The sequence below is a fragment of the Lacerta agilis genome, chromosome 11 (genome assembly GCF_009819535.1).
Source record: "Lacerta agilis isolate rLacAgi1 chromosome 11, rLacAgi1.pri, whole genome shotgun sequence".
In the NCBI taxonomy this organism is placed as follows: Eukaryota; Metazoa; Chordata; class Lepidosauria; order Squamata; family Lacertidae; genus Lacerta; species Lacerta agilis.
Window position 1 is genome coordinate 48,821,571 of NC_046322.1, and position 288,358 is coordinate 49,109,928.

Genomic DNA, 288,358 nt, shown 5'->3' on the forward strand with positions numbered 1-288,358 from the left:
TCTCTCTCTCTCTGTAGCAATGTCTTGCCTTTAGCTCTTGCACCTTCTGAACAAAGCCAGAGAGAGATTTATCTGCCATATAGATTCCCTTATCCTAATTTTAATACAGTGGTACCTCTAGTTACGAACTTAATTCATTCTGGAGGTCTTCTTAACCTGAAACTGTTCTTAACCAGAGGTGTGCTTTCGCTAATGGGGCCTCTTGCTGCTGCTGTGCCAGTGGCACACAATTTCCCTTCTCATCCTGGGGCAAAGTTCTCAACTCGAGGTAACTCTTGTAGGTTAGCAGTGTTTGTAACCTGAGGCGTTTGTAACTCGAAGTACCACTGTATTTACTTCTCACACACTTCTTCCAAAGGTCGCAGAATGGCACAGTTGAGCATTATCCAATTTTATAAATACAACAACCCTGTGATGGAGGCTGAGATGGTAAGCTGTCCAAAGCCATCTGCTGAACCCAGGTTTCCCCACCTCAAGTACAGTACCAGACCATTGTCTTTGTACCAGACCATTGTCTTTGTCCATTGTACCAGACTGGCTCTCATTTATCTGTAAAGCAGCCATGATCTCTCTGATTTTGGTTTCTTTTTGTACATATTTCATTATTGACATGTGAAGGGATGCAGGTGGCGCTGTGGTCCAAACCACTGAGCCTCTTGGGCTTGCTGATCAGAAAGTCGGCGGTTCGAATCCCCGCAACGAGGTGAGCTCCCGTTGCTCTGTCCCACCTTCTGCTGACCTAGCAGTTTGAAAGCACACCAGTGCAAGTAGATAAATAGGAACTGCTGTGGTGGGAAGGTAAACGGTGTTTCTGTGCACTCTGGTTTATGTCAGTGTCCTGTTGCACCAGAAGCGGTTTAGTCATGCTGGCCACATGACCTGGAAAGCTGTCTGTGGACAAATGCCGACTCCCTCGACCTGAATGCGAGATGAGCACCTTTGACTGGACTTAACCATCCAGGGGTCCTTTCCCTTTTTACCTTTATCGCCATGTTATGTATCAAATGGGGTGTGGGTGTGTGAGCTGTGAGGCATATTTCTGATTGGCTGCACCGACCACATGATGCTGCTTTTGTTTTTGGTATGCTGTATCCCTTCAAAGAGGAAAACATATGAAAGAAAATAAAACAGGATCCCCAAGAAGTTCCGGGAAGTGGAAGTAATTTTAAGGACGTGCAGCATCTAATCAGGATTAGGGAATTCTGGAAAATGCTTAAAATCTCTTCTTTCTGGACCACACAGACCCTGCTGGAGATTCTATTCCCAACAAAATGAGGCTACTGTCAGATCTAATTTAATTTTAATTTAATTTTCTCTATTCACAGTCACAGAAAGTAAAAACATGTGCACGCACAGCCTTAGATTGGAATACTATGGCCAAATGTTTGTCTGCCTCATTTAATTGCCTCCAAGCCATAGATTATAGAAAGTCTAGATAATTTATAATGTAGCATCTGATGCTGTTAGCAAATGTTTTGCATTTGCTGGTCTGCATATTTCTGTTCCCATCATGGTCACAGGCGCAAAGTAATTGCATCTGTATTTGCTCTTTCCGTTGGGAAGGAGGTAGTTATCCTACCCTTTGCTGGGCGATTTACTGCTGTGCTCCAAGTTTTTGCTACATGTGTACCTGCCAATCACTTGCTTTTTTTGTTAGCCTGTAAAATTCAAGGAACAACAAAGACATTTATTTATTATATTTGCATGTCACATATACAGACAAGTTCTCTGTACCACTTCCATACATGTTTGAATATATAGAATCTATGATTGATTTAATTTATACAAAATAAAAAATAAAAAAATCCTTCCAGTAGCACCTTAGAGACCAACAAAGTTTGTTCTTGGTATGAGCTTTCGTGTGCATGCACACTTCTTCAGATACATGCATGCATGCACATGAAAGCTCATACCAAGAACAAACTTAGTTGGTCTCTAAGGTGCTAATGGAAGGATTTTTTTATTTTTTTATTTTGTTTTGACTATGGCAGACCAACACGGCTACCTACCTGTGATTTAATTTATATAATGCTTAATTGCCAAAGTGGCTGCTAAGCGGTTTACAAATGTGAAACTGATTATAAAAAGTATAGTCATGCATAATTATGGTTCACATTTAAAAAATGTACAATTAAACAAGCCCATTAAGACAACAGAACAATTAAAACGGTTAAAAGAGCAATTGAAATGGGAGGTTTGAGTCAGTAGATTGGGGGAGTGACCTCAACAGATGGCAGCATGTCAATAGTACTAATGTGCTGTCTTGCATTTATGATGGGGGAGCATTAAAGGTAAAAAGGTAAAGGACCCCTGGACAGTTAAGTCCAGTCAAATTCTAATATGGGGTGCGGCGCTCATCTCGCTTTCAGGCCGAGGGAGCTGGTGTTTGTCCACAGACAGCTTTCTGGGTCATGTGGCCAGCATGACTAAACCACTTCTGGCGCAATGGGACACCATGACGGAAACCAGAGTGCACAGAAATGCCGTTTACCTTCTCGCTGCAGCGGTACCTATTTATTTACTTGCACTCGTGTGCTTTCGAATTGCTAGATTGGCAGGAGCTGGGACAGAACAATGGGAGCTCACCCTGTCTTGGGGATTCAAACCGCCAACCTTCTGATTGGCAAGCCCAAGAGGCTCAGTGGTTTAGACCACAGCGCCACCTGCGTCCCTGGAGGAGCATTACACAACATTGGTGGCACCAATGAAAAAGCCCTCCTCTGTGTTACCACAAGCCAATAATCATTTAGTGGAAAGATGTTAACTTGTAGTTCCTGAATCTACTATTATCCAGGCCTATCTGGACTTATAGTGAGAAAAACCACTCGGTATAGAAAGAAGGAATGGGACTCTGATGATATTACAGGTTACCTGGCTACATTCCTCGAATTTTCCCTTTCCTTCCCATACCCAGATTCTTCAGAGATGAAAAAGGAGCAACCGTTGCCTGCCAGCTGAAACCAGATTCCTGTGCAATTATCATTTGACAGGGTAAACCTGAGGTGTGCATGATTTCTTAAATGGAAACTGCACCCTCCTCATAATATCGCACTTACGATGTGCCACTGAATCATGGAGGCAAAAGAAACCCTAGGAAAGGTGCTCAATTTGCTTAGTTTAATCTGATCTGTGAGCTGGGTCTTTTTGGTGCGGAGCTTTTAAACCACTAGACCAAAGTGATATGAGAGCTGAACTGAGTGTTCAGAATTGCTGATGCTACTATTTAAAACCACATCAAGGTTGCTAGGTGCTGTATGCAAATGAGAAGAAAGAAAGAAAAATAGGTCATGCCCACAGGCTTCTGCACATTAGGAAGAAAAGGAAAGCTGGAGGAGAATCAGTCAGGGCTGGCAACATGGGCCGCCTAATGAAAACACTTCCCTTTGTGTGCCGTTCCCTGATTACCTTGATCCTTGGGAGAGAGGTTCTTGGTAGCACCATATTCTCTTGAGGGCTATCCAAAGTCTGCTAAGGACAGGGTCTTTAGTGTGGTGGCACCTGCCTTTTGGAATACGCTCTCAATGAACATCGGACAGGCACCCACCCTATGGCATTTAGGCACCCACTTAAAACTGATCTGTGATGTATTTTGCATCTGCCAGGGGTGCCAACTTGAAGAAAATATTGTGGGGGCCCAGGTAAGCCCCACCCTGCATAATTGATCACAAGGCGCAGTGCACACACACCATTTGAATTATTGTTAATTTTATGCTGTCTGCTGACACAATATTTCATAGAATCATAGAGTTGGAAGAGACCACAAGGGCCATCCAGTCCAACCCCCGGCCAAGCAGGAAACACCATCAAAGCATTCCTGACAGATGGCTGTCAAGCCTCCGCTTAAAGACCTCCAAAGAAGGAGACTCCACCACACTCCTTGGCAGCAAATTCCACTGTCGGACAACTCTTACTGTCAGGAAGTTCTTCCTAATGTTTAGGTGGAATCTTCTTTCTTGTAGTTTGAATCCATTGCCCCGTGTCCGCTTCTCTGGAGCAGCAGAAAACAACCTTTCACCCTCCTCTATATGACATCCTTTGATATACTTGAACATGGCTATCATATCACCCCTTAACCTTCTCTTCTCCAGGCTAAACATACCCAGCTCCCTAAGCCGTTCCTCATAAGGCATCGTTTCCAGGCCTTTGACCATTTTGGTTGCCCTCCTCTGGACATGTTCCAGCTTGTCAGTATCCTTCTTAAACTGTGGTGCCCAGAACTGGACACAGTATTCCAGGTGAAGTCTGACCAGAGCGGAATACAGTGGTACTGTTACTTCCCTTGATCTAGATGCTATACTCCTATTGATGCAGCCCAGAATTGCATAGGCTTTTTTAGCTGCTGCATCACACTGTTGACTCATGTCAAGTTTATGGTCTACCAAGACTCCTAGATCCTTTTACATGTACTGCTCTCAAGCCAGGTGTCACCCATCCTGTATTTACCTTACCATTAGTGATTGTGATAGTACTCCCACCTCTTTTTCAATTATTTTACACCAGGCTTCCTAAAATGCGGCCCCCCAGGTGTTTTTGGCCTACAACTCCCATGATCCCTAGCTAGCAGGACTAGTGGTCAGGGATGATGGGAATTGTAGTCTCAAAACACCTGGAGGGCCGAGGTTGAGGAAGCCTGTTTTACACTGTTTTTACTTTTTAACCACCCCTTTTCTTTCTCCGTGGTGTCCTCTGCCAGCCGCTCCCTGTACCTCAGTGAAGATACAACTATGCATTGCAATTTTAAATTTCCCATAGTGCCCCAACCTTTAAAGCTCCCATAATCCCACAAGGCAGCACTTGAGCCAGAAACTCCAGGGTATTGTGGGAAATTGAAAATGTCATCATTGCCTGCTCTCTGGCATGGGAAGTGCAAGCAGACAGCTGGCCCCGTGGACCCTTTTTGGATAATGGGGTTTGGGCAGCTGGCTGAGGATGCTGGGTGCTGATGCCAGCCCCAAAATGGAGGCAAGGAATGCAGTGCACTATCATGTAATGAAGTAGAACCAAAATTCATTGGCATGAGAGTGGTGCTGAAGAACAAAAGAATGTGTAATGGAACCGAGAGAGAAATTAAGAGCATAGAAGGCAGCATAATACTGATCCCTGAGGAATTCTTGCAGAAAGTGGAACAGATGAAGAACTATTGAAATAAGCCTTAAAGGATTGGTGGTATGACTGAAACCATGGCAATGGTATACCTGAAAAACTAAGAGAACTAAAGAGAAGAGGAGGGGAGAGAAAGTGGTTAACCGTATCAAAGGGTAATGAAAGATTCAAAAGAAGTACAGAGAACTGACTCTTAGGTTTTTCTCCAAGATTAAGAGGGACGAAAACATTAGTTACAGAAGCCTCTGCTGCATGAAAAGAGTGAAAACCAGTTTGGAAGTGATCAAGAAGAGGGCTGGTAGAAAAGGGGGGACGGATCTGTAGATTTGTTTTTAAGAAAAGGAGTTGCAAGGGCAGACTTAAAGGAAGAAGGTAAAGAAATGTTGTGCCCTTCATGTAACGGTAGACGCTTTGGGAGAACAAGTGCATGCTTGAATATTCTCACCAAAAATCTCATTGCAAATAGAAAATCAGCATACCAGAGAGCCTTCCACAGGCAGGGGATTTGTGGCATGGAAGAACATTGAAAGACATGGTTCCCTCGCTCAGAAATGCTGCTGGACAGTGACAGCTCCAATATCTCATTTACTGTATTAAAAATAAATCTTTCCATCAAGGGAATTTGCATTAACTCACTCACACAATCTGTTACAAAGGATGGAAAGACCACATAAGTTTTATAGCAATTGCATATTTGCTGTGATTTCAGAAAATCCAGAATCATAAAGTCTGGATGGTGCATTCCACGTCATCATGTGTCCGGCCACCTGCACTATAGCAGGATTCCTTTGACTTAAATTATTTCTGACACTCTTGATCCAGCCTCTCCTCAAAAGCCTCCAGAGAACTTCCTAGACAACTTGTTCCATTGCTCAGCTGTTCTTACAGTTTTTCCTAATATTCAGTCACAATTCAGGCTGCTGTTCTTGAGTTTTCCTCAGTGGCGATAGAGAACAGCTGCTTTTTTTTTTTTAGTATTCAAGTTTTATTTATTTTATTAATTCAAAACTGCTAGCGTTTTCCTCCTTTGGCTGAAACATGTAGCTGCCACCAAAACAGAGCCCACATGTTCTGTCCTCTTCCTTTTCTCTGCCAGGTTTAGTTTGACTTGCCTTTTGTCGTCCTGACATCACAACACAGTGCACTCCCGCACCAGTGCCAGCCAATAAGGTGGGGTGGAATAGTGAGTGGTGTTGTGATGTCAGAACATGAAAAAGATGCAAGTAAAACAGAATGTAGGAAAGGAAAGGATGGAGACATTCTGCTTCCTTTTTTTGTGACAGCTGTGGTACTTTGCATAACATTTATGAGCTCTGACATCCAATTCCGTGAAGAGGATCATTAGGAAAACACATTAACAACGTATTCATATGATGGCTGACTCATGAAGGGAAGGCTTTTTTCCAGGATAGACTCTTGGGCCTTTTGGCTAAGATCAAGTGTGATGATATTTCTGCAGTCACAGAATCCCAGTATTATGAATGGCTCAAGAGCACACATAAGAAATACATTATTTCTGCCATGAATTATGGAATTCTCATGTAGCTGTTAGGTGCAACATTACAGGATTAATGTAAAGAGTTCAGCTGTCCTTTTCATAGGTATAGTGGTGTCTGGGGTTGTGCGGGGTTGAAGACCTGTTACTATTTCTGCTGCGAGGGCCATGTCTATAGGGAAGTTTTTAATGTTTTATGTTTTATTGTGCTTTTAATATTCTGTTGGGAGCTGCCCAGAGTGGCTGGGGAAACCCAGCTAGATGGGTGGGGTATAAATAAATTATTTTATTTTAATTTATTATTTTATTATAGTGCCCTAAATGCGGGTGACGCTGTGGGTTAAATCACAGAGCCTAGGGTTTGCTGATCAGAAGGTCGGCGGTTCGAATCCCCACAATGGGGTGAGCTCCCATTGCTCGGTCCCTGCACCTGCCAACCTAGCAGTTCGAAAGCACATCAAAGTGCAAGTAGATAAATAGGTACCGCTCTGGCGGGAAGGTAAACGCCGTTTCTGTGTGGTGCTCTTGTTCGCCAGAAGCGGCTTAGTCATGCTGGCCACATCACGCGGAAGCTGTACACCGGCTTCCTCGGCCAATAAAGCGAGATGAGTGGCACAACCCCAGAGTCGTCCGTGACTGGGTCAAGGGTCCTTTTACCTTTAAAAAGAGCAATGGGGATTCCCTTGTCCAAATGTGTCCTCCAAGACCCTTACAACTCCTGTCCCAGCCCATTTGTGTAAATGTTTATAGATTGAATATGAGTTTTCTTCATCTGGAATAGGGCTGTGTGCAAACTCCTAGAATTTGGTGAGTTGTGTCCTGCTTTCCCAGTAACCAGTAGTAGAAGGAACCAGTAGAGTCCACACAGGTTCCATACTTTAAAATCTCCCTGCATGTGTAAGTTATCATGTCAAGGACAGGAGTCCAAACTTTGACTTTTCTTTGATTTGAATGCTTTGTATGAGCAGGTTATTACCCATCAGTACATTTCAGATGGAATATTTCTGAATGTGTATATCTGAGTGCCTAATATTTCTGAATGTGCAGCTCTATCGAATCAAGATTGCTCATTATCTGGGTTGGTATAATTCAGAATTCATTTTGGCTTTGTAACAATGGTGTTAGACCTTTGCTGCTGTTAGGAGAGTCTATGACTGGGACAAAGCTGATACAAGGCAGAGATGATTTCCAGTGCAATTTGGATTTCTGGCACAAACGATTCTTTGCCATAAATGTATGTTTTCCATCCAAAATCCTTTACCATGTGCCCTAATCTTCTTGAAATTTTGCCCAATATATTATGAGCTCAAGCTACTATTTCTTTCCTTTGAACAAGCCAATAATATAAATGCTAGAGCAAATGGTAGGAACCTCAATGGAAAACACATATCTGTTTCACTTGTATTATTAGTTGCCAGGTGGGAATAAACAGATTTTTGCCTATTTGAAGAGCTCATTAGCTTTTTTGGAAGAAAAAACGCTAAAGCAAATAGAATCTTTTTAACTCTGAAAATCTTCTGAGGCTTGAAAGCAGAGGTTTCATTTAATACTTTTCTGAGAGCCTCAACTAACCTTGGCTAGGACAAAGCCCTGTGAGATGTTCTTCAACCCACACAGGCTTAGATGCTTACTGTTATTTTGAAGTGTATCCATTAGGGTCCGTGTCCAAGCTACAGAAGGGTGTTGGTTTGGAAAGCAAACACATGAAATTCAACTTGATGAACTCTCTATTAGATCATTCCAATCCCCTGTGCTTCCTTGCCGTTTTCTATTGTCCACCAAGTAAATCTGACAACTAAAGTGCCTTTCTCGGTCAAGTTCTTGCCCATATTTCAGCCTGGAAATGCAATAACAGAGTGGTGTATGTTGCTAGCAAAATGCCCATCATTAGGATGGGGAGAAGTGAGGAGCCGTAGCCCATATTTTGCAGGAATTGGTGGAAGACAACAGTGTGTGTCTAGGAGCAGATTTTGCCCTAACACAACAATTCCCCATCTGCATTTATCTACTTTCCCCCCATCCCCTACACACTTGAAACAAAAGAAGGATCTTTTTATGATTTTGAGACATAATACATTTATTTCTATACCTATTGAGATACCATTCTGCTTAAATTCTTGGTACAGTATTAAAGAAATCGAGAATGAACTGCATTCACAGGCTCAAGCAGTTAAGTTTAAAGGCAAAGATTTTCTCTCTAAATATAGCACATGCAAGCTTGGAAGTGCTGTTGAATTCATTCAAATTTCCAGACATGTAAACATTGCAGCCATATGCATTATGTAGACATATATAAAAAGCCTGATGGCAGTACAGTATGACAGAAATCCCACTTGCAAATGACTTTAAAAGGTCATTAACAATGATTGGCAGCATGAGCTAAATTAACAGCCTGCTCCCGTGCTTGTTTACTCAAAGGTAATGGGACTTACTCCCTAGTAAGTATGCTTAATATTGCGACCGAAAGAAAACTTTAAAACCCGTAGGTGAAAATTGTAATGTTCTCCAGCTTTGTTGTAGAGAGAACACATTAATTGGATCATATTGATGTTTATCCCCTCTTTTTGAATAGGAAAATGTGTTAATAGCATTTGTGACACTTTGCAGGAAATATCCCCACAGCAGTAACCTTAAGCACACAAACTAGGAAATAAACCACATTGAATCCAGTGGGACATTAGTCTGAGTAAACATGATTTGGATCATGTTGTGGGCAGTTTCGCTTGCTAATACAGTAGCTGCGCAACTTAGAATCTTACATTTGCATCTGCTTTCTCTGTGTTGTTGTTCATTGGTGCTCTAGAGACATTCTCTATACTAGCACTGTGCAGCAGATATTTTTCTCTCTTAGTTGTATGTGAAAGTTCTCTAATAGTCTCAGTGGTGTAGGAAGGTGGGGGCGTTGAGAGCGGCACGCCCCCTGATCCAGCCTGGAGGGGGGGTGGCACTTTTTGCCACCCCCCTGCGACTCCCAAGCCGCCGCCCGGCACCACTTCCGTATGGCGGCTGCTTGCGTGGCAACTCTGCTTGTGCCCGGCTTCGCTCCTTTCCTGGTGGCGGCAAGGCGGCAGCAACGCCGCCGGAGCTACCTCCGTCAAGGGGCGGCGCCCCCACCCGCTCGGAGCAGCCTGCGAATCCGCCTCAACCGCTTTGCACCTTTCCTGGTGGCGGCGGAGCTGCCTCCGTCGATGGGCGGTGCCCCCACATGCTTGGAGCCTCCCGCAAGTCTGCCTCACCTGCTTCACTCCCTTCCTGGTGGCAGTGAGGTGGCAGCAGCAGCAAGGCGGAGCTGCCTCCATCGAGGGGCGGTACCCCCACCCGCAGCCTGGACAGACTGTGCTCCGTAGCATGCGTGCATTGTGACGTCACGGTGCACACGCACTATGGAGCAGCACCCCACCCCAGGGGGCGCCCCCGTATTTGCCGCTCTGGGTGGCAAAGCGGCTCCGTACGCCACTGAATAGTCTATGACTTGAGAAAGAATGCCAGTGTTGGGAGATGTTCCTGGAGCTGCTACGAAACTGGCTGCAGATTTATTAATTTTTTACACTGGGGAGTTGAACTCCGTGAGGAAAACAGAGTTCAGAACTGGCTAGGAAGTCTTTCCAAGGATTCATCCATTTGATGGTTATGAGGGCTGGCTTCAGAACTGGAGGGGTCCTGCGCAAAGTACACTCCAATGGGCTCATATCATTTGGGTCCAGAGTAGGGTTGCCATATTTCAAGAAGTAAAAATCCGGACACAAAAAGTTGTTGAGCGTTTTTTGGGGAAAGTTTCAAAAACCTGGACATGTTGCCGATATGTTGCCGATATCCTGAAATTCCATCGTTTATTTATCCCAGAGTGCTGCTGACACAGCATCACACTGGGGCGTGGTGGGAAATTAAAATGGTAGCCCTGGTTTTCTTTAAAAAGCTATTCAAGAATGCTAAAATAGCCTTAATCCTACACATCGCAACAGCACTGAAACGTTTAAATGTTGTTTTAAAAGGAAACGTGCAGAAATGCAATGTGCTCTGATTTCCAATGATCTTTCTGTCTTGAATCTTTGTGTGTGTGTGTGTGGGGGGGTGATTTAACAATGACAAATTATTCAGTTACAGAATTTTGAAACAAAATTAGATAACAGAAAATGTAAACTGCACCCATTCCAGAGAGAAAAAGAGTAATACACAATCAAGGGTGGAATGTCTATAACTCTCCACTTACATCAGTTCTCAGTTCATCAGATATGTTTTAAAAAATAGAGTTACAAAAGTCAATGTTGAGTATAGTCATCTTTAACTTGAGTACTCTTTATGACCCTCCCTTGAAGCTAATCTCCACTCCTACCCTCCACAGTCATTAATCATAACCCTGTGATCGCTATGTGTATCCAGAGGGAATGTCATTCCTTCGTGGAAAACACAGCTTAATATTTCTCATATAAACAAAGCCAGATTGTGTTTGATTATTCCGTTGTGGCGTCTTTGCACTCATAGTTATAGTAACAAATTTGCATTGAATTCGGACCTTTTTATATGCATTCTATATTGCGCCGTTGGAACGACATCTACAACATAGCGTATCTAAAAATAAGTTTAAATAAAATTACTGGAGTTCTGTATTCTCTCTTTCTGTCTCTCTCAGAACTGCTACAGAATGCAGCTAACGTTAATATAGTTGTCCACTACGGTAATGTTTGCCGATCAAGTATTATTTTGGCCTTAGGCAAATTTATAGAATGCATTTGTTCCCAAGGTGGGTCATTTGTTTCTCAGTGACATATATGTCCTCAGTGTAATGAGGCAAGAGTATTGCAGTGGTACCTTGGAACATGTTCCGCTTCCTGTTGAGTGTGTTCCGTTTGTAAATTGAGTTTCCGCTGCTAATCAGAGGCTTCCTGTTGAGTCTGTTAGCTGTTGAGTCCCGCATACCCACACAACACAGAGGTGATATTTGGAGCTTTTGTTTTTGCATTTTTGTTTGTGTGGCTTTTTCGGTTTTTTGACTGTGACTTGTTCTTTGTTTTATGGGACTGACTTGTAACTGTGGCTTGTGACTCTGTTTTTATGACTGTGGCTTGTGACTTCGTTTTTGTGACTTGTTTTTGTGAGTGTGTGGGCCCCAGTTCAGCTACTGGTTTATTGATTGTGTGACTGCAGAAATGGATAAAAGTCCCCCCCCCCCCAATCCATCCAAACAATGACTATCATCAGTGCACGTAAGGAAAAAAAATTAATTTTTATCATCTACAATACTGTTTTATTTTATGTACAGTACATTGATTATTGCTTTCATTTTATGGATCAATGGTCTCGTTAGATAGTAAAATTCATGTTAAATGGCTGTTTTAGGGGTTGTTTTTTTAAAGTCTGGAACGGATTAATCTGTTTTGCATTACTTTCTATGGGAAAGCACGCCTTGGTTTGGGAACGCTTTGGTTTTGGAACAGACTTCCAGAACGGATTAAGTTTGGGAACCAAGGTACAACTGTACTAAACACTAATTCAATTAAAATAACTCTTATGAACATGTACTAGCATACCGATAACTGAACTCATTGACTCTGATCCAGCTGGGCTATTTTTCCTTCCCACTGCAGCACCCCCCCAAAAAAAATCTACTCTGGAGGGTTGGGGACCCCCACAATCAGTGTGTGAAGTGGTGTCTGCAGCTGCAAGGGGGAGCTGGCGAAAACCACCAGTGGGAGGACAGAAACAGACAGTAGCATAAATGTTAATAGAGTCTTGTTTTTGGTACCATGGACTGTATGCTGGAAATACTTGTGCAGGTTAAGCAAGAGTAACCCTTGGATGCAAGGTTGGCCAAACATTGTTAGAAATCAAGTGCCTGAAGGTTGATGAATATTGTCAGTAGAGAGAGGTGGTTTGTTGTTGTCCTCCAAGATCCAGGCACTCTTGGAGGAAACCATTATTCTAGATCCATTTCAATTGGGGTTTAGGCCCAGTATTCACACAGAAATGGCTTTGGTTGCCTTGTAGGATGACCTTTGTTGGGAGTGAAGAAATGCGTCCCTGTTAATTCTCCATGACTTCTCAGTGCCTTCTGATACTATCCTCCATGGCATCCTTCTGGAGAGGCTGTCCAAGTTAGGCATTGGTGGCACCGCTTCGCAGTGGTTCTGGTCCTACTTGGGTGGTTGTTTCCAGACGATGATGCTTAGGGAAGGTTCTTTGGCCCTGTGGAGCCTTCAACGTGAGGTTCTTCAGGGTTCAATGTGATTAAACACCTATGCTATTTAACATTTACATATGGGGGGACCACCTCCCCCCCATATGAACAAACCAAGACCCTGCAATCATCATCTGAAGCCCCCCATGAGAGGTTCGGAGGGTGGTAACACAAGAATGAGCCTTTACTGTGGTGGCTCCTTCTTAGTAGAATTCTCTCCCCAGGGAGGCTTGCCTAGTGCCTGGCAAAAATGTTCATCTTTTATCAGGCCTTTGGCTGATTAGCATCCTATGTACTGGTACTTTTAAATGTGTTTGTGGGAGGGGGGGTTATTGCTTTGTTTTTGTTTTATTATGTATTTTGTGTTCTCATTTTGTATTTTTATGGTATTAACTGCACCGTGGTCTTTGAAGGAAGGGTGTTACACAAATTTAATAAATAAACAAGGTTTGGCTGTCATTATGTGTAATCTAGAAATTCACTCATTATGGGTCAAACTGGGAAATCAAGCCAAGTCCAGAATCATACAATCAACACCACATTACATGCCATGGAACAAATATGCCACAGTCAGTCCAATGAAAAATGTGTATCGTGGGGAGTTTAAGTGTTCACTGAAGTATTCATTTGTATGTCGCCAGGGGCATTCATTAGATGCTTAGACACTGGCAAAGGATTTTAAAATGAAGAGGCAGTTAAATGTCAGTTTTATTGTATTGGGGCTGGGGGAGAAACAATCCCTCTGCTGGAATGGTTCTTTTCAATCTGCGTTACAGCAGTAACGTATAATTTAATGCAATATGCAGGGCCGTCTTAAGTATATCCGGCGCCGTGGTGCAAAAATCCTTCTGCCCCCCCCCCCGTTTCCCAGAGCTGCTGACCTGTTTACGGCGCTGGAGGAGGCAGGCAACAGCTGGAGGGCGGCTCCTGCAGCGGGGAAGAGGCGGAGGCTCCGGGCGCGGTGCTGCTTCAGCGAGGCGGGCGAGGATGGCGAGCTGTTGCCGAGGGACGCTGCCCCCAGCCTCCGCCTCTTCCCTGGTGCCCATGCCATGGTGGCATGGCATGCGGAGGTTCCGGGTGAGGGCAGCAAGCTGATGCCGGGGGGCGCTGCGTCCAGCCTCCGCCTCTTCCCTGGCGCCCTCCAGAACTTGGCGCCCCGGCTTGCCACTTGCCTCTATGGGCAAGACGCCCCTGGTAATATGTCAGAGCAAGAGAAAATGTGATGTATGAGACTATATTCATGGTTTCTTTAGTCCAATGTGTGAGATCAGATGCTTTCTGTAGTTCAAATATTTCCCTTTATGTATTAGACAATCTTAGCAGCCAAATTTCAGACAGTACGCTATTTTTCAAAAGGTTCCCTTGATGCGCACCACCAAAGAGGGCATGGCTCAGTATTCTTGCGACAGGAGCTGCTCACTGGTTTATGTGAAAGTACTGGGTGATTTTCATTTCACAGCAGACAGATGTTTGCAGCATAAAACCACCAATTCAGCTGGCAGTGATTGATACCCATGTTGGCTGGGTCCCTGCAGAAATGCCGGAGAAAGGAATGGATAAGTTTCTTGTACTCGATCCTTGATAGGATGTCTTCTCTGGGTCACATCTGACATGCGTTAGCCTCTGTGCTCATGCTATACCTGTTGCAACGGTAAAAGGCCTAGAGCCCTTTGAAGTTAATGGTAGCCTTGACATCGATTTCAAAGGCGTTTGGACCTCAGGCCCTCAAGTACCCTTCAAAAGGAAGTACATTCATGAAAACTTTTTTCTTGGGCGAAAATTGAGTTGCTATCATTTCAGACACACCAACGGTGCTGGTTGCCCTGTCCTTTCCCCCCATCTGGGTTTTATCTAGGCCAGGTTTCAAATGTAACAGTTTACGAAGCCCAAAAAACAATGCTACACATTGAGCTTTTGTGTCTTTTCTGGCCGAAATCCAGTAATTTGTTATGGTAATTGATTGAAAGGAAGAATAGGCAGCTCTTACAAACACCCTTCTCTCTCTCTCTCTCCCACCCCCCCCATTAAAGCTGTGCAGCTGGATTGTTTCTGGTACCTCACAGCTGGAATCCTCTGTTCAAACTTTTCAAATCTAAAAACGCAAAGATCTCTCCTCGGAAACTACCAAATATATTGCATACACGGCTGCCGTTGAGAGTTTACATGGATACTGTTTCACCCGTTTACCTTAATGTGATAAATGTCAGGATTAATTACAATCAAGGCAGAAAAGAAAGCGCCAGGGAAATATTTCTGAAAAGCAGAATGGCTTTAATAAGGAAAAAATGAATGCGGGTCTTTCTCTGAGGGAAAATAATATCGCTTTTAATTTAAACAAGCAGTAATTTTGAAAATAACAATGAAAGGTTATGATTTTCTTCTTTCAGGCAATAGGCTCTGAAAGGAACTTTCAGGAGTATGTGAAATGCAGGAATTTTCACCTTTGGAGAATATTTCAGTTCCTGGCATAAGTTTGAGGAGGGGCAAACTGAGTGCAAACTGAACATGGTGGTCGTATACTGATTTACCGATGGAATTTTAGCTTTAAAAGAGCCAGAAGCTTTCAGCTGAAAACCTGAAGTACATATTTTATTGATTACTTTTTCTTGTTTCATTGTATGAAGTGCTCTACAAATTCTGCTCTTTCCTCTAAATAGCCACGTAGGTCATTCTCTCACAGCCTAAGGCCATTAACTGAGCTTCATGACTGACTGGGGATTTTGTATCATAGTTTCTCAACATTAAAGCCCCACCTCATCCACTTGAGGAACTGGGAGCAGTCTGTGCCTCTAGAAAGATAATAAATCACTTTGTGTGGTTAAGCTGCTTGAGGAAGAAGAGAAGTCGTCACCACTTAAAATGTATTAAAGGCCTTCAGATGTAGATTTTTTTTGGTGAGTAATCTTTAGGTTTTTAAGCAATGTGCTCCTTGAATTGGCTTCTTCTTCCTTTGCATCTCTTGTTCTCTGCTTGCCTTTGTGTTCCCTTCATTTGGACTAGGCTTCCATTTTCCAAACAAGTGGTGTTTTCCAAACACTATTAATGATAATACCGCCCTTCACCCAAAAAACAAAACAAAATGAGAACCCAAAATACATAACAAAAACTAAAAACAAACCAATAGCCCTCCTCCCATAAACACATTTAAAAGACCATAAACTGTTTAATCAGACAAAGTCCTGGTTATAGAAAAACGTTTTCGCCTGGAGCCTAATAGTCTCCTTGACTCTGTTCATTAACCATGCTGGCATCCTCTTGGATCTGTAGGTACCTTTCCTGATGTGTGCTATACAGTGCAGCTGAGCTTTGATCGTTCTGGTTTTGAAAAATACCCAAGTGTTCTGGAGAGATTTGACCCTCATCACTTTCTGTTTCAACTTCTTTTTTAACAGTCCCCTTAGTTTGGGGACGCTGTGGTATAAACCACAGAGCCTAGAGCTTGCTGATCAGAAGGTTGGCGGTTTGAATCCACGCGACGGGGCGAGCTCCCATAGCTCGGTCACTGCTCCTGCCAACCAGTTTGAAAGCATGTCAAAGTGCAAGTAGATAAATAGGTACCACTCCGGCGGGAAGGTAAACAGCGTTTCCGTACACTGCTCTGGTTCGCCAGAAGCGGCTTAGTCATGCTGGCCACATGACCCGGAAGCTGTACGCCGGCTCCCTTGGCCAATAAAGCGAGATGAGCGCCACAACCCCAGGGGTCCCTTTACCTTTACCTTAGTTTGGGGAAGATTTTGAAGTTAAATGTGATTGTGTTGGCCTTTCATGGCAATTGCCCACTTACACATATATTGAATTTAACTGGTTCAGCAACCCTTACATCTCATAGCAGGAAGAGGCACCACTTAAGATTAAATAAAGGGTCACTAACCCCCTGGCTGGTTTCATGACCACAGTCCTTTAGGAACCTTTTCCTTGTCATTAATATAATATGCATATATCCAATCTATGTAAAGATAACTGAAATCACATTACTACAGCACCTCCTCCTTTGGCTATCTCATTGATTTCATTCTCCATCTCAAAGTCACCCTAGCCTAGGCATTTTGGGCAGGGGCACAACTGTACAGCCCCAGCACTCAATTACTCTTTGGGCCTTTTATCACCACTCACGGAGGAACATGCAACTGGTTTAAAAGCTGCTTTGGCACATTTTTATTTTTAAACGCCAACAGTCTTGTTCCATCCTGGTCCAAGGGGAATACTTCACATATGAAAAGACTTGGCTTGTTCCTCAGTGCCTAACAAATCCAAATTCCTTCTCCTGACACCAGCATCTCAACCATGCATTGAGACCACTCAGCTGTGCCTACAGGGAAAGTCAACTTAAACTACAGTGGTACCTCGGAAGTTGAATGGAATCCGTTCCAGAAGTCTGTTCGACTTCCAAAACGTTCGGAAACCAAAGTGCGGCTTCCGATTGGCTGCAACTAATGATTAGATCATCACCTGCTGCCAGGATCTTCCTGCGCCCTGCTGGAGCATCATCAGCACAAGAAGATAACTGCTCATCCCCCAAGTAATTGGTCCCTCCCTCCTCTGCAACCCCTTCGCCATGACAAGGGGGGGGGGAGCAGGACACAGCTGTGACATCCTCAAATCCACCATCCTCTCTGCATCTCCAGGTCAGCCACCTTGTCCTCAAGGGAATGAACTCTTTTTTCTGAAGGCCACAAGCTCCTTGCACCAAGCACTCCCTCTGCACACACAACTTTTTTTTCAGTGGACAAAGAGTTGCAGATGTGCAGCGATAGCCTCCACACCCCTGCTGGCTTTCTATGTGCATACTTTATTATTATTATTATTTATTGGGTTAGTTTCCTTGGGAGCCTGAGTTTTGTTAGGTCACAGAATCCTTTGCCTCTTGCTGTATGTTAGGGCTGTGCTGAATGTGCACATTTTCGGCTAGAGAACAGCTTTCAGTGGGGTCAAAACGCCTCCCACTTGCTTTCCCTTGCTTGTGGCCTTTGCCAGCGTTCAATCCCTGTTTCACTACCTAGCAACTCCACTGCGCTTCTTAGTTAGTTAGTTAGTTAGTTACTGATTCTTCTCATTTCAGCAGGACCTGGGAACCCCATCTTCAGCCAAGGTTTCTATCTTAATTTCCAACCAGTGACATATTTGTTGTTGTTGTTGTTCAGTCGTTCAGTCATGTCTGACTCTTCGTGATCCCATGGACCAGAGCACGCCAGGCACGCCTATCCTTCACTGCCTCTCGCAGTTTGGCCAAACTCTTACTTACAGAATTAAAAACTGTCAATGATCAAAGTTGTTGAGCTTTTTGGGGGAGGAGGAAAGCCCTGTTTTTTAGGCATTCAGGTCAAAGTTGTTGTTGAGCTTTTTTTAGGGAGAAGGAAAGCCCTGTTTTCGGGGGGTGCAGGGCAAAAACATTGAGCTTGTTTTAAGGAGAGCCAAGATTGTTGAGCTTCTTTGTGGGAGCCAGTGATCTACCACAGACGTCCACTGATCTACAGGTAGGTCACGATCTACCTGTTGGACGTGTCTGCCACAAAACATTATTTGCAACAGCAGATGGGAGCACAGAAATTTTCCCTGGAATGGGAGAAATCCACCGGAAGACCCACTCTTCACATTATAACCCCTGCCTCAAACAGCCACCATGTGACGTTTGTGACAACAATGTTAAGATTAAGAAAGATGGCTGTCGAATGCTTGAAGCAGGGTTTTGAGCTCTAAGGCCAACTCTAAGGCAAGTTTCTGCTCTATAACCAACCCTTAGCACTTTTTAAAAAATCCCCGCTTCTGTTTTACTTCTTAACTCCTTTTAGTGCTTCGTTTTGTTGTTTTAATTTATTGTTTTATCTCATTGTTTTATTGTTCTAATTCCCTTGAACTGCGAGGCTGCATGAAGCTGCGCTGGGCTGAGCACTTTGTCAGGCAGTGCCAAACACAAGGTTGAGTCAAAGTTTACAAGATACTAGTTACAAATTTGGCCAAACTGCGGGAGGCAGTGGAGGATAGGCGTGCCTGGCATGCTCTGGTCCATGGGGTCACAAAGAGTCGGACACGACTGAACGACTGAACAACAAAGTTATAAATTAAGGAAGAGAAACATCTTCATTATCAGAACTGTTGACACACTGGGTCCATTTACAAACCAGTTTCAATATGCGGGCTTGGAAACAAACCTTAGAAGAAGCAAAGTCAGAATCAGGAAAGGCGGAGGCAAAATGGGAGATAGAAAGGGAACAGAGTAGCAAAAGGCTTCTGAAGAAGATATGATCCACTTGAAATTGCTTTGTTCAAAACATTGTTGTCATTCTTGCATTGAAGTCAAGGATACAATGAAGACTATGTTAGAATTAATGGTTTGCAGGGGAAGCTTGAAGAACACTGTTGTTGTTCTTGTTGTTGTTCAGTCGTTCAGTCGTGTCCGACTCTTCGTGACCCCATGGACCAGAGCACGCCAGGCACGCCTATCCTTCACTGCCTCTCGCAGTTTGACCAAACTCATGTTAGTAGCTTCGAGAACACTGTCCAACCATCTCATCCTCTGTCTTCCCCTTCTCCTTGTTCCCTCCATCTTTCCCAACATCAGGGTCTTTTCTAGGGAGTCTTCTCTTCTCATGAGGTGGCCAAAGTACTGGAGCCTCAACTTCAGGATCTGTCCTTCTAGTGAGCACTCAGGGCTGATTTGGTAATACTTACTTTTATTTGAATGATGTGCTTTCAGTGACTGCAGTTAATGCTTAATGTGTCATGCTTAATGACATCACCGGGCCCCACCCCCTTTGACATCATTGAAGCCCATACATCACTAGGGGCCGCCTTAGTTCTCAGATTTGGGCCCCAAAGTTTCAGGGTCTGGGTTATTCCTCACCAGGCAAACCTTTGCTATTAACCATACTCAGTTATACCATTCTTCCTTAGTAATCCCCTCAAAATGCTTCTAATTATTTGTAATAATCATATTATGTTAACTCATTACTGGTCTCTTCTTCATCAGGGCCATCCCATATTCCCAGACGTGCTTAAGTTGGTATTGGTAACTCTGTTTTACAATCTGGTTAATTTCTATAAATAACCATTTCACAAAATTTTGACCCTGGTTGGCACTCTCACTGAAGGTGGAAGTACATACCTTTATACTTTTTGCATCGCCAGAACTGGGATAAAACATTTTTCTTTATGTAGGGCAGTTTTATTGGGGTATAGTGCCAAGAGTCTTCATAGACAATAGAGGTGTTACCACGCTGTGTTTCCTTGGGTAAGAGCACGTCAGTTCTACTCTCTACATGTAACCAAATGTCAGAGGGTTCCACTGGAAAATTAGAATTGATTGGAAAACAGACAGTTAAGTCAGGAATTTGGGAATATTGAAAGACACTGAAATCAAATTGTTTTGATTTCGGCCTCAAACTGCAGGAATTAGGTCCATATTTAGCTATAAAAATACCATGCAATTCTAAAAGAAAACGGTTCCATCAATTTCTACAGTAGCAGAAAAGGTAACCTGATCTGAGTCAGAAACAAAAAAGGGGGTGAGCTGGGTAGGCATTTAAGCTTATACAAATGTTTATGTCAGGTTTTTGGCATAGTTTTATTTTTCTTATAATCTAAAGTTGTATAGCTATTTATTTATTATTTTAAAAGCCCTGTTGCAGACAGTGAAGCGGTTCTTTAAGAAGGAATAGTTTAGTATGAAACTTCTGTTAAGATTATCAGATTGCAGGAAACTATTGCTTTGACTTGTAATTTGGGGTGCTCTTTTACTTATATTAAAACTTATACACTACTTTACCACTCCCTTAAAATAGTTTACAATCAAGAATAAAAAACACCTAAAAATCAGTCAAATACAATCCATGCCGTTCAAACAAATAGAATTAAACTGATAACAGGGATCAAAACAAACGAATAGGGAATCCTCAAAGACCTGATGACAGAAGAAAGTGTTCAATTTTTATCGTTTGTTTTTGTTAACAATTTATATCTTACTATATAATAAAAGGTCCGTATAGCTAAAGCTATGCTTTTCCCAGTAGTGATGTATGGAAGTGAGAGCTGGACCATAAAGAAGGCTGATAGCCGAAAAATGTATGCTTTTGAATTATGGTGCTGGAGGAGATTCTTGAGAGTCCCTTGGACTGCAAGAAGATCAAATTTATCCATTCTTAAGGAAATCAGCCCTGAGTGCTCACTGGAAGGACTGGTCCTGAAGCTGAGGCTCCAATACTTTGGCCACTTCATGAGAAGAGAGGACTCCCTGGAAAAGACCCTGATGTTGGGAAAGATTGAGGGCACAAGGGAACGACAGAGGACGAGATGGTTGGACAGTGTTCTCGAAGCTACCAACATGAGTCTGACAAAACTGTGGGAGGCAGTGGAAGACAGGAGTGCCTGGCATCCTCTGGTCCATGGGGCCATGAAGAGTCGGACACGACTAAACGACTAAACAACAACAACATATAATAAAAATGTTACTATATAATAAAAATGTACGTGTGTCATCATGCAGCTCCCATTGAGGGAGTTGGAATCACTCACCAGGAACTGGGATTTGTATGACGTCAGAGTGGAAAAAGAAGGCTGCACAATGGCCATGGGATGGGAGCTGGAATGGAAGAACACAGAGATCAGAAAGTGGTGGGAGAGGTCTGAAGAGATTGGGAAGGGAGGGTTGTTGTTATTGTTTTTTTAAAAAAACCCTCCAACAATGAGAAATAGCCGAGATGGATACAGCACAGAAGCTAACACCAAAAAGATACCACAACAGATCCATTCCCAATCCTTTTTGCTGCATTGAAACCTTGTTTTAAACCACCACTTTCCCCCTCAGTCTCCTCCTCCATCTGCTCTAGTCAAAACTCTGTAATCCTGTTTGTGCCTCCATCCCTTACTTAAATGTATGCTATTGTTTAATACCACCATGTTGCTGTCGGTGTTCCTCCACAAATACTTCCTCCAATCGAAATTGGAGGTTTGGTAACAGAGCAGAGGAACTCGCTCAGATGTTAGTCTCATCAATGATAGCAGCATGTCATGTCTACAAAAGAAGTGGTGTAAGTTAAGACACACTCGCCAATATTACTGGAGAGCCTTAGGTCACTGCCACACCCCATTCAAGAGAGGTGAAGATTTCAACTCCATCTGCAGCCAATCATGGCATACCACCAGGAGGAAGCAAGACCCAACAACAGAATACAAAACACAAGAAGACTTGGAAATGACTTTGTTTTCTCAGCTCCCCTTAACTACCTGCTCTGCCTCAGGATTGTTTTGCATGGATTGGGCCTGAAACAGTCAATTTTTAAAACAGGGTGGAAGCTGGCTATCATTCTGATAGAGCAAAGTAGTCTAGACCAGGGGTGGCCAACTCCCAAGAGACTGCGATCTACTCACAGAGTTAAAAACTGGCAGTGATCTACCCCCGTTTTATGGGGTTCAGGTCAAGGTTGTTGAGCTTTTTTTAGGCAGGAGGAAGGCCCAAAGTTGTTGAGTTTTTTTCAGGGAGGAGGTAAAATGTTGAGCCTTTTTTTAGGGGAACCACAGTTGTTCAGCTTCTTTGGGGGAGCCAGTGATCTACCAGTGATCTACCGCAGATGTCCAGTGATCTACTGGTAGATCAAGATCTACCTGTTGGACATGCCTGGTCTAGACAATTGCCAATGGTCCCATATGCAACATCCAAGGTCATAAGGTCCAGGAGTAGGTAGTGCAATCCAAGCCAGGCAAGAGGTCAAGTTCTAAAAGCAGCACCTGAAGTTCAGATGGGACAGGATCATAGCTGTCAACCTTTCCCTTATTATAGCATTGGGAAACAGCATGGAGGGTTGACAGCTATGTATATAGCAGTGGGGAACAGCAGGGAGGGTTGACAGCTATGGACAGGATCAAGGAGATGAATTCAGGGCAGGCGAGAAATAAAGTACTAAAATTGTGGGAGTCAGCCAAGAAGGGTCTTCTCCAGGTTGAGGAGGAATCTGAAGTTGGGACCTTACTCAGCATGGATGAACAGGGATTGATCATTGAGAACGCCTATTTGTTTTATTTCCACCCCACCTAAAAAGCACATCCTCACAATGCAGATTGCATTTTTTTAAAAAAGCAAAGCAATTGAATAAAACATTAAGTACAGAATACGAGAACTGACTACTCATAGGGAGAGGGGCTAGTTTTGAAACCTAGGTGGTTTGAAGAACAGAATTGTGTGTGTGCGCAGGGCTTTGTGGTGGAAAGAAACATATCTACCACACTTCAGAATGTATGTTTTTCTTTACTCATAAAAACTTAATATAAGCCACCAGTGGAAAATATTTTTACTACTCTAGGTATTATTGGTCCAGGATATTGTGCATTTGTTAGACTGGTTATGGAACTCGTGCCTCACTTGCTTAGTTTTCACATTATATTTCAGGGGGTGGAAAAGAAAGGATAATGCATTCTTCCCCACATCCCAAAATGTGGACATTTTGAAGAAAATATGCAGAAATGATGGCTCTTTATAGGAGCAGTTAGAGAAAACCAGTGCTTATTTTCCTTTAGGGGAACCATTCTGATTTTTGATTATACTACTTAGCTTGCAACACTTTCCATCTTCAAGAGCCCTTTGCTAACATTAATTAATCTAGAGCACTAAATGCCTGTTAGCACCCTGTTAATTGACATTTCCTAACTTTGGATCTACATAATTACAGTTTACTCTGTCAACCTGGTCCTTCCCAGCTGATGCTCAATCTTTCATTTAACTGATGTCTATCTTCTGTGCCTTCATTCTTACCTAGCTCCATGTAGCCAGAGGGCAGAGATTTTAAGGCAGAAACAGGAACTTCTTGATGTGGAGCCAACAAACCAAATTGTTTCCATTTTGCCCCAAGTTGAAAAATGCTACCAGAGACTTAGGCTGTGCACACCCTCTTGATTACTCGGCAACCAGTGTGCTCTCACTGCTAGTTTGAAAAGTAGCGTTCGGAGAATAGACAATCTATATCTATCCTGTTTTTTACTTATGCATTTTGATGTGTTTTCCCCCAAATAAGCTTTGGTCCGAATTGGGGCGGGGTAGGGAGGAATGACCTAGCTGCATTTTAAGCCACTACAATCATACCTTGGTTCTCGAACGCCTTGGTACTCGTACATTTTGGCTCTCAAACGCTGCAAACCCAGAAGTAAGTGTTCCGGTTTGTGAACGTTTTCCAGAAGCCGAACGTCCAACGTGGCTTCCGCTTGACTCCAGGAGGCTCCTGCAGCCAATTGGAAGCCGTGCTGTGGTTTTCGAATGGTTTCGGGAGTCGAACCAACTCCTGCAACGGCTTAAGTTCGAGAACCAAGGTATAATGTAATGTGCACAGCTTTAGATAGAATTTATAGACGTGCCCAGCTTAGTCAGTTAAAGTGTGGTGCTGATAATGCCAATGTCAGAGGTTTGATCGCCTCTGCATATTCCTGCAGGGGTGGCCAATTCCCAAGAGACTGTGATCTACTTACAGAGTTAAAAACTGGCAGTGATCTACCCCTTTTTGCAGTTCAGGTCAAAGTTGTTGAACTTTTTTTGGGAGGAGGAAAGCCCCCTTTTAAGGCATTCAGGTCAAAGTTGTTGAGCTTTTTTTAGGGAGTCAGTGATCTACCAGTGATCTACCACAGATGTCCAGGTTGAGACCCTACCTGCCTGCAGACTGTCTCGCCAGAGTGGTGCATGCTCTGGTTATCTCCCGCTTGGACTACTGCAATGCGCTCTACGTGGGGCTACCTTAGAAGGTGACCTGGAAACTGCAATTAACCCAGAATGCAGCAGCTAGACTAGTGACTGGGAGTGGCCGCCGGGACCACATCTACATTGGCTTCCAGTACGTTTCCGAGCACAATTCAAAGTGTTGGTGCTGACCTTTAAAGCCCTAAACGGCCTCGGTCCTGTATACCTGAAGGAGCATCCCCATCATTCAGCCTGGACACTGAGATCCAACGCCAAGGGCCTTCTGGCAGTTCCCTCACTGCGAGAAGCAAAGCTACAGGGAACCAGGCAGAGGGTCTGGTAGTGGCACCCGCCCTGTGGAACGCCCTCCCATCAGAGATCAAAGAGATAAGCAACTACTTGACATTCAGAAAATACCTGAAGGCAGCCCTGTTTAGGGAAGTTTTTAATCTGTGATATTTTAATGTATTTAATATTTGTTGGAAGCCACCCAGAGTGGCTGGGGGGACCCAGCCAGATGGGCGGGGTACAAATAAAATAACAACAACATACAGAGAAATAAATAGGGTGGAGCAATGATAGACAAGACAATGGAGCCTTAGGCTGCTGTGGAAGGAAGTGGAAGAAGAGCCTTAGAGAGCAGTGGGAAAGGGGGAGACTTTCTCTCCTGCAACTGTCTCATTGGGGCAAGACCTAATGTGAAGGGTTGCTGTGACCACTATGACTGAGCTGTTTTGTTTCTTTGAATAACGAGTTAACTTCACGGACACCAGTGGTTTTTTTTTTTTTTTTTTGCTGCTGACCTATTCCTGGCTCCGTCTCCTGAGACAGAGCCTTTCCGATGCCAGCTACAGAATGACTTACCCGTGTGGACAATTGGATGCAGTACTTTGCCTCCTGTAAATATTAATTGGTAGTTTTCTACGCAACAGCCACCTTTCAAAAACCAGATTCTGGGACTTGTTAGGGGGGACCGCTCTACTCAATTAACGAGTTAAAATAAGGAGAAGCAAGTGAATAGCTAGTAAGAGGGACAATCCAAGAGTTCAGCTGAGACCTCTTGTGCAAAAACTTGTAACTTTTTAATTGGAATAACTTTTGGCTCACTGATGTGAACGGAGTCAAAGGTCCACCTTTCACAGATATTTGACTATACAGTAGGAGGCTGGAGGTATCATAAAAGAAACAGTACTCCCAATTCAAGGGAACAAAAGTAGTGTGCTGTCAGTGTGTGTGCATGTCTTTTTTCACATCTACCACCCACAAAGATCTAGATTAACTTCACAGTATGACTTTGGGAAATGGCTTATAGGTTATTTACAAAGAGAAAATCCCACTGTGTTATTTAAACTTCATTGCACAAGCCTCGGAGCCTTGTAATAGGGTCACACTACTATGAGGTTTAGCACTGCGTATTTACAGTTGCAGGACCATGAAACAGAAATGCCACTGCTTTAGAAATGAAGCATTAAGTTAATGATAGTTTTGACAGCCACCTTCCCCAACAGGTTTTTAGGAGTCCACTGCAGAATTTAGCTATAACTGTCTGATTCAATCTAAAGCAAGTTTCACTAAAGAAAACTCCTTGAAGTGGTCTTGAATACATACACTTTGTATAAGTAGCAGTATAGCATTAGCAGTATAGTATTACAGTCTAAACTGAGTTAGCTGGCAATGAGATTAACTGTTCAGATCTACGGAAAGAGAGCACACATTTCTATAGAATGAAGAAGCATTTCTACTTTCAAAAGGATAACAAATGCTTTCTATTTACATTTGCCCGAATTCTTAAAAAGCATGCAGTTCAACTTGAATTTTGCATGGCTTATTTATTCCCAAGGTTTTCTAGGAACCAGAAGGCATGGACTTCTGTTTCTAATCTGAGCAGACATGTGATATGTTGTCCTAAAGTAGCAAGAATAATTCAAACAGGCAAAATTTCTTCTATTGATCTGGCATATTTTCACTATACTTTGACACTGTGAAACCAATATATCTTAATGCTAACTAACTCTCAAGGGGCATACAGCATATGCTCAAGTAATGAACAACGAAAGTAGTCAGTGGGGGTGGAAAAAAGAATAATTTTAAAAATGGAATCTCATGTAAACAGATGATTATAGATACAAATCGTGCTTATTCATACTGGCTGTGCCAACAAGATATTGGGATGTATGGAGTTAGGCTTGTTGGTATGGACTATGGACACTATTACAGACGGTTGCTGTTTTTGGATGCAATTCGATTGTATACTGGCAAATTCAGGTTGTGCAATTAAAGTTCATCTGGAGCTGTTGTGCAACAATCCTGCTGGGCTTTTTCTGACAAGGAAAGTGACAGTAAAGTGTGGGATAACATTTGCTTGATGCAATGTTGTCTAACCTCTCAAAAAAGAAGATTTGTGAGTTCACAAATGCCCGTCAATAATCTCTTTAGCATTTGGCCTGCTGTAGTTTACACAGCACTGAGCAACTTCCTGGAGGACATGAGTGAATATATCAAAAATCAGGGTGTAACGCAGGTACATTAGCTGCGCTTGCAAAGGCACCTTGAGATGTTGAACGCAAGGGAGGCCTTAATCAATCCTCTGTGCAGGCAAAACGAATGCACACAAGTAGAGATGGGAGGTTGTTTTTTTAGAGAGGGATTGAGAAGGAGCTGCTGCTGGCTGCAGGTTGAAATGAAGTTTAGTAGTCCCCCTTCAAAGGGGAAAAAGAAGCGATAGCAAGAGTCTCTGCTTTTGCTGTGTATATCGTGTTTGTGAATGTCACCAGTGTTTGCAGTGCCTCAGTGCACTGTTTTCCTTCTTCCCCCAGCTTTTACAAATACGAAGCTGTGCTATCTTGCTATTTCTTTTGAGACAAATACTCCACAATATTCCGTAAAACCAGAAATGATGATGCACAGTTTTGATGGGCCAGTTAATTACCAGTAAGCATGACCCTTCTCTTATCACTGTTTTGATTTAAAATTGCTAGACATTGTACATTAATAAAATGCACCCACAATCTAAATATTTTTTTACAAATGTGTATAGAATGTGGGGAATTCTCATTCCCTGTGTGCACTGATCAGAGCAAAAAAAAAAACACCATTGTGACTCGCTTCCTCTGTGAATTTATTTTTTAATTATAGTGACAACTGTCAGCATCCCTATTGGACAGTAGGATGCTACGGCCAGCTTCTTTGTTAAAAACTAATGAAGTCCGTGGGAGCCCTGTTTAATAACATCCATTCCTCAAAAGTAAACTTAGATTAATTCCTTTGTATTTTTATACCTGCTGTTAAAACAATAAAATAGGAAACATGAAATGAAATTTAATTCAGGAAAACGCTGGGGCGTTTCAGTTTAAAAACAGACACATTACTGTCTGGAACATCCTTCTCACATTCTGATCCGGAGGTTTACCTAATCTCAGTAGAAACCCTCTTAGCTCTAAAGCCACGAATAAGACAAACCTTGATGGATCAGTGAGCTACTTTGCACAGTCCTGCTCACCTTTGTGAAGATTTGCTTCAACGTATGATTTGCTTGTGCAAAAAGTAACAATTTAAATGGAAGGTGTTCTTCAGTTATGCCCGACCTCAACTTAGAAAGCTCTTCTGGGATATCTCTGTATGGCTTCCCATTACCAGCTCTTTTTTTAGCCGGGCTGATTTTATGATTTTATAAAGCAGAGCCAAACGTTCTTTTCGGAGAATACTTTTGTCTTGGAGCCAGGGGCTGGGGGAAAGAAAGGTTTCATGTAACCGTGCCCCTTTCACTGTTTTTGCAGGAACTGTTTTGCATGTTCCTGTGGGGTGGGATTAGCATTCTGCACAACTCACACGGCCCATGGCCTCTGGGTTCTTGTGAGGGCCTCCCTCTAAAGGCTTAGGGCTGGTTTTTAAAAGCAAACCCTATCAGGTTCAACGGGAGCCTACAGCCGGGTATATGGCTATAGGGCTTCAGACTTAGGAAGAAAAGTGGAGGCGACAAAGTGTTACTTCCCAGTCGTATTTTCAGGGCTGTCTTAAGCATATGCAACGCCGGGGTGCAGAGATCCACCTGGTGCCGCCCCCCGGTTGCCCAGTCCCAGGCATGCAGGAGGGCAGAGCCGGTCAGCCGGCTGCCTCAGCATCTCACTGGCTTGGTAGCCCCTGAACTCGTGGCGCAGAGCCGCCCGCAGCAGAAGAGCCCACCACGGCCCTCCGGTGGATGTGCGGGCTCTTCCCTGAACTCAACTCTCAGGCCCTGGTCTCTCGGCCTGATGCCCCTGAGAGCCCGGCACCCGGGTGCCCCGCACCCCTAGCGCCTATGGGTCTAGTTACAGGTGGGTAGCCGTGTTGGTCTGCCATAGTCGAAACAAAACAGAAAATTCTTTCCAGTAGCACCTTAGAGACCAGCTGAGTTTGTTCTTGGTATGAGCTTTCGTGTGCATGCACACTTCTTCAGATACCTATGGGTCTGACGGCCCTGCATATTTTGTCTAAGTGAGGTGCTTTGGGGATTGAATAACAGAGGAGGTAGCACTTAGTGGTGGCAGTTAACCTGGAGAAATTAAATGACGCATGAGGGCACTTGGGCTTGAAATTACAAGGGTTGGGTAGGTATGTATCTACCCAACCTCCCAGAAAAGTAAGCTCCTATGCGTGTTGGCTTCACACAACACAACTGAAACGAGATTTTAAATCATTTCTCCCCTCCACCCCCCAAAACATTGCCGTACTTGCTCTGTATCCTTGTTTCAATGTATCCTTGTTTCAATGTATTTCACAGTTAAATATCCCCCATCCTCTAGTGAATAAAGCCAAGCCATCTGAATTGAGCTAAATTTGCCCCCAGTCTTTTACTCAGACTGCCATACAGATGATTAAAGGAAGCGCTCACACTGTCTCTCCCAGTTCTTATTCCATACACTTAACTGTATCAAAGGCTGGCGGTAGTTTCTATAGATAGTTTCCTTCCTTGCAGGACAGAAAATGATGTTATAACAACAATAGAACAATGCTGAACTTTTTTTTTTTTAAAAAAAAAACTCATACATTGTCATTTCTTATATGTAACTCAATATTTTTTTTAAATAGCCCACCCTAGAGTTTAGTCTAGCACAATGGTTCTCAAACCTTTCTTCCTATAATCCAATTGCTGAGTCTTAGCCTACCATCTTCACGTTGTAGTAAATGTGCTGTGCTCAATGCTGCATGATGTTTAATTGTATTTTAATTGCTTATTTGATTTCTTATATATTGTATTCCATAGAATTCAAGTGGTAATACAGTAAAATAGAATACAAGAAATAACAGAAACAATTACAGTGGAACCTCGGTTGTCAAATGCAACTGAGGTGCAAAGGGCTGTCGGCAAATTCCATTGAGAAAATTGAATTATTATTATTATTATTAATTTATTATTTATACCCTGCCCATCTGGCTGGGTTTCCCCAACCACTCTGGGTGGCTTCCAACAGAACAGTAAAAACAGAAGAAAACGTCAAGTATTAAAAATTTCCCTACACACACAGCGGAAGCTGTTCGACTTCCGAGGCACGTTCAAAAACAGAAGCATTTACTTCCAGGTTTTCAGCGTTTGGGTTCCGAAACGTTTGTCAACAGAGACGTTTGAGAACCGAGGTTCCACTGTATAATACAATTAAAAATCAGTTTGGATATTTAATGCTAAGGGTGTGCCATCTCCCATCTTCAAACCACAAATCCAGAGACAGACTGTAGGCCACCTGAATGGACAACAGTTTTGGAACCTCTGATTTGGTTGGCATTCATCTGTCGGGGGAGACAAATGGAGGAATGCACCTTTGGGAGTGAAGTCAAACTGTTGGAAGGTTATAGCACCTGCTGTCGCTGTAGAGACCAATATGGGAGAGACTTGTTTTGTTGCAGCTGGGGCAGAGGGAGACACCCAGTTTTGCTGCTGCAGATGCACCATGGCGTTTCTTCTCCGCGCTCCTCCCAGCTGTCATTCCTCCTCTGGTCACTGCTATGGATGCATTACCTAACTGCTTGTCTCCAGGCACTGTGGTTATCCGCAAGGGATTCCCACACGGCAGGGTTGACGTTGCCAGCCTCCATGTTACGTTTGCAGACATCTTTGTAATGCAGACCTGGTCTGCCAATGGGTCTGTTGCCTGAAGCCAGCTCCCCATAGAGCACGTCCTTGGGGATCCTGCCATCTTCCATTCTGTGGACATGACCATGCCAACATACCGTATTTTTTGCTCCATAAGACGCACTTTTTTCCTCCTGAAAAGTAAGGGGAAATACCTGTGCGCCTTATGGAGCGAATGGTGGTCCCTGGAGCTGAATTGCCCAGGGGCCAAAAGCAGATTGTGCTTTTTATTTTACAAAGAGAAAAGGGAGTGTTGAAAGGACCCCGCTCAGCAGCTGATCAGCAGGAAATCGGGAGAGAGATAAGAGTCCCGGGCTCCCTTTCAGCCCTGCCCTCCTTTGTTGAATGTGCTGCAGAGGGAGGTTGTTTGTTTCCCCAGGACATGTGACTGGCTGATTAGATTATCTGTCTGAAAACAGTAGAAATGGCTCCCTTTCCTTAAGATTTTTCAGAAATGTGAGTTAAACCCCATAAAAATGGGGCTTTTCCTCTTTGCTTTTCCCCCTTTGCAAAAGGAGCTTTGCTTTTCCCCCTTTGCAAAAAAAGCTGCAAAACCTTTAGCTGATCCTCAAAACAAAAACAAAAACAAAAAAAACCCCTAGGGCTTTTCCCTTTGCAAAAAAAGCTGCAAAACTTTTAGCTGATTCTCAAAAAAGGCCTTTTGCCTTTGCAAAAACAGCAGCAAAACCTTTAGCTGATCCTCCCCCCCCAAAAAAAACCCCCAAACCCCAGGGCTTTTCCCTTTGCAAAAAAAGCTGCAAAACTTTTAGCTGATCCTCAAAAACAAAACAAAAAACAAAACAAAACAGGGCTTTTAGAGGAGGAAAACCAGAAAAATATTTTTTTTTTGTTTCCTCCTCTAAAAATGGGGTGCGCCCTATGGTCCGGAGCGTCCTATGGAGCGAAAAATACGGTACATGTCACTGAGACAGGAATACCAACGTGCTGGGAATGTGGGCTTGGGAGAGGACATCCTTATTTGAGACCCTGCCCTGCCCTGTGATGTCCAAAATCTTCCTGTCACAGCGCATGTGGAAGGCATTGAGATGTCTCGCCTGGCAGCTGTAAGTTGCCCGTGACTCACTCCATAAAGCAGTGTGCTCAACACGCAACCTTGGTAGACCTTCGTCTTCGTCTTGGTTGTAAGCATCACATTCTCCCATACTCTTCTGGAGAGGCAAACCATTGCCGTAGCTGCCTTGCCAATACGCTTGTCCAGCTCAGTATCAATGGGGAGGTTGCTGGTTATGGTAGAAACCAGAAAGACAAAACTGTCTACTCCCTCAAGCATGTGCTCACCAATGATGATGCATGGATTACATCCTGGGTGACATCTTCACCCAGGATGCTGGTCTTTGTCAGGCTGATGGTAAGGCCAACTCACTTAGTACATAGCAACGTATAAACCATGTTATATAGCAGGGGTTCCCAAACTTTTTTGAGCCACTGCCCCCCGGTCCCATAAACTCCTCCCCAACGCCCCCATCCCTACTTTATATAAAAAAACATTCAGAATAGCGATTTGCACAATTCACTATGGAAGATAATAGCACAGTAAAATTCAAAGCAGTAACAAATAATTGTGTTTGTTCAAATCCAATTAAAACTACAGTTGTACCTCGGAAGTCATATGGAATCCATTCCGGAAGTCCGTTTGACTTCCAAAACGTTTGGAAACCAAAGCACGGCTTCTGATTGGCTGCAGGACGTTCCTGCAGCCAATCAGAAGCCGCGGAAGCCCCATCAGACGTTCGGGTTCCAAAGAACATTCGCAAACCGGAACACTCATTCCAGGGTTTGTGGCATTCGGGAGCCAAAACGTTCGACTCACAAGGCGTTAGGGATCCAAGGTACAACTGTATTTAGTTTAATTGATTCAACAAAGCTAATTTGATTCAGTGATACCAGCAATACCACAGCCCTTCAGGGGGTGATACCACCCACTTTGGAAACCTATAGCCATTTATTAACATTCTCCACCTCCATGTACCCCATTTTCTGTTTCACTACAGGCTGTAGAGCAGAAATAGGGAAATTGTGGCCTTCCAGAGGGTGGTGGATTCCAACTCCCATCATTCTTGACCAGTGGCCTTGCTGGCAGGAGCTGATGGGAGCTCAACATGATCTGGAGGGGGCGGTGCATAGGTTCTCATCCCTCCTATAGAGCTTCAAAGCTACGGCTTCACTATTTCTATGGCACAGAAGCTTTTGTTGTTGTTTAGTCGTGTCCGACTCTTCGTGACCCCATGGACCAGAGCACGCCAGGCACTCCTGTCTTCCACTGCCTCTCGCAGTTGGGTCAGACTCATGTTGGTAGCTTTGAGAACACTGTCCAACCATCTCATCCTCTGTTGTCCCCTTCCCCTTGTGCCTTCAATCTTTCCCACCATCAAGGTCTTTTCCAGGGAGTCTTCTCTTCTCATGAGGTGGCCAAAGTACTGGAGCCTCAGCTTCAGGATCTGTCCTTCCAGTGAGCACTCAGGGCTGATTTCCTTAAGAATGGATAGGTTTGGTCTTCTTGCAGTCCATGGGACTCTCAAGAGTCTTCTATTCTCATTTGTCTGGGAGGAAGCCACACTGAACTCAGGACACTTACTTCTCAACAAAGACTATGCATATTAACAAAGGGTTGCCATATTTCAAAAACTTTGCTTTTTTTGGCCAAAGTTGTTGAAGGAAATTCACCAAAAGCTAGACTTCTGCCATGGGTTGCCATGTGTCCAGATTTTCCTGGACATTTCAACGATTTCCGCCTGGACACTGTATCCAACTGCCTTATTACAGACATATGGCAGCCCTGTATCGTTATCACTGTCTTAGTTGCAAGGACTTTCCTTGCAGTTGCCCTTTAAAAATTATTATTATAAAGGTGGTGATATTAAATTATGTCTGGGGAAATGCATTAAGGTATCCCCCCCACTTAATGAATATTGTTTAGAGTTATTATGCTTGATATAACACATCCTTGCTGTGTATTTTAAGTGGTTCTTGAACACGGAGATCAGAGACCGAGCCTCAAGCAACATTTTACATCTTGGTGCCTAAACATGTTATTTTTTTATATTATTATTACTTTAATTAGCAGCAAGGTTGGGTATTTATTTAAATGTCAACCCTTTTTATACTTATTTGGAATATATTTTTGTAATCATAAATCACTGTAGAAATGCCTTCTAAACTAGCCATCCATGTCTCACTTTGAAAGTGTAATAACTGCCTTTAGTATAGAAATCAGTTAAACAGAACAAGGTTGTGCGTGCGTGCGTGCGTGCGTTTTAAATCTGATCTAGGTGGGGGTGTTTGTATCTCTGATGTTAGCAGGCTGAATGAATAGTCTCAGGGAGACCGAGTCATACATGGTTTCCATAAAGAGTCAAAATACACCCTGAACAAGTTGTTTTTTAAAGAAAATGCTTCCAGACAACTTTCCGGGTCATGTGGCCAGCATGACTAAGCCGCTTCTGGCGCAACGGAACATCGTGACAGAAACCAGAGCGCACGGAAACGCCGTTTACCTTCCCACCACAACGGTACCCATTTATCTACTTGCACTGGTGTGCTTTTGAACTGCTAGGCTTGCAGAAGCTGGGACAGAGCAACGGGAGCTCACCCTGTTGCATGGATTCGAACCGGTGACCTTCCGATCTGCAAGCCCAAGAGACTCAGCAAGCCTGAGAAGATCAGCAAACCCAATAGGCTCCCTTTTTCAGTATCCCCCTCCCTACCCCCTTGAGAGAATACTGCATGCATGCAAGTATCGTTGGTAAGGAACAGGAGCTGTGGACGCAACAGAGTGTTTTGGGTTTTTTTTGCCACACCAACCTAGTGCGCGCACATGTGTATCAGCGTGGGGTGCCAAGGTTGTTGCTCCGCTTCTCCGGGTGGCAGGCACGCAAAGCCTCCCGTGACCAATCATCCTGTTATCTTGGTTCCTTCCAAGGGAAAGAGGGGAGAATCATGAGATGCCTTTGCCCCCACACTTCGACTTCTGCAGCAGTTGCGAAAAGCACTTATGTCCCTGTGGAGATGGCAGTACCGAATCGGTGGCGCATGCCCTTCTGGTTTGCACTCTGTTTTATAAAGACTTGAGGAATGAGATTATCACCCCTCTTTTATTGTCCATTCCGTGTCACCCAACCACTGCCACAGTGTCCTTTCTCTTGGCGCATCAAGATGAGCAGGTGACAGCAAAGGTTGCAAGGTTTTTTAGCTGGGGCAATCAGAATAAGGCCCACCAATTTGACTACTGATTCAAAACCCTAAAATGTATTTTATATAATTGACTTTTTATTTCTATTCTTTGTATATCGTATTGTTGTTTTATTGCTAGGGCCGATGGCTGAGGGGCAAATGAAGATTCATTCATTCATTCATTCTGCAGCAGTCCGGTGTGTCCACTAAAGGCTCCCCCCCCCCGCCTTTCTTTGGCCGGACCCACCGCAGACCTACCTGCCCCGCGGGCCGCGAACGCACGTGCGCGAAAGGGGCGGGTCCGGCCAGAGCGGCATGCAAATCGGAGGGCCGTCGGTAGCCAATCGGCGGCAGGCGAGCGCCCGGAGTTCGGGGGAGCCCGCGCGTCCGCTTTCAGTCCTCCGCCCACTTGCCACCCAGGGAGAACACTCTCCGCGGCTCGCCAACGGTGCGGATCGGGCCGGGGGTGGGCGGGCGCGCGCGGGCACGGGCGCGCGCTTGGTGCGGTGACACCACCTCTCCGCTGCTGCTGCTGCTGCTGCTCGGGCGCCTTTTCTGCTTTGCCGCCTTTCTGCAAAGCAGTGTCACCCCCAGCGCCTCCTCCTGGGAACCGGAGCGCGCTGCTGCTGCTGCTCCGCTTTAGCCGCCGCGGAGGTGCTGCTGCTGTTGCTGTCGCCGCTGCCGCTGCTGCTGCTGCTAAGCCCGCGCTCTCTCTCTCTCTCATTTTCCCTCCGGCAAACCGGAGGGAGAGGCGGCTTGGCACAAGCTCCACGTCGGGGCGCGAAGAAGCCCTCGGAGGCGATCGGCGGCCAAGCGGTCTCCAAAAGCGAAACAAAACAAAAAGGAAAAAACACCCGCCACCGGGAGACGAGGGAGGTGATCCGGCCACTTCTCCTCGGTGGATGGAGGAGAGACGAGGGATGCGACTGAGCCGTCTTTGTTGCCTCTTTTATCAGCTGTGCTTCCTGTCAAATGGGATCGCTTCAGGTAATTTTCTGCCTTTTCTCTCTCCCTCCCTCCTAGGGTTGCCATATTTCAAAAAGTTTAAAAACAGGACTCTCCGAAAGTTGTGGAGCTTTTTTTTAGGAAGAGCCCAAAAATATTGAGCCAAAAAATAATAATCTGATTTGCCTATAATCCAGGACAAAGCCCCGCGTTTCGGAACCCCCGTAATTTCTGCCTTTGCAATCCCGGTAGTGTCCGGGGAAATCTGAACATATGCCAGCCCTACTCCCCCCCTCCCGCAGCCCAGCACGCCTCCTCAATTTTCTTCTTTTTGAATCTTGTCTGTTCAAAAAACGGACACACTTATTCTTCCCAGAGGTGTTTTACCGTACTGGGCGGGGAAAGGGACAGGGAGCCCTGGGGCACGAAGTGGGTGTGTGGATAGATTTGTGAGCTCTGCTACATGAAAGATCTGGATTTGAGGATCCTGGGCGAGCGCAAACTTCTGCACAGGAAGATTCTCCTGTTGCACCAATATCCCTGCGAGTTATCGGGCTTGGCAGCTTCCCCTCACCAAATGCACAGCGCCAGGCGTGGATGTGAGGGATACAGCACTTTGCACATGTTCAGAGTCGGACAGCTCTCCAGTCAGCCATGCAAATGCTTTCTAATTGTTGACAGCATAAGACTGACAGTTAAGCCGCCACCACTCAAATTAAGTGCTTCTTTTACTAGCCCATATGAAACAGGAGGGAATTCAGTCTCTGCCTTCCTTGCAGTGATACACTCTCTGATACACACCCTAAGACAATATCTTGTTTTGGCATAGTTTATGAGAATGTGTCCTCCTACAAACTTTTCTCCAAAATGTGTCTTATATAACATTCAAACTGTGAGTTTTCATTCCCTAGGAGTGATCTATGCATTCTCATTGCCTATAAGGAGATCTGTGAAGTTTAGGTCTCTAGACACTGTGCTGCAAAAGAACACATTAAAAAGTAGAAATGATATATATGTTTGTGGTTTATACCATATACTGTATTTTCACGCAATGCATGCAACATACTTGGCAAATGCAACCGGCCAAGTTAATTCCTATCTCTTCCTCAGTCCCAATGCCTCCTTGCCTCTCTCTGGGTTCAAAAGGCAGAACACATATTCCCCTGGGACAAGAGCTCTCTTAATTGTCTTTCTCTCATGTGGATCAAGTCCAAGCATTAAGGGTCAACATTTAATAAATTGAATTACTTCTGTAGCGTTGTTTCCTTTGATGAGCAAGACTAGGTAGTCAGTTGCAAGGAAACTCGGCTTCTATGTACAGCACATCGCCTGCTTCACCTAAGCTAACTGCAGAGTGCTTCACAGCAATTTCCTGTGCAGCGAGGTCTGTTGTTTTGTAAGACTTTTGTGGAAGAATATGCCAGATAGCACTTTCCTTATTGTGTGTAAAAAAAAAAAAAAACCATATTGCAGAGGAACCGGGTGGGCTGGGTTGCTGAGCGTTGAATCTGGCTTGTTCCTGCATAGTAATTTTGCTGTACTCCGGACTTCTAGAATGCGGCACGTGCCATGTGAAATGCGAGAAGACTTGACGAATGGCGCTGTGCACTTCATTGTGTGGTGTCCAGTTTGTATTCTGTTTTTTGTAAGATGTGAATAATAGCCATGTAACAACCAACACCTGAAATGCCCTAGTGTCCAAAGTGATGGAGGGGGGCTGTGGAATACATGTGGAATTTTCCCAGTTCAACCCCTGACATCTTCAGGTAGGGCTGAGAGAGGCTTTGTGTATGAAACCCTGGAGAGCGGCTGTGCTGAGCAAAATGGGCCAATGGTCTACACTCAGCATATGGAAGGTTTCTATGTTCATACGGATTCCCAGTGTCATTCTTACGATGTAATTGTCAGTATTAGAAGCAGGGCCAGCGACAAAATGTCTCTTGAGACTGACGGATGCCAACAGCAACAATACCGGCAACAAAATGTTGTGATATACAGTCGACCTTAGATCTCGAACGCCTTGGTTCCCGAACAAATTGGCTCCCAAACAATCGAAACCCAGAAGTGAATGTTCTGGTTTTCAAACGATTTTGGGAAGCCTTCCATGGCTTCTGATTGGCTGCAGGAGCTTCCTGCAGCCAATCAGAAGCTGAGCTTTGGTTTTTGAACGTTTTGGAAGTCGAATGGACTTCCGGAACGGATTCCATTCGACTTCCAAGGTGCGACTGTATCTCCAACCCACCGGGATCCATCCCTGGGAAATAAGTTTTTTCTCTCCCTTCAACCACAGTCTCCGTCCCACTTCCAGTTCCCATTTTCCCTCCAACAGTAGAAAAGCCCTGGAAGCAGCAGGTTTTTTCTTTCTTTCCTTTTTTTATAGAAAGAACTTTTTTAAATTGACATTTTCTTTTAAGCTACAAATGTATATACTTCTGCACATCCCCCCAGGTATTAAATTACCACAACTTTATTTTCAGGTGGCCCGGTTCCAAGCCATACTGATAGCACTTAACCACCCAGGTTCATAATTAGAGGAAATTATTATCATCGTGCTGCAGATGAGGAGATGTGACTGAGAGAAAGTGGCCTGCCTGAGGCCACCTAGTGAGTTCGTGAGAGAAGCAAAATCAGCCACTACTCCATACCCCCTTGAAATATGAAACAGAACTATTAAAAATGGATAATATATCATCCCTATTTAATGCCTGATAATTTAAAAAGCTTTCGGTTATATTTAGTTTAAAAATGATGCAGTTTATACTTCGAGAGGAAGTATATTCAGTATTGGGCTCTTCTAATCATTCTGTCAGTGCAAGCATTTAACTTGTCTGATGGAATGATCTTCCCTCTCTTCCCCCTGCTTGATCTGGGGGTTCTCAAGACCCCCCAGATTGGGGGGAAGAAAGGAGGGAAAGTCCACTGCGCTAGCAGGACCTGTGCTGGCTTCTGCTAGCGCTCCCACTTAGTTGAATCTTTTATTTTTTTAACACACAACAGTCTTCAACACTGGTATGAATTTAAGCATTTTCACCCTTGTTTAACATAGGTGATATATCATTTAGGATCTTGTACTGTATAATCTAGCAGAGGGAAAGAAAAAACACAATATTCAAATCCAGCTCTATTTGTTTCACTGTTTTGGCCAAGGATGGAGAACCTTTGGTCCTCCAGATGTTGTAAGACTCCAGCTTGTTGTATGAATTACCATGCATTTGTAAAAACTTGGTCATCTAGTGTGACAGCACCTTCACCTTAAAACTCTCTGCCTGTTGCATTCTTTTTGGTGCTTGCTAAAAACTTTATTGTTTACACAAGCCTAAACAGATGCTTAGAAAGTTGTGAATTTTAATCGGTTGTAGTATTTTAACTTTTCGTATGTTTTTAACTATTGCTGTAATTTTTCCTCGGCTTTATTGTTTTGCTTTTTTGTAAACCACTTTGAGATTTTTTTTGTAAAAACACTATTAATAATAAATAAATAAATAAATAAATAATTTATTTGTACCCCGTCCATCTGACTGGGTTGCCCCAGCCACTCTGGGCGGCTTCCAGGATATATCATCATCCTGGACCATTACGTCATTATGCTGACTGGGGTTGATGGGAAGTCCGCTTACCTTATTTGGTGGCTGGCATTGCGGCCGGGCCCTGCATCACCTGGCTAAGGGCTGGAGACTAGCTCACTCCCTGCCGTCGCCTCCCCGTGCCATTGTCGCTGGGCAGGGTGCTGCTCAAGAAGCAGGCCTCGCTAACCATTCAGCACCATCGAGGGGCGTGTCCACGGGGAATTTAAACTCCAATGTGGTGGGGAGGCCGTCCTCTTGCATCCTTCACATTGGGTAGGCCCTTGTTTAGATGGAGGGGAGGTTGTAACCTCCGCTTGCCCCTCCTCATTAAGGGTATCCTGTTAAAGGGATCCAGGGGTGAGGATTCTGTCCGATGCCCAGATGTGGGCTAGGGCCATGCCACTACCCCAGTGGGGATCCCCCAGGGTGCTCCTATTTGATGTATGTCTTAGTGCTCCCCCTATCGGTGGTTCACTCTTAGTTGGACTCCCAGCTTTTAGGTGGGAGTCAAGATATAGTCTGTCTTCACCCAATGCCTAAGCCAAACCACTCACATCTGTAACCAAAAAAGTTGTGGCCTATTTGAACCCATAAACCAAAATCTGCCTGTTTGTGTGTTTTATTTATCCACCAGGGGACCGTGGGTCACGGGGCCTTGGTATGCAATTGGAGGCTAACAGAATATGGATAGCTACCTCTTCCCCACCCCAAGTGTACTTGAAGCATTGAAATGAAACTGACACATCTGAAGTCTGGCTCCATTATTGATCTATGGTTTGTGGCAACTGTTAAGGTCAGGGAGCGGTTCTGGCATTAAACTTCAGCCTATCTTTCCCCCCCTGTGTAGGTCTGCAACCTTTGGGAGACTCTGAGGAGTGGGAGATTGTCTACCCGGCACTATGGAGCAGGGGCCAGCAGGAACCCAACGGAGGCAGCGGAGCAGGAGGCAGCTGCAGCACTGATGGAAACTGTGGGAACAGTAGCAGCAATCTTAGCGCTACCTCTGCATCCACTCCGGTGGTGGGCAGCTCTCGCGAGGTCCGCTCAGTTTCTTCCTCATCTGACAGGCAGCTGCAGCCAGTTGGGGAGACCTCAGAGGACGAGGTCTCCGAGGACGAATATGAGTCTCAGGAGTTCTATCACTGGTCTCCTCTTCCTCAGGGATCTAACGCTACTTCTCAGCTGCCCCCTCCCTCGCCTATGTCGCCTTCTTCAGAGGACGGGGACGAGGTGCTGCTGAGAATACCAGCTTTTGCTCAGGAGCTCTACCTGCTGCTCAAGAGGGACAGCCGCTTCCTGGCCCCAGGCTTTGCAGTGGAAGAACGACTGATGAGTGAGAGGAGGAGTCTCCCGAACTCTGCCCAGACCCAGACAGAGAGATCGTGTTACTACAGCGGGTCTGTGCTTCATTACCCAGGCTCCTTTGCTTCCTTCAGCACTTGTGGTGGTTTGGTAAGGCTTGTAATCGTAGCATTCTCCCAGTCTTGTATGTGTTTTTTTTTTGGGGGGGGTGCTTTCTTTCACCACCTCCTGTATTTTCTCCTTCTTTTTGGAAAAGGTTATTCTTTGTGCTGCCCTTTACTCATCCCCATGGTTTTACCTGGCTTGCCAGGTAAGGGTTACCCTGTAACCCATCTGTAGTCAGTGCTCCTCTAGGGGCGAAGTCAAACCACTGCATTAGCAGCACCGAAGCGGCCTCCCCACGGCGCAGAGTGAATGGAGGTCCTGGGCTGCCCAGATGAGAAGACCTACTTCTCGGCCTCGCTGATGTGGTCCAAAGGAAAGCAGAGCAATACGTTTGGCACCAGCTTGGGTGCAGAAGTTGCCAGGACAAGATGCTGTCCAACCGCCTTAGGGACTCCACTCCAGATCTGTGTAGGGTTTACTCCTTGGCCTTTTCTTCCGAATATATCCCACAAGGCAGCAGCAGAGGTTTAGGAGCAGAGTTTTCCTTCTCTTAGAAGGGCAAGCTCATCTGCCCCTCATTTCCTTATACAGCCTTCTTAACCGTTGGACCCCTTAGACTTATCTGCTCAATCTTCTGGAGCATGTCTTTGCATACAGGGGAAGTCTCTAACTTGCTTAGAGTTTAAGACCTATCAGCTACCCTCGCCTGATTTAGATTGTTTCCCAGAGTGTGGCTGTTGTCAGGGCCGTCTTAAGCCTATCTGGCGCCGTGGTGCAAGGATCCCTCTGGCGCCCCCCACGCCCACCTTTCCCTCCGGGTGGGCAGCAGCTGGAGGGCGACTCCTCCGGCAGGGAGATCTCCACCCCCTCTCTCCACACAGGATCCCATTCCAGGTGTAAGGCTGGGTGCGCGCCCGGGAACAGAGAATAGGTGCCGGTATTGATCTCGGCTCGTGTTCTGTGTGGATCCCTTCCACAGGGACCCCTCGGGCTCTTTCCCGGCTGCCCTGTGCCCTCCTCCAGTCCTGCGCAGTGGCAGGCTGGAGAAGCACTCCCACAACCAATTGCAGTGCCGAGAGTAGGGGCGGCCGCTGGGGATTGCGCCCACCTCCCGGCGGGGCGCGCATACCAGCCAGAGAGGGAGGGAGGGAGGGTTGATTGCTGTGTGCCCGGCTCACCGCCGCCAATTGCCTCCTCCTGCCTTCCTCCTGGCGGCGGGCAAGCTGCCGCCGCAACCGACCCACCAATGTGGCCCCCAGACCTCTTCCCTGGTGCCCTCCAGAACGTGGTGCCATGGTTTCCTGCGCCACTAGCCTCTATGGCTAAGACGCCCCTGGCTGTTGTTGCATCATGATAGCAGGTGAGAGCTGAATGCAGGGTGGGGGACCAAAGATACCCTAAACTACCCCAGAAGAATCACAACAAACTACCCCAGAAGGATCACAACATGTCCCCCAACAGAGGTACTACCCCGCCCCTAACACCCCATAAACCCCATTGTTGAACTGCAACTCCAACATTAGCCATTAAACTGGAGGGCTACTAATCTCCTTGCAGCTGTTTTGGATAAGGTGAATGAAGGAGCACACAAGCCTAAGACGCATGCACATTACACTAAACCAGGCATAGGCAACCTCGGCCCTCCAGATGTTTTGGGACTACAACTCCCATCATGCCTGACCACTGGTCCTGTTAGCTAGGGATGATGGAAGTTGTAGTCCCAAAACATCTGGTGGGCTGAGTTTGCCTATGCCTGCACTAAACTATGGCTTAGTGTTGTGTTTGAACCAGGACAGTGAGTGGCCTCAGAGACCTACAGTGCAGTGAACATGGTGGCTTTTCTCTGATCACATTCATGCATAAATTGTTCATTTGTTTAAAATAATTTATGGACAGCGTCTCATTGTAAAACTAACAAGGTGAGTTACAGAATAAAATGTTTACAATAAAATTACAGTAACATATGGCATACGTATATCCAAAGTCAAGTAGAGCTGGTGCTGAGGATCAGGGCCCAAGAATGTGCTAATTCCATCCTGCTTGGTATACAATAACACTTATTGTGGATCACCTAATTTTTAATTTGCCTAGGGTAGCAAACAACCCCCACCCCAGTAACAGGGGCTGCTGTAGCAACATGTAGGAAGGATTTTGGCAGTGTTTACTTTCATTTTTTCTGAAGCTTTGCAGGAATCTTGGTTTATCGCGAACTCTCGTTAGTTAAACAAACCCATGATTTGTTAAACATAACCCATTCTATGGGTTATTTGTTAAACATGTTATTTGTTAAACATAACCATAACTCTTGAGAGTCCCATGGACTGCAAGAAGATCAAACCTATCCATTCTCAAGGAAATCAGCCCTGAGTGCTCACTAGAAGGACAGATCCTGAAGTTGAGGCTCCAGTACTTTGGCCACCTCATGAGAAGAGAAGACTCCCTGGAAAAGACCCTGATGTTGGGAAAGATGGAGGGCACAAGGAGAAGGGGACGACAGAGGATGAGATGGTTGGACAGTGTTCTTGAAGCTACTAACATGAGTTTGGCCAAACTGCGGGAGGCAGTGAAGGATAGACGTGCCTGGCGTGCTCTGGTCTATGGGGTCACAAAGAGTCAGACATGACTCAACAACAACAACAACAACAACAACAACAAACCCATGTTGAAGTTGTCTTGTTTCATTCAGAGTTTGTGATATGATCCCTGGTCCAAACAACCAGGCTGAGATTTAGCGAACGAGCACAGGGAAGAGGAGAAGGGAAGGGGGAAACATGCAAGCTCAAGGCTTTGCTTCATCTCATTACAACTCAAGCACAGAGTTGTAAACCATGGTTTGGCTTTATGTGCAGATGAGGACATTTATGTCTTTGCTTGGGCCCTGCTGGACTTGAAACAACCTTTGAATCTTTGAATGTATCAACAGTTCCCTGGAGACTCCAACTACTGGTAGGAGTTCAGCAGATTTTATCCTGGATTGCACCAGCTAGAAATCAGAATTAGACCCAGCAACAACAGCAATGGTTTCTGCAATGAACAGAAGTCCCAGGATATTTCAGGGTGGGTGGAGAGAGTACGGGCAGCTGGGATGATGTAAAATCCTGGAATGATTTAAAGCAAAGTAATTATTCTTGTCCTTTAGCCTTTTATTAATGTGCATGCCTGCGGAACCATATAGAAGGAGGACAGGGGTGTTGTTGACAGTGGCTCTGAGGCTGAAGAGAGCCAGTGGCATCTCAAGTGAGCATATCCTGCTCTTTGTGGTTGGCTGGCTGTAATCTGTGGAACAGCGCTACAGCTATGAAGACATCGTTGGCTTCCATTCCAAAATCTGATTTCAACCGAAGAACATTGAAAATAGCTTGCCAGCATTTTTTTTTTTTTGGTGAGGACTAGAGTTAGTTTAGTTTACTGCTGTTAAAACTTGCAGATTTGCCAGGTTTGATAGGATTTAAAAGTGAAATTGGGTGGGAAAAGTTGAGGTTTAAGCTGCAGTTCAGTTTGGTTGTTTAGACTCAAACTGTTGGGTTTGGGGGAAATGGCATTTAACTGATACCGAAAAGTAGTTGCTTAAACTAAAGTGTATCTGCCGGGTTTCAAACATTTGCATGTTGGGTGTCTCAATTTTTCTGGCGTATGGGTACAATGCGGACTATGGATGAATAGTCAGAACTGAATACTTTTTTTTGTACGGTGTATTGTTACTTGTTCTGATAGGTGTCAACATACTTATGTGTGTTTATATAGTGGGGATCTAGAGATTTTTTTGCTACTTATTTTTTCCCTTTTCTCTCCCCAAGTCCACCATCATGGTTTGTGTCTGATATATATATATATAGGCAGATGGTTCTGTTTGCTTACAACTGCATATTACAATGTGTATCCTATAAGTGCATCATCACATGTTAATAGCCTATAGCTGGTTTAAGTGCTTGATTCTTCTTTGCACAAGCAGACTCTAATTGTCACTTGGACTATATTAGACAGCTTTTTCTACACAATTATATATCTCTTTTTCGCTGCTACTGGTATTGTAGGGAAGATTGTCCTGATCTACAGGATGAGTTGCTACAGTCGTAGCTTGCCTACCATATGGGGATAGCTGTTGTTTGATTTGAAACCTTGGTCTCACTTTGCTCCCATCTACCCTTTGTCTTTCCCTCCTATAAACTTCTAAACACTTTCCTGGTAAGCCAAGGGTGGGAATGGGAACATGCAGATCAAGCAAATGTAAGCTACATTTATTTATCTAAAATGTCAGAAAGTACCAGTTTGAGTATACATTTTCTCTAGATATTGATCGTAAAATAGTGTGCAAAAACTGATGGGACTGAAAACTGGACTTTAAAAAAGTGCTTTATCCACTGAAATGGTAAACATTGACCATGACCAATCTGAGTCAGTCATGTATCTAAAAGTTTATACTCATTTTAATATAACATTTTCTTTCTTATTCCCTCACCAACATCAACGGAAATCCTTCCCAATCCAAGATTAGTTGTTTTTAATTGCAAATTGCTTCATCTTAGAAGAATAAATTATGGCATGGCATTTCTACAAACTTGTGCGGTATTTTGGGGGTTTTTTTTTAAAACAAATTGCAAGGAGAAAGTTTGTTCATAAGGGCATGAAGCTGATTGGGGATAATCTTTCTCACTGAAAGGTCGGAGAGTTCAAAAGGCTTTTCTTTGTTTATCTTAATTTATCGCTTGTTTGAGTTGTGGATAGATATGTTTAAACAGGCACTATCAGATTTACCATCAGAAGAAATGGCCTAGGTGGGAGGACATCAATGGAAATGTCAAATGGAAACGAAACAGATTTGTTTTATCACATAACTCAGGGGACAGCTCTGAAGGTATGATGTGATGGAGACCTGAGCTTCAACTACTGGTTAATATGAATCTAAGAGCTGAATGGTTTAAATGCAGGTACTGCCAGCACAACTGACTAATATGCAAATGCAATTGCACCAAGACAATTTTCCACCAACAGCACCAATGTTTATTTCTTTATTATGAGCACATATAGTAACAGCATTTAATTGTGGTGGTACAAGAACTGGTCAGAATGTACAGATCATGTGCAAAGGTTTACAATAAAAAGACCATTGGGGTAAAGAGAGGGGAGGGTTGAGACACGAGACTGGAATAGAGAAAGGATGAAAATACTGTTTTTTTTCCAACTATTTTGCAAACCACTTGGAGAGAATGATATATAGAAATGCTTGGCATAATAAAAATCCATTCAGTAGTTTCTAAGAAGAACCCAAAGCTCCGTGGAAGAATAGCGATAAAAGTTCTTGCTTCAATTATTGGCACCGTTAGCTAAAATAATCTGAAGTAACAGGGTTGATAAAGATTTCTGCTTGAGACTTTGGGGAATTAGTTCCAGGTAGATGGGCTAGTGATCTTACTTGCTAGAAAGCAGGTCCTTGTGTCTTCATGTGCTCATGGATACAGGAGCATGGAGGTGGTTTAGGAGAAACGTATCTGTGAAACAAGAAAGATCGAGTAAAGGTTCAGAGAGAGCTAAGAGAGAACTGAAGCTACACCACTGACTTTTGGCCAGACTCATCTAGTACCTTTCTAGACCTATTAAGCCCACAGAATAAAGAGACAACAGAGTAGCTTTGAGTTTCAAATAGGCAAAAATTTAATTGATCCTTTATGGAATCTTCAGTTGTCACATAGCCTAGCATAATCAACTCCCTCCTCCTCCTATGGATGCCCTATCAGGTAGAAGAGCTTTCCTTCACAAACTTTTTTTCTGGGCGAACCTCCTTAGTTTGGGACCATTGGATGAACTTTTCCCTGCTCATGGTCTTCACAAGTGCCAATATGAGCCTGTCTACATCACCTACAAGGCCTCACAGTAAGGTGAATTCGAGGTGGAAGACCTGCCGTTCTCTCCTTTAGCCTCATTTTCCTTGAAAGCGACAGATCTGAGGAAGTTTCCCTTCATTTTAGCATGTGACTCAGGCAGGGAGCTCATTTTTCTTTTCCTGAACCTTCACTGTACTTGCCAACCTATCCCACACTGAAAGCCACCCAGCAGCCAAACTCACGATGAGGTCAGTGTGGTGCTGGTGAAAAACAACAAAACAACAAAACTAAACTAAAACAAAACCCTTCTAGCCATTTAGCCAGTCTAGGCCAGCAGGGAAGGAAGTGCCTATATTCCGAGGCCAAAGGAAGGAAAGTAGAGAATTTGGGAAAGGACTGAAGTCTTCAGTAGCATCACCCACCCCTTCTGCACCCAACTGCTATGCAGCCAGTCTGGTCCCGAGGACTGGGAGTGGCAGAAATCACCGGCAGTCTATTGATACTGTTGTTCAACTTCTATGAAGAGTTCTTTAAGGAAAGGGAAGTCCTCAAAGAAGTCGTGGTCTGTTTGGTTCAAGACCACAGGGAGTGTAAGGATGTCTTTCCCATGCTGTATAGTTTCTCCCATCATAAGGGCCACCTTACTGTAAAAGCAAGGCTTTCTGGTTTCCTTGGGAAATAATATAGTCCATAATTACTGGCTGCAACCAGACAGCCTTAATCTGCTTCCTGGTAAATCTAACATTGGAGGTCGGAGGACTATTTCACTCTAATTTTAGGATTAAGTGGTGGTGTTTTGGACTGGACTCCTGTAAGCAAGAATAATTCTGTAGGTTTAATACTATGGGTTGATCCACACAATCAGTTAATATGACATTCTCCAAATCACATCCTTTCCCTCCCTCAATCTGGATTTTCTCATAGCAGGGCTCTGCAGAGTATCCCTGGTATGAGAAAATCTGGATGTGGGCAGCCAAGAAAATGGAGGCACAGAAAGCTTTAAAACACAATGTGGATTAACCCCAAGTCAGTGTAACATCTTAGTGGCTGTTATGTTTTTGTAAGCTAGTTTAACAAAGTCTGCATTACCCCAAGCCCCCAAGAATGGCTGTGTTCCAGGTTTATAACATAGCAAGCATATTCACCCCATACTGGCTTGTACAGTTTTTATCTAGAAGCTGCATGTTAAGCTAGACTAAAATCCTTTACCCAGTAAAGGTTATTAAATGGTCCCCATAGAGTTCTGTTATAACTACCACCACCTTCCCTGAAAAGTGGCACTCGGCTGGTTATACAGTCACTGTACCTGGGCAGGCAGTTTATATGAAGAAGTCCTTTTTTTTTGCAACTTCTAGGAATAGATAGCTGCATGTTCTCCAAGTCTCAAATGTTCAGATAGCTCTGCTTGAGTTGAATCGGTATTGGTGTCCCCACCCCAGCACAGCAACAACATGATAAGGGAGGAAATACCTCTATATCTTGGTTTCTGCACAAACATTTTGTAGTTCATATCCATAATCTGAAGAAGTCTAGATGTGAGTCTGGAAAATTTCCACTGACAAATTTGAGAAGATGTTTAGAATCATTAAAGTGGGCAGCCAAATCACTCTCTGAATCATTAAAGTGGGTAGCCAAATCACTAATCGTAACCAGATTATGCCGGAATTGAAGTGGAATAATTGCTTTGCTAAATCTCTGTGAAAATAGCAGTTTGCTCTTTTTTCCTTTTCTTTTTTTGCTAACTTTTTCTCCAAGTAACCAAGATGTTCTGCAAAGCATCATTCCTTAATGGATATGGAATGCGAACTACTACACAAATAACCATTTAACATCTAAAATTAGTTTTTAAAAATCACGCCAGGTTACTTGGAACCCATTCTTTGCTTTGCTGTTTAATTAAATAACATTAAAATTCTGCATACACTTACCTGGGAGTAAGCCCCAGTGCACTCAATAAGACCTACTTCTGAGTATGATACTTTGGATTGTACTTTAAGTACTAAATTAATTCCTTTATTTGAATGCTTTACAAGCTATCCAAAACATTCCCATAAATTGTATTAAAGGTTAGAAATGCCATTTATTCATGCACATCCAAGAAGTGGCACATGCACTTGTCAGTTCTTCTGACTCTGTTTTGAGGCTGCTATGCATCAAACCATAGTTGAATTTTAGCACTTTAATGCCTACTAAAATATTGTTTAAAAGCAATTTGCACTGATTTTGAATATTCAGCCGGAAGAAAACCTATTACAGAATAAAGAAGTAAAATATCTAATTATATGTTCCATATATAACTTAGCAGTCTTGTGAAACAGATGGGGAAGCCTGCCATTTCTTAAGTTTATAAAAATGCTGGTGGAGAGGAAAGAACTTGAATATTGTATATATGATACTGTTTCTCTTTCACAGCCTTTAAGTTGTGGATGCCACATCCCTTTCATGCTAGTTGACTTAAAAAGTTAATTTTTTTGTGGGTACATGCTGTGTATTATACGATGTTTTTCTCGGGTCCACCGGTACAAAAGTCAGAATTTAATTTCTGAATGAGTTCTATGCCCAGAAATGTAGAAATGTGCCCCAAGCCAACGCTAAGTGACTTCATTTTTTGAATGTGACTATCTTCCAACAATTGCATGTGCTTATTTAATTACCTCAGCTGTGCTACCTTGGACTCTCACCAGATCTTCAAAGCAGAGCTGGGTCAACTCAGGCCAGGTATCGCAGCTGTAGTTACTCAGCAAATGACACTCTTTGAGAACTGTTGCCCAGCTTCAGCAGCAGAATGCAAAACTACATGCGCTGCCTACATCTAATATTTAAAATGGCTATTCACCCTTCATTCCACAAGCCTGTCCTTAAGACTGAGAGCAATTGGCTTCTACTTAACGTTGCCATGATGTAACATGTGCACTGTTTATGAATAATTGCCAGTCCAGCTGGCTTTCTGAAGGTGAACAGAACGCTCTGACGATCACTGTGAAACTGAAGGGGAAGAGTCTTTCCTTTCTTCAGGACTGTTCACAAGCACATTTGTTTAACAAGCCAATCTTAAGACCATCTATTGATCTGTTCCTATCAATCTGAAGTTGAGATGGCTAGATCTGAATTCCGAATGAGTTGCAGTACCTTACAAATAATGCCCCCCTCGTGCTGCCAGTGAAGCTGAAAGCCCATCATAGGGCAGTTAAATGGGTTTCAAATGAATTGTTTTTGCTTCAGCCGGAACACATCCCATTCATGTCAATGGAGCTGCCTCCCTGGGAGCGCCTCTCATGAACGGGCGTGTTTACTTCTGTTAACACATTTCACTGAGACCTTAGCAAAGATGTCGCAGTGACAGGAACCTTGGTGATGTGCTGTTTCTCTGTCAGCCCTGCTTGCAAGAACAAATGTATCCAAACAATTACCGGTAACCCCTGTGTTGCAAACTGGAATCAACGACAATACAGGCAGTAAGTAAGTAAGTAGTAAGCCAACAACAACGTAGACAACGTAGACAGTGATCCCAGATAATCGGACTGTTTCGCAGGAATCTTCTTCAGCACAACCCATTAATTCGAAGAATGGACATAGCAATAAATGGTAACACCTTCTATGGAGCAGTGGTCATTATCCGGGACCACTGTCTACGTTGTTGGCTTACTACTTCGGCACCACAGAATGCAAATATAAAGCTTTACAGCTTGGCCTACCGGATATCATCTATTATATTGTTTCATTCAAAGACTCACATTCCTTCTACAGACCTTCTGAGATTCACAGACCTTTGTTTATGTGGCTTTAGATTCACAAGAGAACCTTATAAGTGTATATATTTGTTTATGTTGTACCATGTCGTGTATAAAATGCAATAAGTATTGTAGTGCTACTGGTCATCATGTTGCCTGTATTGTCGTTGATTGCAAGAGCAAATGGGCTGACAGCGGCAGCATTCTGATAGCATGGAAAGTTTGGCAATATAGTGGAACCTCGGTTGTCAAACATAATCCGTTCCAGAAGACCATTCGACAACCGAGGCGCAATGGGCGGTTGGCAATTTCAATGGAGAAATGCGCCTCGGAAGCTGTTCAACTTCTGAAGCACATTAAAAAATGGAAGCATTCACTTCTGGGTTTTCCGTGCTTGGGTTCTGAATCATTTGGCTTCTGAGACGCTCGAAAATCGAGGTTCCACTGTATAATGTCTTTGATTTTTTAAAATCAGTTTAAGAGGGTGGCATTCACCTAAAAAAAAAAATCCATCAGCAAAAGTCCTGTGCAAGAACTTCCATTTGCACAACGTGGCTTCCCCCAATCCCTGGCTCGCTCCCTGAAATTGAGCTGTGGGGGTTGGAGGTGGTTATTGCAATGACTCCCAGAAGAACACTATTTGGATGTTAGAACAATAAAAATATTTCTAAAAAGATCCTTCATTGTCAAGAGCCAGTGTGGTGTGGGGGTTAAGAGCGGTAGACTCGTAATCTGGTGAACCGGGTTCGCATCTCTGCTCTTCCACATGCAGCTGCTGGGTGACCTTGGGCTAGTCACACTTCTTTGAAGTCTCTCAGCACTCACCTCACAGAGTGTTTGTTGTGGGGGAGGAAGGGAAAGGAGAATGTTAGCCGCTTTGAGACTCCTTCAGGTAGTGATAAAGCGGGATATCAAATCCAAACTCTTCTTCAAGGAGCCTAATGTAATAGTTTCGTTCATGCAATATTGCAGAATTTATATCTGATTAAACATCAAGCAATTATGGAATGAAAGATTTCTGTTAGACTTTTTCTATGCACATGCAAGTGTGCTAAGCAGTATCACTTACTTGAAGATTAATAGCCCAGAACTTTCCAGAAACAAGAGCTGGCAGTTATTGGGCAGAACTGTGATTTTCTGTAAGATGGAAAATAAATGTCTGTGCTCACAGTTGGGTAAATATTCATAGTTCACATAATAATAAAATATACAAGACCAATTTTGTCATTTATAATGCTTGATAGTTAAAGTGAGATAAATTTTGCCTTCGATTTGTTATTTCATCCAATGCATTCAGGTTTAAGAGGTTTGGAGTGTATAGACTTGAGTGTATAGAATTATCACAATCTAAATGATTCCGATAAATTCCAATCTAAATACAAAATCAGATGGTGTCTTCACGAGAAAAAATAATGCAAGGCACCTCTAAGGGAGAAAATATTAAATGTCAATTTTGCAAAATAGACGTGCAGTGCCGTTTAATACCAAAGCTCCATCTTGTTGGAATAAATGTTGTGTATTTTTGGTTTGAAGTAAGAATTCATGGATTTCTGCATCATAAATCTAGGAGCAAGGGCATGATATATTTACTGTATCATGCTTTTGTGAATATATATTGGCTACAGCAGATTTTGGCTTTCAACTGTGAAAACAGCAGTTTAATAAATTACATCTTTAAAACTATTTTCCATGATCATCATATCATATTTATCCTGATTTGAAACACGAAAAGAAATGCTATTCATAATAATTAATGTGGTGCGATGCATAAAACAAATAGCTTGTTGCAACTGGCATAAAATTCAAAATCACTGTTGAGATATATAATCAGCTCTTTTATATGAGTGTTAAATTACAGTATTGTTCAAGAGGTGGGTGGGAGGGCTTGCTTGTAGGCATAGGCACTTGAAATGTTTTGCATGTGTTTGTATGGGTGCATAACTTACAGTTGGGGGTTTCAGTTCCCTGCAGAAGTGACTTTCATGTAGGAATTTGGCAATACGCGACATTGGTGTTAGAGATGCTTTTTGCAGGTCCAGGTGCCGTGCTCCCCAGTCCCCAGCCCAAGTAAATAAAAGACCCCTAAGATGGGTTTGGATCAAAACAGGCCACAGCTTTATTGAATACAGATGAAAGAGGTTTGGCTTGGGTATGGGGCAAATGAAGAAGAAGAAGAAGAAGAAGAGTTTGGATTTGATATCCCGCTTTTCACTACCCTAGGGAGTCTCAAAGCGGCTAACATTCTCCTTTCCCTTCCTCCCCCACAACAAACACTCTGTGAGGTGAGTGGGGCTGAGAGACTTCAGAGAAGTGTGACTAGCCCAAGGTCATCCAGCAGCTGCATGTGGAGGAGCGGAGACGCGAACCCGGTTCCCCAGATTACGTATCTACCACTTTTAACCACTACACCACACTGGCTTACTTCCAGCCCGCCAACCGGAAATGATGCGTAGGTCAATCCAGGTGGGGGTTCCTAAGACCTACATCAAACAGGGTGACCCCCGCAGGGACCACTGTCTGGGGGTCCTGGCCCCGTGGACATGACCACTCCCCCCGGATCCCTTTAATGGGATACCCTAGCGTTTGGAGGGGCTAAGGCTAAATGCCACTTCATCATTACATTGTCCCTTATGCATTCATGATGGGGGACGACGGCGACACATGGCATGCTGAGATACATCTCTGTAATATTTGAACGGTCAGACGCGAGCATGTTTTTATGAACTATTTGTATAGGGAATTCCAGAAACATACTGGGAGCCAATGTAGGTCTTTGAAGACCAGTGTTATGTGGTCTCGGCGGCTGCTCCCAGTCACCAGTCTAGCTGCTGCATTCTGGATTAGTTGTAGTTTCTGGGTCACCTTCAAAGGTAGCCCCACATAGAGCGCATTGCTGTAATCCAAACGAGAGATAACCAGAGCATGCACCACTCTGGTGGGACAGTCCGTGGGCAGGTAGGGTCTCAGCCTGCGTACCAGATGGAGCTGATAAGAATAAGGTCTTGATTCTCTTAGAATTAATCTCAACTGGATTAGAGTTGGAATGTTGTAGCGTCGTCTTTCAAACATGGCGTCGGGAGTGGAACTTGGTGGGTAGAAGCTGGTTTGGAGTCAGCTTCCAGATGAATTTTCACCAAGAAAACTGAACTGCTGTAATTTTAAAATAAGTTTTTTTTTCATCCTTTTCTAAAAAGTGAATTTGTGCACTTCAATTTGTGCACTCTGCTTCAGTACGAAGCCCCCTCTCCCCCCCAAAAGCCTTGTGGGGTACACAACTTCCCTTAAATAAAAGGGAAGCAAGTGACTTGTCTATTTTCATAATAGAGAAAATATTGGGTTTTGGTTTTCTTCAGCCTCTGCTCACACAAAATGTTAAAAACAGGTTCTGGGGCCGAGCATCTGTAGACATAACTAACGGGTTCAAACACTCTGACACATATGGTAGTACCTTACATGCATTGTTTGTTTGTTTGCTCCATCATCTTCACTAAATTAAGGTGGGAGGCCCCTGAAATACCACATGGCAATTCAAACCTCATCAAAGTTGAGGACTACCTAGAACATGGAGTTGTAGAAGATGGACACAAATGTTTTGTACATTCCCCCCCCCCAGTCCTGTAGGAGCATATTTCATTGAGGAAGGCTTGAGATATGCAGTAAATATAATTATTATTATTTTAGCCTTTATTTAGAAGGAGCTACTAAATGAGAACAGTCTTTCACAAAACATGGTTCCAGAATTTTCAAAGATTAGCTTGTGATTAAGTTATTTGAATACAAGTTGAAAATACCATATACACTTGTAAGTTTGTTGGTAATGTTGCATGAGATCAGTTTATTACAAATTACTTCTACCAATTGCCTTAAAATGCCAATTATAGTGAAAAACCTCTGTGATCTCAGATCTCTTGAGAACAGACCCCATAGGAGGAGGAAACTGATGTAGTTTTTCCACTGAAATAAATATAAGAGACTTCATTTCTTGCTTGTATGAAATACCTTGAGTTTTAAAAGATCTACATGTAGGGAGAAAAAGTGATTTTCTTTTGTGAATATTTACAGATACCATTTCAAGTTGGTTCTTTATATTCCGTTTATGTCTATAATTTCATTTTGTCCTTCATATTCCTTTTATGCCTATAAAATAATAATACACCCCTTGATTGCCAAAATGACCTCAAAACTGTCTATGACAGCCCTCACCTGGGCTGGTTCACTCCAGCGGAGATCCGTTTGTGGGTTGGATCGTGCGCATAAGCGTGCCTGCCCGCGATTTCCAGCATCTGCGCAGATGCAATTTCCGGCGCCTGCGTCTGCACAGATTTGATTTTTGGCACCATGGAAGCGAGTCCCCGCACCGCGTTGTGCCGATTTAGCGCAGCGCGCGGGGACTCCCCTGAGCGGGCGGTTAGGGGGTGTCTTGTGGGCCGCTTAAATGACCCTGTGGGCCGCTTGTGGCCCAAGGGCTTTAGGTTGCCGACCCCTGGTCTATGAGTACAAAATTTGACGATGAAGTATTCACTTATGAAGTTTTAGAAAGACTTGAAAAACACTGAGTTGAACTGTCTAATCAATGTATGAACATTGTATTCCATGTAACTGCTATGCAGAATTTATTGCTTCAGCATATTGAGATTAATTAATAGCCTTCTTCTGCACCCTGCATGAAGAAATTAGATTGGCGCTGAGCAAGTTAAAAATAATTTATTTGGTCTGCCTTAACTATTCTTTCACAAGGCTCACAATCACACCCTGTGCTTCAGTCTTCCCATCTGATCAACGTCACCTTCAGTGTCCATAGCATAATTGCCTGTTTCATTCATATATATTCAGCTATAGATATTTGATGATGCAGGAGGGCCACCCACCTGCAATTTCTCCAGTTCATCACAGGCTGACAAGTGATTCCATAGGGTAGCCAGACTGGACTGTTATAGTAAAAAGCAACGGTGAGTCTTGTGGCAGTTTTAACAGATATATTGTGGTGTAAGCTTTCATTATCCAGAACCCAGTTTTGTGCAACTGGTTAAGAAGGATCTAGTTTTTCAACCCTTGCTAATAGATCTCTTGGTTTTTAAAGATGCCGCAAGGTTCTTTCAGGTTTTTCATCTTCCTGGGGGAGGGGTCACGTTCTCCTCTGCAATGCATGTATATATTTTTTTAACATAGAAAATGCACGTCCAGATTAACAGTATCGCTTTCTGAAACTTCAAAAATGGCGCTCATGGTAATTGTATCTTGCAAATCCTCCCTAAGTGAATCCTGTGTTGTCATTACATTGAATTCTGTTGCCTCAGACTGGAACACACCCAGATTCATATCTCAGGGGTAAAGAAGGAGAAAAGCAGTATATAAATCTGTCATGCTTTCTGCAGGCTAGAATGCTATATATGGGGTAATAATTGTTTCTGAATGTTATTTTGCAGGGCAAAGCCAAGTTCTTAACTATGAAGTTTAGCTTGCGTCATATTTAATTATTTCCGTGTAGCCTCCAGTACTTGGGAATGATACACAGGATGCGGTAGTAATTATTATCTCAATGTGATATATGGTTCAAATGTGCTGTGTTCTCTTTTTTTGGTATATAACTTATCAGGGGCTTGCATAGATTCGAGATGAGCTTTGGGATTCTGTATGCTGGGTTTCTTCCAGTCTCTCAACATGGTTTTGTTAACACAAATTTTCAACGGCACCCCTGAGTAATTGCTGGCAAGAAAGTATACAGCCGAGCCTACTTAAAAATAAACTGTTTAAGAAATAGTCCTGTGAAAAGAATAACATTTTCTGCAAATGAGCTTTAACTTACATTAAATTAAAGTTAAGCTTTCTTGAAAAGAGTGAATGATTTCAAAGGAGTTAGCTGTGAAAAGAAAGAATTGACACAGAATAAAAGCACAGTACAGAAAAGCACTAAACTTTCTAGGGTCTAAATAAAAGTATAGCATGCATAGTTTAAATAGGGCTTGTTGTGAGCATCGAATCGGGCTTTAGTCATATATATCTAACATGGTTCTCAATACAAAATAAAAAATTCTTTCCAGTAGCATCTTAGAGACCAACTAAGTTTGTTCTTGGTATGAGCTTTCGTGTGCATGCACACTTCTTTAGATAGGTATCTTGACTCCTGGGTTAAAAAATCCTAGTGTCCTTCAAGCTTCCCCTGCAAACCATTAATTCTAACATAGTCTTCATTGTATCATTGACTTCAATGCAAGAATGACAACAGTGTTTTGAACAAAGCAATTTCAAGTGGATCATGTCTTCTTCAGAAGCCTTTTGCTACTCTGTTCCCTTTCTGTCTCCCATTTTGCCTCCGCCTTTCCTGATTCTGACTTTGCTTCTTCTAAGGTTTGTTTCCAAGCCCACATATTGAAACTGGTTTGTAAATGGACCCAGTGTGTCAACAGTTCTGATAATGAAGATGTTTCTCTTCCTTAATTTATAACTTTGTTGTTCAGTCGTTCAGTCGTGTCCGACTCTTCGTGACCCCATGGACCAGAGCACGCCAGGCACGCCTATCCTCCACTGCCTCCCGCAGTTTGGCCAAATTTATAACTAGTATCTTGTAAACTTTGACTCGACCTTGTGTTTGGCACTGCCTGGCAAAGTGCTCAGCCCAGCCCAGCTTCATGCAGCCTCGCAGTTCAAGGGAATTAGAACAATAAAACAATGAGATAAAACAATAAATTGAAACAACAAAACGAAGCACTAAAAGGAGTTAAGAAGTAAAACAGAAGAGGGGATTTTTAAAAAAGTGCTAAGGGTTGGTATAGAGCAGAAACTTGCTTTAGAGTTGGCCTTAGAGCTCAAAACCCTGCTTCAAGCATTCAACAGCCATCTTTCCTAATCTTAACATTGTTATCACAAACGTCACATGGTGACTGTTTGAGGCAGGGGTTATAATGTGAAGAGTGGGTCTTCCGGTGGATTTCTCCCATTAGAGGGAGAATTTCTGTGCTCTCATCTGCTGTTGCAAATAATGTTTTGTGGCAGACACGTACAACAGGTAGATCGTGATCTACCTGTAGATCAGTGGACGTCTGTGGTAGATCACTGGCTCCCACAAAGAAGCTCAACAATCTTGGCTCCCCTTAAAACAAGCTCAATGTTTTTGCCCTGCACCCCCCAAAAACAGGGCTTTCCTTCTCCCTAAAAAAGCTCAACAACAACTTTGACCTGAATGCCTAAAAAACAGGGCTTTCCTCCTCCCCCAAAAAGCTCAACAACTTTGATCATTGACAGTTTTTAATTCTGTAAGTAGATCACAGTCTCTTGGGAGTTGGCCACCCCTGTTGTGTGGCATTGAGAAGCTCCATGAGATGAATCAGTCCATGTGCTCAGCTGGTTTACACAGTCAGCCATCACACTGAACAACTGTACGCAGAAGGCCTTTCAAGTAACAGCATGTGTTCTTTGTATCGCACAGTAAACTTGTTCAGCACGGACTTGGGATGGATCTGCTTTTCTGGAAACTTGTGTTGTGCAACTAGCTGAAAAATCCCACAGTACTTTTTAAGGAGGGAGTTAACATGGATGAGAGACAGGACGTTTTCTTCATCCAACAAATTTAGAAAAGCCATCAGCAGGTGGATAGAGAACTTTAGGAAAAAATATGTTGTGCAGATCCAGCACAGCAAGTATGTCAGGAAGTACAGTTAATCAAAGACAGAGTTTACTGGCTACCATTTGGGTTATCATTTCTCTATCTGTCCAAAAATGAAGATAGTTGATGACAGAGGGCTGTACTCAGAACAGAATGATTGACTCTTTTATTTATCTAATCGTAGCTGGCCAAGTCTTGACTATTTAATCGGTGTGTTTGGTTTTTCTGCATGCTGTTTGTCTTGTGGGTGTTCTGTTTGATCATGATCTCATGATACATAGATGGCTGTTTTGATAACCGCTACCAACTTTGTGAGCAGAGACAGAAAGGTAAAAGCAGGGACAAAAAAAATGGATTGCAATTGTGCCACAAAACTTTATAGATCTTTTAAAAAGAGAGTACAGTCACACCTTGGTTGTCGAACAGAATTTACAAAAACGTTCTACAACCAAGGCACAGCTTCCGATTGGCTGCAGGAGCTTCCTGCACGCAATCGGAAGCCACGGAAGCCGCGTCGGATGTTCTGCTTCCAAAGAACGTTCGCAAACTGGAACACTCACTTCCAGGTTTGCGGCATTCGGGAGCCAAAACATTTGATTCCCAAGGTGTTCGGCTTCCAAGGTACAACTGTATGTGAGATGTAAAACCCACACAGGACTCTAAGACTAGGCTATGTTATCTCAGTTACAATTAACACGTCATATAGTTTCTAATACCCCAGAATTCACTAGTTGTGGTTGAATTGAAAAACTGTAATTTGAGACATGCTCTCTTTTCTCCTATATATGTTAGAAAATCTGTATGCATATGCTTATACAATGGCAACAAACTAGCTTACTTCTTTTTGAAAGATTATGATAGTAAGTCTTACACGCATAGAAGGGGTTAACAAAGGGGTGCAATGCCCACATGGAAGCCATTTAAAACACTTCCTCTGCATAACTACCCCAACTAGCTGCTGTACACCTGGGCTGGGGTGGAAATGAAATTCAGGTCAGGATTTTGACTTTGATGCAAGATTGGACCCAGTACCTGTCATTCCAGAGTTTGGAAGTCTATGCACATTTGGTGCAAGCTGCCACTGTGGCACATGATGTGATTTAAGGCCCATCAAGTGGTGGTCAACAAATGGCCTGTCCTGTATAAACATACACACAGTCTCTCTCTTATCTCCAATGACAACTCATTAGATGGTGTAACTCATGAGAAAATACTTCAAAGAATGATTCTATAAACCTGTTTCTTATCTTCATTGATATATTGCCAGATGTTGTGTTTCACTAAAGCAATAAAAAGTTACTTTTCTTTGTCCATTAATGAGATTCTTGTAAAAACACAGAGGCATGCTCCTGATATAAAATGAGCAGTCTCCTTTTATGTTTGTTGTTGTTTATCTTTTTTTTAAAAAAGTACTCAGTGCTTTACAATTACGTCATTCACCCTCTCAATGACTCCATGAGGTAGCTTAGGCCTAACGTACGGTGATTTGTACAAGGCCACCCAGTGAGCTTAACAACTGAGCAGTGGCTTGGATGTGACAATCCTACCCCATCCCTATCTGTTCATAAGTAAGTCTATTGAGTTCACTCGAACTTACGCCCAGGCAAGTACAGTGGTACCTCTGGTTAAGTACTTAATTCGTTCTGGAGGTCCGTTCTTAACCTGAAACTGTTCTTAACCTGAAGCACCACTTTAGCTAATGGGACCTCCCGCTGCCGCTGCGCTGCCAGAGCACGATTTCTGTTCTTATCCCTGAAGCAAAGTTTTTAACATGAAGCGTTATTTCTGGGTTTGCGGAGTCTGTAACCTGAAGCGTATGTAACCTGAAGCGTATGTAACCCGAGGTACCACTGTATCTATGGGATCACAGATACTGAATCTGTATGTGATCAGTATGCCGATGACGCTCAATTCTACTTCTTGGTAATACCTGAATCAGGTGAGGCCGTGTGAGTTTTGGACCACTGCCTGTGGTTGGTGATGGGCTGGAGGAGGGCCAGTAAACTGAAGCTGAATCTTGGTGAGACAGAAGCCCTGTGGGTGAATAGTTCCCAACTTCAGGAAACTGGATGGTTAGATATGTAGCTTAGATCTGATACTGTCACTGGAGACACAGGTATCCTAAGTCCTTTTTTCTAGCTTTGACTGGTATGCCAGCTGCAGACATTCTTGGACAAGGTTAGCTGAACCACAGTGGTGATCTCTAGACTACTGCAGTGCACTCTATGTGGGGCTGTTCTTGAGATTGGTTTGGAGATTGCAGCTAGCACAGGATGCTGTGGAATGACGTTTGCCTGGACAGGCATATCAGCATATTGTACTGGTGCTGAAAGCTCTGCCCTAGCTGCCAGTACACTATCAAAATAAGATTAAGGTACTACTTTTAGTGGACAAAGCCATAAACTGTCTAGGACAAGGTTACATTGCTGCTGCCATGAGTGCTGGAAGGAAGACCGCTCCGTGCTATCATATCTCCTATCAGTCTCATCTTTTCCAAGCTAAACATACCCAGCTCCCTCAGCTGTTCCTCACAAGGCTTGGTTTCCAGACCCTTGATCATCTTGGTTACCGAAGTTCCAGTTTGTCAATATCCTTACTCAACTGTGGTGCCCAGAACTGGACACAATATTCCAGGTGTGGTCTGACCAAGGCAGAATAGAGTGGTAATGCTACTTCTGCATCACACTGTTGACTCATGCTAAGCTTGTGGTCTACAAAGAACCCTAGGTCCTTTTCAGTTGTACTACTGGCAAGCTAGGTATCCCCATCTCCAATCTGTTAATGTCATCTTAAATCCAGATTCTGTCTTCAGTGGTATTGGCTATCCCTCCCAGTTTGGTGTCATCTGAAAATTTGATGAGCATCCCCTCGATTCCAGTGTGATGGTGTGGTTAAGAGCGGTAGACTCATAATCTGGGGAACCGGGTTCGTGTCTCCGCTCCTCCACATGCAGCTGCTGGGTGACCTTGGGCTAGTCACACTTCTTTGAAGTCTCTCAGCCCCACACTCACCTCACAGATTGTTTGTTGTGGGGGAGGAAGGGAAAGGAGAATGTTAGCCACTTTGAGACTCCTTCGGGTAGTGATAAAGCGGGATATCAAATCCAAACTCTTCTTCTTCTTCTTCTTCTTCATCCAAATTGAACAACAACAGGCCAAAGACAGAACCTTGTGGGACTCCACTTGCCACTTTTTTCCAGGATGACAAAGAACTATTAATGAGCATTCTTTGGGGTTGGTCACTTCAACCATCTGGAACAGCCCTCCTCATTGTCCCCGATTCATTGAGTTTCTATGCAGACTAAAGCAGCTTAATGTGACCGGTACTTTGAAACACTCTTCCCTCTGGAATCAGACAGGCACCCACAATTCTGATATTTTGCTGCTTACTGAAATCATTTGTTTCTCCACTTTTTCTTTTTCTTTTACAGAAATTAATTCAATTGAATGTAGGCAATTCTGTATTTTATAATGCTGTAATTTTATGATGTTTCAATTGTACATTGCCATACATCCATAAATGATATAAATAAACTCTGCCTGCCCCACACCCGTCAGCATCTGTTCCCTGAGGTGGTTGCCTCATTCTGCCCAATGATAGGACCGGCCTAGATTTGGATTCCCAGCATGTGTACTTGCAGCAGAAAAAGCTTGTACCATGTTTCCCCAAGACAGAGATATTTTCCATGTAGAAGGAACAATAATATTTGAAGCAGCCTTAGGTGTGTTTTTTTCTGACCAGAAGTATTTTATTAATAACTACCCTTCATTTTAATAAACAAAGACATAAATGATAATGTGGAATGTTGTAAGACGAGTGTATAGATTGTGCAGAACATATTTAAACGGCCTCTTGGGCCCTCCAAAGCAAGCTTTGAGAAATCTAAATATTTCACTGTGCATCTGCTACTGGCACACAGCCACCCACCCACATTAAGTCAAAGTAAATGACATTTATTTTAGCGTTTAGAAAGAAAGAGGCTAATGGAACAGGACCTGGCACCTGAGTTGCCTATATCTGCGCGGCTGGACCTGCCTCCAGAACGCCATGGTTTGGGGTTATTGTACTGATGTTATTCACGGCTCTTCATCACAAGCATTTGCTGGCTGTTTTGGGAAGTCTTAAACATTAAGGGTCTATTTGAAATTTATTCTGTTTTTGTGGCATGGTGGAGCCTCGTTGAATAACACACCGTACCTGTTGCTTTTGTTTCCCCCTGCAGATGGGTTTTTTGCAGCTGAATGACGACTTCATATTTGTTGAACCACTCAATCACACGTTGGCTGTGACAGGCCATGCGCATCGCGTCTACAAGCGTAAAAGGTCCCTACCTGAGAAAGCCACTGAAAAGCCTGCTTCTCATAGTCAGTACTGTGGTGTTATTACTGGTAATGTAATCCCTGTTAACCTATTTAATGCAGTAGGCGCTTATTGTAAGAAACAAATACCTTTTTCTTAATCTCCAGTCACTATTCGTGTTACCTGGGTACTATTACTTTAAATGACAAATAGCCCTATTCCATAGTTGTTAAGTTGTAGAAAGCGCCATTGATTTCAGTGGTCTATAGTTTGGATTGTCCCATTAAACACAATACTCCTTGGAGTTTCACTCAAATTAGTGAGACTTGCTTCCAAGTACACGGAGCCTCGGTCTCTGTTTAAAATCAGTGGACAGAAACTCCTTTACTTGGAAATAAATTTAACTGAAGACAGTTTCCAAGTAAATGTGTTTAGAATTGATACGCCAGGATTCTAACAGGACAAGTCGCAAATCAACTTGCCAACTCACTTTTTGGATAGGACCACACTCGCTTCTGCAATGAAAGCTGATTCCCTTTTTGTCTTTGTTCTGATCTGTCTCTTCTTCATTGTGGTTCTCAAATGTTGTGCTTAAGATAAACTGCTCAAGAGCCAAGCTCACTGCGTCAAAATACAGTTCTTGCAAAACCACTTCAGGGTTTTTACTTTGTTTCCAGGTTAATTAAGCCTACTTTCTTAATTCGTTTAGGACTTGCTCACATTTGTTCATTATCTAGCCGTTAATCCACTTCCTCATCCCCTTCTTTGAATTAGCCTGGATTAATCATCTGCATATATTTGAATTTGCATATGAGGAGGAACTTCAGTGTTTCCCATTCATACCAGTAGGCATTCCATTTTGTGTTGTTCCTTCCTTCAAATTTGTTGATTCTGTTTTGCCACGTAAGTACTGACGCAGGTGGTGCTGTGGTCTAAACCACTGAGCCTCTTCTGCGTGCTGATCGAAAGGTCGGTGGTTCAAATCCCCATGACGGGATGAGCTCCTGTCGTTCTGTCCCAGCTCCTGCCAACCTAGCAGTTCGAAATTATGCCAGTGCAAGTAGATAAATAGGTACCACTGCGGCAGGAAGGTAAACGGTGTTTCCATTCTCTTTGGTTTCCGTCATGGTGTCCCATTGCGCCAGAAGCGGTTTAGTCAAGCTGGCCACATGACCCAGAAAGCTATCTGTGGACAAACACTGGCTCCCTTGGCCTGAAAGCGAGATGAGTGCCACAACCCCATAGTCGCCTTTGACTGGACTTAACCATCTGAGAGTCTTTTACCTTTACCTTTACCTTTTTACTGACAGGGTATGTGTGCAGATAGCTGTGCATGCTATCTTTAAAAAAAAAAAAAATCCCCGCCCAGGAAGTGTGCAAAAACACACAGTCAGACAATTGTAAGTTTTTGCAGTTTTTGAGTTTTGTGCAAATTGGAGGGATCAAAAGAATATGGCTCACTCTTAATATTGCACTAACTAACACACCGTAAAAGAAACTGAAGCAATTGTAAATTGTCAGCACAAAATTCACCCCCCCCCCCACACACATATCTTGCATAGAATTTTTTTTAATGCTTCTCTGGTTTTCTAGTTCTGTGCAATACTGTGAGATCAAAAGGTAAAATATGTCTCAGAATAGGAGCATACCGGAAATAGTTATGAGATTAGTGGGGAAAGAAATGAAAGCACTGTGGAAATTGTGGGCATGGAAAGGGAAGTAGTAGACAGTTAATCTACCCATCCAAAAAAGCACCCCACCCCAAAAAATCATCTGTGACCCAGTTTGGATCCCAATCCCACCCACCCCCAATCTATTGGATTAACCCTGTATTGGGTAAACCTGAATTTACAGGGGAAAGCATCAAGATTGGTGTTGTTTAAGGGTAATGATCAGGGACGTCCAACTCCCAATAGACTGTGATCTACTCACAGTATAAAAAAATACTGGCAGTGATCTTCCCATTGTCATTGGATGGACCAAAGTTGTTGAACTTATTTTTAGGAAGCCAAAGTTGTCCCCCCTTTTTTGGGGGGGAGGAGATCACAGAGGAGCCAAAGATCTAACAGTATCTACCAGGAACACCCCACGATCTACCAGTAGATCTCAATCTACCTGTTGGACATGCCTCGACTTGACAAATTAAATGGGAATGCAGACACAGTAAACGGGTGTGGATGAACCCTTAGATTCATCACATGCATACTTTGTCAAATAAGCTCAATGAAAACTAGCACTTTAAACTGAATATAGTAATGGTTCAATCTTGTTCAGCCTCAGAGCGTCAAGATTGGAATCAAATTACGTGGGTTTTGCTCTTTCTTGCTTATGTTGGCAATATTATCTGAAGGAATGATGATATCAAAATGTGTGCTTCATCTCCCTTGTCACTACTACTACTACTACTGTTATTATGAATGAAATCGTGGGGATAAGAGACTCTTTCTCCTCATCCTGGATTTTCAAAAGTGGCAGGTATGGACACAACCCACTTAGGTTTCTCTGTCTGCGGAACCTCACTTTTAGCAGTTTAAAAACATTTATTTTATCCTTTCATTCTTTTGCCCAAAACAAATAACAGCAGCTTCCATCTTTCCGTGTGTTTAGCTCGTAATAACATCTTTAGGAGCTATCATTGTTTTTGGTTATTTTGTGTGTGTGTGTGTGTGTGTGTGTGTTTAAAGACTCCCACACACAGACCCTTTTTTTTTGTTTTCTTCCTCATCTGTGTGGTCTGTCTTGCAGTTCCTCCGTAGGCACTGGTTGCATTTAAAGACGCTCTTCAGCATTCTAGGATTCCTACTGAGAGACCAAAGGGAAGTAGAGCAATTTTAAACAGAGAATGTTGCTGGAACCAGTCATCTCTTGAAATGGAAGAAGGCTATTAAATGTGACAGCTGTATACATAATGGCCTTTTTGTTGTAAATTAAAAAATAAAATTAAAACCCAGTGCAAAGTACTCAGAAACACCAGCATTAATAGACTTGCAGAAGGGATGGAGTGAAAGTGTTTTCACTAATATTTTATCACATAGGGATATTTTCTTTAGTTTTTAAGCATCTCTCCCCCCCCAGCAAGCTTAACTACTGAGCTGTGATGCTTTTATATCTGCAAGTTGAAGGTGGGGGGGGGGAGGAAGAGATGAAAACGCCATATTGTTTTATTAGCATTCTCCATCCCTAACCTGAACAGTTTTTAAGTTATTGTCCATAAATGTTTCTTGCCAGTTTCTAGGAAAGCAATTTTGATTATTTTATTGCATTTCATGACTAAGAAAACTAAAGATGAGATTGGAAATACTTACGATGCCTGTTTTGGAATTGAAATTTTAATTTAGTGTGTACTTGCAACATGAGAATCCACCTCCCATGTTTTTTTATTTAACTTCATAGATGCTGTAGAAATACATTCTAGGGAGCTGTGATTGATTCACAGAGCTGAGGTTGAATTAATGATAAAAAAATACGTGTAATATGCCTGCTGATGATTCAGGTTCATCATGGGCTAACCTATCCCTCCCATTTTAGGTAGGTGTTCCCTGGGAGGCAGAGCTAGTTGGCATTCTAAAAGGAGGGGGAACAACCGTTAAAAGGCAGTTGGGGGTTTGGCAGTTGGGGGTGGAGGATTAGAGAGAGAAAATGCGAGGTTAGGCTTTGGGGAATGGGAGAAAAGGTCATTACCATTGCTAAAGGGATGCAGGAAATATTATAACAAAGCTGAATTACATGAGAAGAAGATTTGTACCAGTAATAACCCGAGACATCCATGTTTTCAAGTTACCTAATAAAGTTAAATGTGCTTAAACATTAAATATATATATACGTGTAGCTTCTGAATTTTGAGGTTATGGAAGCATGTTGCCTCTAAATCTACAGTATTTCCTGCTTCTACAGAAAAAAAATATTAAGTGAACTATGTGTGCCTCATTAGTCTTAGTTCAGGGGGATCTACTATAGAGCAAAGTTAGCAGCATTGCAAACCACGGAAATGTGAAGCAGCATAAACCCATCAAATGCTCTGCAACTTGTGTTAAGCAATTAATTGATTTTTGAGGCCAGTCGGTTATCTGTTGGACACATGAGCATGACCAGAATGAGCAGACGTGCCAGTTACTCTAAAACAGGCTTCCTCAAACTCGGCCCTCCAGATGTTTTGAGACTACAATTCCCATCATCCCTGACCACTGGTCCTGCTAGCTAGGGATCATGGGAGTTGTAGGCCGAAAAACATCTGGAGGGCTGAATTTGGGGAAGCCTGCCGTAAAAGTTTACAGCAGGAAGTGTAATTTATACTCATTAGCATTGTATAATCCGTGGTTGGTAAGTATTTCATTTATAAGTTGATAATTACTAGAGGTTTGAACAAAAGCCATAAAACATGTATCCCAGTGAAACATATTTTGTTGTTGTCGCTAAAAATGGCTAGGATACCTTTCTGTCAACCATAGAGCATATATTTGGATGCAGAAGAGACCCAGCATCTCTATAGAGATGACCCAATAGCATAATTCAGTATAAAGCATCTTTACGCAATCATTTGTCTACAACTTGTTTCTGTTGCAGAGAAAAGAATACCCAAGAGCCAAAAAGGAACAGAAAGCGGACGAGGAAAAAGATATTCCTATAAATTACCTCAAGAATATAATGTGGAGACTGTAGTTGTTGCAGATCCGGCTATGATTTCCTATCACGGCGCAGATGCAGCTAGACGATTTATCCTAACAATTCTAAATATGGTAGGGAACATTGAGACTTTTTGTAAAGATAATATGCTGGGTGATCACCAACTAAGTCATACCCATTGCAAACTATGAGTGTAAGTTAATGGATACCTTTTATCCCAGTTGGTCTACTCTACCGTCAATTTAAATTAGCTTGAAGTTCAGTAAAGCGCAAAACATAGCTTAATTGTATAAAATCATTAGGATTGGAAGGTGGGGTCCTAGTGTAGGTCAGAGTCTTGATTAGTACTCTTATGAAGGCGCAGGATCTGACCCAAGCTCCCATCTGCAGTGCAGACTCAACCTTTTTGGCCCTTTTCGTTAGGCTTCCATAGATGTCTTTGTGAGATATAACAGTGCCAGCCTAGCCTTATTACATTAGTACACTATGATATTCCTTGAACATTCAGTAAAAAAAAATGAAGGAGTCAACAGTACGTTCCACTCTCACTTATATAAAGTTCTCTGTGTGCTTGGATGTGAACATGAGCTTCTAATTCCATCAAGGAAAGTTGATCTGTGTGTGCAAATGAAGATGAGCTCTCTGCCCCCCCCCCAAAAAAAAAAACAGATGATGAGGTTGTTCCGAACATGGAGACTGTGTTTATGCATTGCCCAGCCCCAATTGTTATATAATTGTTGTATAAAACACTCAGAACTCGTCAGACCGCCAAAGTAGATTTGTGATTTTAATTTCACAATTCTGAAATAGTATTTTAATCCATTTGTTTTAGGTGTTCAATCTTTTCCAACACAAAAGCCTTGGGATTCGAGTGAACCTTCGAGTGACTAAGCTTGTTTTGCTTCATGAGACTCCAGTAAGAAAGTACTGCATTTACCTTTTCCATGTATTCTTATCATTATTATTTAGAATAGACTCCTGTACAGATAAAGGACATGCACTCTTAAATTATAAGGTTGGGTGGAAATGATAAGGGAGGACACATTTTGGTGAAGCTTTCTCAAGCAGTGAAAAACATCTCTCCACTTCTAGCGGAGGTGCTCAAAAGGGAAGGGGGCAGCTCCTTCTAGCCGTTCTGTCTGGTGACACACTAAATTGTCCCCCTGCTTAACGGCAGGGAGTTGTGCCTTGTGCCTAGTTATGGGTACTTACTACAAATTATGGGATGCAGGTGGCACTGTGGTCTAAACCACAGAGCCTAGGGCTTGCCGATCAGAAGGTCGGCGGTTTGAATCCCAACGACGGGGTGAGCTCCCGTTGCTCGGTCCCAGCTCCTGCCCACCTAGCAGTTTGAAAGCATGTCAAGTGCAAGTAGATAAATAGGTACCACTCTGGCGGGAAGGTAAACAGCGTTTCTATGTGCTGCTCTGGTTCGCCAAAAGCGGCTTAGTCATGCTGGCCACATGACCCAGAAGCTGTCTGCGGACAAATGCCGCCTCCCTCGGCCTATAGAGCGAGATGAGCGCCGCAACCCCAGAGTTGTCTGCGACTGGACCTAATGGTCATAGGTACCTTTACCTTTATCTTTTACTACAAATTATGTTTGGAAACCACCATTCATAGAATCATAGAATTGTGGTTGGAACCCTGTGCAATGCAGGAGTCTTTTGCCCAACATGAGGCTCGAACACATGACCCTGCGATTAAGAGTCATGTGTTCTACCAACAGAGCTATGTGTGCCATCAATCACGAGCACAAAGCTTTCACCTGAGTAGGGATCCTCGGCTATTTCAATGTCATGAGTGGCTTCAAATGCACAGCGGGGATTGGTCAAGTAATGTGAGGAAGAGAGTGAGGTCTTCCTTTGTTGAAAAACACAATTACAGCATGGCTGTACAAAACAACATGAGGATATTATTTTTAGGTTAATGTTAAGGGAAGATGCACTTAGATCTCTGAAGCTGTTTGAAGGTGTATTGAACATTTTGTGTATGTGTCTTTTAAGTCACAAATATGTAATTCAGGTCAAACAGCTCTGTAAACAGTGTGATTCAATTTATCCAAATTCCCTGATGCAGACAAAAGTATTTAGAGAATCTAAAGTTTAGACAAGTCAGACTTTTAATTACACATGTTTGTAGTCAGCTGGAAGGGGGAACATTATGTTTGTTGTAATGAAATAGATGTTTTAATATTGATTGTGGAATAGCAACCAATATTTGAATTTTTATAGAACAACAAAATTCTCTGTTATATGTTTTTAGAAGTCTTTAAAACACACAAACACACACACACTCGTTTGTTTTGGAAAGCCGTGTAGATACATATGTTACAACAAGTAAAACATTACACCTTTTAGGCTGACATGTATATTGGACATCATGGTGAGAAAATGCTGGAGAGTTTCTGCAAATGGCAACATGAAGAATTTGGTAAGAAAAATGACATCCATTTAGAGATGTCAACAAGCTGGGGTGAAGATGTCTCACCAGTAGACGCAGCCATATTAATCACGAGGTAAGTTGCAAGTTTTTTTTCCCTTTTGTTAATGGCTGTGAACCTCATACAGCATTCTGCAGGCACTCTGATGAGTTGGTCGGTGATGGAAATCCCCAAAACGAAGCAAACAGTCAAAAAAAAAGAAAGGCAAAAGATGCAGGAATGAAGGGGGGCAGGAAACACCTCAAAAGATGAACAGAAGACCACTTATTGCCCACAGAGTTTAGTGTTACCCTTCCTCAGGTGTGATGGAGAAACAAGATGTCTTCTACAATCTCGTTTTGTTTTGTTTTTTTTTTTTAAAAAGAAAGAACTGACTTAGATATGTGGATGCCTGCAGTATTTGGTCTCTGTTTATGTGAGGAGCATTAAAAGGAAAACAGGCTTGCAGAATCATGAAGGAACGTCTCAAAGGACAGAGCAGAAACATTCCAGTATTCCTAACATAAGTGTTTGGTGTAGGGCCTCCTGGCAGGAAACTGTGGTCATTCTTTTGCACCCGACTTCTTAATTCAGGGGTAGGCAACCTAAGGCCCTGGGGCCAGATGCGGCCCAATCGCCTTCTCAATCTGGCCTGCAGACAGTCCGGGAATCAGTGTGTTTTTACATGAGTAGAATGTGTCCTTTTATTTAAAATGTGTCTCTGGGTTATTTGTTGGGCATTTTCTTCTTCTTCAAAATATAGTCTGGCCCACCACATGGTCTGAGGGACGGTGGACCAGCCCATGGCTGAAAAAGGTTGCTGACCCCTGTCTTAATTCAATCACCATCGCCCTTTCCTGCGCTTGAGGGGAATCAATTTCCCCCACTCATCTTTCTTCTCTGCACAGCCAGCTAACTGGTTCCAGATGACAATTTGTTTCGGGGCCACTTGATTTACTTATATTATACACCAGGGGTGGGGAACCCAAGGCAATCCAGATGTTATTGGGTCCCGCCTCCCACCAGCCAGCATGTTCAGTGGTCAAGGATAACATGAGTCAGCAACATCTGGTAGATCTCAGGTTCCCCATCTCTATTGTACATAGGTCTGAGGAAGAACTATTTTGACTTCAGCCTATTTGAACTTTCAGTGCGGTGTGTCTCAAAGTTCATTTGAGCTCTTCACTTTGGCAGCAATTTCTGCCAACCTCTCTCATTCCCATGGTAGTGAAAGAACAGTAACATATGGCAATGAAAGTGTGATATGCACAGGTTCTTGATTCATGTTGCCTTGCTTGCTTGCCGTAGGCATGAAATATATAGACCTGTGGTAAATTAATAGAGAATCTCAGAATTCATATATATATATATATATATATATATATATATATATATATATATATATGAATTCTGAGATTCTCTATTAATATATACCCTGTTTAAACAAGTGTTCTTACAAGGAGCTCCATAGTGTTCAAAATGGTATTGTAGTATGCTTATTCCCTCCTAGGTTTTATATCATTCATTATTATTTGATATACAGATTGCTGTGTTTTTAAAGACTGCGTAATTATCATTATGGGCATGGTGGGATATTGCAATGTGTTCTTAGAATCCTTACTACTAAGAAATGTTTTAAGATAAAGAATAGAACATAGGCAAGCAATTCTTCCGCCACCCTAATCCAGCAGAGAGAGATACAAAATGTGAGATTTTGCTGGCTAAGTGGAGAAATAAGCCATCAGGCGTACAAACTGCAGCAGAAGCTAATAAGGTCCATGCTGTTTGGAAAGCACGTTGCTTGGGAAGTTGACTCCCCAAAATCTGATGCCTGTAAGGACTTAATCTCCATGAATCCCTCACAGAGGGGAAGCAGTAGTGGCATGGGTTTTGTTGATGCAAGTGTCACAGCTGGCATTTTTTATCGCTGTGCAAATCTGTAAATTCTAGAGGCGATGGTGACGTGACAAAGAAATGGGAAGCAATTCCAAAGAAGAGGAGTCATTCGGGTGTAGTTAAACTCTTATAAAGCATCATTTATTTTGCAGGGAGATAAATGAATGCAACCTTTAGATATTGTGGGCATGGATCTGATGCATTCCACAGTAGACACAGTGCTCCTGTTGAGACGGTTTCTCAGCATTCTTTGTCAATCACTCGTAGCTGAGTAAGATTATCTTCCATAAACACGGTTTTAACAATGAGTCCGTAAGTAACTGTGGAGGCCAGTTCTGGATCCATACGTCCTTCCACAGTGGGGACATAGGTTTCTGGGTGGGTGTTGAACATGGTGAGGGTTTGCCAAGCGTGCCTTCCTCTTAGCATGTTTCTCCCTTGCGTCCTGAGCTTGAGTGTCTTCAAAGCCCATGACACCTTTAGTAAAAGCTGTTCTCCATTTGGGGCGCTCGCAGGCAAGTGTTTTCCAATTGTTGGTGTTTATATTACATTTTTTTTAAAATGGCTTGAGACAGTCTTAAACCTCTTTTTGTTGACCACCAGCATTACGCTTTCCATTTTTAAGTTCAGAATAGAGTACAGTAGTACCTCCGGTTATGTAACCTTCAGGATGCGAAAGCGGCAAACCTGGAAGTATTTGAGCAGGTTTTACCATGCGTCCATGCGCAGAAGCAGTAGATCTGCCGCCCTGCGCGCATACGCAGAAGGGGTCCTCAGGTTGCGGAAACCTCAGGATCCGACCGGACCTCTGGAACGGATTCCGTCCACAACCGGTAGTACCACTGTAGTTGCCTTGGGAGACGATAATCAGGCATCCGCACAACATGACCAGTCCAACGAAGTTGATGTTGAAGAATCATAGTAAACCCCACTCCCACCCCAGCATAGGACTCTCAGTATGCCAGGCAATTTGCTGGAATGAAAAATCTGTGTGCACTGACCCCATTCACCCTTCTCTTTCCACTTGGTCCAGGTACTCAGTGGGTACTCAGACTGAGCAGAATGAGCAAGGCAGATGGGGATATAAGAAATGCATACAGGCATCTTATTTCCTGCAAGCCTGCTCTGTTGAATGCATATATAAATGCCCATACACATACTCAGGAAGATGTGGGGAATGACGGTCAGTTGTTCCCTATAGGAAACCCTCAACCTGTTGTATGGCTCAAAAAGAAATATTGGTATCTCAGTCCCAAATATCTCAGCTGAACTCAGGAATGCATGCTTAGATTTTTAATTAGAGAGCTGCTCTTGGTGACAAGACTTCTTAAGTTCATTTGAGGGTAGCTCAATTTAGCAGGTTACCCGAGACACCCATTTGGGCTGGAACACTGGATTTTTCCGTAGGGGGAAATACACTTGAACATTAAAAATAATAAAGTCAGGAGATGGTTCTAGCAGAGCTACCCAAGGATGTAAACTTTTTGGTAGAAAGTATGGGAAATACATGTTTAAAGCCCTAGTTGTTGTGTCCTAAATACTCAAAAATAAATAAATAACACTTGTCACTTCCACATATGGCAATGGTATGCTCTCCAGATAAGCATACAGATAAGCTCTCATTCTATTTCATGGTAGCAAAGCAGAGCTCACAAGTAATAATGATGATAATAGTAAAGAAAGAATAAAGAAAGCCTAATACCATTGCAGCATTGAGGTTATAAACCTAACCCCCCAACTAGGAAGTAAGTCCAACAAAGAAACATGCATATGATGTGCTGTGAATCAATGATTTTATGAAGCATGGAAGTTTCTCATCCTTCAGAAGCCCTCACATTAAATCAAAGGAAAAATGGGCCATTTAAAACACGAATATCTCCTTCTAACGTGGACTCTTTACCTAACTGACATAAAAACGAAGTACTTGCTAGTAAAGTCCCCCCAACTTTTCTTTTGTGATCATATACGGAACCTTCATTTTAAATCTAGAATTATGACACATCGTATCAGGGCTGAGCAGGAAGACGTAGTTCTGGAAGATTTAATATTAAGTACACGTGAGATTTTCCTGCCATATTTCTTTGTCATTTGCTATGCATCTCACCCTTTCCATACCTGCCTGTTTTAGATGTTTCTTTGAAGAGATTCCTGTATAATAGTAGGCTTTATATGGAGTAGCTGAATATTTAGGCTTTGCATTGCCCTAAGGACCTCTTCTACCGCTGTATTTAATAGGTTTTAGTTTATGAGTAAAGTGTAATTTATGGATATGACAGACTAGCAGTTGCCCATTCTTGCCTCAGATTCTTTTCTGTCATTAGTCACCTCATTTAAGCTTCAGAAAACTGCCGTAAATCTCTTAAAATTTAGATTTTGCTCCCGCTTGAAGGACTACTCTCCCCTCTATAAGCTTGGTAAATCACTTGCAAATTATGCTTGCTTGACCTGATAATAGTAGTCTTTATATGGAGTAGCTTTATATGGAGTAGTATGTTTCCGAGCACAATTCAAAGTGTTGGTGCTGACCTTTAAAGCTCTAAAAGGCCTCGGCCCAGTATACCTGAAGGAGCGTCTCCAGCCCCATCGTTCTGCCCGGACACTGAGATCCAGCGCCGAGGGCCTTCTGGCGTTTCCCTCGCTGCGAGAAGCAAAGCTACAGGGAACCAGGCAGAGGGTCTTCTCGGTAGTGGCGCCCGCCCTGTGGAACGCCCTCCCATCAGGGGTCAGAGAGATAAACAACTACCTGACATTTAGAAAATACCTGAAGGCAGCCCTGTTCAGGGAAGTTTTTAATCTGTGACATTTTAATGTATCCTAATATCAGTTGGAAGCCACCCAGAGTGGCTGGGGAAACCCAGCCAGATGGGCAGGGTACAAATAATAAATTATTATTAGTATTATTAATAGAAGATACCAAAGTATCCCTTATTGTGACTTCCATGTGGAAAATGCAGTATTGTTCAAGACAAATCTTTCTTCTTTGGTGATCACTCGTAGCCGAGTAAGATTGTCTTCCATAAACATGGTTTTAACAGTGGGTCTGTAAGTGACTGTGGAGGCCAATTCTGGATCCACATGTCCTTCCACAGTGGGGACAAAGGTTTCCGAGCAGGAGTTGACCATGGTGAGGGTTTACCAAGTATGCCTTCCTCTTAGCACTTTTCTCCCTTTCGTCCTGAGATTGAGCGTTTTTGAAGTCCATGACACCTTTGGTAAAGGATGTTCTCCAATTGGAGCGCCCACAGGGCAGTGTTTCCCAGTTGTTGGTGTTTATACTACATTTTTAAAGATTTGCCTTGAGAGAGTCTTTGAACCTCTTTTGTGGACCACTGGCGTCACGCTTTCCATTTTTAAGTTTGGAATAGAGTAGTTGCTTTTGAAGACGATAATCAGGTATCCGCACAACATGACCAGTCCAACAAAGTTGATGTTGCAGAATCATTGCTTCGACACTGGTGATCTTTGCTTCTTCCAGTAGACTTGCATCAGTTCGCCTGTCTTTCCAGGTGATGTGTAATTATTATTATTTTTCTGAGACACCGTTGATGGAATCTTTCGAGGGGTTGGAGATACCTAGTTGGTTACTCAATGAGATGGGAGTTAGAACAGAATAATGTGTTATTTCAGCTTACCTTTACAGACTTCCCCAACCTGGTGACTACAACTTCCACCATCCCTGACTTGGCCATGCTTCCTGGGGTTGGTGGAAGTTGAGGAAGGTTCATTTATTATCACCATGCTGAACTGCGAGCATATGTGTTGATACTTGTCCTGAGTGATGACAGTTGTTTCAGAGCTTGATTCAGTCCTCAGGCCCTATAGGCTTGCAAAGGGAAAAAAAAAGAAAAGAAAAAGAAAGCATTTGGTGCATAAAGATCCACTCACAGGAAGACAATAAAATCTGAAAGCTCAGATGATACTTCAATGCTGAGCTTGGCTTACTCCCATCTTTAATTTCAGGGACTGGGAACAACTAATAGAACTGATCTCTTTTGGAAAGAGAAGTGGGCGGGGGGGGGGGATGCTCCAGATTGTAGACTGGCTTCCTTCTTCACAGACACATTTACTGATAAGAAAATCACCCAGCCTACCATGAAGAGACATTGCTTGTAAGCTTTCCACAAACGGCGGGGGGCCAGAAATTGAGGGGGGAAGAAGGGAAGAAGTTTTTAGATGAGAGGGGCTCTGTGAAACTGAGTGAGGAGACAGAGTGGGGGAGGGGAAGCTAGCGTTAATCAAGTTCGAGGGGAAACAAGACACGGAATATAAGGCAGATTTGGCCATATAAATCGTGTGCATGCCTTTATAGACATACCTATGAACGGTTTCATTTACCGTACATGTTTAAATGAAATGTGCATTTAAATATGTTTTTAGCCTTTCCAGTATATTGTGTACCATTGGCCCACTAAGATTTTAGTGGTGCTAATTAATAATAAAGTCACTTAAGGAATTTGAAAAAGCAATTGCTAGAGCAACGCTGCTATCCATGCTGTAGATTCAGTTGCCAAATGATGATCCTCCTGCAACTTCCCTATGTAGAAATGAGGACACAAATAAATAATGAATTGTTTATAGGTGTATCTGGAGTATCATAAACTTTTACTGGGCAGCCTAGTCTCCGAGGAATACAGTTCTGATTCTTGGAAATTAGGGAATGTTTTACGTTTGTCTCATTGCACAGGATGCAATTGTACTCCACTGTTGCCAAGACTTAAGAGTTCTATTTCCCCAAACTCTCATAATTAAACTTTTGGAAATTTACTTCAACCGGGATAGAAATCAGCTGAATGAGAGCATCTCAGCCCACATATTCTTTACTTATTAGGGTGTGCGTATACAAATCTCAATTTTATTTTTGACAAAGTACAACTTCCATGCTATTTGTGCCTTGTTACAATTGACATTTGTTGTCCTTGTTCTCATTCTTTAAACAGATATTAACCTTAAGAGCAGTTATGTAAGTGCATTCATAACATCCACAGGCTTCCCCTCCCTCCAGATTCACGAATATTGAATCCTATAATATTCATCTCTTGTACTGCAAATGCTTGCATATTGTAATCTAGTACAGCTAACTTGCATCTTACATGATTTAACTTGTGCACATTCAGCTTTACATCTTTGGCAGATTAAAAAATCAACAAAAGGGGCAGGTGTTCGTGAAAAAAGACTTTGTCAATCTTAATATTTAACCCAATGTGCTTTGACTATGGTGGAATCTACACACATATAAAAGAAGTTGTGAAAATGCTTTTAAAAAAAAAGTTTGGAAAAATATATTGAATTTGTCATAGCTCACCATCGCCATCTAGTGTCACATTTGTATAATGCACTTTACACCACACTTGAAACGCTTTATTTGCAGCAGTATAGCTGAGTCCTGTATGCAATTTTGACTGTATGCGCTATTCCTGGAATGTAACCCCAGCATAAATTGAGAGCCACCTCTTTTTTTATTATTGCAGAGCAGTGTTTCCCCCAACTTGGGTCTTCAGCTGTTTTTGGGCTGCAGTTCCCATCATCTCGCCCTTGCAAGACCTGTAGTCAGAGATGTTGGGAATTGTAGTCCGAAAACAGCTGGAGACCCAAGTTGGGGGAAACACTGTTGTCCAGTCATGTTGTTTGGGGCTTAAATGCAGGAAGATGATCCTATTAGGGAGAATACTCCAGTCTGAAATATTTCTGTGACTGTAATCTTTTAAAAACGAATGATAATCTAAGTTACCTAAAAACAGCACAGTTGGACTAGGGATAGGGGCAACTTACATTCCCCAGGTGGCGCTGTGGGTTAAACCACAGAGTCTAGGGCTTGCTGATCAGAAGGTCGGCAGTTCGAATCCCTGCCACAGGGTGAGCTCCCGTTGCTCGGTCCCAGCTCCTGCCCACCTAGCAGTTCGAAAGCACGTCAAAGTGCAAGTAGATAAATAGGGACCGCTCCAGCGGGAAGGTAAACGGTGTAAACGGTGTTTCCGTGCGCTGCTCTGGTTCGCCAGAAGCGGCTTTGTCATGCTGGTTACATGACCCGGAAGCTGTCTGCGGACAACCGCCGGCTCCCTTGGCCTATAGAGCGAGATTAAGGAAGGTAACTATTCAACCTGATGCCACATACACTTTAAATGGGAAGTAAATTGTGTATTTAAGGTTGAAGTATCATTTGATGAATTCAGGATTTCCTTCACATGTTCTTTTTTGAAATAGCGGTTAAAATTTGCATGAATGAGCATCTGACAGCACAATTTTCTTAAGGCTTTGTCCTCTTTTGCCTCCCAATTTTAGGAAGGATTTCTGTGTACATAAAGATGAACCGTGTGATACTGTTGGTAAGTGAAACAAACAAATAACAACAATGCCTTTAAAATACAGCACTATAGGGTGATGTGAAAGCTTGATTATAATATGTGGGGATGAATGCTTATAGGCAGTTAAAATGCAAAAGCTCATCATAATCTAAAGAATGAGCAATGCTCTCCATTGTATTGATATACATTTAATATATCAAAATCAAATATTTTCTAAGTATAAATGATGACTATGTCAACGGTGATATGAATGTTATTATTTTGAAAGCAAGAATTGCAAGAAGAAAGATTACAAAATGCTAATCTGAATTGTTAACATAAAGTATATTGGGGCATAATCTGGTATCACAGCAGGTGGAGCACCATTGGTTTAAGATCATAGTTACTGGTACTTCAGATCAGTACCTGTGATTTTCCTTTTCTGAGAATGTGACAGATTAATAGTTAAAAGTGAAAGGTTGAATTTGGAGTTTAAATAGATCACTTCTAAGGATTAGACAGAAGGCAAACAAGCACGAAGTAACAAATCTTCTCCCAGTGTATTTATAGGGCAACTGAGATAGGACATTCCAGGAATTTTTAACATGTTGTAAATTGCGGTGCTAGCCAAAGAAAGTTAAAAGAAAAATGCTGAAGTAATGTCAAGAGAACAATTTATGGCTGTTAAAGTTTACAAAAATTGTAGCATGGTATGTAAATTTATCCGTACCATAGGAAGGAGTAAGCATTAATATTAAACTGAATGTACTCAAATGTTTCATTAATAAGTTGTCTAAGTCTCTGTGATGTCATAAGTGTGTTCATGAAAGTAGCTTGCACATCTAAAATGTAAGTTAGGAAAGGCTTATACATATTTGTTTCCAAGAAAATGCCGTTGAGAGCAAGGCATGTCATTAACTTCTCATTGGAACCAATAATCTTTAAAAGTGATTCAGTTTGCTTGGGTTGTGTCTATATTGTGCTAACTTACTAGGCTGGTAGACCAATATATATCCATTTCACTTTCCCTCAGACAGCCTATTATATACCGTAAGTTCCTAAACAGGCAATAGTTTTCTCCAGTTTAGGTACAATTGGAATGTACCCACAATCTGGCCACATTGACACATTGTGGTATGCCATAAACCATAGTTTATGTGCGTGAGCATATTGCATCTGGTCTGATTCTTCCCACTTCTGCCTGCTTGTACTAGAAGGAAGCAAACCACGGGTTTTGCATTATGTCAGTACGGTGTATCATTTGTTTTGCTTCCAACAAACCATGATCTTTGGTCAAGACTTACTGATTATAGTTTGTTGGTGCAAAACAAACCACAGTTCCTGGTTTGGATGCAGCAGATTGGAACCGCACTGTGAGGAAATAGCTCCCTTTTGTGCGAGGTAATGCTAGTATCAGCTAATATCATACAATACTAGAAATGACATCATAGTAGAGCCTAGTCACAGAATAGAAGGAAGAGATATTGTAAGAGAAAATACCGTATTTTTCTGTGTATAAGATAAAAAATTTCTTAATTTTTTGAGCAAGAAATGGGTGGGTGGGGGTCATCTTATACACAGTTTTCGGTGGGGCAATCAACAACTTTGAGGGTGATCAACAACTTTGGCAAGCCAAAAATATGGGTTTCTTAATTTTGGGTTAAAAGAAGTAGGGGTCATTTTATACACGGGGGCGTCATATACATGGAAAAATACGGTAGTTCCTATTAATATATCATTGTTTATGGTAGCCAAAGGTGTCTTGCAGGTGAATTAATATAAGCAGAAAATCTTGAAGAACTGAGAAGATCATTCGTGCGAAATGACCTGCCCACCCAAAACATTGCTCTAAATTCATTCGCCAGTGAAACTATTTTGATGAATTAATGACAAACATTTGATGCTGCGTTCCTGCTCTATTTACTGAGCTAAGCCTCAGTAAACAATGGGACTTACTGCCAAGCAGACAGGTTGCACTCTCAGTGAATTTATTAGACTTGCCACTCATATGCTACTGTGTAGGATAGTTTATTTACAAGTCTTGGCTCTGGGAATTATAAAATAGGATATTTTGCACTGAACAAATTAAACATACCGGTGGTTAGACACATTTTTTCCAGTGTTTTCATAGACTCAGATACATTGTTCCAATATGTGCAGTGAGGTGGGTAAAATTTATTGTGTCTCACTCCATCCTCAAGATTTAGCCTGGCTTCATATAAGATGAAAAAAATGGAGGCACACTCTTTAGACTCACGTATGAATTGAGAAGCAGCATAATATAAATTGTGAATTGCGGTATTTGTGACTGTCTCAGAGAGAAGACACACATAGGACTTGATTCTGGAGTTTACGTCCTAGTAAATTCCTGTCCTTCCCTTTTGTTTATTTCTAAGATCTGACAACTCACAAGCTAAGCACAGGTATTCATTCTCAGCATGTTTTAATTTCTCTTCATAGTGGCTACTCTAGATGCTGAGCTAAACTCTCTCTTGATATGTGAGTGATGCTACATACCATTATAAGCCAGGATGCAATGGCTATATTCTATATTCTATATTCCATTCTATATTGCGAAACTCCCCTGTGCTGAGAAGAGCGCAAGCTCTTCAAAATCAGTTCCAATAAAACAAATACATCTATGTATTCAGAGTAGCTTGTCCTTACTCGGTAAAGGAGTCTGTGGCTTCTGTTACAGCTGCATCAAAATCCATGTCATCATGACTTGAGCTGGATAATGTGCACGTGATGTGTTCTTTGACACAGCCCATCCCCTGGAAAAAACTAGTAAAAAAGGAACTATATTTTGGGTAGTGGGGAATCTGCAAAGAACAAACTGAGAGAACACAGAGCAATACTGGCACGTAAGACAGTTCTAAAGCACGCTCTTAGAACAGCAAATCAGTGTTCACAAAACAGTTGTGAGCTCTTTCCAGCTGGAGCCATTATGCGCCACAAATGACCGTCGTTTGTGCTCCTCTCTTTTTTAAGTGAAATGGCCAAAATCCCTTTACTATTGCTCCAAAAACCTAACCGAGCGTGTGAGAGAATATGAATACATTTTCCTGGATCTTATTAGAAGGGTAGGCAATGGAAAAGGGCACAGACTGTCACTCTCAAAAAGAAAACTTGCTATTATCTCTAGTTGCCATGTGTTGTGAGATAAATGTCAAGAGATGTCTTCTGCTTCCCCTCTTCAAGTGAGAGACTGATCCACTTTCCACCCGCAGAAAAGCACTTAAGAGACAGTGCGTCTTCTTCGGTTTGGCAAACTGCATACAATTTGAAAAATATTGTGATGTCTTGAGTATGCCAGAAACGCACAAAGCGTGCTTCTTTTATGCGTGTGGCCAGAAAACTGTGGAAGAATGAACTCCTCTCCTTTCCATATGTTGTTTTAAAAAGGTGTTCAGGATTGTTCTGTGCTGCGGTTTCAGCCGCTAACTGGGAAGGGCCATAGCTCATTGACAGAACAGCTGCTTTGCATGCAGAAGGTCTCAAGTTCAATCCATGGCATTTCCGGGTAGGGCTGTGAGACACTCCTTGTCCGACACCCTGGAGAGCTGCTGCCAGTCAGTGTTGACAGTATTGAACTAGATGGAGTGTTTGTTGGTCTGACTCAGCATAAGGCAGTTTCCTGTGGAAGACTAGACAGGAAGGCGTGTTTAGGCCCAGGCTAATTCCTAAAGGTACTCTTAAGGGTTGATCCTCAAGTGACAGAAGAATCCTGGGAATGCAGATTGCAAATGGAGGTGTTGCATGTCACCATATCCAAGCTCCCAGTAAGCTGAAATTACGTATTTTTGTGTGAAAACAAGCACACTTTAGATGTGGTCCAGCTCCGAGGACCTTCACTGCCAGAAGTAAAGCTATAGGGAACCAGGCAGAGGGCTTTCTTGACAGTGGTGCCCACCCTGTGGAACGCCCTCCCATCAGATGTCAAGGAGATAAAGAACTACACAACTTTTAGAAGACATCTGAAGGGAGCCCTGTATCGGGAAGTTTTGTATGTTTGGTGTTTTATTATGCTTTTATATTTGTTGCAAGCTGCCTAGAGTGTCTGGGGTGGCCCAGCCAGATGGGTGGGGTATATAAAAAAATATTATTAATTGTAGCCCATATGTTTTGGAGACACTAAATGAAGAATGTTCCTTGGCATTTTCAGTTCACATTGGTTTTATTCACATCATTAAACAAAAAATAAGAAGCTGCTGTAGATATTTAGACTGGGGCTGCTATCTACCTGTAGAAGTTGGTAGACTGCAAACCCAGCCAGCATAGCTAATCATCAGGGATTATGGGTGTTATAGTCCAGGAATATCTGGAAGCTCATAGGTTAGCCACTCCTGATTTAGATACAAGTTTTTTTTAACTAGCTACATATGTTATATTAGGATAGAATAGCATTTTCAGTGGTGACACTTTGATTGTGCAACTCTCTCCCAAACGTAGTTGGATTGGCCTCTTCTCAAATGTTTTTTAGATAGACAGTTGAGACATTTTTATTCTGCTAAATTTTTAAGTGTTTTTTTTTTTTATCTTGCTAGGGATTGTTTCTTTGTTCTCTGATTTTTGCCTGGAGGACCCTGTTTCTCCCTCCGATTCCAGTGCTTGGCTGTTCTTCCTTGAGATTATTCTATGTTAAAGTGTCGCTATTTTTATTTTTATATATAGGGATCTATGTACTGCTTGATATTTCAAAGCTCTCTTATCTCCTCATTTTTGTATGTATGGTCACTGATACATCTTTTAAGTGACAAATGATTCGTCATTGGTCCCCCGTGTTGTAGCGTGGGGATAGTGATTCAGCAAGTGATTTCAGCTGTCTGACATAGCAGGCAGGAGACAGCTTCTTCATGTAACACTCTTTATTCAAGTAAACAAGACTGGGGAACTGAGGAGAGGGACATTCATAGGGACAGTATACTGGCTACAAAGGATACATTTATAGGGACAGTAGACTGGCTAGAAATGATACATTTATAGGGACAGTAGACTGGCTAGAAAGGATACATTTTGGAGGGAACAATCTCAAGCAATCACAAAGCTGCCTTTTGGTGGGAACCAATAAGACTGAGGATCCAAATGCAGCAACTTGAATGAACCAATAGCAGCTGTTCCTTCTGGAACAGGAAGGCAGTTACTTTCCCCTAATGTGAATACAGACAATAGTAAGACAGATGTGACAACCCTTGAATCAATACACAACACCCCGCCCCAGGCAGCAGTCTTGTACAGATCACTTTCAAAAGTACCACATATTATTTATCCTTTTTAAGCAACAACAGCGCAGAAAGCTTTTTATCTCTCCCTCTTTTCCCCTTTCACTAATGGGAAACACTTGATGTGCTGAAAGAAAATGAATATTAGTTTCTTAGAAATAGAGCTGCAAGTCAAAGTTAATTTCCCCCAAGTCGTGCTCCGCAGTATGCGTGTCTGAAAAACACTTGTATATAGTCAAAGAAAATAGAAACACATGACCATAATATAGATCATATTTGCTATTTCGGTGGCTTAACTTACTGCAAACAACTGAAGCCTTATGTTGTGCTCAACATAATAAAATTCACATTCAAAGACACTGTAAGAACGCAAAACACGCAAAAGATTGTTTGTCTTGCAAAATAGATGTGATAAATTCTAGTAACCTTTGTAAGTACCGCTTTTCAGTATTGATGCATGTAATTTTAAGGAGTGTGAATTTTACTTTAAACGTATCATAAAGTAGCTTTGTATAGCTTGGTGGGAGCACTATGTACACCACTTCAAGCTTCTTGGAGGAATAAATAAAATAAATTGAGTTTTTTTGGAGGAATAAAAATGCTTTCAGACTTCGTGAAATCAACCCTTCACTCAGTATGGATGTCATTAGGCACAATTTAATGCCATCTAAACATTTTGCCTATCAAATGACTGATTGCTTAGTCCTGAAGAACTTTCTGCAGTGGCATAGAAGCATATGTTTTGACATAAAAGTCTCACCTCCACACAGTTGTGCGCCCAGGCTCAGTGAGCCCAAGGCCACCAGGGCTGGGGCACGTGAAGCGGTAAAAATGATACGACAATATCTTGGGATCAAAATGGCCACAACTTTATTGATTACTGATGTAAGCAGGCTTTTGGTGTAGGTACTGGGCGGGTGGCGCTGTGGTCTAAACCACAGAGCCTAGGGCTTGCCAATCAGAAGGTCGGCGGTTCAAATCCCCGTGACGGGGTGAGCTCCCGTTGCTCAGTCCCTGCTCCTGCCAACCTAGCAGTTCGAAAGCATGAAGCGCAAATTCGAAAGCATGAAGCGCAAGTTTACCTTCCGGCAGGAAGGTAAACGGTGTTTCCATGCGCTGCTCTGGTTCTCCAGAAGTGACTTAGTCATGCTGGCCACATGACTCGGAAGCTGTCTGCGGACAGAATGCGGCCGGCTAGTGTAGCAGATTGCTTTTTCAGGAAAAAACCCCTTAAGCTCAATTCATCTGAAACAGTTTAGAAATTGAGCAATTTGTTTCTTACTTTATGGAAGTAAGAAGCTGTCTGCGGACAAACGCTGGCTTCCTCGGCTTGTAAAGCGAGATGAGCGCTGTAACCCCAGAGTCGTCTGCAACTGGACTTAACAGTCAGGGGTCCCTTTCCCTTTCCCTTTCCTGGGCGTTTGTATCCTGCATCGGCCAGGGTCAGTCCTGAGTTAAGGATCTTCCCATGAAACGCATCAAAAAGAGGAATCTAAACCAGTGTGGTGTAGTGGCTAAGAGCGGTAAACTCATAATCTGGGGAACCGGGTTCGTGTCTCCGCTCCTCCACATGCAGCTGCTGAGTGACCTTGGGCTAGTCACACTTCTTTGAAGTCTCTCAGTCCCACTCACCTCACAGAGTGTTTGTTGTGGGGAAGGAAGGAAAAGGAGAATGTTAGCCGCTTTGAGACTCCTTCGGGTAGTGATAAAGCGGGATATCAAATCCAAACTCTTCTTCTTCTCTTCACAGCGCCACCTGTGTCCCTCTTTGAATTTATATACAACTGATTAATTCCACAGCAAGGTCATGCAAATGCACTTAAGTTTTAAGGTTTTTAGTAGATTTTGACAGGAATGTGAAGCAATTTTTCACTTAAAAACCCCCCAAAACTAAACATAATGCGTAGCTGTCAATCTTCCTTTTTCTTGCATTGGGAAACGGCCATAGCTGTCAACCTTCCCTTTTTTTGCAGTGGGAAATGGCGCTGGAATAAGGGAATTTCCCGCAAAAAAGGGAAAGTTGACAGCTATGCATAACGTAGTATAAATGTAAGCACTGACAAAAAATAATAATTGGAGCATATAAACAAGGATGTTCTCGGCCATATAATACATGGCCTGATGACAACTTTTGATTATGAAAGTACTTTACAAACCTAAGTCATGGGATTGTATATGTTTCTACATTTATTCTTGTGACTAGTTCCAGTTCTCAGGTTTCGTTGCTTATTGGTGAATTTTTTCTTCATGCATTAAAGTTGCAATCTTACGCATTCTGTTTGCTTTGGGAGTTACAGTGGTCCCATGGTTCTCAAACGCCATGGTACTCAAACAACTTGGAACCCAAACACTGCAAACCCAGAAGTAAGTGTTCCGGTTTGCAAACTTTTTTCGGAAGTCGAACGTGCTCCATTTTGAGTGCCGCACTTCTATTTTGAATGCCACACTTCTGTTTTGAGTGTTACGCTGAGTTCTGTCTGTTTCTGCTATTTATTTTGTGTTTTAGTTTTGTTTTTGTGACTGTGTGCAACCCATTTCAGCTACTGATTGATTGATTGTGTGACTGCAGTACATTGTTTTTTTTTGCTTTCATTTTATGGATCAGTGGTCTCATTAGATAGTAAAATTCGTGTTAAATTGCTGTTTTAGGGGTTGTTTTTAAAAAAATCTGGAATGGATTAATCTATTTTGCATTACTTTCTATGGGAAAGTGCGCCTTGGTTTTGGAACACTTTGGTATTGGAATGGACTTCCGGAACGGATTAAGTTTGAGAACCAAGGTACCACTGAACCTTTGAGTAAACTTGAATAAGATCCAGTTCATATCTTTAGCTGGAAGCTTAACCATTACAGAAGAAGATCAGTTGTTCAGTTCCGCACCCCCATCATGGATTTAACATTGAAACCATTCCAGCTGTGCTAATAAGAAGTAGTAAGAAGTAGAGGGGACTCTCTCTCTCTCTCTCTCTCTCTCTCACACACACACACACACACACACAAACATCTTTCTCTTACCTAATGTTGGAATGACTAAGCAGGAGCAGCTGCTGAGCTGAAGCCAGTTTCTCTTTCTTAACACATGAAATTAATAACAAAGGACAAGACTTTAAACTAGTTCACAGCTGGTAGTTGACTGGTTTACATTCAGTAGCTACTGTTTGATGTGGCTTTCATGCACAAGGTCAGCTATGTTTAATAAGAAACGGAATAATAAAGAACACCGATTTTATATGTTTTGCTTGCAACATGCTTCCAGGTAAGTCATATCTTCCAAAACAGTGAGTAAGGAAATTTTAAATATGAGAAACATCCCGCAGATTTTATCTTGACTTGAAATGAAATGTTTGGCATCCAATAATAAGTAGTGGTCTTATGCAGTGGCAGAGTGAAGAGTTTCTGGTCTACAGAAATATAAAGGTGAGTTCATTTGGTCAAAAATGGGGGGGGGGGAACCGGACACAAAAATATTCTAAACTAATGAAAAATATGGCTCAGATAGAAAATAAAATATGAAGACTTGCAGTTTCGCTTTCCAAAGTGAATGCAACTTTATGTTATAGTGAAGGAACTGTCCGCAAAAGTGTCCCTTGTCATGCTATGAGCTATCTTGCTGCTAAGAGAATATGGAAACCACAACAGATCCTCAAAATATTGTGTCTTGGGTGGCTGTGCTTTAAGTATAGATTTTTTTGTAATGGTGTGTGTTTAGCTGATCATTTATATGTTTGTATATATCAATTTTTAGACTTTGAAAAAGTGTTTTGTGCATTATGAGTGTCTTGTTAGCCACCTCTGGCATTTTATAAGAAAAGGTGGGGTGTAAAGTGGTTTGAATCATCAGGGAATCTTCGGCCATCCAGATGTTGTTGAGCTGCAGTCCCAGGTCCCCTAACACTCTTTTGAACAAACAAACAGCCTTGCATCGCGGATGGGAATAGTTTTGAGGAATATATCTCATTAGTGTACCCTAAGCCCAAAGGGAAACTTTCTAAAGTAAAATTGATTTTTCCTCTGTATTGCTAGGAACTTTTTTTAAAAAAATGTTTTCACTGAGAACACTGCTTAGTAAGTTTCCTATTGTATTGCCTCCAGTATGCCTCTATAGGGATGCGGGTGGCGCTGTGGTCTAAACCACAGAGCCTAGGGCTTGCCGATCCTGCCCAGCTAGCAGTTTGAAAGCACGTCAAAGTGCAAGTAGATAAATAGGTACCGCTCCGGCGGGAAGGTAAACGGTGTTTCCGTGCGCTGCTCTGGTTCACCAGAAGCGGCTTAGTCATGCTTGCCATATGACCTGGAAGCTGTCTGCGGACAAACGCCAGCTCCCTCGGCCTATAGAGCGAGATGAGCACCACTACTCCAGAGTCGTCCGCGACTGGACCTAACGGTCAGGAGTACCTTTACCTCTATCTTATGCCTCTGCAAGAAGGCACAATCATTGTTAACTGCTCTGAAATAAAAATCACAAATGTAAATTAAGTGTACATGTGTGGGTTTTTTTTAGGGTTTTGAGGTTTTTTTGGTCAGTATATCATCTAACCGTACTCAGGGCTACTGTGCTTGAGACAAAACAATGGAGGCATTGTAGGAGAGGTTCCTCTGTGTGCCGATAGACATACTAAAACATTTGGACCATGTTAAGAATTGTTTTTCCTGCTCTTTTTAAATGAGGTGCTAACTTGGGAGAGCAATCTAAGACCTTTGCCCCCCTTTTCTCCAGCTTCCTACTCAGTGCTGTTGTGATACACATGATGTAAATAAAAAAAAGTTTAGCACAGCCAAGGAATCCTCCTTTCTCCCAAACTTCTAATACCGCTAATAATTTTGTTGCAACCAGAATGCGGCCGGCTTGTGTAGCAGATTGCTTTTTCAGAAAAAACAAAAAACCCTTAAGCTCGATTCAGCTGAAACAGTTTAGAAATTGAGCAATTTGTTTCTTACTTTATGGAAGTATTAGAGGTGTGTGTGTGTGTGTGTGTGTGTCTTGCAACCTCGGCTGCTTTGCATTCCTTTCCCCTACTTTTTGCCTTATTTAGCTTCCCAGTGGATGACAGAAAGTTATATATTGAGGATATACTGGTTCATTCAGCTGTGAAGATGAGTCATCTTTCACCTGTCACTAATCTCACTGTAACTTACCTATCAGGGTTGCTATAAAGCAGGCATGGCCAAACTCGGCCCTCCAGATGTTTTGGGACTACAGTTCCCATCCTCCCTGACCACTGGTCCTGTTAGCTAGGGATTATGGGAGTTGTAAGACAACAACATCTGGAGGGCCCATTTTGGCCATGCCTGCTATAAAGAGTTGCTTCTTTGTGTGCCTCCTACTCTAGAGGTCCGGAGGGTGGCAACACCAGAATGGGGCCTTCTCTGCAGTGGCTCCCCATCTATGGAACACTCTCCCCAGAGAGGTTTGCCTGGCACCTTCATTATACACCTTTAGGCACCAGACAAAAACGTTCCTTTTTAACCAGGCCTTTGGTTGATTTGATTATGACCTTATAAATGTGGTTTTTTTTTGGGGGGGGGGCGGTTATTGATTTGTTTTTTATTTTGATTCTGTATTTTGTGGTTTTATATTTTGATTTTGTTCCGTGAACCGCCCTGAGACCTCCGGGTATAGGGCGGTATATAAATTCAATTAATAATAATAATAATAATGATAAATAATAAATAATATAAAATATAAAATAAACTATACAGGCTTTCTTGAGCTCCTTGGGGAAAGACCTCTGTGGTGGCTCCTGGTTATGAAATGAGGTCCCCATAGAGGCCTATCTGATGCCAATAATAATAATAATAATAATAATAAATAAATAAATAAATAAATAAATAAATAAATAAATAATAATTTATTATTTCTACCCCACCTGTCTGGCTGGGTTTCCCCAGCCACTCTGGTCTGCTTTCAACAGAACATTAGAAACAGAATAAAACTCCAGACATTAAAAGCTTCCCTACTTTATGCCATCTGGGTACTTTTGCGTGGGAAAGATCAGATTCGTCTCCAGTACATCAGGTCATTCATTACACACATTACAGCTCTCCTTTTGTAGCATGTTGCCTTTTGTAAAAGTCATGACAGCATGTTTGCAGGTTTGCAACATACTGGAAAACAATATTATTCTTATATAGCACATGTGCACCAAAACACTGCAAGTGAATAAAAACAAGAAGTGTAGTGATTACTTGTGATCCTTGTGTTTTCTAGGTATAGCGTATCTGAATGGGATGTGCAGCGAAAAGCGGAAATGTATTATTGCCGAGGATAATGGCTTGAATCTCGCATTTACTATTGCCCATGAGATGGGTCACAAGTAAGTAGATAAAGCAAGCATTTTTCAACTTTATGTTCAAAATAAAATAAAATAAAAAATTCCTTCCAGTAGCACCTTAGAGACCAACTAAGTTTGTTTTTGGTATGAGCTTTCGTGTGCATGCACACTTCTTCAGATGCTTTATGTTGGCATTCAAAGTTAAACACTGTTAGTCTGAAAAAGGAGATTTGGTATTCATGTGTACATTTAAATAAATAAACCCTTCTTCCCTATATTTGATTTTGTTCTGTGAACCGCCCTGAAACCACCGGGTATAGGGCGGTATATAAATTCAAATTCAAATAATAATAATAATAATAATAATAATAATAATAATAATACCATGGCTGATTTTTTAAAATAATTTTTTTTTAAAAAAAAATCTAATTATCATAGAATTGTAGAGTTGGAAGAGACCCCTAGGGTTATCCAGTCCAACCTTCTGCAATGCAGGAACCTCAACTAGATCATAGATGACAGCTGGCCACCCAATCTCTGCATAATGACCTTGAAGGAATTAGAATCCACTACATGTGAAATACTTGGCTGTTGTTGGATATATTCAGTAAACAGTTTTGAGATTATTTGGGATCAACAACTAGAATTAAACTAGTAAATAAATGGAAGGCAAATGAAATTTCAGTTGACATCTGATTTGGGAATGTTTGGGAAGTATTTAGCTGCTGGTTAGGAGAGTGAAAAGAGCAATAAATTTAATTGTAAAGCAGAGTATATTTTTGAATTTCTGGAACCGGAAGCTACACTTGTGTGTTTTCTAGGCATATGTGAAATTTCCAAACCCACATGCACCAAGTTTAGGGGAACAAAAGGGGGTACTCACATTGGTTCATCTAGTGCAGGCATGGCCAAACTTGGCTCTCCAGCTGTTTTGGGACTACAATTCCCATAATCCCTGACCACTGGTCCTGTTAGCTAGAGATGATGGGAGTTGTAGTCCCAAAACAGCTGGAGGGCCAAGTTTGGCCATGCCTGATCTAGTGGATTTCCAGAAAAGGTGCTTAACCCCCTAGCCAAAGATTTCCACCTACAAATGCCTCCTTAGCATACTCCCTCCAACTCCTGTTGTCAAATAACCTTTTGAAATTACATTCTTGAGATACTACAACAGGCTTCTGAAGAAGATTGCTCTGGTGAAAACCACATCGGCTTCTCTTGGTTATAGACCAAAACACAGAGAAAAGTTGCCCTGCAGGAAGTTATCTTGGCCCTGTCCTGGCTGAAAGGAATAGAAAGTACAAGATCTCTCTCTCTCTCTCTCTCTCTCTCTCTCTCGTGTGGGGGGCGGGCGGGGGGGGGGGCAGGGCTGTTGATGAAGGCTTACCAAAGGGTTTTTCTGGTCCTGACTGTTTCTTTTGTCCGAGATTCTGCATGCTTGCAAGTTTGCTCTGTGGATAGTTGTAGCTGATGACACTTGTATCTGTCCTCTCTAGTCAGCAAGCATGCAGTTGTGTGGTATTGGCTATGGCACCCCAACATCTTCATAGTCATTAATGGTGAGATTCCTTCACTCCTACTAGACAGGGTGTCAAATTTGGCCTGCGAAAACCTTTTTTTTAGTATAGAAAAATGCCAATCCAATCGGCCAATGTCACTCTGATGATTCTACACTGTCTGCCCATTCCCCTGCTTGTGATCAGCATCTTGGAAATACAAAGGGTGCCAATGGCATTCCTTTCAGTCTATCACTGTTGCATTCACCCACCCACAGCAGGAGCCAGTGTGGTGTAGTGGTTAAGAGCGGTAGTCTTGTAATCTGGTGAACCGGGTTCGCGTCTCCACTCCTCCACATGCAGCTGCTGGGTGACCTTGGGCTAGTCACACTTCCTTGAAGTCTCTCAGCCTCACTCGCCTCACAGAGTGTTTGTTGTGGAGGAGGAAGGGAAAGGAGATTGTTAGCCGCTTCGAGACTCCTTTGGGCAGTGATAAAGCGGGGTATCAAATCCAAACTTCTTCTTTTTCTATGGAAGCAACAGCCCCCATCCCCAGCAAACACACACCACATTCTTTCTTTCAGATACTGCTGTGCACTCTGCCTTTCCACTGTCCCCAGAAGTCCTGTTATTATACTAAGTTTGGGGTGGGTAGGGGATTGCATTAGCTTTACAGCCGTTATTGCCCAAGCATTTTGAGAGCAGCGAGTGTTACAGAATCGAAAGCGGAGCAGCAGCAAATAAAACAGAGCAATAAGGCGACAGACCAGCCAAACCACAATTCACCCAACAACACTAAAAGTGTGCATTGGATATGGATAAGCAGTAACGCTCCAGATTTATAGATTTATTTTTATTCACAGATACCCTGTGCAAGTGAACACCAACTTTCCTCAAGCTTAGGAAAGATATTTGAGATGAAAATTTAGTATCCAAGAGAGAATTAGAAGAGAAGTAGGGCAAAGATGGAAAAGAGATTAATAAGAGGAATATTCTTGCTATTGCAATTCAGCTTTAAAACCTGATAAGAGATTTCCCCTTAATATGTTTGTTTATTCATACACTGCCCTTCATCTGAGGATCACAGGTCCCAAGGACAGTGCTCCTCTTTGCTGGAGAGCCTGCTTCTGCTGCCAACGGATTGCAGGATTGCACCCCAAAGCAATGAATTGTTTATCTAAGGACCTGAATTGCTGCAATGGCCAAGAACAGAAAAGCATCCACAGTTGGATGTTCTGACAGATACCTTCTTTTTTCGGCCATCACTCGTAGCCGAGTAAGATGGATTTCCATGAATATGGTCTTAACGGTGTGTCTGTAAGTGATTGCGGAGGCCAATTCCGGATACTCGTGCCATCGGAATAGAGCCTTACTGCAAAGACTGTGCATTGATCAGTGTACACTGATCTCCACACATAGAATAAATTCATGTCTTCAAAAAACCCATCCAGAATTGACAGATACTTGCAGTGCAACTCTGTCCCACTGTGTTCATGTGAGATACCATCAAACAGAATTTTATCCTTTACTTTAAAAGCAGTTGCCGTACTTCCGGCTGGCGACGCCATAGCGGGTGGTCGGGGCTGCTTCGGCTGCGAGGCGCCCGATCCATCCCGGGGGTTAGGAGCCCCGCAACCGCAAAGCGGGGCTCCGGTTGGGGTGCGGGAAGAGCGTCCCGCACCCTGGGCTCCCCGGCTGCGCCCACGGAGGCTCCGAACCCTTCCCTTGCCCCCCCTGTAAAGGGGGAGTGGGGGTGAAGGGACAACGGAGCCGGGCTTACGGGGATATGCCCCAACCGGGATGCAAATGCGGCGACAAAGCCCGCGGTGAGCGTCTTAGTTCTACCTTTGAAGAATGGAGCCAAAGGAACCCGGTGGTCGTGAGTAACTAATTTGACCAGAAAACGAGCTTTTGGAACGATCCGGGGGGAAGGAGAAAGGCAGCCTGCCTTCTTCCCTTTGAGTTAAAGAAGCTAACCAATTTGAGCAACTGCTGCTACTGGACTGTTACAATGTGCTTAAAATTGATACATGAGACTGGCAACTTTTTTTCTTGGGAAGTAAATTAGTGGAAAATATCTCCATTTAAAGTTGCGGTATCTGCGCTCCAGTTTAGGAAAATGGCGATGAACAGAGAGGCAGGAGTAGAAATTTGATACCCACTTCCTCCCCCTCTACCAGTATGCTGGGCTTCGTCCTTGAACTGGTACTGAACTCTGGACTAACGGACGAACAGAGGCTCACTGCCTTGAAGGTGGAACTGCTGTACAGGAAAGTCAAAGTCTTGTGTGGGGGTCTGAAAGAGAACCAATTGCCCACAGAGGAGGCTTTTAAAACTTTTAATACTTTGGAAGAAAGTCTTGCCAAAGAGCTGAGAGGATGTCTGGGAAGATGGAGAGAAATGAGTGAGCTACTTCGGAGAAGAAACTCGCCTTTTGGGGGTGGCAGTCCCAAGGCGACGGTAAGATTTGTTATATCCAGTCCCCGAGGTGTGAGCTCGGGGGCCAGGGACAGAGAATTATGGTTTTTACAAGAAGAAAAGGAATGCTACAAAGAACCGGAGAAGCTGAGAGACGACGAGATGGACATCCTGGAGCTCGTGGCAAGGAGAGTCTTGGACTGTGCCTGGATCTGTGGACGCTTGGAGAGGGAAGCCACAGGGAAATTCAGTGTTGATGCCACCAGGAGAAGAATAATGGACAGAGGGGGTGTGGGGTGAAACACTAAGCAAAATTTGAAGTAGCCTATCACGGAATTTTGAAATCGGAGGGTGAATACTGTCAACAATCTTTCTGTTTTATTTCTTGTTTGAATATGAAAGGAGATATTTTGAGTTATTATGTTATTAGCAGCAGTTTAAAGGATAGAAGAGATAGATATGATATAAATGATTGGTGAAGATTTTAATGGAAGAAGAATTATGATGAGATATTACTACGATGATGCATTGTTAGTTAAATGTTGAATATATAATTGTGTGTAACTATATAATTGAATTTGAATTTCAGGAGAAATGGTTATAAAATAGATTAAGGATATGAACTCGAAGGAGAAAGGGCAGGGGAAGTCAATGGTCAAGATATGGAAATAGAAATTTTCTTTTTTAAGAAAAGATGCAACAAGAAAACTTGACACTGTTTGTATTTGTTTTTCAGTGTATTTGTTTTGTATTTGTTTAATTGTAGGTGTGGGTGTGGGTATATGTTGTTACAAGAAAAAGGTCAATAAATTCTTATAAAAGCAGTTGCCGTAAAATATTTCATCATTTATTAGATTTGTGAGGTGCATGCCTTTACACAAAATACCATATAACATTATTAAAAAGGTAGAATTAAAATTATTAAAATTATTAAAATAGGTTATAAAATTCATGCCGCGCTGTCCCAGCAAAGGAGACAAACAAAAACAAAAAAACAAAAAACAAAACCCAAAACCCAAAACCCCCCACCAAACAGAAAAGAGGATACAACAGGTTAGGAGAACGATGGGAGGGCCTTCACTACACCATTCACGAATCCCACCCTGGTTTTCATAGCCCTCGCTACAAAGACCGCTACCACGTAGGAAATCCGTGGGTCAGCGTCCACCAGCAGAAACTTTACTTGGTCCTCAGAGTTGACTATTGAATTGGGAATAGTTTGTAAGATCACATCCCTGAAGGCCGAGTAGATGGGACAGTGCAACAAGTAATGTCATGTGAGATACAGATTGCTCCGTTGAATGTGGCATCCGCAGTGACAACAACCTTCATGCGCTAGAGCTGCTTGGCCAGGAATGGAACAAGAGCCCTTAGTTATACTGTTAGTTAGCTGTTTGGGATCAGATGAAAATTCCAAACTGGTATTTAAAGTCATCCTTACATTGCAATAGTCAATCCATGAGATTACTGAGGCATAAATATTGGCCCAGGTGTAAAAAAAACCCCAAACACACCAAGGTGTAAATGGGAGAAAGATGTACCCTTAGCTATTGCAATCGCAACCTAGCCATTCAGGAACATTGCTGGAACCCAACAGCACACTCACTTGGCACACGCGATTCTACGAGGGATCCTCACCCCATCTAGAACCAATAAAGTGTTCTGAACTAAAAAACAACAATAACAACAACAATTGCGTTTCACCAGCCACTCTGAATAAAAGTACATTGTAAATACATATAACACAGACAATTACCTTTTGGAATTATGTAAATGGGGGCCGCAAGCTCCGTACTTGTACAGTTTCTCCATAAATTTTTAGTGAGTCATATAGGCCTCTCCAGTCACCCACAAATATTCACACATTAGATTCTGACAAATGACACAATGACATACAAGACGACTGGAATTCACTAGTATTTTCCACTTTCATTGACCTTTTGAACAGATGTTTTTAACTTTGGAGTAGTTTAAGTCTTCTCCATTAAACAACTACCGGTAAGTTGCTACTTATAATAAGATTCTGGCTCTTCAGCTTCTGCTTTCCTTTCTGTAAAATTTAATTGGTACTTTTTGCAAGCGATATTATTTGGCAGTAAATAGGTCTTCTATAGCTACACGACAAGGTTTCTGTGTTTTGGTATGTATGTGAAAGTGCAGACCATTCTTAACGCATGTCTGCCCAGAATAAATCCCCATTGAGTTCGATGGGCCTGACTCACAGGCTTGTATGTGTAAAATTGTGGTCTTAATTTTTGTTTCGGTGATGATCCACTTTGGTGAGTGCAAAACGTATCAGAAAGGCAAGCAGCAATCCCAACAGTTGTCATCAATATCATACCATAATTTCTTCACACACAAATGTACTACTATTGCACTAGTGGGAATCCCTTTCTTGAGTTTGTCAGGAAGAACTCTTATGACAATTCGTAAAAACACTTACTTACAAATGTGGATTAAAAGTCCTTTTTTGGCGCCACCATGCAATATTTGTTCAAAGCCGCCCAGAGTGGCTGGGGAGACCCAGCCAGATGGGCGGGGTACAAATATATTATTATTATTATTATTATTATTATTATTATTATTATTATTGGTTGGGGTTTTTTTTGTTTCCACTATCACTCCCTAGGAAACCCTCAGAGCCCCAGAATGCTTCCTTACTCCATTTTGAATCCAAGAAGTAGATTTACTTTTTAAACGTATGCTGTTATTATTATGGTTGATGTTGTCAAATAAAAACTTGCCCCTTGTCGTCTGGCAGCATGGCTTGATTGAAGTTAGTAGGGATAGAGAATAGGTTGTAGTATCTGCTGGGAGTAATGGAACAGACTTTGCAACACACACACACACACACACACACACACAAAACAAACAAAACAGGCTACAGTCTCGATGGAACCAGTCATTAATATACCTGTGTCATCACAGAAAAGACTAAATTTGTTGTGCAAGATTTTGTTCGGCTTTAGTTTTGGCTGGATTATTGGCTGACAGGAGTGTGTTAGTTGGGCTGTCAGTTCAGGATGTTTTAAAGTAAGGATGCCTGGCAAGAAAAGCTCTTTGACAGATGGAAACTGGTTTGCTCTGCAGGAGGGAAACTGCAGAATCCACATACTTTGGATTTAGGCCAGACGGCTACAATTGTTGGTGTGAGGTGGAGGAGAGAGAGAGAAGGATTTGCATTACGTTGTAGTCTAAGTAGCTATGATGCTTCCCTAAAATTAGTTTATCTGATTTGTGCAACTTGAGAAACAATCCTTATATGCAGCCTTAGCTGTGCCGTTAATCTAGTTGGTTTTTCAACCCCACATCTCTCCAGTCTTCCTTCTTTCTCTCCACCAAACAGTTATAAGGAGTCAACCTTCAGAAGCAGTATTTCTGAATCTTTCAAGCTTTGGAATGGTGAATATTGGGATGGGTAGCCAGTCGTTTATTTAGTAAGATGTGTGTGGGGGGGAGCAAATAACATATATTTTGTCCATGTTTCCCTGTGGGAAAGATGCTTGTTAGAGTCATTGAGCATTAAATGTGTGGTGAGAGAGGGAATTATTGGGGGGGGGGGGTTGCTCTTTTTTATTATGTATTTTGTGGTTTTTAAATTGTCATTTTATGTTGTGAACTGCCCTGAGATCTATGGATATATACAAATTTAATAAAGCAAACAAATAAATAATTCATTTCACTTCTATATCGCTTTCATATTTTTTTTTAAAAAAACCCTGAAAGTGGTTTACAACCTACATTAAAATGTCAAATCCAGAATAAAACATTACAAAAGAAAGACAGGTATAAATTATACATTTAAAACAACACAATTAGCAAGAAACTAAAATATTTCTTAAAGATTTCAAAATAAAACATTGCAAAGTAGGTCACTACAGAATGCAAATTTAACACAACAAAGTTAAAAATAAATACCTTATTTCAAAAGAAAACATTACTAGAGGAAATCAAATATAAAATGCATATTTATAACAGCATAATTGGCAAGAGAATGAAGTATAATTGTAAGCATAGAACATATATCTGCTGCTGTTGCTGCCAATCCTGCCAATGGTGGTTCATGGAGGGTGACGGCTGTTTCCACTAAGACACAGCCAAGATGGCCTTGGGCCTCTTCAGCAGCCTCAGTTTTTGTAGCTGGAGTCAGTCAGGTGAGGAAAGGCTTGCAAGGCAGGGAGCAACATTAGCAGTTCTGAAATTTACTCAGATCTCAAAGACGTCTATAACATTTGAGCAGCCTAACTTCTGAGCAGACCTGCAACCATCAGTCTTGTGAAGCTTGCTTGATGAAGACTGCAATCCTAACCACATCTGAAGTCCTGTTGAATTTAGTGAGCTTCCTATGGGGATTGCAGTCTTAACTAGCAGCAGGTTTCTTTTTTTTTGCAAACTTCTTTTTATTTTTCATCAGAAAGGAAAAAAAATAAAATAAACACTCATAGATCATCATACAAATATTTACAGTATTACATAAACTCCGCCGAGTTTTTTGGACTTCCTTCCTTCTTTACTCTGGTTTTCTAATTTTACATCATTCCTTCGCTTTGCCATCTTTTATACATGTTTTGTTTTCTTATTATAGTTATATCTTTTTCCATATTTTTGTTCTGCTGCAAGATTACTATCAAACCTGTAAGTGCTTTCAGATTTTATATTCTTTCATATAATTTATAAATTTGCTCCATTCCATTTGAAACCTCTGATCTCTTTGCTCTCTTATTTTTCCCGTTAATTTCGCCAATTCTGCATATTCTAATAATTTCCTTTTCCAATCATCTATCGTTGGTACTTCTTTTACTTTCCAATTTTGCGCCAGTAGTATTCGTGCTGCTGTGGTGGCATATAAGAAAATTTTTTGATCCTCCTTTTTAATCTCCTCGCCTACCAGGCCAATTAGGAAGGCTTCCGGTTTTTTAATAAATGTATATTTAAGTATTTTCTTTAATTCATTATAAACTGCTTCCCAATAGTTTTTGACTTTTTCACATGTCCACCACATATGATAAAACTCTCCATCTTTCATTTCACACTTCCAACATTTTTTATCATACTTTCTGTACATTTTTGCTAATCTTACTGGCGTTAAGTACCATCGGTACATCATTTTCATGATGTTTTCTTTCAAAGTTATGCAGGCTGTGAATTTCATATGTTCTTTCCAGAGTTTTTCCCACATTTCCAATTGTATATTATGACCCACATCCATAGCCCATTTCACCATTACCTCCTTCACTTCTTCATCCTTTGTATACCATTCTAAGAGATAGTTGTACATTTTTGAAAGTAATTTCTCCTTTCCTTCTAGTATTTCTACCTGGAATTTCGATTTTCTATTGTCAAAATTACATTTTCTTTTGTCCTCATTGAATAGATTATACACTTGGTGATACTGAATCCAACCTGTCAAATTTCCACCCACCTGATCATATGATTTAATTTTCCATCCTTTTCCTGTTTCAATTAATAAATCCTCATACGTTATCCAATTTTCTTCTTCTGTATTGATTTTTTTTATTGTCAGTATCTCTGTGGGGGACAACCATCTGGGTGTCTTTCTTTCTACCAGGTTTTTATACCTTTGCCACACCTCATAAAGTGGTTTTCTGAATACATGTGTCAGAAATTCTTTGTGAACTCTCACTTTGTTCTGCCAGAGGTAGGCGTGCCATCCATACCTGTTGTTAAAACCCTCCAAATCTAACAACTCCTTATCTTTCAACACCATCCACTCTTTTAACCAAATCATGCATGATGACTCATAGTAAATTTTTAGATCTGGCAGTCCAAATCCTCCCCTCTCTTTTTTATCTATCAAAAGTTTGTGTTTAATTCTCGGGCGTTTGCCCTGCCAGATAAATTTTGACAGATATTTCTGCCACTCTTTTAACTGACTTGTGCCCTTAATTACTGGCACCATTTGAAAAAGAAATAAAAGTTTTGGTAGAACCATCATTTTAACACTCGCTATTCTTCCCCACATTGATAGGCTTAATTTATTCCAAATTTCTAAATCCTTTTTAATTTCTTTCCATATTGGGTCATAATTATCGCTAAATAAATTTATATTTTTTGGAGACAGCCAAATTCCCAAGTATTTTACCTTTTTCACAATCATAATGCCATATTTTTCTTGTAAATCTTCGGTTTCCTTCTTATCTAGGTTTTTAACCAGTATCTTTGTTTTCCCTTTGTTTAGCTTAAAACCCGCGAGCTTTCCAAACTCCTCCATCACTTCCAGCACTTTCCCCAAACTTTGCATTGGTTCCTCCAGTGTCACGACCATATCATCCGCAAATGCTTTTACTTTTACTAGCAGCAGGTTTCATTAAACTTGGTGGGACTAACTTTTGAGTAAGATGTATGAAACTGCTGAATAACTTTGAACAACTACAACATGTTGCTACCTCTCTCTCTGTGTGTGTGATTATGGATTATAAGTAAATATATTTGGTCAAATCGGTTTTTAATGAGAAATATGCACATAGGCATATCACTTACTGGGAAGTATGTCTATTTTGAAAGGGAGGAGGAAACTACTGCTGTTCTATGAGCAATTAAAAAAACTATATATTTCCCTCTTAAAATAAGCTCTACTTTCAATACTTTCACATTTTTAGCATGGGAATAAATCATGACAATGACCACCCATCTTGTGCAGATGGTCTCCATATCATGTCTGGAGAATGGATCAAAGGGCAGAATCTTGGAGATGTTTCATGGTCCCGGTGCAGCAGGGAAGATCTGGAAAGATTTCTCAGGTAATTCATTCAAGAAGTGGAATTGCTTAATGTCAGCTTTTATATCTATTCATTTATTTTCTTTGATGGCTATAAATTTCAGACATGCCAAGTTTTCAGCACCCTGTAGCAGCTTCTGTATCACGTTCAAAAGGTACTGTTGAACAGTTTTAAAAGTGTGGCATCTCAGCTTTCAGTATTATTGGAATTATCCAGCAAGAGAACATGAGAGCTAATTGAAGGAAGAGGGTAGAAATAATTTTAAAAGGTTTATTCAGCTATGTTCAAAGCAAGAGGAAGAACAAGCAAGTAGGAGGTCCCTTGTGTGGAGAAGATGGAGAAATGCTGTTGGGTGACAGAGAGAAGGCGGAACTGCTCAACACCTACTTTTCAGAGGTTGGATGCCCACCTGTCATGCATGTTGTGGTTGAGATCCTGCATTTCAGGGCGTTGGACTAAATGACCCTAGGAGTCCCTTCCAATTCTACAATTCCACAATTCTTTGTATTTTACAATAAAGGTTCTTATGTTCAAGATGGCACGCGGGTGGTGCTGTGGTCTAAACCACTGAGCCTCTTGGGCTTACCGATCAGAACGTTGGTGGTTTGAATCCCTGCGACGGGGTGAGCTCCTGTCGCTCTGTCCCAGCTCCTGCCAACCTAGCAGTTCGAAAGCACGCCAGTGCAAGTAGATAAATAGATACTGCTGCGGTGGGAAAGTAAATGGCGTTTCCATGTGCTCTGGCTTCTGTCACGGTGTCCCGTTGCTCCAGAAGCGGCTTAGTCCTGCTGGCCACATGACCCGGAAAGCTGTCTGTGGACAAACACTGTCTCCCTCATCGTGATAGTGAGATAAGCGCCACAACCCCAGAGTCACCCTTGACTGGATTTAACCATCCAGGGGTCCTTTACCTTTACCTTTATGTTCAAAGACATGTCTGTTCAAAATGGGGCAGAGCAATTGCATTCAACGTTCATTTTTGGAATATTAGAGAGCAAGCTATTGGACTAATCCAGCAAAGAAGGCCCACAAAATACTGTTCATGAATTCTCTGGCAGGAGTTCTCTGGATCCAACCATGAGGCCTGCCCATGTGTTGGGATGGATTAGGGACTGTGTGCAAAAAAAATAGGAATTAAATGCAGATGTGCACCTGGCTTAATTTATGTATCTTTAAAAGGGAATTTTCTCCCATTAGATTTTGTTTGTTTCCTTTTTATCCCCCCCCTCAATTTATATTGAATAACTGGTTAATTTGAAACAATATGTGAATTGTGCAAGTTCATGGTCATAATTTGTTAGTTCAACCTTTACACTAATTTAAAATCTTAGCATTTCACTAAATGAAACAGAATGGTTCTCTAAGCGTTCACTTTAAGATGTATGATTCCTTCTTTGTTGTGTGTGCATGTTTTATGTCAGTACAATAACAAGCCTCTATTACTATTCACCAACTTCTAAACCTCTTTATACTGCCAGGTCAAAGGCCAGTAACTGTTTGCTACAGACAAATCCCCAGAGCCTTAACTCTGTGATTATTCCTTCAAAACTGCCAGGGATGACATACACTGCAGATGAACAGTGTCAAATTCTCTTTGGACCAACGGCCTCTTTCTGCCAAGAAATGCAGGTAACAATGATGACACATTTTAATTTATCCACTAGCTAGTACATCCATCGTTTGGCTTTTTGTGTTCCATAACAATGAGGGATTGAAAAATAAGAAATATAGAGTGGTTCCAAAATGTTTACTCTTACTAGCTACCCAAAGCTACCGTAAATTGTTCCCATCCTGCCTTGCATTTTTCAGTATATAAAAGTCAGGTGTTTTGTGGCAAGAAGATTGCTGTATATTCCTAAAGTGAAGCAGATTTGACACCTTCGCCCCCTTCCCAATTCTGCTGTTTTTAGAAAAACAAGGCTGCTGTAACTGAGCTAGAATTTCTGTCACTGAGGAGAAAAAAAATCCTGATTTTTGGATAAGACCCAGAGTGAGATTGTAGAGGAAATATATTAAGAGCTTTATCCAGTATCACAGCCGATTTTACAGGCAACTTCAGGCCAGGCGGATAAAGTTAGAAGGATCAGAATACACAGAAAGAGCAATAATACGTACCTGAACATCTCTAGCAGTTATCTCTGAATATAAACCTAGCTGCATATATTGCTTACGAAGCAGTGAGTATTGATATATTCCTGGCTGGCCGGCCCCAAAAACATCTTGGGGGCAATCGGTAACCCACACAAGAGTTTGCCCTTCAGCCATTTTCTGAGCTGAGTGAGAGTGAATGAGTCCAACCTATTTCCTGATTTGGGGAGAAATAGCTTGGCTCATGTTCCAGCCAATTAAGTGTGACCCATGAGGACCTCATCCATCTCTAGCTCTTAAGCCTAAACTCGGATTTTCAGGAGCCATTTGAGTTACCAGAATGCTAGCTAATTGCCATAACCATGCCTGGATCCTTGGGATGAGTGGGATTAGGGTGGCAGAAGAAGGATAGATTAAAATTTACATGAGGTAGTTGGCAGTTCCTTCCTCGTTTTGAATTGTGATCTACAACAGCATCCATAACTTGAGTGCACTGGAAACAGATTTTATTCTGTGACCAAAGCATAGTTTTTATTTATATCCATGCTTGGCAGAGTTCGATCACATTCTGTTTATTGCCTTTAAAAGCAGCCACTTCCTCGTGAAATAGACAAAGCACTTTTCCCCAGGCAGGCGCATGGTGTTCATTTTTCTGTGAACTGCCCGGGTATAGGGCACTATATTATTTATAAATAAATAAATAAATAAATAAATAAATAAATAAATAAAGGGATCCATGAGAGCAGCAAAATAACCAGACTGTACAATGGTAATGGGATAAAATCAGGCCAATTCTTTATTGACAGCAGCAGGCAGGGCAAGGGTTGGCATGGCATTGGGTCCCAGGATCAGTACATCATTCCCCAAGCCCCACGTTGATGGAATGGATCCGCTGGGTTTGGATCGCTCCAAACGTGTACGATGGGAGTCGGCCAGTATTGAACTTTGCCGTGGTGCAAGCCAAGCAAGCAAGGTCTCACTGGGGGACCAGGGTACAGATTCCAACCAGGTCAATGCCCCCCTCAGGCCCCTTTTGGGGAGCCCCCTATACTATGCCGACCCTATCCAGTGCCATTTCCGCCCTCATACAAACTGTGTTCTTCCGCCTAACAAAGGAAAGCCATAATTTCACTGAGGGAAAGATGTGTGTGTGGGCAGGGTGGAACCAACCAAGTGCCAATCGGGTTGAGAGAGAAAAATTCCTTTCTGGCCCTGTCAACCAGTGACCCCAAATTGCTCAGTGAAGGCTCTAACCACTGGCGTAGGAAGGGCGGGGCGTAGGGGGCGGGGCGCCCCGGGCAGTGGGATCCCGATAGGGTTCCATCTTGGCGCGCCCCACCCCCAGAATGCACATTAGCCCCACCCCTGCCTGCTTCCTGCCCCCGGTGCTGGAGGGCAGGAGCTCTAGGGGAAGCAGCCTAATATAGGCATCCCTTCCCCTCTTCAGCAAGGGCTCATGAGACAGCTTTTTCCCCATGAGCCTACCGCACAGAGAGGATACTGGGCAAAACCTTGCCCAGTATTTTGCTGCAATCTATGGGCCACAGCACCGCCGGGCAAAGGCGTCCTGTGCTTATTGGGCACAGAACGGGACTTAAATACTAACTTTTACACTCTTAGTGTCTCTTTTCCTCCCCAGCATGTTATTTGCACTGGATTATGGTGCAAGGTGGAAGGGGAGAAGGAATGCAAAACTAAGCTGGACCCACCAATGGATGGAACTGATTGTGACACTGGAAAGGTACTTTGCAACCTTACTCTAAGGAAGTCACATTTGTGTATCAGCTGTTACAGTTTTTTTTTATGGACCTTAATTCTGGAGTGTAAAACCTGCCAATTGGATTCTGAAGGAAAAAAACCAAACAAACCATGCTTTCTTTGCTTTTAAATGATGTGTGCATATGGCAGAGTGGGCATCATCTTTGGAGACAATTTCATTTCTCTATAGATGTTGTTGTTGTTCAGTCGTTCAGTCGTGTCCGACTCTTCGTGACCCCATGGACCAGAGCACGCCAGGCACGCCTATCCTTCACTGCCTCTCGCAGTTTGGCCAAACTCATGTTAGTAGCTTCGAGAACACTGTCCAACCATCTCATCCTCTGTCGTCCCCTTCTCCTTGTACCCTCCATCTTTCCCAACATCAGGGTCTTTTCTAGGGAGTCTTCTCTTCTCATGAGGTGGCCAAAGTACTGGAGCCTCAACTTCAGGATCTGTCCTTCTAGTGAGCACTCAGGGCTGATTTCTTTGAGAATGGATAGGTTTGATCTTCTTGCAGTCCATGGGACTCTCAAGAATCTCCTCCAGCACCATAATTCAAAAGCATCAATTCTACGGCGATCAGCCTTCTTTATGGTCCAGCTCTCACTTCCGTACATTACTACTGGGAAAACCATAGCTTTAACTATACGGACCTTTGTCGGCAAGGTGATGTCTTTGCTTTTTAAGATGCTGTCTAAGTTTGTCATTGCTTTTCTCCCAAGAAGCAGGCGTCTTCTAATTTCGTGACTGCTGTCACCATCTGCAGTGATCATGGAACCCAAGAAAGTGAAATCTCTCACTGCCTCCATTTCTTCCCCTTCTATTTGCCAGGAGGTGATGGGACCAGTGGCCATGATCTTAGTTTTTTTTCTCTATAGATAGTGACTGTTTAAATAGTACTTGCCAATGGAAGGTTTGAAAGGTGCTTGAATTAATCTGAAGCCCAGTTAACTGGGTGGACCTTTAGTTGATTAAAAAGTTTTTAAGTTTCATTTTCTCTAACAAATCGATTGATTTAAATATTGAAGCCGTCACTGATATACAATGGGACTCTAGTGTCTTTCCCAGTAATTCTTTGGCCTATGATGAAATGCGTAAGACGAGTACTTCAGGATCACACATTTATTAGGCTGCAAGAAATAGGTTGTCTTCCCCCCCCCCCTGTGCATGCAGTGTATTACTCTTTCTGTATTCCTGACCCAATTTCAAGTGCTTCTGCATGTGTATTATGCATGGCAATTTAATACAACTATATTTTATAATAGAATAAAAATACTTCTTTATGGTCACGCTGCAGGATAAAAACTGGCACCTCATTTTCTCATTCCATTATGAAGCACATCCAGTACTTGAAACTGAGATCCCTTTTTCAGAAGGAAAATGCAACTGAATGAAATAAATAGTCAGATAAATAGTATTGTGCGAAATCCAAAACTATTAAAATCAATGGGAAAGTTGTTGATCACATTTATCTGACAAACCGGCTCCCTTATTTCTGGATTACTGTAATCAGTTCAGTTGCTTCTTGTCCCAAAGCCTCACCCCAGAATATTATAAATCCTCGTAACGTATCTCTCTGATGGATTTTGCACTTGTACGTCTTTTAATACAAAGATGTTTAAAAACTTAGGTTACCAAATGCTTCTCAAGTGCCTATTAAGAATTCCCAAAGCACCGTATTATTTGCCCAGAATTATTGTCCTGGTTTATTATAACAGTAGCATAAAAATAACTCTTTAATGGGAAATATTCATGAGTCTTGCACAAGCTGAGCATGCTTTTGACTATGTGCAGTCATAAAGTGAAGAATATCCATATATATTTTCAGTGGGAACGAAAGGTCAGGCAGGCACATAGATTTAAATTGAAGCAAGTGCAAGTAAGGTGTCTGCTTAGTCTCTGTGCTTGTCCAAGCTGGAGTGACTCAGATTGCTAAGTATACATACCGGTACTTTGGTCAGTGTAACTCCTGGGCAATATGCTTGGTTTCTGCCCAAACTCGGTTTCCGTACAGAGGCTTAAAATGGCTGCTATTAGGTAGCTAGGCAAGTTGACAGGGCCCAATGGCAGAGGAAGCCTTCCTGGCAGCACCAGAGGCCAACAGGAAGGTGTGTTCCTGTCATGCGATGGGTCCAAGACACAAGTCAAGCTGTTTACATGCGTTACGGCATGTAACTGAGCTGATAGCTGATAATACAGAGAGCTATTTCATGTATATACCGACAGGTGCTGGATCAGATCATAGCTAAAATTGTTACCCTTTCGATGTGGCATATTGTTTGAACAGAATTACTGCAATGAATTATTGCTAATGTGTCCTCTATACATACATGCATGCATGCATGCATGCATGCATGCATACATACATATATTAATCTGAAATTTGACTTTTTAAATAGTGGTGCAAGGCTGGAGAATGTACCAGTAGGACGTCATTTGCTGGACGCATGGAGGGCGAATGGAGCGCATGGACCACTTGCAGCAGAACCTGCAACACTGGAGTCAGCAGCCGACAGCGTAGATGCTCAGGGTAGATAACAACAGCTGCAGCTTATATATTTTTTTGTCCTTGCAATATTATTTACTAATATAGCTGTACCAGCCTGGTTGCGCACAGATGCACTACATGTTGGCAAGTCTTCTTTATCTGTCGAAACTATTTCTAGCCTCTCCTTCATCACAAGCCGTCCCAGGTTTGGATACAATCAGCGATTAAAAACCATAACGCAGGGCTTGCAATTACAAGTCTTCTAAGTGTGTTCAGCAGAATGTGCTTAGAAGTCCTGTTTTTACTTGGTGATGGAAGGAGGAAAGTTTGCCTATCCTGAATGGTTTCACTCAGCTCTAGTTTGGGACAATAATGTTCTTGCAGAAGATGACCTCGAGACAGTTGCCATTTGAGCCTGCCATTAGTTATGGCCCAGATTTCCCTTTTGCCTTTAGCACCTTTAACCGCTGCTTAAAGGCAAGCCTTTAACCGATTAGAGATAATCACTGACGTTATTTCTGACTACAAAAAACAATGAGAGGGGTGGGGGGAAGCAATCTGTTCCTGGTGTATAAGGTCCTCAAAATATCCCCTGCAAACAAGTTTACTATTTTGGTTTTGTCTCCCCTAGTCCAGCTCATGAAGCGGGGGAATGCCACGGTTCCAGAATACAGTACAAAATATGTGAGAATCCCTCTTGTCCCCCTGGAGTGCCTGCATTCAGGGACTGGCAATGTCAGGTCTTCAGTGTAAGGGCGTCATATCAGAAACATATCCACCAATGGCAGGCTGTTATTGATGAAGGTAAGCCTAACTCACATTTCTGCTGCTAGCATTGTGCTGATATGTGTTATGCTACTGCAGGCGATTCACACATCAAAATAAATAAATAAACATCTTTATTGAAAGTTCAAAAAGTACATAATTACATGTGCACTGAACAATGGTGAGACATAAATAAGAGAGAGAGGGAGGGAGGGAGGGAGGGAGGGAAGCAGAACCTATGGGGAAAGGGAAATAAAGGGGGGAGGGGGGGAAACCCAAAACTGTATACTTTACAAGGTTGCTATTAAAATAAAAATATAAAAAATAAAAAATTGTCCAGTAGCACCTTATAGACCAACTAAGTTTGTTCTGGTATAAGCTTTCGTGTGCATGCACACTTATTCAGATTTTTTTTTTTAAAAAAAAATTCTTTATTATTGACTGTGTCAACACAGGGACACGGGTGGCACTGTGGGTTAAACCACAGAGCCTAGGGCTTGCTGATCAGAAGGTCGGCAGTTCGAATCCCTGCAACGGGGTGAGCTCCCGTTGCTCGGTCCCAGCTCCTGCCCACCTAGCAGTTCAAAAGCACTTCAAAGTGCAAGTAGATAAATAGGCACCGCTCCAGCTGGAAGGTAAACGGCGTTTCCGTGTGCTGCTCTGGTTCGCCAGAAGCAGCTTAGTCATGCTGCCCACATGACCCGGAAGCTGTACGCCGGTTCCCTCGGCCATTAACGCGAGATGAGCGCCGCAACCCCAGAGTTGGACACGACTGGACCTAATGGTCAGGGGTCCCTTTACCTTTACCTTTACCACACCAACACTGCTACCTACCTGAAGGTTGCTATTGTACTTCACCAGATCTTAACCTATTGCAGTATTTGTAAGAATGGATTCCAAATATCATTGAATTTGCCCATGGCAAGTCTGCATTTATATGCAAGATGTTCATACGTTGTGAGTTTGTATAAGTGTTCGATCCAATCGTAGAAGGGAGCCGCATTTTTATTTTTCCAATTCATCAGTATCAGTATTTTTGCTGGGCTAAGGGCACGGAGAGTCCACTCATATTGTTCTCTTGTAAGGTTCCATGTGCTGGGTATATAATTCAAGAGGATATTTTGCTCTGTAAATGTAAGCAAAAAAACAACCTGACGACTCAAGTCTTCTTCTTTTTTAATGTGACAATTTCAGTTTGCATAATACTATGGTGAGTCTAGCTCTGTGTAATCCAGCTTGTCCGGTCGGGTACACAAAAGAAATAAGAAGAAAGACTGTGGACTTTTTCAAAGGAGAAGAAGGAAGCATGGCTTTTAGCATTCAAATGTTTTACATACCTTGCACTGTATTTTGTCAAGCAACCACAACTAATGTATATCTTAGTTGGCAGCGGAATTTGTTCTTTAAAATCCAATATACAGATTGCCAAATCTAAATCCTCCGTATATTGCAGCATTCCCCAACTTTGTGCCTTCTGTAAGTTTTGGACTACAAGTCCCATTGGCTGCAGCTGTAATGGGGGGAGCCATAGTCCAAATTGTCTTGAGAGCATCAGGTTGGGGAAGGCTTGAACTCAGCACAGACTCCAAAGGAAAAATGTTCATTTGCATCTACAAGCTGGATTCAAGCTGGGACACGAAAGAATAAATGAAGAAATAGGCACATCCTTAGTGTGTTCATCCCATTCTTTCCTTTTGAGGTTCAGTTACTTGGCATCATAGTGGAGTCTGGGGATTGACAGGCCCATCTATCACTGTGGGAGGTGAGGAAAATCAGGATCTGGCCCATCTGGTTCCTGAGCCCCATCGTAGTTAGCGTCCTATTTTGATGGTCCAAAAAAATAGAAATATTTTACATACTACCCTGTTTGGAATGTGAACATTATCAACTCTACAGATACATTGGCTTCAAATTATCATTTGCCTTTTCTACAAAGAAAATAGCTGTTTTTGATCTATTAATGTAAAGCCTGAAGATGAATAACACTCATGATATTAAGCTATGCTAGTATTTGAGGATATGTCACAATTTTATGAATTAACCAACCGTTTATTAAATGAAATGTAGATTTCACCTACAGATTTTATCTAACTTCTTTATATTTGATGAGGCTCAATTTTCCCCCTGTGCTTAATGTTTAGGACAGTGTCCTATCAAAACCTGAAACAAGTAATAAGAAGCTGATAAGATTTGAAACAGAAATTCACAGAGTTCATGTGAATGTCAGCAGCGTATGACTCTGCATTGCTCCGTAGAAAGTGCAGGATTTGAACCCCCAAATGCCTCAAATAGTCAGAAGGACAGCATTTATGCTTTGATATAGTCTTTTTTTAATCAATGGATTATGCTATGCAAATTCCATTAATTATTTTGAGATTTAACAGAAAATAGTGTCCTATTTATACACGTCTGATTGTGAATAAATGCCATTCACTTATACCTCCTGCATTTTCAAAAGGTGGGTTAGGCTCTCACACTCAGTTCTTTTGGGTGTGCCAATTCTACACAAATGCCCTGACAAGTTCCCACACCTGAAGAAGAAAAGACCACTGGATTACAGTAACAACCTCTTTTGTCCCTTTAATGAAGAGCCAAAGGGATGTGTGGATGAAGCTGATTTCTTTTATTTGATGTGAATATTATTCAGACAGAGTATCAAATATGGTTGTTTAGGAAACAGAGTTATTAAAAGAAAATAGCTTTTAATCCTTTTTGTATTTAAGGTGAATTGAGTAAGCTTTAAACGCATGCCAGGAACACGTCCCCGCTGAGCAGGGCATCCGGCAGGGAGCCCTCAAATCGCTTCTGCAAAGCTGTCACTTGTTCTGCAGTTTGCAGAAGGTAAAAAAAAAATTAATGGTTCGATTCTCTATTGAGCAGCAAGGAGAGACGAGTGCTTCTTAACTTCAGCAAACTGCAGCACAAATTAAAGAGTTGACCTTTCCTCCCAAACTTCTGCTCGTGAAAGAGCGCTGAGGGACCGAGAGGGTTTTCTCTAAATTTGTGCTGAGGTTTGGAGAGAAGAAGATAACTCAGCTGCTCAAAAGAAATTTTTATTACCTTCTGCAGGCAGCATGCTTGCCTTCCCCAAAATTTCATTGTACATACCAGAGAACACTGTTGAGGTATCCTCAGCCACCATTAATTTGGAAGCCAAACCAACATTTGTACATCTCCAACAGAGATTTGTTTTCATTTGTTTTCATTTCATGAGAGCCAGTGTGGTGTAGTGGTTAAGAGCGGTAGACTCATAATCTGGGGAACCGGGTTCGTGTCTCAGTTCCTCCACATGCAGCTGCTGGGTGACCTTGGGCTAGTCACACTTCTTTGAAGTCTCTCAGCCCCACTCACCTCACAGACGGTTTGTTGTGGGGGAGGAAGGGAAAGGAGAATGTTAGCCGCTTTGAGACTCCTTTGGGTAGTGAAAAGCGGGATATCAAATCCCAACTCCTTCTTCTTCTTCTTCATTTGGGAAGAGTCCCTCACTGAAAATTACTCTTTTTGTGTCTCAACCCATCCATTCTCTTAGCAGGAGACCAAGGAAGATTTTAGCGTATGCCCTTCCTTAGTAGGTCTGCTTGGAAGGAGAGCTTTCCTTGTGCTTAACCTACTGAAATGAGAGGGAGTTTGCGATCTGGTGTAGCTCTCATTCATTTTAATACTGCATGTCTCGAACCCTCTTCAGGTGTTCTGCGTCAGAGTTAAGTAAACATGCAATAGAGAAGAAGATGTTGCTCTGCCCCCTCCATTGCCATTTTCCCATTCTCAGTGAAAGGTTGGTGGGCTGGGTTGATGGCTCCTCCCATTGGCGGAAGACAGGAAGCAACCTCTTGGGAAGTAGGCATGCCCATGATTCAGTTCTGCTCCTACCGTAACTTCATTATAAGCAACCAGCTTGCCTCTTTTTGCTCCTGCCGCTCCTTCTCTTCAGGCCTATTTGAAAATGTTTTCCCCTCTCTTCTTTCATACTCTTCTTATTTTACCTGTGCCTATCGTCTAGCCCAGGGTTTCCCAAACTTGGGTCTCCAGCTGCTTTTGGACTACATTTCCCACCGTCCCTGGTCCCTGGTCCTGCTAGCTAGGGTTGATGGGAGTTGTAGTCCAAAAACAGCTGGAGACCTAAGTTTGGGAAACCCTGCTCTAGCTTCTAAGCACCTTCCCCTGATTCACTCTGATCCTTCATCTCTTTTGTTCTCTCTAACCCCAGCTGTCCCCTTTCATCTCTGGATTGCTTTGATGAAGGGAGATCTTTCAAAGAAATGCCAGTGCTGATCCTCCATTGGATGAGGAGGACGGGGAAAGCTCAGTCATACAGTGCTAACTAAGCCCACCCAGTTCTGCCTTTCCCAGGTTGCTGTCCACCTTCAGCCATTGGGGAAAGCCCTTTCATTGGAGAATTGAAAACTGTCCTTCAGGTGGGATGCCAGTTGTACTTTTCCATCACTGCCCATGTCTTGGAGACCAAAGTACTGTTTTTCCAGGGTTTTAAAAAACACGGGGAACATCCACAAGCACAGGAGACCCATTTCTCCCAATATCATGATAGGGGTGAAGGGGTGAAGTTTTAATGCTTGACCCCCCCCCCACCGCTGCCTTCCTTGCATGTGGACCTAACTCTGATATAAAACTCCTGATATAAAACAACTGGAATATAGCAGAAATGTAGCTTGGTATTATGGGACGTGGGTGGCACTGTGGGTTAAACCACAGAGCTTAGGGCTTGCTGATCAGATGGTCGGCGGTTCGAATCCCCACGACGGGGTGAGCTCCCGTTGCTCGGTCCCAGCTCCTGCCCACCTAGCAGTTCGAAAGCACGAAGCGCAAGTAGATAAATAGGAACTGCTCCGGCGGGAAGGTAAACGGCGTTTCCGTGCGCTGCTCTGGTTTGCCAGAAGCAGCTTTGTCATGCTGACCCGGAAGCTGTATGCCGGCTCCCTCGGCCAGTAATGCGAGATGAGCGCCGCAACCCCAGAGCTGGACATGACTGGACCTAATGGTCAGGGGTCCCTTTACCTTTACCTTTAGCTTGGTATTGCAACCAGTACAAGCAGAATTTTGCATCTGTGAAATGAGGTTTATCAAGCTTACCTGGTTTCCACTTACTCAAACAGAAAAACCTTGTGCATTATTTTGCTCTCCAAATGGAAAAGACCAGCCTATACTAGTCACTGAGAAAGTGATGGATGGAACTCCGTGTGGTCATCAGGAACTGGATATATGTGCGAATGGCAGGTGTCAGGTAAATCAACGTTCAGAACCCAAATTTTCATATCTATTTATTGTGCAGTATTTCTTGAATGTTTGGATCCCTGAATCCTGCTTTTAAACTTTAGTCTGCCTTTGTGGGGTGGTGGGGCGTGGTGGGGGCAATTTAGTACTTTCCATATGCATTATTTCTGGTTCTCTATGGGTTCTGCATCTGTGTAGCAGAACTTCCAGAACTTCCTAAAACTAAAGCTGACATTAGTGCTTATAGTCCCTCCTTGTGATGGGGGACTTGTTCCTCATCTGCATACCTTGAAGGGAGAAGTATCCTGTTATGCCCACTTCTCTTTCAACCACATCAACAACATGATGAAGGACTTTCTCTGCTGAGCTTTTGTTCTTCAGTAAAGCAAAAGACCTTTGAAAGTCTTGTAGGTTGCTAAATAGGTGTCGCTGCTGCGGAAAGGTAAATGGCGTTTCTGTGCGCTCTGGTTTCCTGTTGTGCCAGAAGTGGTTTAGTCCAGTGTTTTTCAACCACTGTTCCGAGGCACACTAGTGTGCCGCGAGATGTTGCCTGGTGCGCCGTGGGAAAAATTGAAAAATTACTTTATATATAGTCAATATAGGCACAGATTTAATTTTTTTAACATTTTCTAATGGTGGTGTGCCTCGTGATTTTTTTCATGAAACAAGTGTGCCTTTGCCCAAAAAAGGTTGAAAAACACTGGTTTAGTCAATGCTGGCCACATGACCCAGAAAGCTGTCTGCAGACAAATGCTGGCTCCCTCGGCTTGAAGCGAGATGGGCGCCACAACCCCATAGTCGCCTTTGACTGGATTTAACTGTCCAGGAGTCCTTTTCCTTCTATTCCCACTTACCTGGGAGTAAGCTTCATTGAAAATGTAACTTACTTATGAGCAAAATGTAGAGGGTTCCAGTGTTAATCTCTTACTGTTAAACAATCAGGGGTTTTCAGTTCCTTTAATTGCTTCCTTTAGGATTATTTTTATTTTATTTTAGGTGAATCGCTCTCTCCTTTCCCCATTGACTTAAGAAGAGTTATGGATGCAACCAAAGACTGATAGGCATGACTGTTGCCTTTCTTTGCTTAGGAGTCAAAGAATCATAGAATTGTAGAGCTGGAAGGGACCACGAGAGCCATCTAGTCCAACCTCCTTCAATGCCGGAATCCTTTGCCCAACGTGGGGCTCAAACCCATGAGCCTGAGATTAAGAGTCTCATGCTCTACCAACTGAGCTATCCTGTAGAGAGGAATGCAAGATGGATTGGGGCACTTAACAACCACGGGGGGGGGGGTCCAGAAGAAGAAAGCAAATAACTGCATGTCTATTTTGGCTGTCAGAGTCAATTCCTTATATTGTAATATTAATACTTGCAAACTACATTGAGAGGCATAGTAAAATGTCATGATGCTTCCTTTTCACCTCCAGAAGTTTGGGTGTGATGGCATTCTGGGATCTTTGGCATGGGAAGATCACTGTGGCGTCTGCAACGGAGATGGGAAATCGTGCAGAGTTGTTAAAGGAGATTTTAATCATACCCGGGGAGCAGGTAAAAAAAAAAAACCCCAACCTTTTAAATTTAATGCTTTTTACAGAAATTTGTAAATGTAATGAGCACTCTGCATTAGATAAATCGATTAGTACCTTTTCATATTTTATGTTGATTAAATGGTAGCATTCCATTCATGATAAGCAGATATGGGCAAGAAAACACTTCCCTTATATCCAGTTTCAGACTTATTACTGCTGAGATGGGGGTGATTAGGAACAGATGGGAACAAGTATTTAGTAAAACCCACTGCATACTTTTTGATACACGATACCTGGGTTTACTTACCATAGCTGAACATAAACATTTATCTGGATTAGCAGCTCTCCAATACTCAAACATTAAAACGAAGGAAAGAAAAGGGAGCAAATATCCAAAGATTCAATATATATATATTGAATTCAATATTTATACTTAACATGATTTCTCCCCCTAAATGAAATAGCTGAGAAACTAAACAGTTGTCCAGATTCTGATGTGTGTTACTTTGCAGAAGAGCAAACATTTTTAATTTGAATTTTTTAATTTAGCATTATGGATGCAATCATTTGCTTAGTGTGAGGCCATCTGAGGGAGCCTCAGGATACAGCACAAGTAACATTCAGCTGGCGTAGTTGGAGATTTGCTGGAAGAATTACACTTAGGCCCTTGGAAATCACCCATCATGTCACCTAGGGCATGAAAAAATAGGATGTATCGAATATCCTATCATAATTATTTACACAATTAGTCCACTTCTTCCAGAAATCAAGATTTTTTGTTCATTTCTGTGCAAAATGCAAGTGATAAGTTTAATTGATTCCACTATTTCCCATATCTAGCCCAAGCATCAGCCATCAGCATATATTTTTGAAACAGGAGGGGGGGAACCTTAGTGGGGCTATAATTTAGGTGTCTTCAAAATTGTTAAATTTCAATATTCAGAGTAAGTCAGCAAGTATTTTTTTTAAAACTGAATTAGAAGCCAAGATGTTTCAAAAGCAGTAAACATCACAATCTATACCAAATCAAACAGGGGTTCAGAAAATAAAATTAAAGACAGGCTTTGAGTCTTCATGTGCGGTTGTGTCCTAGGATGGAGATAATCTAGGAAAAGGGAGGCAAAATCACAAATTGCCCTGAAGGTCTAAGTCAGAAGACAGAAAGTTGGAGAGATTGGATATTGAAATTATATTTATAGATATTTTAAACTGACCAATAAAGCACTGGCAAAAATAAATATCCATAAGGAAATCTGTTTAAATCTTTCCAGTTACATGGCTGAGAACTTGTTGAAAGAAAAATGTTTTCCTGTTTTAATAACTAACGTAAACCACAGAAATGCCTTCTAATGTAGACCCCAGATTTTAAGCATGTTTGCCATAATCTGACTTTACAAACGCAAAAGGGATTGTGTATGAACACTTGGGCTTTGTCTCTCCGTTTTAACACAGTAGCCAGTTCTTATGAAGCTCTCCCCCTTCCCTGGGTTTCAGAAATACCTTGCTGGGTAGATCCATATGCATATTTCTCAATGGAAACAAATTAAAAGGCTGTAAAAACGCTGACTACAATCCTATGCCTGGTTACACGGATACAAATCCCATTCATTTCTTCAAGAATTATGCGTGCACAACTCTATGGACGTTTGCAACCACACTGCTTATCTGTGGTCTTAATGATAAAGCACTATTTGTTTTCATTGAATCAGTGTCATTGCTGTGGTTTCTGCCCAAAGAAATGTCTGAAGGAATGCCTTACTCTCTTGTGTTCATTCATCTGTAGATCACTGTATAGACACACAACACACATGCCTTATATTTGTTTATTTTGGATAGGCTTGTTCAGAATTTTATTCAGAATTTGCCAAGTCATTTCTGATGAGTCTGGAAGGAAATCTGGGAGTCCCATTTCCTTGCCCCCCACAGTGGGGAAAAGTAAACACTGGAAGTTTATTTCTGAAACATACTGTTCATGTAGGAATGTTGGTTTGATCCAGCAGGGACCTTCTTATGTTCTCAATATTAAAAGGCACATGGGTATTATGTAATCTCATTGACACATTAGATGTGTGTGACTTGATCCGGAAGGGAATTCGAATCTATGAATGAGTCTCACTGCAGATTACGAAATTTGTGGATGAGATCGGTGAGAACATCATCTGTGAGTCTCTTGGATGCTACCCATTTATAGTTGCAGGAAACATGGTTTAATTGAAATAAAATATGATATCCGGCATAGGGCATAACCCTCTTACTTGTTACTGAATCTTACATAAACACACACACACACACACACACACACTATGTGCAGTTTAGGGTAAAAATATTTAGTAGAAATGGGAAATGTAAAAAGAAGTACACTATATTATCAGCAGACAGTAACAAATTTGGGTGAGAGAGAGATACAAGATACAGATGTCAAACAGTGATGCTATGTTGTCGCTGTTTGTTTTACTTGTGGGTTGTGGTGGCCTCTGACTATACAGTGTGTTGAAAAGGAATAACATGTTGAAAGAAGATTATTTCACGAGCAGTTAGGAGAAAGCCATTAGGGAATTTTAATTATTGAGGTCTCTGGAAATAGAAGAATTCTGGGAGCTTTGTGGAGACACGGTGGGATTTAAGCAAGCAATTAAAGTTTCACGCTGCCACAATCCAACTTCATACGACAGGCGTGAGCTAAGAGGTAGAGTTTTGCCGGGGTGGGCAGCGTCAAAGAAAGGACAAATTCACACTGGGTTGAACCAGGAGACAACCATTTTATTTATGGTATTCATGAACTTTGCATCGTGTGAGAAGGAATTGTCCAGCATTGCTTACAACCTGCCTGTTTACAATGGAACCGCCAAGATGGCCTTCTGGCTACTCCGGAAGGCAGAAGTCAACAAACAGCCTTAACTGCTCAAGCACTTCCACCAGTTTGGAAGTACAGTGGTACTTTGGTTCTCAAACGCCTTGGTACTCAAACAACTTGGAACCCAAACAGTGCAAACCGGTAAGTGTTCCGGTTTGCGAACTTTTTTTGGAAGCCGAACATGCTGCGTTTTGAGTGCCACACTTCCGTTTTGAGTGTTACACTGAGGTCTGTCTTTGCTATTTAGTTTGCATTTTTGTAGTCGCTGCTCTTTTGTTTTGTTTTTGTGACTGTGTGGAACCCACTTCAGCTACTGACTGATTGATTGTGTGACTGCAGTACATTGTTTATTGCTTTCATTTTATGGATCAATGGTCTCGTTAGAGAGTAAAATTCATGTTAAATTGCTGTTTTAGGGGTTGTTTTTAAAAGTCTGGAACAGATTAATCCATTTTGCATTACTTTGTATGGCAGGTATAGGCAAACTCGGCCCTCCAGATGTTTTGGGACTACAAGTCCCATGATCCCTAGCTAACAGGACCAGTGGTCAGGGATGATGGGAATTGTAGTCCCAAAACATCTGGAGGGCCAAGTTTGCCTGTAACCGTTCTATGGGAAAGCGTGCCTTGGTTTTGGAATGCTTTGGTTTTGGAACGGACTTCCGGAACTGATTAAGTTTGAGAACCAAGGATACCACTGTATGGCTGGCCACCAGATTATTGTCATTGTGACTAATCTATGAGCTGAATGCCCTGCAGTCCCTATGGTATCTATTCAGATCAGGCTGTTATTGATGCTCCGGACACAGACCAGAAAGAAAATCAGTCCATTGTCAGTGCTCTTTGAGTCGTAGAGTGGGATGTTCTCAGCTGCTGGGCACAATTACAGATCTCCATCCAAGCAGCTGCCAGGTGTGCTGTCCTAGTAATTCTCATGTCCTGTCTCCCTAGCACTGGAACAAAGGGAATACTGAAAGCTTAACTTGAAGAAGACAATTGGCAAATTCATAAAAGCAGATTCATGAAATATTTCATGAAGTGTGAAGGTTCCCCCCTTATCCACTGTCTTCACCCCCACCTATGTTTTCTGGCTCCATGGAGTCAGCACTGGCAACAACCCCTTCAGCTTCTCTGCTTGACCCGGGAACTATCCGAATCAGGGGAGATTCAATAAATTAATATTGGCTGATTCAATAAGAAGACAACAGTGGAAAGCACACAATTAAAAAAATATCTAGGTTCCAGAGAGTCAGTCCAGAGACACTGACAGAATGAGAGGCAAATGTGATTCTAAAACTTCATAAACAAGAAGAGGAAATCCGACATGAACACTATTGTATTTCTTTAAAACAAATCTTTTTTTTATGTTGATTACAAAGAACGTCACATGGAATATTTCATCTTGTAATTAGGTTATGTGGAAGCATTGGTGATACCTGCAGGGGCAAGAAGAATCAAAGTTGTGGAAGAAAAACCTGCTCACAGTTACTTAGGTGAGTTGTGTTTTGTCCATAATTGTAATATATACTTGACAAAAAAGATAGAAAACTTTATTCCGGTTTTAAAAAAATTATTCTTCATAGATTCAAAACAGAAACTGTGAGTGTGGAATACACCCCAGTTCAAATGTCACACGGGGGGGGTCACTAAATAGCTTTAGGCAAGTAATTACTTTCAGGATGGGGAACCTGTGGCCTTTCAGATGATGTTGGACTCTTATTATCACCAGTCAGCCCCTAGTGAGCTGTAGTACAATAACATTTTGTGGTCCACAAGGAGGTAGACCTTTCCTCTCCCATGTCCATTTTTTTAAATTGAAAACTCAAAATCAAAGAAATTTAATCCAAATGAACAAAGTGCAGGTAAAAGATTTTCAGAAGAAATAAATGTTTAAAAATTAAATCCAAGGAACGAAAGATAAAAACAGCATGTTTTTTTCATTGCACATCCTAAATGGTGGTTCTTAAGCTTACTTTGTTGTTGTTGTTGTTGTTGTTGTTGTTGTTGTTGTTGTTTGCAAGCTGCTATCAGTTTGTTTGACATTTGTAATAATTGATTTAAAAAACTATAATCTTTTTTTAAAAAAATAATTGATACAAGTATCAAAACATACAACTGTGTAAAATCAATAGGTCTCTCCCCCCCCCCCCAAATAAACAAAGAGTTCTGAATTGCTTTTGTAAAATGTGGAAACAATGAAGACTCTGTGGGGCCTGCTGTCTCTTATAATCTATCAAAGGATCAATTCTATTTTGGAAGAGAAAAATTGGCAGTCAGAGTCCAAGCTTCAGGTTTAGTTGTAAGTGCTAACGCAATAGGTACAACTGACAGCAACTGAAAGCACATTTTGGAAAATAGCCAGATTTAGGAGTACTAAGGGTTGTCATGCTCAATTGATATTTGCATATGCCTTGTGGAACTATTTAGAGGAATCTAAATTTGCCAAAGCAGTAGACTGAAAACTGAAAGGTGATACGAGGCAGTTACTCCTTTTTTAGTCAAATCTAAAAAAGCTACAAATCTGCGGATCATTACTTAGGCACAAGCCCCCTTGAAATCAGCAGAGGTTTCTTGCAAATAAGTATGCACAGAATCAATTTGCAAGTCTAATAACCGGGATTAAAATGATACTTTCTGAGGTAGGATTATTAAAAGCGGGTGCATGTTATATTCTCTTTAACATAAAAAATTGAATGAGTGCAGTCCTGTATTTAGCCTATTTTGCATTCTCTTTCTCTCTCTCTCTCTTTCTTTCTTTCTCTAACACACACACACACACACACACACACACACACACACACACAGGAACTGATACTAATTAGAGGCTGGATTTCTAAGGATTTGGAAATCCAGTTTGGGTGTGACCCTGGACCTCTTTTTGAGCTTGAGTGCCCAGGTAGGAATAGTGGCCAAGAGCATTTTCACATACCTGAGGTTGCTCCATTAACAACTTGTTGTTTTTAACTTGTATAAAACGCCTCAAAATCCTTGGTTATTTGGTGACCTAGAAATGCTGTAAATAAATTAAACTGCATCCATTCCTTGGAATGTCAGATCTGGTCATAATGACATATACCTTAGTTACATCTTGAATGGATTACTCTTATGTGCTGTCTGTGGGACTGCCTTGAAAAGTGTTCCGAAACTTGAGCTGGTCCAGAACGCCACAGCTAGACTGTTGACCTGGGCTAGTTATCAAGAGCGTGTGACTTCTCTGTTACAGGAGAAGTGCTGGCTGCCAACTGGGCTTAATTGAAAATGTTGGTTCATAAAGCCCCAAATTAGTGGAGATCAGATTGTGATATAAACCTGAGGTTTGTAGATTTCCAAGAGAGCTCCTCCACTAGCCAGCCAACAGAATTTTCTGGCCCGGATGTGCTTTATATGGATGTAACCCCTCATCCCGCCCAGTAAAACTATTGACAAGAACTTGCCCAGGAACCTGAGTACAAGGCAAAAACATGTCCTTGAAAAATGCAACGCCAATTCTTTCATCCTTTTCCTGCTGCGAAGCCAGTTCCGAACATCCGCTGCACAGAATGCAGGCGAATTCATGTCTCCAAATTGCCTCCAAATTAATTCCTCTAAAATGAATAGCAAGATTACCCCCATAAATGAGAGGCACTTGCTTTGGCTGCCGCCTTTCTGCTTCTCCCAGCAGTGTTTGCACCTGTAGCTTCAGACAATGGATTATTGCGCAGCGAACCTGCAGGAAGAGATATAGACAATGGCTTGCCATGAGCAACTTTTCAGTACCTTTGGGAGCACAATAACATTTGGAACAGTTGCTCTGCAGCAATTTAACCAGGAACAGTGGTACAATGTGCAACAGACCCATTTTATAAACATTAATTCTGATGCCACTGCCAAAATATTTCTGTGGGGAGGAGCTTTGAGGGCCACAGAAAAAAAAAATCCCCAGGGCTCTTATATAGGCCATGTTTTAGCCCTCAGCCACCCCCAAGTCAGTAAAATAACCACTTTGACAAAACAGTTTGGTGACCCTGTTTATAGGAAGGACCATAGCAGTGAGACACAAGAGAGGGCCTTCTTGGTGACTGCTCCTAAGCCAGAGCTGTCAAACTCCCCCCCCCCCTTTTTTTGCATTGGGAAACGGCCATAGCTGTCAACTTTCCCTTTCTCCCCCTTTTTTACAATGGGAAACGGCGCTGGAATAAGGGAATTTCCCACAAAAAAGGGGAAGGTTGACAACTATGCCTAAGCTTGCAACTGCCTCCTCAGGCAGAGCAGATTTAGTCACCCCTCTGCTAGTCTAGCAGCACAGAAAACCCCAGTTTAGACGTATTTTTCTCCTGTCGAGGCACTGTGCCAGTGGTGTTGGTTTTCAGCATTTGTGTTAGCTGCTGCTTTCATACTGCAATTTTTATCTGGTCTTTACGTGCAGCTGTTTTTACTGATAGGTTTTATTTTGTAATTGTGTACTTTTGCCACTTAATTGCCTACATACGAGACACACACCAAATGGCAAATAATAGCACCATAAGGAAGTGGCTCTGACACCACTGAGAGGCAGTTAGTCCCTGCAGGCAGTGACTCTAAACTCATAAGTCTCGATTTATTTTCACTCCACAAGGTGGTACCTTAAAAAAAGGTTGTCTGGTTTTAAGAAAGGTAAAGCATGACTTTCTCTAGTCGTCTTCAACTTGAGGCCTTAGAGATATTTTGGACGGCAATTCCCAACAACCATGGCCAGCGGTCAGGAATGATGGAAACTGAAGTCCAAAACATCTCAAGAATACCAGGTAGGGGGAACTTGCCTTGAAGCAGCTGAGTTTCATGATGATGGCTTCCAGGATAAAAGTCAGCTAAGCAGGTAACAAGAGATGACGCTAGACTTGGTGACAGTGTCCCAATATGGGATGCAAGGCCAACTAGAATTTTACCTTTCACATAACTGTGTGTAGATTGCTTTGGTTTGATCACATCCAATATTTTTTTTTATCCTGGAGTTGGAAAGTATTTGCTTTGAACGTTTTAAAACTGAGGTATCCCCTTTACAACTTTTTGAATGTAATGCACAAGCCCTTTTTCTTCTTCAAAACCAGAGCATACTTTTAGCAGGCCTCATTATGCAGTTGACAAACCGAAGGGCACAGGAAGATTTTGAGATGCATTGCCCATTTCCCTGAAATGAAGCTGCTTGCATATATGACCCACCTGTACAAATTGTAAAGGCTTTGAATGTGGACACTGTTTAAGTCAAGATAGTATTGGCTTGTCTGCTGTGAGGGAATGAACTTGGCATTGTATAATTCAAGGGTTTGGGTATATGTGATTTTTTGTGTGTATACGGAATCCTTGGAGCTGGATCCCCACATAAGAAGCAACTGTACAGTATCTGATAGGCTAGCTACGCTTCCTAAAATATCAGCATTTTGTGCTTTGGGGCTTCATTTGGTAATTGTTCAGAAACAAGATGTCTGTCCATTGGGTGGGAAAGAATCTACTTTTCTTCAGTGGTTAGGTAGAAGACTTTAAAATGTCGAGATATTGCAGCAGAGAAAGAAACCTCTTAGAACTGTAACATTACTGGATGCTGCAAGGATGTTTTAGGAATTTTGTGCTATTCGGATTCATTGTACTGTGCCTTAGTGGCATGCGTGATTGTTGGATAATGTAGTTGTATTGCCGCCAGTTGATGGTGCTATTGCCATTGTTTCCCATAGAAACATAACAAAACAGTACAAATATGGATAGGACGGCAGTTGATTGCCAGGAATGACTCACGTTAACATACAACTTTATGAAGAGATTTGGGCAAGGACTGAGCAGTTGAGGCACTTTCACATCACGAATGCCAAGCATGGAATTTCAGTGAGAAAGAATGTTTAGGGCAGTCTTGTCCAGAGGATGACATCAAGTCTCTTTGACTTCACATATCTGATTAAGGGGCCTGAGGCATTCAAGATTTACATTACACAGAGAGAGAGAGAGAGAATGAAGAATTATATATCAGCAATGACAAAGTTGCATATCCCTCAGTTCCTTGAAGTGTATCTGAGTTGACCTCATTAAATGCTTTTGGGGATTGATTGGGCCTGTGAGAGGCGAGAGTCAGCCAAAAAAAGTTATTCCTGGCAGGAAAGATCAAATTAATGTCTATTTGCAAAAGCCACAGTTAAAAATGTCTAGAAATGTAAGTGCTAACATTTAGCACTTTGTGAGAATAAATGAGGTATTTGCAAACGTACTAACCACACCAACAAATGATAGAAATGAGGATCATGATCAGAAAGGTTCTTAAGAGCTTTGTGAGCTTTCAAATCCTGCAAGTTATTTATCAGATTATTTTCACGCGTGTGAAAGTAAGACTTCTAACAATGTTCATCACGTTGAGTGCTGGAAGGCTGGGTGTACTGCTTTGAGCACAAAGGTGATGGAAAACAGACCATGTTAATTGGGATAATTGCTATTTGTCCAAGATATATGGGTTGAAATGCCATGGAACAAGTTTAATAGTTCTGTTTTCTTCTTCTTATATTTGAAGACCATATCTAGTCGGACAGAACAGCTTCCACCAAGTATAGGATTTTGTTTCTGACAGCAGCTATCCACCTGTCTCTGGGAGGCGGACATCAGAGCAAAGCTGTCCCCAGTCTCATAATAATCATTTCCTGTTCCTTATCCTTTGCTTCTGGGTACATTACTCTGACGCAGACGTGACCCCTGTGGCACAGAGCACCCACCAGCTTTGTTCCTATGCGCCAATGATACTGAGGTTAGATTACTGCAGTGCATTGCCCATGGGGCTGCTCTTGAACACTGCCCAGAAATTAAAGCTAGTGCAGAATTCTTCAACCAGACTCATAACAAGGATCCTGTAATACAAATATATAACACTTATTCTAGCCTGGGTGCGCTGCTTCTGATACATTTCCAGGTGCAATTCAGAGGGTTGGTTTTGCTCTGTAAATATTTACATTGCTTGGGACCCCCTGTACTTTACATTTGAACCTGCCTGGCTTGTTAGGTCATCATTGGAAGCCCTCCTGTTACTACAAGAGAGAGGACCTTTTCAGTAATAACTCACTTGTATAGAATTTCTCTCCAAGGAAGTTTGCCTGGGGCCAACGTTGTTATTCTTTCAGTGGCGGACCAAATCCCCCCCACTCCTAGACATTTACCGGTAATTGTTAACTTTCTCCCCTGTTGCTTGATGGTTTTTGACATCCAAATGGTGATCATACTGATGAAGCTGGGGAAGGATGTGGCGCATTGTTGGGAATTAGATAAGCTACCAGAACTCCAAATTCAGTTTTAGTTATTTCTTAGCCACTTTATACCACAAAGGTCTCAAGGTGGCTTACGACAAATACAAAGAGTAAAATATAGAAAAGTAATAAGAAGCAGTCACATACTATGAATTTATCTAATCTATATAATGTTGGATTTATAAAAGTGAACCTTCTAACACCACTTGTCAGAGCTGGTATACAGTGTTCACAAACATTCCAACAGCTCAGGGAACCAAGTTTCCAGACAGTTTCCAGCTCAACGCCTGGGAAGGGGGGGAAAGTTGTCAGTTTGCCTGGGACTGATACCTCACACATGTCCTTGGGACAGGAGTAGCTTTGTGGGGCAGGCTGAAGTCCAAGGTGCTAGGGAAGCAAAGGGCCACCGTGCTTGGCCAAAATGGGCAGAGCAGGCCATGGTCTAAGAATGAGAAAACTGATGGATGAGTCAGTGGAACGGAAAGAGCTTGAGGGGGAAAGACAAAGAAGTCAGATTGTTTACAAAAGGAAAATCTAAAGAGCAAGGAAGGAATTGGACAGCCAAGGGAGGCAGGCTTGGAACTGTGAGCCAGGGAATTTCATGTGGCTGTGATATCAAGACAGCTTGATACAAGTTGTTATAACTTGTGAGAGTTGCATTGAAGGGGAATTGTGTTACTTGTGGAGGACAGAAAACAACTGACTTGAGAGGAGAACAAGGACTACCTCTGTTATGTCCTGGATGGGCCCCCCCACCAGCCAACCATTGTGATCTGATCAACCACTACCACCATTGACCCTCTCATATCTCTCATGCTCCACCCTCTTTTCCCAGCCTGATGGCCCAGTTGACCACCACAGCTGTAGAGATAACCATGAGCCTTTCTGTGGGGCATACTTTGGGGCATGCTATTGAAAGAAAATCTGGGAGCTCTGGGTTTGCAAAGGCCTCACAGCACAGATTACAAGTTTGCGATTGGTTTAGCCTAAAAAGCTCTGCAAAATGAAGTCCATTCCCTTGATGGAAAGATGTATTAATTGTAGCTTCTGTTGGATCATGGTGTTAAGAAGATAATGAGGTGCAGGATGAGGTGAATGCAGGAAACTGAGGGCTGTAGCCAACTAACTACTACTCTAAGTAGACCCACTGAAATTAATGGGCATGACTAATTTGGGTCCATTAATATTTATGGCTTTGCTCTTAGTAGAATACAACCCTGAGTTTTATCACAGATTGGAACAAATAAGCCAACTTTATGCTTCTTAAGTTTTTTTTTTTCCAAAGCCATCTAAGCTACTTGCCATCACATCTTTTTTAAGTTAGTAATTTCAAAGCTCTAGTAGTTTTATCAATAGCTTGTGTTCAAAGAACATTTTAAAATCCAGCTACATTGGCACATGAAGTTCATAGAGTGCAGTAATGAGATTCTATTGCATCTTAGCTGCTGTTGTAATTATTTTTAAATACCATGTTCTAGTGCATTCATGTAGCACAAACAATGAATCTGTAATGTATAGTTTGTACTATCCATATTGCATGATTATGAACTTTATCTCAACCACTCACTATTTTATTGAACCCTGTCCTAAATATGGAAAGAATTTTGTCAATTCTAAATATATGGCTTTTATCATTTATCCCAACTGGAAAACAGATAAAATGTTTTCTTGCTGAGATTTCTTTATTATGCTTATTACTCATAAATAGCTTTGTAACTGAACCAGCGTAGGAAAAAAAATATTCTCATAGAACAACTGGAAAATGAACCATTTTCTTCTATACTGTTTCCCAATGTTATCTGCAGCTCTCCGAGATGCCGGCAAACAGTCTATTAATAGTGACTGGAAGATAGAACATTCTGGGACATTCAACATTGCTGGTACCACTGTTCATTACGTTAGGAGAGGTCTATGGGAAAAAATCTCAGCCAAAGGTCCAACCACATCACCTTTGCATTTATTGGTATGGATGACCATTTAAAAACTATTTTATACTATAATAAATCCTAAGACATTGCCTCTAAATGCATGTATATGAATACACTAGGGATTGATGGATAAGTCTGTTTCTGGTTCATATGGATTTCACTTGTATTCATTGGTTATTCTGTTCCATCCTGTTTCTAATCTGCGGTGGTGATGATGATGATTTTAAAATCTCTATGAAAATTCGTATTTGACTGCTGTATCCCAGTGTATGCATTTCTAAATGAATTTAATGCTGAAGTGTTCAATTTTTACACATTTTAGTACATTTTTGGAGCTGTGAACAGTACCACAAAATTCAGAGAAATGTAATTATGTCGATTGGGTTGGTTTACTTAAAAATGAGGACCAAACAAAATTCCCTTCCATCCCTGGCAGGCAAACACACAGAATTTTTTGCAGCAAAGTATGGCAATAATCTCTTCAAATTGAGAGATTTGTCAAAAACATACGTATCTATAGTCAGTGTGGGGATTTCTACATAACCTGGACCATTAACTGAAGAATAAACAAGCTGATATCAATTCAAAATTGCTAGCACAAAGGAGCTGGATTGTTTAGGGACACATTATGAATTATAAAACGTTTCCTTCACAACTGCAGATATGCTCAAACCCTGGCAGTGGATAAAGGGTGTTTCTATCTTGTTGTGCTCAAAGAATTTGCAGAAGTACAGAACACATTTGCAAAGTACTACCGGTATTTCCTCTTGAATACGTCTCCCTTTATTTTGCTGCAGGGAACTAATCTTTGCAAGTCATTGTCTTCCCTTTCAGTGAATGGGAGCCCCCCCCCCCCCCCGATGTTTGTGCCTATAATCTTGGAATAGGTTGACGACAAGCAAAGGGGGTTGAGAAAATGAAAAGTGAAGTTTTGGTTATGGTGATAATCACTGGCTAAACTGGAAGTAGCTTTCCTTATAACAAAGTGTTGACCACTATTTGGGTCTAGAAAGAGCATGTAGTCATGAAGCGAAATTATTCTGTGATTCAAATTTATGATGAAAAGTGTATTTCTAAAAATAGAAACTTACTTGAAGTTTTAAGTCCTTGGGGCAGGAATAACCACAATACATTTACGCTATATTATTGCAGTTTTAAAATGACTATTGCAGATAGAATCACTATGACTAAAGTTCTCCTGACATCTTAATGCTGGGTGATCTCCAGTGTTAGTCACTCTCAGAGCAGACACATTGAAATCAATGGACGTATGTCTCTTTAGTTCAGTAAGTCTACTCTAAGTATAGCTTAGCTGGATATTACCCACTTTTTATAATACCTACCCTACTTTGCTAACCAAGTCTTGTCAGCTTGCTTTTGAGTTGCTAGTTTTAACAGTGGATGGTGAATATATGCAGATAATGCTCTGTCTTCTCCCAGAAAATTCTGTTGGTGACCATGGAAATTATTATAGGGAAATATCCCTCGATCTTAGTCACCATCTCCTGTTACAGTGATCAGGCGGATAACTATTACTTACTTGAAATGTTCTGTAAGAATAGCCCTTTTCAGAGGTTTTGCATCCACAGGCAAAATTTCGCACTGCATGTACAGTATAAGCCCTCTGATTTTCCCTATGAGAGTTGGCTCAAATGACTTCTGTGAATGTCAGAATGTCAGTCAGATGCAAGCCAGTGCTGCATTTCTTCATATTAACAGATGAAGCCACCTTGTACTGATTCAGACCACGGATCTGTCTATCCCAGGACTGTTGGTTGTTGCTGCCAATCGCTCTCAAGAGCATCAGGAGAAGGATCTCTTAAGCTGACCGTGATGGGGGATCGAACATGGAAAGGGTGCATGCAAAGGATGTGCTCTGCCACAGAGCTTTACCTCTCTCCCCTCGAATGTAGAAATACCATCGTTCTCCAGTGTGATATCGAGACACTCCACAATTTTTTTATTCTGTATATTGCAGGTTCTGCTTTTTCAAGATCAGAATTATGGGCTACACTATGAATACACCATTCCTTTGGACCCTCTGCCTGAGAATCAGAGCTCCAAAGGGTCTGAGCCACTTTTTATGTGGACACACTCAGGTTGGGAGGACTGTGATGCTGTATGCGGAGGAGGTAATGATTCTCTAAAATCTGTGGTAGAAGCAAAACATTGTGGGTTGCGTGAAGATATGGTGTTGGGTGCTAATGTGCTAGGGCTGCCATTATTGCCATTCGGCAATACCATGTCCTGGAAAGTTCAAAATATTTTGCTCATCTTATTGATTTTCTTTTTTAAAAAAACTGTTAGATGATACAGGCAGATTTGTTTACTTAGAAATATATTTTTGGAGGATGTTTTTTTAAGCTTCGCAAAGCTGCTAGTTCTTGACCTAAAATTCTAGTTGAGCTCCATCATCTCTAAAACATGCATGGAACTTCATGGATAAGCATTTGACACTCATTTCTAGGACACAGAATGCTTTTCGTGTGTACAGGTAAATGTACAGGTTGCCCCCCCCTTAGTGGAACACTAAGCCCAAACCATGGATTAACCCATGCTTTCTGGAGAGAGATTGCAGCTGTTTTGTTCTTGGTCGGCATGGGGCAGCAGCTAAAGTCAAGGTTTGGCTTAGAGTGCCATCCATGTCATTCATTGTGATCACACACACCTTGTTCCCTGTGCCCAAGAGGATTTTTGGGTTGTGTTTTTCAGAGGACAGTGTCTCATGTTGCATGACAGATGCAGTTTTGAAACTGAAGGGGTGGTCAATAGCAATTTCTGATATGACAAGAGAACCTGCTGTTCAAAAGAAGGAGTGCAGGAAGTGCTTCTTTGGCCAGCATTTTTAATCAAAGCAGCTACCTGAGAGACCATTTTTAAAATAAAAGTGTCAGATATTGTCCTGCCCTAAGGTCCCAAGAATCCTCAGAACCCCAAGTCGCCTCTTCTACTTAGAGACTTACTAGAGGGGCCCTTACTTGCAAAATTTGAGTCAGTGCCAGATCACCAAATAGGCCCCATGCCTTTTGGGGCCTCCGCAACAACATCAAAAGAACATTGATTTGATCTTGAAAGAAAATTACAATCCTTTCCCTTGCCACTTCCTTCTTCCAGCTGGGATCTGCTCCTAACTCAGCCACACACCAACCTGCTTCAAGGATTGGGCAGGCTGCAAAGCTTTCCTTTACTTCCACAAACGTCCCTTTTGTGTCTTACCAGGAGAAAGAAAGACAACAGTATCCTGCACAAAGATCATGAATAAGAATATCAGTTTTGTGGACAGCAAGAAATGCAAATACCTAACGAAACCTGAGCCACAGCTCCGAAGGTGCAATGAGCAGCCATGCCAGACAAGGTGATAGTGAGTCATTATTTCAGGAATGTTTTAGTTCATGCTTATGCTCGGAAAGCGCCCGTTTCTCACCCAGTGGGTGACCCAGGTGAAATGAAAGAATGCCCCAAGGCACCTGCAATAACTCAAAAGATACCTGAGCTATCCTCTCCTTTGGCTCTAAGAGGGAATGCCTGGCACATCACCTGGGAATGCCTGGCACATCCAGCCTACCGATCAATTTCGTTTACAGGTGGGTAGCCGTGTTGGTCTGCCATAGTCAAAACAAAATCGAAAATTCTTTCGAAACACTATCTGAAGAAGTGTGCATGCACACGAAAGCTCATACCAGGAACAAACTCAGTTGGTCTCTAAGGTGCTACTAGAAAGAATTTTCGATTTTGTTTTGATCAATTTCGTGTGGGTCCTGAAGCCCCCCCTCCCCAGGCAATGATTTCTGATTTCTTCTTCCTGTTTGCACTCCAAGACCTTCAACAATGGCACCAAACCAGAGGCACTGATGGAGGAAGGCAGGTGCGGTTCGTCCCGGGTGTCATCCGTGAGGGGGGTGACATCGCCGTGCCACCTCTCCCCATGCTCATTGCACGGGCAGCGTCCCCAGATGCTCGCCACGCAGGCCGCTAGTGATGCTACCTCCACAGGCAACTAGTGGCGCCCCCTTGGACGCTCACTGCAGGCAGCTAGCGGCGCCTCCCTGGATGCTTGCCGCATGGGCGACAGGCGGCCAGGGACGCTCGCTGTGCGGGCGACTAGCCCTGCCCCCGCGGGCCAGCTAGTCCTGCCCTGCGCCGCTCTGGGAGCTGGGGCAGGTAGCTCCACCACTGACCAGAAGGAGAAGGGTTCCTTTTGCAAAGGTAAAAAGAGTCTTTGCTTTGCTCCCCAGGGCAGTTCTGGGGTAGGAAGAGTCCATCCTACACCAGTGCTGCCTAGCAGGCAAAAATGCTGCTGAGTGCATTTGTGTGTTTGTGCAAGTTGACAAATTCGTACCTCCTCTCCGTGTGCTCTCAATGCCACCTACTGTGCTGTTCCAGAGAGTCCCCAGCCCTTTCAGAGCAGTTTTTCAAGGGATACAAAGAGTTGCAGGGAAGAGGAAGAATTGGCAAAGATCACCTCCAGCCCCCCTGCGTCCATTCAGAGCCTCTGCTTGACCTGTGTCTTGCTCCAAAGGAGCCCTTTGTTTGCAGAAGAGTATTCTCGAATCAACCTTTTGGTTCTTAGTTGCTGTAAACAGTACTGGATAAAAGTGTGCAATGCCAGAAAGAAGACTGTAAATCTGAAAGTTAAGGTGCCGTTGCCTCAAAAGTGAGGGCCGCTGCGCTGACAACCTTCAAAAAGCACTTGCGTTGGTTTCACCACTGAGATCAATTTAAAATGTGTCTTAAACCTCACTAGAAAATATTTTGAGGAGTAACCGTGCTTTGACCTGCATTTGTAGATGGATGATGACAGAATGGACCCCGTGCTCAAGGACATGTGGGAAGGGGACGCAGAACAGACAAGTCGCCTGCACTCAGCAGCTTAGAAACGGGACTTTGATCAGAGCCCGTGAGAGAGACTGTCTTGGCCCCAAACCCCCTTCGGCGCAGCGCTGTGAAGGCCAGGACTGCATGACGGTGTGGGAGGCTGGCGTATGGTCCGAGGTGGAGTATATGCATTGTTTTTCTATGCATTTTATTTCTGTTCCTTTGTATTACCTACACTCAGGGAGAACACGAAAGTCCAGTTTGTGATTTATCGGCGAATGCTGCAGAATTTTGCACATGCATGTATGAGAACGAATTAACTCCTTATGTCTAATTTGGGCTAGTTATAAATGTATATTTCTCTCACATATGCACGTGCTGTGCCCAGTGCTATTTTTGTAGAAAAAGACCTGCTGGAACTCACCAGGAACACCTCCCTTGTTCTCTTAGAATGGCAATGGTGCCCACCTGAAAGGTGCCGGAACTGAGTTCTGGCAAGTTCCAGCTGAAAAAAGTATCCTGGTTGCGCCAGTTACAGTAAAGAACAGATACATCACATCAACAGTTTCCATTTTCAAGCAAACTGGTCCCCTGAATAGATGAGGCTAGCTAGCCCCAGACCCCCCCTAAACTTTGGCACAGTAAATTTGGGCTCAAGGAGCAAAAGGAACATTGCATATTAACTGAATTTATTGTCTGAATCCTTCCACAATGTTTTCTTGTATCTGCACTTTGCCCATTCAATTTCATTTTAATGATTGCATTTATTAGGTAGAAGAAAGAGAGAGCTATAGATCTCTGTAGGGACGCAGGTGGCACTGTGGTGTGAACCACTGAGCCTTGGGCTTGCCAATCAGAAGGTCGGCTGTTCAAATCCCTGCGGCGGGGTGAGCTGCCGTTGCTCGGTCCCAGCTCCTGCCAACCTAGCAGTTTGAAAGCACGTCAAAGTGCAAGTAGATAAATAGGTACCACTCCGGTGGGAAGGTAAACAGTGTTTCCATGCGCTGCTCTGGTTTCGCCAGAAGCGGCTTAGACATGCTGGCCACATGACCCGGAAGCTGTCTGTGGACAAATGTCTGCTCCCTCGGCCAGTAAAGCGAGAGGAGCGCCATAACCCCAGAGTCGTTCGCGACTGGACTTAACTGTCAGGGGTCCTTTACCTTTTTATAGATCTCTGTGCAGAATGCCACGATGTGTATTGTGTGTGTGCATCATTTTAAACACCTTTCTACAGTGCTCTGTAAAATGTGGAAAGGGAGTACGCCATCGGACCGTAAGGTGCACCAATCCTCGAAAGAAGTGTGTTTTGTCTACAAGGCCTAGAGAAGCAGAAGACTGTGAAGACTATTCCAAATGCTACGTCTGGAGAATGGGAGACTGGTCTAAGGTAAAACATGCTTCATACTACCGCTACGATTTTATATTTACTAGCCATTGTCAAATATGCTACAGTGCTTCTCCAATGAAGGCCAAGACCAGTGCAGACTGAATAGAACAATGTGGTAAAGTTGTCACAAGGCAGATAATAGATTGGGGGTGGCAAACCTGTGGCCTTTAAGATATTGTTGAACTCCATTTCCCATCAGACCTAGCCCCCTCCCCCTCAAAAAAAAAATCCCTTCTCCCTCTGGCAGTGTTTTAACTGTGACCTTATAGCCCACCAGTGTCCAGAGTCAGATCCCGAAATTCACTAAGTCTTCCTGACAGACTTCCAAGCTCGTCTACACCACTGTAAGAAATAGAAACCTGTCGTTATTCAAAGAATGCAGGTTTGCATCGCATGTCATTTTCTATATGCTCTTTTCTAGAATCTTTATTTGCTTCACTGCTCTTTTATATGTAAAGATTTGCCCTTTTGAAAGTGAGTGAAATTAGGAATTTCCCAGACATAGCCGGAATACTGCGATGTCTGGGTGGATATGGCTAAAATGTCCGGGGGAATCCAGATTTTCACTTTTTGAAATATGGCAACCCTAGTGAAATCTTCTTGCAGATCACATAACAATTTAAATTGTGTGTGTGTGTGTCATTTGCAGGTTTTTAACCAGAAGCATTTTATAGTCACCTTTGGAGTTACACTGCTGTCGTTTGTGAACTTGATTAAAGCAAGTATCTCATGCGGCTGTAAGGAAAATGAGCAGACCTGTGTGAATATTCAGCTGAATTGTGTATTGTGCAGTTGAGGTTTTCAAAGGTTTATATCAATTTCTCAGCAGAGGAATGAGTTCAGCTTTGACTACACTCGCATTTCCTATCTTTTTCTCTCCGTGACTAAACTATCCCACCCTCAGACTAGTGCATAGCAACATGATGCTGCAGCTTACATGGTAATATAGCTTCAATTAGAAAAAAGAAATTGAAGACCCATATCATTGCTCACGGCTGATTGTCTGTGATACAGAATAATTAGTGCAGCCTTCCATCACTCTGGGCTTTGCTGTTTTTGCTCTTTGGGATTTTTTCCCCGCTGGACAGTGATAGGAAGCTGCTCTTTTGAGAAATGGCAAGTTCTTGTCAAACGGGTGCCAAAACGCAGCTTGAGAAACGCAAATGTCACTTGTCACATGTTGTGACAGGAAGCTTAATCAGATGCCATTTGGCTTTCTGTTTAGGGTGCCCTTCTAAAGTATCCCTTTAACTTTGAACTTAAGAGGAATGGTAAAATAAAAGACAATATGAAAAGTAGAGCATAGGACAGTATTACCAAAGCAAAGATGTAAAAATGGATTTTAAAATGTTTCAGGAAAAATAAAAGATTGTATAGGTTTCTATTGTTCGGCATTTCAGCGGAACAGAAGCCAGATAAAAGGGATGCTAAACGTGTTCCTCAAAGCTCAATGTATCGTGTCAGGTTCTCTGAAACTTTAGCGTTATATACCCAGGTCTTTAATAGATGCTAGTAGCAAACAAAGTGGCTCTAAGCAGTAAAGTGCTGGCAACTAGTGTCAGTCTGTGTTGTGTGCCTGTCATGGCGATGACAGTGTGGGATCCAAGCTTTTTTAATTGTCTTGGGCTAGCATTCATTGTAGCAAGTGGCCCTCCGTGGGGTACAATTTGCACACAATTCAATGTGTAAATCGGATTTTCTTAGGCAAAAGGAGCTTAGTGGTAGAAAGAACTGGAAGGAGCTCAGAGTTAGGATGCTTTTCATATTCATGAGGACAAGTAAAAAAATAAAAGTGGGCATAGCAATGTGAGCTGTGTCGACTGGCACCATCATGGAGTTCGTCAGTATTCAGTTAAGAGGCTATGCAGAGAGACTAGAAGTGAGGAGGCTGGAGGCATTGTTGCCCTGTGCGCTTACGTTGACCCTGCTTGGCAGGGGGTTTGACTGGATGGCCCTTGTGGTCTCTTCCAACTCTATGATTCTATAAAGCTGTATCTCCCCTCGTCCCTAGGGATAGAGGAGAACTGCAGTTTGGTTAGGATTTTAATGTGAACCTGCCTCATTTTCGTTTTCTGAAACCCAGCTTACCTTTTAAATTTGCACTTTTCCGACTTTTGCGATCCAGCTGGGCAGCCAAATAACGTAAACAAAAATGCATCCGGCGGCAGAAAGTGTGCAGCAAAATGCATATATTAGGGGAAATAACATAAACCACGCATTATATGCGGTGAAAATCCTTGCGGTAATGTGTGTATTAGGCAAGAAAATTACATAGTGTATATTTTTTTGGGAGGGGGGGAGAAATGTGCACTAAAATGCTAATGAAGTTTTCGTCATGAAGGGTTTTTGTTTATTAATTCCAAACTGATGGAGATGGGGAAAATGAGATACAGAGAGAAAAGAAAATTGAAAGGTTCGTCCAGCCTGCCTACCTATTGCAGCTGTATGTAACAGCTCTCCATGTGGGTTGAAAATATGGTGGCAGTAGCAGTGAGGAGACCCAGTTACCGATCTTGATATGTGAATATTTTTATCGATTCGTATCCAAGACTCAAACTGTTACTGTTTCATCCCCCTTTGTAGCATACAGGTAATGAGTAGCAGAAGGAATTGTTCTTAGAACCTGAAAGCTGACCCAGTAGATTGCACTTGGGAAGGAATCAATCTTTTTAGTTTGCTCTGGGACTCTCTTCCTATTAAGGCATTTTCATTCTGCTGCTCTCAGTGCCTTCCAAAATCTTACTTGTTTCAGCATGCCAACCCAGACAGTAATGTTGTTATAGGTAAAGGTAAAGGGACCCCTGGCCGTTAGATCCAGTCGCAGACGACTCTGGGGTTGCGGCGCTCATCTCGCATTACTGGCCGAGGGAGCCGGCGTACAACTTCTAGGTCATGTGGCCAGCATGACTAAGCCGCTTCTGGCGAACCAGAGCAGCGCACAGAAACGCCGATTACCTTCCCACTGGAGCGGTACCTATTTATCTACTTGCACTTCATGCTTTCGAACTGCTAGGGGGGCAGGAGCAGGGACCGGAGCTCACCCCATCGTGGGGATTCGAACTGCCGACCTTCTGATTGGCAAGCCTTAGGCTCTGTGGTTTAACCCACAGTGCCACCCGCGTCCCAATATTGTTACACATGCTTGCTTTTATATCACGTTGATTCCCCCCACTATTTTTATTATGTCTGCTTGTTTTTTCAAGTTTGTTGACTTTATCAGAATTTTTTGATAAGCAGTGATTGAAACTCCCATTGTTCTAGGCACGTTGTGCGACAGGGAATTTCATTAGCGCGAGCCGTTTCTGAGCTCTGGGCGCAGTACTGCGCCTAAGATTTCAGATTAAAACTGCAGAGTGGAAGGAAAGGAGGACCTTTTTCTGCCTCCTCACTTGCAGCTACTCTCTGAAGACTGGAGAAGAGACCCTCTGAAGAATACTAGGTGGGTGAGCAGGAGAAGGACTAGACCAAATGAACATAATATTTTAGCTGCAGTTCATTCATTTTCAGCTTTGTATTCTTATTATAAAAAGGTGTGCTTGGACATTCAGTTGTTGCACCCATAACCTAGATTTATGGTGCCATTTAGCTCCCAGCTTTCATATCTCAATTTCTAACACTGTTCATAAGTACTATTTTAGTAAACTGCTGAGAGATTTGTTTATTTATTGAACAGTCTATATAAAATGTGTTGAACAAATAAATAAAAGGTGACATGATTTTTTTTTAAAAAAAATATGGCTAGTAGCCTGCTATGCTATATCCATTTTTTTCAACATATATAGCTGCAGCCTACTCCTAACCAGGTTTACTCAGGCTGTCTACACATTCCTTTTAACTCTGCACCCAGCGTGCTGCCACCATTGCTTTGGGAAGTAAACAAAATGATAGCCACAACCAGGGTGGATTTGATTCAAATCGATTTAAATCATTAGTCAGCAAGACTTGATTTAAATCTTTTTTTTAAAAAAATAAAATAAAAATTCATTCTTGCTGGTATAATCTTAATATTTACAACCAAATGAAGGTTTCATTTTTGGAATAATAAATTTTCAGAGTAGTTTTCACAGTTAGATAAAAAAATTACTGATTTGGTTATACTATTAGAAATAAATAGACAGATAATTATGACATTATTGTCAGGTTTAATAAGTTAACTGTTTGTATTTGGACAACTTTTCTGCTGTACGTTATTGGAAGGAGAAAATAATCATTTCTTTAATAACAATTTGTTTAACTAAAACAATAATATTATAGCATATGTATCCATGTTTGTAAATTGATGTGGTTAAACGGTTTTTTAAAAAACCAGACTGAGTTTTAGCACACATGAAAAACTTAAAACAAAATCCTTATTTCCTGACGAATAGCCTTTGGACTATAATGTAACTTACCAGTAAATAGAAAACTTATCTTTAAAAAGATTTTCCCTCCAAAAGCATTTTATTTTAAAAATCCAATTTAAATTTTTTAAAATCTGATTTTTATCCACCTGGGCCACCACCTATCTCTGTCCTGTGCCTGTCCCATCATTTCTTATGAAAAATTGTGTTTTGACATGTTTTCCCCCAACCAGCTTCAATCTGAATTGAGATAAAGAATAATCTGGCTGCGTTTTAAATTCAGCAGTGTGTACACAGCCTCAGAGTCAGGTTCTGTCAATGTAAGTGAGAGTTCCTAGAAAGCATGTGTAGGTCTGCAGCCTTAGGGCTAAAATCAGTCATTCCTGAGCAGTGGTAACTTGCTTACCAGTTGGTGAAAAGGTGTGCATATCCTTAAGCAGTTAGCTGCATTTCCTTGCTTTTGTGTGTTTTGTGAAGTCCCCCTTTGCAGCAGTACTGTACTTTTAGTGTATGCCAGATCCCTGAGGCTAGTGTCAAAGGAGAATGCTGAGCGTAAGAGACGAAATGTATCCTGACACTTTACAGTCGCCTGGGGAGACGCATTGAACATGCAGTGTGGTCTAGAGGGAGCCATTAGCGTAAGGAACTCTGAAAACAAAGCTGTCAGTACAAGAGGATTGCTGAAGTTTAAATTGCTCCTTTGTTTCCCTACCTTAGTAAAGGAGGAAGGGGGTCGCTAAGTGAAATTCCCTGCAAAAGTAAAATGAGAGAACAGATGCATTTTCTTATTCCCTAATCGAAGAATTCTTAGAGGCAACTGTACTGTAATTACCTATCTCACACAAGTAAGAGCCACGAAGGCAAAAAAAATTAGGGAAAGAGGAGTATGGCTCGTTTATCATAATTATTAATTAGGTTCTTGAGGTTTTAGAAACACGTGGTCTCACATACATATACACTGCCACAGTTTCTAGGGGACTGTTCAACTTGAGCGAAATTTGTGATTGCCTCTCCATCCTTGTTTCTTGTAGACTACATCATTGTCCATTAATTGTTTCCTGCAAAGAATCTCAAAGCAATTTCACAATACAATGAAAGCATATAGCAACCGAGGAATTTCGTTGTTTCCCGCAAGGGGACATGACAATAAAAATTTATTCTATTCTATTCTATTCTATTCTATTCTATTCTATTCTATTCTATTCTATTCAGGTCTCTAAGGTGATACTGGAAGGAATTTTTTATTTTGCTTTGTTTTGGGATAAAAATGTCCACTTAGAAGGCTTGTTGAAAGAGGAAAGTCCTCAACAGATGCTGAAAAGACAATTGAGATGGCGCCCTATCGGATCTGTAACCTGGGGTGGCCCTTATAGATAAGGCCTGGTTCCAACATTGTGTGGAACAGACTTTCTGATAATTCCCTCTCCTGTAGAGTGCTGTGATTGCCGAGTAGATGAGACAATCCTTTAGGTGCCTTGAAGCCAAGCTTCAAGTACAGGTAATTTAAATACAGATCTCTCACATTTAACTTGCCGGTATCAACTTTATTTGCTTGGCAGCTGTTGATACCATACAAATTTAATGCACAGAAGGCAGAGAGCTTAAAAGCTCTTTCGGCACTGGGAAAACCTGGTGCAGATTTTTGGGCTCTGGGAGGCTCTTGCGAGATCTTGGATGGTCTCACTTGGCAAGACCCATCCAATGACCCGGCTCTGGAAGTTAAGAATTTTGGCGGTTTTGAATATACGTCATTTCAGCTTAAGCTAAGGTTAGCAGATTTTTTTCAATGAATCCGGGGACACTTTTCAGCTTCCTACTAAATAGATGGATTTTGTCAGGGGACGGATTTGTAAATCCGGGGACTGTCCCTGCGAAACGGGGATGTCTGGTAACCTTAAGCGCCATTCCTGGAAGTATCTCCCCCCCCCCCTTTAAGTTGCAAGTGATCTGTATGTGAAATAGCTGCAAATGATTTGCCTCACCCAGCTGAAATGCAAAAGGAAAACACAGAATTTGAGACTAGCAGTATTGACAAGGAAATTAGCCTTGGTATAGTTCTTTGGTTCATAAGCTAAACATTGGTTTAGTTATTTGGTTTCTATTAAATTCTGGGAACGGGATGTCATAGGCCACATCTCTAAATGACATGAATAGACTTACAATCAAAAAGATTATGTGAAATTCATGAGCTAGTTGGGCTCAAAATATCCCTAGCATCATTTTAGTAATGTTTATGTTAATAATTCAACCTGGTTCCAACAGATGAGGTATGCCGTTGTTTCCAACGAGCAAAATGGATGTGAGCTGTCAGGGTAATCAGATGAGTGTGAACTGTTTTGCTCATGATACAAAATTAGTGTAATTTGCTTCAGAAAAAGATTTCCTAGTGATTGGTTCAAAATAAACTTTGCAGCTTTCTGCTGTAAATAAGTGTCATGGTGGTTTAAAAGTTTTTTTAAAAAAAATAAAAAAAAATAATGAGAATAAAGTGGAGCATGTAGATTGACTAAAATAGACTTGGGATGGGGGGAAACCAGAATTGCATCATATATGTAGAGGTAGCCACAATGAATTATAGTGTCTTATAAATTCTAGATATCATGTAAATGAAAAGAAGGCTTTCAAGAGTGAGAAGGCAAACTCTGAAAGCAATTCCGGCATTTGTTTTCCATGGCATACCACGTTACACAGATAACAGACAGGATACACTGAGTTTTGTCACAGCGGTTGTCTCTTTAAATGCAACGCTTTGTTGCAAACTCATCCTGCTCCTTGTGAGGTGTAGCAGGACTATTCATTCAGAGGAGATCCTGCTTCTCCAGTCATCATACCCTTTGTAGCTGTCGGAAGACCAGAACAACTTACTATTGTGCAGCAAAATATTCACACCATAAGGCGAGATTGACTGGGTGAAAAATATGCAAAGCTACCCCCCACTGTGTACATGAGAATGCCGAGTGAGAACCTATTGTAAATAATGGCTACCTGTATCTGGTGTTAGCCTCTCTTGGACACAGGTTGCCCACTCATGAGCAATCATCATGTGGCAGGGACTGAATGCAGGGCTAAAAACTAGGGTGAATGCAGTGTTGGGAGAGACGGCACACTACTTTGCATACTGCCTGTTGGCTTTTTCCTTTTTGAAATCTTTATCTCACTGTTGCCTGTGATGGCAGTGCCATTGGCAGCAATACAGTTTCTGTCTAGGTAAGCTCTCCCATAACCACCAAATGATCCAGACGCAGCATCATTTCAGGCAGTGCAATTTTTCTAGAAAAAGAGGTGCTGCAACTCACCATGAACGCCTCCCTTGTTCTCTTAGAATGGCAATGGCGCCCACCGGAGAGGTGCTGGAACTGAGTTCTGGCTGGGGGAAAAGCCCTGATGGGGAGCAGACATGACAGTAGTGAGGTGACATTTTAAAGTGCTTAAAAACTGAATCTGTCCCTCCCACTACAGTGCTACCAAAAGTAAGTGTCCAGTTTTGACACCCCTGCCCCTAGTTTACCATCCGCAAATGGAGACTGAATGTTTTAGTATAGCTCTAGTATCAAGCAGGTTGTGTGTGTGTTTTTTAACCTTTTTAAAAATTGAGCTTAATATTACTTAAGTTTCAAGTCCAGGCCTCTTCTTTCAGGCTGTCTAGAGGCTAGCTAATATAGTATACCTTTCATTTTCCAAACAAGCCTATCATTCCTTAAAATTGATGTTGACACCAATGATTGAACTCTGGAGTCCTGATCTAACTGGAAATGATTGTATAATCAGTACAGGCATGTTTCCAGTCAAGCAAAAAGTTCTTTTCTAAGTGAGTGCCGTTCATGTCAATTTGAAGACATGTCTGATGATACAGTTCAAACAAATTTATCCTAAATTGGATATTTTCCGTGGAAAAATCAGATGTTCTTTATTTTGTAATTTCCCATCCTTTGAGAAATAATTGTCTACCTTTCCCCTCTTACAGATATTTCTTGTTTGAACTCATCTGTCTTTTAAACAACTTATTTTTTTAAAAAAAATCTAGAACAAAATGTGATTAATTCTACTAAAACCTGCCAAGATAAACATCTTGGGTAGGCCGGCTAGCTATTTGCTATGTCATCTTATGAATTAATTATCCGTTATCAGTTTGGGGGCTGGTGGCAAGTTACAAGCTTACAACAAGACAGCTGCTTATGCATTCAAAAGTGCTCCAATCTTGCTTGGAATCTGGCTGGCCACTGTGAGAACAGGATGCTGGACTAGATGGGTCATTGGCCTATCTAGCATGGCTCTTCTACTGTTCTTATTGTGAGGCACAACCTGATACCACCTTTCTCACTCACTGGATCATCACAAGGGCTGACATTGATGCTGAAATCCAGCATTGCTTGAGCTCTGCAAGTGCAGCTTTCTCCCGATTGAAGTGCAGAGTGTTTGAGGACCGGGACGTTCACAGGGAAACCAAAATGCTTGTTCACAAAGCTATTCTACTACCAACCTTACTGTATGCTTGTGAAACATGGACCACTTCTAAACGCCATCTCCAACTCCTCAAAAGATTCCATCAACAGTGTCTCCGAAAAATTTTACACATCCGTTGGGAAGAAAGGAGAACTCATACAAGTGTACTGGAAGAAGCAAAGATCACAAGTGTTGAAGTGAAGATTCTTCAACATCAACTTCGTTGGACTAGTCATGTTGTTTGGATGCCTGATTACCATCTTCCAAAGCGACTCCTCTATTCTGAACTTAAAAATGGAAAGCGCAATGCTGGTGGTCAACAAAAGAGGTTTAAAGACTGTCTCAAGGCAAATCTTTAAAAATGTAGTATAAACACCGACAATTGGGAAACACTGGCCTGTGAGCTCTCTAATTGGAGAACAGCCTTTACCAAAGGTGTCATGGGCTTTGAAGACACTCAAACTCAGGACAAAAGGGAGAAACGTGCTAAGAGGAAGGCACGCTTGGCAAATCCACACCGTGATCAACTCCCACCCGGGAACCAATGTCCCCACTGTGGAAGGATGTGTGGATCCAGAATTGGCCTCCACAGTCACTTATGGACTCACTGTTAAAACCTTGTTTATGGAAGACAATCTTACTCAGCTACGAGTGATGCCAAGGAAGAAGAGTTCCACTGTCCTGACCATCTGTGATAATGTGCAGTCCACACAATACCATCTAAAGCAAATTACTTCCCTCCCAATGAATCCAGGGAACTGTATTTTGTTATGAGTGCTAGGAATGGTAGCTCTGCAAGGGGTGAACTACAGTTCCCGGGCTTCTTTGGGGGGAGCCATTCACTTTAAATGTATGATAAGGATGCATTGACAGAAAAGGGCAGCTCATCCCCTTGCCTCGTAACTATGACCTAGCATCATACCCAGCAGTCTCAATGCTCTTCCTTGGGCTGGATGAGAAAAGCTAATGGAAGGGGCTAGTATTAGCTGGAATTTGCCATTCCATCCCGTGCCAGCCTCTTGACCCCCTGAAAAAATTCTCCCAGGTGTCAGTGACCCTTCGTACTGTGGTGGGCTGCTGTCTGGGGGAGGCTGAGGAGGAATCTCCAAAAACCAAGTGGTGGCTCTGATCATGAAGTACTGAAGTCTGTTGTAACAAAGCTTTGCTACAAGTTGCCGCTGAGGATGTTTCTCAAGAGGCTGATCAGAACAAGATATAGTGTCCCATCTCGAAGCAATGAAACAGCTGGTAGAATGCGTTCAAAGAGGCATCTAGCTGCTTTAATTGAGTTATACTCAGAAACGAGCATGCTGTTGAAAGCTAATCTTAGTGGTGAATTATTTGCAAGGAGGGCTTTACTTCATTTGGCGTGCCTGTAACATCAGATTTCTGAGAAATTATTTTTCTGAATGGAATTTGGGAGAATTAGAAACAGCTTGAAGAAAAAGAAAATTCAGTTCCAAGTGTAAGCATAGCAAGTTGGAAGTTAAGTCCAGTGGAATCTAGTGGGATTTTTGCATAAAAAATATATTTTCGGAGAAGGCTATAGACAATCACAGCGAGTACAAAGGTTGCTATAGGAGACCCTTAAAGCATTTAAATTCAAGGAGATATTATATAGGTGTGAAAAGTGGTTTCACGGAATGGTACGAAGCAATCTCAGTTCCTAGTTGGTTTATAATAAAAACTAACATTGCAAGTCATGGTGCAACTTAAGACGACTGGGAGGAAATTGGCAAGCATCTTAAAATGAAGTTAATATTCTACAGTTTTAAAAAAATCCAGTTTAAGAGAAAAGCAAAGGCTCCTATAAATTCATTCATGTTTGAGAAACATGGAAAGTATTAGTCAAGGGCTTTGGGTTGTGTGACATGTTAGCAATAATCGTGTTGAATCATTGTGCTTTCATGTTTCCCCCCCCCCCTTCATCCAAGGAGCTCAGGGCAGCACAGCTAGATTCCCCCCCCCCACACACACCCTGTTTAACCTTGCAGCAGCCCTATGAGATACAGTAGGCAAAAAGTGACTGGTTCACAGTCACCTGTAGTTATCTACAGGTAACTTAAAACTATTGTCAACAAAAGCTGGTTGGGTGTGTCCAGAATCGGGGGGGGGGGGAGAGAGAGAAGGGAAGCTTTCGTGCTTCCAATTTTTAACTGCTATAACTCTGCTATTTTTATCCAGTTTCTCTGAAATTCAGACAGCTCGTTTCCATATGGAGTAGAATACGGAATAGATATTTTTGTGTGGTTTCAACTGAAAATGCAGCACACCTCTGATATAGAAGTATCCGCCCCACTTTTATTTACTGGCTGTGCAGCAGACATTTTAAAAGTCCTCTTTTTTAAAAAAAAAACAGAGAGGGAGAAATATCGAATAAAACTCTCACCTTTTCAGAGGCATTAAAAAAAACAACAGCCCTTCCTGATGATGGAAGTATTGCACATAGCACAAGGTGGGGCAACATTTTGTCATCTGTACTTGAAGGGAACTCAAAAAAGGGAAGGAAGATTGATAGATGGATGGATGGATGCACACATTCTGGCACTGAGATGAAAACTTAGAAAGAGATGATTTCGGCAATAGCTCCAGGGAGCTGTTAGCAATACAGTATGTGGGATGCACTCACTCTGCAGCCCACAGAAATTTTTTTCTCTTCCCCCTTATCGTCGCAATCTGCTCTGCAGTGGATTTACAGGCTCCATCCTGTCCAGCCTTTGAACATATCAGAGTACAGAAGCCTGGACAAACTCAAAATATATTTTTAAAATCCTGTTTTATAGGCGGGTTGGGGCCAGCAAGCATACCACCATGTCAGGCGTCGTCTTCTTTTTAAAACCATCCTTTGTCCGGCCAGGCAGTAACCTCGCAGTTTTCATTTAAGGTGCTGCCGTGGTTTGTGTTAAGGAGGCCTTTGGTCGGATCCAGCAAAGCCGTTCTTTTGTTCTCTGTGTAATAACTCTAGAACAAGTGATTTCTGCATTGCAACCTGAGTAATCATTTGTTCTTGGAAGAAGTTGTCCAAGTCTATGTTGTTAACACTGTTACAGATTGGCACTTCCAATTGCAGATTTTTATCAAGCTCGGCAGCGATTGCCTATTATCTTGGCTGAGGTTCGGAGTTTAAATGCTGCTCTCTGCCAGTGACAATTTTTCCCTTAATTTACTTCGTACTGAGGCCAGCTGGAAGTGGCTTGCAGCATTACAGCACCTTCCTCAGCTGTTGGTCTAGGGATTCGGCTTCAAAATATATGTCTCTCGCAGGCAGAGGAAAGGGAGAATTTAGGGTGATAATTGCGGGTGCCAAGGAGAAAGATAATTTGATATAGTGTTTACAGTTCAGTTACTTAAATTATGTGGAAGAGAGACTCAAATAGATCACCGCTGCTTTTGCAGAAAAAAATACCACCCATCATTCCTTCCTTAATGGCTTTCAAGTACCTTCATCCAGAAATCATTTTTGTACAGTCTTTGACAAGAATGTTCTGCATGAGTTGCTGCTTGAACAGTTTAACAGTACCTTTAGGCGCGTTCAAAATGCAGAGATTAACAGCAAAGTGTTGTTTCCACAAAGAAAAGCTGGCTGCCTATTAGAACATTTTGTTTATGCTTAATAGCTTTTGTCCAGGAATTCTTGTTAATCAGCTACAGGCAGAAGCAACACATGTCATGTGTGTACACAATACCACCTTATTGCCAGTGGTTAAACCTGAAAATGAATTGATTTGCTAAGATCACTTCATGTTCTGTCTACAAACAAAGTCAGAGTTTGTCTAGGTTTCTGCTCATAAGGCTGCTGCATGCATGGAAGAAAACGCATTTCTGGTTCCCTTAGTTCAACTACAGTGGCCGCCACACACTAGAGCATACAGAGATTCTGACCTTCCAGAAATGCTATAAAAGCCACCCATTTGCAGCTATATTGTCTTGGTTGCAACCAGCAGACAATGAATGGAGGACAAGCAACAATATTATTTTCTGATATGAACCTCAGGCTCATGCATTCCTCATTACCTTCTCTTCCTCTGATGAGTTCATAAGGGAAGAGATTGGAAGCGCCCACTTTCTGGTTTAAATTAACCAGCGTTCATCTGATTGATTTGAACTATGGTTTGTTGAAAGAAGCCAGGATCATAAGCCATGATCCGATCCTGTATTCTTTCAATAAAAATAATGATTTGATCAAAGTTTGGCCTTTTTAGAGCTAACAGACTGCAACTGGATAAAAATAGGAAGTCTCCTGTCCTTGAGTATTTTACTCAAGCCACACAATATATAAGGACACTCTTTCCAACTGTTCCTTACAGGTGAGCTTGAGCTGCCTGGGAACTTTTCACTCTCAGCTTTAACTGCTAGACATGTCTGTGGCGTTTGCCTTTCTAGGGAATACACAGGAGAAGGAGTAAGTAAGGGGTTAAGTGGCTGGCCCTAGGCTAACCAATAAACAGAGGGGGGAGGAGCTAGGGGCAGCTGAAGAGAGTCAGTTAGAGTTAGAGAGAGTTGATGAAGAGCTGTTGATCGAGGGAGTTGGTTGGTGGGTGGTGGTTGATTGTGAGGGTTGGTGGTGAGGTATAGTGGTGAGCGTAGGCAGGGTTGTAACCATTATCTTAAGTTGTTGAAGTTTTTAAATAAACACTTATTATTTTGTTTAAAATTGCACCCTGACTGTGAAAGTTATTACCAGGGAGGGGATCCTGGTTGGTGGCAGCGAAGCGCGTGGTGGCACAGGGATCAATAGTCCGTCAAACGACTGGGGACCCTGTGTGATCGCCACAATGTCTTTATCAGAGATATAGAAGAAACTAAGCCAGCCTCTTGCCATAGAAAGAATATAGTACTGTATGGGGGGGGGGGACAGGGACGATGACAAATAAACCATATCCAATGCTATTTCATATATCAGAATAGATCCTTAGGGGTTCTGGGAATGCAATTTACATCCCTTGAAAACACCTATTTGGGAGAAGAATGTACTCCATGTAAGATGGTGCAAGGTGAAACTATATTTTCTTATTGTTTTAAAACCAGACATTGAGTCTATCGTAACACCAGGCTTGGATAAGATTTTGTTTCATGGGCAAAAGTGCACGCACACACACCGCTTACATGTTTTCTCTTACCTTCATTGCAGTGCTCCATTACCTGTGGCAAAGGAATGCAGTCACGAGTCATCCAGTGCATGCACAAGATCACAGGAAGACACGGCAACGAGTGTTTCTCCTCTGAAAAGCCTGCAGCATATAGGCCCTGCCACCTGCAGCCCTGCAACGAAAAAATTAATGTGAACACAATTACATCTCCTAGGTTAGGTAAGCGGTTGCAAGCTCATATTGGGGTGTGTGTGACTATTTGTCTTGTCACATTCATATGTGTGTCATGCTTCCCCAACTCTCCCAAGATCAAAATCATGGTGCCGCGGACTTCCGGCGGCGACGCAATCGCCGGGTGGTCGAGGGCTGCTTCGGGTCCGAAGCGCCCTGTCCATCCCGGGGGTCAGGAGCCCCGCTACCGCAAAGCGGGGCTCCGGTTGGGGTGCGGGAAGAGCGTCCCGCACCCTGGGCTCCCCGGCAGCGCCCGCGGAGGCTCCGAACCCTTCCCTCGCTCCCCCTGTAAAGGGGGAGTGGGGGTGAAGGGACAACCGGAGCCGGGCTTCGGGGACATGCCCCAACCGGGATGCAAATGCGGCGACAGAGCCCGCGGTGAGCGTCTAAGTTCTACCTGTGAAGAATGGAGCTAAAGGAACCCGGTGGTCGTGAGTAAAGAATTTGAGTAGAAATCGTGTTTTTGAGACGATCCGGGGGGAAGGAGAAGGGCAGCCTGCCTCCCTCCCTTCGAGCTCAAGAATCTAACCAATTTGAGTGATTACTGCTACAGAACTGGCTACAATGTATTAAAATTGACACATGAGACTGGCAAACTTATCTTTTGGGAAGCTAACTAGAGGAAAATATCTCCATTTAAAGTTGCGGTATTTGCGCTCCAGCTCAGGAAAATGGCGACGAACAAAGAGGGGAGTAGAAATATGACACCCACTTCCTCCTCCTCTGCCAGTATGTTGGGTTTCGTCCTTGAACTGGTATTGAACTCTGGACTAACGGATGAACAGAGGACTCACTGCCTTGAAGGTGGAACTGCTTTGTAGAAAAGTCAAAGTCTTGTGTGGGGGTCTGAAATGGAACCAATTGCCCACAGAGGAGGCTTTCAAAACTTTTGGCACTTTGGAAGAATGCCTTGCCAAGGAGCTGAGAGGGTTGATGGAAAGTTGGAGAGAAATGAGTGAGCTACTTCGGAGAAGAAATTCGCTTTCTGGGGGTGGCAGCCCCAAGGCGACGTCAAGATTCTTTATATCCAGTCCCCGAGGTGTGAGCTCGGGGGCCAGGGACAGAGAATTAAGGTATTTACAAGAAGAAAAGGAATGTTACAAAGAACCGAAGAAGCTGAGAGATGATGAGATGGATACCTCTGAACTCGTGGCAAGGAGAGGTTTGGACTGTGCCTGGATCTGTGGACGTATGGAGAGGGAAGCTACATGGAAGTTTAGTGCTGAAGCCACCAGGAGAAGAATAATGGACAGAGGGGGTGTGGGGTGAAGCATTAAGTAAAACTTAAGGTAGCCTGATATGGTAAACTGAAATCGGAGGGTGAATACTGTCAACAATTTTCTGTTATATTTTTTTTATTTGAACATGAAAGGAGATATTTCAAGTTATCATGTTATTAGCAGCAATCTTAAGGATAGAAGGGATAGATTTGATCGAATGAGTTGTGAAGATCTGTGAGGTGGAGTATAAGTAAAGTGAATTTAAGTGGATTAAGTTTATGGATTAAGAGGATTGAGATCAAGATGTATATAAGATAAGAAATCGATAAGAATAAATGAAGAAGAATTATGACGAGGTACCATTATGATGATGTATTTTTAGTAAAATGTTGAAGATATAATTGATTGTAATTATACAACTGAATTTAATTTCTTTTTTCTTTTTTAGGAGAAATGGTTATAAAATAAATTAAGGATATAAACTCGAAGGTGAAAAGGCAGGGGAAGTCAATAGTCAAGATATGGAAATAGAAATTTTTTTTTTCTAGAAAGATGCAATAAGAAACTTGACATTGTTTGTATTTGTTTTATTTGTTTTGCATTTGTTTAATTGTAAGTGTGGGTGTGGGTATATGTTGTTATAGAAAAAATGTCAATAAATTCTTATAAAAAACAAAAAACAAAATCATGGTGCCGCTGCTCATCCTGTGGGTGGGGAACATTAGAGCTGTGTTCCAGATCCTCATGATCTGGAACCCAGAGGACCCCAGAGGACCTGTGCAGCTCCATCTATGTGACTTGTTTGAGCCATTTGGGGGTTGCTTAGGACACAGGCAGGGAGTCTGCACATCTTGGGGCTTCAGTGGGAGATAATTCTATGTTATAAATAATGTGCTATCTTTTAATATGTAAGGGTCCCTTTGTCTAGCTAGCATTTGGTTTTCCACTGTGAAAACAGGATGCTGGACTAGATGGGTCTTTAGCAGGGTTGGGCAATATATCATCCAACACAGGTTTGAAGGTTTCATAATTTCTGGCCTGGCAATATATTGCGAATCATTGTGTGTGTGTGTGATGCAAAATTCACAATGTCGGAAAACCCGTGAAGCCAGCCCATGTCTCTATGTAGCTCCGTCTTTATTTCAGACATGGTGATATATCAGTGCATCACAATGTTTAGCTCATGGGTAGGCAAACTAAGGCCCGGGGGCCAGATCCGGCCCAATCGCCTTCTAAATCCGGCCCGCAGATGGTCCAGGAATACCGTGTTTTTACATTAGAATGTGTCCTTTATTTAAAACGCAATCTCTGGGTTATTGTGAAGCATAGGAATTTGTTCATATTTCCCCCAAAAAATATAGTCCGGCCCCCCACAAGGTCTGAGGGACAGTGGAGCGGCTCCCTGCTGAAAAAGTTTGCTGACCCCTGGTTTAAGCCGGTGATAATATCACGATGTGGAAAAACAGATATCACTTAGTCTTTCGTCTGATTTAGCCCTGTTCTTATGCTCCTGTGTCAAATGGTGCTTACTCCCTAGTAAATTCTAACCTTTTTCCCTATGTGCCAAGCAATTTTTTGCCCTTTTGCTTCTATAAGACCACATTGTTAGGTGTGTTTCATTCCCAAGTCGCTTTGGTTGTTGTTGTTTTGCTCCTGTGCTATGCAGCCACCATATGTTTCACACCTTAGAAATGCAATTCAGAGCCGTTGACATGTACACCTGCATTGATGGCCCTTTTGGTTTTGTGTCGTTTCACAGCTGCCTTAACGTTCAAGTGCCTTGGAGACCAGTGGCCTGTATACTGCAGAGTGATACGAGAGAAGAACCTCTGCCAAGACATGAGATGGTACCAGCGTTGCTGTGAGACGTGCAGGGACTTTTATGCTCAGAAAATTCAGCAAAGGAGTTGACCTCTGGCAGGCAGACTGGCTGGGTAGCTCTCAGCTCTTCACAGTCACAGTATTTATAAACACACACAAGAGCACGCTTTTTCAGACCAAATATTATCAGATTACATATAATTTAATCAAATTAATTATTTTTGCTGCCAATACATTTTTATTTTGGTTAAAACAGCTGTTTTGGTTTTGTTTTATGCTCAGAGTTTCCATAATTAATTTATATGAATTATTTTGGATACATTTATCAGATTTTTTTAAAAATTACTATTTTAAATGTTTATATTCAGTAGGCTAATATGTCTTCTCTCCCCTCCCCCACCTCCAAAAGACAAATAATTAGCATGATACTGTGCACTGTTTAGTGTGCTAGTCCTGCTCACTTGCAGTTAATGGGACTTAAACACACTTAACTGTGCACTGCATTGTGCAAAGTAATAAGTCATCATGTTACCCTGATTTTTTTTTAGGTTATAGTTTTGCTGTGTATGGAAATGAGATCCGCTTTATTTATTGTAATTTTTTTTAAATGCTTTGTGTCTGATTGACTTCAGAAATTTTTGCAACAGGTTCTGGGGTGAGTTGATCTAACAGCATTGAACAGTTATATTACAGAATGCATTGGAAAAATCAATTCTTGTTTTATTAAGGGCTGAATCAGAGTTTTAGAACTGTTCCAATATTTATTTGCATGTGACATTGGACCCAGAACATCTATTGACATTAGCTACGGCTTCCCACTATTAATTTCATAATCACAGCAGCCCATTTTCAACCAACTTAATTCCACAAAGGTTGTAGGCAGATTCCTTTAAGTGGCATGGGAAACGTACGGTCCCCCAGATATAGCAGAACTATAGCTCCTATTGTCCCTGAATTTTTGTGGTGCTAACCTGGGGCTGATGGAGTCTTACAACATCTGGAGGGGCGTGGGTTCTTGATTCCTACCACAGATCACTAGCGGCCCAGTGTGACACCTCATGTTTCTCCATGCCCTTAAAAACATACTGTAAGAAATGATCTACTGTAACTTAGAAACTTTTTATAAACAAAAATAGACAAAAATGACAAAGTAGGGATTTTAATCATGTGTATGAACATATACTTGAACACAAGTATTGAATCAATTAAACACTGTAAAGATTAACACTGAATCTCGGTTGCACTGTTTGATGTAGTGTAGAGAAACATCGTTCTAGAGTTTGTAACATCCTATGAAAGAAATCTGTACTGTTTTAAACATGTCATTTGATCTCAAGGGTTTTAAACTAAAGATCCATGCCTAGCTCTCGGTGCTCATGTGGTTTGCACATGGAGAGAAACCTAATGTTTAACATGAATTGGGCTAAATTTTCAGGTTGTTTTTTTTTAAAAAAAAAAAGTTTTAGAAGATGATTTGTGATAAACTTCTTTGTTTTTTTAAAAAAAGATTTTTATAAAGATAGTTTTGCAATTTTGTGAAACGTGAACAAGGCACTTACATTTTCCTTATGAGAAAAATTTGTACGTGAGTCACGTGATTTTTACATCTTCAATAATATATATTATATAAACTCCATTTATATATATCTTCCCTCCCCCCCAAAAAACCTTATAATGTTGGTCAATTTTTGTTGAAAATAAAGTATGAAATGGAGTAAACCAAATATGTGAAGGTGGACCACCTACCCATCTAGGCGCAGTATTGTTCTTCCAGGGGAGACGCCAGAATGGTGCTCTCCACATGTCATTGGACTTCAACTTCCAAACAGTCCTATATGAATCAACCCACCCAATGGACCAGAATTGGGTCTAACCCCCCCCCTTTAAATCCAGTATCAATGAAAAGAAAAGAACTCACCCTGAAATACCTACAGATGGTACCTAACGCCAAGAAAACTACGCGATATAACGCACAGGAACCTCACCAAAATGCTGGAGAGGGTGCACCACCACAGGCACATACTCCACAGTGGTGGGAGTGCCCAAAATCCAACTATTCTGGACAACAACCATACGAGAAATATGTGAGATAACCAAGTGCTAGAAATCACCCCAGAATTACTAAACATCTTCCAAGACAAAATGCCCACTTAACACTGCAAAGAACTCATAACCCACCTACTCTCAGCAGCCAGAAACATCATACCAGACACTGGAGAGACCTGTCAGGGTAAGCATGGACCAATGGTACCAAGTAATATGGGAAACAGCCCTACTAGAAAAACTAACCAGTTAGCTGCAACTGTCATGGGGACAAATAGAAGAAGACGCCCTTCACCCCAGTATGGCTCCCTTCATCACAACACCGCTGTCCAACAAGACAACGACAGAAATCTACCGACAGCATACAAATCAATATGGCTAACCTGATCAAAACATCCACCCACCCACTCACACAGGGAAAACCAAAGACCCACCACAAATGAACAATCACACCCTACGCCAACCCCGACCTATCTCACTACCCAAAGGAGCACAAGCGAACAACAGAGAACCTGCGCAAACCGCTGACACCAAACCCTACATATATTAAGAAAAATAGAAACATCGTCACCCCACCCCCCATCTCCCCATCCCGCCCACCCTCTTCCTCCTTTTCTTCCTAATGTCTCAACAAATGAAATGATTTGTAAAAATGGTTACATGGAAAAAATACGAGAGAGACATTGCACATACCTTTGTAAATCAAGAAAATCTTTTAAAAAAAAACTTTTAAAAAAAAACTTCAAACAGTCCTAGCCAACATGGCCAATATAGCCCAACAGTTTCTGGCGCACTGGTCTTCAAAGAAATGTTAAGAGGATAAATTCTAATTTGCCATTTATTAGTCGGTTCCTGTTCCCTGCAAAAGGGGGAGGGTTTAAGTCCTGTTTATTTCTGTGGAATGTAGCCACTTTCACAGCTGCCAGACACTCAGGCTATATTTTTAGCAAGTTGTCCACTACACAATTTCTTTTCTGATCCATCACGTGCCAGCTCAGACCTCATAAGTGTTGTGTGGGATATTAAGGTATTTCCACCACAATGTGCAGTGCTGTATTTCATGCCAGTGATTATCTTGTGACAGTCAAGAGTGTTTTCAATAGACATCTGAAATGCTGCAGCAGCAATGAAGTTGGGATTGGTTTCTTTAAGCTACTTTACATTGCAAGCTCTGGTGTCATTTTTATGCATACTTGGCTGCAGACATCCCCACTTCTGCAACTTTTGCTGCACTCAGACATCTCGGGCATCCGGTCCACTGATTGTCACATTTAATGGACACATTTAAGAGCTTTCCTTTCACTTCAGACCAGCTCTTGAAAACATTGGCTAATCCTTTTAAAGGGAGCAGCAGTGTTGCTCATTTTCATGTGCAGACAATAGGAAATATATCTGCCTGAACCTCAGTCAGCTCCAGTTTCAGGTAGGAGAAAGGCAATATCCTTGTTCACTTAATTAATTATAGAAGATGGGAGCTGCTCCGGGGAAGAGCCACTTGCTTTCACCAATATGTAACAGAGAAACATGGATCTCTCTGCACTGCCACAACAACCACCCCGATAAATTCCTGCAGCTAGACGTGAAATCCTTAGCAAAAACCTCCATCTTTTTACAAACCTGGCTAGCAAGTTTTCCAGACGCACATTTTCCTGGGCAACAGCAATGGCACAACAGAGTCTATTCGCAGGTAAGTAGCTAGAGTACCAGACTCACCTCTACTAATGCAATAGTTTGTTGTTGCCCTATATCCCATCTTGGCAACATCCTTGACTTAGCTTTGCTCCTGTGCTTTAGACTAAGTGGTTTGATATTTTTAATTCATTTTTGCTGGCATGATAGTTACATGTTTTTAGTAGATATTGTCATATGGCATCATAACTGGAGGGCTTCACAGTCAAACCAAACAACCTAAAGGAAGCAAAATAAGGGGGGGAAAAGAAATTGTTGTTGTTGTTGTTCAGTCGTGTCCGACTCTTCGTGACCCCATGGACCAGAGCACGCCAGGCAGTGGCGTCGCTAGCCTCTGCGCTGCTGGGGGCGGCGGCAGCGCAGAGGCACCCCCCTGGGGGAGGGGCACGATGCACGTGTATGCAGAAAGGGGGATTTCCCCCTTCCCGAGGCTTTTTTTCGGCAGGGGGGTGACAAGCGAGGAGGGGTGACAAGTTTGACACCCCCCCTCGCTGGTTGACCCCCCCCGCCGAAAAAAAGCGGCGGAAGCACCCCATCCGTGTGCTGCTGCTCCCGGGGTGACGGAGGGAGCGGCGGCGCGTGGGAGTGGTGGGGGGCCGCCGCTTGTCACCCCCCCCACCGCTGCTCACCCTGTCACTGGGGGCGTACCGCCCCCACCGCCCCTCCCCAGCGACGCCCCTGACGCCAGGCACGCCTATCCTTCACTGCCTCCCGCAGTTTGGCCAAACTCATGTTAGTAGCTTCGAGAACACTGTCCAACCATCTCATCCTCTGTCGTCCCCTTCTCCTTGTGCCCTCCATCTTTCCCAACATCAGGGTCTTTTCCAGGGAGTCTTCTCTTCTCATGAGGTGGCCAAAGTACTGGAGCCTCAACTTCAGGATCTGTCCTTCTAGTGAGCACTCTGGGCCGATTTCCTTGAGAATGGATAGGTTTGATCTTCTTGCAGTCTATGGGACTCTCAAGAGTCTCCTCCAGCACCATAATTCAAAAGCATCAATTCTTCGGCGATCAGCCTTCTTGATGGTCCAGCTCTCACTTCCGTACATTACTACTGGGAAAACCATAGCTTTAACTACACGGACCTTTGTCGGCAAGGTGATGTCTTTGCTTTTTAAGATGCTGTCTAGGTTTGTCATTGCTTTTCTCCCAAGAAGCAGGCGTCTTCTAATTTCGTGACTGCTGTCACCGTGGGAGAGAAATACAGCTTTACAATGAAAGCTGGCCACCATTGATCAGTTGGTACCACTTCAAAACAATTACCAGTCCTCTCTGGTCTCTTCCCTATATGCTGTTTATCGAGCATTCATCCTGAATTACTTGCACAAATTTGCAAGGAGGTTTTATGATACCGGCAGATTATTGAGCATTCATCTTGAGCAGGGAGCTTGTACAATGTCACACTAAGCAATTGTTACCCAACTTTTTCCAGTGCAGCTCCCCATCACTTTTCGTACAGCCGAAAATCCAATTGGGGGCATGCAGGCATGCAAATGTGTTATGCAACTTGAATTTACTGGTATGCAATTGAATCTCACCCACAAAAGAAACGTCTGGAAGGAACCTTTAATTATGAAGGTTGTGACAGAGATGTTGTGTGGGATAGAACTAGGGCCGGATTTACATTAGGTTGAATGAGGCCCTAAGCTACTCAAGGTAATGGAGCCCTTTATATGTCCAGCTGTCCTTTGTCAACAACAATTGTTGGTGTTTTGTTGTTGTTGTTGAATATATGCTATATGGTAATTTATGGACCTAATAGGTATCTAAAGCCATTTGCACATGCAGAATGTAGGCACCCTATATATAGAAATGAACAAACCAGTGATATTTTAGGGAGCAGGCTAGCAGGTGGGGCCCATTACTTACATCATAGGAGCCCACACAACACAAAACACTGTTGCCGTAAGTAGGTTCTATTTTATTTGTTTTTTTATCTTATATTTTGGAAATGTACATCCAGTTTTTTTCCCTTTAAATTTTTTTGGGGGCCCCCAAGAGAGTGGGACCCTAAGCTATAGCTTATTTAGCTTATACGTAAATCTGGCACTGGATAGAACACATACTCTTTAAACACTAGCTCAGCTTATCTTGCTTGTGTCATAAGGACACTGTGCCAAATCTTGCACATGGCCTTCTATGCGCTGGAAGCCATCTAGAAGAGACTTTAAATGCTTTTCCCACAGCCACCACACGTCCTTGGTTCACACATGTAGACAACCCTTAATAAAATTTGATTTTCAGCAACTGTTACATAAAATATTTGGATATATTTCTCTCCCTTCCCCACCTTCCCAGTGTATGTGTTTGGTACCTCATAATGCAGATCAATAAAGACTCCCAGGTTTGTCTGTCAGGGCTCTGAAGAGTTTCCTTTTTTAAAAAGCAGCAGAAAATATGGTCCAACCTGGCAAAGAGAAAGAGAGAGAGAGAAAGAGAGAGACGGGGCATTAAAAGAAACCCTATATTTTAAACCTTCAGACAACTTTCTGGGAGAACGTCTTATTGAAATGTAAAATTAAACAGAAACACATTCCTTGATAGGCCCAAACTTACAGCCTGATCTTATCCATGCTGACTTAGGAACGAGTCTGACCGATTTCAGCAAGTTTTGCTTGGAAATAATTATGTTTGAGATTGCCGCCTTAATGGTTAACCCCCCCCCCTGTTTTAACGATAAAAAAATAAGGAGAACTGCATCTGTCTTAACATGTTCCAGATATCAAAATAAACATGATGTACACACTGTGTTGAGCGAACGCTTGATGAATAGCATGTTTTGTTTTAGGACGAAAGGCCTAATGAGGTTAAGGGTTAGTTAAGACCGGAATAGGAGGGGGGGGGGTTCGTGTTCCTTTTCAGAAGAGATGTGAGTGACCTCCAGGTTCCTGAAGTCATTAAACCCTGAAAGCAACCTAAATTCCCAGCCCTGGAATTCATTTTATTTTAACAAACACTTGCTTCTTAGGACTCGCTGCCTCCGTGCTGCGTTTGTGAGATTGTCATGACCTTTACTGAGAGATCATTCAGATTAACCTTCCCCTTTCCCTAATAAACACATTATACACCCTTTGTTCATCCACATGAAACCCGTAAGAAGCAAACCTGTCTCATCACCATGCTGCAGGTGGCAAACTGAACCCGAAAGCTAGTCATTTTACTTATGGCCACCCAACAAAATTCCAAGCTCAAACTGAACTTGTGCCCAGCTCTCTCAGGTCCACACCACAATAGCGTTGTAATTGGAGGGTGTGAGACTCTTACTAATAAGACCATGGCTGCAGATTAATCTTAACAGATGGGATGTTCAGGCTCTTTCCTGGCAAGCAGCCACACACAAAAATCTTAGAATCTGACCTTTGTGCTTCTAGTCTAGGCTATTCAAACCCTCCAAGTGCCCCCATTTTCCATGGACACTCCTGGATTTACAGAAGCCGTCCCAGTTCCCGATTTGATCCCAGAATGTCCCATTTTTCCTTACGACATCCCTATTTTCATTGGGGAAATGGAGGAGAGTGTTAAGTCATGGGTCCACACAGCGACAGTGATTTCCAAACAGCTCTTGTTTATTCTCAGGTTGGAACAGAACTGAGCTGAAGGGCTCAGCAACCTGCTTATATAGAACTCAGCTACAAAGCAACAGTAACAACTTTCTGCAGTTACCCAATCCCTGAACGTCAGTTTACAATCCTTCATTTGCATATGCGGACCTGAGTGAAAACTGCAGCAGTATGAACTATATACGCACACCCCTAGTGGCCTAGGGTGAGAACTTCAATACATAACAGAGAGTATGGAGTTATGCGACTCCTCCAAACCAAGGAGATAATAACTAACACCTATACAAAAGAATTTCAGAAATAGACTGGAAACAGAAGTTGCTGGATTGCAACTTATTACCATACTTAAAACCATGGAGAGACCTGGTCTGAATAGAGACATTGGATTCTTATCTCATTATACATGACAAAGCTATTTTTAGCCATCTCACCCCTTGCTTTTTCCTGTTAGACCAATTGCAGTTGTTAACAGTCGTCAACAGGTTTACCACACCCATCAGCCAATCACCCATTCCCACCACCCTTCTGAGTAATACCCCTCCCCACTCTCTCACTATATATAAGGGTCTGGTGACTTCTGTTTCAGTGTATCTGAAGAAGTGTGCATGCACACGAAAGCTCATACCAAGAACAAACTTAGTTGGTCTCTAAGGTGCTACTGGGAGGGGGGGGGATTATTTTGTTTCGACTACGGCAGGCCAACACCTGGAACTATATACAGTACAACCTTTAGAAGACATCTGAAGGCAGCCCTGTATAGGGAATGTTTTTTTTTTTTAATGCTTAATGTTTTATTGTATTTTTATGTATGTTGGAAGAGTGGCTGGGGCAGATAGATGGGGTATAAATAAGATGATGATTGAATAGGATACCCTATTTTCATAGGAGAAATATTGGAGGGTATTCTATGTCCAGGGATGGACTAGCATGTGATTAATTTGGAAATACTAGCTCGGAGCAGGGAATGGATCTGCTACAATACCAAACAAGTCCTTTGCCACAAGAAGAAGACAAGACTTAAGTAAAGCACTAAATATATGGTACAACCTAGCAGTTGTGTGTGTTGCTTATATACTCAGTAAATTTTCTCGCAGGTTATCCCTACAGTAAAAAAGCACATTGAACCATACCATGCAGACTGGCACGAACCAACCAGGGCAACTGAATTACCCAGCACAAATGGAAAGCTGAACTAAAGCAGCAGTCAGGATTGCCGAAATAAGATGGCTCTCTCTCAGGCGCGTAGCTAGCCGCTGGGCTGCCGGGGGTGGCAAGCCCAGCGGCACCCATGGGGGCGGGGCGTCGCTCTGTGCGCATGATGTCATGATGCATGTGCACGGAACAACGCCTCCGCGCGGGCCAGTTGGCCCGCCCCTCTCCTGCTGCACTCCGTGAGCGGAGCCGTCCCGGGGAAAGGAGAGGGGTTGGGCCAGCTGGCCTGCCCCTGTCCTTTCCCCCGGGCTCCGCTCCCTGAGCCCAGCGGGCAGGGAGCGGAGCAGCGGCGCGTGGGAGTGGTGGGAGAGGCCGCCGCTTGTTACCCCACGTGCTGCCATTCGTTCCTTCGCCCCGGGAGCAGCAGCACCGCACACACTGTACGCTGCTGCTCCCACGGTGATGGAGCGAGCGGCGGTGCTTGGGGGTGACATGCGGCGGCCCCTCCCACCACACCCCACGCACCACCGGTCACCCTGGGAGGAGCAGCACTGCACGGACAGGGTGCTCGCTCAGCTGAGTGAGCACCCCATCCGTGCAGTGCTGCTGCTCCTGGGGTGACGGAGGGAGCGGCGGCGCGTGGGAGTGGTGGGAGGGGCCGCCGCTTGTCACCCCCACCCGCCGCTTGTCACCCTGTCACTGGGGGCGTACCGCCCCTACCGCCCCTCCCCAGCGACGCCCCTGCTCTCTCTAGGCAATAAGTCCCATTAAACACACGAACTTCCAGGAAAATTTGTAGGATCAGGATGTAAGAGGGTTGTGTGTGAACCTACGGGTGCACTGCAAAAAGCAGGCATGCGTTGGTCATAGCTGTCAAGTTTCGGATTTGAAAATAAGGGATCAGCAGTCTCATCTATCCCGGGGACAGTCACATGTCAGTGGTGGGCGGAGCCAGAAGCAAAAGTGGGTGCAGCAATGTAAACTCCAAGCGGGCTCGGGCTCGGAGCGGAGCAAAGAGGAGGGCAGCCAGCAAAGAGGAGGGCAGCCATGTGCTCCGCGCAATGGAGCCCCATCGTCTTCTTGTCTGATCCCATCAAAACAGGACAGGAAGCAGCAGCTGTTCAAAGGCAGCCAGGCTCCGCCCGCCAGCTAACCCTATTGGCCGGCTGAGGGGCTCGGCATCAACGGATAGGGGCTGATGCAGGGGGAGGAATACACCCCCCTGTAAGCACGGGAAATGGCTCCCACTTGCTTTGAGGGCTGAGGCTTCTCTCTCCAAGTAGGCGAGGTCTTCCCACCCAGTCCCTGGCCAGCAGGGGAGGAGCTGCTTCCATTAAAAACGGGAAATTTAAGGGAAATAAAAAATAAGGGAGAGCAGCAGGAAACTGCTTAAAATAAGGGAGAATCCCGGGGAAAACAGGATACTTGACAGCACTGGCGTTGGTTAGAGGTCGTCTCTGATCCTCAGGTTCCAGAAAACAATTTCCTGCAGGCTTTCCCTTTAATGGTAAGCAATCAGAATTCCATGTGGAGGGTTTTATGATGCAAATAAACTCTTAGGCTTCCTCCCTCCCTCCCTCCCTCCCTCCCTCCCTAGATTTAACCTCTGTAGTAGTCACAGCGAGGGCTGACTGTAAGGCTGATCTTCTTACAATGCTTCCCCTTATGCTTGGACACACCAGCCGGTTTTACAACCTGTGGACCAAGTCACATGGCCTGGGGGGTGGCAATTATACTACTTTCTAATCTGTCTTTGCTTTTGGACCACATGTGCTTGGAGGTGCAGTTGCCTGAACCACTCTACAAAGCCAAGTGCGCATACTTGAACAATGTTGTTCATGGTGATGATAAAAAATGAGATCTGGGTGTACATCTAAGTTCTCAGACATCACCATCAGTAAGGACCAATGGGGGAGAAAAACCATTACTGAATGTGACCTACCCACCCCCCAAAAGTGGCTGAACTGAAACTAATTTAAATATTTTAAGACAAGACCTGCCCTGCTGAATCATCTCCATGCAATCCGGCGTTCTGCTTCTAACTGCAGCCAGACAGATGCATCTGGAAGGTCACAGAAGGCCAGGCATTTCTGCAACGCCAGATGCTACCCATGGCCTACGAAAAAGTTTAGTTCTTCTAGCAATTGCTCTCCCAATTCCACAAGAAATTTCAAACTCCGGCACTAATTCATCGTGCTATAGGGCAGCCAATGTAATTCTCTTCAGATGTGGTTGGACTCCAACTTCCATCAGCTATGGACAGAATGGTCTGTAGTCCAGGATAATAGGAATTGTAGTCCAACATCATCTGCCAGGCACCACTTTGGCTACTCCTCTTTAACGGGGGTGATGCCTTATACAGGCCAATTGTCTCTCTAACTCAGCACTGTCTATTTGGGCTGTGGGACACCTGGTTTTCAACATAGTGATGTATCACCAGCTCAACATCACAATATATATACACCACAATGTCTGAAATAAGGATGGAGCTATGAAGAGGCATTGGCTGGTTTCATGGCTTTTCCCCCATTGTGAGTTTTGCATAGCACATACACACATCTTGATTCGTGATATATCGCCAGGTCAAAAAATATGAAACCGATATCACGATATGGACTTCACGGTGGTTTTTTGACGATATATCAATATATAGCCCAGCCTTGCTGTCTACTCTAACTGCTACTAGTATTCAAGGGTCTCAGGACCCAGGAGTCATCCTATTACCTGCTACCTGAGACGACAAGGATTGAACCGGGGACCTTTTGTGTACAGAATATGCGATCTGTCACTGAATAAATGATCCCTCTAATGGCCATCCCCAGTGGTATGTGGGAGCACATCTGTGACCCAAGAGTGTGCAGTGGTACCTTGGTTTAAGAACTTAATTCGTTCTGGAGGACCGTTCTTAACCTGAAACTGTTCTTCACCTGAGGTACCACTTTAGCTAATGGGGCCTCCTGCTGCCACCGCCGCACCATTTGTTCTCATCCTGAGGTAAATTTCTTAAACTGAGGTACTATTTCTGGGTTAGCCGAGTCTGTAACCTGAAGCATCTGTAACCTGAAACGTCTGTAACCTGAGGTACCACTGTACCAACACCACTGCACATTGTCTCTTAAGAGTACATTCTGATATCTGATTTTCTTCTCCCCTCCAACACTTTTCAAAATAACCATCCCATTCAGATCACATTATTTTTATGCCTTTTTCCACATCCATCTCCCACCCCACCCAAATAGCACCAGTAGTAAAATAGCCCTTCTTTTCCACATCCAGTTAGCAAGCCTGAGACATCATTAGCATCTCTGAAGAACTTTAAATACATAATAGGACGATGAAACGAAGACAGGCACACGCGCACACACAGGATAAGCTATTGCGGTGGTGCCATTTCAATTAGGCTCATGAAAGCTCGAGGGGGCAAAATACGATTCACAAAAGACATGCAAGATAATCTGATCGGAGGATATGTCAGGGCTCAGAAGTGGCATATGGAAACCGACAGGAGCTAAAACTGCAGCTGGCGGGCACTGCAGATCGATTCACTCTCTAGCAGTAGCCAAGGATAATTTTAGAGCTCTAAAACAGACTTGGCAACTTAGGCATGTGAAAAGGGTGTGAATGCCAGAATCCTCCTGCACAGGGTTTCTTATAACGATTTCCTTGCAATCTCTGTGGCTACAATCAGAAAACAGACAGCAATTATTTCGCATTTGATTACATCTTTTTCTCTGCTTTGCAAGCATGGTGTGTGTACCTGCAGCCTTTCCCTTTAATGGTGAACAATCAAAATTCCATCTAGTACGCAAGTATCTTCCCAGATAGTCTACTTTATTCTTCCTATGATTGGCTGCCTCGCTTCTTCATCTGATTGGCTCTGAGAGACGCTGCTCATTGGAAGAAGCATTCTTTTCCTGCTTGTCTTGCTTTTTAAACCATGACTTGCGCCTGGGAAAATCTTGTGGAGCGTATTGCACAACTGATTTTGTTTTCTGCTTTTGAAGCAAGGAGAAAGGGAATGAGGGGTTTGCCTGATGCACGATGGCACAGGTTCGCAGTTCACGGTCGTGGCTTCTGCTTGGAAACCGTGAACCTTGTCAGGAAGTCAACATTTTGTGAGTTTACACGTAGGAAAGAGGAAAAGGTGCTTTCTACTCTGGGTGCTTCGACCGGAGATCTATCAGAATCCAGATCCGTCAGTTTTCCAATTTCACCCACTTCCAGATGCACCTGTGCCAGTATCATCAACAGCAACAATTGTTTGATGCAAACACCCAGGTGGGAATCTGCACTTGGTCCAATTATTGTTTGCTCCTTATGAAAATATTGACCCTCACAGGAGGAGAGAGAGAGAGAGAGAGAGAGAGAGAGAGAGAGAGAGAGATGGCTTCCAAATATAAACAAATATATTTACTTTGGACTGAGGATGGCATACACAAGAAGAGGACAGTCAAAGGAGTCTCTGCATGAAAGACAGGGTAGAAAAAGCTCTCCCAGATTGAGAGACTGGGAGAAGAAGTAGGTTCTTAGGTGGGAGATGGGAAGGTCTGCTTCTCTGCGTGTAGATAAATGATTGTGTATATATAAATATGAATATATTAAAGGGCCCAATAGTTATTTTATCTCCCTTTCTCTTTTTTTTTAATTTATCCTGTTTTGTAAATTAGGTTGATTTTTGTATTTTATGTTGAATTTTTTCCAACAAAAATATTATAAAAAGTAAAGAAATTAGGCTCCTGGCATCCATTAATCAAGTACTGTATAACTGGCACCGAGGCTTAGTACTATGAACAAATAATGAGAGAAATTTGCATCCTCCGTCAAGTACGAAAAGTAGGTAGTAATAATGTACAGTGGTGCCTCGCAAGACGAAATTAATTCGTTCTGCGAGTGCTGTCGTATAGCGAAAATTTCGTCTTGCGAAGCACGGTTGGAGGAAGCACGGTTTGACGGGGGGGGGGGAATCGCAAAACGTTTTCATTTTGCGAGTCACGGCCATAGGGAAATTCGTCTTGTGAGTCACCCTTTCGTTAGTGAATGCCTTTCGTCTAGCGAGTTTTTCGTCTAGTGAGGCATTCGTCTAGCGAGGTACCACTATATTTGGAATTTAATTCCACTCTTTGCACTGTTATTGGCGGAAGCCCAATTCAGGCATTATTTACAAAGGCAATATACCACAAGAAAGGACATAGCAAATATTCCCCATACGCAAGAAGGAATGGAAAGAGAGACTGCTTTTTTCAGAACAAACAAAAGGTTAAGGAAGGACTGGAAACTAAGACATCCTTTTAAGCGCCATCCAACTGAAATTGCTTACGTATACATGATAATCGATTCACGTAGCGTTTATCTGCAATGCATCTCCTCCTGTGCCCTCCAAGAAAGGCTAAATTCCCAAATTTGTTCAGAACAACAGTGGCGTACCATAGTGAAATCGAGTGTTGGTGGGGAGACCCCTGTAATTACTGGAGTCTAGTCACAGTAATGCAATGCGCCATTTACCCAACAGTAAACTGAAGGGTGGCGCTGAGCCTTGGGCTTGTTGATCGGAAGGTCGGCGGTTCAAATCCCCGTGATGGGGTGAGCTCCTATTGTTCAGTCCCAGCTCCTGCCAACCTAGCAGTTCGAAAGCACATCAAAGTGCAAGTAGATAAATAGGTACCGCTTTGGCGGGAAGGTAAACGGCGTTTCCGTGCGCTGCTCTGGTCCGCCAGAAGCGGCTTAGTCATGCTGGCCACATGACCCAGAAGCCGTCTGTGGACAAACGGCTCCCTTGGCCAGTAAAGCGAGATGAGCACCACAACCCCAGAGTCGTTCATGACTTAACAGTCAGGGGTCCTCTACCTTTACCTTTAAACTGATTTGAGGTGTGCCTGTTTTACAATCAGGCAGTGTATAAATTTTATGAAATGATCAGATAATAAATAAGAGGGAGTTCAGCTGCTGCGTCAGGCAGGCTACTACACAAGGAAATCCCTTTCCTTCAGACCAGAAAAGCATGCCAGCTGAAACAGTGTGCCACCCTCTCATAGGAAAGGATAGGAAAAGCAGCAAGTGGTCCTGACAGGGATATCTCAGCCTCTCTTGAAGATGGGAGCATCAGCCAGCAGATTCACCTCCCTGATTTCTTTGCCGTCTTATCCCACAACTGAGAGGACAAGGGAGACAGAGCAATTGAGGCAGTCAGCCAGTGTCGGATTTAGGTTTGATGAGGCCCTAAGCTACTGAAGGTAATGGGGCCCTTTCTATGTCCAGCTGTCCTTTGTCAACAACAAATTGCCGCTGTTTTTTGTGTTGAATATATGCTATATGGTCATTTATAGACCTTAATAGGTATCCAAAGCCATTTGCACATGTTGCCATGGAACCAGTCCATGCAGAATGCAGGCCCCCTAAATATCAGGCAAGTCCAAAATCTGGCCCACCGGTCGGTTTAATCTGGCCCCTGCTGCAGCTTATTTCCTGAGGTAAAATCCTAAAAGGTGGTCAACAACTTCAACTGTAAAAAAAAGCCCAACAACTTTGGTCGGCCATCAAGCATGTTCACTTCATCAAATCTGGACCTCTTTGAAAAAAGTTTGGACACCCCTGCTATTATAGAAATGAGCAAACCAGTGATATTTTAGGGAGCAGGCTAGCAGGCGGGGCCCATTACTTACATCACAGGAGCCTACACAACACAAAACACTGTTGCTGCAAGTAGGTTTTATTTTATTTGTTTTATCTTATATTTTCTAAATGTACATCCAGTTCTTTTTCCTTTAAATTTTTTTTGGGCCCCCCAAGAGAGTGGGCCCCTCGGCTATAGCTTGTTTAGCTTATACGTAAATCTGGCACTGCAGTCAGCCCATCACTCAGCCAGCTTGTTCACCCATTTCCACCCTTCCTGCTTCCTTTGGGCTCCTACTGTGGGTTGCTTCCCTCTTTCACTTTGGCAAAAAATAAATAAATCCAAAAGTATCTTCTCAATCTGCAGGCTACTTCAGGCGACCTGTTAATTAAGCATTCATCCTGATCTGATTTGCACAAAGCCCCCCCCCCCCCCGTGAACATTAGACTATGTTTAGTGGAGCATTTGTTCTTATTTTTACATGGGGAGGTTGCACAGCAATGAACATTCAGCCGTATTTCTGATTTGCTTGTGGGGTGTTTATATACGTTCATGCCCATCGTTTGTTCGGTCCACACTTTTCAGCACATTTCCTCATCACTTCCCTAACCACAAAAAATTAAGTTTATCTGTTTGTTTAAGCAGATTCGGTGTTCTAGGACAATAATATGCTTTAAGATACGTTAACTCTGCAAAGCTAAATTCCTGGCAAGAGCTTGAATCTCTGCTGCAAAATGCTGATAGTCTGCAGGAAACCTGTAGTTCCACTTATTAACGTGTAATAACCATTGTCTTTTGTGAAATTAATGATACCTGGCTAAAGTTTTGGATTTTGAACTGGGAACTTTGAATTGGCATTCCACTTCCAGGGTGAAAAGTAATCGGAACTCTCTAGCTTTGGTGATGATGAATAAGGAAATATTGGCCGCATGTGTAGGTAAATTGCTGCTTTAAAATAATGTGTTTTGGCATCAAGTTGCTTTTTATTCATCTATATCTGAATTCCATGAATAATCGTTGAATCTTAGTCAAGCCTTTCCTGTGAACAAGTTGCTAAAGAACTTTTCAGATTCTTATAGTAATTTGACCATATTACAAGAACAAAGAGGACTGTTCCTCTCCATAGAAGATTTTCAAAGCTATGAGGATTAGCTGACAATTACTGTAAAGGGCTTTGTTAAGCTCCAGAGGAAGTCTTTGAAATAATATGCTCTTAGGTAAATGTTGATGACAGCCTTCATCCTTTTCGTACGCGTTATCTTCCAGAGAAAAGAAAAATTTACGTGAGCAGCCTATCGTGGAAGTGAGTGAGCCCCATCCCTCAGTGATAGATAAATCCCTCGGAAAACACATTACACCAATCACCTTGAAATCAACCATCAAAAGAAATCCTCTTTACAGCGAGGCCTTCCCTGATGATAGCTGGAAGGAAGGGAAAAAATACCCATCCTGGACTGTTCAAGACTACGACAGACATTCCTTAAACTCTAGCCTGGCTCACTATCTAAAGGTAAGGTAAAGGTAAAGGGGACCCCTGACCATTAGGTCCAGTCGTGTCCGACTCTGGGGTTGTGGCGCTCATCTCGCTCTATAGGACAAGGGAGCCAGCGTTGTCCGCAGACAGCTTCTGGGTCATGTGGCCAGCATGACAAACCCACTTCTGGCGAACCAGAGCAGCACATGGAAATGCCATTTACCTTCCCGCCGGAGTGGTCCCTATTTATCTACTTGCACTTTGACGTGCTTTTGAACTGCTAGGTGGTCAGGAGCTGGGACTGAGCAATGGGAGCTCACCCCGTCGCAGGGATTCGAACTGCCGACCTTCTGATCGGCAAGCCCTAGACTCTGTGGTTTAACCCACAGCGCCACCTGGGTCCCACTGTCTAAAGGTACAATTCCACAAAATCGCATCTGCCCCCACAAAAAAATTATAGGGGTCAGGAATGTGATGCCGATAGACACCCATGCACCCATAGAGCGCCGGTGTGGTGTAGTGGTTAAGAGCGGTAGACTCATAATCTGGGTAACCGGGTTCGCGTCTCCGCTCCTCCACATTGAGCTGCTGGGTGACCTTGGGCTAGTCACACTTCTTTGAAGTCTCTCAGCCCCACTCACCTCACAGAGTGTTTGTTGTGGGGGAGGAATGGAAAGGAGAATGTTAGCCGCTTTGAGACTCCTCAGGGTAGTGATAAAGTGGGATATCAAATCCAAACTCTTCTTCTTCCCTGATTCCCACATGTCCTCTCCCCCGGCAGAAATTAGACATGAAAGAAGCATTCTGTTTCAGCCAAGTCAATAGGTTGGGGTAATGCCAGCAAGACTTTCTCTGGCTTGCAAATATAAGCATGGGCCCCAAAAGGTTGGCAACCCCAGAACCGCACTGTTTTATTTGTGCCACAGATACTGGACATTTAAGTACCTGGGGAAATTGGGTACTGCACAGATCAAAGGGAGCACTAAGCTTTGGGACTGCTTGCAGGAGCCCAGATCCTAACTTTTGGCTCTGTGAATGGAAAGCACTTCCATTCATGGAAGGAAAGTTGCACTTATGGGAGGGGTAGTTCTGTGAATGGAATAAATTTCTATCGACAGGACAAAAAGCCAGAATGCAAGTCTGTGTGTTTTCATTCTTTCTAAATTGTTTATTGTTGCTCCATTAAGCTTCCATGCCAAAGACAGGATTCTAAAGTTTCACAAGTATGTAAATTAGTAAATCACACTGAGTCCGCTGTGCACCTTTTAAGGTATGGAGGTGTGCCCACCCCCCATCTAGCCCTCATGCTACTAAGTGGAAGCGTCTGAAATGTTGCAGGTCAGAAGCCCTTGGACATAACCGGGGTGGCCATAGTTCATTTTTTGGTGGTAGCCAAAATATATTCAACTGCATGATGATGTTGTTGTTTATTGTCTATGCACAAGAAAGAACCCAGTCAATTTTCTTGCAGGAAAACCCAAACGACCTGCAATACTGGTTGGAAGATGTGTACACACCAGGATATGACACCCTGCTGAAAAAGAAAGAGAGAGAAAGGAAACACTCGCGATGTTGCCTCATTGCGCTGCTCCTGACATTGCTGGTTTGCGTCATCATAACAACGGTGACAGTTTGTGTTCTGTTTACCTGACACAGCCAAATTCAGCCAATAAAAATTTCTGGACAATGCTTTCCTTAAAAAAAAACAACCCAAAAATTACTGGAAACTGAAATCTGTAGTTTTGTTTTCATCAAAGGGCTAGAAACATCCCACTGGTTGTCTCTTTCAAAAGCTACAGTGATTCCAGCATTGCAATCCATTTTTGAAATCAACAGCAAGGTACCTCTTAAATGTGATGACTTTTAGATTACACCCTGAGGGAAAACTTTCTGTGCTGAATCTGTCAAAGGCAAGTGGGTCATCGATTGATTCAGTCTCCTCAGTGGTAACTCTGAATAGAGCCAGCAGAATCCAATCTATCTTGTGCCTCTAAGGCAAGGGTAGCCAACATGGGGCCCTCCAGATATTTTGGTACTGAACTGCCAATCTCCCTGATGGGATCATCATGTTGGCTGGTGCTTATGGAAGGTGTAGTCAAACAACCAGTGTGGGATTTACATATAAGCTAAACAAGCTATAGCTTAGGGCCCCACTCTCTTGGGAGCCCCCCCAAAAAAATTAAAGGAAAAAAAACTGGATGTACATTTAGAAAATATAAGATAAAAAACAAATAAAATAAATCCTGCATACCCATTAGGTCCATAAATCACCATATAGCATATATTCAACGCAAAAAACAGTGACAATTTGTTGTTGACAAAGGGCAGTTGGACATATAAAGGGCCCCATTACCTTCAGTAGCTTAGGGCCTCATCAAACCTAAATCTGGCCCTGCCTATAACAGCTCAGAGCCATTTCTACTACAGTTTTCCACAGTGCGCAACTCCACCAGCATAACAGCCCACCTATATTTTTGCTCCTCAACAAAGAGAATTCAGGGCCATGCTTCCTCTGAATATGGAGACTCCATCTTTAGCTAACATGGGAAATGGCCATCCCTAGGATAAACAGTAAGTGAGGAATCACAGAACTGTAGAGTTGGAAGGGACCCCAACCCCCTGCAGTGCAGGAATCTCCATGACAGATGGCCATCCAACCTCTGCTTAAAAACCCAGAGATATAGCGTGGGGTGGGGGACGTGGCACCGGATGCAATTCATCAGAGGCCTGGCTCTGCACAAGGAGTTTCGCCTCAGCTGCTGTGCTTGTGCCCGGCTGCAGCTCCGCCCCAGGGTCAGGCCCGCCCCGGGGGAGGAGACCAGGAGGAGAGTGGGCGGCCACACTGCCACCCTCCCTCCTCAGCAGCAGCTCCCCCACCTGGTCAGGAGCGAACAAAGGCGTTGAGACACATGGGGCAGGGCGTCCCTACGTAGGGCGCATGTGCGGCGTCACTATGTGCAACGCATGCGCCCTACGTAGCAACGGCGCATATGCCCTGTACATAGCGGTTTGCCACCGGCGGCACTCCAGCGCCGTACGGACGGTGCCGGGATCCTCTGTTAGTGGCTGTAGTGGCGATGGAGGGATCCCAGCACCGTCCATACAGCGCTGGAGCAGCGCCGGTGGCAAACCGCTATGTACAGTGCATGTGCGGCATTGCTACGTGCGGCGCATGCGTGCAACGCCACACATGCGCTGTACATAGCAGTTTGCCGCCGGCACCGGGATCCTCTGCTCACGGCTGCAGCTGCGAACGGAGTGTCCTACACATGCGGCTGTGGTGGCACGATGGCTGCTTGCGCCCCCGAGGGGTGCCTTCTTGTCACCCCCGCAGACATGGCACCCGTTGCGATGCCACTGCGCCTGGTCACATCTGACCCGGTGGCAGAGAACAGCTCTTCTTGGTCGTGGTGAGATGCGCCCGGCCACAACAGCTCCACTACTGGGTCAGGGAGAGAGAGCAGGACGAAAGTGTGTGGCAGCTTCCCTCCCTCTCCAGCCGTGGACTCTGGCATGTGGGGTGCACCCCGTCCTGGGCAGTGCAAGCATGCACTCCATCGCTGTAAAAAACCCCAAGGAAGGAGAGTCTCTGGTGCCGCCCCCCACCTGCTGAGATGCCCGGGTGCCAAGCTTTGCAGGGCCACCCAGAAGTTTTAACACGAGGCCTGGTGCGGTTGCATAGCTGTCAAGTTTCGGATTTGAAAATAAGGCATCAGCAGTCTCACCTATGGGGACAGTCACATGTCAGTGGTGGGCGGAGCCAGAAGCAAAAGTGGGTGGAGCAGCAATGTAAACTCCAAGCGGGCTCGGGCTCGGAGCGGAGCAAAGAGGAGGGCAGCCAGCATAGGAGGGCAGCCATGTGCTCCACGCAATGGAGCCCCATCGTCGTCTTGTCTGATCCCATCAAAACAGGACAGGAAGCAGCAGCTGCTCAAAGGCAGCCAGGCTCCGCCCGTCAGCTAACCCTATTGGCCGGCTGAGGGGCTTGGTGGCAACGGATAGGGGCTGTTGCAGGGGGAGGAATACCCCCCTGTAAGCATGGGAAATGGCTCCCACTTGCTTTGAGGTCTGAGGCATTTCTCTCCAAGTAGGCGAGGTCTTCCCACCCAGTCCCTGGCCAGCAGGGGAGGAGCTGCTTCCATTAAAAACGGGAAATTTAAGGGAATAAAAAATAAGGGAGAGCAGCGGGGAACTGCTTAAAATAAGGGAGAATCCTGGGGAAAACGGGATACTTGACAGCACTGTGCGGTTGTGATGTGGGGAGCCACATGCAAGCATTATTGCACACATGACTCAGATTTCTTTCCTGCAGCTCCTTCTAGCCCTGGGTTCAAGCAGAATGAAGACAGGCTTTGTTTTTGTTTTTCTTACATGAAGATAAGAGAAGAAGGATTGGGTTGTACTTTGGAGAATCTCCCTCCAAATTTCAACCCTTTTTTTTCTGCTCCCTGGGGCTCAGTCTCCAAGGTCACTTTAGTCTCCTTCCACTACTCTCTCAGAAAGGATTCCTCCCTTAACGCCTTGCCTCACACCGCTCCCATGTCTGTGGCAACTGCCACAGAAAATTACTCCCTGGTAGCACATTGCCTGTTGTCTTTGTCCATGGAGTTTTCTTGGCAGGGATACTGGAGTGGCTTGCCAGTTCCTACTCCAGGTGGATCACGTTTGGTCCAAACTCTCTACTATGACCTGTCCATCTTGACCTGTCCATAGCTTCCCTGAGTAATTCAAGCCCCTTCGCCACGACAAGGCAGTGATCCATGAAAAAAAAATATCAACAACCTCAGATATGCTGATGATACTACCTTGATGGCAGAAAGTGAGGAGGAATTAAAGAACCTTTTAATGAGGGTGAAAGAGGAGAGCGCAAAATATGGTCTGAAGCTCAACATCAAAAAAACTAAGATCATGGCCACTGGTCCCATCACCTCCTGGCAAATAGAAGGGGAAGAAATGGAGACAGTGAGAGATTTCACTTTCTTGGGTTCCATGATCAATGCAGATGGTGACAGCAGTCACGAAATTAGAAGACGCCTGCTTCTTGGGAGAAAAGCAATGACAAACCTAGACAGCATCTTAAAAAGCAGAGACATCACCTTGCCGACAAAGGTCCGTATAGTTAAAGCTATGGTTTTCCCAGTAGTAATGTACAGAAGTGAGAGCTGGACCATAAAGAAGGCTGATCGCCGAAGAATTGATGCTTTTGAATTATGGTGCTGGAGGAGACTCTTGAGAGTCCCATGGACTGCAAGAAGATCAAACCTATCCATTCTCAAAGAAATCAGCCCTGAGTACTCACTAGAAGGACAGATCCTGAAGTTGAGGCTCCAGTACTTTGGCCACCTCATCAGAAGAGAAGACTCCCTGGAAAAGACCTGATGTTGGGAAAGATGGAGGGCACAAGGAGAAGGGGACGACAGAGGATGAGATGGTTGGACAGTGTTCTCGAAGCTACTAACATGAGTTTGGCCAAACTGCGAGAGGCAGTGAAGGATAGGCGTGCCTGGCGTGCTCTGGTCCATGGGGTCACGAAGAGTCGGACACGACTGAACGACTGAACAACAACAACAGCACATTGCCTGAAAACCTTAGGTGGGCATTCACTCACTGTTGTGGTCAATGGCACACACCAGCAACTGAGGCACAGGCCCCCTTGCTTTCTGTGGGATAGGTCAGCCCTGCAGCTTTGCCGTGTTACCAAGGACTTAGCTTGATCGGTAAAGAAAAAGCGTTTCGTATGCAATATAACACCATGACACCAGATGGCACTGCGGAGTTCTGTTTTTGCCAACGCGGTTTCTCATAATAAAGGTTACAACACATTTTTCTGAAGCGCTTCTTTGATGTGTCTGGATCCAGCCCACATTGTTTGCAGGACTGTTCAACAGAATGAGCAAGAGGTCCCACCCCCAATGCAGCAGCACTAGCTCACCACATTTTTGAAGTAATTCACATGGCCATCTAAAAGACCCCCCCTCCACACACACACACACACAAGACTACTGCAATTGAGAAAATGGGGGGAGATTGCCCAGACTTGTTGAGCTTTTTTTGGGGGGGGGTTGCCGGAAATCGCTCACCCGCAGGACTGCCATAGCCAATCACACGCCAAAATAAAGCGCCAATCGCCCACCCTATTGACGCAGCATCCAATAGCCATAGACATTGCTGCACCCATCAATCGCCTGTCCCACCTCTCCACTATCCGTGTATAAGACGACCCACAATTTTTAGCATTATTTTCTACTAAAATAAAATCCTCTAATACACATAAAAATAAGGTATTTAGACTACAATCTGAAATTCTCCAACTGCACTACAGTCCATCTGTTTTTTGAATACACACAGAACCACTCTGGCCTCCCCCCCCCGTGGGACTGACCCCTGACATATTTCTGTGTTGTGTGAAAACAACAACAGTCAGGGTAATTGACTTTGTCTGCACAAGGGGACCATTCTTTAAGGGGAGCGTTGACAGAGACCATCACACTCCAAATCCATTATCTCTGGGTGTATCATCAGGGCCTCTTGGGGCGCCTCCGGAGGAGGTGTTGCGTTTTGTTTTGTCACTCAGCTCTGACACATCAAAGCGAGCGGAGCAAAAATAAATAAAATGTGGAACCGAAATGGGAATTCCACAGCAGACCCTGGAGCAGATCCACACACTGAAGGAGTTCGAGAATAATTTACGGTTCAGTAATGCGCTTAGCGTGCTAAGCAAATAATGGCGCTGCTATCTCAGACGGCAGGGTAGAAATTAGGTCTCAATCCACGCTAGACTAAAAAAATCAATACACTGCAAAGTGTGCCATGGAATTTACAAGACCAATGGAGCATTAATCCCACACACCACACACACACACACAAATAACTGCTTAACTAGCTCCCTACTTCCAGCCTACTTGTTTTAAAGTAGACTGCAAGCAACGGTTGAAAAAGGAAATGTATTTGTATACATTAGTGAGGTTGGTGGGTGGAGACCAAAAAAGCAAAAGTTCTGTAGTTTCCAGGAAAGCAGCCAATAGCTAGCATTTCTTAACACTGCTTCTTTCTGTGCTTTTGACAGTAGGGATGAAAATCATGGCTCCCTCCTCCCCTCCAGGGCCGCCGCCTTTAAGGTCATTATTGGCACATTTTATTTCTGCTGCTGCCATCTAGTGGAAGATGGGGAAATAGGAAAAGAAGCCGCTCGACAGCTCCCCCCCCCAAAAAAACTTAATCTGCATTACCATCCTGCCACCTAGCGACACAACTGAGCCTGGAGCCCACAACAGGATCGAAAGTGTTTTCTTTAATAAGGGATTCGTCCAAGAAATGGGTAATTGCTTGCTCTTGTCGCTGTTCGCAGGCTTCCCTTTTTAAAACATACAGACGCAAGCTCTTCAGCTCTCTGCCCTGTCCCAGGAGACCTTAACTACCTTTAGGGTGTGTTGGTTTTTACTTTTTGAAATATGTCAGCCCTGAGAGTGGGCACATCACTAACCACATGGTGCTGGCCATTACCTGTATGCTGAACAGACCAGAGCAGGATCAGGGTTTGCAAGTGTGGCGGAATAATGCCTGCTGATGGTTCAGGTTCATTATGGGTTAACCTATCACTCCCATGTTAGGTAGGTGTTCCCTGGGAGGCGGAGCTAGTTGGCATTCTAAAAGGAGGGGGAACAACCGTTAAAAGGCAGTTGGGGGTTTGGCAGTTGGGGGTGGAGGATTAGAGAGAGAAAATGAGAGGTTAGGCTTTGGGGAATGGGAAAAAAGGTCATTACTATTGCTAAAGGGATGCAGGAAATATTATAACAAAGCTGAATTACATGAGAAGATTTGTACCCGTAATAACCCGAGACATCCATGTTTTCAAGTTACCTAATAAAGTTAAATGTGCTTAAACGTTCGCTGACTGTGGCAGTGTATCAGTACCTTAAGAGGTGTGACTAAGAGGAGAGAACAAAGCTTTCCTGTGGAAGAGGAAACTGTTTGCTTATTCTCCTGTCATACAGAGGGCTGGGCAGTGAAGCCAAGTGTGCCACTTATTTGCCTAAAGGGAAGGCAAACTGCAGTAGTTGGGAACCCTGGGAGGGAGATCCCATAGGTGGCAAGAGGTTTTCAAACGTAGAGCCCTGAGGTACCCCAGAGACAACTCCCATATGAACACTGAAGGATTCATCCTAGTTGTCAGTGAAACTTAGGGAGACTCACTGTTGGGGAAGTATTGAAAGGGGAGGGAATAGGATCCCTCACAGCAAGCAGCTCCGGCAGCCCGTGCCAATGCCTGACCTAGAACCTTATTTGTTTAAATAAATATTTATTCATTTTAAGGTGAACCTCCCAAAGCATTTTCAATTTTTTAAGAAACAAGGTAGTGGTCATCATCAACAACAACAAGTGCTTTTTTTTCTAGAAAAAGAGGTGCCAAAACTCACCACAAACACCCCCCTTGCTGTCTTAGAAAGGCAATGGCGTTCACAGGAGAGGTGCCGGAACTGAGTTCCTGTGAGTTCCCACTGAAAAAAAGCCCTGACAAAACAACAACAACCCAGCAGAGGACGGAAAGCAGGAAGAGCTGGAAGGATGAATTAAAACATACCAAAAAGCCTAAACAAAGGGCAAATTTTAAAGGATGGTTTTGTTTTAGTTCTTGTATTGTTTCAGAAAATGCACATTAGATAGATTCTCCATTAAATGTGAACTGAATTGCCTTTCTTCTCCACCTCTAATTATAGCTTCTAAACTGGCTTCAGGACAGCCCCGTGTACAAAGCATTGGTGCAGTTCAAATGTGCGGTGTTATCGTCCATCTCTTTAAAGTAGTTCAGGTGTGAGAAATAACTGATATGCCTGAGGCAAGAAGGGGGAAAATCACAATGGAATGCTGTCCCAGGCACTATTCTAAAGCTCGGCAACTTTTGGTGCTATTGTGTGAGAGAAAGAGAAGGGGATGCTGTTCCCTTCTGAATATGAAAGCCATCCTGCACGAAACCTAGGGGTTTTAAGGGTCTGAGACAGGGGTGGCCAACTCCCAAGAGACTGTGATCTACTTTCAGCAGTGATCTACCCCCCGTTTTTGGGGGTTCAGCTCAAAGTTGTTGACCTTTTTAGGGGATGAGGAATGCCCCGTTTTTTAGGGGGTCAGTTCGTTTTTAGATTACTGACCATATTATGTAAACAGCAAACAAAAACAGCTTCAAAAAACAGAAAAACTCCCCCCCCCAACAGAAAGCCCCCAAATGGCTGAAAAACTCAGTTTCCCAGGATCCTCAGCCCTCGCAAAGGAACTACTCACCATGCAACTGTTTCCAAAGCTCCTTTGCAACGATCAGCAAGTGGCTGGCTGCGGGTCGGCAGAGCTCAATTGTTATTTAGATTTTGGGAGGGGGAGAAAGACCAGTAGTTGAGCTTTTTTAGGAGACCTTTTTTTCCTTTTAGGCTGCCGATAACCATTTAATTATTATTATTATTTATTTTGCTTCTGGGGGGGCAGGTGCCCCCTGCCCCCCTGGGTACGCCCATGGTCTGAGATGAGAGTTTCCCATTGATAATCTGGCAACACTGATTCCCATCAGGGTCTGTTGTGGCTCATCCTGAATATATTTAGTTAACAGTTTATTTAGCACATTTGTTAAAATCTATTCCATGTGCTTGCCACACCAATTCTACACACCTAAAAGTAAACCGAGAGTGGAGGGACTCCGGCTCATATAACAACAACAACAACAACAACAACAACAACAACAACAACAACAACAACAACAAGCCACCCATCTGACTGGATAGCCCTGGCCACTCTGGGTGGCTTCCAACAAATTAAAAGACAGGTGGAATCTGCACACATAAAAATGCTGTGAAAATGCTTTTAAAAAAATATTTTGAAAAATACATTGAATTTGGCATAGCTCACTGTCACCATCTTGTGTCACATTTGTATATTGCACTTTACAACACATTTTAAACGTTTTATTTGCAGCTGTGCAGCCAAGTCCACAGTAAGATATCAAACATTAAAACTTCCCTAAACAGGGCTGCCTTCAGATATCTTCCAAAAGTTAGTTGTTTATTTTCTTGACATCTGATGGAAGGGCATTTCACAGGGAGGGCACGGCTACAAATAAGGCCCTCTGCCTGCTTCCCTGTAACTTCATTTCTTGCAGTGAGGGAACCACAAGAAGGCCCTTGGAGCTGGATCTCATTGTCTAGGGCCAATAGTGGGAGTGAAGACACTCCTTCAGGATATAAGATCTCATTGGTTCCCTTCCAACTACACTCAACCAGACTGTAGTTTTCCGATTTATTTATTTTTGTACTATTACCTTCCATGTCCAATGGAAAGGCACTGTGTGGAGCATACAAAAAATTTGATTTGGGTTATTGGGCTAGACTGCATTAGCAGGAGTTTGGGGCTTAGAGCAGGTTTATACAACCTATGCCTTTCCAGATGTTGTTGGACTACAACTCCCATCTTCCCTTATCATTGCCTGTGATGGCCAGAGCTTGGGAGCTGATGGGCGTTAGAGTCCAATAACATCAAGAAGACCAGATACCTCCGACCCCTGGCTTTCCTTTCTCTGCTGATCTTATTCTAACACCTTCCCTTCCCCTCCCAGCCCAATACTGATATTTACCAGAGAAGAAGTGCAACCAAGAAGCTGTCATCTTTTATTGACTCCTGGATTTTGAAGTGTACACCTCTCCTTTCTAGAGTGATTGAAAGTGGACTTGGTATGTTCCTGGAGGCTAAGTGTGATGGCCTGGGATTCAGACTCGGATGCTGAACGTGAGGGATCCCAGCCTGCACAGGATTCCCCGCCTCCAGAACCAGCAGAGCCGGGGCTAGGGCTTGAGTCTGAACGGTCTTCACCTGTGCTGGATCCTCAGGTGCGGGCATCTGCTGAGTCTGCTCTGGCTCCTGATGGGATGGAGAACCCATTGTCTGCAGGTGCTCCACTCCCAGCCCCGTCAGGAGAAGCTGAGGTTGCCCTTAGGTCCAGTAACCCACCAGCCTCTCCTGAGCATAGCTGTCAACCCGCCCTGCTGTTTCCCAATGCTATAATAAGGGAATTTCCCGCAAAAAAGGGAAAAGGTTGACAGCTATGCTCCTGAGCTGCAGGGGCGAAGGGCAGAGAGGCGAAGGGAACTAAGTTCCTGCAGGAGGAGTGCTCGCCTCCAGGCCAGAAGAAGAGGCGAGTCACCAGAGGATCGGGGCCACCCTATGCCTCGGGGCAGATAAAAGCCAGCCAGCTCCAGGTTGCGTGAGCAACACAGTTGCTACTGTATGCCTGCCTGTGTCCTCGTACCTGATCTGACTGTACCTGCCTGCTTCCTGCCTTGCTTTTTGTCAGACTGACCCCCTGTGGGACTGCTGACCACGCCCCGCTCAGCCCCAAGTGAGTTTCTGGTTATCCCACCCTGAGTCCTCAGAGCCGGGCACCCCCGGGGCCAGCACACTAAGGAATAAATGGAACGGCAGGTAGCATTTGTCTCTAAACAGGTGACACTGTGGCTCTACCTTCTGTTTTTAAAATGGAAGGAGCCTGTAAAGTCAACCCCTCTGTTTTAGAGTCCTTTCCTCCAGTCCTGGGAATTATCTTTATTACATCGCATGTTCCAGAGCTGAGCTCTGGTATTAAAACAGGTTTCATAGCTCACCCCTTGGCTGAAAATCAGCCCTGGCTCAGTCACAGATCCAGATCTGGACAGAAGTGAGAACGTATGTCGGCCGACATTCAGTGCTTAGGCAAAGGAGTCGGTAAGACTGGAGGAATGAATGGGCAGTGAAAGAGACAGAAACCTCCTGCCTGTAACGTTAATTATATGTGCCTGTTTTAAAATGAAATTAGGGACCAACAGTTCTAAAATCAGGTTTGCTAATGACAGTGTAACCACCTCACAAGAAACCCCAGTCAATCTTACAGCAAGAATCCAACCCCCGGGAGTGTAGTTGAAATAACACTCGGTGCAAAACAACAAATGCATTCATTTATGAAAGTATTACAAAAGATCTATGCCCTTTTTGTTTCTCCCCAGAGATGTTCCCATGTGTGTGGAGTATTTGGTTTATTTCAGCATTTAAAAATATTCTTGGCCTAGAGCCCCCCCCCCCAAAGTAAGGGCTTTTTTATTTTGCCAAAGAGAGAAGACTCTTGCTGGAAGAAATCCCTGCTCCTAAGAGCTTTTTAATGTCCTTGCTCAATTTGTGCTGGCTAAATTACGCAAGAAGGCCGCAAACACAAGTTAATGCTTCCAAGTACCCCTAATAACTAACCTCATGAAATATAGCAATACAGCGGCTTGTGATGTCTTCCTATTAAAATGAATCCCTACCTTTATAAATAAGAAGGCCTGTGCTGAGAAAGAGGACGAGCCTAAATGCACCCAGAAAATGGCACTGCAACCACAATATTGCTTCACAAGGTGGTGCAGTTACACTTTAGGCTGAGTCTATTCTTCTTCTGAGAGGCATGGTTGAGAATTTTACTCAATCTGCATTTTAAAGCAAACTGGCTTAATTTGAAGCTCCTAAACTTGTATTCAAATTTGATTGCATACTTCTCTGAATTTTTCAATGCAGTCTTTTTTTTTAAGTGTACAAAAGTTGCATTTTATAGGAAAATGCATAATTTAGGGGGGCATAGGAAAATGTTTACTTTAGAGGGGGAATACATACAGGTACAAATGTGCATTTTAGGAGAAAACACATGTAATTTGAATGTACCTTTTTAAAAAGCTGCAGAAAATGGGATGGAAGAGACTTATGTGAACATAATTTAGCTAATTAAAGAGTCTATGGGCTTTTAAACTGTGTGTGGGGGCTGTTTGCTTTTGTTTGTTACTATGTTATGTATTTTGTGTTTTTATATTAAACTGCCCTGTGATCCTTGAAGGGCAGTACAGAATAAATAATAATAATGCTACCAATACACAAAGCAGGATGTGTCCATCCTTATCTGCTCCAAACCCATAAAACATGCACGAAAACCTGGCATGCAAGTTTACCCTCTCCAGATCTTACAGGCTGTTGTGTTATTAATGTTTGCAATCTATTCTATGGGCCGGAAATGCAATCAGAACAACGGATTTCTTTAGCTGTACTTAATCAAAGTAGATGGTACTTTAGAAAATGAAACATTCATTGAAGGGTGCAGCCCTGAAACAATCTACTCAAGAGTTGCCAATGAGTTACTTTCCCACAGGCATTTCTTAATTATGAATATTTACTAGGGCTGCAATCCAAACTCTAATACCAGTGACTTAGGACATGCATTCCAGGCTTATTGTAAAAGAAAAAACAAGCAGCTATTCAGTTATTGATCTACTCCCCTTTTCCCCCTTAGGAATAGAAAGTCTGTTCCATGTGATTTACTGTGCCTGCTCTGGATAGGGTGGCATTCCCCTTAAATATCAGGTGCGGTATCAGAATTAGGTAAAGGTAAAGGGACCCCTGACCATTAGGTCCAGTCGCGGACAACTCTGGGGTTGCGGCGCTCATCTCGCTTTACTGGCCAGCATGACTAAGCCACTTCTGGAGAACCAGAACAGCACACTCCTGTTGTTCTGTGTGTTCCACCCTTCATACTCCTGTTGTTCTGTGTTTGCGCATTCACTTCGAGTGTGTGTTTGTGCTGATGAAGCCTAATTTAGGCGAAACAAGGACTGTAACCAGGGTAACCTTGTCCCGCTTTGTTTGAAGTTTTCTTTGTGGCCTTTTTCATCTATTTTGGAGTGGCATTACTGCAGAATTACCTCTTTGTTTGACTTTTTCTTCGTGGCAACTTCACCTGGATCTTTTGGAGTGGCGCAACTACAGAGCCATCGCCAACCAGTACGACGTGCATCACACCCCTCTGTGGCAATGGGACCTTGATCTGTAAATTGTGGATCCCATGATACTTATGGATTAATGTTGATGGCATATATTTACAGTTGAATGGCTGTGCCTATCTATTATTATGTTTGAGATTTATATTACATTTGTTTATTTGTGCATTTGATGAGAACTGTGATTATTCATAAGCCGGTTACGACCTTTGTGTGTTTGGCATTACGTCAGTCGTGACCTTGGTTCTTTTGGGTGTTTTTTGCTAAGGAGCAGGGACCGAGCAACGGGAGCGAACCCCGTCGTGGGGATTCGAACCGCCAACCTTCTGAATGGCAAGCCCTAGGCTCTGTGGTTTAACCCACAGCACCACTTGCGTCCCAGTATCAGAATTACTGCTACCTAAAGTACTGTTTACATGGGTGGCGCTGTGGTCTAAACCACTGAGCCTCTTGGGCTTGCTGATCAGAAGGTCGGCGGTTCGAATCCCCACGACAGGGTGAGCTCCCGTTGCTCAGTCCCAGCTCAGGCCAACCTAGCAATTCAAAAGCATGGCAACTGTCTGCAGTGGGGAGCTTGCATGAAACTCAGGGTTCAAAAATGAGCAAGCAGCCTACCTGTATAGAAGGAGACTACCTGCTATAGAGTCGCCTTCCAAGTTGTGGATGACTGCTGAGAATGGAGGATGGAGGAGCAGAGTGAGCAGGCTTGCCCACATTTCCCCCACTGTTTTTATCACCACAGGGAGGAACAAACCTCAGAATGGGGCTGTAATTGGTCCCCTCAATGTCCTGAACCCCTGGCTTACCTGGCAGCAAGTCAGTACGTCAAGTCTCCAGTCCAGGCTCTACCTGCATGTCCAGAGTCCAAACTGAAGCACAATCCCACAGAGATCTTGGAGCAGCCAAGCTGAAGTCCATCAACGTGGGCAGTTGAGCAGGCATAGCAGCTCAGCTCTCACTCTCCATCCTGATGGCAGCATCTGGGCTTGATGAGGTATATGACCCTCACCTGCTCCAAGCTTACTCCAGCTGAGGAATCACATTCCTCCTTCCAGAGCTAGCAAGCCCCACCTGACCAGCTAGTGGGCCCTTGCCTGCCTCTGCCTCTTAGGACTCAGCGATTCAGCTGCAAAGAAAATGTTTCAAGTGTGTTGTAAAGTGAAATATACAAATGTGACGCTAGCTATGGCAATTTCAATGTATTTTTCAAAATGTTTTTTTTAAAGCAATTCCACAGTGTTATTAATATGTGTGTAGATTCTACCCTGGAGTGCCTTGCCCACTCCTTCCTACGCCTCAGAGTCTGCTGTTTTCGCAGAGACGGGGGCCCCTCAGGCTCTGCTGGTGGGTCCTGCTGCCCTGGTTTCTGTGCACTGATCCCCATCCCCTCATCATTCTCTGTCACCCTGTGAGTATTGTCTACGACAACCTCTCCTTCCCCATACCCTTTGCTCCGTGTGACACGCTCCCAGCTGCACCCCTTGCCTGGGACCTCTTCCTATCTCTGAAATCCTTCAGTTCATGACCGCGGGTTGGGGTGCCAAAGGCTCATTTTGTGAAATGCACTGAAACACGGGGTTTTCACTGCCAGATGTTGCAGGGGGCCTTTTGCTGGGGCTAGTGCACAGGAAGCTGAGCAGCAGGACCCCTGGCCAGAGCCACAGAGAGAGGCCACTACAGCTGTTGCCATTGTGTGGAGCAGCTCTGTATGCTGCTAAGGGTTGTTTTTCTTTTTACCACTCCAGCAAGAACATTTTCTTCTTTTTCAAAGGCGTTTACTGCAATTATTTTGGAAGACTAGTAACTCTCAAGCGCCTACAAGAAAACGTAGAATGCTCACGTGTGTGTGTGTGTGTGTGTGTGTGTGTGTGTAAAAATGCTACTCTTGCACTGGCACCTTTGAGGTGGGACAAGAGATAAATGATGTTTGCATATACTTTCATAGGGCAGAGTGGTGAAATAATACTACCTCTGGGGATTGGGAACAGTGGAAGGAAGAGAAGAAGAAGAAAGAAGAAGAAGAAGAAAGAAGAAGAAGAAGAGAAGAAGAGTTTGGATTTGATATCCCGCTTTATCACTACCCGAAGGAGTCTCAAAGCGGCTAACATCTCCTTTCCCTTCCTCCCCCACAACAAATACTCTGTGAGGTGAGTGGGGCTGAGAGACTTCAGAGAAGTGTGACTAGCCCAAGGTCACCCAGCAGCTGCATGTGGAGGAGCGGAGATGCGAACCCGGTTCCCCAGATTATGAGTCTACCGCTCTTAACCACTACTCCACACTGGCTCTGGAAGAAGCATTGGACCAGTACGACTGTCTCCAAAGCAGCAAACAGATAATGCTAACACTGCTGCAGACTTCAGGGCAGCAAGGAGAAAGACAGCACTTGGGCAATTGAATTTATTAGTTTGTTTTATGCTTCCTATAAAATGAAACTGTCAAATGAAACTGGAAAGGGCTGGAGGGCAACAGGAGGATGTGTAGGGGGCAGAGAACTGTACTAATTTTATCTCAACAGGCACTAAAATTACTGAGCAGCAATTGTACAAACAGTGTGCAGTAAAGCCTATAAGAGGACGTGTACTAAAAAAAAAATGCATAAGATGCACTTGAGTCTGAATGTTGCATGCCTGTGCCGCGCACTCTCCCTCTGGCATTGTTTTAGGATGAAAGAAGTGGAGGCTTAAGACCATGGGTACAACTGATTTCCAAGTACAATTAACAGTGGCACAGTTAGGTAATTTTGGAATCTGGAATTAATAGTCTCATGCTCTCCCCTTTAGATGGTAATGTGAAATTACTTCACTTACTTCAAAATTTAATAAGCCAGCCCTGCTGCGTTTGGGGCCATGCTGAGTTAGGGACACCTGGACATCTGCCCCAAAGTCCTGCCCTGATGGTGGTCTACAAGTAACATATCAGTGACAGTATCTCAAATCTCATATACAACATCTGCATTCCAATCAATATCTCCCAATTCATCATGCAGAAAACAGACATTTTTTATTTGTCAAAGAGGTGGCAAATTCTGAGGATGACTCACTCTCCAGGCAGAGACAACCTGAATGCAACAGGCTGTTCAGCTGGAACAGTTGCTTCATATGACACTTTGCAGATTCAGTGGCAGCAGAAAACAACAGGTTTTTCAGCACTGCCAATGTGTCCTGATCCCTTGCCTGCCTGCAGACATGTGCCAAGGTGAAGTCCCAAGTGCAGAATCCAATCCACACAAAAAGTTCCAAGTCCCAAAAGCCAATCTGTACAAGAAAGTTACAAGTCCAGAAGTCAATCCTTGCAAACAAGTCAAAGATCAGGAAATGCAGTCCGGGGTCAGTCCAAGTAAGCCAAGGTAGGATTCAGCAGTCAATCTCAAAGTAGAAACCTGTGAAACTCCAAGGAGAATATAGGTGAACTCCCTCAACATGTGCCACTTGAGTAGACACAGTACCTCAGCTCTGCTGCCTTCTGGGCATGATGAGGCAGGTAACCCTCACCTGCTCAGCTTGCCCTAGCCGATGAATCACATGCCAACCTAGCGAGCTAGTGAACTAGGCTGCAGACCCTGGCCTGCCTCTGCTTCCTGGAGTGCCCCACCTGCTGTAGTATTTTAGTTCTTCTTACCCCTCTTTGCGGCGCTGCTCCTTGCCCCCTGAGCTCCGGAATTTTCCTCCATGAGCTTATGTTCGTTGCCTCAAAAACTCCTTTCCCTCTGTGGATGGGCTGCCTGAGTTAGTTTTTGGCAGGCCTGATTTTATTACTAAACAGCAACTTCCTCAGGATTGGCTGCTGACCTTCCTTCTCCTTTTTCTTCTCCTTCTCTTCTTTTTCACTTTCCTTCCTAGCCTGTCGCCCTCCAGATCTTTCTCTCTTCCAGATTTCAAATTCTTTCATTCGTTTTGCCCTTCCTTCTTCGACTTTCCTGCTTTGGGCTGCTGCCTGCTGTACGACAGCTGTTGCGATCCCTTTCTCTGGCTTCTTCTTCCCTTTCTCTGGCTGCTTCTTCCCTATTTCTTTCAGCTCTTTTGTCGTCTGTTGTTGAATGGGCTAGAAGAGACCAATTAAAACAGATTATATTGTCACATTAGTTCCAGCTTTCTGAGGGCTAACAAAGATGGGCAATATATTTCAAAATCCTTACTTATTAAATTGACAGAGCAGTTGGGTTCTTTAGAAAAAATATCTGTTTTTACGAATAATTAAGACTAGGGTTCAGTGGCCACTAGGACCAAGTGGCACATCCCTGGACAGATGTTGGGGATCTGTTAGTGGAGGGCAATAGCAGCTTTCATATTCCACTTAATTTCTAGAAAAGGGGCTGAGGACAAGGGGTTCCAAGGAGAGAACCGGAAAACAGAGTGGTGGTAGCTATGGAGTGGGCACCCACAACCGGAAGGTGGGGTAAGTCCAAAGAAGCCAGGAAATGGCTTAGTGGTAGTCACAGTGACAGCAGCTATCTCAGCAGCCCCTACGATAGGCAAGAGGGCAAAGGAAACAGAGAAGACTGCAGAAAAGGCAGTCTAGGACAACAGCAGAAACAGCAGCTGCACCAAGGTGAGGTTCAATGGCTCCACAGGACACAGAAGGGTATGGAATCTCCTCACAGCCAACACTCCTATAAACTCACCTCCTTTTTCTGATCTTCTATCGCCCAGAGCCATTTTTCTCTCTAATGCCTGAATCTCAATCCTAAGTGCCTTCTCCTCTCTCATAAGCTGCTCATATCTTAAATAAAAGAATATTTAATAAACCATTAACAATCAGCAAAATAATTATCCAACAATCCTAAAGACAGTAAGATGTTCGTGAGCAGACATAGGCAAACTCCGGCCTTCCAGAAGTTTGGGACAACAATTCCTATCATCCCTGACCACTGGTCCTATTAGGGATGATGGGAATGGTAGTCCCCAACATCTGGAGGGCCGCAGTTTGCCTGTGCCTGTTCTTGAGTAAAGTTCTCATAATACTTCCTCATTGGCCATGCTGGCTGAGGCTGATGAGAAATGTAGTCAAAAACATCTGAAGGGCACCAGGTTGGGGAAGGTTCTCCTAGTGCAACAACTATCAGATTTAAAACCAGAGCATATGATGTTGAAGATAAAAGGGCTTTCATGGTAGCTGTGCCCTGACTCTGGAACTCTCTCCAAAAGGACTTACACCATGCCCCTTTTTAAGTGGCTTGCTAAAACCATTTTAAAAGACTTAAATTGTTAAAACCTTCCTTTTAAGGACTGCTTTTCAACCCATAAATGTTAAACGGAACAACTTTTAAGTGCTAGAAACTGATTTAGTGGTTACTTTTATTCTCTGTTCTGCTTCTAGTGTTGTTATGCTGATTTAACTTTGCTATTAACCACCTTAGCTCTATCAAAAACAGTCAGGATTAATGCTTTAAATAAAAATAACATACTTTTGTTGCTGTTCTTTTTTAAAATCATTCATGGCCATTTCCACTTCTTCCGCCCTTCCTCTGAGTTCGTCAGCAACTACAAAATAGAGAGAAAGTTATGTTTATACAGTATATTAAGACAGAGAAGTTGCTCACAGCAGAGGCTTTAAAAATACTAAGACATTGTAAAATAACCAAATTTAAAGAAACGGGAAATGAGATAAAACCAGGACATTTCTGCTTCAGCAAACATCATATACAAACATCCTTCAACAGCTACCTAGTCAATTTATGCCAGGAATAGATCTATAATAATCCAGTTCTAGTAAGATGGGTGGGGTACAATAATATTATTATTATTATTATTATTATTATTACTACTACTACTACTGCAGCACAAAAAGTGAGCTTGATCACATAATGAAATGACACTTCCACCTATCACAGCTAAACTGGAATTAACCTTCATTGAATAACAGCAGGTTGGCAGATCCCTGCTCTTATAAGTTGCAGGCCAACACAGAAGCGACCTTCAGCATGCTATAATGAAGGTTTCCTCAGAAATACAGTAAGTCTCATGGACTTCCATTACATTAGGTCTCTAGTATGTGAGCAGAGGACTGCAGACTTTGTAGACTGGGCTGCAACTGTGTTCAGTGTAATCCAATTATCAGCCAAGTGCACAATGAAAACCCTTTCAGAGCTAAAACACAGGGAAAGTCTCAATCTGCAACACAATTTTTCAAGGAAATTATAAGGATTTTCTTTTTCCTAGCAAAAACATTAGTAATAAGACTTACATTCTGGGGTTGGTTTAAAACGTTTTAAATGTCGCTGTATTCCTTTAACATTATTGGAAATCCTGCTCATTTTTGTTGGATATTAGCTTCTGTGAAAGTAAGCAAAAAAATCACCTTACACCTTCATTTCAAAACATCTTCAGTCCATTCTATTAGCATAATATTTGCTGCCCCAATTCAACAATTCCTTAAGGGCGCAGGTATTCCAATTCACAAATAAGGACATGCTGGCAGAGGTGCCCTTCCATTTAAGTGAAAATAGAAAATTGTGGGAGTTATAGTTCAGATTGGCGCTGGCAAGCCATGCTGCAAGATTGGCAAAGGTTGGAAAACAGCGCTGGCAAGCCACGCTGATGGTGGGCACCAGGTTGGGAAACATGTGCTCAGCTAAAGCAGAACAAAGGTGGCTGGAAAAGTACTGGGGAGCAGCAGGAGGGGCATGAGTAAGAGCACGTACACAATGGAGATGTCCTGGGAGGAGTTTGGGGGTGTCACCTTGGGACCCTGGGCAGGAGTATTGCCATATATGGAGTGAATAGCCAACCTGAGAGGGAGGTTTTTCCTTTTTGTCCTGGGACTGTGCCTGAAGGTTAATCTTTAACAGCTATGTAAAATGATCAATAAAAGGGAGTTTCTGGTGTGGCTTGGGTTGCCTTCCCTTTGAAAACCATCCTGCTCGTCACGGCGTTATTTTCCCCAGCGCAACAGAAAATGTTAGAATGTTATTATGTTATCCATCATACAGGCTATCCTATGGGTATTTACTCAAATGTTCCTCCATGTTCAACAGGATTACTTTCAAGAAAGTATGCAGGCTTCTGTTAGCATGCCTCTATATACATACTTATTAGTAAATTCTCAATTGGTAGCAACAACTAGAGTGTTTAATTATACAGGTATGTGAGATCCAACCTGCACTCCTCTGCAAGTGAGTGAGCAGAAAGTATTGCTTCTAGCTCACTGGTCTTGATTCGTAGGGCAGGACCCACTACTGGGTCGTAGACTCATCTGGAGGGTCACAACAGCAGCACTACAACATACCAACACACGGCAATAATAAATAGCTTGCAAAATGCATGTGTTTGGTTAAAGGTGGGTTCTAGGTCTGATAATGTTGAAGATTACTGCTCTAACTCATGGCAGAGAGGAACAAAAAACTCATTGTGATGGTGGTCCTCACGCCTTTTAGGATGCCACTTTGGAGGCCTCCCAGTCTTGGCAGGCAGCTTTTCAGGGGGGTGACATTTGAAGGGGAAGCTAAGAGTTTTCAGAGTGAGTGGAGCAACTGTTGATTCTAGTAAATCTCCCATGGCACCTAAGAGGAAGTATGGTACTTCCAAAAATCAATCTCTGACTTTTGCCTTCTGGGTTTCTGGGGGTTTCCCTGTTATTCTGTCTCTCACAGCTACAATAAACCTACCATTAAAATTATGGACTGGATTTTGTCAGAGGGCAGAGAGGCAAATTTAGCAGGGGATCAAATACTTTTTCCCTCACTGGAGTCTGATTCAGCATTCTGGAGAACTTAAAGCTTGCAGACTATTTTGTGAGATTTTAGTTAGCCTAATAAAGGTATTCCCATATATAGATTTTGGAAATTTTAATGGGCCAACACAGCTACCTTTACCTTTTGTGGGGTTTGTGGGACATAAAATGTAGCAGGAAATGTTTTCGGTTATTACCAAACTGGGAAATGAATACAGTCATACTTCGTGTTGCGTTAGGTTCATGTTTCGTCTTTTCGGCTTGCGAACGCAGCAAACCCCGGAAGCGTACTGTATACTTCTGGGTTTCGCCATGCGCGCTTCGCACATGCGCAGAAGCGCTCTTATTGTGCACTGCGCTTGCACAGAAATGCCGCTATGGTTGCAGACTTTTCGGGGTGCGAACGGCACCCCGGAACGCATCCTGTCTGCAACTAGTGGTACCACTGTAAATATATATATATGTAATGGAAACAATATCTTACTTTCAGCTTTCCTGTTCTTGTTCAGATTGTGTTCAAATTCTTCCAATTCCCTCCAGACAATCTTCTTGTTGTTCTCCTTTTCAATGCTCCGAAGTCTAGGGACAAAGTTTGGTTTAAAATGCATATTTGACAAGTAACAGAATATAAATTGGTTCCAACTAAATCAGAAATAAAAAGTTTTGACTAGTTAAGTCTCCATGCAATACAAAACATACACTACTCATATTTTTCAGTTAAAATGCATTAACCCAAGCAAAGCAAATACAACAAATGCTTTTAATTAGTCTATAGTTGGAACCTGTGAATTATTATAGTAATAAGAAAAAAAATGAATAAATAGTCTTAAACCACATCACTTTCAGAAAAATATAAAATAATAATTTCCACAAAAACACACCTCACTTAAGGGCAAACTAGGCATGACCAGGAGATCTGTGATCAAGACTGTTCACTTAAAGAAAACTATTTCATTAAAATAACCCCCTGAAAAGTAGCATTTTATACACATATCCTGCCCCTTTTCCTGATTAAAATGCCGCTCAAGCCAAATGCCACTCAATACAAAATACCACAAAGGCACTACTCTCCAGTGTTGTCCTCATATGTCTTTAGGAATGCTAATTAAAAATATACTGGATGTTGATCAAAGCCTTACTACAAATCAAATTTCATAAGGGTCATCTTTGCGACAAGTCTCTTATAACATAAAATTCAGCAGTCACATAATAAAAGGGAAATTTTGCTCCTTTTAAACTAATCCTACTGAGTGGAAATGTTATGATTTAAGACCTTTTTCTTATTTGATTGGGCTTTGCTAATAGATAGCTACAATCCTATGCACATTTACTAATGTGTTATACAGTAGCGCTTATTTCTGGGTAAACATGCATAGGGTTGGGCTGCACATGTTTGTACTATAGGAATTCTATAGGTGGGATCATCCAAATGATCCAAAAGTCTTCTTTTTAAAGCTGAACAAAGATTATACTTCCTTTAAAAGTTATTATAACCATCTGTATTAAACAAGAATATTGATCTATAGATTTCCAGGGCACTATCCTGTTACTATTTCTGACAAAAAATAACGGTTTCTTTTGAAATGTTACACTACGTTTCCTACAACAATAGAAGATATATACTTACTGTTTATTCAGCTCTTCCCCTTCTCTTATAAATTCAGCTTTCTTAAGCTGATCAGCTTCTATCTTGCTGTTCTGAAATTTTGTTGAAAAGCAAATGAATTACTGAAAGAACCATGATTCACCCAAAACATGAGTAGAAAGCTTTAGTCAGAAACACTGTGTGTTTTTTTTTAATTTAAAGTGTGCTTAAAAAGAAAAGATTCAGTCATCTTTCACCTAAACCTTACTCAATTTAATTACACCACTAATGCCAAATCAAATAAAGGAATTTAAATTTCACATTAAAACATTCTAAACAATATCTCATCGCAATATGTATCTACAAGATCCTTATAAAGCAAGATTCATTACTTTATTGTGGCCTTTGGTGGCAAACTCAGAGCACACCAGAACTTTTACTCACATAATAGTTTCTGCGCACAAGCAGCATAAGTTGGGCGGCTATGGATCTGCCGCCTTCCCGGGGTCCCCATGCCCGGAGCGAATGGATGAGCTGGTCCCAAAGGTACCATGTCCATCTATTTCAGGAAATATCCTCCTGGAAGACCGAGGCCAACGTCGCATGCTGAGCAATAGTGTTGAGACACAAGATCCCAAGCCACTCTCCACCTTTCCTCCCCTAGCTACGAGCAAACCTCGTTGCTCCTAGTTACCGCCCCAAGTGCTGCCGTTGCTAGGGCGACCATGTTGGATGCCCTCAAACAGGGCGGGGCTGCATTGGTTGCCTATGGACGACGTGAAGCCCATGACTCAACGACGTCACAATGGGTCCAAGCAGTTTCCCACTTGCTCTGCACCTTTCCTGGGGAAAACCTGCTATTTAGTGCTAAATTGGAGCAAATGTTAATATGGAGAAAATCTGAATTTCTATTTGCTCCAATTAAGCACTAAAGAGCGGATTTCGGGGGGGGGTAGAGTGGGAAGAGGAAGTGTGAGTGAGCCCTATGCAGAATAAGCATTAGCATCCATGTGGTAAAGACATCCCTCCCACCCCCAACACCCCTGGCATACCATCCAACTTTTTCAGACCCAATACTGGGATGCACTCCCTGTTGAGTCGCATGACCAGCGCCTCACTCTCCTCCAAATAAAGCACTTTCGGGGCAAGAGTGAAGAACCAAAAATACCACTGCAATCTCACACGAAAAACCCCGGGGTGTCCTGTTTTATTTCTGGGACACTTGGCAGGTATGCCTTGGCGTGAACACAATCAGAAATGAATATGGCACTAATGAAGCTACAATGATGCGAAGAGCTGGGAGGAAAGCACTGTGGAATCCACGGATTAAACAACTTCACTGATCTCTAAACTGGTAATGTGAACACTCCCTCAGAAGCAAAGTCATAAATGCAGACGTTACCCCTAGAGGAGAGGATGTGACACATATCTTCTGGCTACTCAGTAGGCTACTTTTTCAAAGCTGCGTCCCTTGACCTGGAAATTCTACTGATAAAACTCAGACTGGCTGTCATTGCTTGGCAGCATTAATTTTTCCTTCCTCCTTTGCTGCGTTTGTATGTTTGTCTTGAGACAGCAGGTGGCTGCAGATGAATTTACGGTACAGAATTGGGTATTCTGCATTAAGCTTCTGAAATCTTTTTCAAGAACCATGAACCACAACAGAAATAATTTACAGTCAAACTCTGGAAACAGAGAAATCAGTGACTGAACCTGCACCTCTCAATTGCCTTCACATTTAAATGTCACAAGACTTTTATTTATTTATTTTATTTTATAAATTTTATACACCACTTGATTGTAAAAAACAACAACACCTCAAAGCAGTTTACAAAAAGATAAATCAATAATACTGAGAAAAATTCACAGCTCTACTTTAAAACATTAAAATTTACCTCAACTTTCTAAGCATCTGGCTTTTCTAAACAAAAATGTATTAGTAGACACCAAAAATATTAAAGTGAAGGTGTCTGTGCAACTTTTTCTGAATGCTGTATGGAAAAGCACATGAATCTGACCTTCAAGAGTTTGTAAGTAAACTCTACAGTATGGGAAGTGGAAATTTTGGAACTCACAAGGGTATATTTAAATGTCTCACAGCCTATGTTTCCATGTTTACTTTGTTGCATAATATGTAATTTTGAATCGCTGCTTCTGTTCTCTCACCTTCTCTCACCAAAGCATACTTGCCCACCCCACCCCCCAAAAAACCTGGATCTTGGCATCTAGGGAATCTCCTTTATACCAATATTTTCCCCCTGCCACCAACACTTTCTGAATTCACTTGTTCATGAGTTATTTCTTGTTCACATTTAATCAGCTTGTTGTTCAGTCGTGTCCGACTCTGCGTGACCCCATGGACCAGAGCACGCCAGGCACACCTATCCTTCACTGCCTCTCGCAGTTTGGCCGAACTCATGTTAGTAGCTTCGAGAACACTGTCCAACCATCTCATCCTCTGTCGTCCCCTTCTACAATTGTTCAAAGAGAAGAGAGTGAGAAGAGGAAGAAAACAAACTTTTACTTCCTTCCTCATAGGACTCCAGCAGTTACTTTTCTATGGTCTGAGTCAGCCTTTTAGCAAATAGTCTACAGCTCCATGGACCCCTTTCATACATTAACTAAGGCTGGGCTTGCTAGTTATGTTTTGGCTACAAAATATTCCACACTAGCATGGGCCTGAAACACAAAGAAGCTCCAGATTCTCTGCGCTTCTTTGTATTATTGGGATCTGTGGCTAAACTATTTGCAAAGGAAAGTGAGGAAATGTCTTTGCACATCAACTGGCTACCACAGCTCTTGTCACTTTTATAATTTTTTTCTAGCAAATTGTTTCCCCTCCTTCCAAATTTGCAAACCTCCATGTTCAAAAGCAATTCTGAAGCTGTTTCCAATCCTGTGGGTGTTTACTCGGAAGCAAATATCACTGCTTTCAATAGAGCTTGATCCCAAGTGTGCATTGGACGACACATTATATAAGTTCAGCAGTCTTACAGTAGGATAATTGCCCTTCTATTTAAATAAGGTTGTGGTTTTTGTGTTTCTAACCCCTAAAAAAACTGTCCCAGGGTGACTGGGTTTCTTAAATATGTTCGGCATATAATCTAAGTCACATTCTGAGGGTACATGGACTGAGACTGTGGTGTGCAGTATCTGTAGGCCCTGTTGGAATTAATAGGCCTGCCTACCTGATTGCTTTACCAAAGCAACACTTAAGTAGGGCATAAAGTAAAAATCTGGTTGGTCATTGTTGCCGAAAGAAAATGAGTTGAGTTCAAGAGAATAACTGAAGAAAACAACCATTGCTCATATTTAAAAACAACCAAGGAAAGTAGCTAGTGCTCTTTTTACTTGCCGTAACCTTATTGGTGAATAGATTCTGGTTGGTAGCCATGTTGATCTGACACAGTCAAAATAAATAAATAAAAGAATTGTCCAGTAGCACCTTAGAGACCAACTATGTTTGTTCTGAGCATAAGCTTTCATGTGCATACACACTTCTTCAGATATCTGAAAAAGTGTGCATGCAAATGAAAGCTTATACCCAGAAGAAACTTAGTTGGTCTCTAAGGTGCTACTGGACAATTCTTTTACTTATTGGTGAAGTGGGAGTAGTTGTAGCTGCCAGGATCTCCTCCTGCACCAACTAGACCACTGGTTCCCAAAGTGGGTGGTACCACCCCCTGATTTCTGTTGTCTAAATTGACGCAGTGGTCCGAAGAGTTAAATTTAATTGGCCATGAACAAACTGGCTTTAGACCTAACCGCTCTACAGCGGACCACGCTATAATTCTCCACCATCTAGCCATGAAATACTCCTCCAACACGCGGGGCTATCTATGTGCTGCATTTATCGACTTTAGGGCAGCTTTTGACAGTATTCCCAGAAACATCCTTTGGAAGAAGCTTGCCACCTGGGGAATAGATAGAAGACTCTTATGGCTGTTGATCCAACTACACGAGGGCTCTGTTGCCAGAGTAATATTAACCCCGGCAGGAGAACCTACGAACCCGGTACCTAAATAAGGGTGTTCGTCAAGGTGATATATTAGCCCCTTATCTGTTTAATTTGTTTATAAGTGACATGAGAAATCCCTTAATCGAGTCACAGGATAAAATCCATGCCCCCCGCCTTGCGGATTACCGTTGTCCTTTACTTTTATATGGGGACGATGCTGTGATTCTCTCTTCTCGCTCAACAGAGCGCTGAGGATTTGTGCTGCTTATTGCCAAGCAAATCAGTTAGCTATAAACCACTCCAAATCGAAGGTGATGATCTTTTCTAAATCCCGAAGATTGTATAAATGGAAGCTGGATGGTGAGCAAGTATCCAAATTTGAATATCTGGGCATACATTTCCAACAAAATTATGATGGACGTCCCATATTCAGTAGCTTCTTAATAAGGCCAAAACAATGTCACATGCCCTTCTCCAGTTTTACTTTTCTGATGGGGCTTTGCACGTGCCCTCGAGACTGAGGGTGTTTAAAGCAAAAGTAGCCGCTATACTTTCATATGCGGCACCACTATGGGCTGCTTTGGCCAAATTTACACCCCTTGAGACGCTCCAAAACTATTTCTTGCGCCGTCTTCTGAAACTCCCCCCTTGCATGAGTAATGCGGCGATTCGTCTAGAATTGAAAATCTCATCAATAGAAACACTGATATGGAAACGAACTCTAAATTTTGGTTAACACTCTGGCATAGACTTCCTGATCACTATCTAGCCCAATGCCTATGGCGGGATGAATTTGCTAGTCCTTGGGCCAGCAAGATCTATGCCAAACTTCTGCATATTGGAATTTCTCCTTCTGAAGTCCTGAATTTAGAATTGATTTCCGCAAAAAAACTTATCAATTTGAGACTAGACGATATCGAACTGCAGCATAATCATATGTTGGGGGGGGGAGAGTATGTTCCCCTCGGCATTTGGGTATTACATCCACACAGTATCTCCCATCTTACTTCTCATCCCTTACCACTGCAAAACATCGCTTTGCGTTTATTAAGGCAAGGTTTAATGCCTTTCCTTCCGGGGTCATGTCACATAGATTCTCTTGGGGCCGTGTATCAGATTTATGCTCGTGTGATGAGTTGTCGAGGGAATCCCTCCTGCATATTGTTTTAATCTGCCCTTTATACAGTGATGCCAGGAGAAGTTTGTTGAGCCCACTGGTCCAAAAATTCTCTGGACTTCCAGTTGAGATCCAGCTTACCCTTTTACTCCAGGATTCTAACCCAACAGTAACCTTGCAAGTGGCAAGGTATCTGACTTCAGTTCTGAACCATAAGAGGTGAAATGGCCTATTACAGGTATCCTAATGGTTCTTTTCCACCCCTTTTGGGCCTATAACTCCTGATAGTATCATAGGTTGAATTTATATTTATTTCTCCTGATTGTAAATTTTTATGTTATTATTTCTATTTTAATGTAATTATTTTAGCTGTTTTTGCATGGATTGTAAGACAGGTATGATTTGCGTGTCTTTATGTATGAGTTTATAGCTGCAATAAGTTTATTATTATTATTATTATTATTATTTATTATTATTATTACCACCCCTGAGTGGGGAGCAGGAGACTGTCAGACATTTAAAAGCTTTGATGAACTTGATCGAGTTCATCAGTTTTGTTCGGTTAAAACTATTTAGCTTAATTTGATTTTGAATAATTGTTACTGTTTTGAATTTTACTGTGTTATTACTTTCCTTAGTACGTCGTGCAAACCACTACAGTGGTACCCCACTAGACGAATGCCTCGCTAGACGAAAAACTCGCTAGACGAAAGGCATTTGCTAGAGAAAGGCTGTCTCACAAGACAAATTTTCTATGGGCTTGCCTTGCAAGACGAAAGATTTCTGTGATTTCCCCCCGTCAAACTGCTATTCCCCCGTTGGTGCTTCGCAAGACGAAAAATTCGCTATACGACAGCACTCGCAGAACGAATTAATTTCGTCTTGCGAGGCACCACTGTATTCTGAATAAAGCTTTTTATAGAGTAGGGGGCACTGCTGCTCCTTCAGGAAATCCAGCCGCTCCCCATCCCCAAAGCCCCTGTGCTCCTCCGACACCGCCATGTTGGCCAAACTCTCCCTAACCCGCACGCAACGCCTTTCACCAGCGGCTGCACGCGGGTCACGTGGTGCAGCCGAGACCCTGCGCTAATTGAGGGCGGAGGAAGCAGCTCCGGAGGGAGGAGGGAGCAGGGAGCGAGAGCGCGCCCCATAAAGGGGCGGGGCCAGCTGGCATGGGTGCCAATCAGAGGCGACCTCAGAAAACTTGCTGTTGTTTAAATAGGAAGCGCGTCGATGGGTTTGGGAGCATGGACGTGAGCATTCTACGTTTTCTTGTAGGCGCTTGTGACACACACACCCACCATTGTCACTGTAACATTGCACATGCCTGCAGCGTCTTTAAATGCCACACTATACTTTTTATTTTTGGTTGGCCAACATGCTACAGGGCTGCAAGTACTTATGCTCTCTCCTTCTTTGCCCTGCGAAACCACACAGTGGTTGGGATTCAAAACAGAGAGCGGCGAAGCCTCAAGCTGTTGGGAAGCCACAACTTCTCCCCTAGAAGCTCTTTCCTCCAATTCCCTGGCATGTGTGGACTGGCTGGTGTGTCTTCCTGACCCTTTCCCCGATGCCTGTGGTTACTCCATGGCTATATTCAGAAGCCCCCTGTTACTATGTTGCATGTCCCAGGACTGATCCTTGCTTTGAAAACAGGATCTGGCCACAATCTGTTTCATAGTCAATCCCTTCTTCCCAAAGAAGCATGAGATCACCCTTCCTTAAGCAGCTTCTCTTCCAGCTTCAATCCCAGGTAGAGCTGGGAAGGACTCAGAGAAATGTTGGGATACGTTTCTAATGTAGATCTGCACAGAAGACAGCAGTGCGCACCATCTGTGCTCCCAAATACAGGGTTGCCATATTTCAAGAGGTAAAAATCCAGCAAATCCATAAAGTAGTTGAGCTTATTTTGGGCACCCACTCACCCCCTGGCAAGCCACTAAGCCCAAGCTGCCCGCACCCTTGTCACAACCCGAACCCCCCAAATCCCAAACAATTGTTATGAAAGGTAAAAATACCCCCTGATTGGCATGTAGGCCCCAAATGGAGGACATGTCCAGGATTTCCTCAATGTATGGCAACCCTAAATAACTCCCACAGCGCTGTCTTCTGCCTACTCAGGAGTAAGCGACACTGAGTTCAGTGGGAATCATTACTAAGTGCCTTCTGGGGCAATACCCAGATTTTTCTTTGCCGTCAGGGAATGCAACAGCCCTCCCTCCTTCTTTCAAGTTGGTTTTAAAAGGTAATGAAGTTGCCAAATTTCAAAAAGTAAAAATCTGGACAGAAAAGTTGTTGAGCTTTTGTTTGGTTTTTTTTTGGGGGGGGGGGGAGTTGCTGAGGTTTTTTGTTTGTTTGTTTGATTGGCCAAAACAGTTCGGCTTTTTTTTTTTTTTGCTCAAAGTTTTTTTTAAAATATCTTTATTTCTTTCCAAAACGTTACAATGTAAAAAGACGTAATCATAATAAAAAGTAATTTACATAGCCGATAAATACAGTATACATTTCAATTATCTCCTCTTCCCTCCCCCCCCCCGGTTTCCCTCCCTCCCCACCCGTTACTTCTCAGCCTACCCATCACTGCGTTTGTATCATTCCTTCATTTATCCGCATGTCCTTATATCTAATCATATTCCCTTTTATCTCAATTTTTTGGGCTTTTACCTTCTGCCAGGAGGTCGGCTTTTTCAACGTATAATTTAAAATAATCCTTAAGTAATTTCCAATTTCTCTCTCTTTCTAATTCACTTATTCCTTTTATTTCCTCATATTTTAATGCCAGATTATAATTTGTTAGCATTTTAACTGCCAACCCCCTTTTTCTGGTATTCTTTGAGACTTCCAGTTCTTTGCTATCAGTAGCCTTGCCGAGACCGTGGCATACATGATATGTCTATCTTTTGGGGAATTCACTGTCCACCATTCCTAAGAGGAAAGTCTCCACACTTTTCTTGAAAGGATATTTGATCATTTTTTAAACTCTTTGTACACCATCTCCCAGAACGCTTTAATCTCCTTACAAAACCACCACATGTGCATGTAGGTACCTACTTCTTTTTTACATCGCCAACATTGGTTACTTACATTTTTATACATTTTAGCCATCTTAACAGGTGTCAAATGCCATCTGAATTGCATCTTTAGTATATTTTCTTTAATGTCATAGTTTGGAGTCAATTGGCTGTCCCTCTTCCACAGGTTTTTCCACTTTTCCAGCATAATTGGCTTTCCCACATCCTGTCCCCATCGTATCATAACATCTTTGATTTGTTCATCCTCAGTTTCCCATTTTAGCAATACATGATATAAATTTTTTATATAATCTTTTTCTTTGTCCAATAATATTTCTTCTAATTTTGATTTCCCCCCCCCAAATTTTTTCCAAATCCAATTTTTTTATCTTGATGAAATCTCTGATTTATTTGAAAATATTGTAGCCAAGTACTTAAGTAATTTTTAATTGTATCATAACATTTTAATTTTAATTCACCATCTTTTCCTCCAATATATCTTTGTAAATTGGCCAATTTAAATCCATATTTCTCTTTTTTACTGATACGATCTCCAGGGGGGATAGCCACCAAGGTGTTTTTGTTTCAAAAAACCTTTTATATTTTAGCCAAACTCTATGCAATGATTTTCTAATAATATTATTCATAAATACATTTGTTTATTAATTTTTTCTTTCATAAGATACCAATGCCAGCCGAAACCTAATCCATCGCTCTCCAAGTCTAATAGATCATTATGCCCAAAGTTGTTGAACTTTTTTGGGGTGTATGTGTGTGCAAAGTTGTTGGGTTTCATTTGTTGTTTTGTTGAGCACAACACAGAAATGAGGCAAGGGAAAGACTCTGGATGTATGGGTATAAATTTACAGCATGCATATGAAAATGTTATACAGATGGTATCTAACACCAAGTAGATTGGCAAAAATGTATAGGTCAAAGTTGCATATGTGCTGGAAGTGAGAAGGGATAGAACGTACCTTTTTCATATGTGGTGGTCTTGTAATAAGGTTACAGCTTACTGGGAAATGATATATAATGAATTGAAAAAGTTGTTTAAGATAACATTTGTAAAAAAACAAAAACAGAAGCTTTTCTTTTGTGAATTATGGGATCAGAGCTACCTAAACAATATAGAAATTTATTTATGTATGCAACCACTGCTGCAAGAATGACATTTGCCCCAAAATGGAAAGAAGTAGTCCTGACGAAAGAAGAAAGGCTACAGAAATTAAAGGAATATGCAGAAATGGTCAAATTCACTGGAAGAATAAGAAATCAAGACAACCAAATCAAGACAAAACCCCCCAACTTTTATTAAGGAATGGAAAATCATTTATTGAATATTTACAAACAAATCATAAAACTCTTGTAAAAATTTGCAGTTTCTAAAACATATATGAAATGGATAAGGAAAAGATTAAATAGAGTTAATTGGGATGTGCAGAAGAAGAAGAAGAGGGTAAGTTCATAGAACTACTGAAAGGGGGAGGGAAGTCGAGATCTGATAGGTGAGAATTGTTTTAATTGTTTTGTTGAAAAGTTTATTTGTTAAAAATAAAAATTATAAACTTAAAAAAAAGATAAGGCAACTTTTTCTTTTCGCAAAGAAATTGGGCATTTCTAAGCTATTTTAAAGCTGTTTTTGAGAGAAATCAGCAAAAACGGCACTGCCGATATCGGATGCCACGTGTCTGGATTTTCCCGGACACTTAATGCCAATTCTGGCCTGCACACGGCTTTCGGGCATGGTGTTCTGTATTTGTCCAGGAATTTCCAGACACACGCCTACCCTACCTCTCAGCTCTTTCTCTTTTCTGCTCACCTCTCCACTTCTCTCAAACTCCTCTCCTGTTGAGCTTTTTTTTTTAAAAAATAAATAAATAGGAAAACCCAATAGTTGTTGAGCTTTGTTTAGACAAATCCCCAAACATTTGCCCGATTTCCGAAAAACAACCCAGGCCCACCTATTTCTGGTTTAGCCTATTTCTGGAATTAGCAGGTTTAATATACGGAATGAGAGAGCAAGAAGAACCGGTATTTAAAGATGAGTTGCAAGAGTGGAGAACTAATAGAGTGGCTATAGTTAAAATATGCAGGAATGAGAGTTAACTAAAATAATAATAATAATAATTTTAATTTATACCCCGCCCTCCCCGGGCTCAGGGTGACTAACATCAAAGTATGATAGGCCTACATTAAAAACATAAATCAAACAATTGATTAAAATCAAATTTGGAGCAGAATAAAATCAGATGGCAACCCACGGATTATAACTATAACTACAGGGGATGAAATGAACCTTGGAAGGAGGAGGGAAGAAATTGAATTATAGAGAATATGATGGAAAATGTTTGTGGTGAGATGTAAAAATTGAAAACTCAATAGAAACTCTCTCTCTATATATAATATCAATAATAATAATAATGACAACAACATAAATAAAATAATATAATAACAACAACAATCCCGGAGGCCATTTTCAGAGGCGAATTCCAGGACGTGTCCTGGAAAACCCGGGCGTATGGCAGCCCTGGGAATTCTGAGGGAAAGAACCGGTTCCCTTGAGGAGAAGCCGTTGCGGAGGAGTCTCGTGTAGCAGCAGCCCCCCCCCCCACCACACCGTGGGAGTGGCGCCGGCTGTAGCCGCTCCTTCCTGAGGGAGGCGCTCGGAATCCACGGCCGGCGGCGCAGAGCGAGGCGGCGCGAGCGGCGGCGGCGCCTGCCTCCCTGCTCGACTCCAGCAACAGCAGCAGCAGCAGCAGCGGCCGCTCGCTGGCTGAGGGGCTTCTTCTTCTTCTTTCTTCTGCCGCCCTTGCACGGAGGAGGCCGGGCCGTGGGAGGGGCCGGCGCCGACCAGGTGCCGCCGCCGCCAGCGAAGCCCCGACGTGTGCCTCCGCTGCGCCGGCGGCGGGAGAGAAGTTTTCGCTCGGAGCCGCCGCCGCCTTGTCCTCCTCTGCCTCAGCTTGCGCGCTGAGAAGCGAAGAGGCGGCGGCAGCGGGACCCTCAGCTCGGCGGGCGGGAGGGACGCCGCCACCCCACCCCACCCCAGCGCCATGGCCGCGCGCTCCCGGCGCCCGTGGCTCAGCGTGGCGCTGGGGCTGGTGCTGGGCTTCACCGTCGCCTCGTGGCTCGTCGCCCCCAAAGTGGCCGAGCTGAGCGAGAGGAAAAGGCGAGGCGGAGGAGGAGGGGCGGCGGTGGCGGCGTGAGTTCCGCCGGGGCGGGCGTCGGCGTCGTCGGCGGCCGCTTCTGCGCTTTCTACGGCCGCGCGGCTGCGCTGCCCGGGGACAAGAGGCAGCTGCCCTGAGGCGGCTGAAGGGGAGAACCAGAGGCGGGAACCGCCGCTCGCGGAGGGCGAGCCCGCGCCCGCTTTCGCCGTGGCAGCTGCCGGAGAAGGAGACCCGTCGCCGCCGCCGCCGCCGGAGGCAGAGGAGGAGGAGGAGGAAGAAGAGGAAGAAGGCGCCGGGCGCCACGGCAGCAGCAGCCACAACGGCAGCGGGGACTACGCGGGCGCGCCGGGCTGCGCGCCCAGCGGCCGCTTCCTCTACGTCGGGGTGATGACCGCGCAGAAGTACCTGGGCAGCCGCGCGCTGGCGGCGCAGCGGACGTGGGCCGCCTCCATCCCCGGCCGGGTGGAGTTCTTCTCCAGCCAAGGCTCGGTGCCCCCTGCCGCCTCGAGGGGGGAGCGGCCGCTGCCCGTGGTCGCCTTGCCCGGCGTGGACGACTCGTACCCGCCGCAGAAGAAGTCCTTCATGATGCTCAAGTACATGCACGACCACTACCTGGACGCCTACGAGTGGTTCATGCGCGCCGACGACGACGTCTACATCAAAGGTGAAAAGGGAGAGATGGAGGGATGGATAGGGTCGCCGGATTTCAAAAAGTAAAAGCCAGTGCACCCCAGAAGTTGTTGAGGTTTTTTTTTTTTTAGGAAGATCCAAAATTGATGAGCTTCTTTTTGAAGGAACCCCCCCCCAAAAAAAAGTTGTTGAGCTTTTTTAAAGACAAGCCCCCAAAGTTGCTGAGCTTCCACATCCCCCCCCCCCCCAGTTTTAGATTGACTTGCCAAGAAACCTCGATTTTTCTCCATTGACTTCGGAAATTCCCCTTCCCCGGACATCAATTCAACCTTTGAAATCCCAGTGATGTGCTGGAAAACCTTGACGTATGGCAGCCCTGTATTTTTATGAACATGAAATTTATAATGCAAGTTGTATGTTCTTGGGAGGAAGTGTGAAATAGATTTGTCATTTGGCCTGCTAAATGATGCTCAAACTGTTTTCTGTGTGCAGTGTTAACACTTCTGAACATATGGCAGCCTATGAAGGGCAGGGCTGAAGGGCCGAGCCCCTGGACCTGCTGCTGACATTCCCCGGGTTTTTAAGCTCTGAACAACTGTGCAAAGTATGGTTAAACAAGGTGGACCTGAGCATGGACAGGGTGCATGGGAGCATCATTGAGAAGGTCTCGGTAGATGCCTGCACATGTGAAACTGTAGACCACCAGGCCTTCTGGGCATGCTAGAGTGGACACTCGATGCCACTCATTTTAGGAGTTGTTCTGGAGCGGCGGCTTACACGTGTCCTGCAATCCTGAGCGTTAGGGCAGTGATGTGCCCCACTGACCTCAGTGCTTCTGAGCAAACATGAATAGGAATGTGCTGCAGCCCATAGGTGCCAGTGCCCTGGGTGACTGAGCACCCACCAAATTCCCCATGAGGGGTTGGGCAAATTTCAGTGCCAGGGCCATGCAGAATGCATGGCACCCTGGGCACCCACAGATGCAGGGCCAAGTTGGCACTCCTGCTGCAACCTACAAGTGATTAAGAGTAGCACCTATCCTATTCAGGCCCTTTCTCCATTGGCTTACCTTGCAGAGTTGTCAAAAAAGGACACACTTGAGATGTACCCCCCCCTTTTTTTTTTGCAAAGCTGAGTTTGTTGCATTAGGTTTCAACAAGTTGGTTAGAATCTCAGGTGCTTTGGGTAGCTTTCTGCTGCATCCTACCTGCAATAAATAACTTGGAAAGTTTTGCCATTTAATGACCCCTTTTTAAAATAGAAGTGAGTGTGGCAGTGTGGCTGGCTTCCTAGATCTCTAGTGGTTTTGTTGAGCATACACCTGCCTATGCAGGTCCCTGCCCCACCTTCTAAACTCCAGACTTTGCTTAGACCTGTCAGTGTTTGTCAGAGTTTTAGGCTCTGTTTTCCCTTGGATGAGAGCCCATTTTGTGGAAGAATCTTAAGTCACCTGCAGTGTGGGATGAAAGAAACAAACCTAGTCTTCCCTCTGGCCTTAATTGATAGAAATACACACACATTCACTTATTATTTCTACTAATTTGGATTTTACCTGCATTAACATATTATCAAGAGCAGTGATGTTCACAGTAAATTCTGAAGTACTGTAGTCACAGAAACTGTGACTTGCTTGAAAGTGTGATGGGAGATCTGTGGCAACAACTAGGAAGCTTTAGGACTATTTTGTTGTGTATTATTATTAGACTATTATAGAATTATACTGGTAGAAGGTGGATGAGTTGGATTTCTTCCTAGCAGTATATGCAGTCTGATGTGGTATTTAATGGCATGAAAGCTATTATGGTCTGCAGCTTGTTAAGGATTTGCAGGTGTGTGATGACTTCCAGCAGAAGAGCTGGAATCCAGTGCTTAAGTATAAAGACAACCAGTTTATTGTCTCAGAAAGTTTTGCAAGGTGAAGCTGGAAGTGGACGGAGAAAGTTGTAGGATGCATACATTGTTGTGACAGGCTGAAGGGAAGAGAAGTTAACAAGGCAAGAGGTTGAAAGTGCAAGGAATAATTCATGCCAATAACTGGGTGTAAAACAAGATTATGATTCCTCATCCATACGTAATCTATTCTCTTTTAGATTTAGAAAGCATAGCCAATAGTTTTGTACTCAGCAACATGTAAACATTTCTTTAATGTCATTAACAACAAATACTGGAATTATCCTTCAATTCTTTGCTTATTTTCAAGATCACTTGGCATGTTGTGCCACTGACATGTTGAGATCCTGGTGTCCGTAGCTCTGGGCATTGCAGGAAGGAGCATGTGTTTCAGAAGTAATGTGCTTGTCAGCATAATAATCAGTCCTCCATCCATAAGTAGTAAGGAATGTCATTTCCTCTTAGAAATAAGATTGAAGCATTCCCTTCAGTCCCTGATGTGGTTAAAAAGTTCTTAGTTTCCCTAAAAGTAACTGTTTATGCGTTACAGAGACAGCAAATGGTCAAAGTGTCATCATCCAGATGTTATCGTTTCCATATTTCTGTATTGCACTGGTTACCAGTGTTGTTCTTTAGTTGGAACTTTATTTAAGTTACAAGGCCAAAGGAATTGACTGGTCTCAAGACTTTTCAAGGAATATCAATATCAGTTATGGAACCAAGGCATCTTTTTGCTCAACTATGCGCCTTCGTGATCTCTATGACCAACTGGGAATATAGCCTTCTAGGAACACATGTGTCCTGGGCTGCAACCCTGTACACATTTACTGGTAGTAAAGCACATAGAACCTCGTGGAACCTACATTTGAACAGGCATATATAACCACGAGTTAACAAAAAAATGGTGCTGAAACCTGTCAAATTTTGTCCAGAGAACATAATTGCTCTCTGGCCTCTCCAGTAAAATAAATAATCTGCCTGAGCCCCCATCGGGAAAAAAGGCGGGAGATAAACATGGTGTAAAATAAAATGCTAGGGAGGTGTTAATTTAGTGTTGATAGGAATTCAACGTTTGTTTTTAGTATGCTACAGTTGAATTTCTTGCATCACTCAGCTTTGCAACCTAAGGGTGGCAGTCCATCCTCATCTTACCCTTTGTAAGTATACAGGTAGCATTACGTGTTGGTTATCCACTGCTGTTTTAACTTAGGAACTGGAATGCAAATGCTTCGGTTCTTTAATGACTTTAAATATTTCCCCCATTTTAAAAGTAAGGAAGTTAAAAGTAAAAAAATTGTAAAGTATATGTTATGTTTAGGCAAGTTAATTCAGTGCATTTTTGTTGTTGTTCACAATCTTTCCCCCTCTTCAGCTCTTAATAGAGATAGGCAACTTGTCACATTCCTGGTCTGGGTTTGCAGCAGGCTATTGTGGGAAACCTTTATACAGATTCATCAGGACAGAATCTGCATGCATAAATACCCTCCCTTTGTGCACATTGCTGATGTACTTCCAGATGCACATCTCTACGTGCATTAGGATGCTTACCTGACCACATTGAAGTGGACGGATGTGTCGCTTGTTGCAAATGGGAATGCACGTCCTTTGACTATAGCTGGCTTTGGCTACTGACAGTATACATGTTTTATTATTGTAAATCCAGAGAGTATGTGCTTGAGTACAGAAATTTTAAAGTAGTGCTCAAGGTTTTGGTGTACTTCCTTAAGAAACTCAAGTCCATTGATTTCATTGGGTATGTTCTGAGTATGGCTAAGGTTGGATGTCACACACTGTTATTATGTAGCAAATAATGGTCAATATTACCAGTGATGTTAAAAGACTGTGAAATTGATAATGAGGTGGATCAATTTTAGTTACACTGCAAAAAGAATCAAGAGTATTTAATATGTGCACTGTGATAATCCCCCTCTCTCTATATATAAACAAACAACAAACAAACAAACAGTGTTTCCTTATATGAAATGGCCTTCTTTACAAGTGTCAATTTTCAAGTTAGCATTCAGCCATGAAGTGCAGGGGAACATGTACTTATTCACCAAGGCTAAACTTTTTAAAAAGGTTAAAAATAATAATTTGAAATGTAACATTGGACTCTGCAGCAGCTTTTGAAATTTGCCAGGTGCTAGGCATAAACTGCACCTGGTTATTGGGACCAAGTGAAGATGTCCGGGCGCCAGGATGGTGCCTGACGTCTCCATCATCTGGAGGTGCATGCCTGGAGATCCTTGGATCTTGACTGTTTTCACACACTAGCAACACATCCTGTAGAATTCTGCCCATGATATTTGATCTGCACAATCGGACCAAATTTCAGGAACCAAAAGGTTGTATTGAAAAATAGACTTTTGAGGCATCTCGCCCAAAAATGGCAACCAGGCATTCCGTTTTGGCAACTGTAACCCTGGTTTAAGGAGCCACTTGGTCCCTAGCGTATATACAGTATCTGAGTTTATAACACTGCTCTGCAACAGTGACATTGCGGTAGCCTGCAACAGAATCAAAAGAGGAATATAGGAAGCTGTCTTATACTGAGTCAAACCATCTAGCTCAGTACTGTCTGCATGGACTTGCATTGGCTCTTCAAGATTTCAGGCAGAAGGTCATACCCAGTCCTATCTGGAGGTGCCAGGAATCGAACCTGGGGCCTTCTGTATGTAAAGCAAATACACTGCTACATTTCATGGCCCTTCCCCTTTAAAAGGTTTTATAAAGTTCATTATCTATATAACCATTGCCCTCTATTTTAAATTTAATTTGCAGTTCAATTAGAATTAAATTCCATTTATTTTAGTGGGATTACTTTAAGGAAAGTGTATAGTTATAGTCCCTTATTGTAACTTGCAGTATTTTTCATTGTCATAAACAGTGCTCAGTCTTGCAACTATACGTCTATGTCGGTAATTTTATTTTATAAAAAAGGCGCATGCTCCAACTTTGCTTGCTTGGGCTCTTCCTCAACCTTTTCCATATTCTTCTCGTGCCACTGTTGTAGTTACTTACCTCCCTTTATGGTTTTGGATCTAGTTGGATGAATGGATCACCGAACCATTTTAAGTTTAGGTGTGCTTTTCTTCCACCCAGGCGCTGGAATGCCTAGAAACTCACAGTGTGTATATGATGGTAACAGCCACAAAGGAAGGGGAAATTGGCAGAGTTGCATCAGTAGCCAAGTGGGGATAAAGTGGATGGCGGACATTGGTGTTATTTAAGCTTGCCACTTAACTCTTGAATCTGGGAATTAGTTTATATCCACAGAACTCAAGAGTAGAGTTCTGCTTGCATGGGGCTTTCCATTCCCTTTATCCCACTGCAGATCATGAAAAGGTTGCTCATAAAGTTTGAAATCCAGTGTAGGAGGATGCAACTGGAGGTGATGGAGGTAGGAAATGGTAGGAATCTGATTTCCCCTTGTGTAAGCAGAAGTGCCTTTTACTGGTTCTAGGGACTAAGCCTTAGTATGACAGGCAGTCATGGCCCCAATAGCATGTAGAAAGTTTTTCAAAGTCCTACTGTCCTGTTCTCCCTCTTGCCTTGGTATGCTTTCATTTGAAGCGGAAGAGAGGTAATTGCTGTGTTAGAGCAAGTGATTATAGTTGTAATGTTGAAAGACAGAATTATCTTGATGGTGTGGCATAAACAATATTTCCTATCTCTCTTTTTTTCTTACAGGGGAAAAATTGGAAGAGTTCCTTCGGTCACTGAACAGCAGTAAACCTCTCTATTTGGGCCAGACAGGACTGGGGAATATTGAAGAACTTGGAAAACTGGGCCTTGAGCCAGGAGAGAATTTCTGCATGGGAGGACCTGGGATGATCTTCAGCCGTGAAGTTCTTAGGAGGATGGTGCCACATATAGGTGAATGCCTTCGAGAAATGTACACTACTCACGAGGATGTGGAAGTGGGCCGATGTGTTCGGAGGTTTGGTGGAACTCAGTGTGTCTGGTCATATGAGGTAAGGAAGAGTGGATTAGTAATGGTGGTTTTTGAAGTTAAACGTCTTCCTATATACATAGAAATGCAAAACTGTCATCACACAGTCCTGATTGGAGGATATGCCACCACACTGGAGGATTTGTAGTGCCCCACCACAATCCTGGATTTGCATGAAGTCAGGTTGGGGGGTGGGGGAGCAAAAGAGAAGGCAGGTTTTAAAATGGCGGTTGAATAAAGGAAACAAGAGGGGGAAATGGTTACAGTGGTACCTCAGGTTACAGACGCTTCAGGATATAGATGCTTCAGATTACAGATGCTTCAGGTTACAGGCTCCGCTAACCCAGAAATAGTACCTCGGGTTAAGAACTTTGCTTCAGGATGAGAACAGAAATTGGGCTGTGGCGGTGCGGCAGCAGCAGGAGGCCCCATTAGCTAAGGTGGGCTTTGGGTTAAGAACAGTTCCAGGTTAAGAACAGACATTTTTAATATTTAATGCTGTATTGTTTTAACATTCGTTTGGAAGCCGCCCAGAGTGGCTGGGGAAGCTCAGTCAGATGGGTGGGGTACAAATAATAAATTATTTATTTATTTATTTATTTCTTAACCCGAGGTACCACTGTATTTGAAACAATGCCAGAGGTGAGAGCTGAGTAAGCAGGATGGGTGGGAGAAGTGGCCGTTTAAAACATGGGTAGGCAAACTGAGGCCTGGGGGCCGGATCTGGCTCAATCGCCTTCTAAATCCGGCCTGTGGACGGTCCGGGAATCAGCCTGTTTTTCATGAGTAGAATGTGTGCTTTTATTTAAAATGCATCTCTGGGTTATTTGTGGGGCACAGGAATTTGTTCTCCCCCCCTCAAAATATAGTCCGCCCCCCCAAGGTCTGAGGGACAGTGGACCGGCCCCCTGCTGAAAAAGTTTGCTGACCCCTGGTTTAAAACATAACTGCTTTGCCTCATTTCCTGCCCCCCCCCCTGCTATATAGGTCCATTCTCTGGTGACACCGATCAACCCCCTATGATGAGGGGAGCCAATTTAGGAGTGTGATGAAACTACTGTATGTCTGCTTAATATACATGGAGCAGAAAAACTCCATAGCCCACCCTAAAAAAAAACCAACCAGTTGTGAAAATCTGTACCAAGCTTGAAGCCCTATGCACATTTGATATATGTTTTGTCGAAATTAAATGAAAACAACTGAGCGAGCGTGGTCAGGATCAAGTTATTAATCGCCGTAACTTTTCAGCAAGGCGACATGCCTAGATTTTGCGTAGCATCAGCGGATGACATAAACAGTCATAACTTTTATTATGCATATGATCCATGTTTTTGTGCTGGTGGTTTAGTATTAGAATATGCTTGCCCCTGTGTCACTATCTCATTAAGTAGTGAAAAAAAATCAATTTAAATAGGCCAGTGAAAGAGGTTATGTGCCATGAAAAACAAAACAGCAGAAGAGCAATTGGATTTGTGCATTATACAGCAAATTTCAGCTAAGGGTACCCTGTTCTTTTGATTGAATGTATTTTTTAAGTAAAGCCTATGACTTCTAAACATCTACGTTCTATAAATACATTAAAACCAGTTTAATATATTAAAATGTAATATGTAAAATATCAGCTTTATAATTATTTCAATGAAACTCCTTAATTGAGTCGTGACCTTTGGGAGGAAAATACTAATTTCAGGTGTTTTTCAGGGCATTATTCAAGGATCTGTTTTGAGCTTTGGAAAGTAAGGTGATGTGCACCTGCTTTATCCAAAACATTTACTTGTGAGTTCATCTTCATTATTTCAGGCTGCAATCCTAAGCACAACCACCTTGGAGTAAATCTCACTGAATATAGTGGGGTTAAACCTGAGTGTATGTATTTGTTGTTTAGTCATTTAGTCGTGTCCAACTCTTGGTGACCCCATGGACCAGAGCACGCCAGTCGCCAGGCACTCCTGTCTTCCACTGCCTCCCGCAGTTTGGTCAAACTCATGTTAGTAGCTAAGCCTAAATATGTATAGGTTTGCATAATGTGTTGGTCTTTAAAGTGAGAACGTGACCATTTTTATTTGGTTGGCTGTACATTTACATTTTCAGTGCACGAATGCTGAAGTACTTCCATTGTCTTTAGTGGGCCTTCGCTGAAAGTAATTTAAAGTGAGTGCAGATTATTTGCTGACCTTAAAAATAAGTCCTTTGAGAAGAATCTCTACTGGCATTTTAGATATATTCTTTTCATTTCATGTTGACTATCTTAGCACACTGTTTCTCTAGATCCCCTGGGATTAATGGTGTAATGCTAAATTAAGTACAGGATTTCATTGAATTTGAGGGAGCATACATATTAATGGTACATAGTTCAGGGGAAAACCTGAAAAGGCTTAAAACATGAAGGCTTTTGACTATTGGGATAGCCATTTAACCTTGGGCTGTATATGAAAATTTCTGAACACACTGCAACTCTGTGATGGAGGATATTTGAATCAGATACTCAGAACATGCCACAAAAAAAGACTGATACTCACTGTCAAACATTTCTAGCTTGAAAATGTGACTGCCAGGCAGAGTGGGAATATTCCCTGTAAATGCCTTGCTCTTTTGGGTTGGTACGTAATTTCTTCACAGCCACTGCTTCAGTTACATTTTTCTTTGAAATAAGAACCTTGTTTTCTTAGGTGATGCCTGTCAGATTTTGCCTGGTAGTGATGTCAGTGAGAGCAAACCAAGCTAGTTCAGAGTGACGACAACTTCGTTATCATTTCTTGTCTTGTACTTAGTTCCAACAGGGCTTTCCTCCTCCCTAAAAAAGAAAAAAGCTCAACAACTTTGACCTGAACCCCTAAAAACAGGGGTAGATCACTGCCAGTTTTTAACTCTGTGAGTAGATCACAGTCTCTTGGGAGTTGCCCACCCCTGTTCTATCTAACCCAGCATTCTGGTTGCAGCTGCTTTCTGTGTGGCAGAGAATACAGGCAACCGTGGCCCATGTTTGTCTTAATGTTGTTCAAGATAGAAAGATGAGGAAGGTGTCGTTTGTCACTTGGCTCACTTGGAACAGCAAATTCCAACAAAAGAAACTGCATTGGGATGTCTGTTTAAGAGTGGAGAAGCAGTGTGTTTTTTTTTTGGGGGGTGGGGGAAGATATGGTTTCAAAATCAGTTTGGTTTGTATTTGGTTTGGTTTGGTATGATTTAACAAACTATAGTTTAGCATAGATCTTCCTCCAGAAACTGCTGCTTGCCATATAGAGTAGAATGAATTCATGAACCTGATTTGTTTTTACAGTATTTTTCTCTGCAAAGGTAATTAAAATTCTTGTTTAGGGAAAGGTTATCTCAGAAAATACCGGGTTAATGAAATCGGTTCATTTTGACTTTCCACTGACAAGCTGTTATTACTTATTTCCTGAATCCGTTCTCAGACGTGCAGCATGACTACAAATATACTATAATGTACTAGTACCATCTGTTTTCGAGTCCTTATAGTAAAAACACATGATTATGGGATTGTTTGGACATCTTGCTAAACTGTAGTTTTATGAACATGCTGCAACAGGGCTTACAAATTCCCTCATGCATGGCTGCAAGGAGTTATGAAACTTTTGCTTCCCCTTTAGATTAACTGTAGCTAGATGTGACATTTGAACCTGCACAAACTGTGGTTAGTCATAACTGTGGCTTACTGAAATTAACTAACTTCAAACTGTTTTTAATTAAGCTACTTTGTTTCAACATGCCATAGTTTAGACTCTCCAGTTGAGGATTTGATGACATCCTGATCCAAAGTTGGTCTAGGATGAAAATGGAAGCTTCCAATCTCCTTCCAGACACACTGGAATAGGAGAGATGAGCATGTGAGCCCCAGTCTTGCTGCTGTTCATTCACACAATGCAAATCTATTGTTTAAAGTTGTGTCTCATTGTGGCCATACTGGGGGGGGGGATGCAAATATAGAAGCTTAAGTAACATGCAATATCGCTTTTGAAGCTTCCTGACCCCCCATATTGTATTGTTTCTCTAATAGTTTTTGTATTTGTTAAATATATTTTAATGATTTCTCATAGATGTAGTGGCTTTTCCAGCTGGCTTTCATTGGTATTTGGGTTAAGATAAATTAGTTACAGAATGTAATAGCTTAATATCTTGCACTATTAGGCAAGCTGATGCTTATTTGCTGCATGTGTTGGCCTGTTGAGCTAGTAAAATTGCTAATGAACAAGAACCCATTTTTATGCCTATTACCTAGTTAAACAGCAGTAGCCTAACTGAAACACTGAGCCAAATATTGCTCTGGGGCTTGTGCACATCACTTGCATGCATTAATATTATCTTAAAACAACAATTTGACATTCCTTTGTTCTGTCATTGTACACTAAGGAGTGAAGAGAGTATGTAAACAGAAGGAAAAGACTGAGGGAAGGTGGGTGGCTGGCTCTTGGGTCCTGGAAACTGGCATTCACTCTGCTTTGGAGTGAGTTGTGCTCTCCCAGAAAGAACAAGTATTCCTTGATCTATCGTTCACTTGGGCTCCTGGTGGCCAGAGTGCTTTTTACCACCTTCAGCGTTTGCCAAAAGTGACTGTTCCTGGATAGGATAGCCTATCCATGATGAGGCAGGCTTTGGTAACCTACTACTATATTACTGTCATGCATTATATGTGTGGTTACTCTTCGAGGCAATCTAGAAGCTTCATTAGTACAGAACCCAGTTGCAATAATTTTCATGGGGGTAGAAAGAGCTGCTCCATAATTATTTTGAAAAATCTACATTGATATAGTCTACCCACTTTCAAGCCCAATTTAAGAAGCTTGTGCTGGTCTTTTAAAGCCTTAAATGACTTAGGACCAAGATACTCTAGGAGAGCCTTTCCCCCTTTTAGCATCCTGCTTTAGCCAATGGTATGTTGTGGTTTAACGTAAAGGTGAAGGACCCCTGGTCAGTTAACTTGCAGTTGCTCTTTCCCAGCTTCTGCCAACCTAGCAGTTTGAAAGCATACCAGTGCAACTAGTAAATAGGTACTGCTGTGGCGGGAAGGTAAATGACGTTTCTGTGCGCTCTGGCACTCATCACGGTGTTCCGTTGCTCCAGAAGTGGTTTAAGTCATCCTGGCCAAATGACTCGGAAAGCTGTCTGCGGACAAACACCGGCTCCCCCAGCCTGAAGTGAGAGGAACTGCGTACCCCATAGTCACCTTTGACTGGACTTAATGGTCCAGGGGTCCTTTACCTTTTTCCTTTTCCTATGTTGTGGTTTCACTAAGGCAAGGCTTTTTTTTTTTTTAAATGGAATGCTTTTCCTAAGAAGACATGTGTGGCATCATCATTTGTAGGCAAATAAACATTTAAGAATTATTTAAATACAACAACATCTAGTAAGCATAATTTGGACTGGGGGTGTGGAACATCAGTTCTACTGCTTTCAAAACATTTCACATTTCAGGCCAAATCTTGATTTTGTTATTAAGTGTGTCCCTTTACAATATCACAATTTGAAACCACGCTTAGGTGAGTGTGCTCACTGTGGTTTGAATACAAACATTAACCATAGTTTGCCTGCTCTTAATTCATTAAAAGGAGGAGGGAACTCGCATGAGGAAAGAGCAAAGACTCAGCCTTCAGGTTACAGCAGTGAAAAATGTGAGCCTTCTTTTAATTACTCATTTGTTTTTAGGAATAAAATTTTTGTCAGAAATATTGAATGATTAATTACACTGTCAATAGCATTTTAATTTTATGTGCCAAGGAGATTTAAGCTCACTTCTGTTGGTCAAAATGGCAATGGTAGCTGCCAGTATAGCTTAAAACTGGTAACTTGAGCAAATGTTTCAGATATGCTTCTCCATCAAGAGATGTTATAAGGTGGTTTGCAGAATCCAGCTATTTTCCAAAAAGAACCTAGCATATTTTCATTATAAAGCAGAGGTCCTCTTTGCTTTGAGAAACTTGCGGCTTAGATAACTATTGGAGCGTCTCCCTAGTTTATAAAATGTGACATCTTTTAAGAGTTGTCATAATTCAATAAGGTGTTTAATTTAAAAGGTTGAAGAAGGACACACGTAGGAGCAATACTGGAAAATAATTGTATAAGAATAGATCTGTGTTCTTTGATTTCAAGCCTGAGGTGCAGTGCTAGGAGTCCAAAATAATTTCGACCTGTTGGTAGCTTCAGATTAGTCCTGGAGCATAGATAGGGTTTTAGAAACTCTTAAGTATAATCTTTTTCTCTCCCATTAGAGGTAAAGAAGACTGGGATTGTATATGTTGGCTTTTCCATTTGTAAGAGTGTTTTCTCCCTGGGTTTAGGAACTTACTCATTCCCCCCCCCCCCGCTTTTATATAGAAAGATACGCTCTGATTCCTGCTTTCTAAAATAAAAAACAGGTAGGATTTATCTAATTGTAGGAGGTTGGAACTGTGGAATGAATGGGAAGATTTTCTTTGTTATCAGATGCAGTGACTAGCACAGTAAACGTGACACAAAGTACTTTATGTAATTCCTGTATGTATGCAATCTTGGTTTATTACCCTGACTTCTTAAGTTCCTTAAGGCAGAGTTCCCTTGTTTGGGTGTATTTATTTTTATTTTATTTGCAACTGTTTTATACCATCAGTTAACCAATTTCTCTGGGTGAGGGACAGAAAATATTCAAAATAACAAACTATTGTGTGCCTCAGGAACATAAAATCAGAAAGATTTTTTTAAAATCATTAGAAAACACCAAAGTAACACCAGCAACAGAGGAGACTAGTGATAAACATCTCTAAAGCACTAAACCAATTTTTTAAAAGTTGGAAAGGTTGGGGAAATGGAAAAATTTTCACCTGGCACTGAAAAGACCACAAACTAGGCACCAGGTGAGTCTCTCTGTTGAAGGCATTCTAGAACCAGTGTGTCACCACTGAAAAAGCCCTTTTCTTTACAGCCACTCAATTTGCTTCATTTTGTGGGTGCACCCAGAGGAGAGCACCTGAACATTATCTTCAGGTCTGGGCACATATCTATGGGAAGATGCAAAAAGTACCTTATCGTGATACCAAATGAGGGGTGCTTTTTTGGTCTCTTCTCCAAGGCCATCCCAATGTGGCCCTATTCGCTAAAAATACTAAATTGTTCAGGGTCATTAAAACAAGAAGAGATGGACTTCTTCAAACTGAAAATGGCAACTTCACTTCAGTGTAAACAAGTGTAAAGTCTTAATCTCACATATACGTTCATAGGATCTGAACTGGTGTTGACTGAAGAGGACCAAGACCTTGGGGTTGTAGAACAAAGTGTGATAAAGCACAGTTATACAGTGTCTCCATTCCTTCCTCAGAGTGTGGTGTTGGGAGACTCCTTTTCAGTGCCTTGGCTGTTGGCTTGCAGGGTCCCTCCCTCAGGTTTCTGTTCTGTCTCCACATGCTGTTTAGCATTTACATGAAATCCCTGGAAGAGGTTGTCCAGGCTTTTGGGTTTCAGTGTCACCAGTATGCTGTTGACTCCCAACTCTATTTTCTCCTAAAACCAAGGAAGCTGTGTCAGTTCTGAACCAGTGTCTGTCATCAGTAATGGACTGGATGAGGGTAAATAAATTGAAACTTAATCCAGACAAGCAGAGGTGCTATCTGTCTTTCTTGGAGACAGTGGAGGTGTGTGACTTTGAAGGTGAAGTCAAACTGTTGGAAGGTTACAACGCCTGCTGTGGTTGTAGCGACTGATGTAGGAGAGACATCAGTTATTCCTTCTCTGGTCACTGCTATGGATACATGACCTGATTGTCTCCAGGCACTGTGGTCATCTGCAAGTGATTTCCGCATAGTGGGGTTGATGTTAACAGCTTTCATGTTACATTTGCAGACAACTTTTCAACACAGAGTTGGTCTGCCAATGGGCCTGGTGCCTGAAGCCAGCTCCCCGAGCACAAGACAGGCTGTGGTGACAATGATGGCCGGCGAATGAATACTGATTTTAATCTCCAGAATACAGATTTTAGCTGAAGGAGTGTTATTTTTAAGGGAAATAAGTTTAAAGTGGTACCTCGGTTTACGAACTTAATCTGTTCTGGAAGTCCATTCTTAAACCAAAACCATTCTTAAACCGAGGCGCGCTTTACCTAACAAGGCCTCCCGCCGCCGTTTGGCTTCCGTTCGTAGACTGAGGCAGAGTTCGCTAACTGGAACACCTTCCAGTTTTGTGGAGTTTGTTCACTAATAGTTCGTTAACAGGGCTGTTCGTAGTCCGAGGTACGACTGTATAGGGAATTTTTAATTACATCCACTTCCTCATGCGGATGTGGCATATGTTGCTGTTGTTAACTTTGCTGTCTTGTCTTTGACTGCAATAATGATTGATTGATTGATTGATTGATTGCCAGCTCCTTGTAGAGCACATCCTTGGGGATCCTGCCTCCTTCCATTTTGTGGACATTTGGGACTTTTTCATTTAGAGAAAAGGCGAGTAACATGCGACATGATACAAATTTATAAAGGTTTTTCTCCTTTAACAACAAAAGAACTTGTAGACATTCAGTGAAGCTGAATATCAGAAGATTCAGGACAGATAAAAGAGGGTACCTTTTCCCTGCAAAGCACATAGTTAAATTATGTAACTCGCTCCCAGAGGAGAAGGTGATGGCCATCAATTTAGGTGGCTGTAGAAGACGGTTGGACAAAGTCATGCAGGAGAGGCTTCCAAAGGCTGCAAGCCATGGTGGTTATACTCTGCCGCTACAGTCATGCTTCCATATACTAGTGGCTGGAGAACACAGGAGGAGAAAGTGTTCTTGTGCTAAGATATTGCTTGAGGGTTTCCCACAGGCATTTGGTTGGCCGCTGTGAGAACTTGATGTGTACTGTTTATTAATAACGTTGACCTGCGCAAAGGTGCTAAAATGTTCACATTTGCCAGTTATAATTTGGGAGGTGTCAGAATTAAGAAATATTTTGACAATGTGCACTTTATAAACCAACGGTAACTCAATGTCCCTGTTTCAAAGCAACACATAATATCAGTTTTGTCTCTTTATCTTTATTCATTTCCAGGTTCCAGCAAATGCTGGTCTCTTGATTTGTTTACTTTTGCCAAAACACACATATAGTATAGGCTTATGGGGCATGGGGAAAATAAGATTTTTTTTTATTTTTCATTTTAAAAAAAACCCCAAATATCTTTAGTTATAAATAGAACTATTGACAGTAGTACATGGTGTTTTCTTGCATGAATATTAAGTGAAACACTGGCAGAAATAAATGTTAAGTGTGGTAGAAAAATATGGATGAAAAATGTGTTATATCTTACTTCAACATTTTGCAAAGCTATTTTAATTTGATTCTAGGAGGAACATTGCTTAGTTTATTGCTTCTATAAATTGCTGAAGAGGACCACTGGTAACTCAAGATAGTGTTATCTTCCTAGATCTTACTAGTGCAGATAAATATCTATCTCTCACAACTGCAAAATGTGTACTAAGTTTTGTTGTTGTTCAATTGCTCATTCGTGTCTGACTCTTCACGACCCCATGGGCCAGAGCACACGAGGCACCCCTATCCCCCACTGCCTCCCGCAGTTTGGCCAAACTCATGCTAGTTGCTTCGAGAACACTGTCCAACCATCTCATCCTCTGTCATCCCCTTCTCCTTGTGCCCTCCATCTTTCCCAACACCAGGGTCTTTTCCAGGGAGTATTCTCTTCTCATGAGGTAGCCAAAGTACTGGAGCCTCAACTTCAGGATCTGTCCTTCCAGTGAGCACTCAGGGCTGATTTATTTAAGGATGGATAAGTTTGATCTTTTTGGAAGTCCATGGGACTCTCAAGAGTCTCCTCCTAAGTAGAAACATACAAATACAACTAAGCATATCAAATGTCCAAATTAAATTCTTATACAAATTAAAGTTCAGAGCAACCCTTACTTTAATAACAGTCTTTACTGTCACTAACTTACCTTGGTCTCTGCAGGGAGAAAATTCACCTAATCAGCTGAATGCCCTAGTTGGGATAATCGTGAAAAGGTGGCAGACTCTATCAAAATTTCTGTAAAAAACAAACAAACAGCACAATAGCAATATTAATTGAATGTTTCATTATTGCCATCTCTTCATGGACACGTACAATTTTGGAATAACATGCTCTTAAAACAACCCTCAAGTGCTGCTGAAGGCAGCACATTAAATTGTCCTCTCAAGAAAGCACTTCTGTATTTTCCCTTACTCAGGAAAGCTCTTTCATATTTAAGAATAGATAGATCTTTAAGATAGACACCATTGTATTATGAATGTTATGCTAGAAGCAGTTTGTTGGACCACCGTTAGCATTGCACAACCTGGTCATTTTCGTGGTCTTACGTTATATTAAAAAAGAGGCCCAATTTGATTTTTTTTTGGGGGGGATCTGTAAAATTCATTTATTTTGACAATTTATACCACTTAATTACAGTATAGTGTACAAGGAGCTCAATACAAAATCAGTTAAAATTATAAAACTACAATTCAGTTAAAATGCCTGCTGGATTTTTTTTTTAAGTATTTAGTAGGTGCCAGAATTTCAACAGGGAGTGGACCTCAGCTGGAGTGGTGTTCCATAAAATTGAGCCCATTATACTGAATACGAAGCTCCTGAGCCATGGGAGTGGGGCACCAAGATTGACTCCCCTGAAGACCTCAGTGACCAGGCAGGGATACCTGTATAAGGGTACAGGTGGTCCTTGAGGTCTCCTGGACCCAACTTGTGAATTATTACAAGACCTGGATAGCTCAGCTGGTTAAAGCACGGGGCTGATAATGCCACGGTTGCAGGCTCTCTTATGAGACAACTGCATATTCCTGCGATTCCAACTATGATTCTATGAAGAACCTCAAACCTGGTTGCAAAACGTATGGCCAGCCATTGCAAGCTGATGAGCACTGGAGTTATGTGCTGTCTGCATCAACAGTGTAGCTGCTAGCTTTTTGTGCCAGTTGGAGCTTCTGAATCAGGCGGAAGGGTAGCCTTAGACCTAGTAACCAAATATATTTGGGTCAGTTTTATTTAAGAATAAGGTAGGGGAAAGCCTGGTGCTATTTATCTCATATAGTTTGATGCAGTTTGCAACAGACTGCTAGAATAGGACTGAAAATTACTAAATGCCTCTAGTGAGGTTTCCAGGGGAACCGTGGATTGCGAGTCCTAAAACGATGGCTGCAATCCAATGCGTAGTTTTGTGAACATATAAAACCCATTAAAATCATACAACCTGTGTACGGGATTCCAGCCCTTTTCTGTCTTTCAACTTGCAGTGTTTGTCACTGTGAAAAAGATTGCGTGGTTAGAAAGCCCAGTAGATTACTTTGCAAGCAATCATTTTCACACTTGCAACAATACCATTATTTCAGCTTCAGAAAGCAATGTTTCCTGCTTCTGTAATGTTATTATAGCAGTGTTTTTCTTAGTTTTATTATGCACTCTACAGAACTACCAGTAATATATGCACCAAGATGCATTGATGTGCATAAAGAAAAGAAGCAGGATTAGTAAAGCGCATTTCCAAAAAATGATTATGGGATTACAAATCTTAGCATGGTTTTAATCCCATAATGGTCTCATCACCCTTTTGAACCTTTTTGGAAATCTATATAGGTTTAGGAATTGGACTTTTTCTTTTTTTCTTTTATAATGTGATGGTATTTTTGTCAATTTGTCCTTTATTTTCCAAGATGTATATCAAAGCCATAATTGTTTTGCAACTGTTTCCTTTTTAATTAGCCAAGTTTATGAAAGTGATCAGCCACATTGGAGAGGAGTACAGAGGAGAAAGGCTTCTAGCTTTGGAAAGCAGTGGAAAGAGAATTTACTGGAAGTATAGAAGGAGAAAGTAAGATATTCTCTGGAAAGTCTTAGCCCACCCCCCTTTTTAAAGTTTTGCGGTAGTGGTTCTAAACTATGGAGCCAAGGGTTAGAAATCTCTCTCTCTCTCTCTCTCTCTCTCTCTCTCTCTCTCTCTCTCTCTCTGTCCACAGTTAAGATTACTTATTTAATTCTCCCCTTTCTCCAAGGAACTCAGAGCAGTTTACATGGTCCCTCCCCCTTTTATCCTCATAACAATCCTGGGAGGAAGATTAGAGATTGTAATCAGCCCATAGACACCCAGTGAGCTTCATGGTTGTGAGGTTTCGCACCTGAGATTCCTGGTCCTAAATGAACACTCTGAGCACTGTACCACACTGGCTATGATTCTTTGTCAGACAAGCTTAAATAGCTTTTTGCCTGAATCCAGCAAGTGTGATTTTAAAATGGTCTAATCACGCTTATCCAATAGAGAGTGAACTGTTTTCTCTCCTCTTGTCTGTGATACAACTCTGCCTGGAAACCTATATCCCCACTGTGGAAGGACATGTGGATCCAGAATTGGCCTCCACAGTCATGTACGGAATCACTGTTTAAAGACTGGGTTCATGGAAGACAATCTTACTCAGCTATGAGTGATTGCCAATTTATATTATAAATTATATATTATACAATATTATACAATATAAATTAAACAGCAAAATGTCCACTCCAGCTCATCAGCTCTCTAAGGCATTCCTAGGAGAAATAAAGGGGGCTGGCAACATCACTGGGGAGCTACAAAATATTGGTAGATGAATGTGAAGTTGGCTGCATCATGGTATCATTGTATGTACATTTACAGCCTATCTTCAGAGTGCCTTTTTGGTGTGTGTTATGGATGAAATATGCATATATTTAACTTATATGCAGAATTCGTCATGTGAAAGGCTGGGCTGGATGATCCCAAACTGGAATTAAGATTGCTGGAAAAATATCAACAACCTCAGATATGCTGATGATACAACCTTGATGGCAGAAAGTGAGGAGGAATTAAAGAACCTTTTAATGAGGGTGAAAGAGGAGAGCGCAAAATATGTCTGAAGCTCAACATCAAAAAAACTAAGATCATGGCCACCTGGTCCCATCACCTCCTGGCAAATAGAAGGGGAAGAAATGGAGGCAGTGAGAGATTTCACTTTCTTGGGTTCCATGATCACTGCAGATGGTGACAGCAGTCACGAAATTAGAAGACGCCTGCTTCTTGGGAGAAAAGCAATGACAACCTAGACAGCATCTTAAAAAAGCAAAGACATCACCTTGCCGACAAAGGTCCGTATAGTTAAAGCTATGGTTTTCCCAGTAGTAATGTACGGAAGTGAGAGCTGGACCATAAAGAAGTCTGATCGCCGAAGAATTGATGCTTTTGAATTATGGTGCTGGAGGAGACTCTTGAGAGTCCCATGGACTGCAAGAAGATCAAACCTATCCATTCTTAAAGAAATCAGCCCTGAGTGCTCACTAGAAGGACAGATCCTGAAGTTGAGGCTCCAGTACTTTGGTCACCTCATGAGAAGAGAAGACTCCCTGGAAAAGACCCTGATGTTGGGAAAGATGGAGGGCACAAGGAGAAGGGGACGACAGAGGATGAGATGGTTGGACAGTGTTCTCGAAGCTACTAACATGAGTTTGGCCAAACTGCGAGAGGCAGTGAAGGATAGGCGTGCCTGGCGTGCTCTGGTCTATGGGGTCACAATTACTATCCTCGATCCCATTTTGAAATATATCCATATTTCACTCATTCATTGTTTATGGGGGTATGAAAGGTGAAGGAGTAAGGATACTGGGATGACAGTACCATGCTATTGACTAGAAGTGAAGCAGACCAGGATCCTGCTAGCAAGGTATCTTTAAGGGGGCCTCTTCTGGTGGCATGTGTGGGGAACTGGTTCTGCATTCCCCATGACTGTGGTTACTGTTGGGCAACCAAATGCCCAACCAGTTATGACAAATCAAAATGATTGAAGATGGTGATTGTGATAGTTACTGTAACCACAGTCTACTGGAAAGGGACTGGATGAAAGATGCGCAGATCACTGTTTCCTATGAAAAAGGCAAAAACCTTTTCCCAGCCCGCCAAATAGATACCCAGGTAATTATTGTTTTTTGGCCTTTTCTGCTGGTAGCTGACAGAAATCCATAGCAATATGAGACGTGGATAGATAGAACTTATTTTACCTCTTTCCCAACACTCAGCATTGTGGAATAGAGGAATATTCTCAATGGATAAAAGGAAATAATTCTGTGTACAGTGGTACCTCGGGTTACAGACGCTTCAGGTTACAGACTCTGCTAACCCAGAAGTAGTACCTTGGGTTAAGAACTTTGCTTCAGGATGAGAACAGAAATCGCGCGGTGGTGGCACAGTGGCAGCGGGATGCCCCATTAGCCAAAGTGGTACTTCAGGTTAAGAACAGTTTCAGGTTAAGAACGGACCTCCAGAACAAATTAAGTTCTTAACCTGAGGTACCACTGTACAGCTAAACTATGGAGGCTAAGTGAGGGAAAGGCAGGCCAGCCCTGAACTCAACTTCACCTGTTTTTGTGGCTTTAGGAATAGATAAGAGGGAATGAGTCTTTCTTGTCTGCATCAACTAGAACTCTCACTCCTGAAGCTTGTCAGCTGAAGAGAGGGGCCAGTGTGGTGATGTGGCAAGGGACATAGGACTTGGAAATTGGGGTGGGGTGCTGAAGCCACATCTTTTATGTGCTTCCCTCTTTCAGGTACAAGAAGCTTAGCTTATGGTCAGTGTATTCAGTCAAAGAAGTGGGCTTAAAATTGAATATTCCATGATAGAAAATGGCGGGGGGGATAAAGGTGCTGGTTTTCATAGTGAAAGTGTATATATATTATTTTGTAGCCAAAAAGACATTATATTGCTGAAGCAATCAATTAGATGAAAATAGCAATGTATCACATCACTGGATTCTGTCTCTTTCTGGCTCTGATTATATTATGGCTAGAAAACTACTTCTAAAAACTAGTAAACATTTCCATAGACATGGATTTCTGTAGTGAATAATGCCTTTATGTGGCAATAAGTATGTTTCTCAGAAGTTGTGAGCTTTCTGATGGATATTAAAGCCTTATTCATGAGTACTGGCAGACTTCTCCCTCTGTCTTGGCAAGGCAGACACTTTTGACATAAACGATGTGGTTGCCACAGTCAGGTTTTTTTATAGAAAAAACTGAAACACTCTAAAACAGTTTTAGGCACTGGGAAATAGTGTATGACTTTGTGCCATGATGCCATAATTTACTCCTCTGACCTTAATATGTATTAATAATCTTAAATATCCCACCAAACCAAATATCCATCAAAAACAAGAAAGCTGAATCATAGTTGTGAGTGCTTTTGAGCATGATTTTTTTTAAAAGCTTAGTTGTTCGAGCAGTCAGTTCAAAGTAGGTGAAATATTTTCTACCCTTTAATGAGAACATACAGGTAAATACACCATTGTTGCATGCTTTGAATGCAGCATACAGAACAGAAAATACTTTGTTTCTGTACAAATTAAAATAATGCATTTTGCTTCACCGATGTAAGAGGGCAGGTGAGATTTAAACTAAATGGAGCTCCAGGTTATGAACCTTCATTTGTAAGAACCAACCTGTTTTCTTCCCAATAGCGTTGACGTTCTGTTGTCATGATTCCAAAGAAGCAAAAGACACTACTCAAACATCAGTTCATGCTATAGTACTTTCCCCATTTGTTTCCTGAATTTTTACTTCCTTTGTGTAAATGAAGTTATTGTGCAAGGCCTTTAAAAATCCCCACACTCCTGTGGTTCTAAACACAGGCTTATGCACCCTATAGATACAGCTATATCACCCATGAATATATCAACAAATTGACCTTCCTAGCCTGTGTGCAAAGAAGGAAGGAGTGATGGGGGTCCAGACTCCTTGGTGGATAAAGACTATTAAAAGGGATCTCCACTTTGACCTTGGCTAAAGTTATAGCAGAAGGATACTGTAGTCTTGAGTCACTGATTACCTTACCTCACCTCATAATCTCAAGTTGCTGTGGGATCCAAGCATCATCAAGAAATTGTGCTGTGTGCATGTTTACTGCTAAGGTGTGTTTCAGTACGTCATAGTCCAGGATGTATGTTGCTTACCCTGCTTCAATGTGTGCATGAAGAAAGACAGGCTATAAGTTAAACACATGGATAGGATGCAGACTGCTCCTCTTAGTGCTCTGGCTTTATACTCTGCATATGACCCAGTTCTGTGGAAAACCAATCCCGCATTCTTCCAACTTCGAAAAATTTGGACAGTATATGGATGGTTACAAGGGAGCCAGTAAATTTATTCTGCCTCTCACTTTCAGCAGAGGTGAGAGTGCCTGCCAATTGCACAGACAAGCTGATGAACAATTAGGGCACAGTGTCTGAATCAGCAGTGGTTGTTGGCGCTGTAAAAGGCAGACTGGCTGCCTAATATTTATAATTAAAGTATGAAGAAGGGACAGTCTTGACCTTAATGGGACTCTTCTTGAGAAAGTAAACGAGGGGTGTCATCCATGCCAACCATTTTCATGGTGGTTTATTGAATCTTTACATAAACACACACAGTTTTTGAAGGTGTTTCCTTGATCTAAACATTGTATGCGGAGGTAAGGGGAGTCCCATCTCTCTTTAGGGTTGTTAGAGTCTCCCTGCAGACAGACATTTCTGAACTAGCAGAACAGTCATGTATCTCCCCCACCCCAAGAGTTTCTTTACTGGCATAAAAACCACAAGCATGAAAGATTCTTTCTATTGCTTCATGAATATGCGGTATCTAACTTGGATGCTAATCAGGTAGACCGTTTATGACAAGGTAGCATTATAGTTTATTCAAGCCATTGCCATGTACATTTCCATTGATTCATATTTCATATTGACTGGGCAACATTTATTGCAGTTACTTTAGTAGTCTTCACATTAGCGTGTGCAGTGCTTTTTAATGTTTAGGGGTAATCTCCTTTTCCTACTCATATTGAAATACTGCCCCTCAATGAAGCCAAACTTAAATTCACAAAATGTTTAGGGATATGCGTACCCTCGTGTCCCTGTAGAAAAAAAGCACTGAGCATGTGTATAAGTTCTGCAGCATTGGATGGGGCAAAATTATAAAAATCCTGCCAATTGTTGGCTTCCTTATAGGCTTGCCTTGGGGAAAACAAAGAGCTGTCCATATGACAGTGGTACGTAAAATATGGAAGACAAGAAATGTGTATTTTAAGGCAGATTCATATGAGTGACATATGTAGTACTTTTATGTTCCAAGTGTTGGAGAAAATGTCAACCAGTCATCAGATATGAAAGAAATCTGAATCCATATGAAGAAATGTTCAAAGTACAGTATGTGACTTGTCTGGGGATTAGACTTGGGTTTAAGATTTTCTTCAAGAACATGCTGTCTCCTACAGAGTGCCTAGGACTGTGATGAATTAATAAATTGGGAGATATTTCACTGAGCATTTGCCAGTACGTACTAAACTGAAAAGACCAACTGACTACGAAGCACTAACTTGTAACATTTCTTTGCATTTCACATTGATACCTGGTTAGTTACAGTTGCAGTCTGGGTTAGAAATAGCAGGAAACGGAGGTTTTCTTACAAAGTCCCTTCATCTGTAAGGTTATGCATTTGCATGTGCCCTACAGTCAGCCAAACCAGGATACAATTAGTTTGTTTATACTGTCTTTCTGCCAGGACACTCAATGTGGTTCACAATTACGGTAAAAAGAAAGAAAGAAATTGAAGCAAAAGTTGCAAAAGGTAAAAAGCTGCATTATCTCAGTCTGCTGATATTTTCCTGTGCTGATGGCATGAGCTTCCTAGTCTGGGTTTATACTCTTTCTAAAGGATGATTGTCTTCACCCTTAGTCTCCTTCCCGTACCTGCTGGGGTTGATGTGCACAATGCAGCTTCTACCAACACTCTGTGTACTGTATTTTTCCGTTTATAAGACTACGTTTTTTCCTTTAAAATAATGTCAAAAATTAGGGGGCTGTCTTATACACAGATACACCCCCCATTTTCTTAAATCCGAGTCCCCCAAAATAGGGGGTGTCTTATACATGGGGGCGTCTTATAGACGAAAAATTACGGTATAGTCTGACCACAATGCTAAACTGTAGTTGAGCTTCCTGCAGCCAATCCAAAGCCGTGCCAGCGTCACGGAAGTCAGTCCCCATGCGGCGAGGCACCTGTGGTTTCTTTTCAAGGAGATGCTGTGCCGCTCCGGTTTAGCTTAGCACGATGACTGACTGAGCGGCCGGCAGGGTCCGTGGGCCGGATATACAATCCTGGTGGGCCGCCTCTGGCCCCCAGGCCATAGTTTGTTGACCCCTGCTTTGAAACCTTCCCTAGAAGAGAGAAAACTGCTCCCCTCACTGGCCAGGGCAACTCCTCCTCCTCCATCTTCAACCCATGCCTTTGTATTAATCTGAGCCGTGTCTGCATGCACACACACAACCTCCAGTACATATATGCTGCTGTGGCAGTTGCAAATGATGCATGTATCATTAAATTGCTGTTTACTTTACAATAACCCCTCCCTCCACTCAAAGCACTACCTAGATGCAAATTGATGCAGCACTCAGTAGTAACAGAACAACACACGCAAGTGGTTTCTTAGTGGTAGTGCCTTCAACGAAGCTCACATTGTCCATGTAATCTTAAATGGGGGGGGGGATCCCTTAGAAGTCAAATCACACTATTGCAGATTGATGCAAAACCATGCATTGTGCAGAACTGGAAAGCCTATCAATGATAACAATAAACAGTAGGTCTTCAAATGGCAAGTGTGAAGTTTCAGTGCATGGCTTTACCAAGCAGTTACAAATGCCAGAGAAATACATTTGGGCATCATCTCTAACATGTGCAGACATTAATGATATTAATACCTGTAAATCTGAATTTATTCCTAGTGTATTCGTGTCACTTGAAAGGAAGCAAAACTGTGCTTTTCTATGGAAATATTAGAAAGATCTTGGGTTATTAAGACCTAGGCCTTGTTACATTCGTTATTTTATGTATTTATATCCCTTTTATTATAACTTTTCCTCCTATTTGCTCAAGGTTGTAGTTGTCCCCTCCAGTTGATTTAAGCACCAAAGACTACAATTTTTAAAATCTCTTTCATAGCAATAACCAAAACAAAATAGAAAATTCTTTTCAGTAGCACCTTAGAGACCAACTGTGTTTGTTCTTGGTATGAGCTTTCGTGTGCATGCACACTTCTTCAGATACCATAGCAATGTCACTTTTAACATTATTTTCAATAAAATCTAAATAAAATCTAGTTTAATGTCTGAGCCAGTTAACAATGTGAATGTTGAATATTTTTCATCCCACTTAAATGAATATTAAGCAGATGTTGTTTTCAATTGAGCTTGTTCTAATTACGTCACATTTAAATGTTCCTTAAGAATTTAGCTGAAAGCACCGTTGGTTGTTAAGGTGCATAATTTGTATCATCTTCTTTTACCTGCACCTCAATAACTGCTTTAAAAGTTTTGAATGGTTATTAAACAGGAAGCAGTGAGTGAATGAAAATGACAGTTTCAAAACAAATCATTTAAAAATATGACTGTGTCCTTAGACATGGTGTTCCTATTCAACAGGCCATTGTTAATTGTGTTTGGCATACTCTGAGGATGCCTATTGAAACCAGTCTCTGCTGGAGTTAGTGACTGCTGAAGTCGGATGAACCCATTTAAATGAAGAGACCCCTCTGACAGAAGGGAAAGCTAGCTAACCTAGATAAAGTTCTCACTTCTGAGACTCAGTTTGTTGAATGACTGCTGCTGAAACATCATCTGAGAATTGTTCTCATTTTAGGTTCCCTGTATGGATCTGTGGAAGTCTTGCCTCTCCTTTGTACTGCTGAGGCCATTCCTAAAAACAGAAAAGTGTGTGTTTATCAGTTATTGGGTCATAGAGAAAGAACAGAGATCCTATTGGTGTACTGCCCATCCTATTTCCCAACATTCTGCATGCTAGAGCTGGTTGAAATGTTATTGGAATACCCCCAAACAGTAGGGTAGGATGTGTGTCCTTCAGTTTCTATACTAAGGTGGGAGTTGAGGATGATAACTGGGGGACTATTCCAGCACATTATTGCTCTGACACACTTCGCAGGTCACTTCCTTAGATTAGGTTTTTTTTTGGGGGGGGGGCTGGTCTTGGCTCCATATTACAGGTGTTATGTTGTGAACTGACCATTTCCTGGTGAGGTTTGATCTGACAGTGACAGCCGTCCCCTGCACAGAGGTAGCGAAACAATTAGAATGGTTCATTTCCAGAGACTTACGGACTCTCAAAGACCCTCCTGAATGTTTCAAGGAATTTACTGGTTGGGATGTCGGAGGATCTCATCTTTAGTTTCATTATTGAATGGCACACTGGAAAGAGCCTTCAATAGGATTGCTCCTAAGAGACCTCTCTGATACCCCTGGTTTGCCAGATGGGGAAGGCACTTGAGAGGGTTGTTGTGAGTGTGCAACTTCAAGTGTTCTTGGATGAAGCTATTTAAGTCTGGCTTCAGACCTTGTTTTGGCACTGACACAGTTCTGGTGTCACCCTTTTGGTTTTCCTCTTTTTCTTCTGTTTGTTTTTTAACACTGCATTATTTTTTATGGAACGAATTTTATGGTGCATTGTTCCTTGAAGAGAATTGTAGGCAATATTTGCCAACACGGGTGAAAGCATTTAATTAGCCGAGGGTATGCCTCATAGTCCTGCTTTAGGATTATGAACATGAATGTTTAAAATGGATTCTGTGTCTGCATTCATAATAGTAAATGTTAATACTGCATAGTAGACTTGAATGACTTGACGTCTGTCTAATGGCATTCTTTTTTATTTTTTAAGTTTTCCAGTTTTACAATTGCACCTTTTCCCCATTCTTATACAGTAGTTCTGTAGACTTCCCACCCAGCATTCCATGACAGTTCTTTTTACATCTTGTTTAGCTGCATATACATTAATTCCTTCACCTTGTTTCCCACACTCTCGTATCTTTAAAATTGCCAACTGTTGGTCACAAAGTACCCCCTACCTGGAATTTATATTTGAGGTCATTTTTGTTGTTGTTGTAAATATTGCCCTAAGTACTCCCATTCACTCCTCGTATGTTTATCATATTGATTTCTTACTTTAGATGTCACACTGGCAAGCTCTGCATATTCAGTTAGTTTATATAGCCATTGTTTTTTCCCTGGGGTCTCTCTTTGTTTCCAGTATCTTGCATATACTATTCATGCTGCTGCTGCTGCATATAAGAATAGGTTGTGGGCTTTCTTTGGTAACTTTTTTTGGTTTCTTGGGGAAAGTAAATTTAAAGATTTCCTTTAACTCGTTGCACACCACCTCCCAGAATTCCTTTGCCTGTTTATATTTCCACCATAAATCATGTCTAATGGCATTCTATGCAGCAGGCATATTGACATATGTGTGTTGAAAAGTGCTCCATAAATATACTAAATAATTAAATAACATAGGCAATATATAGAATAGTTTGGCATAATGTCAGAATGTAGCCACTGTGCATGTTTTTTAGTTCCCCAAGTTCTTATAGTGAAAAGAGTGGATTTTAAGAGGGCAACCGAGAAACAACAAAAATCTTACTTACACATATAAGCAGGATATTAAAGAGAATTGGGAAAGCTGCATATAAACCGCTCAACTGATCTTGATAGTAGCCAACCTTTAAGGAATTAAAGGAATTATTATGTGTGCTTACGAAAGTCGTGGAACAGCAGATGGCATTTGAAGATTGGGAAGAAAAGCCCCAAATCTACTGCTGTTCAAAAAGAAAGAAAGAAAGAAAGAAAGAAAGAAGAAAAAGCAGGATGATCCAGATAATGTTTGATATTACATCCCTATCCTTTATTCTTTAGTAAGCAACTAGCGAATGCAACAGAGGCACATAATGTTTATTTGTAATGCATTTGTGTGCTGAACTAAAAGAGTTGTTTGTTAAATATGAAATAGACGTATGCAAGCAATTCCAGCCTAAAGTCAACTACTATTTATACTACTACTGCAACTACACATCTGTTTAGTGAAACAATTATGGTACCCACTGTAGCCACGGCACAAAACAAAATGTCAATCCAGAGGGAAGGGACAAACAACACTGATGGAGAGGTTAGTACCCTGGTGGCCAACTAATTTTTAACAAGGGCAGTTGACTAAGGGCTGAAGGGACAACAACACTTTTTCTTGTTCCCATTTGAGACAAACACGGGAAATGGATTCCGGAATCTCTCAGTGTGCACAGAAACAGGGCCTTTTTCAGATTTTCTTTTTGCTTATGGGCTTCTTGCACTCATTTGTCTTGGGGGTGCTTGGGTGCACAATGGGATCAGAACCATAGGCAGAGTTTTGTGGGACTGGACTGAGCCTCACAGATAAGGGAACAACATAACAGATAAGGCCCCTCTGTAGAAGTTTTCCTTCATATACTGAGCTTTGCATAGAGGAGAGAGCAATACTGTGGTTGCTTGCAGTGCTTTGACATTGTGCACCCTGCCTCTGATATAGACTTGCCTTTTGCAAATATCATGCTTCGTGCAAGCATATGTTGAGCTGTGTGGCTTGCAAGAGTGGACCTGCTCTTTTCTCCACATGTAGTGTCAACACATAAATGAAAACATCTGTATAGAACTACTGAGAAATAGGGATGTAGTAAATCAAGGGTGGCCTTCCCATTTGGCCAGTGAGTCCATTTACCCCAAACCACACCCAGCTTCCCCATACTGGACATCATATGTATTGGCAGGTGTGGGGCAGGTAGAGGTGTGGCTGGATTGGCTACATGCACCCCAACCTTGCAAAACACAGCATTAAAATGTGTGGGGAGTTCAATTCTGCTTCGTTCAGTTGCGCCAGTGAGTCTAGGATGGAGCAACATAATCAAGAAGATGGGAGATTTTCATTTATGTTAATGACTAGAACCTTGAACTTGACACACAGCAGAATAGGAAACCAGTGCAACCAGCCAGATAGAGAGGAGACATCTTCACATCAGTAGACAACGTGTTGCCCTCCAGGTGTTGCTCAGCTACAAGTCCTCATCAATATGGCTCATGTTTAGGGTTTGTGGGAGTGGTAGTTCAGCAATGCATGCACACCATATTGACTATGCTGTGCTATCATAATGGCAGAAAAGACAGTTACGTTTGGAGAGGCTTAGAGGCTTAGAGAGGGAAGATATAATAATAATAATAATAATAATAATAATAATACTAAAAATAAATAAATAAATATATTACTTATACCCATCTCATCTGTCTGGGTTTCCCCAGCCACTCTGGGCGGCTCCCAATCATGATTTGTTTCATTGTTTGTTTCTCCCCAGTACTAAGAGAGAGAACTGCAATTGGTTTGTGCATATTAAGCTATGGCTTGGGAGACAATATTTCATGTTAAGTTGCAGAATGAGAAAAGTCAGGCATAGAGATTCTCTCTAAAAGAAAGAGAACAAATGAGGTCACCCAGTGCAGGGTGACAGAAGAAGAGATGTATTGAATCCAATGGCTAAGCCCTGAAGGGCCAAAGCAGGCAGGGAAAACATTAGATGGAAGCATGCCCCCAAAGAGACAGAATGTGTATGCATTTAGGAAGACAGAGAGAAGGGGACCCAGGAGATGGTAGTCATAAATATTTTTTTGGAAGACAAAATTTAAAAAAGCATCAATTGATTGGAGCAAGAGTCAAACTCCATGGGAATTGATTTTTTTCTTACTTATTTATTTGTACGAATTGGACACTCCTTATTCATAAAGACAATATCACAGCAGTGAGGAACAGTAAAACTGAATACCAAATATCAGGATAAAATTCCACAGAGCAATAAAACAAACAGTAATTATTTATAGAATGGAAACATGCTTATTCATGCTGCTGGATAATTTCACGGACTTATCCTGTTTTACTGGGCATGTGTGGGCACAGAAAGGACTGGGCAACTTGTAGAAATACATTTTTTTTAAATATAAAAAACCCCAACAGATTCTTAGTAGCACCTAGAGGGTTATATTGTGAATCCAATATTTTGTTATATGAATCTTCACACTTCAGTTTATAAATCAATCACTGATTGCCTGAAGCTAGAAATAAACTTACCTGGGCTCCTTTTGCTCTTCTGAAACATGAAATAAAAGCTGTTTTATGAGACAGAGTGCTAGATACATTGTACTACTAGGTAAATCTTTTATGGCATCTTCTCTCAGCTGGATCTATCAACCAAAGCAAACATGACACAATGCAGTAGAGAATAATTTATAAATCCAAATGATCCCCCCCTTTTAAAGTTTACTTCTGGGATCTCATAAAATAAGGATTATACAGTATTTTCTTTTTCTTTTGAAGAGGACAACATATCACCCCCTATTTTAAACTCTGCATTCACAGTCACCTAACATTTGAACAAGTACTTTGAAAATTCGCCTCTTTCCCCAAAGCTCATGCAGATAGAACATCCCTTTTTTAAAAGAAGAAGAAGAAGAAGAAGAAGAGGAAGAAGCTTCTGAGGGCATTTGAAGATAGTTGACTGTGATTTTTGAAAGAACTGGAAACTAAGAAGAAAAGACTGCAGTGTCTATGAAAAGCATAACTTCCAAATCTAAAAGTTCTGAAATAATACTTCGTTAGGTTTCACATTTACCCCAGATCACACATTTTTTTATTTCTGGATCTGCACTAAAAATGCAATGTTCAACTTGCTGACGGTTTTTATGGTGTCATCAGTTCTGGGAGCTGCAGGGCTCGTATTTAGAACCTGGACCTTACCAGAGGTGAGATTTATGTGTCAGTGAAGATTACATCTGTAGTGTGGATACATATATTTATCCGGTTCCTCTGTCAGAAGTACCTGATAAAATTTGATATCTGAATTGCCTAGATTGAGTAAGAAGTTTAAAGGCACTGAAAATGTACTGCCAGTGAAAATGTACTGCTTTATGCTGTTGATGGCAAGGAAACTGAAGAAATATGTGATTCTTACTGCATAATTATATAAACCATATGAAATGATAATATTTAATATAATATATTTAAATACTCCTAATTAAATATGAATTAAAGTCTTCATATAAATTACTATTAAAAATATAATTTTTTTTAAACTTTTTTTTGTGTATGCAGAGATCAAATTTCTCTGCCCTATGGAAACGAATGTAGCTAAGATTGCAACCCTATATATGTGCACTCAGAAGACCCTCTGCATTCAGTGAGGCTTATGTCCCGGGAAGTGGAAATAGCATTACAGCCTTAATTGTACAGTGATGAGCTTACAATCTCGTTATTTTTATTCTGGTAATATTTAATAGACATATAAAAAACTTATTAACTATTAATGAAATGTATGTTTAGTGTCCCCATACAAGATCAGTTCAAGTGGGTTCAAATAGAGGTGCACTTTTAGAGGGAGGTTTAGAAAACCACCTAAAATTATAGGAATAGGATCATCTTGTAGGATATTCATGCTCCCTGCTGGGAAGGTGCTCTGGCGATCCTCAAAGGAATGCCTGTGTGTCCCAGCAGGATTGGCTGTCATGCCCAACTTCAATACACTTTGTGATGTATATGCATATATTTAATACTAAAACTTTCCGTTCAGTATTTTGGAAATGAAATAAGGCATTTGTCACTGTGGAGGCATTTGTCATTGGCTGCATTCACACTACACCTTTAAAGCACATTTGAATAAGAATTTCCCTCAGAGAATTCTGGGAACGGTAGTTTTGTTAAGAGTTGCTGGGAATTGTAACTGTGAGGATTAAACTACAGTGCCCAGAATTCTTTGAGGGAAATATACGCAGCCAGGATTTGTTTTGTTTCCTTTAACAAGGGTGGGGGGGCCATCCTCTCCCACCCCTGTCCATCTCCTCCCCCTCTCTTTTTTCCTCCCCAATGTCTCAACAAATGAAACTGATTTGTAAAAATGATACGTGTAAAAAATATGAGAGAAAGACATTGCACATACTTTTGTAAATCAAGAAATTTTAATAAAAATACTTCCCAAAAAAAACAAAACCCAAGAGTGGGGGCATAGGAAAGGTTTTATTTTTTATAAAAAACAAGAAACCGTAAAATGGCCTGGATGAGTTTTCAGTTATTTCCTAGTCAGCATGATTGCTGATTTATTAGTGCCAGCATCAACAGCCTGGCAATCTTGTGTAATAAGCAGTTGTCCTTTAGTGCCAGTGTGATGCATAAGCTTGTTAATTTAATATACAAGCTGCTAAGGTAAGCAGAATTTGCTATGATATACTGCACTTCTGAATTAATAGGAGCATCCTATAAAAATATTAGGCCTACTTCTTACTGACATAATAAACCCGTGTCTGGGCCTATACTACAGACTGCAAATGGGAGCTCTAGCTGATATATTTCTTCTTGCAAACAACAACAAAAACAACAACCCTCTGCAGAGAAAATTACATGTCACTGGGAAGGCTGGCCTAGAACCTTTCTCCTTTTACATCTATTTTTTATAGATTTTTGTTGTTGTTTTTTGTTCAGAGTATTTGGTCATTTCAGCCTGAAGTTTTACAGGCCAGGCACATGTTTAACACCTCATTGAGAACTAGGCCTTGGACTTAGCTACATTAGTAAAGAATAGTCATTTTAAAATATGTTATAACACTGTGACACAAGATGGCGCTGTGGCATCCATCTTTTGGCAACATGGTTTTCCATTATGTGGTTTACAACACGTTTTCCTGAAATGCTTTGTTTGATGTGTCCAGATGCAGCCCTTGATAGGAAAATTACACAAACTGCAGGTATTTGAGACTTTGCAGAGAATCATAGAGTTGGAAGGATGCCCAGTGTCATCTAGTCCAACCCTGTGCAATACAGGAATCAAAACACACAGTTCCCCATCCAGTTTGAAACCATACCGGACCCTGCTTAGCTTTGCAAATGTGCTAGCAGTGACATCCGGCTTGTATGCACATTACACTGAGCCACAAACCATAGCTTAATATGCACAAACCAATTGCACTTCTCTCTCTTAGTACTGGGGAGAAACAAACAATGAAACAAATCATGATTCCTGGTGTAGTGTTAGTTTAAACTTAAAGTTTTTTTTAAGGAAACAAACAGCAATCCTTGTTTAGGATATAGTGACAAACCAGAGATTGTGGTATGTTTCTTCCATGCGCTAGTGGGGAGGAACAAAACAGCTCAGGTAGGCATGTTCATGGGTTTACTGTGACATGTGAACTGAACCAGTATGAAAATTCTTGTAAGTGTTGAGACCAGAAAGTTGTTTCCAGATAGCCTCAATATCTCTGACTAGCACGTTACTAGCTTCTGGAAAAGGGCAGGGCTTCTCTGATTCAGCGACAGCTTACATGGAGTCTATAATATCTGGAGGTCACCAAGCTGGTAACCCCAACCATAATTTGTGCTGGAGAAGCTAAAATAAGAAAGAGAAAGAGCCATCTCTTCTCCTTGTTTACCTTCCTCAAATAGCTGCACAAGCAGAGGAGGAAGCAGAGTCTGGTCTGAGTTGCAGGATACTGTATTGCTTTGACAGCTTGAATGGTGGAGAGATCACAGGGGAAAGGAAAATCCATCACACATTTCTCTAACCAAGTGTGGCCAAAATAGAAATCAAGGTATCTATACTCGGCAGCTTGCTGCAGCTTCATTTTAGGATTCAGACACATTTATATTAGAATTATGAAATTTCTTTTGTTGTACGGAATTTCTTTACCATTTTTACTTTTCCAGTTTTTAATTTGGAAAAGTAAATTTTTGTTTTCCATTCAGTAAACTATTATTAGGAGCTATTTGAATATTAAAGTCATGCAGCTTTTTATTTTGCCAATTGTGTGTAGCCAAACCCTTCAGGGAAATTTTCATATACTGTGTGCACTGGTTTAATATTCTAATCTAGAACTCTTAACTGGTTGGTTTGTATGTATATGATTCATATTCAGCAAATTAAAAGGTCCTTCAGTTGTCTTTAAAGAGATACGGTGTAGCAACAATGACTTTTACTATGGTTGTTGCTGTAAATGAAAAGTGAATAAAGTATTTGTATGGCTAATTATTGTTGTAGTTCGGGCTGGCGGGCGGAGAGAGCGAGAACTCACTCTCTCCTTTAATTTCTTTTTTGCTTCTTCATGACTTCTTATCTGTTTTTTTAGGTATGCCTTATAGCAAAAAGTAAGATACACTGATAAACCATGCAATGTTACAAGGATTGTGACCATTTGGTGGGCAGAAAAGCTCCAGCAAAATGAGATTTTGGCATTTTATTTTTTCCTTTGCTGCTGTACTGTGTGTTTACGTATTGGTTTCTACATAATCTCCTGGGTTTCTCTCTCTCTCTCCAAATACTAGAAGGAATAATGATTTGTACAGCAGCTGTTTTGCTGTTTTTTTTTTACATTCAAATACCACTATACACTTTTAAACCTATTGCATTGTGACTGTCTTGCTTTCTGTTTGTACAGTACATGTTTGTGTGGAACTGCTTCCCCTGAACTAAGGCAAGTGCCCAAACAGATGTCATTTGGCTAATTAAACTATCAATGGCCTTTTAAACAGTGTGCGTGTGTGGGGTATTGTTTTTGTTTGTTATTATGGAATGGAATTTTATGTTTTTTATATTGTAAACTGCCCTGCGATCTTTGGACAAAGGGTGGTATATAAGTTTAAATGATGATGATGATGTCCCTTAAGGTGCTTGTAACAACAACAACAACAACAACAACAACAACAACAATTTTCTCGGGGCTTCACTGTAGGGTGGCCAGGTCAGGAGCATCCCAGACCCTGATATTTGATGTCATGGCAGATCTAGAGAGTGAGACAAAGCAGAGCCAGTGTGCTGTAGTGGTTAAGAGTGGTAGACTCGTAATCTGGTGAACCGGGTTCACGTCTCCACTCCTCCACATGCAGCTGCTGGGTGACCTTGGGCTAGTCACACTTCTCTGAAGTCTTTCAGCCCCACACACCTCACAGAGTGTTTGTTGTGGGGGAGGAAGGGAAAGGAGAATGTTAGCCGCTTTGAGACTCCTTTGGGTAGTGAAAAGCGGAATATCAAATCCAAACTCTTCTTCTTCTTCAGATTGACTTTTCCAGCTTCAGCTTTAAACAAAAACTTACCCACCCCACGTATTCCCCATGCTCTTTGTTTAAGGCACATGGGGCAGGGAGCCAAAAGTACCACAGGGCTAGCAGAAGGCTCCCTTTGTGATAAAAAGGCTATCTAGGAGTTGCTATGGGTGGTGGAGACTCCTGCTCTTCATATATTCTACATCCTTCTGCAGCCCTGCACCACACGCCAGGCAAACATGGGCACTCATAACTCTCCTCTTCTAGATCGTAGCCCAGTTACTCTTTTTCCTCTCTGCTGCCTCTCAGTAGTAAGTCCAGGAGATGGAGGTTAATTGGGAGAAGGGATGAATGAATGAAGGAGGGCAGAACCCCCTCCCACCCTGGGTCTACGCAATAATTGGGAGGTGGCTTCTGCCGAACTGAAGCTTGTAAGCTGCATGCACGTTATTCTTAACTGGAAAAAAAGTCTTATAAAAGGAACTGTCATCCACCTGGGGATTCAAGCACCACCACCCCCAACACCTGGAGGTGTGGCAACACTAACTTCACTGTTATCAGTTGGTTGTATTTATTAACAACCAACTAATACCAGTGAAGGCTTGGCCTGCTGCTTTATTTTTGTATTATAATTTTAATGTACTTTTTGCTACATACCAACACCATTGACTGCTCTCCCTTTTCCCCATTGCAGACAGCATTTTCAGTACAGATTTCTCAGAAACATGGAGATGGAAACAATGAGTATGTTTAGAAGGAAGCTGGGCATTCCACTGAAGAGTAATGGCTGCATATTTTATGTAACTTGGGATATAAAGGAACTGTTCGGTGTTTCGGATTAGCGTTTCTTAGACAGTAGCTCCCTGTGCTCTGCAGCAAACCACATTTGAAATTGCGAAGCTTATAACACACCATGGAACTTGTGGCACAACACTCAAAAAATAAAATAAAATAAAAGCAAATTTAAAATCTCCGTAAGCATGTGAGCCTCTGGGTTTGCCAGAAGTAGTAGTACTTTTGACCTTCCCCCAAAACAGTAGAGCCCTTTCCCTAATAGGTAGTAATTTATTATTTGCAATACTGATATGTCCAGCAGTATCTACAGAATGGATTGAATGTTCATTCAGGCTCCTGGAAAAAGCTAAAGATGTATTAGAGTAGCTGTCTCTTGGGAGGTGTTGTGTAGAAGAAGGAAGAAAACGTAAGAGTGCCAGATTTGTTGCTGCACAGCTGTTCACTCTCCCAGATTAGACTTTCTCATCTGTTTTCTTGCCATGTCGACCTACCATTACATTGCACATGCACTGCACTTCAGTAATAAAGCTAACAGACAAGAATATGCTGACTGCAAACAACTTGCAAACTGGATTCTATTTTACAATGGAAGGTCCAGCAAATCTATTCACCTAGAAGATTCATTTACACATATTATTCATTGCACAAAGCACAAATTGACTTAGGCACTAAACTAGAGAGTAGTACTATTCTCTATTTCTTTTTTTAAATAAAGAATTCAGTGTGCTTATAGAATCATAGAGTTGGAAGGGACCCCAAGGGTCATCTAGTCCAACCCCCTGCAATTCTGGAATCTCAGCTAAGGCATCCATGACAGATGGACATCCATAATGTAACATTGCTCTGTAACAGGAATTCTTATAAACTTCACGTTCTTTGTTCAGTGCAGGAAACCACAATATCTACAGAGAGTTTGTGGTTAATGTATTCATTTCTCAGAGTTGAAGGATGTTTTGTTGTGTGGTGCTCTGATCATTATTGTTATTATTTGTCAAAATAAGAGTGGAGTGTTCTATATGACAAATATATATTGTGGACCAGGCATCTATCTTTTGCATTGCAATAGACCTACTGAAAATTCATTTGTGTATTGACAAGCACAGTGCCAAGTATTTCAAAACTACCCATTTTTGAGATATGCTCGCTCGATTTTGTGGGATAGCATACATGTTAAGAAGTGTGCATTTTGGGCACCAAGTTCAGTGTCTTTTGAGTGGACTGCCCTTTCTTCTCATCTCCCAGGCAGCCTCTGTGTGTCTCACTCAGATCTGCTAAAGTGGGTCCCTACCAAACCTCTTGAGTAGATTGGGTGTGTGCAACAACAGTCGTGCATTCTGTTGGTGGGAAGAGCACTGTGGATATGTTCTACTTGCTTCTGCAGCCCTTTCTGGTTAGAATATTCTTTTGTGTGACTCTGTGGTTTGTTCTCGGCTACAGCTCATGGTTAACAAGGACAGAGTTTAACCATGAGTCCTGGTCTGGACAGCGCACTAAGTCAAACCTTAGATTAGATTAGTGTGGTGCAGCAGCAGCAGAAAGGAGTAGGGAGGAGCAAAGTGCATGCAGATTTCTATCTGCAAGCCCACTTGGTTGCATGGTTTCATTAAGCCAGGGTTTGCCTTAGCATGGCATGCAAATCAGGTCAATGTTCAAAAGATTAGAATATTAACACTATTTGATCCTTCTTATAGCCTGCTTTTCTGAGGGCCAAAGTAGACATAAGGAAACTGTTAGAACTGTCCAGTGGAACGTGATCTTCACTTGTAGTGTGTGCCGCACACCTGCGCATTACAAATGTGTGTGCGCGCACACACTTTGTCACATTTTCTGATACTTGGAAGCATGCACCAAGTGGAAGAAAATGCACAGAACTGGAAACTTTACAGCACTAGCAGAGAAGCGAAGGAAATAGCTGAAGGATGGTTTTATTTGCTACTCATCTAACTTGTCTCTTCCTGTTTCTGTTAGTTGGTAGTGCGAGTTAACATGCACACACCAAAAATATTTCTCGCTACTCCATAGGTTCCCTAAGCTCTTCGTTACAATCTGTAAAGGTTTTGTGTAGCATAGATCAAATTGTAAACTCTGCCCTTCTGAAGGCAAGGCCAGCAGAAACTCTAAGCCCAAGTGGAAAGCTAGGACATACTGAGGATTATAGTAGTAGAAAAAATGATGTACATTGCCACATTTTTGTCAAATACAGAAAGTTTCCCCTTTAGTTTCTTTTTTCATTAGACTACTGAATCAGAACAGCCCAAATCCCCATTAGATCTGGTCTATAGCAGTGAATTTTGTGTTGAAGTGCAAATTAGTAAAAGTCCTGACTAGACATGAGACCCATCTACACTAATTGCTTTATAACATTAAGGGATTGTTATGGAAGGGTTATAACACGTATAAGGTAAGGGCAGACTACGTCCTTCTATAACGCTATTGATATGTTATTACCTTGTATGTTATATCACTTCTCTTTTAATCGTATTGTAGTATTTTACTTTCTTTTCTGCATTCACCATCCAACGGTATTTGAGGGGCAATGTTAAGTAAAATCATTTTATTCCACAAGCCTGTCCTGTGACGTTTTAAAACAATCTATTTCAGATCATTTTGAAATCATTCTAGGTGTCTTATGTAGATCCAGCCATGAACTATGTTAATATGCACCGGTACATTTTAGTACATATTACAAAAGCTTGGCTAGCTCACAGATCCTTCAGGTGGAAAGAGACAGTGTTAACTCCCCTCACCACAATGGTGAAGACAACCTGTCCTGAAGCTGCTATCTGCATTTCAAGGAATGCTCGTTGAGATTCTTTCTCTCTACTCTCGTGGTCCTGGGGCGAGTTGGGCTTCTCCAAAGCTGCTACTTACATAAAAAACAAAAGAGTGCAAATTAATTGCATTCATACAATTAATGTATTTGATTTGACTTTGAGTTTAATGATTTCGCTGGTGTCATTTCATAGTCTCTATAAGCTTCTGTTGATTGTGCATAATATATATTTCCTTCTAAAAATGCAGTGCTAGAATTAAAACCTATGATACTGATATACCCTCAAGATACTGAATGATTTTTTTGAAGAGTATTACAGATGAGTTCTCACAAAGATGCAATTTAATTTCAAGGCTGTAGGGCCTGGGGTTAACCCAAGTTTTCAAATTGCTTTGAATAGTTTAAACCTAAAGGGTAACATCTTGGATTTATGTCAAAGTGGAAGGAGGCTGACTTTTGGCAAGTATTGATTCTCTTTAGTCGAAATCCATTCTCTGCCAAGACAGCCGTGCTTAAATTCCTGTTTTCCTTCTTGAGTTAAAAAATACACAAATGTTGCTACAGAAATGTGCGCTTGTGCATATGAGTGCACGTCTTGTCACTGCAGTAGCTTTTGTTTTCACTCAACAGAGCATTTTTAAAAGCTAAAATATGCACTGTGGAGAGTGCTGGGCTCACCTCAATTTATGCCCCGGGGGCGGACCAAAGCAAGGCCCATTGACTTGTTGGCCCCACCCCAGGGGAATCCCCAGACCCAGGCCTGCCTGCAGTCCTCCCCAGCGGGCTGCTGGATCGCTGACCAGGCTCGTGGCCAGGCTGCAACGCCGCCTGACCATTTAAGGTAAGTGGGCCTGTGGCATAAGTTTAAGCATACCTTGTTTATTCAGTTTATTTCTTGAAGGGCATTGTAAGAGTTGCCCTGTTACTTACTACATGTGTCTTTAAATCTGTTTTCTTACCACATTTTGCTATACTTGTGTGCGTGTAATGTAATTTCAGTAAATGCAACAATTAGAAAATATAAAGCAACGTCACAGAAGATGCTGCATTTTTTTTTAAAAAAAAGATTGGCTGTGTATGTGTCTGTTTAAAATATTAGATAGTCAGCCGCCTCTGACACTTGTAGTTCCAATCTCCTGATTACGCCCCGAATGATTGTTTTGTAAACCCATCTAATTAATATTTTAAAATTTAAACAAAATTGTGTGATACTTTGGGAAGTTTTCTGATCAAGCCCCAAACGATTATTTTGTAAACCCATCTAATTAATATTTTAATATTTAATATTCATATTTTAAAACTTAAACATAATTATGTGATACTTCCCATTTTACATTTTGGGGACTGGTTCATGCTCTGTGAGGAGCAAGCTTTGACCCTAAGATTTGAATTACATAAAATGTTCTTATAGAACATGAATGGGGGAACACTGTGAAGTATTGAATAGGTGAATAGGAAGATGAATGGAGTGGTCTTACAACTCATGCCTCCCCCCCGCACACCTACATCACATCAGTTGTTTTTCTGCCAGAAGAACTATGAGGATGCGTATAGACCAAGGGTCGGCAAACTAAGGCCCGTGGGCCGGATCAGGCCCAATTGCTTTCAGGATCTGGCCCGTGGACTGTCCGTGGATCAGCGTGGGGACTCTGTTTGTTCAGGCTGTGCCATTTTTTCCCCAGTGCCGTTCCAACCCCTCATCTCCCTCACACACACCGCGGCGGCGCCTCCCTCCTCCTGGTTCCTCCTCGCCCTTCCTAGAGGAGGAAGGGGGCTGCGCTGAGCTGGCTGAGCGCCATTTTAAGCAGCCCCTCTCCAGAGCCAGAGAGCGGAGCGGATGAGCTGTATTTTCTAGCAAGTTGCACAAAATCCAAGGAGTCGAAATGAGGGGTGATTAGTGTGATTTAAACTGAAAAAGTAATACACTTAGGTAGCATGTAATTATCTGAATTGCAAGTTGGCCAAGACATGAGGGTTAGCTCCTCACCCTGGAGAATAAAGAACGTTTTATTATAGCTAGCTAGCTACAATATTTAGCTAGCGCGCTCTCTCTCTCTCTCTCTCTCTCTCTCTATATATATATATATATAATCTATCTCACACACATATATACACAAGATTAACCGTTCATAATCCTAAATGATACTTACTGACAGTGCAATTTGGCAGGCTTTATTACTATGCAGTGTTTTCTACTTCTTGAATGCATTATAGCATGTATATAATTTTTGCAGCTCATCTGTTGTTACCAGTCTGTGTTACACAAGATAATTAGCTTGAGCAAGACAAATAATTTGCATTATTGCTAGACATACATCGTTACCCTTTTACTGTCATTATTAAAGCAATGCTAATTTTCATTTTCCATATATAGGTGAAATACTCCCACTGGTCAGCAACAGGAAAGTCCTACTCTCTTTTGTAGAATAATATACTACTTACTACTACTACTACTACTACTACTACTAATGCTTTTATTGTCAATGTACAACCTGTGTACAATGAAATTAGCCAAGCCTCCCCCCCCCCCGAACACTCAATCTCATTGCACTCTGTGTGCTTGTCACACAACACACCAACCCCGAAAGTCAGTTGCACTATATTATTTTCCTTTCAGCAGCCTAACAGTCCACGGATAGAAACTGTTTTTTAGCCTGTTGGTACGACTGATTATACTTTTATATTTCCTGCCCGAGGGTAGGAGATTAAACAGGTGCTGGCTGGGGTGTGAATCGTCCCTGAGAATTTTTCTTGCTCTCCTAAGGCAACGACTCGTTGTGATGCCATCTAGTGGACTCAGGGGACAGCCCCATGATATCATGTGCTGTGTTCAGCACCCTCTGTAAAGACTTTCTGTATGTGGCTGTCAAGCCAACGTACCACACTGTGATACAATATGAGAGGACACTTTCTATTGTGGACCGGTAGAAGGAGGTCATCAATTGTTGTTTAACATTGTTTTTTTGCAGGACCCTGAGGAAATGGAGTCTCTGTTGGGCCTTCCTAACCACTATATTGTTTTTCCAAGTGAGGTTTTCACTAAGGTAAACTCCCAGGAATTTAAAGGAAGAGACTCTCTCCACACAACCTGCCCCCTGATAGAAATTGGGGCTAGTTCCCCCCTCTTCCTCTGAAAGTCCAACACCTTCTCATTAGTCTTGCTGATATTTAGGTGCAAGTTATTCTCTATGCACCATGTAGATACTTTTTGAACCTCCCCCCATACTCTGTGTACACACACACACACACACACACACACACACACTATATGGTACATAAGTGGCTAAAAAGCAATAGTGAATGGTACTTACATCAGTGTGAAGCCACAGTGTTCAGCTGGCTTGTGTCTCTAAACCAGGGGTAGCTAACATTTGGCCCTCAGTATTATTATTATTTTGACTCAAACTATCATTCCTGACCATTAGGCGTTGTGGCTGATGGGAGCTGGACAACAACATCTGGAAAGCGATAAGATAGCCTTTAGTTCCCTAAAATGGGATGCGGGTGGCGCTGTGGTGGTCTGAACCACTGAGCCTCCTGGGCTTGCTGATGGGAAGGTCAGTGGTTCAAATCCACACGGCTAGGTGAGCTCCCGTTGCTCTGTCCCAGCTTCTGCCAACCTAGCAGTTCGAAAGCACACCAGGGCAAGTAGATAAATAGGTACCAATGCGGTGGGGAGGTAAACGGCGTTTCTGTGCACTCTGGTTTCTGTCACGGTGTCCCGTTATGCCAGAAGCAGTTTAGTCATGCTGGCCACATGACCCAGAAAGCTGTCTGCGGACAAAGGCCAGCTCCCTCAGCCTGAAGCAAGTTGAGCACCACACCCCATAGTCATCTTTGACTGGACTTAAGCAACCAGAGGTCCTTTACCTTTTACCTACCTAGTTAATACTAACCAGGTTCAGACATGGGAAGTAACTCTAGGTAGCTGAAAATGGAAAACAAAGCTTCCCATCTCATGTCTGTGCTGGAGGAAGAAAAGAGATGGATGAACTCAAGAATCTAAGTCTGACCCATATAACACTAGAGAGCAATGTTTCCCAAATTTGGGTCTCCATCTGTTTTTGAACTACAGTTCCCATTGTCCCTGAATGCTGGTCCTGCTAGCTAGGGATGATGGGAGTTGTAGTCCAAAAACAACTGGAAACCCCAGTTTGGGAAACCCTGGCATAGAGTTATGTCCCAACATAAACATATTGACTAATTGCTTTATAACTCTTGCCCAGATAACGAACAAGTTAAACATAAAAAATGAAAAGCTCTCATTGTCACCTGACACAAATAATCTGTCCTAGGTGGTTACGTAAAACTACCAGCAACCACTCAGTTCAAAACTGTAATTTCATTGTGTTTACATATGTCTCTGTAAGTCTGTAGCCCTTTTTGAGGTGGAGGTTTCTCACTCATTAATTGGATACAAGAAAAACATTTTAAATGTATATGACAAAGATTATTGCTTGAATAACTTTACTGGCAGCAAATATTTCAGAAATGAAGTGTTTTCGTGATTTGAAGAAAAGAGGCTAATAAAGTAGTGTTGCCATTTCATTACAAATGGCATTTGAACGTCGGGTTTTAGGTAATTGTACAGTTTATCTTTTTTTCAGGGTTAATGGAATAGAACCAAATTCTGATTAATTCACCTGATGTTTCAGACTTATGTAAGGGAAGAGCAACATTGTTTAATCATTTATAATTGTAAAAGTACAAGTGATTTTGCTATTCTACTTGCAGACATTAATAATAAAGAGATGTGAGCAAGTTTATATCTTTCATACTTCTGGTATAGCTTAGTGGAAAAAAGTATAAAGTAGTACTAGTAACAAATTTTATTTCTGTCTGTTAACTGTATTATGTTGAGTTATAAATGGTTAAAATAAGAGGGGCTTTTGTTAGAATCACAGAATTGTAGAGTTGGAAGGGACCCCAAGGGTCATCTAGTCCAACCCCCTGCAATGCAGGATTTAAACAGAAATGGGGGCTGCTTTCACAAGTGACAATAAGTCCAAACAATGGCTCAGTGCAAATGTACTGGATTCCAGAAAGATCACTGCCCTGGATTATGGTTAAGGTCTCTTTTCCTTAATTATGATCTGTAGGCAAGGCTTTTCCTATGGTTATAGATTGTAGTTAAACTGGTTTTGAAGTTATTTGTTTCAGCTAGCCATAGTCAAGATGGATCCTAGTTTTTTCCAGGATCGGGCAGCATGGCAAGAAAAGAATCTAAAACAGAAGCAAAAGCTTCCAAGCCCTCCTGGTGATTGGAGCATATTAGCCAGAGGTTCGCTGCAACTCATTCCCGTATTGTTAAACTATAGCTTTTAGAATGCTGGAATATTCCCCTACCCATGCTGTTAATTGTGTTAAAACTATCTTGCTTGATAAGATCGCATTTCAACAGTAATGACTGTCCAGTAGTGCATTGTTTATCCTTAATTTAAGAATTGAAATCTTAAATGGGTGGTTTGGTGTTACGTGATGGTTCACTGGCTTTGGTAGCTGTTAGAAATTCAATTAACCTTAGAGTCTTTTTTTCGAGCTCCTTGCCAGCAGAGCCTTAAGTATTATGAGATGCTGTGTTTGGCATCTGAGAAAATGGAATTTAAATGTACTAGATTATATATAAAAAAGGTAAAGGACCCCTGGACGGTTAAGTCCAGTCAAAGGCAACTATGGGGTTGTGGCTCTAATCTGGATTATTATATATGTAATCCTGTTGCAGATAATGTCTCTCATGTTAGCTGGTCTTCAAGAAAGAAAGAGTGTATAAAAAAGGTAGAAATAATACTGATGGGAGGGACTGATTTATTTATTATTTAACATAATTGTATACCAACAAAAATGTAAGAAGCTATACAGCTATACAGTGATGTCAATAGGTGGGAAGTTCCGAAGTGTAGGTGCTTGTACACTGGAAGACTGATTTCTTACAAGTACAGAGCAAGTATTATATGACACTTTTAACAGTGCCAGCTATGCAGATTGAAGCAGTTGAGTGGGCACATATATTTTAGCACGTGGCTGGCTGGGTGGCTGCCACCACATTGTCTAAGGCATAAGCTGAAACAGATCCCACAACACATCAGTCATGGCACAGGACCTGTAGTAACTGCAGTGTCAAGGTCAGCAGTAGTGTAGCTAAGGTGGGGTGGGGTGGGGTGGGGAGAGTGGTCTGCACTGGGCAGCAGCCTTCCAGATGGCGGCCCAAAGCTCACTGTGGGACATTGGTTGCGTGCGGCCTGCACGGCACCCCAGCCGTGCCCACGTGCAAGATGTGCACACCTGCCCCGGGCGCCTGAGCGGCTTGCTACACCACTGAAGGTCACGCTATGCAACCGTGTCCTCAAAATATGTAATCAGATGCGCACAGTGGGTCCTCAAATGCTCTAAAATTCCTTCTGCACAGAGGGAGTCGGTAGCCTTTGGACCATCTGAAATAACTCTGTAGGCAGGCTATTAGAAGGTCCAGTGCAAGCTGTCAAATGAGCCACCTTCACAACCTGCATTGCCACATAATAGGCATGATTATGTGCACTATCCAGCAATTGGTTGGCTTCAGAACAAGACTTGCACCATTCATGCTCTAGTTTTCACCACTATGCCAGCATGGTGACTAAAATTAAGATGCATCATTTATCCATAGTGGGGGGGGGGGATGATAGATTTATGTAGGAGATTAATTGGTAAGCATAACTGGTAAGTATAATTATGATTGCACAACTGTATAAGCATATTAAATTTATTTTATTTGTCTTGAACTCTTTAAAACTTCATATTGCAGTTTCTTTTCTGTGCATATCAATCTCTTGGCCTCAGAAAATACATAATGGCATCCCCTGGTTATTTAAAGGAAAGTGTCTTGCTTCATGGTTTATCAAGAATGTGCCTTATCAAGAATGGTGTCCTTGCAACTCACTCATCTTTTAAGAAGTTTGAGAGCATTTTTTATAGCTTCTGTTGCTCTTTCTCCCCCTCCCCCCTTTTTTTCTGAAAATCTGAAAGGGGTGACGCTTTATAATTCTAAATGCTGAGCAGATATTATTCACAAACATTCAAATTATCCTGCTCTGCCTAAACTCAGAGAGCATAGAACTCCTGATTTCCTTGAATTTTTGCAGCCTGTTTTAAGCTTTCACAATAAAGTAGCATTATTTTACTTACAGCTCACGGTAACCTCTTTTTAAATTATGAATCTCCTCCATGTATAATGCTTAAACCAGAACAAGGAACCCAGTGATCATGGAATATTGGCACATTCATTTAAAGAAATCTCAGAGTAAGTTTATGATGCAAATACAGTAATGGCCTATAATTCTAGTCTAAACTGGTTTATCCTTTAATGCCTGGATGATCTTTTATTTAACTTTGCCATATTTAATACTCTTGAGTGGGAAGTAAGGCAGATGCACACTTAAAGATTTTCCCGAATCATTTCTTGTAGCACTCTCTCCCTTGAAATATTACAGGGATTTGAATTCATAAGAGTCATTGCATGAGTGGAGTCATTGTGGGAGAACTGGGAACCCCCAGAGCAGATTTGTATAGGTTTGCAGAGGGAGGAGGCGTGAGAAGGAGGGGAAGCTTCATTGCACAAGTGGAAGCTGTGAAACTCTAAATCATTTTATGGTGATTCATACATCTTTTGGGGGGATTTTTATTATAATGAGTGAATGAATGAATAACAGAACTGCACTTAAAAATGCATTTTGACTGCTAATAACATTGATGCACAAAATGGAAAAAAGAAGCTTAATAAAACACAACATTGTTACCTATATCATTTAGTGTTGCTTCTGTTTTGGGAGTGTGTCTATGATTGTCACTTCAACCAGAAAGGAGATTATGGTGAAGTATTGAATGTGTTCATTAAATAACGATTTAATGAACACATTCAATACTTTACCATAATCTCCTTTCTGGTTGAAGTGACAATCATAGACACACTCCCAAAACAGAAGCAACACTAAACAATTGTTTAGCCTTATGGGAAATGAGCTTGCTGAAGCTTTTGGATTTAGCACTCCCCTTTCCTCTATGTGTCTCCAATGTGTCTCAGGCCAGGAGACTGGAAGCATATGCATTCTGCTTTAAGCTAACTATTGTGTGTGTATATCTGTTGTAGCGTGGGGCTAGTGATTCAGCAAGTGATTTCAGCTCTCTGACATAGCAGGCAGGAGACAGCTTCTTCATGTAACACTCTTTATTCAGGCAAACAAGACTGGGGAACTGAGGAGAGGGAAGCTACATTTATAGGGACAGTAGACTGGCTAGAAAGGATACATTTTGGAGGGAACAATCTCAAGCAATCACAAAGCTGCCTTTTGGTGGGAACCAAGACTGAGAATCCAAATGCAGCAACTTGAATGAACCAATAGTAGCTGTTCCTTCTGGAACAGGAAGGCGGTTACTTTCCCCTAATGTGAATACAGACAATAGTAATACAGATATGATAACCCTTGAATCAATACACAACAATATTGATGGGTTATTTCAGGGATGGGGAACTGCCATCCTCTCAGTTGGCTTCAGCCTGCAGAGCCTTTCCATTTGGACCACAGCATCTCCTCTTTCATCAGATTTTGCCACCAGATTATAATTGTCCTTATGAAAACTATTTAGTTACTCCTCCAATGTCTCCTGAGACAGATGGATGCCAACAATTACCCTTACAAATACTATTCAGTTTGTGGCATTAACAACATTCTATATTTTAAGTAGTAGATTCTCCCTCTATTCTATAGACATGTTTACTCTTGAGATTGCTGTTCTGAAGATACATTTGTTAATATTTCAAACTTTTCTTCATTCATTTTATATCCAGATTATTTAATATAAATTCATATTATGCTTTCTGAATTAACAGGGTAAGTAATTGAAACAGCACTGTCATTCACATATAACATAATTTAAGTCTTTGTTGTGAATTGTATTAATTCCTCATTGTTTTTCTCTGTCCTTGAATAATGATGGTCAAGGGCTTCATCAAGAATATGAATATTATAGGAGGGAATGGACTCCTAACATATGCTGCTCTGAAGATAAAAAGGTTCTTTGTAATTCACTTTTCCTGCAACTTTCATGTGAATACTTCCTTTAATAGAGAAAGTAGTCTATCATTCACAGGATTACCTGATTTATGAGGTGTGACACAGTATGGGAATTGACTCAATTTTGGCTTAAAGCAACAACCCCAAACTTCCCATTGCTATATTCTTCAGCCATCCGAACAAAATCTTTATTATTTTTTTAGTTTCATTTATACAATAAATTGCTTGATACCACATAGAATCTATGTGAAACACAAACCATAGCAACAGTAAAAGCAAAAATAGGAATAGCAGCAGTTCATTTTATTTTTTTTAAAAAGGATCAGTCAAAAGTCAGCACCATCTGTTTCACAAAAGCCAGAGTAGAGGGAAAACTTTTATTTTGCTTGCAGAGAAAGACAAACAGTTGCTGTTTCACCACATCATGCTAAGCCAAACCATGGCTTAGTGCAAACGTACAAGGACCTGAAGAGGCAATCAGCCACTTGGCCCCTCTCCAATCATTTTATCATTTTGCTGCTGTGCTGTGCTTTGGGTTCCCATATTTCAAAAAGTAAAAACCAGGATGCCCTGAAGGTTGTTGAGCCCTTTTTAGGAAAGCCCCAAAGTTGTTGAGCTCTCCCTCGACTTACTGGAACAGTAATCCGGGTTTGTCCTGTAGTTTACAGCTCTTTATTTTTATTCATTTTATTTATATCCTACTTTTCTCCCAGAGCAGGGCAATATTAAGAGCTGCAGCTAAAAGAACACAAACCATATAAATATCAACAAAAACAAGTACAGGTGAAACTCGAAAAATCTGAATATCGTGGAAAGGTTCATTTCTTTCAGTAATTCAACTTAAAAGGTGAAACTAATATATGCGATAGACTCGTGACATGCAAAGCGAGATATGTCAAGCCTTTATTTGTTATAATTGTGATGATTATGGCGTACAGCTGATGAGAACCCCAAATTAACAGTTTCAACTTTGGGGTTTTCATCAGCTGGACGCCATAATCATCACAATTATAACAAACAAAGGCTTGACATATCTCGCTTTGCATGTCATGAGTCTATCTCATATATTAAACTCCAGTAGCTAATGAAAACAATTGCTTACATAAATGGACTTTTCCATGATATTCTAATTTTTCGAGTTTCACCTGTAGATAAACAACCCTCTTAAAAACAGCACTGGGGGAGGGGGAAGAGCACTAAAACATTTCAAAACCTTTAAAAGCACACACAAAAGTACAACACCCACCCTCAGACGACTGTGATAACAGCCAGTTAGTGGCCTAAGGTCTTTTGGAACAAAGAAGTATTTGCCTCCCAGCAAAAGGAAATCGGAGAGAGAACAAGTCTAGCCTCCTGTGGAAGGGGTTTCACAATCTTGGAGTAACCACCGAGAAGGCCCTCTCACCTGTATTCACCAAACGTGTCTGCGAAGCTAGTGGGAACAAGAGAAAAAGGCCTTTCCAGAAAATCTCACAGCGCAGGCAAGCTCATATAGGGAGATATGGTCCTTCAGATGTGGGAAGATGTGATCCTTAGTTTTAAACTTAAGCATGAATGTATGAGAAGTTGGAGCCATGGAGGTTAATCAGCAGTCAGAATAATATTCACATGAACAGCCTGATCTAAGCAGTGTTAACTCAACTATCATGCAAGATTAAGAGGATTGCTTCAGGCATTGGAAGACTTTGGAGAGTAGGAGATTGTGAATTATTTTATTGTGATTTGTGTCTGCATTTCCATAAACAGATGCAAACGCATGTTTGAAACAACAACATAAAAATCCAAACAGCAAAAATAAATAAAATAAATACATCAGCAGGAAGAGAAAATATTAAGAATAAGCAACAACTACCCTGCCAGGGAAAGAATATGCTGTTGCCATAAATTAAAATAGCTTTTAAATTTTGTTCTTCTGTTGATTTTTGCAGAAGGTTCAGGATCCAAATTTTCATCAGTAGGGAAAATATTGCCTGCTTATTGCAGTTTCACATAGGGCAGTACTACAATTGTGGGCATACTTAACTTGGCTGCCCTATCCTATTTCTGCCCTGCCTCCTGCCACTTTAAAAACCTTGTCCCATGGAGTTCAGTGAGGCTTTCTTCCAAGCATATGTGTATTTTTCTAGAATTTTTTTTCTAGAATATGAATTGTTTTTATATGTGCATATATGCATAATTTGAAATTTTGTTTGCATTGCTCCTGAAGATTAGAGGTTTCATGCTAGGGAGCAGAACGATAAATGTATAAAGCATGAAAAAAAGATACCTGAGGCACAATTTTTTTTATCATTTGGATTTCCTCAAATCGAGTTCCCCCCCCCATCTCACAAATTATGCACAATTGGTTGTCCTGCTTTAGGCAGCAAAATGTATTGGACCTTATTAAGGTGGGAAATTTTATGAGTGACTGCTGTTATGGATAACCATGTGTCTTCTTTCCTTTTCACACAACAACAACAAAATGCTGGTTGGCTAGTCTCCCCCCCCCCCCAGCTTCTTTTGATTTCTTATTTATTTGCTGCAGATGGTGGGAACAGATCATTTGTTCTGTAACTCGTTAGTTTGGCAAAGGCCCATTTTTCCGCTACTGTTGAAGCAACAGATGTAAGTAGCTGAGAACAAATGTTTGGCATAATCTTATTTTTTTTTTTAATATGTGCCTTTATTCTAAGAACAATCCATTTTATTGTTAAACATAGTAGAAACTTAGGCTATAGGTACTAAGGAAAGTCAAGGAGAAAGCACACCCATGTTCCACTTTTAAAATGGCAATATCTGTAAACTTTTTGAAAGACAACAACATGAACATTCAATGTGTAAGCTTAGGTGTAAAGTCAGTGGAGAGAACAAACACCATTAGATGTAGTGTTGGATAAGTTTCTAATTGTTCTTGTTCTTGTATTTGTTTAAAAATCAGTAAAAACTTTTTTTTTAAACCACCATGTTGGTGTGACAGCACTAGAACAGTTTCACAAGTGCAGCATTTAACAGATTTATGGGAAATCCATCACTACAAGTTTAACACATACTCCAAAGATCTTTCGAGTCAATTTCTTTAGGGGTTGCTCTGTTCAGGGCCTAGGAATGGTGAACAGCAAAATTTTCAGCAAGGCTCAGTAAAGGCTTTAAGTATCATACGCAGAAGTGCAGCACTCAGAAATGTGTGTGTTTACTTAGTATATAAAACTGAAGAGATAGCAGCATCAAAGGATGGAATCTACTGTGTTTACTCCAGTCTAATGTGCTATAGAATCAAATGTGCACCTCCATTTTCAGAACCTTGAAACAAACAAAAAAAGAGAGTATTCGCTGGCGAATGTAAATGTGCCGTCAAATCTAATGCGCACCTTAATTTTCACAACGTAATTTGGCCAGAAATGGTGAGCATTAGATTCAAGCAAATACAGTATTTTTATTTGAAAGTATGTCCCATTATACTTGGACGAACTTTCTTTCAAGTAGACATGTATAAGTTCTTGCCTCATCTTATCACCCATACATGGAATACTCCTGAGCGATAGAGAATGAGGAGATCTCGCCATGGGGATATTGATAGCACCGTCACGTGGCAAATATAGCAAACACCTTCCCTCTTAAAGTGTGCTGTTGACCACATTTTTCATGACCACCAACCTTACAGTTTACATATCCACAGTTCGTGCATGTGTGGTAGTTTGCAGCACTGTGATGACCAGCAAGGTCAGCTACACATTGACAAGGTCACTGAGGCAGGTCTTGGGGTCATATCTTTCTGCCACCACATTTAGGAAGGAGCATGTGACTAGATATACAGAGAAAAATGTAGCATAACAAATGTGACCAGTAGTTCTGTTTCCAAAACTTTTGGGAGGTGAAGATTTCATCTAATGCATTTCTCTATGCTGATAATTTTTGTCTATGGCTCCTTCCCAGCTATACTGGAGAAAAGGAACTCATGGAGCCCAGGAAAAAATACAGGTGAAACTCGAAAAGTTAGAATATCCTAGAAAGGTTCATTTCTTTCAGTAATTCAACTTAAAAGGTGAAACTAATATATGAGATAGACTCATGACATGCAAAGTGAGTTATGGTATGTCAAGCCTTTATTTGTTATAATTGTGATGATTATGGCATACAGCTGATGAGAACCCCAAATTAACAATTTCTCAACTTTGGGGTTTTCATCAGCTGTATGCCATAATCATCACAATTATAACAAATAAAGGCTTGGCATATCTCGCTTTGCATGTCATGAGTCTATCTCATATATTAAACTCCAGTAGCTAATGAAAACAATTGTTTATTGGTAGCGATAGAGAGACATAACGATCCCTCAATCGGGGGGGTGGATTACAAAGCCCATCGGGGCGGGATTATTGATTTTAATTCGCTGCCTCCAGTCGGGGGGCGAGGATTACAAAACCCATCGGGGTGGGAATATAAATTAGTTTTAATATTGAAACTGAACTTTTTGCTTTGTGTGTGGCGCAACTTTTGACTTTTGGTAACTTTTTGTAACTTCGTGTGCAAGAGACAATGTTTCTCTGTGATAGTTCCCTGTGATACATTCTCTTCCTGTTTTTCTCTTGCCTTGCCTGTGTGTGGGAAAAACAATAGCTACATTTTATCCTGTGCTTTTGGAGATTGATTAGAGTTATAGAGGACATCTAGTGGCAACTGGTGGTATTGCAGACGGGTTAAGATTTGAAGCAAATAAGCTCCCTCCAGTGGCCAAAGTAACAAATAACAGGCGCTCCCCCTAGTGGTGAATCTCTGTAATTACAGGTATTAAATTTTTTGGAAAAATGACAGGAAGAGAATCAAAAAAAGTCCCAGCGACTCCGTTAGAAAGAAGGCCCTCTAAACAAGATGAAGTAAAGGATTTAGAAGTATTGTGGCAAAAAATAAAGGAAGAATTTAGGCAAAATGAACAGCGAATGGAGAAAAAATTAGAAGATGTACAAGAAACATTGGATAAAAAAATAGAGGGAGCCGTTGGAGAATTAAAAACAGAAATTCAAGAGTTGTCAGTAAAATCCAAAACAATGGAAGAAGCATTGAAGAGGACACAAAAAGAGGTGAAAGCGACGAAAAAAGAAACAGAACAAGTGAAAGAGGAGATGACACAAATAAATAAAGCACAGGAAGAGATGTGGGATAATTTGGCCCTAACGGAGATGAGACAGAAACAGATGAATTTAAAATTCAGAGGATTGAAAGAAGAGGCAAATGAGGATATAAGGAAGAAAATAATTGAAGAATTGGCTAAGTGGATGGATTTGAAGGAAGAGGAAGTGGCCTATTCAATCACTAATGCTTTCAGAATTAAAGTAAGATCGGCAAAAGCAAAGGCAAAGAAATTTCCAGGTGATTGTCTGGTCATGTTTAATTCGATGGATATGAGGAATGCTATTTTAAGATTGAGCTACACAAAGAAGTTGGTAATCGATGGGAAGCAAATCATCGTGTTTAAGGAGATCCCGACAAGATTCCTGCGAAAGAGGGACCCGTATAAACCATTGGTGGCATCGCTTAGGAAAAAAGGGATTCAACATAGATGGGAATATCCGGAGGGGATCTCCTTCTACTACAAAGATAAAAGATTTAAACTGACAGACGCACTGGAGGTGAAGAAATTTACAAGAAGATATGAAGATGATTTAGGGAAGATAGGAGCACCAGGACCAGCACCGGACGAGGGCAAGAGGGAACAGGATAAGAAGAAAAAGGACAAGAAGAAAGAGGAGGAAAAGAATTTGGAGAAGCTAGGAGCACACGGAGGACAAGAAGAAGAAGAAGAAGAAGAAGGAGAAGAATTGGAGGGGGAGGATGAAGAAGAAGAAGAAGAAGCGGAAGATATTGATAATAAGGATAATAAACCCTAAAAGGTTTAAAAACAAGAGAAAAGGAAAACATGGCTTTGAAAATTACTTCGTGGAATGTAAACGGTCTTAACGATAAAAACAAGAGGAACAGGATAGGACACGTGTTGTATAGGAAAAATTTGGACATAATTTGTCTTCAAGAGACTCATATTGCAAAAAAACATAGACATGTGTTAATTAATAAAAAATTGGGAAGAGAATTCGTTTCCTCGGATTCTTCGAAAAAGAGAGGAGTTGCACTATATATAAAGGAAAAATTTGAACCAAAACTGATCTCGAAAGATGAGGAAGGCAGAATTTTAATAGTACAAATCACGCTGCAAGGCGAGAAGCTGCTGGTAATCGGAATTTATGCACCAAATGAAAACAAAGCAGAATTTTTTAAGAATCTGGAAGATAAATTGATGGAATTTATGGATCAGAAATTGATAGTGATGGGGGACTTTAATGGTGTAGTGATGCCGGAACTTGATAAATCTTTTACAAGAAAGACGGCAAGAGAAGGTAAATTACCAAAATCATTTTTTGATATGACGGAAAACCTAGGATTGGTGGATATTTGGAGGTTGAAACACCCTACTACAAAAGACTTTACTTTTTATTCAGAGCCGAATCAGAGTTTTGGAAGAATTGACCACGTATGGATTACAAAGGAATTAATAGGGAGGGTGTCCAGATGTGAAATAACACCGAGAACGCTGTCGGATCACAATTCGATTGATTTGGACCTAAAGAACAAAGAGAAAACCCCCACAAGATGGAGAATGAATGATAGTCTATTTGATGACCCAGAAGTGATAACCAAAGCTAAAGAAGAAATAACAGAGTATTTCAATTTGAATTTACAGAAGGGAACCGGACTGGATGTGGTTTGGGATGCAAGCAAAGCTGTAATGCGAGGATTCTTGATACAAAAGAATAGTCATCAAAGAAAAAACAAGGACAAAAAGAAAGAAGAAATTCTAACTCAACTGATGATATGCGAAAAGAAATTGATATTGAAACCAATGGATGCCCAATTGAAACAGAACATAAAAATATTGCAAACTCAGTTCTCCACGCTGGTGAATCAAGAGATTGAATGGAAAATTAAACAGATGAGACAAAAGAGTTTTGAATCAGCTAACAAGACAGGAAAGCTACTAGCTTGGCAATTGAGAAAGAGACAAAATCAAAATATAATTAATAAATTAGAAATTGGAGACGGTGTAATAGAGGATCCAAAAGAAATAAAGAGAGCTTTCCAAAGATATTATAAAGATTTGTACCAGCAGGAGAAGGAGAATAAGAAAAAAATAGAAAAGTATTTGGAAGAATATAAATTGGAGAAAATATCAAAAGAGAAATCCGATATCCTGAATACTCAAATTACGGCGTCGGAAATACAAGAAGCAATAAAAAGAATGAAATTGGGGAAATCTCCAGGACCGGATGGACTTTCGGCAAAATATTATAAAATACTCAGCGAACAGCTGATTCCAGTTTTGAAAGAAGTAATGGATAATATTTTAGAAGGAGGCAAGATCCCAAGTACTTGGAAAGAAGCCTATATAACTTTAATTCACAAACAAGACACAGATCGCTTAAACGTCAAGAATTATCGACCAATTTCCTTATTGAATAATGACTATAAGCTTTTTGCAGATATTTTAGCAACAAGATTGAAGAGAATATTGAATGAAATAATACATAAGGATCAAGCCGGTTTTCTTCTGGGTAGACAGTTAAAAGACAATGTAAGACATATTGTTGACGTGATAGAGTATCTGGAAACCAGGAATGAAAAAACGGCTGTATTAATGTTCGTGGATGCGGAAAAAGCTTTTGATAATATTTCTTGGCATTTTATGAAAAAGAGTTTGGAAGGAATGGGAATAGAGGGATCTTTCCTGAAAGGAATTGATGCGATATACTCGGATCAGAAAGCAAAATTAATAGTGAACAATGAAATAACAGAAAGTTTTGAAATAACAAAAGGCACTAGACAAGGCTGCCCGCTATCGCCGCTATTGTTCATAACGGTCCTGGAGGTTTTAACGAAGAAATTGAGGGAAAGTCCGGAAATAAAAGGAATTAAAGTTGGTGCAAAAGAATTTAAATTAAAGGCCTTTGCAGACGATTTGGTAGTAATGTTAGAAGAACCCCAGAACAGCGTCCCGAAAGTATTAGAGGAGATGGAGAATTTTGGACAATTAGCAGGATTTAAATTGAACAAAACCAAGACAAAGATGATGGTAAAGAATATGGAAAAAGAGCGAATTTTAGAGATAGAACAAAAAACGGGTATAGCAGTATCAAAGAAAATAAAGTATCTGGGAATATGGTTAACTCCAAAAAATATCAATCTTTTTGAAGATAATTATCAACCTGTTTGGAAGGAGATTAAGAAAGATCTGGAAGTATGGACTAGACTTAAGCTTTCCCTTAGTGGAAGAATAGCAGCAATTAAGATGAATGTTTTACCGAGGATGTTATTCCTATTTCAGACAATACCAATAATTAAGGGAACAGGACAGTTTAAAGAATGGCAAAAAACATTGAGTAGATTCATCTGGCAGGGACAGAAACCAAGGATTAAATTGAAGTTATTGATTGACAAAAAGGAAAGGGGCGGCTTCGCCCTACCAGATTTGAAGTTGTATTATGAAGCTTCCTGTTTGTGTTGGCTAAAAGAATGGATAACATTGCAAAATACTGATTTGTTAGATCTAGAAGGATATGATAATAGATTCGGATGGCACTCCTATCTTTGGTATGATAAGATAAAGGCTCATAGAGGTTTTTTAAATCATGTGATAAGGAGGGCCATCTTTGAAGTATGGGAAAGGAACAAAAGACTTTTAGAGAGCAAAACCCCATGGTGGATCTCACCGATTGAAGTTCTTACTTTAAAAAAAGTTAACATGGAAGGTAAAAGGTCCACATATGAGGATTTGCTTATGAGAACAGAAAAAGGTTGGAAGTTAAAACCATACCACCAGATGGAAGATCTCTTTACAGGATGGATTCAATATCATCAAGTGCATAATTTGCTCTTAGAAGATAGAAAGATTGGTTTTGAAGATAAAAAATCTAGATTTCAGACTGAGCTATTAGAAGGTAGAGGTAAATTTTTAACAAAAATGTATGATTTGTTGTTGGAATGGTATACTAAAGATGAGTTGACGAAAGAGGTGATGATAAAATGGGCAATGGACTTTGGGCACAATATAGACTATGATGCATGGACTAAACTATGGAATGAGACTTTGAAATTCACTGCATGTGAAACATTGAAAGAGAATGTTTATAAGATGATGTATAGATGGTACTTGACTCCAGTAAAATTGTCAAAAATGTATAGAATGCATGATAAGCTATGTTGGAAGTGTAGACAAGAAGAAGGTAGTTTTTATCACATGTGGTGGACATGCAATAAGGTCAAAGGTTTTTGGGAAGCAGTCTATAATGAGCTTAAGAAGATGTTTAAATATACTTTCCCAAAAAAACCTGAAGCCTTTCTGTTGGGATTGATGGGAGATGAAATAGCTAAGAAGGACAAAAGACTGTTCATGTATGCGACAACTGCTGCAAGAATACTATTAGCCCAAAAGTGGAAATTACAGGAGTTGCCTACAATTGATGAGTGGCAGGCGAAGATGGTGGAATATGCTGAATTGGCAAAACTGACCGGCAGGGTCAGAAACCAGGATGACTCGAGGTTTCAAAGAGACTGGAGTAAATTTGTGGAGTATTTAAGATTGAATAGAGGAAGTTTAAAAACACTTGTAGGACTGGAATAAACCTTTGACAAAGACTAATAAGGTTGTAATATGAACTGCGCGACAAAACTGGACTAGAAAACCTGTTGACGTGGAGGAGGGGAGTCAGAGCTCGGCGGAGCTATAGTATTGCATTGTTTATTAGATATGATTATTTGTTGTAATTTGTTATTTTTTGGAAAAACAATAAAAATTTATTATAAAAAAAAAAGAAAACAATTGTTTACATAAATGGACTTTTCCATGATATTCTAATTTTTCGAGTTTCACCTGTACATTGTTCGTAAACCATGCTACAAATAGTAGTGGGCATGTATTTGAAATGCTGCCCTCTCATGGATGGAATATTTGAGAAGTTTTCATGTTTCACCACCCCACTTCAGTGGTTGCAAAAGAGGCTGCATTAAATCATCCTAAAAAGAACCTGTAGAATCTGATATCTAAACATTTTAATAAAATAATAAAGGTAGTTTTTATAAATGCTGAATGTTTTCTAGAAAATATGCAAAATGTTATTTCTTCAGATGTTGTCATCAGTGTTGTCACAATAGCTACAAATCTCGTTAGCAATGCCCTCTTTACTACAAAGCCTTATTTCTTTCTCCACCCATCAGGGCTGGTACCCAGATCTCATTTTCAGAGCAGAGAGCAGATTATATTCTGTCTTCATACACAAAGAACAGGCATTAGATTGCAGAACAAGAGAACCCAATTATTTTACTGTTCATCTGAATAAAATGAATACAGATTCTGGAGATACTTGCAATTTTTGAAGCTGTTTGCTTGTCAAGGATTCCTGCCTTCCTAATGGTAACCATTGGAAAGTCATTTCATGAGACTTGAAAAGGTATTCTTAATTGATGTGGAAAAGAACTGGGAAGTTTTAAGCAGTTCAGATTGCTGCAGACCCATATAATAGTTTAGAAAGCTCCAGTAAATGAAGGGGAAACTTGTTGGAATGAAAGCAGTCTGAAGGGGAGGAGGAGAAGGGGTAGCTAGCAATAACTTAAAATGTGCCAGGAAAATAGGTCAGGCCCAATCATGCTATGCTTCCTTACATAAGCATATCTGTTTACACGTGCTCATGTAGACTTTCATTTAAAGAACTGCGCGGCGTGCAAGTGTGTTCAAGTAGGAACTGAAGTAAGAGACTTTTTTTGTGTGTGTCAACTCCCCTCTGCCTCTCCCCACAGCATCTGCTGGAAGAGCTAGCTGTCTGGAAATAGATTGCAAATAGAGAAAGCGCTTTTGTGGACAGAAAGGCTTGTTTTAAGTAGGGTTGCCATATGGCCACAATTTCCCGGACGCATCTGGAATACTGCAGTCGGCAGTAGTGTCTGGGTGAAAATCGGGCAAGTGTCTGGGAAAATCCAGACGTATGGCAGCCTATTTCCCATAGAAGTAGCTCAAAAACGTGGTTTTTTGGTGTCTGTGTGTTCTCATAAACCAAGACTTTCAGTGGGATATGCTGGTGTGCCAACAGCAGTTGGGGGAGATTTCCCTGCGCCGCCCCCCGACTGCGTTATGACACTGGACACTTACTGTATGATAGAAATACAGAACAAAATCAGTTAATAGGATAGCTTTGAGCAATAGATATGATAAATATCTGTCAGGCAGGGTTACCAAACCCTGTGGGGCTTCTAGACTTTCCAGTTCTGTGAAATTGAAACAATAACTAACCGTTCAAACACTCTTTGCATATAGAACAAACAAACTTTGTGCCTCTTTATGTTCTGTATGCTACAAAAAGGAGTAATGAGAATGTAAGAGTGGCTTGCTGGATCAGGCCAGTGGCCCATCTATTCCAGTGTCTTCTTTTCACAGTGGCCAACCAATTGCCTGTGGGAAACTGGCGAGCAGGACTTGATCCCAAGAGCAAATCTCCCCTCCCATAGTTTCCTGCAACTGGTATTCGGAAGCATTGCCTCCTCCAACTGTGGGGGCAGAGCGATAACCATCATGGCAAGTAGCCATTGATGGCCCTCTCCTCCATGTCTAAAACTCTTTTAATGCCACCCAACGCCATCTCTATTTTTTATGTATTTTCCTGGTTGGTTTTATAGCAGCAATGTATCAAAACAAACTTTATCTTCTTGCTTTGCCATTTCGAATAAATATTTATCAGTGCAGGGTATTTCAAACAGGGTGCTTTTAGGAAGTGGCCTTAATGTAGAAGAAACCTTGAATTAATAGTTTGGGGATAAACTTATATAAATTCAAACTGAAATACATATTAATTTTTTTATTAGAAAACGTTTGTTTACAAGTCAATTAATATGCAGTGATTGCACATATATATATAATAATTCCACGCAGAAGCAGCTTTAGCTACTTGTTGCATTACATAGGCTTGTTTATAACTATGCAGTCAATAGATTAGGCATGTATATCTTCTGTTATACAAAATATCATAGACTATAGCTCCTAGGTTTATTTTTACACTGCCCGAAGGCCTCCTCCTCCTTTTCAACAACTGGAGCTGGAATATTTTAATTATGCAGGTTATTGCTGATACAGTATTGTAAGGGTCTCAGCCCTTCATTCCACTTCTCACTTGTTATTACCGTATTTCTAACCATTCAGTCTATTAAGTACTCTCTGCACATAGAATAAAGAATAATTGTGTCTCTTGTTCTTCTGTATGCTACAAAAGCAGAGTGTATTCATTCTCCATTTTCAAATAGCAAAGTATTAAAGTGTATGTGTTCTCCTACTTTATTAGGTGTTATATGGCTACTTCTATTCCGTTATGGCCTGTATCCAATAAATATTTTGATCATCACTTAGTTGTACAAACATGGCAGCCTTAAGAAGCACAATGATTTCCTTTAAAAATGATAGTATTACCTAAGAAATGGTGGAGATATCTTAAAAACAACAACAACACAGCGAGGAATGTTTGCAGCAGGTTAAATAGTAAAGTGATTAGATGCTCACCAGAGAAGTAAGTGCTGGTGTCTATATTTATGTTTTAGACAACTGTTAAAAAAAGGAAAACACCTATTTTGTATTTTTAGAGATCTTTGAGAATTTGTGAATTGCGTTATGGCAAGATAGAGAGAGAGGGTTCTATAGTCACTTACTGACAGAATATCTGAAGGTATCTGAAGAAGTGTGCATGCACATGAAAGCTCATATCAAGAACAAACTTAGTTGGTTTCTAAGGTGCTACTGGAAAGAATTTTTTATTTTGTTTTTACTGACAGAAGTTTCAGGTTTCGTCATCATTTGGGTTCAAACTTGGGGTTTAGCTGCCATTTCAAAAATGTTTGGAATGCATGAATGAAAGATGGGAAGTTATGAACTAAAGTACAATCACAGGTCACTTATAGGCAGATATCATCCACTTAAACTGTATTCCAGAGTCCTCTAGTATGCTTACCTGAAATATTGATGGAGGCAACTTTAAACATGCCTTGGTAGTTACTTTGTCAGGCACTCTCTAGCTTGCTATTTTATGAACTCTTGGGCATGAAATTTTAAATACAAGTTGTATGTTCTTTGGAGCAAGTGTAAAGCAGATTTGTCATTTGGCCTGCTCAAGCTGTTTTCTGTGTGCAGTGTTAAAACATCTGAAATCACCATTCTTTGCACATGACTGTCAGGAACAGTGGGAAATACAATTGGAAGAGATGGGCTTGTGAAATATTTATAATGACTACTTTAGCAGTGGATAAATGCTAACGAAGTTAGAAGAACTGCCAAGACAGCTCAGATTCGTTTCCTTTATAAACCTTTTCAGTTCTTGTTTAACTGAAAACCTCTTGGTTTAATTCCTGCTTGCATAAAGGAGGAGAGATGATGTTACATACCAGGCCAACAATAGGTGGTTTCATATCTTGCCTTATTGATACAGTCACATAGTATGGTGCAAACACAAGAGCTGTAACATCAGGTCATTTTGTTGAGGGTTCAGTCATCTGATACTAAGAATTGAAAGGGCTGATGTGCTTCTGTAATTTTAGTGATGGATCTTGATTTTCATTTATATCAAGAATTGGGGGGGGGATAGTTTAGAAGAAATACGTTCTTAACCTTTTATTAGTTCCTTTAAAGTAGCATAGATTGATGATACTGTTCTACCTACTAAATTCTTCTTCTTTGGTGATCACTCGTAGCTGAATAAGATTGTCTTCCATGAACACTGTCTCAACAGTGAGACCGTAAATGCCTGTGGAGGCCAATTCTGGATCCACACGTCCTTCCACAGTGGGGACATAGGTTTCCGGGTGGGGAAGTAGTATCACGGACAAGAGGCAAGCAAACCCCTAGAAGGTTTAAACCATTTTGGGATTCAGGAAGGATATCCTCAGATATACTGGTAGTTAGATGGTTTGCTAAGATCCTTGCAAGAATTTTGCTGGCTGCAGCTAATAAAGAGATGCTTCAATAATTTCCTCAATGTGTTCTGTCCATTGTATAACCCACTAGAGGAGGAGGAGGAGTGAAAAACACTGATCTGCAAAATTCTTCCATCCTCATGGCTAGATGTTGCTGAACATCAAATGCCTGGAATGGATCTATAGGAACACAATCTGGGGCTACTGTCAGCCTTGTGGGATCTGGTTCAAGTGCAGCTGATCGATTACTAGTGGGGGTATTACCCTTAATAGGAAATGCTGGAGAAACCGAAAGGAAACTCTTCTACTTCGTTTTGGCTTGAGCACATAAGAAATAAAGCTGGGTCTACCTGAGCATTTGGCACCTGATAAATTGAGAAAAAAGATGATTAAAACACAGCTTATTAAAGGTAAAGGGACCCCTGACCATTAGGTCCAGTTGTGTTCGACTCTGGGGTTGCGGCACTCATCTTGCTCTATAGGCCGAGGGAGCCAGCGTTTGTCCACAGACAGCTTCTGGGTCATGTGGCCAGCATGACAAAGCAGCTTCTGGCAGACCAGAGCAGCACACGGAAACGCCGTTTACCTTCCCGCCGGAGCGGTCCCTATTTATCTACTTGCACTTTGACGTGCTTCCGAACTGCTAGGTTATTAAAACATCCCAAATTAACAGAAATCCACAATATGACTAAAATAAAGGATGAAATTTTAAATCTTGGTATGCCATATAGATTTCAGAACTCTAAGATAAAAAGAACTTATCTAAAACATAAGGCAATTGATGATTAAGATACATTCATGTGTTTTTTCTAGTTCTCACTCTAGAGCGAAGTTAGTGTGTTACACACTGGCAAACATTCTTAAAAAATGAAAAGGTGATTAGGCAGCTATATTTTTTTATTTGAGCTTGCTAAATCTGTATTGCAATGAAGACAATTCCTACAATTATAATTTCATGATACAGCTCCACACATCTAAAGGACAGGTTCTTATTTTCAAAATAGCAATTAATTAGAAATGGTGTGATACAGTTTCCATAGCAGCTTTACAGAAATGATGTACTTTTCACTGGTTTCTGGCAAGAATGTTATCTCTTTGAAACTTCAGAGGGCTTTGTTTGATTTATTGCTTACGCAAAATTACATTTCCCCTCTAATCTCACACATATGCTAATTTCTCTCTCTCTTTCAATGCAGATAGTTTCATAGAAACTAGTGGAGCTGTTGATCATTTTAAGGTGCTCAGTTTATTTTAGGATGTAACATTGTGAGGTCAGAGGAATTGGGTTTACTCTTAAGTACCAAAGAGCTGCATGCTGTACTAATGGTGTAATAGCTAGTTCATGTCTTCCATTTCTATGCAAATGTCTCAAAGAATTAATTAGATCAGATTACTATTGTGTACCCATTTTTCCCAAATGCACCAAAAGAGATGTAGGAAATACTGTTCTCTCTGGGTGCCCTGGGGACACATGTTTGATGTCTTGTTTAAACTGGATTCCTCAGTTGCAATTCCTACACTATGGTAGCAATTTCCACTATTTTAGTACAACTTCTTTTATCCCCTTGCAATCACTGGAATCACCCAAGAATAATCATTCTCTGTGTGAATGCATCCCTGAGACCTTTGATGAGAATCACACGGAGACAGTGTTACAATAGTGCCACGCTGTTGTCTAAGAAACGCTGAATTATAAGTAATAATTTATCTACACTGAGACCGTGACTGCATTAATAAGGCAAGAGGTGAAACCACCTTTTGTCTGCCTTGTATGTAACATCATCTCTCCTCCTTTATGCAAGCAGGAATTAAATCAAGAGGTTTTCAGTGAAACATAGCTTAGCTCTCTATTTGCATCTAAACCAGGAAACTATTAGAAGGAAACCAGGGCTGGATCTACACAGATATAAAAAATGCTATGAAAAAAACGCTGTTAAAAATACAGCTCCCAGTGGAAATTTTCATTGAATTCAGATCTCTGCTCTACAGTGCCATCTGGTGTCACCTTTTTATACTGCATATAGAGTGTTATAAATTTACCTGTGTAGCTGAGTCCCAAGTTATTAAATCACAGTTTATACCGCCTTTTTTCTGAAGCTGGTACGTAATCAATTTCCTGGTTTGGCAAAATGGAAAATGATGGTTAATTGCAGGATTCCTAGTTTGTTTAATCGTTCCACAAAGGGAGATATGGTCAGTGACTCATTCATACCTCTGCTTGTTCAGTTGATATATGATCATCCAGTAGGGCTTGTCTCTTTATTTGACATGTATTATTTGTCACTGTTACAATTCATTACAGTGTTTTTTGCATTAATTTAAAACTGAATGAATGCAAATTAGACTAGCAGAATTTGTTGTTCTATATTCAGAACTCAAAGGAGACCTGAAACTTAGTGCAAATTTACACTTGGTTTCTCAATACTCATTCTTTCTATCATCACAGAGAATGTGTTTCTAAGGACTCGGGTGGAAAATTCAAAAATACTGTATTGGCCTGAATATAAGCCTCACTCCCCCCCCCCCCCCAATTCTGACCGTGGAAAGTTAAAGTGTGGCTTAAATTCGCGACCTTGCAAAAATTGGCAAAAATTGGCTTTTACGATATCGCTGCTGAAACAGACATACGGTAAAATGGAATGGGTGTGTGAGTGCCTGCGGAATTTTAAAGGAGCAGCCTCTATTCGGGTATTGACTTTCTCTTCCCCCCCCCCCCCAATTTTAAAGGTGTGCCTTATATTCAGGTGCTGCTTATATTCGGGCCAATACGGTACTAGTGTGACTAAAAATATAGCAATGCTTTAAGTCTGGTGTAGCATAATATTATATGATGTACAACTGAATCAGGTTTTTTCCTTGATATTGCTTGCTGGTCCAATGTTGCTTGCTTAAGGGCACCAAAATCAGTAGTAATTAGTGAAGATTTTGAAAGTGGTAGATACTTAAAGGTAAATGTAAAGGTACCCCTGACCATTAGGTCCAGTCACGGATGACTCTGGGGTTGCGGTGCTCATCTTGCTCTATAGGCCGAGGGAGCCGGCGTTTGTCCACAGACAGCTTCCAGGTCATGTGGCCAGCATGACTAAGCCGCTTCTGGCAAACCAGAGCAGTGCACGGAAACACTGTTTACCTACCCGCCGGGGCGGTACCTATTTATCTACTTGCACTTGATGTGCTTTCGAATTGCTAGGTGGGCAGGAGCTGGGACCGAACAATGGGAGCTCACCCCGTTGCGGGGATTCGAACCGCTGACCTTCTGATCGGCAAGCCCTAGGCTCTGTGGTTTAGACCACAGCACCACCCGCATCTTTTACATTGCTTTTCACATTTTCATTCAGCCTTGGTTAACGCACAGCCTGATTTTTGAAACTTCCTAGAACCCTTGAAGTAACTTTCTGCTTTTGGTAACCTATTTTCACGCCTTCTTTGATTTTTATATACTGGTCATCTCAGTGCCTGTAGCACATAAAGGAAGTCAATTCAGTGGAGTTGATGTTTAACAAATATCTCACATCCTAAAAAAAGAATTATACTTTAGGTAGAGCAAATGCACTGCAAATTGGAGCAGGGTGGAGTTCTTATATTTCAGCATTTGCAATATGTAATCAAAACCATAATATTTTCTTTTAGCCTTTCTAAGAGGTTCTACAGATGCAGTACATTTCAAGGGCTCAGTGAAAGTTACTCTTATAAGTGAAGTTTATTTTACTCCTGTATAGTAGATCTGGTAATTCTTTTTCAATGTCTCCCTTTACAGCATTGGTAGTAGCACTGTAGGCATTTTTTGTGGAATAAAGATCCATAAAACAGAAAACACAATGAGTGATTTAGTATAGTGCATTAGAGCACACCAAAGTACATAGGGGGATAATTCTGTATTCTAACATGAAAATGGTTGTGTTGGCTTCAGTTCCATTGTTTCTGCAAAGGGAACGGTTGTCACATATGTCAACAGGAATCTGAAATTGAGTTTCACTAGCCCTTCCACGAGTCTTGCCATGTTTTTTTCACTGGACTCTAAGGAGAAAACATGACTGAGAAAAATACTTTGGCTTCCATTTAGAGTCACTGATTGGTAGTCAAAATGCATTTGCTTTTTCTGGTGATACATTCACTTAAAAATGAAGACATCAATTATGTTCCTATGCATTCTTAAGTACCACTGGTGTTAACTGAATTTATGAGTCTGTAAATAATTTTACGACGCTAGACTCTTTCCACTTTTATTTCCTAATTGATAAAAAGGCTTTGTTTTTGATACGAAACACATACTTGGGTTACAGAATGCAAATGTCGACTGCTATGAACCAAAGTATGCAAAGAAATCAACTTCAATATGTGGGTGATACAAAAGCCAGGACCAAACATAGATTAAAATGTTTAGTGAATGAAAATATGAAGCTGGTACTTTAGGTCTGTTATGTCGGGTTTAATAAAAATGAAAGAAATAGCTGTTCTCAGAGAAACATGCTAAGAATTGAAATAGATTTAATCTAAGGATGCAGTCTGCCAACCATTTTTCTTATTGAAACGAGAGGGGGGGTGTCACAGTTTTTGCACCACTTAAATTCTTTTACTAGGGGGTGCCTCTCGGCTTGCCAACTTCCTCTCCATGCCTCAGTTTCCCCTCTCCAGGATGACATCTCCTTCTTGCCTGCCTCATTTCTCCCTCACAACCATCTTCATAGCTGTCAAGTTTCGGATTTGAAAATAAGGGATCAGCAGCCTCACCTATCCCGGGGACAGTCACATGGCAGTGGTGGGCAGAGCCAGAAGCAAAAGTGGGTGGCACTGGTGTGAACGCGCGCAGTAGGCTTACTGTATTTTGGAAATGCTGCCCATGGGCTACGACGCCTATAAGCGCGGGAAATGGCTCCCACTTGCTTTGAGGCTGCAAGGAGGCGAGGTCTTCCCAGTCCCTGGCCAGCAGGGGGAGGGGGAGGAGCTGCTTCCTTTGAAAAACGGGAAATTAAAGGGATATAAAAAATAAGGGATAGCAGCGGGAAACTGCTTGAAATAAGGGAGATTCCCGGGGAAAACGGGATACTTGACAGCACTGACCATCTTGCACCCTCCCTCAGTTTCCCTAACACCTTTCTTTTGAACCCACAAAATGTTCAAAATATCTGCCCTCCCCCTTAGACCACGCTCTCTCCCAACTACAGCTTCCCACCAAAGAATAGTGATTTCTCCCTTTCTCCCTCTCCCTCATGCTAAGAGAAAAGAGCCCCACAACAGGTCTTGGCAGTGCCTCAGTCTCTATCCAGACCCATTTGGGCTATGAAGTGGATTGCTGCAGGATACATCTTTCAAGTCTCAACTCAGTCCTGTGTCCTCTAGCGACTCAGACTGACATCACAGTATGATGGCAAACCAGATATTTCTTGGTCTTGTTCTAAGATGAAAGTAAGTTATTCCCCCCAACAATAAGCGCTGCAGCTACTAGGCTGTCTTTCAAGGTTTGTCAGCTCTTTACCATATTGCTGTAGTGACATTATTTACTGTGTGTGTGTGTGTGAGAGAGAGAGAGAGAGAGCGCCTGTTGGTAAAATAATGGGAGCAGTAGATCTATTACCTTCTTTTTTAAAAAACCAACAACTAGACAAATAAAAACCACCAACCATAAAATTGGTTCATTTTGTCTTTGGTGGCAGATACCAAATGTTTTATTTCTTCCCACAAGCTGCAAATCCATCTCTCTGGCAGTTGAGTTAATGAAACAGGTCTTGGGGCTTGAGAATGGTTGGACTTTTGTCTTCTCACAGCAACCTGTTTTTGAAACATGGTGCTTGGCCTTCGTTCCACAGCAGACAGCTTGCGCAAGAATATATAGTGTTCAGTATTTCAGCTTGAAAGATATGTATACAGAGAAATTCCTACATGATTAGATTTTATTTAGAACACTTTGCCCAAACAATAACAGCTGTCAAACGTAACCCCCCCCAAACCTCTAAACCTGAGGATCAAATTCAAAGTTACACACGGATATGCATGATGTTTCCTCATTAATTTTTCTTAAACTGAAAAGCAGCTTTGGAGCAGTGTTAGAAACTGAGATACGACTGTTAGGAGATAAATGGCACCTTAAACCTAGGTTATGGGTGCAACAATGGAACGTCTAGGCACACTTTTTTATAACAAGAATACAAAGTTGAAAATTAATGAACTGCAGCTAAAATATTATGTTCATTTTTCACATGGTCTAGTCCTTCCCTGCCCACCCCCCTAATATTCTTAAAATGGTCATTCTCCAGCCTTCAGAGAGGAGGCAGAAAAAGGTCCTCCTTTCTTTCCACTTTGCATTTTTAACCTGAAATCTTAGGCGCAGTACTGCACCCGGAGCTCAGAAACTGCTTGTGCTAATGAAATTCCCTGTCACAAAATGCGCCTGGAACAATGAAAGTTTCATACACTGCTTTGGAGGCGACTAGTTTGATATGTCTAGGGGCAAGGGATGGTGGTATATTCCACTGAACATGGTTTGTTTTTGCTGCTGCTTGCCCCATAAAAATCATACAAGTTAACCATACTGATCTTGATTTAACCAGCTAGCTGCACGGAGAGGTACATGAAGGCAGATGTGATGCTATGGTAGTATCTGGTGGGCTTTAAAAGAACTATTGGGGCATGTCTGCTTCACCTTTCAGTCCTATTATGTTTTTAGTTTACACGTGTGGGTACCCATATCTTTTGTCGCCACAGGGATGAAAATTATCTGGGGCTTGGACTTTTGAGTAGAAATGCAGTTGGTGAAAATGAGTTAAGCATTCCTTTCCTTCACCATAGTCCTCCTATTAGACAGACAGCCATCCTAGGTTGCTTTTTTGTGCATCGAATATAGTACAGTTTTGATAATCAATTTAGTAACTAAGATTTGATTCGCAACCAAGAGCTTATTACCTTTATTTGAAGTAAACTTGAGATGTTAATCTTTGCACAAAGAAACCTTGATATATTTTGATATAAAATGGCTTTTTTGATCCATTAACTACTATAAGGGCTTATTTGCATTTGGATAAAGGTAGGCAATGAATACAAATGAATGACTGATTGCATTTTCACTCTTTCACCCCTACGTGTGCAAATTGCGCACATACCTGCTGTCCTTAGACAGTGTCAAGGCAAGGTTATGCCTGTTTCTCATAGTGACAGGATGCATGAAGGCAGGTTGGATACGTGAAATCTAGTATTTTATTTCTTCAAGAGTTCATTTAGAGTTTGCTTCTCTAAAAGCAAATGATGGCAAAGTGATTTGAAAACAGCAGTAGATTACCAGTGTTAACTTTTAAGTCGCCCCAGGTAATCACTCCATTTCGAGCTTGCTCTGTGTGTGGCTTGAATTCTAAGAGTCTTGTTGCTGTTAACGTAGGTTTATAAATAGCTCCTTAGAAGTGCTTATAAAAAGCTTTGCAAAGTAAGTTCAAGAATAGTCGGCGAGAAGACTTCAAAATGGCATTATTTTTTAATCCTAAAATAAAGGTTCATTATTTATTTAAGCATATTAGGAGATTGTTGGCATAACATTATTCTTAAAAAGAAAGCCATACCCTCAGGGATGATAATCAAGAACTAGGATCCAATAATGATGATTATTCCTTCCCAAGGGAAAAGTTTTCTTGAAGGGCTAGGCTGCTTTCCGTTTCTGAGGAGACTGCAGAATCTTGACCCAGCTCAGAAGGCAGCATACTGAGAGTCCACCATTGCTTACGCTGTTCCTCTGGGTCCATTTCCCCCACTGTTCTGATGAGTGCAGAGTGACTACAGACTCAGCTACATTAGTCAAGAAACAGTGTTTTGAATGCGTTATAAACATGCAACACTAGATGGTGCCGGGGGGGGGGGGAATTCTGACTTATTTATAGTGCCCCCCCCCGTGTGTAGATGCACTCTACTATTGTAATTGCCCACAATGTCCTACAGTGATGCTACCCTGTGGTATTGCTACAAGACATTGTGGGTAGCTGTAGTTGGAGCAGCTTAGCTCTCATCAGAGATGTGCTACTATTGCAGACACCACTGCCCTTGTCCTCTATTTCTGCTCCTGTCAGGAGCAGCTGTCTACCAGCATGAGGAGGCCGCATGCTGAGGACTTTCTCAAACTCAAGCTCCTACATAAAGAGGAACAAGAGGAGACACAACAGACCTCAAAAGTCTGAAATGCTCTTGTGCAGATGGTTACTTTTTACCTGTTGCAACAGAGGACAGGACTAGAATCAATGGTTGGAAATACTTGCAAGGGAAGCAATTTTTGGCTGAAAATTAGGAGAAAGAGTTATTTGATAATGAAACAGACTTCTGCTCTTTCAGTGGAGTTATTTAAGTGGAGGCTGGCTAGTCACCTGTCAGAGATGCCATAGTTTCATATTGCACTGCAAATCCTGCATTGAGCAGGGAGTTGGGGTTGGGCTAGATGCTCTTACGCGTCCCTTCTAATGTTATAATTGCATGAACAGAGTTATGTGATAGTGTCGGGTCAGGTCTTGTTCAATTGCATTTTATGTGCAGTGTCCCCCCCTTAAACACCTTAAATGCAAATCATATTAGCTGGAAGGGGCACTGACAATCAACTGGATCAGATCAGCTGTGGAGGTGAAATTATGACCTTTTTCTCCCAGAGTGTGCCTGTATGTGAAATTAGCAAGTGGTTACAATGTTTTGGAATCAGCCCCGTCTAAATACCACTGCCACCCGTCTTGTAAGCTGAGCCATAAGGCATGAGAAGATTGTAAGGAAGACAGCTGAAATAATGCTGCAGTGCCCTGTAGCTAGGTCTCTGCTCTCCATCTCTGATAATGAACTCATGCTCCAATCCAATTCCTGTAAAGGTAAAGGGACCCCTGACTGTTAGGTCCAGTCACGGATGCCTCTGGGGTTGCAGTGCTCATCTCGCTTTACTGGCTGAGGGAGCCGGCGTACAGCTTCCAGGTCATGTGTCCAGCATGACTAAGCCGCTTCTGGTGAACCAGAGCAGCGCACAGAAACACCATTTACCTTCCCGCCAGAGTGGTACCTATTTATCTACTTGTACTTTGACGTGCTTTCAAACTGCTAGGTTGGCAGGAGCAGGGACCGAGTAACGGGAGCTCACCCCATAGCGGGGATTCAAACCGCCGACCTTCCAATTGACAATCCCTAGACTCTGTGGTTTAACCTACAGCACCACCCGCGTCCCGTTAATCCAATTCCTGTACCATCACATTATTTCTGAATTTTTCACTACAACATAGTTATTAGCCTTTCTTGGAATCACTTTCTGTGACTACTGTTTGTGTGGACACACATTGACACCTTTGGATATTTACAATGGGAAAAGAAAGTGGTGAAGGCAGAAGCACCAGGTATTCTGGAGTTACCATTGTGGGACAGTTTGCTGGGGCTTGCATAAATGTTGTTAAACTTCAGACCATTTCTTCTCATCAGTTTTCATTAAAAAAATAAAATCAGGTCTAATTTTCTAAGTCCCATTGAAGTCTAGGTCTCAAAAGGCAGGTTCCCATCTTGTCATTGCTTAGATTTCTCTTTGCATTGTAGTATAAGACTAATAGCCTGAAAACTTAAAATGTATGTAAATTCCACATTGAATACAAGATTGCATACTAAATTAGTACTGTTCTACTCTGTGAATGCTTAAGTGTCTTCCCTACAGATGGAAGTAACTAAGCTTTTATGATAAGTTCACAGTCTCTGAAATCAATGTAATTAAATTTGGACATTGGCTAGGGCATATGTACTCTGGTTTTAACTCATTCAGCTTTTAAGCTGTTTATAGACTGGCGTTTAGATGTATGAATAAACATATCCCAAAATACCACTGAGCTGTCAAGTTCGCCAAATGTTTCAGAAATAGGAATTTGGCTGAACTGACAAAATTCATTCATACAGCTGCAGGAGGCTCTCATTGGCCCAGAAAGACAGGCAAAAAATTTTTTTTTAGAAAGTCTAGCTGCCATTAGAATGACCTAATTATCTATAGTTTGCCAGCTGCTGAACTGAATGGGGCTTGTTTTAGCACAGCAATTGATTGACCGAGGTTCCCGTTATCTATGTAGTGCAGCTTAATGTGCACTGCCTACTCTCAAGATGATGCTCTAAGGATTCAGACAAAATGCTCTGAGACACAGGGGCAGCTCAGAGTTATTCCAGTACTGCAACAATTTATTACACAGGTACAGCAGACTCTGCTATTTACTGCTTGTTCTCTTCGAGGCCTTCATCACATACTCCGGGTCCTGATAGAAATGGTACAGATTCATACAGTCAGCAGCCCCCAGCCATGTTGTTGTGATATTGTCACACACACCCCAGAAGCATGGCAGCGCAACGCAGCAAACATGCCCTCACGTAACTGTGTATGTGAAGGGGTCCCTTCTATGAATGAACAACAAGGTAAGCGACTGAAAGAATGAACATAGCCTGTTGTACAAAGGTAGGAGTCGCATCAATTTGCAAACCCTCCAAATGTCATTATTTTCGAAGGGACAATCCTGGATTTACAGATGCACTGACTCACCCACATTTTCTGATTTGATCCCGGAATGTTCCACTTTCCCTATTTACATTGGAGAAATGTTGGAGGGTACGGACTAGGCTGTCCCTATTTTCATTGGAGAAATGTGGGAAGGTATGCAATTGCTGTTAAGGTGCTACACTCAATATGCCAACAACTTTGAAAAACTCAGCGGTGGCCAGAGGATTGGAGAAGATCAGTCTACATCCCAATGGGGTGCCACAGGGTTCTGTCTTGGGTCCAGTCTTATTCAACATCTTTATCAATGACTTGGATGGGCTTGAGACCATCCTGATCAAGTTTGCAGATGACATCAAATTGGGAAGGGTGGCTAATACCCCAGAGGACAGGATCACACTTCAAAATGACCTTAACAGATTAGAGAACTGGGCCAAAGCAAACAAGATGAATTTTAACAGGGAAAAATGTAAAGTACTACACTTGGGCAAAAAAATAAATAAAAAAAATGAAAGGCACAAATACAGGATGGGTGACACCTGGCTTGAGAGCAGTATATGTGAAAAGGATCTAGGAGTCTTAGTAGACCATAAACTTGACATGAGTCAACAGTGTGATGCAGCAGCTAAAAAAGCCAATGCAATTCTGGGCTGCATCAATAGGAGTATAGCATCTAGATCAAGGGAAGTAATAGTACCACTGTATTCTGCTCTGGTCAGACCTCACCTGGAATACTGTGTCCAGTTCTGGGCACCACAGTTTAAGAAGGATACTGACAAGAGGAGGGCAACCAAAATGGTCAAAGGCCTGGAAACGATGCCTTATGAGCAACGGCTTAGGGAGCTGGGTATGTTTAGCCTGGAGAAGAGAAGGTTAAGGGGTGATATGATAGCCATGTTCAAAATATATAAAAGGATGCCATATAGAGGAGAAAGAAAGGTTGTTTTCTGCTGCTCCAGAGAAGCGGACACGGAGCAATGGATTCAAACTACAAGAAAGAAGATTCCACCTAAACATTAGGAAGAACTTCCTGACAGAGCTGTTTGACAGTGGAATTTGCTGCCAAGGAGTGTGGAGGAGTCTCCTTCTTTGGAGGTCTTTAAGCAGAGGCTTGACAGCCATGTGTCAGGAATGCTTTGATGGTGTTTCCTGCTTGGCAGGGGGTTGGACTGGATAGCCCTTGTGGTCTCTTCCAACTCTATGATTCTATGATAATGAGGGTAAAAGAGGAGAGCGTAAAATATGGTCTGAAGCTCAACATCAAAAAAACTAAGGTCATGGCCACTGGTCCCATCACCTCCTGGCAAATAGGAGGGGAAGAAATGGAGGCAGTGAGAGATTTTACTTTCTTGGGTTCCATGATCACTGCAGATGGTGACAGCAGTCACAAAATGAAGACACCTGCTTCTTGGGAGAAAAGCAATGATAAACCTAGACAGCATCTTAAAAAGCAGAAACATCACCTTGCCAACAAAGGTCCGTATAGTTAAAGCTATGGTTTTCCCAGTAGTGATGTATGGAAGCGAGAGCTGACCTATAAAGAAGGTTGATCGCCGAAGAATTGATGCTTTTGAATTATGGTGCTGGAGGAGACTCTTGAGTGTCCCATGGACTGCAAGAAGGTCAAACCTATCCATTCTGAAGGAAATCAGCCCTGAGTGCTCACTGGAAGGACGGATCCTGAAGCTGAGGCTCCAATACTTTGGCCACCTCATGAGAAGAGAAGACTCCCTGGAAAATGGTTGGGAAAGACTGAGGGCACAAGGAGAAGGGGACGACAGAGGATGAGATGGTTGGACAGTGTTCTCGAAGCTACCAACATGAGTCTGACCAAACTGCAGGAGGCAGTGGAAGACAGGAGTGCCTGGCATGCTCTGGTCCATGGGGTCACGAAAAGTCGGACATGACTAAACAACTAAACAATAACAACAAACAAATGCAATTGTGCCAGCCACTTTTGTCTCGCCCCCCCCCCCCATTGGCACGTAGCCTCCCAAAGTGCAGTGTTTGGGCTGAAAAAAGGTCTCCTACTTCTGTTTTAGGGGAATGGACTAGGAGTAATTTTGAACCATTTCCTTCTGTAATGCATTCATCTTTTTTCTTTTTAACATTGAGCTTTATGATCATAAATAATAGTTCTTGCTTTTCTTTTTCTTTTTTTTTAAAAAAACCACATTTGCTGGATAGTGTGCTTTGCTAGGAATAGCTATTGATAATTATGCTCACGTTTTGTGGCTTTGTAACATGAAAAAATATATATGAAGTGTATAAAAAGTATGCTTATTAAAACTGATGTGCACCGCAGTCTGTCTATAAAAGCTTTCAACTGTAAAAGCCTTTGATTGGTGTTTCGAGTCACAAAATGAAGTGAAGAGCACTGATTGTTCCAGATCTTGTTTGCCTCCACTCCTGCAATTAGAGCTTTAACAACAGTTTTGATGTTTTCCTTCATTTTCAAATGGAAGAGTATACGCTTCCAGCTTTACTTCAGCATTTCTTCCTCCTCCCACCATTATTTATGACTTCAAAGCAATTGTGTAAGACGCCTGTTTAGAGGATAGCTTTTCAGTCATACATAATTATCAGTCGGTGTGGGGTGTGATATTTTAATATCTGCATCAATATGATGGCCCCAATCCAACTGTGTGCACTTGCAGCAGCTGTGCACATAGAGTCCTGAAAAACAGTAATTGCACCAAACAGCTGCTCAACAGAGGGAAAAGTCAAGGAGACTGAATATTGACTTGGCTTTCTTTCCTGAACAACCAAGTAGCACAATTATTGCTTTTTTAGCATAGTCCCATGGATGCTAGAATTGAAACTGGATTGTTGGATAGAGAGTATGATGGAATATCATTTGTACTGAGTTTTCCTCCTAGGTAGGTAAACAACTGTCCCAATCATGGTGTCTTCAATATGTTGTTTGAATATAAGCCCCAAGATCCCTGACCATTGGCCATGCTGGCTGGAGCTGGTGCGATGAGTAGGCTACTAGTTCTAGTTTGGGAATGCTGAGCAAGAGATCTGGTACACAGATGCTTATGGGCAATGATGGCCATCTGTGGGCCTCACCCAGCGATGGTACCATAAGAATAGTGCGTTCAAAACAATAACCTTTTTAGAATTAGCCAGTGAACTTTACAACTAAGTAGGAATGTGAACTTGCATTTCTCATATTCACACACAAGTAGACTCTCAAGCCATATGGTGGTGACCAGCTATTCAATAAGTGTTCCTGTTGCTACTTGCCAATGAAATGCCATGTCTCCCTTTCATAAACCTGAAAAAATATAACAAATGACACTAAGTACAATGCAACCCTGAACCCTCAGGAGCAGAGAAAAGGTAATCTTGCGCTATGATGAGTAAATAGCACCAGTATAAAAGGTAAAGGTACCCCTGACCATTAGGTCCAGTCGCGGACGACTCTGGGGCTGGGTTGCAGCGCTCACCTCGCTCTATAGGCCAAGGGAGCCGGCGTTTATCTGCAGACAGCTTGTGGGTCATGTGGCCAGCATGACTAAGCCGCTTCTGGTGAACCAGAGCAGCGCACGGAAATGCTGTTTACCTTCCCGCCAGAGCGGTACCAATTTATCTACCTGCACTTGACGTGCTTTCGAATTGCTAGGTGGGCAGGAGCAGGGACCAAGCAACGGGAGCTCACCCCACCACAGGGATTCGAACCGCCAACCTTCTGATCGGCAAGCTCCAGGCTCTGTGGCAACTGGTTCTTTGGACAGAGACTTCTCTCCTGACCCCTTTAATGGGGTACCCTGTTATCACTGCCACAGACAACAAGGGGTAGATGAGTCACCACTTTACCACACCTCAATTGGATCCCGGCTGACTAGATGGAGCGCTGAGTGGTTGGCTGGGCTAAATAGATGGCGAGCGGATCCCAGGGAAGCCTCCCTCCCTCAGGTCTGCTCACCATGCCTCGCCCCCTTGGGCTGCCACAAATTGGCCCATTTGAATGGATGGGTTTGGGGGAACCTGTGAGCCTCGGCGGCAGCTGAGGGTGATGGGGAAAACAACAAAATGGCATGGTGTGTGGGCGAGAGTGGAGGTGCCACGTCTGGCCTCAACCGCCACTCAACAGGAGGACAGTAAATGGCCATTAGCAGGCATAGGTGCTCAGAATAATGATGGCTAGGCCCCATCTGAAGACATTTCTGTTTTAGAAGGCTTTACCTGAGGTGTGACCCACCGTACATCTGTAGGGCTGGCTTTTTGCTTATAATTATCCTCATCATTATTAAATTTATACACTGCTCTCCATCTGAGGAGCACAGGGTGGTTTACAGTTGTTGTTGTTGTTCAGTCGTTCAGTCGTGTCCGACTCTTCGTGACCCCATGGACCAGAGCACGCCAGGCACGCCTATCCTTCACTGCCTCCCGCAGTTTGGCCAAACTCATGTTAGTAGCTTCGAGAATACTGTCCAACCATCTCATCCTCTGTCGTCCCCTTCTCCTTGTGCCCTCAATCTTTCCCAACATCAGGGTCTTTTCTAAGGAGTCTTCTCTTCTCATGAGGTGGCCAAAGTACTGGAGCCTCAACTTCAGGATCTGTCCTTCTAGTGAGCACTCAGGGCCGATTTCCTTGAGAATGGATAGGTTTGATCTTCTTGCAGTCCATGGGACTCTCAAGAGTCTCCTCCAGCACCATAATTCAAAAGCATCAATTCTTCGGCGATCAGCCTTCTTGATGGTCCAGCTCTCACTTCCGTACATTACTACTGGAAAAACCATAGCTTTAACTATACGGACCTTTGTCGGCAAGGTGATGTCTTTGCTTTTTAAGATGCTGTCTAGGTTTGTCATTGCTTTTCTCCCAAGAAGCAGGCGTCTTCTAATTTCGTGACTGCTGTCACCATCTGCAGTGATCATGGAACCCAAGAAAGTGAAATCTCTCACTGCCTCCATTTCTTCCCCTTCTATTTGCCAGGAGGTGATGGGACCAGTGGCCATGATCTTAGTTTTTTTGATGTTGAGCTTCAGACCATATTTTGCGCTTTCCTCTTTCACCCTCATTAAAAGGTTCTTCAATTCCTCCTCACTTTCTGCCATCAAGGTTGTATCATCAGCATATCTGAGGTTGTTGATATTTTTTCCGGCAATCTTAATTCCGGTTTGGGATTCATCCAGCCCAGCCTTTCGCATGATGAATTCTGCATATAAGTTAAATAAGCAGGGGGACAATATACAGCCTTGTCGTACTCCTTTCCCAATTTTGAACCAATCAGTTATTCCACATCCAGTTCTAACTGTAGCTTCTTGTCCCACATACAGATTTCTCAGGAGATGGATGAGGTGATCAGGCACTCCCATTTCTTTAAGAACTTGCCATAGTTTGCTGTGGTCGACACAGTCAAATGCTTTTGCGTAGTCAATGAAGCAGAAGTAGATGTTTTTCTGGAACTCTCTAGCTTTCTCCATAATCCAGCGCATGTTTGCAATTTGGTCTCTGGTTCCTCTGCCCCTTCGAAATCCAGCTTGCACTTCTGGGAGTTCTCGGTCCACGTACTGCTTAAGCCTGCCTTGTAGAATTTTAAGCATAACCTTGCTAGCGTGTGAAATGAGTGCAATTGTGCGGTAGTTAGAGCATTCTTTGGCACTGCCCTTCTTTGGGATTGGGATGTAAACTGATCTTCTCCAATCCTCTGGCCACTGCTGAGTTTTCCAAACTTGTTGGCATATTGAGTGTAGCACCTTAACAGCATCATCTTTTAGGATTTTAAATAGTTCAGCTGGAATATCATCACTTCCACTGGCCTTGTTGTTAGCAAGGCTTTCTAAGGCCCATTTGACTTCACTCTCCAGGATGTCTGGCTCAAGGTCAGCAACCACACTACCTGGGGTGTATGAGACCTCTATATCTTTCTGGTATAGTTCCTCTGTGTATTCTTGCCACCTCTTCTTGATGTCTTCTGCTTCTGTTAGGTCCTTTCCACTTTTGTCCTTAATTGTGGTAATCTTTGTACGAAATGTTCCTTTCATATCTCCAATTTTCTTGAACAGATCTCTGGTTTTTCCCATTCTGTTATTTTCCTCTATTTCTTTGCATTGTTCGTTTAGAAAGGCCCTCTTGTCTCTCCTTGCTATTCTTTGGAAATCTGCATTCAATTTCCTGTATCTTTCACTATCTCCCTCGCATTTTGCTTGCCTTCTCTCCCCCGCTATTTTTAAGGCCTCATTGGACAGCCACTTTGCTTTCTTGCATTTCTTTTTCATTGGGATGGTTTTCGTTGCTGCCTCCTGTATAATGTTACGAGCCTCCATCCACAGTTCTTCAGGCACTCTATCCACCAAATCTAAGTCCTTAAACCTGTTTTTCACTTCAACTGTGTATTCATAAGGAATTTGATTTAGATTGTATCTTACTGGCCCAGTGGTTTTTCCTACTTTCTTCAGTTTAAGCTGGAATTTTGCTATAAGAAGCTGATGATCAGAGCCACAGTCAGCTCCAGGTCTTGTTTTTGCTGAGTGTATAGAGCTTCTCCATCTTTGGCTGCAGAGAATATAATCAATCTGATTTCGATGTTGCCCATCTGGTGATGTCCATGTGTAGAGTCGTCTCTTGTGTTGTTGGAAAAGAGTGTTTGTGATGACCAGCTTGTTCTCTTGACAGAACTCTATTAGCCTTTGCCCTGCTTCATTTTGAACTCCAAGGCCAAACTTGCCAGTTGTTCCTTTTATCTCTTGACTCCCTACTTTAGCATTCCAATCCCCTATAATGAGAAGAACATCCTTCTTTGGTGTCATTTCTATAAGGTGTTGTAAGTCTTCATAGAATTGGTCAATTTCAGTTTCTTCAGCACTGGAAGTTGGTGCATAAACTTGGATTACTGTGATGTTAAAAGGACTGCCTTGGTTTACAGTAGAAAAACACAAAATACATAATATAATAATCAAAACAAAACAAACAAAACAATCACAGCAATCTTAAAGGGTTTTTGCAGTCCACACTGGACAATACATGATGGACAGATACTTTCATCTTTTTATTCTTCAATCGCTTTCATCTTTTTATTCTTCTATGGTTATGTTTGTTGTTGTTGTTATTATTGCTATTTATTGCATTTGTACCCTGCGCCTCCCTCCAAGAAGCCTAGGGTGACAAATGCCTCTTTAATGAATTGTTTCTCACAGAGAAACATCATGCCGTGTGTACTATATGACATGAACAGACCCTCACGCCAGTCGTATATAAAAAGCCAAAAAGTTGTAAAACGTTGTTGCCTGTAAGTTTAATATCTGCTTCTGTTTTTTCTATCAAATAGACCAGCTTTTGAATTTAATTTTAAATACACTTCATTTACCTTGTGGCTTCCACCTTCAATAGCAGCATAGAGCAAACATTTTTATTAACATACCAGCTAGATATTAAGTTAGCGTCCCAATCCTTTTAAACCTTTCTGTTGTGCTTGCCTAATGTGTTTTGGGAAAATGAATCTTTCATACTGCTATTTGTACATTAAATTATGAACTGTGACATTCAACCAGGTAAAGACTTATTGATACCACCACAGGCTAGGATTTGTAAGCACCTATTCAGTGCTATGATGTAATATATTCAGATGAATATGTAACTGTGAAATTATGTAATTTACTGTAAAAGCAGAGTATAATGTTTGCTCTTTTGGCTGCTTGCCGCACTGGGTTTCATTCAGATATAAGGATCTTTGTTCAGTGTCAAGACTTTAGAGCTTTCTTCTGAGACTGCTCCAGTTTATAGCCAAGTCTCTCTTTCACTCTGTCGTAATTAACTTTACAGCAAAAAGGAAAGTTTGTGTCATATCCAGAAATTAACCACTGTAAAGTACAATTTTGATACATCTTCTGAGATGACTTGTGATACAGGGAATATAATTCTAGGAATCACTGGGAAATGTGTTTATTTAAATCATTTTAATAACTTTTTAAAGTTGCACACATTTTTCCATTGTGGCACTTGAAAAGTGAGATATTAGAAAGGTTTGCTTGTTTTTTATTTTAAGTTTAATGGACGAATCCTGAGTTGACCAAAGTTTGAAGCACTTACAAGAGAAAATGACTGTTGTCACTGCACTGTCTGAGCAAGGGTCCCTGAACCTTTGAAAACGTCAGCATAGCCCTGGATTCTTCACCACATTTTAGATCCCACCCCAGCACACCAGTGATTGTGTGATGCTGACCCAGCAAGGCAACTAATTTTCTTATTCTAGCACCTAAGCTAAGGGACTGTGTTTTCCTCCAGCTGAATGTGTGTGTGTATTTTGTTGCCACTGAGCTTCAGAGTCATAGGTGTAGGTTCTTAAGAATGCAGTTCTTGAATTAGACTTGCAATTATATGAACTACAAGAAGCTCCCCGTTTATGCCTGCTCTATTTGTACACAACCACACAAACAAACACACACATGGTGCCAGGACTCTGGAAGTGGGTCCCGGAAATGGGGAGCACCCTGGAGAGTCCTTCTGGCTTGCAAGGAGACCCTTCCCAGAGCCCAGGGCACCCCCATCTTCAGGCACCTGACTAGCTTATGTACGGGGTAGCACAGCAGCGGAAATCACTTCTCCGCATATCAGCTGACATGCATGGAAGAACTTTCTCCACCCGTCAGCTGTGTAAGAGCCGCACTGTAGGGTGTGTGTGTGTGTGTGTGCGCGCGTGCGTGTCTTTCCTCAGAGCAATACATTCTGGACTGGTGTCCAGGAAAGTGTCACTTTCTGCAGCAAATAAATGCTTAGAGAAAAAATGCAAAGCTATTTGCACAGTGGCATAGTTCACCTCTTGAATCGACAAGGCCATATTCAGCAAATTTTGAAGCAGTTGTTCTGTGACTACAGCACTATGTGACCTAACAGCCTGGGTCCAGCATACCTTAGGAAAAAGCCTCTCTATGTATAGACCAACCTATTCCATGATATCTCAAGGAGCACCTGGTAATGTAGGAGTCCATGTGAATGGAGCTGAATAGCCACCTTTAGTGTGTATGAGACATGAATGGAAGCCTGTTCACATGCCAAGATTGTACTTAACTGAGTTGATAACAAAATTTCCTTGATCATATCCTGCTTTCTTTTTCTTAGGAGATGGTGTCTGCTTTACTAGGAATAGTGAAAGCTATTTCATTTTCATTTTCTCTGTCTCGTTATGCTATATTTATGGGCAGTCAGTTCTTTATGCATAGAGCTTCCAAGACGCAACATCACTTTCAAGGCATCACTTCCGGAGAAAATGAAGTTATTGGAATTCCTAGACATGAGTAATAATAAAATGTGTGTGGTTTTGTTTCTTAATTTTAAACAGGGGCCAAGGGGGTAATTCAGGGTTTAACATGCATGGATAGAATATGGGTGATGAATATAGACTACATAAATTATGGAGAAAATCTAGAGAACAATATTTTAAAAGCAGTTTTTGAACATCCTACTGTGCCTTTTTATTTGTTTATTATAGATACTTAGATATTTGCTGTTGCAAGTGTATCTGTAAACATTAAACAAGACACTTTCCCAACAGCAAAAGCTTCCTTACATAACATTTCCATTATTAATCCAGGAGCTCCTTTTCACTCAGTTAAATGGTATTTCTGAACTTGGTCTATAATCCCAATTAGCATGCTAACTGCTGTAACCAATGTACATCAGAGTATTTGTACATAAACACTTAACCAAAATCATCTTCCATGGGGAAATGACCATTAAAACATAGTTGTTTTTTCTATCTATGTCCTGTTTAGCATGATTGAAATGGAGAATGGCCTGCAGGCAATTTTTCAGTGAAAAGCACTTATAGACAAATATACTAAATTATAGGAGCTGCATATAATCCCCAATTAGTCTGCATTTTAATGCCCCAACCTGTCTCTAGTGTTTTACCTCAATGGAACAGATTTCTTGACAAGTCATACAAATTTTGTTCTGCGTTTTCTTGTCAAATCGCAGGTTTTCACTATTATATTAATAACAAAGCAATTTCTGCCTGTGATAAAACCATGCTGTTATATAATTTGTCAAATCAAACTCCATCCTGAGGGTGCTAAATTAAGGATTTCCCATGCCAGAATTCTGATTAAGTCTGATTAAGAAGAAACATTGAAGTAGATTTTAGACCATAAAAATGTATCCCACAAAAAGGTTGTTAGTTTTTAAGTTTTTACTGGCCAAAATGCATACTTCCTCCACATTTTTGTCCTGACCCAAAAAACCCCCAACAACAATGTAACTACCGCTACACTATTGTACTTTTATGGAAATACATATATTGGTGTGGCAAAAGCTGTCTTAAAACTTTGGAAACAAAAAGAACCTGTCCCAAACCACAGAATGAATCACAGGTAGGTTAGAAAGAAAAGACAGAAAGACAATTCCATCTGTTCATTAACCTAGATAAAGCCTGATCTTACATAATTCACTTTTATCCGATCGAAAAATATTTATTCTGAAAAAAAAGATAATATTGTTGCAGTGTCATAGTAGGCTTGGACCGTAACTGGTTAGATGAAAGTACCGGGTAATGGTTTGCTGCCAGGGCCAGGCACAATTTATGCAATTGGCACTGGTCCTACTCCTCCACTTCTCCTCTATAAGCAGTTTCATGGCAATCTTTCAATTTTATGCTTGCGTAGCTTTATATTAAAGAAAGGGGTTGCAATTAATTATTTACCTTGGAGTGGCATTGTTATATTGTGTTCAGCCTATTTTGTAGATTATTCAGCACCCTTCCTTCTGCTTTGAAGAAACTGCTTTATTTTGAAGATAATTCTGCACTTAAGCGGCAGTCCTACAAACACTGAAGATCTTCTGAACAAAGTGAAACTTATTTATGAGTAAACTTGAAAGGGTTCATACTGTTGGCATCAAACCATCCAGAATATTGTGCCTTTTATTTCTAGAGAAAATTATTTTCTACAAGTAGCTCTTGCAGCAAAAGAACTGTATCCTTTCTCCTAAAAAGAACTGTTCCTGTTCAGGGTTCCAGTTTGCCATTCCTTCCTTGCAGGGCATTCAAAGACACCCCCCCCCCAATGACTCTTCCCATTGCACCCGTCTTTTCCAGTCCCAGGGCTTAAGCCCTTGTTGGACTGGTTTTTGTTTTGCATTGCTCCATTGCAATGCATTGCTCCACTGTTTTTTAAATATTCTTTGTACTTCTGTAAACCTCAGAGTTTTCTCAAGTATGCTGATACTTTCCTCTTGTTTCTCATGACCTTGTTCTGGCTTCAGTCCTGGTGGCACAAGTCTTGAGTTTGCTATAAAAGATGGGAATAATACAGAGGATTTGGGCGTGTTTCTTAACTCATCCCAGAGTTCATAGATTGATAGATAGAAAAGAAATACTTACTACATATATATATAAATTACTTATTTGGAATCAGAAAATATTTATCCCGTAATCTCCTGGCAGTTTTTCTGGAAATTACAATTTTCAGTTTCTAACGTTACTGAGTCCTGGTAGAAACAGTGAACCTTCTAAGGAATGAATTTTCAAAGAATACTAATGGTGCAAACTTTTGAAAGAAGTTTATTTATTCATTTAATAAAATTTATACACCACTTGATTGTGGTATGTCTCACCTTCTATTGTGTGCACTGTGTGGTCCCTCCTCCTACCTGGCCAATCCCCCTGGCAACACCTCCCCAGGCCGGATTGGACAGCTGGCTGAGTAGGTAGAGACCACAGGTATCTGACCTGGGAAGGTGGTGCCAGCCAACCATGTGCTGCCCTGGGATCAAAGGGGGATGTGCGCGACCATGCAAAATGCGCACCCCGTTTGATGTGGGGAACGGTCATTATGCTGCATCCATTGTAGGGCCAGTTCTACCCACCAAAGCAGTCAAGTGGGCACATGTAGGGTAAGATGATATTGTAAGTAAACTGGTCCCAAATTGTTACAGGCTTTGTATATTAGAATTGTTAGAATTGCTTCAATGAGTACAGTGGTATCTCTACTTACATGCCCCTCATGTTACGTATCCTTCGGGATATGCACACTGCAAACCCGGAAGTATATTCCCGGGTTTCACCACACTCGCATGTGCAGAAGTGCTCTATCGCGCTGCGTGCATGCGCAGAACAGGCAGCTCCAGTTGCAGAAACCTCGGGATTGGACTGGAGCTCCGGAATGGATCCCGACTGTAACCGGAGGTACCACTGTAATGCGTTTGGAAAACGAAATTCGGAAGCAGCTATCAATGTTGCAAGAAGCAACAAGCAGAGACACATGTCATACTTAGTCAAACCATGGCTTAGCACATGGCTTAGATTGCTTCCCAGAGAGGCAATCATGGCTGCTTTGCTGCTCCCTGGTAATCCTGCTGTTGTGTTACCTTGAGCTAAGCCACGGTTTGCTGAAGCATATCTCCCGAATCTGGGCTTGTGGCTTAGTTTTTGTGGGTAAACCATAGGAGAGGCCTTGGTTACACCTCACAGTTAGTCTGGGGAGAGCTAAACCATGAGTCCAAGTCTGGACAACATGCTAAACCAGGCTGTGGCTTAGGGCAGCTTAGCAGCAGAACAAGAGGGAAGGTGCAAAGCAGCTGCAATCTCCTGTCTCAGAGCCAATGCTTTTATTTTAATGTATTTTAATATTTGAGTGGCTGGGGAGACCCAGCCAGATGTGTGGGGTACAAATGAATTATTATTATTATTATTATTATTATTATTATTATTATTTTCTGGGATATTCAAGTGTATTCAGTACTGGCACCTCCCCCCCCATGTTAAAATTGTGGGACTTACTGCAGCAACTTTATGGTGAGCACCGATGCCATTTTTCTTTGAAAGCATTGCTTAGAGCTCATATGATTTTACATCCAAGTCAAGCCATAATATACCTTAGTGCAGGGGTCAGCAAACTTTTTCAGCAGGGGGCCGGTCCACTGTCCCTCAGACCTTGTGGGGGGCTGGACTATATTTGGGGGGGGGGAATGAACAAATTCCTATATCCCACAAATAACCCAGAGATGCATTTTAAATAAAAGGACACATTCTACTCATGTAAAAACACACTGATTCCTGGACCATCTGTGGACCAGAATTAGAAGGTAATTGGGCCAGATCTGGCCCCCGGGCCTTAGTTTGCCTACCCATGCCTTAGCGTGACATACAAACCAGGTTTGAGCGATTTGAGGTTTTCCTATGTCTAAAGGCAAACTCTCACTGAAAAGGAGATTCAGTGGCACACATGTTTTGTGCATTTATTTTATATAAATGTGTCACTCAGCATTCAGGCATCTTGTAGTGTTCAGAGCCAGTCAATATTGAATAAAAGAATCTAGGAAATAAATGATAGGATTGGAAATAATGTTTTCCAACTGATTTCATTATTATTCGCACTATGGATTTTTAGAAGGTCACAATTTGGGTGGTTTTAATTAACCATATGGTTTGAAATTGACAGATGTGGGTTGTGGATTTGTCGGAGGAAATAAAACTTGATTCCCAGAATTAACCAGATGTTCTATGCAGTAATACAGTGACCTTGTTGATTAAGCAACATTTATGTAATGCACACAAAAGAAGAAAGTGGAAAAAATATTTATTTATTTTTTCTATTGACATATCCTATCTGCTTCCCACAACAAGTTTACAAGTATCATTCACTGAAATATGAGGTAGAAGATGACAGATGTGGAACTGTGACTAATAAACAACTTGTATTCCTCTAATAAGATTTCAGTGATAGCGCTGAATTAATAGCACTGGGATTCTATTGAGCATCTGTAGTGCAGCTAAATGTAGTTAGATATTTGTACCATACAGCAATAGTTCTTTATAACTGGAAATGTCTCAAGCACAAGATTGCTTGTTTTATAACATATCAAGGAGTTGTGATCGCATTCGTTACTGTATTAGACCATCAGCCTAGGGAGTACATTGCTTCTAATATCATCTCATGAGCCACAAAATGTATTAAGACTATTCCATTCAAACTGGAATGACATGGACATAAATGAAAATGTAACCCCAAGAGGAAAAATAAAAGATCAGTTTTTTAGAACATTTACACCCCATATTTCACTTCTACAATAGAACCCCCCACAAACATCTTATGAATCTAAGCAAAAAACCAAAACCAAAATACACACCATAGTTATAAACAGAAACAGTAACACACACACACACACACCAGTTTAAAAGGCTATAGATTGGTTGGTAGTTGTTCTAATCCTAATTAAACAATCACAGATGTTTCTTGTGCAAGGTGTTGAATTGTGTGATAGCTGACTAACTCCAGATGAAACTAATACCTATATTTGTTGCAGTTTGAATTCTGACTCACATTGGGAACTTGGTTGCCGTAATAGATTACCTCTACCCAGAGAAGTTGGGTGAATGCAACTGAATTGATTCTGTTGGATTTCTTGGTGGTATTTAATACCATCGGCCATGGTACCCTTCTGGATAGGCTCTCCGGGGTGGAGATTGGAATCATCGTTTTTCATTAGTTCCATTCCCACCAGGAAAGCCTTTTACTTTTCTCCCATGGTATTTATGTTAGGGGATGCGCTCGGGGATCCATTCTACCCCGCTAAGTTTTCAGCGTATTTATTTGAAGCCAGTGGATGAGGTCATCAGAAGATTTGGAATTGGTTATCACTCATATGCTGATGATAGTTGACGTTGGAGAGATCACTTTCAGGATAGTAGCATCCATAGTAGGATCAGCCTTGCATTAAGATCAGCTTTCTGTCAAGGGTAAAGAAAGGTAAAGGTAAAGGGACCCCTGACCATTAGATCCAGTTGTGGATGACTCTGGGGTTGCGGTGCTCGCTTTACTGGTCAAGGGAGCCCGCATACAGCTTCCGAGTCATGTGGCCAGCATGACTAAGCCACTTCTGGCGAACCAGAGCAGCGCACAGAAATGCCATTTACCTTCCCACTGGAGTGGTACCTATTTATCTATTTGCACTTTGACGTGCTTTCGAACTGCTAGGTTGGCAGAAGCTGGAACCGAACAACGGGAGCTCACCCCGTCGTGGGGATTTGAACCGCCGACCTTCTGTTCGGCAAGCCCTGGGCTCTGTGGTGTAACCCACAGCGCCACCCACATCCCTGTCAAGGGTAGGTTATAGCAATACTCCTATTTTGGCATATGCTGATCTGTAAAACAGAAGAGGTGTGGGGTGCGTATGATCTGTTCTTAATATATCATGTAGCATTGTCTGTGGGTTTTCTTTTGCTCATTAGTGGTAGCAACTACCGGTAATTCATAACCCTCACAGTGCGACAATCCATAACATCCTGTTAATTCTCTATTAAGATGGAAGAGGAATTGTAAATGTGGTATTTTCAATCTCTGTGAAGCATGTAATTCCAGCTTGGATTTTACTTTTTTGTTTTGTTTTGTTTTGTTAAGACTGATTCTCTATAAGGTTTTAAGAATACATTTATGCTAATTAATGCTGTATTTTCATCTCATCCCCTAACAAAACATAACTATGGCGCTGGAAAAGTATAATGGCAATATAATTAAAATTTCTTCTAAGAAAAACATTGTAATAGACATCCTGCCATGCTTATGCTATTTTAATTGGATGTTTAGCTCTAGGGATGTTCATAATTTATCATAAAACTTTAATGTTAATAAAATCAGCTGGGAGGAAGCTGTACTTAATCTCCTTGATTACACCATGAGGGCTAAAATCTTAATTTGATTTTTTTTTATGTGCTAACAATGGAAGAAAGAGAAGGCAGGATGTTCGGTTCCTCAGTTGTGAACTGGCTGCTCCTCTGTGTGTGAACATGTGTCTGTATGCAAGAAAATTAATTCTGAGCTAAGATAAATCTTGTTATAGAAGCCATGCTATATGTTAAACAGTTTTGGTTTGTAGTCCTGGGTGAGTTTCCCAAAGAAAGTTTGATATCGTTGACAGTGTTCTAACAACTTTTAGCATGGTTACAGGTGGGTAGCCGTGTTGGTCTGCCATAGTCACCCCTTACCTTTCCCTGCAGACCAATTGCAGTCGTTAACAGTCATCAACAGGTTTTCCACGCCCATCAGCCAATCACCCATTCCCACCACCCTTCTGAGTTATACCCATCCTCACTCTCTCACTATATATAAGGGTCTAGTGACTTCCATTTCAGTGTATCTGAAGAAGTGTGTATGCACACGAAAGCTCATACCAAGAACAAACTTAGTTGGTCTCTAAGGTGCTACTGGAAAGAATTTTTATTTTATTTTGTTTTAACTTTTAGCATGGTTCTAGTTTCCCTTTTATTCCCCTGCTGTTATTATTGAAGTCACTCCAGTCCCCTCCCCCCATTGGTTTTTAATCCCGGGACCTAGTCTACTTAATCAGTTTTGAAGAAGCATTTGCACATGTCTCGTCTGTTGTGTAATGACACCTACTGGTGTAACATAGAGTTAAAGTCATAGTGATAATTTAAAGAAGGTAAATTTCCAAGGGGGCGCTGGGTAATATA

At 42.1% G+C, this 288,358-nt stretch overlaps 3 protein-coding genes across 4 annotated transcripts in view; all 3 read left to right on the forward strand.

Annotated features, from left to right (window-relative positions):
* The first annotated feature begins 35,418 nt into the window (after nucleotides 1–35,418).
* On the forward strand, nucleotides 35,419–150,316 carry ADAMTS19 (ADAM metallopeptidase with thrombospondin type 1 motif 19). Of its 2 annotated transcripts, none has more exons than XM_033164022.1 (23): nucleotides 35,419–35,710; nucleotides 40,082–40,686; nucleotides 62,020–62,185; nucleotides 66,660–66,832; nucleotides 67,552–67,635; nucleotides 69,080–69,237; nucleotides 77,317–77,360; nucleotides 88,749–88,854; nucleotides 99,344–99,484; nucleotides 100,942–101,092; nucleotides 103,191–103,292; nucleotides 105,709–105,839; nucleotides 106,429–106,601; nucleotides 111,674–111,801; nucleotides 113,219–113,339; nucleotides 117,586–117,666; nucleotides 125,211–125,368; nucleotides 127,312–127,465; nucleotides 128,553–128,688; nucleotides 130,121–130,325; nucleotides 131,383–131,535; nucleotides 145,450–145,627; nucleotides 148,619–150,316. In XM_033164022.1, the coding sequence occupies exons 1-23, from the start codon at nucleotides 35,626–35,628 to the stop codon at nucleotides 148,768–148,770; spliced, it is 3,585 nt and encodes a 1,194-aa protein (XP_033019913.1). In that variant the 5' UTR covers nucleotides 35,419–35,625; the 3' UTR covers nucleotides 148,771–150,316. The 2 variants fall into 2 exon arrangements, with proteins under 2 accessions (XP_033019913.1, XP_033019914.1); XM_033164023.1 differs by having other exon boundaries at nucleotides 62,020–62,161.
* A 1,931-nt stretch (nucleotides 150,317–152,247) lies between these two features.
* MINAR2 (membrane integral NOTCH2 associated receptor 2) lies at nucleotides 152,248–166,895 on the forward strand. The gene is given in 4 exon segments (XM_033164775.1): nucleotides 152,248–152,267; nucleotides 152,269–152,410; nucleotides 164,967–165,242; nucleotides 166,678–166,895. Coding segments are annotated over 4 exon segments (618 nt in total). The 3' UTR covers nucleotides 166,858–166,895.
* Nucleotides 166,896–199,396: 32,501 nt separating this feature from the next.
* The window catches only part of CHSY3 (chondroitin sulfate synthase 3), a 98,274-nt gene continuing 9,312 nt past the window's right edge, over nucleotides 199,397–288,358 (forward strand). The window contains 2 exon segments of the mRNA XM_033164124.1: nucleotides 199,397–200,181; nucleotides 205,728–206,011. Of these exon segments, the coding sequence (XP_033020015.1) occupies nucleotides 199,404–200,181; nucleotides 205,728–206,011 (1,062 nt within the window). The 5' untranslated portion in view covers nucleotides 199,397–199,403.

Coding starts and splice junctions, on each gene's coding strand:
- ADAMTS19 (XM_033164022.1), top strand. CDS start 35,626: ATGGAGGAGAGACGAGGGATGCGACTGAGCCGTCTTTGTTGCCTCTTT. Junction 69,238..77,316: donor GCAGCCATATTAATCACGAG/GTAAGTTGCAAG, acceptor TCCCAATTTTAG/GAAGGATTTCTGTGTACATA. Junction 113,340..117,585: donor TAATCATACCCGGGGAGCAG/GTAAAAAAAAAA, acceptor TCTTGTAATTAG/GTTATGTGGAAGCATTGGTG.